The sequence below is a fragment of the Schistocerca nitens genome, chromosome 9 (assembly GCF_023898315.1).
Source record: "Schistocerca nitens isolate TAMUIC-IGC-003100 chromosome 9, iqSchNite1.1, whole genome shotgun sequence".
Lineage (NCBI taxonomy): Eukaryota > Metazoa > Arthropoda > Insecta > Orthoptera > Acrididae > Schistocerca > Schistocerca nitens.
In genome coordinates, this window is record NC_064622.1 from 359,064,665 (window position 1) to 359,353,022 (window position 288,358).

The 288,358-nt window shown below is 40.8% G+C and overlaps 1 protein-coding gene and 1 non-coding gene across 2 annotated transcripts; both read left to right on the plus strand.

The window, feature by feature from the left end:
- Positions 1-381: 381 nt before the first annotated feature.
- On the plus strand, positions 382-186,206 carry LOC126203496 (DNA-directed RNA polymerase III subunit RPC2). Its single transcript, XM_049937825.1, has 22 exons — positions 382-586; positions 18,274-18,428; positions 27,703-27,879; positions 41,065-41,188; positions 64,255-64,422; positions 81,134-81,291; positions 85,134-85,245; positions 94,509-94,694; positions 102,724-102,837; positions 106,330-106,530; positions 124,777-124,939; positions 128,229-128,382; positions 128,473-128,573; positions 146,226-146,429; positions 150,172-150,381; positions 150,789-150,970; positions 152,529-152,772; positions 160,595-160,759; positions 166,122-166,252; positions 180,245-180,408; positions 184,982-185,071; positions 186,027-186,206. The coding sequence occupies exons 1-22, from the start codon at positions 503-505 to the stop codon at positions 186,154-186,156; spliced, it is 3,417 nt and encodes a 1,138-aa protein (XP_049793782.1). The 5' UTR covers positions 382-502; the 3' UTR covers positions 186,157-186,206.
- Positions 186,207-257,941: 71,735 nt separating this feature from the next.
- Positions 257,942-258,015, plus strand: Trnat-agu (transfer RNA threonine (anticodon AGU)). Its single transcript has one exon. It is a non-coding gene; the product is annotated as a tRNA-Thr (tRNA).
- The last annotated feature ends 30,343 nt before the right edge of the window (positions 258,016-288,358 follow it).

Genomic DNA, 288,358 nt, shown 5'->3' on the forward strand with positions numbered 1-288,358 from the left:
GTTCGTCTTTTTTCGGAGGCTGAACCTTCATTTCTTGACCACAGATTTGCAGTTGCTATGCTTTTGCACATGTTCCTGTACCCTTCGTAATGCAAAAACAAATACCTCTGTTATTGCAGATCGCATGCTATCTGGACGGCACGTGTGGCAGAAATGAATTGACACTTAACAACAGTCTGCTCTTCACGAAACAAACCGGGACTGGACTTCACTTAGTTTTCTGACTGTCATGCCAATTGGTATGACGGTCAGTAGTACTGTAGGATTTTCCCCCAAGCCTGTTGACTGGGCGGTTGGTAGGAGGGGTATGCATTAGCAAGTTTTACTGTCTTTGGGAACGCGGCTCATCCAGCAGACGACTTGACAGTCTGCCTTTATCGACGTTTAGAATCGATAGTATGGCTACACCTAGAGTACGACATGTGAGCGCTTGTTTTGATTTTTGTTGAGGTTATGGTCTAACGTGTATACATAGTTATCTGAAGATGTGAACCAATATTAGATGTTAAAAATGGAAGAACATAGCATGTACGGAGATTGGACAGGAGATCCCAAAAAACTGGGAGATGCAGTGAAGCCTATCGAAGTGAGTGCATAGCTGTATGCAGTAGCGTGGTGTTTTCCTTTCGTTTGACACTGTAATTTTTTGACGGATACATTGTTTCAGTTACCTTGCGCATATTGGTTATTCTGATAATCAAGTCGGCTTACATCGGTAGAGTAATACGCTGATTCAGTGGAACACAAAAATTACATTGTCAAAAAGGAAGATAACTGCACTTTGTAACACTCACATTGCTGTTTAGTGTTAACAAATGTAATTGCGTTTATTGCTCTCTCTTGTGCTAGAGATGCGTTGGTACAGTTTCAGTGTATGTTTCTGTGTTAGCCATACTGTCTCACCATTGTCATTGGTTCAGCTGTGGTTTTCAAGTGCATCAGATTTTTTACTAATATCTACCTAGAAGGAGAAGTCAGAAAAGGTTGAATTGTAAAAGTTCAGCCAGATCAACAAACATGTGGCGAAAGGCCCTTTCTGGATATCAAATGGTTAAAGTCAGCTCAGTACTTCCCCTGCCTTAACCTTCTGCACTGTCTGTTTCATTATATTAATCCATTTTGTCTGTAATTTATTTTATTATGATTGTCAATGCACACACAGAAATTTGCTATACATTGTTTTTTTTTTAATCACATATACATCTGTACTTCACAAGCCACCTTACAGTGTGTGGCAGAGGGCGCTTTTTGTACCACTGTCACTTCCACCTTTTGCTGTTTTTTGTGTATGGTTCATGAGAATGACAATTGTTGGTTAAGCCCCCACATGAACTCAAATCTGTTTAAGCTTGTCTTCATGGACTGCTCATGAGATATATGTGGGAGGAAATAAGTAGTATATTGTTTGACCCATGTGTACAGAATTGAAACACGTGCTCATATGTTGAGTACACTTTCGGAACTTTAACATACAATGATGTAGAATGCCTTTCTTGCAGCATCTGTCACTGGAATGGGCTGAGCATCTCTGTGACACTTTCCAGATGAACCTGCAATGGAAGGTGCTGTTCTTCTTTGGATCGTCTCTATTTTCTGTATCAGTCTTATATGGCACAAATCCCAGACTGACGAGCAGTATTCAAATATTGATGAAACGAGTGATCTGTAAGCTACTTCCTTTGTCAATGGACCACATTTCCTGTTGATTCTTTCAATCAATCTTAGTTCAGCACCACCCTAACCCACAGTTAATTTTATGTGGTTGTTCCACTTCACATTGCTGTGTACGCATACTCATAGATATTTTACAGAAGCAACTGAAGTCAAGGTTAGATTGAAAGTTGATGGTCTGGTTGTGATTTGATGAAGTTGGTGAATGTGAATATGAAATCTCAGATGTGGCAACCTACTGATCTGTAACATTGCCTGAGGTATTGATTGCATTGAAAGATGACAGTTTGGTTGTGAGTTGACGATAAAGTATCAGATTCTTCAGTTAATCTTTAATGTTTTACACTAACTTCATAATTTCGGAGAGTGTAAGAACTCTGTTTTGAAATCTGACTTTTTGTGTGTAATGCTCTTTTCAGTGTTGTTCTCCAGTATTCTGTTATATATGTCTTATATTTCTTTGATTGTGATAATGACATTTAAATTGTAATATATTCTGTTGTTTTACTGTATTGACACTTGTCGGCACCAAAAGAGGGTGTGGAAAATTGCAGCAAGTGACACGAATGAAATGCAACTCACCATTTACCCGGATAATATTGAGAACATGGAGAAGAGGAATTAATCTTGTAGTAATACACAAAAATAACCCAGTCTGTATTCTATACATACCCCAAGGAGAGACAAACACTTTTTTGCATATATGTGATTGCTACACTGTGCAGATTCTTAACAGGAAAAAGTTTTGTTGATCCTCATGCTAACTGCATGGTTAATGTATAAGCTTTCTGTGTTAAGAGGCTGAGATTTAATGTCATGTGAAGTTGTAAAATTTTTGTTTCTTTTCTTTCTTTGTCATAATAGACACACGTGTAGTATGTGGAAAAGATCCATCTATTTCAGCAATAAGTCGTTGAATTTCTACAACAAATATGACAGTTTTTATGCTGTAAATCAACAAGGAATTACTTGTGATGGTAATGATGATAAAATTGACTGCAACATTTGTTTTTGACCGACAATACTAGATGACTGTGACACCTTCAGAAAATAATAATATTGTTATGTTTTGATGTATGTTGTGTAGACAATTTTATAATTCATCCAGCACTTGCCTGCCATGTTCACATGCCACAAATTTGTTGGCAACATAACAAAGAGAAAAACTGCGGTTACAGCATAACTGTTTCAAGTGGCATCTCCATGAAATATTTTGTGTACAGGTTGGGATACTGAGTATTCCATTTCTAAGAGTTTCACTGTTTGTGACTTAAAGTGATCCAACCAAGAGTCCAGATGAATTCCCATTGTAAGACTTGTCCTTTTGATCCCCATACCAGTGCCCACAACAGCACCATTACTGGCAGGCCTTATTTAATCACTGGGAGAGTCACATACCAAACAGCCCATTCTTTTCCTTAGATAAATGGAATATTAAGATTTAACGTCTCACCAGCAATGTGGCTATTAGAGACAGTGCCTAACCTTGGAGGAAGAAAGGAAATTGTCTTTGCCCTTTTGAGAGGAATCGTCCTGGCTTTTGTCTTATTGATATAGGGAAAATGTAGAAAACCTAAATCTGATTGGCTGAAGGAGGATTTGAGTCATTACTGTCTAGTAAGTAAAGGATGAATTTACAAAGATAGAGAATACATATTGGCAACACACTTTACCCTACAGCAGGGGAAGCATTGCAACTTGGTGCCTGTTTTACTACATACTCCATTTATTTCTTTCTCCCAGTACCAGTTCATTTTTTCACTGACCTGGCCTTGATTAACAACAGTTTTTTTTATTTTCTGGCCCCATTCCTTCTTATAAATTGCTGATTTCCTTCATTGTTAATTTCTTCCCTTTCTCTGCAATTTTTCTTGTCATTTTTATAGCCCATTTATGACATATTTCTGTTTATCTATTATTTATCTAATACCATCTATTCAGTTTTAAATTCTAAAGTTTTCAAGTCTCCTTTAGCACTGATAATCTGTCTTATTCTGTCCAGTGAATTTCCCTTGACGTAAGGAACTTACCATATATTCTTAAGCCTTACCAATCTTTCTAATTTTTATCAATATTACAGTATAGTTACATAATACTATTAAATTAATTCCATCATAGCCTATCAGGAGCGCAAAGATTGTAAAATGCTGATTATTTGGTCTACACAGCACCAGCAGCAGTATGAAAACTGAGCCTCCCTTATAATTGTACTGCTACAGGCTGTGCTATAGGCAGTGTGGCTTAACGGTTAACATTGCTGGCTGGTATGCTATAGGTCACAGTTCAAACCAGACTACCACTAATTGTATGTCATTTAGTATTTGTTATTTCTAGAAACTTCTTGAAATCTTTTGTATTTATAATGTTTGTGTGTTCTGCAGTATTGGATGACTGTATAAATGGCAGCACTCTTCATCAGGAGTTTATTCTGCAATGGTTGTACATTGGTGTCAGTGGTAAATGTGCTTTTAGCAGTAAGTGTTGTACTTCAATGATGGCCCTGCATTGTGATTTGGGCTTGAGTGTGGTTTCAATGTTACGTTGTTTGGTGGAGATGCCGGGTAATCCAAACCATATACTTCACCATGGCTCCAGTGAGGCAACATAAAAGCCATCACATGTGTGCATATGCACAGAAACCAGAGCACAAGCTATACATAGTTCCAAAGATCCATAAATTTAGGAGACTGATGGTTTTCAAAATGCCCAAGTCAGCTGCACATCAGGCATCCATGAGTGTTTTCCAGAGATGCTGGTCAGGATATCTACATCTATACTCTGCAAACCACTGTGAGGTGCATGCAGAGGATACATCCCATTATCAGTTATCAGAGTTTCTTCCTGTTCCGTTCACATATGGAGTGTGGGAAGAATGATTGATAGAATGCCTCCGTGCATGCAGTAATTATTTGAATCTTATCCTCATAATCCCTCTGATATGTAAGGGGTTGTAGTACATTCCTAGAGTAATCATTTAAAGCCAGTTCTGGAAACTTTCTCGGGATAGTTTATGTCTATCTTCAAAAGTCTTCCAGTTCAGTTCCTTCAGCATCTCTGTGACACTCTCCCATGGATTAAACAAGCCTGTGACCATTTGTGCTGCCATTCTCTGTTTACGTTCAATATCCCCCGTTAGTGTTACCTGGTATGGGTCCCACACACTTGAGCGATATTCTAGAACCGGTTGCATAAGTGATTTGTAAGCAATTTCCTTTGTAGACTGATTGCACTTCCCCATTATTCTACCAATAAACCAGATTCTGCCATATGAAATGGCTGAAAGGATTGGACTATGTTGCTATATTACAATGGGTGAGATGTCCTGATGTGCTTGGCAAAAGTGTACATTTACTAGGATGGCGCAGTCCAGCAGTTCTTTGAGAACAATGAAGAGAAGTTTTTTCTTTTGCCTAATAGCTGCCAGAATAGAAACCTGGTTTATTTTCATGAAAATGCATCTGTGAGCAATTGGTTAATGGTGAGAGACTGCTTGAAAATAATACAAAACAATATGTGTTATGATTAGGCCTATCTACAAAAATAAATGTGAGTTATAGCACACACATTATTATAGTATCCTGTAATTATTGCAGTTTCATTAAACACTTTCAATTATACATGTGACAAATAAGTATAATTGTGAGAATTTTAACCTATGATGTCCTCATTAATAATCAACCAGTCATCACAATATGTCTTCAGCTGAAAATTGTGAAGTGTTCAAACATGAAGAATGTTGACGTTGATTTTTTTCGGAAACTAAGGTCTAATGTTTAATCCTTGTTTGGACCCATTTGGAGAGAGTAAACTGTTCATCTTTCTTTTGAGATTGCTTTAGGCTAACGGGAACATCATTTTGGATTAATTTATCACACTAGTGTTCATCCCTGCATGTTGTGCAGTATTCTGGCGCATTCACTTACACACTGAGGCAATGAACTATGTATGTCATTGAACCATTCATTCTATGATAGTTCAAGATCAGATCCTGAAACACCTCACTTTATGAGCCATGCTTCGTGGTCAACAGGCCGACCATGCCATTCCTCTTTTAGAAGGAAGATATTTGATGGTATTGGAGGCTTTGGTACAAATGATGTTTCTGGATGCACTCTGAAATTGGATATGACATCATAAACTGGATAATCCAGTACACATCTAGGAACTGGACGTTGGCATAGAATGACACCAGTCCAGAACAATGAACTTATAAACACATTGTGGCAGAGCCCTTTATTAAGCTAAATGCAGAACAGTTGGAACATACTACTGCATCTTCGAGATTTAGTGGCGTAGTTCAACACCAGTTTTTAGGCGGCTAGACTACAAAGCAGATTTTCAATTGTTAAGTGGAAGCTCTGTGATCATCATTAATTCTACTGATTTAGCATTTTATGCAGAAAATACCTATTGTGTGTGATGGAAGAAGGTACAGCAATCAGTTGCAATTCATGTTTATTGTTGCAGATCTAGATATCGGTTACTGAGTGACAATCTGCAGTGCTAGAGATAATACAGGAATCAATTAATATACAATCACATTCGAGTTAACAGCAGAGTTCAATTGTATAAATTTCACTTACAAGTTGATGCTACATACCAGCAGATAAAGTTAACACATTTCAACTGTTACTTAGCATAATCTCTCTATGAGTTGTTATGCCTCAAGAGTTCAGATTGCACTGAGGCCGTTGTTTACAATTACCTCACAGATGGCCTCAGTGTTTGTCATACATGACTAAGGCGCCATATAGACATGTGTCATGTTACAGTAATGTGTTGTATATATATGTAGCTGGTTATTTGTATTATCACAGAAGTAGCTCTTTTAAGGAAATATATTTCTTTATTAATGTACAGTAGAACTGACTACAAATGTGATTGATATTGAAGCAGTAAGAGTTCTTAATACAATCAAGTGGTGGTAATGTGAACTACTTTGTCTAGGTGGCTATTGATATGTATGTAATTGCTATTTGTATTGTGTAAAAGAAGTGCATCATGTATAAATGTATGTAAAAACATTTCGCATCCATTTGTTTCTATAAAATTTAACAATAGCAGTTAAAAGAGAAACATATTAAAACCCCAATTTCTGAAACAATGTTATGCACACCGACTGGTGCTTATGTGAGCTAGTCCCTCATTTAGTTATTGGAATTTCCCTAATTATGCATCACTAAAATAAACATAAGATACACAAGATCTTTGTTTAACGTGCATTATTTTCAGTTTAATAAATAATGCAATAAAATTAAACTAAAGCTGATTAGTGAGCATAGTACTTGCTGAGCAGTTCAGGAGCTTATATAGGATAAAGTATTCTCACATCTGACCTAATGTAATGCTGCATGTTATTATGGTACTAATTGATGTTAAATATAGTAAATTATTAGACAAATCAAATGAATGTGTGTAAATTCAATTATAGAAGCTCGCAGGGCATATGAACCTTAAAATAGTGTTGGAGGTGGTTAGCTATAAATATGTTGCATCTATTTTGTATCAATAAAAATATTTTTCCTTGAATTTTTATGATAATATAAATAACCAACTACATACATACTATGCATTACTGCAACATGAGACATGTGTCGTGGGCACCATAGTCCTAACACTGTGGCCAGCTGTGAGATAACTGTAAACAGCAGCCTCAGTGCGATTTCAACTCTTGACATGTATAGTCGAAAAAGGACTTGCCAAGTAATAGCTGACATCTGTTAAGTTTATCTTCTGGTTTGTACCATCCAATTATATGTGAAATTTATACAGCTATACTATGTTTTTGATGTCTGTGCAGTTGTATTTTAATTGGCTCCTGTATTACCTCTAGCATTGAGGATACTCATTCAGTGGCTCAAATCTAGATCTGCTACAATATACACAAGCTGCAGCTGATTACTGTACCTTATTTACCAATTGAAATAAGTATGGATGCTGAGCATGTAGTTTTATTTATTTATTTATTTATTTTTTACAGCCTTTGAGGGCAGGTTCTTTACACCACAAAAAGAAGAAAGTGTCTGGTAAACATGGGCTCTAAAATGCATTGTTTAAGAACAATGAAACACATCTCTTCTATTGAACAAGTGCCCAGTTTAACATATTTTACAAATAACCCTATGAGTACAATCTGCACTAGATATTGGGAAATAGTTCATCTTCGCTACAATGAAACACATCTCTTCTGTTGAACAAGTTTCCATAGCTCTTGACTTATGCATTTTATAGCCCATTGTTTACTGACATTTTTTTCTTGTTTTAGTTCGAGGAACCTGTCTCCAATGTTTGTAAAAAGTATTTTTAAAACATTCTGTGTAGCCAATGTGGTGACTGTTTCTGATCCGTATATGCTCGTGAGTCATTCTACAATAGTTGTATGACTGTGGAAGACTGGTGCTGGATCTGTACCCATGGAGTTGGGGTGCTTCACAGGATAGATAGTTGATTCGATGCTGCTCAGTATATTCTTGTTATGATTCCATCAGTGCAACAACTTTGTTCTGAGAGAATGACCTGTATCCAGCAGAATCAATCTCCAAGACACATGACAGCTATGGTGCAGGAATGATATGCAGACTAGCATAAAATTTCTATTTTTGGCAGGCCTTCTCCTGCACCAATCGTCAACCCCATTAAAATGTACGGGCAGAGATGAAACAGACTATGTGAGAAAATTGGCCTGACTGCGCGATGATCTGCATGGAGGAGGTGGCAGGAATTGAGAGATTTCTTGCTTACCTCATAGACTCTGTTCTTTTATGATGCAGGTGGTAATTGAAGTGGAAGGCCCTTGCACAGGATAAAAGTGCTGAAGAAACCACATACTGTGCCCCTTTAAGAGCTGTAAAAACTTATTACAAAATGTAAACTATCTATTCTCTTACATTTTGTTTACGATATATTTATCAGATTAATGCAGTAAAACAAAAAATTATTGCCAGAACTGAGATTTGGTCCAATTCCTCCTGAAAGACAAAATCACTATACTGAGTGCTATGATATTAAGGTATTTATTACTGTTGTTCTTCTCTTGACTCCATGTCAAGGCTTAAAGGGCATTTTCCACATTTGAATTGCTAAAAATGAGATGATGGAAGACATTTTCATCCTTGTTTGTAGAGGGTGCATTATTTGCACTGTCAAAAACTGCAACTCCCTAAATTACACTCACAATTACAAGTGTTCTGTACTTTTATAAGGAGAACTGTACACTTGTAAAATGATTGGCTCCTGAGTAATGTGATGGGCAAGTCAAATATCAACAAACACCACTTTTTGTGCTGTCAAGTAGACATCATCTGTTCAATGTAATTCTTAAAAACTAACTTACTTATCTAGATCTGCCAATATTTTGAGAACTTACAACAGTTACAAATACAGATTTAAGTGTATCATTATTTCTTTCTTTTCATTTCAGCTGATCCTGCATTATTTCTTTCTTTTCATTTTAGCTGATCCTGCTGATACCGAATGTTGTCTTAGTCTTGCACCATAATGATGATGATATGGTGTGTAACACCATATGTGTATGAACAGAACACTGACAATATTTCTTTTGGAATGTGGGTTGTGGTGACAGACTGATTGTTTATTCCAACTGTTTTCTTTTCCCCCTCTGACTTTTTTCATTCAATTGCTCCCTTTTAAATGTGTTGCATTCCACATCTTCCTGATGAGCCCAGCAATCTCAATCTTCTCTTCTGTATCATGCTTCAAATTGGTTAAACACTCTCATACAGCTCCTGCCTTGATCTGTGTATGCAGATTGCACCTTGTTTCTTCATGTTCCAGATGTCTCTCAAGGTCCTTCATTCCTCATATTGCAGCAGGATAAGGTTCTCTTGCTTGAGATGGTTGTCTTCATTGCGTACAATGTGGATTTCTGATTGTTGACATATGTCTCAGTTTAGTGTTTCTGGACGGGTTTTTCTTTCCATTTGTAACATACCATAGAGTCTCCTGCATTTGGAACCTGTCTATTATGCTCTTGGTGGTCTGTAACTCGACTGATAAGATTTCCTCAAGATAATGGAAGGTGTTCACTTTCTCCACCATTTGGACTTCAACCTTCCAGTTGATTTCTGCATTTAAGACCTTGGTCTTATTGTACACTGTCTTAAGGCAAGCTTTTGTGGAAACTACCACAAACCTTACCAGTGCCATTTTTGTATCTTCTTCATCCTCATGTAGCAATGCCATATCATCAGCAAAGGCTAGACAGTCTGCTGTGGTGGTTTCTCTCTCTCTCTCTCTCTCTCTCTCTCTCTCTCTCTCTCTCTCTCTCTCTCTCTCCAGTTTGTGCCCTTTCAATAGCCATGGTTTTGCGTACCTATTTCCATTATTGGACCACCTCATCCAGCAGCAAGCTGAACAGAATCAATGACCACCTATCTCCTTGATGAACTCATTTTAGTTTAAAACTTCCCAAAATGGAGCTTTGTTGTTGACCTGTAGCAGTTGTGCCTTTCAAAGTGTCCTTTACTAATTCATGTTTTACTGTGTCCAGTCCACTAGCATAGAGGACATTCAACAAGACATTCCTGGCTGCAGAATTAAGCTTAGATTAAGTTCATGAAGGTCACTTCAGTGTTTTTGTTTTTCTTGTGACATTGTTCAAATATCACTTTGAGTCCAAAAATTTATTCAGCACTGTTCCTGCCTTCGCAGAAACCAGCCTGATAGTCTCCAATGCTTGACTTCAGCTACTCTCTGCAACAGTCTAGTATGTGTCTTTTATCTGATGTTCAAGTAGTGAGATACCTCTGTAGCTATCCAGTATTTTGCCACTCTTCTCAAGTGCTGAAATAATGGTAGCTTCTTTCCAGTCTTTCGGTATCTTTCTGTTTACTCAAATGTTCATTATTATTTTGTGCATATTGTGTCCAGTCGTCAGCCCACTTCATTCAACTTACTGACTGCAGGTACCATCATTGCCTGCAGACTTATTGTTTTTGATCAATGATGGATGTATGACCGCTTTTGTTTTTGATGTTGTACTGCAGCATTACTCTCTCTGTAGCTGTTCCAGTTTTCTGTGGATTGCTGAAGTACCTTGCCATTTACTCACATAAATCTTTCTGTACTATTTTCAGTTCACCAAGATGCCAATTCACAAAGGGCTCTCTTGATTCATAGTTCTTAATCCTGTTCCCCGTCTGCACAAAGAATACTTATGTCATTTTTGAATTCATTATCTGCATGCCAACTTTTCATTCTACTTGCTTCTCTTGGCATTTCTTATTATTTTAGTTGTTGTTATTCTCATTGTCTCATGTATTTTCAAGTCCTTTCCTTTCTTAGTTGTCTGCCTGTCCCTCTGCACAGTTCTTCTAGACACTTTTGTCCACCACTCATGTTTTTTCCTCATGTTACTTGAGACCAGCCATTCCAGTTCCAGTTTTATCATGTACCTCATTTTTCAAAAATGTTTTTATGTGTAAGGTTCTTTGCAAATTCATCCTTGTGTCTGTTCAAAATTTGGCAAAATTGTTTACACATGAAAGACTGGATATCAGTGTTCATTGGGTACAGTATTTCAGCAAGCAGCTGCATTGCCATCATCAGGTGCATTGATGAACTGATTGTGTAGGAGATAGTGCAGGGTTTTTATCTTGTCCCCTCCTTCCTCCCCCCTGATGTTCTGTGTGTGATGTGCGCCCAACATCTCCTCCCTCCTTCCTCCCACCGACGTCATTCCATCTGCAGTTCACATCCAGGGCACATGCTAACTGGGAGAAGTTGAGGAATCGTGTTTAAAAGTTCTTTGTCAGTTCTGTGTGTGTTTATGGTTTTCTTTGTAGAACTACAGACTCCTTATAGGATCAGTTTGTTCTCCATCTATCTGTTCACCTGTTAAGACCCTTATTTCTCAGAAATAGGCAGAGGTATGAAGTTGAAATTTATGTCAAATACTAAGGTCTACGATCCCATGGTGGTATAAAAAATTTAAACATCTAAGTCAGTGCACCTTAAAAGATGTGGACATTTATGTCACATATTTTGATGCTCGCAACTGACTCGTGAAAACCTCTTGATGAAATATTTATATACATAATGAAGTTTGTTGGCTGGTTGATTTGGGGGAGGAAACCAAACAGCAAGGTCATCGGTCCCATTGGGTTAGGGGAGGAACTTGGCCATGCCCTTCCAAAGGAACCATCCTCACATTTGCCTGAAGCGATTTAAGGAAGTCACAGGAAACCTAAATCAGGATGCCCAGACACTGGTTTGAACCATCGTTGTCCCGAATACGAGTCCAGTGTGCTAACCACTGCGTCACCTTACTCAGTAATGAAGTCTGAACGGAACCCTTTGAGCATATATCCTACTCTCACTTGTCTAGTTCTTTTATTTCTATTGGGTGGCTATCTGTTGATTTATTAAAATATCATGGTATTCAAATATTGCAGCCAAGAACGTTTCACCAGCACTCTACCCTAGAAAGTCTATAGTCACAAAATTGCTTTGTTTTTCATTAAAATTTTTGCTGTTGGACTTATAATTTGTATGCAGGTATCTCTTGTGTACCCTGTAATTGTCATGTCCTGTGGTCAGCAGGAAAGAACTAACAGTCACTTTGAACACACTTTATTATAAGTAAAGAAAAATGCCTTCTTGGCATACACTAAGTGTTAAATGCAAAAACAAGCAGAAAAAACCCCACAACTCTTTTGGTGGCAAACCAGATAAAGAAATAAGACAATGGAAGAAAATACTGATGAAAATCTACTCTACAAAATATAACGTGCTACTACATTGCTACGGCGAGTGAATAAAATGCTAGGGCCAGTGTAAGTACTGGCTGGAGTTGTTCCTAGTGGTTGGTAAATACTGCTAGTCTGATGGTCTAGGTGTGCTTATAAAGCTAGGTCGGCGAAGTGCTACAGTTCCAACTGTTGTTTGGCGAAGTAGTTCTATGTTTATTTGGTAAGTCTGTTACTGTTTCTGACCACTGGTGATGTTTCTCTCCACACTTCTGAAATGGGGTCAGCTACCCATCTTGCATCTCAGTTGTGCGGTCCCTCTAAAGAAGGGGCTGCTAGGACATTTCTCCCCCTGGGAGAAAGAACAATGCACAGCACAACAAACAGCCATAGAAGTAGGGGTGTCCTGGTCGACATCCACGGGTTTGTGGCCAGCAGGGGCAGGTGGTGGCGACGCAGCATGGGCAGATGGCAGTGTAGACAGTGGCTGAGGCAGAGGCTGAAGCGGAGATTCTGCCACAGGGCAGTTGGTGGTAGGCACTGGCCAGCTTCCCCAGGGCAGCGGCGTCCACCAGACAGGGACAGAGCTGGTTGAGGTGCCAGCGGGCAGTGGAACCGCCGGCCCACCAGAGAGATGCCGTCGCCTGGCTGCAGAGATAGGTGATGACCACAGGCGCGCTGCGCGCCTGTGGATGAGAACTGGTCCTTGCCCAGGCCCTCTACCCGATACGAAAGGAGTGCAGTGGCATGCGGGGAGGGGGGTGAGAAGCCTTGGGAACCAGGACAGATAAGGGTGAGTGGAACGGTCGACCATGAAGTATCTCCATTGGGCTTTTACTGGCAGGGGGGGGGGGGGGGGGCGGCACAGTATGTAGCCAAAAAATGAAGCATGACCTTCTCCAGTGGGTGATATCTCAGCAGCTTGTCCAGCTGGGTCATGAATGTGCACACAAAATGTTCTGCCTAGCCGTTTGACACAGGGTGAAACGGGGCAGTACAGATGAGGGAAATTCCTTTGGCAGTACAGAATTGCTTAAACTCGGTCAGTGTAAACTGTGGACCATTATCCATAACAATCGTTTTGGGGAGACCATCGACAGCAAAGAGGCACTGGAGAATTTTGATAGTCTCAGCAGAAGTGGTGTTCATCATGCGGGAGACATAAGGGTATCCCATCCTGGAGTCGATCAGTATGAGCCACTGGGAACCATGAAACGGCCCTGCGAAATCCAAATGGAGACATTCACATGGAGCAGCTTCATATGGCCATGAAAAATACTGGCACAGGGGTACTACCTGACATGTTTGGCACATGGTGCAGGCTGACATGTGGGAGGCAATGTCTTTATCCAAACCGCACCTATAAAGGTGTCAGGGGGCCAACTGTTTGGTGAGGACGATGCCCCCATGGACTGTGTGGAGTAGGTCGAGGACACGGCAGCGCATCCCCTGTGATATGGCCACCTGGGGAACATTGGAATCACTAAGGAAAAGGATAACGTCACTGTGGAAAAAGAGGTTCTGCTGATGATCCCAAAAATGCTGGAGTCTGCATTGTGGATGCTACGATGGCTGGTCGGCCAACCCTCAGCGATTTGGCGGTGGAGATCTTGCAGTGTCCGATCCTGAGTGGTGGCCTGCCAGACTGCATTGGCATCCAATGGAAGTACATCCAGAGCTGCATCCACGTCCGGTTCCACATGGAAACGAACTAAGGGGAGGCGTCAGACTCACGGTCAGGCAGCTGGGACAGAAAATCTGGCATTGGCATGCTGTTCAGAGGTGTGGTAGAAAATATCAAAGTCGAACATTGCCAGGAAGAGCGCCCAGCACTGGAGGCAGCGCGCCGTCCGGGTGGGCACTGCAGCACCCGGTGAAACAAAGAAACCAGAAGTTTGTGATCGGTCTGCAGTGTGAAATGATGACTATACGTGAAATCTTAGAATTTTGTCAGGGCGAAAACCAGTGCCAAAACTTCCTTTATGATTTGACTATATTTGGTTTGGATGTGAAAGGCAGCAGCCTCTCAACACTGTCGATCTCTTGCGAGAGGACTGTACCCAGGCCATAGTCCGAGGCAACGGCAGTGACAATGAGAGGCAAGGAAGGATCGTTAGCCAAACAAGGAGGAAGGGGGAGAGCTGACTAGAGACGTGTGACAGCCTGCTCACACGTCGTGTCCCAAACCCAACGCGTACTCTTGTGCAATAACCCGGTCAGGGGCGCCGAAATCTCGGTGGCGTTAATAGTTGATTTGATTGAGGATGGATTGCAGTTGCTCCAGATTGGTGGGAGGAGGCAGGTTTTGAATCGCCTAAATATACTCCTTAGATGCGTGTAGACTGCGGGCATCAATTGTCAACCTGAGATAGCTGACCTGTCGTGCAAAAAAGGCACACTTTTCTTCCTGGCAATGCAAGTTAGCCTCAGAAAAAACCTGAAACAGCTGATCTAGCTTGTCCACGACGTCCACCGCGGACAAGCCACCGATGGTGACATGGTCCAGATAATTGGCCGCCACGGGCACCTGACTTGTGAAGCATTCCAAACAACGTTGGAAAATGGTGGTGGCACTGGCAATGCCAAACAGGAGGCGGTTGTACCAGAAAAGGCCACATGGGGTATTGATGACTAGGATCTGCTATGGTTCCTCATTTAATGGCAGCTGCCATAAGCATCGTGCAGATCTATTTTGGCGGAAACGGTTTAGCCTTCAAGATGTGTGAGTATGTCATCCATCGATGGGACTGGATAGGCATCGATGATGGACTGAGAATTGACCGTGACCTTAAAATTGCCACAGATGCACAAAGCACCATTCGGCGTCTCGACTATCATGATAGGTGTCACGCAGCGACTGTGTGCAACAGGTGAAAGGATGCTTTTGTCTTGTACATGGCGAAGTTCCACCTGGAGCCTGTCTCAGAGAACAAAGGGGACCAGGCAGGCCCTAAAAAAACAAGGAACAGCAGAAGGAAGAAGCTGAATTGTGTGGTGAAACCCTTCGCCCCTGTTGTGGAGGATGAGAACAATGTTTCGTATTTTCTGAGCAATGGGGTGAGGAGGGTATCCAGTGAGGGAAAGGACACTGCCTGTACCGCATCCTGCTCTGATAAGCCCAGACAACTAAAAATGTCAATACCCAGAAGGCTAGTAGTGCTGGGGGATTTGACCACCAAAAATTGAATGGTGAAGGAATGACCGTTGTAAGAGATTTGCGTGGAAAAAACACCATTGACTGATATAGAGTAATTACTGAAACTGTGCAGCTGGCCGCTGTGGTCGAGCGGTTCTAGGTGCTTCAGTCCGGAACCACACTGCTGCTACAGTCGCAGGTTCGAATCCTGCCTCGGGCATGGATGTGTTTGATGTCCTTAGGTTAGTTAGGTTTAAGTAGTTCTAAGTCTAGGGGATGATGACCTCAGATGTTGAAGTCCCATAGGGCTTAGAGCCGTTTGAACCATTTGAAACTGTGCAAGGCACTAGTGTACGGGGATAAAGCCAGCGAGCCCAAACGTTGGTATGTGGCACCATCCACAATAGCAGCGGATGATGCCATCTCAATTTGGAGGACCAACAGGACATGCACAACTTTCAAGGTAAGGAGAAAACGGGTACCCGACTGCGAAATGATGGAGAATACTTGGCCGTCAATGGAATGCGAGGCTTGCAGGTCCTGAAGTGACGATTCGTGACAAGCCTGTGCGTCTGCAGGAAGCATGGCATCTACACGATGTTTCTGCAAAGCTTGAGACACCATGGTGAGATGGCCCACTCGGCTGCAAGCTGTACATCTTGCTCGCCGGTGGGGGTACTCCGACTGTTGGTAAGTCCGGAAAAAAGTTCAGACAGGATGGAAGCTGGGTGAAAGACTTCCTTTCACGGAGTGGACCAATGGATTGACGAGGCTCCTGCTCGGCACTAGGCAACTGGTGAGCCACGAAAACAGCTGGATCAAGATGCAGTGGTTGTAGGCGGTGAGACTGTTCAAACGCATGAATGATCAGCAGACAGGTGTTGAAGAACGGGTCCTGTAACTTCAAAATATCAGCCAGAAGACCCTCATCTGGTGCATGAAACACCACCATATCGCGAATCAACGAAGAGGCATAAAACTGCTTGTAGGCAACGTTGGCACACCAGAATTTACAGTTGCGGGAGAGACCCTGGAGTGTCGTAATCCATTCCCTATAAGTCTGACCTGGAGACTTTCAACAGGAAAAGAAAGTCTGACAGCTGGAGGTGACGTGTATTTGTGTGACAAACTACTCAGAAAGGCAGCCTTTAATGTGAGTAAATGAGAGATCTCGAGGGGGCTGCTCCGGATTCAATTGTTGGATTAAACAATACACCTGTGGACCGACTGTTGCTAAAAAAAAAAAAGCTCAGCTTCAATTTTTGTCGTTTATCCCATGTGCCAGTAAATGTTATTACAACCATTCAACATAATTTGACCATGATGAGATTTTCACACTGCAGCAGAGTGTGTGCTGATATGAAACTTCCTGACAGATTAAAACTGTGTGCCGGACCGAGACTCGAACTCTGGACCTTTGCCTTTCGCGGGCAAGTGCTGTACCATCTGAACTACCCAAGCACGACTCACGCTCCATCCTCACAGCTTTACTTCTTGTAAATTTTGCAAGTTTTCTTTCCTGTCAAACATCACCTCCTGCTTTTTTATTGCCTCATTTAATTATCACATTTGTCAAAAACACATTTCACCTTATTTGCCATGGTAAACTACTCATAGGCCTGTGATATGATTTTTCCTAACTTCACATAGCTGCATAAAAATGTCATATATTGATCTAGCAGCCAATGACAATGTTGGATGTTATTAGAAATGATGCTAAATGACTGCGATTTCCAAAAGTATTGCTTTGAACTAAATTTCTGTTGGTGAGTAAAGTAAGATTTTTTTCCCGCACCTCCTCCTAAGTTGCTACTTACTTAAACATAGCTAATTATGGATACCAGATCTTTTGAGTGATGGAGAGGTGTGTATAAAGGAGATATTAAAGGAGATATGACTGCTTAGGCAGTGAAACTCATTTCCTTCACAGAAAGGGGCTTTTAAAAGTTGTTGCAGTGTGGCTGATGTGAATAATATTCTAAGCAGTGTTGGATAATAACAGTATGGAAAGGGTGAGAAAGGGGAGATAGAGAAAAACTGTATTAACTTGGGATAAAAAGGGATGCAAGACTTGAAGGAAAGGAAAACATGCTGGAGGCAAATGATAGTCACAGCAGTTTCACACAAATAAAGCTAAGAAAATAAGAAGATACAAGGAACTATAAAAGAATAGTGGGGAGGGGAGAGATAAGGAACCAAAGGTGTGAGGGAGCTACATAAGGAAGATTAATAAATGAATGAAAGAAGCTGTAATTTGAAATAAAAAGGTGAAGGCAGAGAAAAATGAAAAGGTCTGAAACTGACAATAGGAGACAGGGAACAAAGATAGGAGAAAAAGAGGGACATGTGGAAGTAGTAGCAGGAAACTATGAGACAGAGAGACAATATGGAGACCAGGAATAGGAGAGTCGCATGACTTTTAGGAACATAGGATACATAGACAGGTAGTGCCATCCTGCCCATATCGGAGACTCTTGTGTTCTTCTCTCCTAATCTTCTTACCTTCTGACTGTTGTTATGTACTCAGTTGTCCTGCTTCAAAGAATACTGTAGACTCAAGCTTATGCAGTCATTTCTGTTTTTATCCAACACACAGCACATTTTCTTATGAGTGAATAATGATCTATCCACTCAATCACAGTTTATATCCAATGCATGACTTTCTGTCATTGCAGTATGTACTTTTTTTTTACAGTAAAATGTACTGGTATTGAACACAGCACTTTCTGTTATTGCAATAATATGTATTCCTTCCCACAGGAAAAATGGAAACTAGTACCAGCATTTCTACAAGTCAAAGGACTTGTGAAGGAGCACATAGACTCATTTAATTACTTCATCAATGTGGGGATAAAAAAGATTGTTGAAGCAAATGAGAAAGTATTGAGTGATGCGGACCCCTTGTTTTATGTAAAGTGAGTAAATATTTTTTATAAATGTCCATGTCATTGTTGATTTAACATTTCTGTTCATTCAGTCACACATTGTGTTCTTTGAATCCCACCATGTAGGAGAGCCTATAGAAATGTGGAATGAGTAAAGTTATTGATTAATAAACAGAAGCAGCCTCAGCAGTCTATTTCTACAAAGTGTACTAGCAACAAATTATGACTAATGCTAATTTATGTAAACTGATGAATATGAAAATTATTATTCTATACAGGTATATGTACATTACGAGGAAAAATACTTTAGGAGAAAAAAAAAAAAAAAAAAAAAAAAAAAAAAAAAAAAAAAAAAAAACCACACACACACACACACACACACACACACACACACACACGCACACGCACACAAAAGTTTGTGTAGTCAGACTGTAAGGGTCATAAGATACTATCATGTAAATAGCTATTCAGTATTACTAATTGTAGTCCCAGTACTGTTTACTAAGCCAAGATGCATTATCTTTTATGAAAGTATTCTCTTTTTCTCAGAAAGCAAAATATTTACCATGTGTTTTCAGTTCTTTGACGCATAGTATCATGTTCATGTATCAGAGGTAACAACATGATGATGATGATGATGATGATGATGAAGGAAAATGAGGAATGTTGCTTAATAAAACTACAGGAATCTGAAGTAACAATTTTATTTTTTACACTATGTCCCTCTTGTGGTTATTACAATTTCGTTATTTTATTGGCAGTGGGGTTTGTTGATACACTTTCTCATCATCAAACCCTAAAAGTAATTTGAAAATAGCTACATTAGCAACAGCATGACACCAAAAGCAAAATTGCACTTAGAATTAAAATATGTAATACATAGTTATTCTGTTGTTTAAAAACTATCTATATATGACCAAAATAACTATATTTTACAATATTGTAATAAAACGTATATTGGGATGTAATCATTGTGCTGTACTCTGTCAGTAGTGCTATGCACCTGTAGTAAAACTCAATCACTGTACAGACAATGTAACATGAAACTAGAATTGAGTTTTTATATACAATGAAGGTCCCTTACAGAATCAATCATGTACTTACTTGCAAAGCTAAAAAAAATGGAAACATATATATATATATATATATATATATATATATATATATATATATATATATATAGTTATAATAGAGGGAAATATTCCACGTAGGAAAAATATATCTAAAAACAAAGATGATGTGACTTACCAAATGAAAGTGCTGGCAGGTCGACAGACACACAAACATACACACAAAATTCAAGCTTTCGCAACAAACTGTTGCCTCATCAGGAAAGAGGGGAAGGAGAGGGAAAGACGAAAGGATGTGGGTTTTAAGGGAGAGGGTAAGGAGTCATTCCAAACCTGGGAGCGGAAAGACTTACCTTAGGGGGAAAAAAGGACAGGTATACATTCGCACACACACACATATCCATCCACACATATACAGACACAAGGCTTGTGTCTGTATATGTGTGGATGGATATGTGTGTGTGTGTGTGTGTGTGCGCGAATGTATACCTGGCTTGTGTCTGTATATGTGTGGATGGATATGTGTGTGTGTGTGTGTGTGTGTGTGTGTGTGTGTGTGTGTGTGTGTGTGTGTGTGTGCGCGAATGTATACCTGTCCTTTTTTCCCCCTAAGGTAAGTCTTTCCGCTCCCGGGATTGGAATGACTCCTTACCCTCTCCCTTAAAACCCACATCCTTTCGTCTTTCCCTCTCCTTCCCCTCTTTCCTGATGAGGCAACAGTTTGTTGCGAAAGCTTGAATTTTGTGTGTATGTTTGTGTTTGTTTGTGTGTCTGTCGACCTGCCAGCACTTTCATTTGGTAAGTCACATCATCTTTGTTTTTATATATAAAGTACGTAGTTAATGAGATCATGCAGTGATATATTGCTTTTGATTGTTTTAGCTTTGCAAGTATATACATTATTAGTTCTGTAATAGGTCTCTATTGTATAAAAGTACTCAGTTCTATTTTTCACATTTCACTGTTTGTGCAGTATTGAGTTTTACTATAGGTGACTGTGTGTATAGCAGTACTGACATAGAGTACAACATGATTATCACACCAATAAATTAAAATTGAAATTACAGCTGGCAGTAGTGTTGAAAATTATAGTATTCCCGTTGTTCAAACAAATTTCGGGCTTGCAGCCGCTTGTCGTTCAATACTTTGCACGATATTTCAACTGGGCACCTGCCAGTCATTTTCAGGTGAGACGTCGCAGACTGGCGAAAACGTCCTCCGTTCCACAATATATAGCGTACTGTAACTACTCTGCGCATGCGTCGAAAACTTGATAGTTGAACTACACTGCCCGCCGGCAGCGCCCTCGCTGGTGGAATAGCGAAACTCGGTCACCCTCTGCGTTGCTGTTTGCCACGGCCGTCGACGCACTCTGTCATCTTCGATTTGAGCAAATTGTGGAGATGATGGGATTCCATGCACTGTCCAGCTGGTAGCCGCTGTCACGGTTTAACAGATTTTCCGCCAGTCGTATTTCTACGGATTCTTTAATAATGGAGTCCCAGAAAGATGTTGCTGTGGACAAAATCATTGTTTTCTCATACTCCATTGAATGTCCAGTAGAAATACAATGTTCAGCAATAGCAGACTTGTTTGGCTGCAAAAGGCGGGTGTAACGTTGATGTTCAGTGCAGCGTTCTTTCACGGTGTGTGTGGTTTGACCTATATAAGCCATACCACATTGGCACGGTATCTTGTAAATTCCGGCCTTTCGTAGTAACAGATTGTCCTTAACTGATCCCACAAGGTCCGCAATCTTCGATGGTGGGCAGAAAACCACTTTTACCTGAAATTTTCGGAGGATTCTTGCTATTTTAAACGAAGTGTTGCCAAGGAAAGGAAGAAAGGCTAAAGATTGTTCCGGCATGTTCTCCTCTTTATTCACTTCCTGCTTCTTAGTTTTAACTGTTAGTGCCCTGTTAATCTGCCGGATGGAATACCCATTTTCGCTGAATACTGTCTTTAGATGGGCGAGCTCTTGAGGTAAGCTATCTAGATCTGAGACAGTATGAGCTCTATGAACAAGTGTTTTAAGCAAACTCATGGTTTGCGATGGCTGCAAGCCCGAAATTTGTTTGAACAGTGAATTCGCCGGGAAAATTTTAAAATTCATATAGTATTCCCGTTGGTCGTGGTCCACTCCTTCTATTTAACAAGAATGAATATGCCAAAACTTTTGTGATTAGATTTAAAGCAACGTTCCTTCCTTAAAATACCTATTCATTTTCCCATCTACTCCTCTCTCTTGGAGAAACAGCGGCATATAAAGTTGAACAATGGAAATTCGCCTTCTTTAGAAAGGAACAAACAAACAAACAAAAACACACACACACACACACACACACAAAAAGCAAGTACACCTCGTGTGTTTTATTTTATTTTTTTTTTCTGGAAGAGGCTTTGGCCAAAAGCTCAATGTGTAATAGTCTCTTTGATGTATGTCTGTGCAACTCGACGTGTAATTTTTATGGTGAGTAGCATCTAAAGTTGAGAAAGATAAATATTGACATCTGACTCTTTGTTTCTAGTAGTCTTTCTCTAACTCCAGTTTAATCTGTTTGCATATTTGTACATCTAACTTTAGTTTGAATAATATTAAGACACACTGAAAATGAAAAAAGTTATTTGTGTAGGTAAGTCATCATTTTTTGATATGCATTCTCCATACATGATCATGTAAGACATAACAAATAAAAATGTTCTACATCTACATCCATACTCCGCAAGCCACCTGACTGTGTGTGGCGGAGGGTACCCTGAGTACCTCTATCGGTTCTCCCTTCTATTCCAGTCTCGTATTGTTCGTGGAAAGAAGGATTGTCGGTATGCTTCTGGGTGGGCTCTAATCTCTCTGATTTTATCCTCATGGTCTCTTTGTGAGATATACGTAGGAGGGAGCAATATACTGCTTGACTCTTCGGTGAAGGTATGTTCTCGAAACTTTAACAAAAGCCCGTACCGAGCTACTGAGCGTCTCTCCTGCAGAGTCTTCCACTGGAGTTTACCTATCACCTCCGTAACGCTTTCGCGATTACTAAATGCTCCTGTAACGAAGCGCGTTGCTCGCCATTGGATCTTCTCTATCTCTTCTATCAACCCTATCAGGTGCGGATCCCACACTGCTGAGCAGTATTCAAGCAGTGGGCGAACAAGCGTACTGTAACCTGTTTCCTTTGTTTTCAGATTGCATTTCCTTAGGATTCTTCCAGTGAAACTCAGTCTGGCATCTGCTTTATCGACGATCAACTTTATATGATCATTCCATTTTAAATCACTCCTAATGTGTACTCTCAGATAATTTATGGAATTAACTGCTTCCAGTTGCTGTCCTGCTATTTTGTAGCTAAATGATAAGGGATCTATCTTTCTATGTATTCGCAGCACATTACACTTGTCTACATTGAGATTCAATTGCCATTCCCTGCACCATTCGTCAATTCGCTGCAGATCCTCCTGCATTTCAGTACAATTTTCCATTGTTACAACCTCTCGATACACCACAGCATCATCTGCAAAAAGCCTCAGTGAACTTCCGATGTCATCCACAAGGTCATTTATGTATATTGTGAGTAGCAACGGTCCTATGACACTCCCCTGCGGCACACCTGAAATCACTCTTACTTCGGAAGACTTCTCTCCATTGAGAATGACATGCTGCGTTCTGTTATCTAGGGACTCTTCAATCCAATCACACAATTGGTCTGATAGTCCATATGCTCTTACTTTGTTCATTAAACGACTGTGGGGAACTGTATTGAACGCCTAACGGAAGTCAAGAAACACGGCATCTACCTGTGAACCCGTGTCTATGGCCCTCTGAGTCTCGTGGACGAATAGCGCAAGCTGGGTTTCACACGACCGTTTTTTTCGAAATCCATGTTTTTAAGTTGTACAATGTACAAAGATTTATGAGTGTTTAAATGCAGACTAGTAAGTGTTAAACTAGGAAAATTATTTAATGGAATAAAAATGTTACATATTTTATATGGAATTTTAGTTTATCTTTATTGCATTAATGTCAACAAACATTTAAAACTAATGGAATATTTCTGTAATCACATCAAAGCAATACTCACCCTACGACTTATCTTAGAAGACAGATTTATCAAAGGCAAACTTATATTTACAACATTTGTGTATGTAGAGGAAGCTCTTGACTTATTGACTGGACTACAATGTTTGAAATTCTGATGGTAGCACGGGTCAAATTCAGGGAGCGAGGGGTCGTCTACAGGTTGTACAGAAACCAGACTGTAGTTGTAACAGTTGAAGTATATAAAAGGAAAGCAGCTACTGAGAAGGAAGTGATGTGGTTATTCAATTTGTTCATTGAGGGATCTGTGAAGAAAGCTAAGGAGAAATTTGTAAAGGGAATTAAAGTTCAGGATAAAGAAACTGAAAGTTTCAGGTTTACCAATGACCTTGTAATACTATTAGGGAATGCGAAGGACTTGGAAGAGTAGTTAAAATGCAGAGGTATTGTATTGGAAAGAGGTTAGAGAAGTTGAATGTAAAAAATAGAAATGTTGTTGTTATTATATGTTGTTGTTATATGGGCACCAAAATAACAGATAGTGACCAGGAAATTAGGTTAGGAAATGAAACACTAAATTTAGTAGTTGATCTTTATTATATGGGCACCAAAATAACTGATAGTGACCAGAGCAGGGAGGACATTAAATGTAGGCTGTCAATAGCAAGGAATGTGTTTTTGAAATTGAAGCATTTGTTAATTTTGCTTTTCAAAAGCCACTTCAGACATTGTATGATGACCTAAATAAGGTTTTGCTACATTGAAAAATCTTTTGATTTTGAGATATGTGGGAGTCTCACTATTATCTCCACCAACAGACCAAAGCCAGTTTTCACAGCAGCAGAACTTATCACACACACATCAAAAAAAGTTTTGCATCACCCTGGTTCCCAGAACTCCTGAATATAGACGTGGATATTGTATCGCAAACATAGTCCTTTTGATTGTTCAGAGATATCACTAAACCTGCCCAAAGATGTAAACAAGCATGCATGAGCATTGCCTATTAGATGGATGGGGTCTGAGAGCCGATCAGTTCCAGTCATTCCACCAGGAAGGAGGTACACAGCTCGTGTTGTCTGTAGTTCAACCATGCCTAGACGGTCAATACCCCGGTTCGATCACGTCTGTATTGTTACTTTGTGCCAGGAAGGGCTCTCAACAAGGGAAGTGTCCAAGTGTCTCGGAGTGAACCAAAGTGATGTTGTTCGGACATGGAGGAGACACAGAGAGACAGGAACTGTCAATTACATGCCTCACTCAGGCCGCCCAAGGGCTACGAGTGGAGGTGACGACTGCTATTTATGGATTACTGCTCGGAGGAACCCTGACAGCAATGCCACCATGTTGAATTATGCTTTTTGTGCAGCCACAGGACGTTGTGTTACAACTCAAACTGTGGGCAATGGGCTGCATGATGCGCAACTCCACTCCTGACGTCCATGGCAAGATCCATCTTTGCAAACATGGCACTATGCAGTGCGGTACAGATGGGCCCAGAAACATGCCGAATGGACTGCTCAGGATTGGCATCACATTCTCTTCACCAGTGAGTGTCGCATATGCCTTCAACCAGACAATCATCGGAGATGTGTTTGGAGGCAACCCGGTTAGGCTGAACGCCTTGGACACACTGTCCAGCGAGTACAGCAAGGTGGAGGTTCCATGCTGTTTTGGGGTGGCATTAAGTGATGCCAGTGTACGCTGCTGGTGACCACGGAAGGTGCCATAATGGCTGTACGATATGTGAATGCCATCCTCTGACCGATAGTGCAACTATATCAGCAGCATATTGGCGAGGCATTTGTCTTCATGGACGACAATTCGTGCCCCCATCGTGCATGCCTTGTGAATGACTTCCTTCAGGATAATGACATTGCTCGACTAGAGTGGCCAGCATGTTCTCCAGACATGAACATGCCTGGAACAGATTGGAAAGGGCTGTTTATGGACGATGTGACCCACCAACCACTCTGAGGGATGTATCCCGAATTGCCATTGAGGAGTGGGACAATCTGGACCTACAGTGCCTTGATGGACTCGTGGGTAGTATGCCACAACGAATACAGGCATGCTTCAGTGGAAGAGGATGTGCTACTGGGTATTAGAGGTAGTGGTGTGTACAGCAATCTGGACCACCACCTCTGAAGGTCTCACTGTATGGTGGTACAACATGCAATGTGTGGTTGTTGTGAGCAATAAAAAGGGCGGAAATGATGTTTATGTTGATCTCTATTCAAATTTTCTGTACAGGTTCCGGAACTTTCAGAACTGAGGCAATGCAAAACTTTTTTTGATGTGTATAAAATGAGTTGATGAGGGCACTAAGGATGTTACATGTACTTAGTTCTACACCAGCATCTTCCAACCTGCCACTGAGAATGCCGATGCCACCAAACCATGTTGCTATAGTTCCACATTTTGGATGTTATAAACTCTTCAAAATACAATTGGATCTTGGGAAGCATTGGTGAACTTATTTCTCTTTGAGCTGTACAGAGTCTATGCTAAAGAAGAAACATCACAATAATGAACTGTGTATCTTTTTAGAGAGTAATTATCAGTAATGGTTATTTGCTTTTGATGTCGGTATGTTTGTTTTATTGTAATTAAATAAAAATTAATTTACAACTAAATTATCCATGCAAAGCTAATATCGGATAAGTCTCAGTGTCAGTAAGAGGTAAAAATAAACAATTTATCCAGAGCCTGATTTGCGATGGGTACATTTTTATAGCTTGTTTTGCAAGTAAGTCCAGTTCCAGGAAAATTTAAGATTTAAATTCAGCATTACATTGGGTAAAGAAATAGGTAAACAGCAATAATGATATGTGGGGCATTGAGTTAGATAGCGCAGTGTGATAGTAGTGAGACGTGTTCATCCTAAAAGTACTAAAAGCGTACTGCAACTGAGCTTAGTTTGTGTTTTTTTCAGCTGTATAAGTATATTAAACTGCAGTTATGTTATGGGGGGGGGGGGGGGGGAAACAAAAAAAAAAAAAACCCACCAACTTGGGTTGTAAAGAAATGCCAGGAATATGTATTTATATTTGGATAATTAATAACTGTTTACCCATTAAATAGATAAAGGCAATAATTTGAGAAATATTACGGTATGTTAGAAAAATTCCATAGTTTTTCTTGCAATACTTGCTGTTATAATCATTGCTTTTGGTTTACAACTTAGTAATTAAAACCATGGATTACGAAAATTAAATATTTATGTTTACTTAGAGTGATGTATATCTTGGATTTAACAACCAAGGTTATGTGGAAATGTTAAAGAACTTCATGTGATGCAAGGTTGCATTAAACAATACATAAAATGGGACAATATTTTGTAATGATAAAGATGTGTCACGAATTTTACTTCTTGTGGCGCCTGCCATACTTTTGTATTTCTAGGAAAAGATTTAAGCATGTGTGGACAAAAAAATTTATTTGTAAAATTAAATTGTGCCATATTGCACTATTTGACTAATAAATCAGACTATTTTGTTTATCACACAATTCTTTTTAGAGCCTGTATGTACATGAATATGTAAGCAGTTGTAATTAAATATTGCAACATTGCAGTTTTGTTCAGCAATTGCTTGTTATAAGTGAAGTAATTCTCTTGGATGGCACCTTTATTCAGTACTAACTTTAATTGTTGACCACAATTTTGTGTACTACTTAGCAGAAAATTTGAAATTTAAAACTGTCATTTATGGAGAATATGCTGAAATGTATGAGTTCATAATCAGATTTTGAATGAGGGATGAGGGAGTACATTTTTTGTATTAATTTCCAGGTAATTCATGTTATACTTTAGTTGTAAAAAATTGTGTGCTTTGTGTTCCTCTATAGCCACGAGTTTCTGACTAATTGCTTCCTATAAAGCTTAAAATTTCCACAGTCCCCTTCGACCACCATTTTGTTTATTAAGGGGAAACTTCTGTGAATTGTATTGAGATATATTGTTTTTAATTATTACATGTTTTCTGTGTTCATATTCCAGTTTTTATGCTTGATGGTTAGGTAGCTTTCACCATTTCCATATGGTTTAACATATTGAGATTTTTAATATCATCTCTGTGTGAACTCAACACTGAATAAATGTGTTTATATATTTTCCTTTCATTGCATTTGTAATGTGAACAATGGCATAATACCTTTGTAGCTTACAATGAGCTTTCTTTTTCTTTCTGTAATGATGCAGGTACCTGAATGTAACAGTTGGTACACCTGATGTTGAAGAAGGTTTCAATATTTCCAAGGGTACAACACCTCATGAGTGCAGGCTACGTGACATGACATATTCAGCTCCAATAACTGTAGATATTGAATATACAAGAGGCAATCAAAGAGTTGTTCGAAATGGGCTCCTCATAGGCAGGTATGGAAATTTTGTGATGTTAAAAAGTTAAGACCAGTGTTAAATGATTTAATTATAGTTGATATAACACTTGAAAGTTCTAGAATGGAAATAATGGAAAGAATAAAGTTAATTACTCATTGTATGTTTGAGCTTGTTGGATGGTAAACAAGACAGAAAATGTTACATACTTTTTGGATGACGTCCATCTTTAGAGATGTTGAACACAGCACTCTCTCTCTCTCTCTCTTTCTCTCTTTCTCTCTTTCTCTCTCTCTCTCTCTCTGTCTGTCAGATATGTACAGACACATTATTCCAACCAATTACATTGTCTCCCCAGGGACCTCACGGTTCAGTTTGTATGTGGCACACACAAGGTCCCAAGCTAATGCTTGCTTCCCAGGCTCCATTTCTTCCTCACTCCTTCCCCGTTGCCCCCTTCTCCTCTATTAGTGTTCTTATTTCTGTTGATCTGGCTGTCCACCTGGTTTCCTGTATTCCTTGCAGTTTTGTTCCTTTTGTCTGTTTTCTTTCATCGTATTTGGTGTTTTTAACCCCTCTTTTGGATTGACCTCCACTACTAAATTTTCTGTCTTTAGTGTGAGCCATTTGGAGCTCCTGGCAATGGCTTCTGTACCAGACAGCTCTTTCTGTGGCTGGATGGCACCCACGGGGAGACCCCCTGATTGTAGAGGGTGGTATTGAGGTGGATGCCTGGTGCATGAAGTGTATCAAGCTGCAAAAATCTGTCCATTTTCAAATGGCCATCTGTTTGAGTGGTAATAGAGCATTGAATGCTTCTTCGTATGAATCTGCAGGCTTCCCTTCCCTGGCTACACACTGGGAGGAGGTCCAGGCTTGCCGTCTTGTCTGTACTAGAACGGACAGACACACATCTACCATCAGAAAGCTGTCATTTTTTGTGGTGAATATCGAGGACAAGTTGGCAAAGTGGAGTCTCACAGTGAAATATGGTGATCAAAGCTTCTTCTGCAGCCCAGTCTGCAGTTCTTTGTGCTTGTGATCATTTTGATGATGTACCAGTATCTATTACCCTTCACTAGTCTCTGGATGTGGCTCAGGGAGTGATGTTTCATGGGGATCTCATCATACAAACTGATGAGGAACTCCAGTCTAAACTGGAGTGATGCGACTTTCATTTTGTTTGACATGTGTAGATGGGTCGTAAAGACAACCACATAGATACTGGTTCCTTTATTCGTCCCCCAGAGGAGGTCAAGGTTGTCTGTTAACAATGTGATGTGAAGCCGTACCCATGAGATGATTACGGTGCTTGCATTTTGGACATACGTCTTCCCACCATATGACAGACCATCTGTGTGTGGTTGTGTTCTGCCATCTGTGTGTGTAAATTGTCATGACTGCCACTCTCCACACTCGCCAGATTTCCCAGCTTACAACAAAGAAAAGAAGGCCCAAGAGTATCAGTCCCTGGATAGTCTTTATCATATGCTGAGGCTCACCAGAAATATGACCAACTCCACCCAGTGTCGATGTCTTCTACTGTTGCTTGTTACATCCTTTCCCCATTCTACCTCTTCCTTCCACCAGTCCTGGCCCCCTCTCTGTCCCCGCGGATCCCACGCTCTCACCTCCAGGCGCCGCTCCCTTCACCAGCCAAAGAAGTGTTCTCCTCCTTCGGCATTTGCTAGTGATGGGTCTTCTTTTCTGGGACAGAGTGTATATGACCTGGGCCAACTGGGTAAAACCCGGGAATTTTTTCATCCGGGAGAAAACTGGGAAAAACCCGGGAATTTTTTGGAATTCAGGGAATTTTTCATTGTTTTTGCTTTCAGTGAAATTTTTGTAATTTTGACTGTTAAGAATTGATTGTCTAACAAAGAATGTTACTGTATCCTGCTACTGGAGAATGATACTGACGCAATAAAAAATAAATGAGAGGAAAAAAAAATAAATAAAACTTTAGTGACAAAGGAAATGCGCCATTTACAACAAAACACCTTGCACGCATAAATGTCTACAAACAGCAAAAATATGTCAAAGGCCTTTGGGCGAAGACTATGTAATACTTCGTAACAATAAACTGCTTTCTATGAGTGTGACGTCACAACCGTTTACATTAGGTTCATTTGACCAGTTGCCAGCGGGCTGATGTGCATGCACAGTTGACTCGCGTGTGAGCAGTACCTTCTCCCGCTGCTTAAAGTATGGCTGTTAGCTGTATCGGCAGTAGTAGCAAGCACCCAGATGCTAATAAGAAAAAATTTTCTCATGGGCCCTAGCTGCCAGATTCGCGCATGCGCAGAGTTGTGTTGGGCAGGATGTTGGTCTCCAACTGTCCCCTGTTTACATTAACTGATTTTGCTGTTTCCTCTTCGTTTACAGCTCCCGCGTCAAATGAAAACAAAATGGATTTTTGTGGCTGGGAATGGAATCCTGTAGCCAGGAGCTAGCAAGTGAATTATAATAAATTTGCATTATTATGGAGGTCAAAAATAAATTATTAGTTTCAGTTTTCTGATTTTATTTTATTTCCAGGTTATTAGCTGTCAAGCATTAATTGTCTTGCAGAACAATGAGGTTATTTTTGTCAGTTTAAACTGCCTATTGGCTTCTGTCTCGGGTTCTTCGGCCGACGTTCATCTAATGATTTTTCTGACGTTTCGCCAGCACGAGTGGCTGGCATTGTCAAAGCTTCACCCTCCATTGCCGGTGGTGAACTGGAGGCGACCTCGCGGCCGCAGACTATATGTACCTGGCGCGCCAACGTCCGAGGGCTTCTCCGCGGTCATTTCCGGTGCGGTTCTCCTCTTGCTACCTGCGACGGTCGTTCGCTGCAGTACGGGAAGCCAGGATCCGTTTACCTTAAGGCTTTCCTCTTTCTTGTTGAAACTGTTCGCGTGTTTTTGGATTTCTACAGCTTCTCTGAACAAGTGCATGTGATAGTGCTTCTCTACAGCCAGAACTTCCGTGTTGGCGAATTTTATTACGTGGTCGGTCTCATTCAGTGCGTGCTCTGCCATGGCCGATTTCTCCACCTGCCCCAACCTGCAATGTCGCTTATGCTCTTTGATCCTGGTGTTAATGGATCGTCCAGTCATTCCGACATAAACTTTTCCGCATGTGCAAGGTATACGGTATATTCCCGACATTGCAAGTGGGTCTCTTTTCTCCTTGCAATGTCGGGAATTGCAAGTGGGTCTCTTTTCTCCTTGCAATGTCGGGAATATACCGTATACCTTGCACATGCGGAAAAGATTTATGTCGGAATGACTGGACGATCCATTAACACCAGGATCAAAGAGCATAAGCGACATTGCAGGTTGGGGCAGGTGGAGAAATCGGCCGTGGCAGAGCACGCACTGAATGAGACCGACCACGTAATAAAATTCGCCGACACGGAAGTTCTGGCTGTAGAGAAGCACTATCACACGCGCTTGTTCAGAGAAGCTGTAGAAATCCAAAAACACGCGAACAGTTTCAACAAGAAAGAGGAAAGCCTTAAGGTAAACGGATCCTGGCTTCCCGTACTGCAGCGAACGACCGTCGCAGGTAGCAAGAGGAGAACCGCACCGGAAATGACCGCGGAGAAGCCCTCGGACGTTGGCGTGCCAGGTACATATAGTCTGCGGCCGCGAGGTCGCCTCCAGTTCACCACCGGCAATGGAGGGTGAAGCTTTGACAATGCCAGCCACTTGTGCTGGCGAAACGTCAGAAAAATCATTAGATGAACGTCGGCCGAAGAACCCGAGACAGAAGCCAATAGGCAGTTTGTCTACAAGTGGCCACGAAAGCCTTAACAATTTTGTTTTGTCAGTTTGCTAAAGAAATTTGGCTTCTGCTGAGGCAATCAGTTTATTTGAAACAAAGTGTTTCATTCCACAGTATTGGCTAGTTCCAACTATTTGCTGAATTTCAAGTGCACATTTTCATCTTCTGCCATGTATGGCATTGCGCCATAATAAAGAACCAAATATGAGATACTGCAGTACTGGTAATCGAAGAAAATTTACATCCCAAAAACCACACTGAAAAGTTTAATCTCAGGTGGTATGTGCTTCATCGTGAAACTGGAAAAAATCAGTGCGCACTTCAAGCTGAATTATGCTTTTCAGTATGGTTTATGAAATTCTGATGCTCTTGGAGCATCCTCTGATGTCCTGTTTCTTTTATGGCGTAATGTAAGCTCACTTAGTGCTTTATACATACGAACTTGCAGGCTTCCTACACCATTGCAGCTGCACACACACAATAATACCTGTTTTCTGGCAACTGCTAAAGCAAACCTATTTCTAACAGTCTTGGCATAGTATTGTGAATGGTGGTTCGAAAAATGTTACTTTCAAAGTAAATTTCTTTATACGCAAGATGAATTATGTTACATGTGAAAAAGTGGGATGAATTTCTTAAATCACAGAGCATTTAAAGCTGAACACTTTGAGGACCAGCCACTTACAAGAATTTTGAGTACAGAAGACCAGACATTTATGTTATTATTTTAAATTTGTAATGTATCTTAAAGTATAACACATGGAAAGAAAAAGATCAATATTACATGTGAAAGCTTAGCTTCTCTTGTAGCTTATTAATCTTAGAGACTGATATGTGTGTGAAAGCTTATCTTTTCTTGTAGCTATAGTATGTGTATTAATGTAAACCATTAACTTTTCCTCTTTGTGTGTTTGCACTACGTAATAGTGATCTTGCTATTGGCTGACAGTAAAACGTGTCCTATGCTCTGAATATCTGCTGTCATCGGCTGGCAAGATCATGTGGCATGAGGTATGACTGGCTTACAAAAGGACATCGCAATCTCGATTTCAACACTCCAGAAACTAACGTGCTGTGTTCAGTGCAATTCGAATTTATACTTTCGTAATATGAAAATATGCAGCGTATATGTTGTTGCACTTCAAAAGTCTTTCCAAAACTTCTCTCCCCCATTTCTTCTTCTTCTTCTTTCTTTTTTTTTAAAACCTGGGAAGTTCTATGCCAGTGTATAAAAAGTTAACCATTCGAAGGATTGATAAGTTTCACAGTTCCAAAGGAAAAATCTACCGAAAATCTACTGTCACATAGCACAGAAAAAGTGTATTTTCACCTGGGAAAAAGTATATTTTTTAAACGGGATTCCAGGAAAAATCCGGAATTTTTTTTCATTGTCCACGTATACATCCTGGGTAATCCTTCCCCTGGTGTCTCTCAGGCCAGACGCCTGCTACCACTCGGCCACTGGATGTGGGCTCCAAGGTCATCAAGGTCATCTGCTCTCTTTCAGTTCCGGATCTTGCTGACGTCTGCTGTCCCTCTGTGCCCTGCCCTCCTCAGCCTCTGAAAGAGAGGAATAAGAAACAAGTCCCAGGACAAGGGACCACAGTGCCCCCGGAGCTACCATCTCTCCCTTTACAACATGAGTCTGACATATTATTTATGGATGTCACCCCCATCCTTATCAGTGACAACCACTGACCCAATGTCATGACCTCCCTTTGTCCTCTTTGTCTATTCTGGACTCCCGCCACACAATAATCCAGTGGATTTGCAATGAATATTACTGTCACCTACCGGAAATACAACAACTTGTTTCCTCCTATTGTGCATTCTGTCTTGCTCTTCAAGAAATGCACTTCCATGATGACTACTCTCCAAAGTTACATGGTTGTTTGGCATTCTGTCAGAACCATGCCGACCCCAAGATAGCATCTGGAAGGAACTGCACTTCGTTTCACACTGATGAAATTAGTGACTGGATCCCCCTTCTTACCAACATGAAAGCAGTAGTGGTACGAGTGTGAACGATCCCAGCAATCATCATTTACCATGTCTACCTCCCTCCATGTAGGCCACTTCCTTATGGTGAACTGCCTACCTTAATACAGCAACTCCTGCCCCCATGTGTCCTCCTCGGAGACTTTAATGCTCCCCACCCCCTGTGGAGGGTAGCGGTCTTCTAATTGACCAACTTATTACACACTTTGATTAGTATGCCCTCAGTGACGGTTCCCCTATTTGCTTCAGTGCCACTCATGACACCTTTTCTGCTATTGATCTCATGATGCCTTACCCTGCTCTCATAGTTTCCCTACATTGTTCACCCATGACGATCTTTGTGACAGTGACTACTTTTCAGTGATTCTATCCTTCCCCTGCCACTGCCAGGCAGAGAGAGAGGCATTCTGCAGGGTCAATTATACATGTCTGCTATGCACTTCTATACCCCTCTCTGTGGGTGTGCAAGGCATCTCTGACATCGTTCTTCATGTTGCTGGCACTGCTGTCCCCCTATTCACAGACCCCCTCATCATCGACTGGTACTGTGGTGGACCAAGGATGTGGATGGATGTTGCAGTGATTTAAATGATGCCCTCTAAAGACCAACTTTATTGTTTTTAAGCATTTGCATACTAAGGCTCGCTACCTTATTAAGCAGAGTAAAAAGGAATGCTGGGAGCAGTATGTTTCCTCACTGGGGATGTATACCTCTTCATCGCAGGTTTGGTCCTAGGTCCATAGTCTTCTGGGCTGGCAGTAACAATCAACTGTCCTGGGTCTTATCTTACAGGGTGCTCTGTGCACTGTGATCTGTCGATCCTTGCAGAACACCTCCCGACACACTATGGGACAGCATCAACATCCTCTTCCCATCCTGCTACCTTTCTCTGGCAGAAACAAGGAGTTGAAGAAATCCCCCCTCTTTCTTAACCCCCACCAAACTGAAGCCTATAAGAACCCTTCACTGAATGGGAATTTTTGCAGGCTCTACCTCTTCACGTGACATGGCCTCAGGCTCCACAATCAGATGACCCAACACTTGGACGTTACCCAGAGACAACATCTAGTCAGGCCCTTCAATGTATTTGACTCATGGGTACCTTCCCCTCGCAATGCCAAGACAGCATAGCTATTCTCATCCTTAAGCCTGGGATGAAACCAAATGTCTCTCAACAGCTGCCAAGTGATTAGCCTGAGCAACATACTTTTTAAACTGCTCAAGAGGATGATTATTTTCCGATTACTTTGGATATTCGAATCTTGGGGCCTTTTGTCTCCGTATCAATGTCGCTTCTGGGAAGGACAATCTACATCCGACCATTTACTCAGATAGGAAACAGCAATGTGACAAGCTTTTATTGACTGCTGATGCCTTGTCGCAGTCTACTTTGATGTGCATAAGGCATATGACATGGCTTGGCACTGTCGCGTTTTAGTTACCCTCCATGACTGGGGCTTTCGCGGGCCCCTTCCGATTTTTTTACTTGAGTTTTTATCCCATCTGCTCTACCACGTTAGAACTGGTACTTCACTCAGCACCCCTTGGATTCAGGAGAACGATATCCCATAGGGTTCTGTGTTAAGTGTTGCACTCATCCTCATCACCATCAAAGAGCTTATAACCTCTGTTGGGCTTCTGGTTGCCCCTGTGTTGTATGTTGATGAGTTTTGCATCCTATGCAACTCCCACTTGGTAGCATCTGCTGAATGCGAGCTCCAAGGCACCATCAGACAGACCTCCGTGTGGGCCCTTTCCCAAGGCTTCCAGTTTTCATCCTCCAAAATGCATGTTACGCACTTTTCCTGTTGATCCATAATACATCCCATCCAGAACTTTATTTATATGGATATACTTATTTGGATGGCTTTTGAAATGTGGTGCTACAGAAGAATGCTGAAGATTAGATGGGTAGATCACAAAACTAATGAGGAAGTATTGAATAGGATTGGGGAGAAGAGAAGTTTGTGGCACAACTTGACCAGAAGAAGGGATCGGTTGGTAGGACATGTTCTGAGGCATCAAGGGATCACCAATTTAGTATTGGAGGGCAGCATGGAGGGTAAAAATCGTAGAGGGAGACCAAGAGATGAATACACTAAGCAGATTCAGAAGGATGTAGGTTGCAAGAGGTACTGGGATATGAAGAAGCTTGCACAGGATAGAGTAGCATGGAGAGCTGCATCAAACCAGTCTCAGGACTGAAGACCACAACAACAACACTTACATGGATATGGTGTCTGTTCTTTCGGACATGTCCGAAAGAACAGAACCATATCCATATAAGTATATCGTTCTGGCAATACCGACCGTGACCTTCTTCTTCTGTGCGGATGCACACACATCCCCCGAACTCTTACGGGACTTGGTAAGAATGTCTTCCACAAGTAATGAGTGTGTTGGGGTGGGACACTATGAATGTAGTGTGTGGACACACAGGGTGAGAATGTGGGTTTCGCAGGAGGCGTGCACGAGATAGTCCCTGCAGTCACGCTATCCTCTTTGTCCTCGGTGGCTCGGATAGAGCACCTGCCATGTAAGCAGGAGATCCCAGGTTCGAGTCCCAGTCGGGGCACACATTTTCACCTGTCCCCATTGATGTAATTCTAATTTCATTTAGAACTTTATTTAGCCAACCAGTGTCTAGATGTTGTAGCACAGTACCATTTCTTGTACCTTCTTTTTGATAAAAAGCTGATGCGGTTGCCCCATATTCACCACCTGAAGACTACTTGCATGTGGAAGCTTAATGCTCTCTGCCTCCTGGCCCACACATCTTGGGGTACAGACCGTGCTACTCTTCTCCATCTTTACACACTCTGGTTTTGTCCAGATTAGGTTATGGATGTCAGGTTTATGCCCCCGTGGCTCCTTCCACTCTGAAACAACTAGACCCTGTTCATCATTATGGGGTGTGTCTGGCTACTGGTGCCTTTTGCTCTAGATCCATTGACAGTTTCTTCTGAGAACTGGGGATTCCTCCTCTGCAAATATGATGAAACCAACTCCTAGTTTCTTTCGCAATCACCATTTCACAATTCCCTGACCATCCCGTGTACCCCATCCTCTTTGCAAACAATGTCTCCCTCCTGATTCCTGTCCATGGATGAGAATGCCGCTTGCAATGTGTCTCACTTCCCCCTGTCAGGATCTCCATCTCAAGTTACTGAAAAGTGCCCCACGTAGTTCCTCCTGCACCCCACCTTGGAAGGTGCCATTGGGTAAATGAAGCACTAACTGAAGTGCAAAGTGTAATGAAGACACCAGTTGTAATCTGAAAAAAAAAGCCATTGTTCCTACCTTTAACTCATCCCAAATGTACTCTGTTATGACATCCTCTCAAGCTGTGTTACTTAAGGGAGTGGGAAGTGCAGAGGAAGCTTGAAAGAGTAATTATTTGCCACCTTACCTGGTTTGGTCATACCAATATTCGAGAAAGATAGTAGGAGTAATCCAATAATTACAGGTCCATATCATTAATGCTTATATGCAGCAGGCTTTTGGAATGTATATTGTTTGAAGATTATGAATTACCTCGAAGAGAGCAGCCTATTGACACACAGTCAACATGGATTTAGAAAACATCGTTCTTATAAAATGCAACTAGCTCTTTACTCACACGAAGTGTTGAGTGTTATTGAGAAGGGAATTCAGATTGATTCCGTATTTCTAGATTTCCAGAAGGCTTTCGTCACTGTACCACACAAGTGGCTTGTAGTGGAATTGCGTGCTTATGGAATATTGTCTCAGTTATATGATTGGATTCGTGATTTTTTGTCAGAGAGGTCACAGTTTGTGGAAACTGACAGAAAGTCATTGAGTAAAACAGAAGTTATTTCTGGTGTTCCTCAAGGTAGTGTTTATAGGCCCTGTGCAATTCCTTATCAATATAAACTATTGAGGAGAGAATCTGTGCAGCCGTCTTGGGTTGTGTGCAGATGATGCTGTTGTTTATTGTCTAATAAAGTCATCAGAAGACTGAAACAAATTGCAAAATGATTTAGAACAGATACTTGTATGGTTCAAAAATTGGCAATTGGCCCTAAATAATGAAAAGTGTAAGGTCATCCTCCTGAGTGCTAGAAGGAATCCACTGAGCTTCGGTTACATGATAAATCATTAAAATCTAAAGGTCATAAATTCAACAAAATACCTAGGTATTATAATTACAGACAACTTAAATTGGAAATAACACACAGAAAATGTTGCGAGGAAGGCAAACCAAAGACAGCAATTTATTCAGAGAAAACTTAGAAAATGCAACCGAAAGATATAGGTGTGATGTTTAAAGCTTTCCCGGCGTACTGATTGTTCCATAAAAACACGGGAGAACTGCCGGATATCAGTAACTTCCTGCCACGATATTTCGGCGCAGAGTCTTCTGGCCATCTTCAGGTGAATGCCACTGTAGTAGTACTGGCGAGTACGCGCTGAGCTCCGCTATTTAAAGCCTTCTGAGGTGACATTGCGCATGCGCCGCTCAGTGCGCGCGTTCATAACGGCTCCGTGCGCTGCGCCTCGCGCCCTCCACTGTGAAAGCCTGGCGTATCGGTGTCAGGTCGATTTCCATCTTTATGCAGATAACTACGTCGACTACGAAGTTTCTCTATAACAGGATTCCAAGCAGAGTTCAGCTGATAACCGCTATCTCGATTGATGAGAGTCTCGTTGTCAGACAATCTTATTTCCACAGCTTCATTGATAATCGAGCTCCAAAAGTTGGATGTATGGGCTAAAATTTTTGTGTCGTCGTAATTCATGGAATGGTCTGTGGAAATACAATGTTCGGCGATTGCGGACTTGGTGGGTTGGAGAAGGCGAGTATGCCGTTGGTGTTCCACAATGCGTTCCTGCACAGTTCGTGTTGTTTGCCCTATATATGATTTGCCGCATTCACACGGAATTTTGTAAACACCTGGTTTACGCAGGCCCAGGTCGTCTTTAACGGATCCCACCAGTGATGAAATTTTGGAAGGAGGGCGAAAGACTGTTTATCTACCATTTATTGGGAATATTTCTTCACAGATAGGGAGAATATTGGGAAAGTATCAAGTGAGAGTCATCTTTCGCCCTCCTTCCAAAATTTCATCACTGGTGGGATCCGTTAAAGACGACCTGGGCCTGCGTAAACCAGGTGTTTACAAAATTCCGTGTGAATGCGGCAAATCATATATAGGGCAAACAACACGAACTGTGCAGGAACGCATTGTGGAACACCAACGGCATACTCGCCTTCTCCAACCCACCAAGTCCGCAATCGCCGAACATTGTATTTCCACAGACCATTCCATGAATTACGACGACACAAAAATTTTAGCCCATACATCCAACTTTTGGAGCTCGATTATCAATGAAGCTGTGGAAATAAGATTGTCTGACAACGAGACTCTCATCAATCGAGATAGCGGTTATCAGCTGAACTCTGCTTGGAATCCTGTTATAGAGAAACTTCGTAGTCGACGTAGTTATCTGCATAAAGATGGAAATCGACCTGACACCGATACGCCAGGCTTTCACAGTGGAGGGCGCGAGGCGCAGCGCACGGAGCCGTTATGAACGCGCGCACTGAGCGGCGCATGCGCAATGTCACCTCAGAAGGCTTTAAATAGCGGAGCTCAGCGCGTACTCGCCAGTACTACTACAGTGGCATTCACCTGAAGATGGCCAGAAGACTCTGCGCCGAAATATCGTGGCAGGAAGTTACTGATATCCGGCAGTTCTCCCGTGTTTTTATGGAACGAAAGATATAGGTGTTCATTTTTTCTAGGTTCAGTGAATCCTCTACCAGGCACTTAAATGTGATTTGCAGAGTATCGATGTAGATGTGGATGTAAGTATTAGATTGGCAGTTTTCAGTAGCTTCAGCAATTGCTACTCTACTATGAATATGCATAACTTGAACACGCTGGAGATAGCCATACAATAGGCATATTTGCTGAAGCTACAGCTGATAGGTGTGTTTTCTGATCTGCAGCAATATGGATCTCCTAGGAATTAGTGTCAGCACAATATAAATGAAGCTTCATGAGGCGACTATCCATCCTAATGTGATCCGTTCTTGCAGATACACTTATGTAAAAAATAGTCCTCAAAGGGAGTATTTTAAGCCTGATATTCATCTGACATCAATGAATCCCTTAATAATTTGAGAAAAATGTAACCTTTGTAAAATTACAAGTAATAAACATCAAAGGTATGAAGCAGAGCTTGCATAAACTCCTCTCGAAGTCCAGTTTAATTTCAATTGTGACACTGCGCATAAAATGTCATAAATATGGTAATGTATTTGATAGTATTTAGGGTGCACATCTATAATAGTACATCTTAATGCTTGCGTCCTAGGCACGTTCTGTGTAGATTATGCAGAGCTAAAAAGATTCAGCACTTCCATTCTCATAGTGTTTTGCGAGCAGTGTGGCAAATGTAATCACCAAATACAGATTTACAGATTAACCGTTGCATTCTCCAACACTTGTAGAGATAATGGAAACAACAAGATGTTCTGTCCTTATGCTGCATGCCTGAAATAGAGAAAATGTCCTAGCAAATAAAGAAAGTATTCATGATGGACATCTTGTCATAAATTCATGTTCCTCTACATGCTGTTGCCTTTTTTAGAGAAAAAAATGATATTGATGAGGGAATAATGGACAGGAAGCAAGGTTATTAAAGCCTTTGACACAACTGAGGAAAACCTCCTTTTTCACTTGTTTAGGGGAAAGAAAATGGCATTAATCAAACTTTGCTTATATTGGAAGTGTAGTAGTTGTTTTGGTGCAGTGTGCTGCTATCAGTATCAACATTTTAACAGCTTATGTTTTTCACTATTACATAAGCTCAGTTTGTAATATTTGCTAGTGACCTCAGTTCTATTTCAAGTTATGAAGTAATCAGTGTGGAAATTATTGAGAAGTAGAGTTTATTGCATATTCCCTAGGCTCCCTGTGGTCAGCTAGGTGCTCTATTTCATTATTTTTTAATTATTTTAACAGACTTTTACACAGTAATATGACCTAATAATATAACTTCTACATGTTATTTTTTGTAAAATGTGAATCAGTGCCAAAATTAAAACTCTGTGTTTATTTTAAACTGTGGGTCTCTAATGCTCTTCCACCACAATTACTGCTAAGCCTCTTCAGTGCATTCCTTCACAACATCAATCCTGTCGCACAGTCTACAGTTCATTGCTATCTATCCTATGTATTTTCCTGATGATAATCCTCATTTGTTTTCTCCATATATTTTCTTTCCTGTGTTGGAACATTAGATCATTGTTGTTGATAGTGCAGGTATTTCAGCTAGTGCTAGAGCAGTTGTATAGCACTTATTCCTTTGTCTTTGTATCTTAAGTCTATTTTATTATAAACATTGTTAAATATGATGACAAATATTTTCCTTAAATTTTTAATAATGTTATACAAAATAATTAAAATAATAGTACTCCATTTCAGGATGCCAATTATGCTTCGCAGCTCTAACTGTGTTCTTACTGGGAAAAGTCAGGCAGAACTGGCCAAGATGAATGAGTGTCCACTTGACCCAGGTGGCTATTTCATTGTCAGAGGACAAGAGAAAGTGAGTGATTATCCACAAGGGAAACATTACACATAAGTCTTAAGTCAGCAAATGCAAAAATACCAGTATTCTGCTTTGCTGGCTTCTAAATATGGTGTATCTTCTTTTTTCACTTATAGTCTTGTGTTCTTGTTTGGAAGGTATGGTCTCTCTCTCTCTCTCTCTCTCTCTCTCTCTCACTGACTGACTGACTGACTGACTGTGTGTGTGTGTGTGTGTGTGTGTGTGTGTGTGTGTGTGTGTCACTATCCTCTTCATTTTCTCTCATTATTTCCTTATTTCAGATTCATGTTGCAGACTTCCCTATGGTGCCATGCTTACTACCTTCAGACATGTAATAAAAACAGACTTATGATATGTCACTGAATAAAATAGTGAACAAGTGTACTGATGTCAAAAATATAAGTGTTCAGAGAGGAAAGTGTGATTTTAAGTTCAACCAGTGCTGGTAGTTACACTCTCACTGTTCCTCTCTATAGCCACTCATTGTACTTAACACTAAGAGTAGAATTCTTAATTTATCGTAAACATTTTGTATTAACAAATATCTCAGATCTTACACTGCCAAAACCATACCTTGGTTATATATAAACCATTCTGCTTATGAATATGCCTAAGAATCACTAAATCATGTAATCTTTTTAAACTTTGCAAATGATTTGTTTTGTACATTGAGCGCATCAAAAAGACTTTGAGGTTTCTATTTAATGTATTTTTTAAGCATAGTTTTGAGAACAATTCAACATAGAATGAAAGAACAAAGGCACATGTTTAGTTGCATGCATGCTTGTAAACCAGTTCCTCAAATTTATGCTTGAAGTTTTTGTAGCAAACATGACTTCTGAAGAGAAAGCAGTCTTTGTTTTGCAGTTTGCAGACAGTGAAATCGCAGAATGTCTTTAACCCTCAAGTTGGCATGCCAGTTTTCATAACACAAGTAGGTTCATGGTGTACTTTGTACACATGTAATGAATATCTGTCTTTATGTGACCGAGGTAAACATGTATGAGCAAAATCACAGTTTAATCATAGTTTAATTAAACAATGACAAAATAAATGTATAGCATGTGAGCCAAATCACTGTTTGAATAAAGAATAATAAAGTAAACTTCCATTGTATCACTCTGTTGCTGTGTACAAGTGTTACCTCACAGTAATGACCCACTCGGAACATTAAAGAGTGCAGTTGCTTCAAATCCCAGCCAAATGTTTACATGATTACTAATTATCCTGTAGACAACTGGGACCATGCTGCTAACTCGTAATCCTTGGCATTTTCTTGCACGGATCGTAAATGTTTTTACATCTAGTTCACTGATTGTTGTATATTACTGTTGCTCATTTGGATGTATGAAACCCCAATTTACCACTGTGTTAGCTAAAGCAATAAAGAAGGAATAGGTATGGGCTCACAATTGTAAAACAACAATAGAACGGTACAAGACAATGTTATATGTGGTTGGCGCACTTTATGCATAGCATGCCTGCTTGAGGGTTAAAAGAGAGGACTATGAACTGAATGTTTGACTTGCGACTGTCTTTTCTGGAGACTCAGTAAATTAGTTTGTAGGATGAGCAGCTCCAATTATGGTTGTGTAGAGAGTTTTATGAAAATGCTTGCAAGTGTGTCATCATTTACAGCTTTTACAAACTCTGTTACTAATAAACTACAGTTTGTGTCAATTTTGTAGACAAAATTTTAATGCCTGAAGAAGACTTTTGTATATGTTATCTTTAGTGACAAATCAACATTTATCTCAGCTGAAGGGTGGGCATGCCAAATGTATGTTTGGTCAGAAACTTCCTGAGAGATATTCCAAAGGGAACGAGACATCTAACATTGAATATCGTTGTTGTGTTTTTCTTTTGTACTGAAGCAAGTGTGACAGCAGTTGATATTCTTGATATCATACAATTTTAGTTCTTTCCTCAATTGTGAAATTTTTGAGAACAGAAATAGATGGTTTGAAATTAGAAATAGTGGGTGTTACTGAACTGTTGTACCAGGAGGAAATGGATGAGTACAGGCTTATCAACACAAAATCAAATACGGCTAATACAGGAGTATATATAATAATCAACAAGAAAACAGGACTGCAGGTGAACTACATGAACAACATAGTAAATGTATTATCATAGCCAAGATAAACACAAAACCATGGTCCAGCACAGTAGTTCAAGTATATATGTCTGCTAGGTGTCCGCACGATAGAGAGACTGAAAAAATTGTGATGAGGCAAATAAACTATTCAGTACATTAAGGGAAACTTAATTGTAAATGGAAATCAATTGTAATGGAAATCAATAGGTGGTGCAGGAAGAGAGCAAAAACAGTAGAAGAATCTGCACTAGAAAAACAATGAAAGAGGAAATTTCCCAGTAGAATCTGGCACATAACACAGTTTAATCATTGCAGACAACTGGGACTTGGAGACACTAGATGGATTCTGATGGATTACAAAATGGTAAGAATTTAGAAACCAAGTTTTAACCCACAAAACATTGCAAGTAGCACATGTGGAGCCCACTCATAATTTATTGGTTATGAACTGCAGAGTACAATTATATACATATATTCAGAAGCATGAGGAGTTACGGAGATGGTTCCTAGACAAGTAGAAACAACCAGAAGGTGTTGAGAATTTCAAAGTGTGCATTAGGTGATACTAACTGAAACGGGGTAGAAGAAGAATGAACAGCTGTGAAAGACATAGTAAAGCCAGCAGAAGGAAACCTAGTCAAAAAGGCAACACCCACCAGAAATTATTGGATAACGCAGGAGATATTCAGTGTGATTAATGAAAAAAATAAAAAGAAACAGGCAAAGTGACAAACTAGGACTGGGAGAGAAGAAATGCAAATCTGTAGACCATTACTGAATAAAGACATTCCCTCAGAATTAATAAAATCTGTGGGAGGGTCAACCATGATAACACTGTTCCTTCTGGTATGCAGGATCCTACAGATTTTAGGAACAACTTAATAATTCCAGTAGCAAAACAGGCAAGTGCTGGCGGATGTGTATATTATCAAACCATAAGAATATAATAGAGGGAAACATTCCACGCGGGAAAAATATATTTAAAAACAAAGATGATGTGACTTACCAAACGAAAGTGCTTGCAGGTCGATAGATACACAAACAAACACATACATACACACAAAATTCAAACTTTCGCAACCAATGGTTGCTTCGTCAGGAAAGAGGGAAGAAGAGGGAAAGATGAAAGGATGTGGGTTTTAAGGGAGAGGGTAAGGAGTCATTCCAATCCTGGGAGCGGAAAGACTTACCTTAGGGGGAAAAAAGGACAGGTGTGCGCGCGCGCGCGCGCGCGCACACACACACACACACACACACACACACACACACACACACACACACACACACACATATATATATCCATCCGCACATACACAGACAGAAGCAGACAGTGTTTATGAGTAAAAGTGCATGAAAGAGAGGCAGTAAGGCAGTAATTGAGAAGGGATGGGGAAAGAGTTGTAGTATATCAATGTTATACAATCCTTATATTGAGCACGCAGTAAAGAAAGAAAACCAAAGAGAGAAGACTGTAAGGTTTGCCATTTGACATTGGAATTCTATAAGAGACAGCAAGATAGTTGGAATATCAGTTCAATGGGGTAGACAGTGTCTTGGAAAGATGTTATAAGATAAAATTCAGCAAGGTTTATGGAATAATATAGTGAAATCAGGTGGTGAAAAGAGATGCTGATGCTGAAAGTAGTACACAAATTTTACGATTTTGGTACCAAAATAACTGATAATGACAGTAGTTAAGATGGCATCAAATGCTGACTTGCAATAAGAAGAAAAACTTTTCTGCAAAAGAGAGATACAGCATATTTCAAAAAGAAGTAAAGTGCTAAGTGACTATCCCAGAACTTGGCATCAATTGCAGGTCGCCTCCCTAATGACTTCCAACACCATCAAGTATGAGGTTCGTTCAAATGAAACCTGGCCAGTGCGTGTACCTTTGCCTTAAACATAAGGTGGCACCACATAATTGCGGGTATGGTGACGCCATCTATTGGTAGAGAGACTGACACATGCGTAGGTGGTCACACAAGTTATCATCCACTACCGAACATGCAGGCGAGTAAGCAGGAACAGCGAGGAGTAATTTGAGTTTTGGCGGTGGAGGGAGTTGGAGGCCGTGAAATTGTATCGCTGGATGAAGGCTCTGTATGGTGAGTACAGTATGAGTTGTTCAAGTGTTGTGGAATGACCTTTAGGGTCGCGAGTCACTGGAAGGCAATGCTCGTTCTGGACAGGCTCAGCATGTCATCACACCAGAAATGGTTGTGGAAGTGAATGCTTTAGTCTTGGACAACTACAGAATCACCATGAACGAGATCCTTCAGTTAGTGGGCACCATAATGCATCAACACTTGAACTTTCGAAAAATCTGTGCGCAATGGGTTCCCCATCAACTGATCACCGAACAGCGCAATACTAGAATGGCACTGTCTTTGAGTCATCTGGAATGTTATTATGAGGAGGAATATGGCTTCCTTGCGCATTGTCACAGGTGATGAAAGATGGTGGAACAGTGTTGAACCGGAAAGCAAGCGTCAGAGCAAGCAGTGGAAACATGCGACTGCATCACCTCCAAAGGAAACAAAGGCTGTGCACACCAGTTCTGGTAAGGTCATGATGTTCTTTTTTAACCACAAGGGGCTACTACTTGTCGAGTTCCTGAAATGGGAAAGAACCGTCAATGCCAGCATTATCAAGCCACTTTACAGAACCTTAGACGAGCCATGAAGTCGAAATGCTGAGGCATGTTGTCCAGTGGCATTATCCTCCCGCATGATAATGCCCGCCCACACACGGCCAATGCGGTGAAGACGACATTGCAGCAATTTCGGTGGGAAACAATGGAACATCCACCATACAGTCCCGATGTTTCACCGTGTGACTTTCATGTGTTTCGACCTCTGAAACAAGCTATTTGAGGACATCGATTTGCAATGGATGACAAAAGTGTGTGACTGGGTCTAGGCCTGGATCCGACAGCAGCCTACTAGCTTCTTGCGGCTAGTGTCACAATAGGATAAATGTGCTATCAGTTTTGGTGACTATTTTTTAGTATGTGTACTGCATATAACTACATTTTTGTGTTAATAAAATCATTACCGTTACTTTACACTACTAACCGGGTTTCATTTGAATGCCCCTTATATTTGATTTTAAATATTTCTCATAATTAATTATTAAATTTACAAATTTAAAATGCTGTCATAATCTGCTCATAAAGAGGTGTAATCTTATGTTAAAAGTTTAACACAATATGACAAGTCTTATAGCTACAAACTGTATGTTGGGCTTAAGGCAGAACCAAGCGAGGTGGCGCAGTAATTAGCACACTGGACTCGCATTCGGGAGGGTGATGGTTCAAACTTGCATCCGTCCATCCAGATTTAGGTTTTCTGTGATTTCCCCAAATTGCTTCAGGCAAATGCTGGGATGGTTCCTTCAAAAGGATATGGGCAGTTTCCTTCTCCAACCTTGAAACAATCTGAGCTTGTGCTCCGTCTCTAATGACCTTGTGTTGACAGGACATTAAACTCATTCTTCCTTCCTTTCTTCCTTCAAGGCACACTCATACTTGGGCTTTATTAATCCACTATTTGAGAATTTGTGCACTTAGTGTCTTCCAACAAACTTCAAACATAATGTCAAATGTTTATGAAACTTTTTCTTGCAGATTCTCCCCACAAAGTGATGACAGGAAAAAAAGTTATTCACTTACTGCATTTGTACTGTTCATACGGTACAACTAACATTACTACCAACTCTAATCGCAGCGCAGTTTACAGACGATATACCATTAAATGTGCCTGCAAAATCAAACCATTGTATGACCCACAGTTTCGGAGATATGATGTCATAAACTTTGAGGTGCATGAAAAACTTCTTTTACTTAAAATGGAACACAAATTACCCACACTATGTTCATTCATGGTGGGGAGGCTTGCGTGCCTCAGCGATACAGATAGCCATACCGTAGGTGCAACCACAACGGAGGGGTATCTGTTGAGAGGCCAGACAAACGTGTGGTTCCTGAAGAGGGGCAGCAGCCTTTTCAGTAGTTGCAGGGGCAACCGTCTGGATGATTGACTGATCTGGCCTTGTAACACTAACCAAAACGGCCTTGCTATGCTGGTACTGCGAACAGCTGAAAGCAAGGGGAAACTACAGCCATAATTTTTCCCGAGGGCATGCAGCTTTACTGTATGGGTTAATGATAATGGCATCCTTTTGGGTAAAATATTCTGGAGGTAAAATAGTCCCCATTCGGATCTCCGGGTGGGGACTACTCAGGAGGACATTGTTATCAGGAGAAAGAAAACTGGTGTTCTATGGATCGGAACGTGGAATGTCAGATCCCCCTTAGTCAGGCAGGTAGGTTAGAAAATTTAAAAAGGGAAATGGATAGGTTGAAGTTACATATAGTGCGAATTAGTGAAGTTTGGTGGCAGGAGGAACAATACTTCTGGTCAGGTAATAATAATGAGCGTATGGCATTGGTGGCTGGGCGACCCCTCGCGGGACGGTTCGGCCGCCGCTCCACAAGTTCTTTAATGCCACTACGGCGACTTGCGAGTGAATGAGGATGAAATGATGATGAAAGACACACAACACCCAGTCATCTCGAGGCAGAGAAATTCCCTGACCACGCCGGGAATCAAACCAGGGACCCCGTGCGCGGGAAGCAAGAACGCTACCGCAAGACCACGAGCTGCGGACTCTGGTCAGGTGAATACAAGGTTATAAATACAAAAACAAATAGGTGTAATGCAGGAGTAGGTTTAATTATGAATAGGAAAATAGGAATGCGGGTAAGGTACTACAAACAGCATAGCGAACGCATTATTGTGGCCAAGATAGATATGAAGCCCACGCCTACAACAGTAGTACAAGTTTATATGCCAACTAGCTCTGCAGATGACGAAGAGATTGATGAAATGTATGATGAGGTAAAAGAAATTATTCAGATAGTGAAGGGAGACAAAAATTTAATAGTCATGGATGACTCGAGCTCAATGGTAGGAAAAGAAAGAGAAGGAAACGTAGTAGGTGAATATGGATTGGGGCTAAGAAATGAAAGAGGAAGCTGCCTGGTAGAATTTTGCACAGAGCATAGTTTAATCATAGCTAACACGTGGTTCAAGAATCATAAAAGGAGGTTGTATACATGGAAGGAGCCTGGAGATACTGAAAGGTCTCAGATAGATTATATAATGGTAAGACAGAGATTCAGGAGCCAGGTTTTAAATTGTAAGACATTTCCAGTGGCAGATGTGGACTCTGACCACAATCTATTGGTTATGAACTGTAGATTAAACCTGAAGAAACTGCAAAAAGGTGGGAATTTGAAGAGATGGTCCTGGATAAACTGAAAGAACCAGAGGTTGTAGAGAGCTTCATGGAGAGCATTAGGGAATGATTGACAAGAATGGAGGAAAGAAATACAGTAGAAGAAGAATGGGTAACTTTGAGAGATGAAATAGTGAAGATAGCAGAGGATCAAGTAGGTAAAAAGATGAGGGCTAATAGAAATACTTGGGTAACAGAAGAGATATTGAATTTAATTGATGAAAAGAGAAAATATAAAAATACAGTAAATGAAGCAGACAAAAAGGAATACAAACGTCTCAAAAATGAGATCGACAGGAAGTGCAAAATGGCTAGAGGAAAAATGTAAGGATGTAGAGGCGCATATCACTAGGGGTAAGATAGATAATACCTACAGGGAAATTAAAGAGACCTTTGGAGAAAAGAGAACCACTTGCATGAGTATCAAGAGCTCAGATGGTAACCCAGTTCTAAGCAAAGAAGGGAAAGCAGAATGATGGAAGGAGTATATAGAGGGTCTATACAAGGGTGGTGTTCTTGAGGACAGTATTATAGAAATGGAAGAGAATGTAGATGAAGATGAAATAGGAGATATGATACTGCTTGAAGAGTTTGACAGAGCACTGAAAGACCTAAGTTGATACAAGGCCCTGGGAGTAGACAAATTTCCATTAGAACTACTGATAGCCTTGGGAGAGCCAGCCCTGACAAAACTCTACCGTCTGGTGAGCAAGATGTTTGAGACAGGCGAAATAACCTCAGACTTCAAGAAGAATATAATAATTCCAATCACAAAGAAAGCAAGTGTCGACAGATGTGAAAATTACCGAACTGTTTAATAAGCCAAAGCTGCAAAATATTAACACGAATTCTTTACAGATGAATGGAAAAACTGGTTAGAAGCCGACCTCGGGGAGGATCAGATGGATTCCGTAGAAATGTTGGAACACGTGAGGAAGTACTGACCCTACGACTTATCTCAGAAAATAGATTAAGGAAAGGCAAACCTACGTTTCTAGCATTTGTAGACTTACAGAAAGCTTTTGACAATTTTGGCTGGAATACTGTCTTTCAAATTCTGAAGGTGGCAGGGGTGAAATACAGGGAGCAAAAGGCTATTTACAATGTGTACAGAAACCAGATGGCAGTTATGAGAGTCGAGGGGCATGAAAAGGAATAAGTGGTTGGGAAGAGAGTGAGACAGGTTTGTAGCCTATCCCTGATGTTATTCAATCTGTATATTGAGCAAGCAGTAAAGGAAACAAAATAAAAATTTGGATTAGGAATTAAAATCCATGGAGAAGAAATAAAAACTTTGAGGTTTGCCGATGACATTGTAATTCTGTCACAGTCACCAAATGACCTGGAAGAGCAGCTGAACGGAATGGACAGTGTCTTGAAAGATGGATATAAGATGAACATCAACAAAAGCAAAACGAGGATAATGGAGTGTAGTCGAATTAAATCAGGTGATGCTGCGGGAATTAGATTAAGAAATGAGGTTTCTTAAAGTAGTAAATGAGTTTTCTTAAAGTAGTAGTAAATGAGTTTTGCTATTTGGGGAGCAAAATAACTGATGATGGTCGAAGTAGAGAGGATATAAAATGTAGACTGGCAATGGCAAGGAAAGTGTTTCTGAAGAAGAGAAATTTGTTAACATTGTGTATAGATTTAAGTGTCAGGAAGTCGTTTCTGAAAGTATTTGTATGGAGTGTAGCTATGTATGGAAGTGAAATGTGGATGATAAAAAGTTTAGACAAGAAGAGAATAGAAGCTTTCAAAATGTGGTGCTATAGTAGAATGCTGAAGATTAGATGGGTAGATCGCATAACTAATGAGGAGGCATTGAATAGAATTGGAGAGAAGAGAAATTTGTGGCACAACTTGACTAGAAGAAGAGATTGGTTGGTAGGGCATATTCTGAGGCATCAAGGGATCACCAATTTAGCATTGGAGGGCATCGTGGAGGGTAAAAATCATAGAGGGAGACCAAGAGACGAATATAACTAAACAGATTCAGAAGGATGTAGGTTGCAGTAGGTACTGGGATATGAAGAAGCTTGCACAGGATAGAGTAGCATGGAGAGCTACATCAAACCAGTCCCTGGACCGAAGACGACCACAACAACAACAACAACAACAACAACATGTTCATTCAGTGTTTCGTAGCAATTAAATAGTGACTTCCAACAGATTTCAAGCATAATTTCAAACCTTTTCTAAAGCTTTTCTTGGTTACATTCTTACTGTCAAATATTTAACACATTAACTCATTTGTAAGGTAGCCAGACATTTGAAACTGTTTTATAAATGAAAGTTTGATTCTTTGAAGAATGTGGGATTAACTGGTTGTGATATGATGAATTATATTAAACATGGGCGTTTGAGTTTTGCTCATAAGCGGCATTTTGAGTTGTGCACATCCTGCGATGATGACTCAGTGTGTACATGGCCTCAGGCCCAGCTTAGGCCATGGTGGATGTGCCAGCTTCTGGCTAGCAGTCATGTTGTGCAAAGTTTTTTGTAAGTTTAATTCAGTAAATTTTTGACAACTTTTATGTTGTTTAATGTATAAAGCAGTTTGCGTATCAAAATTCGAATAAGCATATGTGACATCAGCTCCACCGCTAGCACACTCAGTGGCTTCTGTATATATTGTTTGTGTTTGTGAATCTACAGTGCAAACCATAATATGAGGGTTGTCCAGAAAGTAATGCACCACATTTTTTTCTTCAACAATTCTTTATTGAACATAATGAGAATTACACATATAAAAGATTGGTGTTTTATCTACACACCCTATTTTTTCATGTAATCTCCATCCCATTCTGTGGTCTTCCTCCTGCATGAAACAAGGGCGTGTATTTCCTGTCAGTACCAATCCTTGTCGTGGTAGTGGTGCCAGTGCTTCATTGTGTGAATCACCACCTCATAGCCCCCAAAATGTCTTCCACAAATGGCATCCATTAATGGTGAATGGCAACATCAGTTCACTGCAACATGTCAGGTGTTACACCTGTGGAGGATCTCCTCAACCGCTGCAAATTATGGAGCTCCGCCAAACTGCCATCTGATGACCTCACCCTCTGTACCCAGTGACTAACTGTACTTCTGCCGACAGCAGATGCTCCATAGACTTTACACAAGTGTTTGTGAATATTCCCCACTGTTCTTTTGCTGCAGTGAGAAATTCAGTGATGGCAAGTTGCTTGTAATGTACATCACCTACAGATGCCATTTTGAAACTGTCCTGAAGCTACACTATTTGTCGTAAGTTATGGAAACTTGGCACGCCCATTCAGGAGACTTCAAATAATACATACATAACGTTTCACATTCGTAACATTGTTTTCAGCTGAGAAAAAAAAAGCGGTGTATTATTTTCTGGGTAACCCTCATGGGTACAGTGAAGAAAATTACATGGCAGCAACTCAATTCTGCCAGTATTTAGATATAAATTACAATCAATACATGTAAAAAGATACAGCATGGAAAAGTTTTTTCTAAGTTTAATACAGTAAATTTTTGACAACATTCGTGTTATTTAATGTGTAAAGGAGTTCACGTACTTAAACTGTAGCTCTCAGTGACATGCTCCGATTGAGATACTCACACGATTTGTAACACAATAAATTAAGTTGTGAGATGCACTTTAATTGAAAGTCAATTGAAAATTAATATAAAATCTGATACAAGTCAAATACACATCCAGCAAGGCATTATGCAGTGGCGGACATTGTTACTTGCTATATTTAATGTTCAGTTCCTAAGGTTTATATTTGTTTTTATTAATTGTTTATAAATATGCGTAGTTTCACCCACAACATGAGAACTGTCATAGATAACATAATTCTCAATATTGCAATAGAAAGAAGAATAAAAAAGAAAGTGGAGCCATATTAATAATTGTTGTGATATTTGATGGCACAGAGTATATGAAATGATTTTAAGCACTGCAGTGAAGTTTGTAACTGTTTAACTTTGAATTTTTGGGCAAATTATTGCACATTAAATTGAGTGAAAGGTATCAGATTAGACTAGAATTTTAACACATAGCTAACGAGGCAATCATAATTTCAATGTCATTAATGTATCAAAAGCTCTAAATTAAGCTAGTGGAACTAAAAGCTTATTAAGTGACGTAGATGCGGGATTTTCTGTGTAGGGGTGAACCAAAACCATAAAGGGACAGCTGCCATCTTGCAATAGGACCGTGTTCTGGGTGATTTGATTCAGGCAACATCTGGACTAATATGAATAGCGTCCCAGCAGCGTACATTTTGAGAGAGAGAAATTTTTCGGACTGTCAGTCACAACAATTTCAACAGAATAAAGAACAGCTATACACAACCTGGAAACAAGTTCTGTCCTGATCACCCTGTCCACTGACAAAGGTTTCCACATGGAAGTTATGAACTGGAAATGTCTGCCTGGTGGAAGGCCTCTGCCATTTAACTGGCTCCTCCACTTATAAACCCTGCCCTGCCATAGTGATCCCACGCCACAAGTACAGCATAACCTCCTGCCCATGCTTAAAGCCTCAGGCCCTTCCCAGAACCTCATCACTGAATCCATTTCCCTCCTCACTCCTATGACATGCACATTCTATATGCTCCCCAAAAACCACAAAACCAACAATCCTGGATGCCCCATTGTAGCTGGTTACTGTGCCCCCACTGAAAGAATTTTGGCCCCCATTGACCAATACCCTCAACTAATTGCCTGAAATCCAGCCTTCCAGTTCACAGATACCAACCATTTCCTTAACTGACTCTCCACCGTCCCCATCCCTTTACCTCCTGGATCCCTACTTGTCACTGTTGTTGCCACTTCCCCATAAATCAACACCCCTCTTGCCCATGGTCTTGCCACTATTGAACACCACCTTTTCTAATGTCCTATAGACTCCATACACCCTACCTCACTCCTCATACACTTTACTAACTTTATCATAACACACAACTACTTCTTCACTGAAGGGAAAGTATACAAAGAAATCTGCTGCACAGCTGAGGGCACCCACATGGTACCATCATATGCCGTCCTTTTATGGGCCGTCTAGAGAAAACTCTCCTAGCCTCCCAAAATGCCAAACACGTAGTCTGGTTCAGAGTCATTGGTGATATCATCATGATGTGAACTTCCAGCATATCTGCAGTGACAGGAACTTACGTATGCAATATGCTGAAGGTCTCACCAAGGTCTTCTCAGATAGGCACTGTTCCCCATACCTAGTCTGCAAACAGATCTCCATTCCCATTTTCCCACACACCCCCAATCTTCCCACCACCCTTGACAATCAGCTGCAAAGGAGTGCTCCCTTCATCATACAGTACCACACCGGAGTGGAACAATTGAACCACATCCTCCATCAGTGCTTTGAATGTCTGTCATCATGCTCTGATGTGAGGGACATCCTACCCAAGATCCTTCCATCCCCTCCACATCCTATCCAAAATCCTTCCCACCCCTCCTAAAATGGTGTTCCATTGCCTCCCTACCTCCACAGCATCCTAGTTCATCCCTATGCCACTCCTAATCTGAACCCCTTGCCACAGGCACCATATCCCTACGGAAGAACCAGGTGTAAGACCTGCCTGACCAGCTCACCAGCACTTCTTATTCCAATCCTGTCTCAGGCTAATCTTACCTCATCAGAGGCTGGGCCATCTGTGAAAGCAACCATGTCACAATATACCACATCTGCTGCAATCGTTGCACAGCTTTTTGTATTGGTATGACAACCATCCTGCTGTCCACCAGGATGAATGGCCACCACCAAACTGTGGCCATGAGCATGGTAGACCACCCTGTGGCATAACATGCAGCTGAACATAACATGCTTTATTTCAGTGGCTGCTTTACAATCCAGGCCACTTGCATCCTCTCCTTCATGACCAGCTTTTCTAAACTGTGCAGATGGGAGCTCTCCTTAAAACACATTCCCTGCTCCTGAAATTATCCCACCCTCAACTTGCAGTAACTTACTGTCCTCACACCACACACCCAACACTTCCCATTCCTTTATCCTGTAACTCCAGCCCTATTCACATCCCCTCACCCTTATTGTGTGCCATCCTGTGCCAACAGACCTGCCTGATTTTCCCACATCCCTGTTCCTCTCCTTTTCTGCTCCACTCCACTTCCTCCCCCTTTACCCCCAATCTCCCTGCCCCACAGCCTCCCGACTCTGTGTCTGGCTGTCTTGTCCTGCATTTCCTTGCCTCTGTTTAGTCCTAAACAGTTGCAGTTTTTTAATTATCATAATTTGCCCCTGTATACAGCCTAGTAGTTATTTATGCGACTGATTAGTAATATCAGGGGTATGTGCAGAATTCTGTTGATTGGACTCTGTCTTGAATGAGCATACGAGAGCAACACGTGGACTTCTCACTACATTAGTGATCAATGACTTTAAGCTGCTGGTGCCATAGTTCAATGCTTTGGGCTGTAGGAGGTGCTGTGCCATTCTTTTGAAGAAATCACTCTTCTCAGTTTCAGTTGAATTGCCCCTGTTGAAATGGACCTTTTGTTCCTGTGTTATTCACATCCCAACTCAATAGACATTGAATAATGAATGAATGAGCTAGTGAGTCAATTGTATTGGTTAGACTCACACCAGCAATCGGACTGTGGAATGTGGACAATGGACTGCTAACTTGCAGATATCTGTGTGTGTTCTTTTTAGCAAGTAATATGGTTTTAATCACATATAAATTACAGAAGTCCATCATTTTAAATTCAGAATTCATTTACTTTCCTGAGTCTCATTTTAGATAAGTTGAATTGGCTGATGCACCTGAGAGATGCATTAACACTCAAAATTTTGGTGATGCACCCGTAACAAGACATAGGGATCAGACCGAACATATTTGTTTCAGTTTTATAGAGTCTTTGTACAGTCACGGATTGATTACAATTGCACAGTGTTGGACTTGCTAGGATATCTTACCTGAAGATGCAATCCACCATGCATAAATTGGTTTTAAGACAGTATCCAATTCCCATCCTCTCTGTGGAGTTCACTGAACTCCCTCTTTACTGCAGGTAGAAAATACTGTTTGAAAGGCCTGTAAAATGTAAAATCGCTAAAATTGCTAGCTCATCTTACCATTGTTGCTGTACCTCACCCCCCTCCCTGCTCTCCTTCCACTTTTTTAGGGGCAAAATATTTTGATAATCATCATATAAGGTGAGGAAACCCTTTGGGATTTGTTAGAGTTTACTTCAAGAGTTGTCCTTTAGAGATGCCTTTAGGTTATGGTTGGAGCAAAAAGCTGTCTTGGATCCCTTCAGAAGTGTAAACTTATTTTAGCTCTAACATGTTTTAAAAATGAAAGCACCCTGAGTGTGCTTTTAAATTGTCAGTGTACAATATTTGGATTAGCATTGCAATTTGGTAAAGTATACATAAAAGGATCCAAGCAGGGAAACACTCTTGACTGCTCCTCAGTTTTCCGTGGACATACCCTCACTATTTACTGTCCAGAACCATTTCCAGTGAACATTAAGATATGTAAATAATCCTTAAGGTACTAGAAGCAGATGAGACATTATAGTAGTAATAACTTTCTTGTCCAGATTCAGTCACTGCTCTACAATCAGTCCAATTGGTGTGACAAACATTACAAAAAATATCCAAATGATCCATACCATTTTTCTCTTTTTACTAACACCAGATAAGGCTGCAGCATTCTGGATGCAAGAAAACTATCATGCTTGTCACTGATATAACCACAGTCCATTGTGCTATATATCCCTGTAAGCTTCAAGATCACTGTTGAATCAAAAGGTCGTGCACTGATGAGTTACCGGGAGTGGAAAACATGCTGCTATCAATGAAACTAATTGTCCGTCTCTGCCATTCTTCCATTCAGTCAGAGAGAAATGAAGAAAATTGCTTACAAAACATTTGTCGAGCCCTTCATAGAACACTGCTCAAGTGTGTGGGCCTGTACTAAACAGGACTAACAGGGGATGTGGAACATAACAGATTTACCCATGGGAGAGAGTCACAGATATGCTGAAGGAACTGAACTGGCAGACACTGGAAGACAAATGCAAATCATCCTTTGAAAGCGTACTCACAAAGTTTTAAGAACCAAGTTGGAGTATACAAAGGGCTTGATCCCCATGTCCTCAGTCACTCCTGTTTCTGGCACAACAAACATAAAACAGATTTAGGTGATGAATCTAGTAATATAAATCCTCTATATATATCAGTAGCATAGGGCTCACAAGGACAGGATTAGATTAATTGCAGCACACATAGATGTTTAAACAACCATTGTTCCTGCACTGCATGCAAGAATGGAACAGGAAGAAGCCTTAACAACTGGGCAATGGGAAGTATCCTCTGTCATGCACTTCAGTTACTTACAGAGTATGGATGATCGTATACATGTAACAGTGGCACTGATATGTCTCTATGTAGCACTTCTTTTTCTCTTACTCATTGCTTTCTTAATTAATTGAAGAACTCATAATTATTTTGGTGGTGCCTGTGACATCTCTATGTACATCTACATACATACATACATACATACATACTCCGCAAGCCACCATATGGCACGTGACAGAGGGTACCCTTTACCACAATTAGTTGTTTCCTTTCCTGTTCCATTTGCAGATAGAGCTAGGGAAAAATGGCTGTCTATATGCCTTCATATGAGCCCTAAATTCCTCGTATCTTATCTTTGTGGTCCCTATGTGAAATATATGTTGGCCGCAGTAGGATTGTTCTGCAGTCAGCTTCAAATGCCAGTTCTCTAAACTTCCTCTGTAGTGTTCTTCGAAATGAATGTCTTCTTCCCTCCAGGGATTTCCACTTGTACTCCGAAAGCATATCTGTAAGGCCGGTATTACACTATCAAATTTCTTTGTCAAAGATTTGATCAAAGATGTGATCAAATATTCCGTCAAATGTATTTGACAAAGATCTTTGACGTAGCGCTAGAAGGGGTATTACACTGTCATCAAATTTTTCGTCAAAGTTCAAGATGGCTGACAACAACTTGTTATTAACCGCAGCAGTTGCACATACCGCAATTGCATTGTGTGCACATGCGGAAAAGAAGTGGGGGGAAAAAAAGGAACCATACATACGAGGTTGACAGTCTTAAATTCCTGGGATTACAACTTGATAATAAATTCAGTTGGGAGGAGCACACCACAGAACTGCAGAAATGCCTTAACAAATCTGTATTTGCAATTCGAGTGTTAGCAGACATAGGCAACATAAAATGAAATGAAATATCGTGTGGCTAGGGCCTCCCGTCAGGTAGACCATTCGCCTGGTGCAGGTGTTTCGAGTTGACGCCACTTTTGCGACCTGCGCGCCGATGGGGATGAAATGATGATGATTAGGACAACACAACACCCAGTCCCTGAGCGGAGAAAATCTCCGACCCAGCCGGGAATCGAACACAGGACCTTAGGATTGACATTCTGTCACGCTGACCACTCAGCTACCGGGGCCGGACACATAAAATGAAAAAGCTTGCATACTTTGCCAACTTTCATTCCATAATGTCATATGGGATAATATTTTGGGGTAAGTCCTGAAGTCAAACAAAAGTTTTCAGAGTCCAAAAGCATGTAATACGTATTATTTGTGGAGTAAATTCATGGACGTCCTGCAGAAACCTCTTCAAAGAACGGTATACTAACTACTGCCTCTCAGTATATTTACTCCTTAATGAAATTTGTCCTAAATAATATATCTCTTTTTTCCAGCAAACAACTCAGTTCATATATACAATACCAGGAACAAAAAGGATCTGCACAAGGACTTAAAAGCACTTACTTTAGTTCAAAAAGGGGTCCACTACTCAGGAACACTCATCTTCAATAATTTGCCAGCAAACATAAAAAATTTAGTTAGAAATAAAGATCAGTTTAAAAGGAGCCTGAAAGACTTACTAGTGGCCAACTCCTACTCCATTGTCGAAATTTTTAATAGAAACAAATGATGTATTGTATTTATTCATACTATTAGTATTGTTATTTCAGCTTAAAAAAATCGACATGTTCCACATCCACGAGGATCTCCTCAGCATGGATCTATGGAACGAAAAACTAATCTAATCTGGGTGAAACCGTGGGTTTTACGACGACATGATAAAAGCATTCAACAAAACTTTTTACGTGAGCTTACAGTGGAAGACGTCAAGTCGTACATCAATTACTTAAGAATGGATGAGCATACATCTCTGTATGTGCTCAATGAAGTGTATCCTCATATCACAAAGCACAATATTCACTTAAGAACTGCTACATCTTCAGAAGACAGGCTCACTGTAACACTCCGATTCCTTGCTACAGGAGAGGGTTATGTTATGTTAGGTCAGGTCAGGTCAGGTCAGGTCAGGTCAGGTCAGGTCAGGCCAGGTCTCCAATCTTCTTAATCTATTTTTGTATTCAGGGTGCCTCACGTTGTAAAGTTTCTCATCAGCTTCAGACATCTCTCTTAATTTTGTAGTTGTCGGCACACACCAATTGTATTTACCGACAATGGTTATAAAATCACTACAGACGACAGAACGCTGCAGCGATGCTAGCGCTCCATGTGGTAACATGTCACATTGCAGTGAACAGAAGACAAGCGATTTCTTTGATCAAATATACAGCGAGGCCCTAGATTTGATCAAATATTGGATGACATTTGACGAAGTCCCTATTACACTATCAAATATCTTTGACAAAGATATTGGACAAAGAAATTTGATAGTGTAATACCGGCCTAACACTTGTATTCTGATTGAACCTACTGGTAACAAATCTAGCAGCTCGCCTCTGAATTGCTTCAATGTCTTCTTTCAATCTAACCTGGTGTGGATCCCAAATACTTGAGCAGTACTCAAGACTAGGTCACATTGGTGTCCTATATGCAGTCTTCTTTACAGATGAACCACACTTTCCTAAAATTCTCCCAATAAACGGAAGTCGACCATTCACCTTCCCACCAAAACCCTCACATGCTTGTTCCATTTCATATTGCTTCGCAATGTTATGCCCAGATAATTAAATAAGGAGACTGTGTCAAGCATAACACTACTGATGCTGTATTTGCACATTAAGGGTTTGTTTTTCCTACATTAAGGGTTTGTTTTTCCTACATTAAGGGTTTGTTTTTTCTACAGTAAGAGCAAGCTGCCATTCATCACACCAACTAGAAATTTTATCTAGGTCACGTTGTATCAACCTACAGACACTTATCTTCAACACCTTTCTGTACATTACAGCATCATCAGTGAACAATAGCTGCCACCCTGCTTGCCAGATGATTTATGTATATAGAAAATAGCAACCGTCCTATAACATTTCCCTGGGGCACTCCTGATGTTACCCATCTCTAATGAACACTTGCCATCAAGGACAAAATACTGTATTCTATTACTTAAGGAGTCTTTGAGCCAGGCACATATTTGGGAGCCTATTCCATATGCACATACTTTCATTAACAGACTGCTATGGGGTACCATGTAGAATCTTTTTTGGAAATTTAGAAATATGGAATCTGCCTGTTGCCCTTCATCCAGATTTTAATGGCATATATGCGAGATTCTATTGGCAGGCCAGCAGTCAATTTAAGTGGAGACTTGTGTTATGTTTTAACTGATGATAGGATGAGTCTGATATGTGATTGAAAATTTTGTGAATTCTTGGAACTTCAGCCTCAGCTTCTAGGCTGCTGGTGTTAGTGTGTTGCAGAATGCCTGGCTGAGATATTTTTAGTTTAATGGCAGACAACCATACCCACCTTATACAGTATTTTATTCTCTTAACAACCTTTGTTTTTAACAGTGCAGGAAAAGACAGATTGCTTCTTACTGTAAAGAAGACACATCAAATTGCAGACACACACAATTAAGATATTCACATATAGCTTTCATCCACACTCTTCATCAGTAAAGGACACACACACACACACACACACACACACACACACAAGTAAGCACACCTCACGCACACATTACCGCCAGCTCCACCATCTTGGACCAGAATGCATCATCATGGTACAAGCAACAATCTGGAGGGGATGGGGAAGGGGAAGGAATAGTAGTTTATGGGTGGGCAGAGAGATAATTGCTGTCTGGTGGAGTGTGCAGGGACTAGGCTGATAATATACACAGTGTCAGGAGGTTGAGGGGCAGGGAGGTGGGGAAAAAAAGGAGCAAAGAAGGAGAGGAGTGGGGAAAGACAGGCAGATGCGTTGGCAGAGGGCTGCAAGTAAACAGGGTGAGAGATGGGAGTGGGGAGGAGATGATAGAACAGAGAGGGTGGAAACTGCTGGGTGGAGGGTGTGGGGAGTGTATGTTACTGTAGGTTGAGGCTGGGATGATTATGGGAGCAGAGAATGTGTTTTAAGGATAACTCCCATCTGCACAATTCAGAAAAGGTATTATTGTAGGGGAGGACCCCTCTTCTTTTTTGCTCCTTTTTTCCCCACTTCCAGCTCCACAACCTCCTGATACTGCACCTGTTGTCAGTCTAGCCGCTGCACACTCCCCCAGGCAGTAATAGTCTCTCTCCCCAACCATACACTACTATCCCTTCCCCTTCCCCTGGCCCCCTTCCCCTTCCCCACACCCTCCAGATTGCTGCTTGCATCTCATGTGAGCATCACACACATTCCTGTAACCTTTGCATATGTTTTCTCCTGCCGCCATTTGATGAGTAGATCTCTTATGTATTCAGTATCTTTTATGTGTCCTTCACCCCTCTTTCTTGCCCTCCCTCCTTCCTTCCCCTCCCCCCTTCCTTCCCCTTCAACTCTTCTGCCAGAAGAAGGATCCATTGGCTCCGAAAACTTGCATAAGATAGCCCTTTGTGTGTGCGCGTGCGCACTGCTGCCACAGCTTGGTGAGGAGATTTTTTTTTTTTTTTATCTATCCAGTTACATTATATTAACAAACATACTTACGTATAGACAAAAGAATTACTTCTGTTTACCTTTAATTTGGTTTTCTTGTACTTTTTATTACAAGTGTAGATGCTTTCTTGTGGAGGATTCGTGATTTATACAGTTGTATCATTTGGGTCACGTGCAGATACTTTTGATAATCTATTCATTTCTGATAGCTGACAACTACTTGTGATACCACCTATCATTAGACTGAATGATATAGTATTATTCTTTATTTTACGAAATGTTTGATTGATGCAATTTGCATCTGCCTTTTTCCACCATTTTGGTGTGGTTGGATAGTCTTTTCTGATACCAAAATTGATAAAGGAGTGACACATTAGGGTTAGTTGATTCCATACTTGATCCAGTCCATGTCTCCTCTCTTTTTTGTAGCCAGTTATGTTATGTACAAGTTTTAGCTACATACTCAGTAATTTTTATTGACGCTATCAGCATTTATGCAAACTTCTCTTGTGATATTTTCAGTTTAATAGTGTGTTTTTGATTGCATTTGTTGTTCATACCAAAAATGATTTCTCTGTAAGAAAGTGCGTGTTTTTATTATCAGTAGATAAATAAGTATAGTAACTCCATGAAATAAATTATATGCAATGATACGGAATTACAGATTTAAGAATTGAATCTTGCACTTGTGAAGAGTGTAAGCTTAACATTGCAAGGCTGGAACATGTACATCAGAAAGCTGAGCCAGTACCTATGAGGAAAAGAAAGAAAGGTACACTGTAGTAGTCAAGTGCAGTTACTTACTTACCAACTCAAGATATCTTTAAAGAACATTACTTTGCAGTCCATACACCTCCCCTCTGCTGCCCCCCCCCCCCCCCCCCCCACAAAAACCTCAGAGTTCTGTGTCCCTATCAGAGATCAGTGTCAGTGTGGCAAATTATGTTTTAAATGTTGTATTTGTTTCAAGCAGTAAAATGTGTAGAGCCTATGAATTTCAGAACTGTTATGATTGCATACTGTGTTTGTAATAAACATTCTTAGAATGAGTTTTTTCATTGAAGCATATAGAATTTTTGTGATCTATAGAATATATATTTGTAGCCTCTCCCCGATGTTATTCAATCTGTATATTGAGCAAGCAGTAAAGGAAACAAAAGAAAAATTCGGAGTAGGTATTAAAATCCATGGAGAAGAAATAAAAACTTTGAGGTTCGCCGATGACATTGTAATTCTGTCAGAGACAGCAAAGGACTTGGAAGAGCATTTGAATGGAATGGATAGTGTCTTGAAGGGAGGATATAAGATGAACATCAACAAAAGCAAAACGAGGATAATGGAATGTAGTCGAATTAAGTCGGGTGATGTTGAGGGTATTAGATTAGGAAATGAGACACTTAAAGTAGTAAAGGAGTTTTGCTATTTGGGGAGCAAAATAACTGATGATGGTCGAAGTAGAGAGGATATAAAATGTAGACTGGCAATGGCAAGGAAAGCGTTTCTGAAGAAGAGAAATTTGTTAACATCGAGTATAGTTTTTCTGAAAGTATTTGTATGGAGTGTAGCCATGTATGGAAGTGAAACATGGATGATAAATAGTTTGGACAAGAAGAGAATAGAAGCTTTCGAAATGTGGTGCTACAGAAGAATGCTGAAGATTAGATGGGTAGATCACATAACTAATGAGGAGATACTGAACAGGATTGGGGAGAAGAGGAGTTTGTGGCACAACTTGACCAGAAGAAGGGATCGGTTGGTAGGACATGTTCTGAGGCATCAAGGGATCACCAATTTAGTATTGGAGGGCAGCGTGGAGGGTAAAAATCGTAGGGGGAGACCAAGAGATGCATACACTAAGCAGATTCAGAAGGATGTAGGTTGCAGTAGGTACTGGGAGATGAAGAAGCTTGCACAGGATAGAGTAGCATGGAGAGCTGCATCAAACCAGTCTCAGGACTGAAGACCACAACAACAACAGAATATATATAATATATGTATCTATCTTTCTATCATCCTTTGTAATGAAAGATGATGAGACTTGCCAACAAAAGGTCTTTAAATATGTCTGCTTGTGTCTGTATGTGTGGATGGATATGTGTGTGTGTGCGAGTGTATACCTGTCCTTTTTTCCCCCTAAGGTAAGTCTTTCCGCTCCCGGGATTGGAATGACTCCTTACCCTCTCCCTTAAAACCCACATCCTTTCGTCTTTCCCTCTCCTTCCCTCTTTCCTGATGAGGCAACAGTTTGTTGCGAAAGCTTGAATTTTGTGTGTATATTTGTGTTTGTTTGTGTGTCTATCGACCTGCCAGCGCTTTTGTTGGTAAGTCTCATCATCTTTCTTTTTAGATATATTTTTCCACGTGGAATGTTTCCCTCTGTTATATATATATATATATATATATATATATATATATATATATATATATATATATATATATGCTTGTGTCTGTATATGTGTGGATGGATATGTGTGTGTGTGTGCGAGTGTATACCTGTCCCTTTTTCCTCCCAAGGTAAGTCTTTCCGCTTCCGGAATTGGAATGACTCCTTACCCTCTCCCTTAAAACCCACATCCTTTCGTCTTTCCCTCTCCTTCCCTCTTTCCTGATGAAGCAACCGTTGGTTGTGAAAGCTTGAATTTTGTGTGTATGTTTGTTTGTGTTTGTTTGTGTGTCTATCAACCTGCCAGCACTTTCGTTTGGTAAGTCACATCATCTTTGTTTTTAGATATATTTTTCCATGTGGAATGTTTCCCTCTATTTTATATATATATAAACGGTACTTAAGAATACATGTGCTTATTGTTATAGGTGATCCTGATGCAAGAACAGTTGGCTCGCAACAGGATTATTGTAGAGGATGACGGCAAAGGTGGTGTTCAGTGTCAAGTTACAAGCAGCACTCATGAGAAAAAGTCTCGAACAAATGTTGTTGTCAAAAATGGAAAATATTACCTAAAACATAACACACTGCAAGATGTAAGCATAATTTTTTGATGACTTAAAAGCGTACTTATAAAATAACCCATAATTTTGCTATTGAGATGGTTTTGATTTTTGTGAGGTTCTTATTAAATTTAGACGTGTCCAATCGCGCGCGCGCGCGCGCGTGCGTGTGTGCGTGTGTGTGTGTGTGTGTGTGTGTGTGTGTGTGTGTCTGGAGGGGGGGGGCAAATGCGATTGTGTGAGCGTGTGCCCTCTCTCCCGCCCACCCCTCCCTGACACACACACACACACACACACACACACACACACACACATTTAACTTAAGAGTATATGGCAGTGTGCTGTATATTTAGTTTCTGTGAGTGATTCAGATTCCTCATCAAGCCTGAGTATTGATAGAGTGAACACATCAGAGATAACCGGACTCCAGGCAACACTCTTGTGGGGTGCAGCAGCCATCTCGGCAAGCTCATGAGGTGACACCAACCTCTAATGAGTCTTTACTGATATACTGCAGCCTGTCAGTTGCGGCCAGCCTCTCATTAGTCACTAGTCTTTCGTACATGCCAATGAATAGCAGAGCATTTTGACCATAGTTTAAGATATAAAGTTGTGATGTTGTTACAGTCTATCAGCTGGAATGACAGCAGCAGCAAGAAAGCTAACTGTAAGATTGGTGTTTGTTTTTAATTATTTTTCTGTACAATTAACTAAATAGTTATTATATTTTTGCATTGCAGGTATTAGGAAATTATGAAGAGAGAGTCTAACAACAGCTGAATCTCACTGGTACAACTTATTCATGAAGAAATACTTTTGAATATATGTATAATTGCAGTTTATTCCTTTGAAAATGAGATGATACAAACATGCATTTTGTGCAGAGAATCATATATTTCTGTTGTTGTCTGTTCTTACTATGATAGGCACTTTCCCTGGCAGTAACAGTTTTGTGAGGAGTCTAATTATTTGCACATTCTTGCGCTTCACTTGACCTTCTAACACATGAATAGTTTTTTAAATGTAATTACTTTTGTTTCAAAAGCAAATCTCTCAATGGTTCTTACCATCTGTTGTTTGTAGCAACAATTGTGGAACTGGTTTCTTCTGTGTTGGGGAACATTTTTATTGTTTCTGACATTTTTTCATCACATCTGTATGGTTTCGCTTTCAGTTGTGGTTGTGGTGGCTTATTTGATATGTTAAATAATGTACGTATTGTATTCCATACAAGTTTCGTAGATTCCACATTCAGTGATTTGACTGGAAGTGTAGTGAACAAAACTTCATTTTGCTGTGTGGATATATATGACCTCTTTTCGCTAAAGGTCAGGTCTTTTGCTGTTTACTCTCCATTTTTTTGTACTGAAAAAATATCTTTAAGTTACAAGAGAATTATAAATAAACTGTCCTGCATAGCTTCCAGGGTACCTAAGAAACTAAAGAAACACAAATGTGATGCCATTTTTTAGTTGCTGTCCATTTTTATGGCACTACATGCATTCCCTTTTGTAAAACACTATTTTACTAATCAGTATAAATGATACTATTCACACTCATTTGATATCATATTCAGTAGTGTAGCTTTCTGTACTATTGTTGCAGTATATAACAAAAATGAGCAGTAGTTTTGTGACTGTATGTGTTAGACTGTAATTTTGACTTTACCCGATTAACGTTCTGGATTTGTACTTTTCCCTGGTTTGTGGTATATGTTTAGACAACTTGACTATGCTCTGAACTAGTGCTAATTATTAATTCACCTCATGATCTCCGCTGTCAGTTACCATCAGAACCAGCAGTTTTCTTCTGCCAGTCTCATTCTTATCATTAGTGCGAATAATCATAAACTGTGTTCCTACCTACGGAGAATAGTACAGAAAATTGACAATGAGAACTTCTTCACTGTGCAACTTTTGCATTGCGGTATGTATCCTGAGTTTCTCAAGTTGTGGCAGCAGCAGTTACTGCAACAGTAGCAGCAGCAATACCTGGAGCAACAGCAACTGCAACAGTGAGACTTGCAGCAAGAGATGCCAGTAGCAGCAGACACATTTTTGCAACTTTTGCAAAATCGACAACAGTTGGCAGCTACAGTGGGCTCGCCTCACTGTCCACCCTTCATTTGTTTATATGAGGTAAATGAGAGATGGGGAGATTGTTTATGTTGTTTTGTTCTTCACTGCAGGGCAAGTCAAATAACTGACCCTAGGAATCAATGTACACTGTTACTGTCTTGTAGTAGTAAACTGTACGAAGCAGTGCAGAAATTATGCCCACTCTCAGATCCTACTAGTTTGAGTTTTTCTGATATTTGTGGTTTGTTGATTGACTATTAGAGCCACAAATGTTGTTATGGCACGGCTCAGGTTTAATCAATGTGTTAAGCAACGTAAACAATCTCTACGCAGCATGGGCTGCTGACTTACAAGGCTTGGGGCGCAAGTTTAGCTTTTCGTGCAGTGTGGTACGTCATATGTGGACTCTTTAATCCATGATGTTATTATCCGTCTTGCTCTGGATTGAGATGTTAGTGCAAAAGCTTTAGAGGTGTCTGATCCCACATTGAGTGATGTGTTAAATATTGCCAAAGCACACAAGTAACTGCGTCAGTGCAAGCTCTGTTTCACAAATCTGCAGGTGTTGATGTTAGTAGTCTGTTGCCGTTGTGTTCCACAATCAACTTACGACTTTCAGTTGATGTCATTATCAATTTACCAAGTACCCATTTGTCTGGTGACACAGGATTTAGTAGTTAGTGATTTCTTGCCCTTATCATTGATAGATGCAAATAAACAGAAGCACTTTGTTCATTGTTGGCCTGTCCGCAATAAGCAGAGACTCATTTAATGTTTTAGACCCTAGAAGAGTTAATGCTGTCAAATCTTGTCCAGCATCAACGATGTCACTGCCCTTTTCGTGATGTCATCTGTTTTGCATGCCACAAACTGGGGCACTTAGAGAGTGCCTTGGCGTGTGTGCATCAACAGCTTAGGCCATCAGCGCACTGCACGCTATCTTGCCGATGCCTGTGGCAGCAGCGGGCGATATGCAGTGTCTCATGTTGTAACTGGACACTTGAGGGATCACAGTGGATCTCCAGTAGGACACAGGTCAGTCGTGTCTCTGATTGGTGAGAACACACACCAGTGCTTTGGCTTCCCACATCTGCAGTCTCTTCAGCACAATGTGATGGTGTACAATGGCCAGTCAATCCCATTGCAAGGTCAGATCATTATCCAAGCTAACAAGGAGAGGTCCCCAGGTGTACAATCGACTTTCTGAAACTGTCTGTATGGTGCTGTAGGTTAAGAGTCCAGCTATCATGCACTTCAGCGACTCAACCTGGCGGGTCCTCATTTGTGAGTAATTGAGGGAAAAAAATTCAAAATTTTGTGGGACAGTCAATATCACTAAAAAAAGTTATATTATCTAGTCTGGTTGCGTAGTATAATGGATAGGATAACAGCCTCACATGAAGGTGGTTGTGGCTTTGGATCTTGTCACGTGCACATAGTTTGTTTATTTTATTTTTTTATTTTTATATCTTTATTGAAATTACTTTGATCATTATTTTTATTCAATTGATTGGTTTAAATGTAATTTTTTATTTCTATTTTTGTAACATCATTTTAGTCACTGTATGAACTTTTTCATTAGTTTCATTTTTCTATACAGCATTCTTTTTCCAATTGGAATTTTTGTGAATGTGAATTTAATTACATTTACCTGCTGTAATATTCAATTATTTGAAAATTGCAGTCTATCAGTTAAAAAACAAAAGACAAAATAATCTATTTATATTTGTGCAATGGTGTCAAAAATTAATTACCAGATGTGCAATATTTTTGCTTGGTAATCATCATACAAACTTTTAAAACATAACCTTAATACCTGTTGCACTGTGGACAAAATAGTGCAGATGTAAATTTAAATGAAAGGTGGGTTTATAAGTAAAATGAAATTCAAACAAAATGAGAACTAGATATAGTAAATGCAGTAATGTGGAAGAAAGAACAGGGTGATAAAGCAAAATAAATGAAATAAAAATTAATACATTAAATTCATTAAAACCACATGAACAATGATTTCAAGTGAAGAAGTAATGCAGGAAGAAAATTGAGAGCAAATGAAGATGTTGATATTATGATTAAAATTATGTGACAAAGGCATGCAGTTAAAAAATTACGTTAAAATCAGGTAACTGAATAAATATGATGATCAAAATCATTTCAATAAAGATTTAGGAAAAAAAAAAACAAGCTTTCTGCAGGTGATGAGCTTTGAACCCATAACATCCTGCATATGAAGCTGTTATCCTGGTCATTACACCACTCAGCCAGTCTATACAATGCAACTGTTTAAATGCTGTTGAATGTTACACAAAATTTTGAATTTTTTTTGTCCCCAATTACTCGCAAATGACGCTCCACCAGGGTAAATGGCAGCAGTGTATGATACAAACGATCTTTACCTACATTACCATATAGATAGATACAAAAAGTCGATCACACCGCAGGGAATCTCTCCTTGTGAGTACAAAAACATCGCTTGGCAGCTAATGTTGATTGCAATTAACTCTTGGAGACAACAACTAACATTTTTGGTTAGATGCTTTTGCGTTTTTTGATTTTCAAATTCCCGACCAGGTTAATTTGGTTTCACCTGTGATCCTATTCACAGAACTTTATGCATTGTGTTCACAATTTAAGCAGCTGTTTACACACACATTAGGTTGTGCAACAGTGTCCCAGGCCCATATTTCCTTAAAGTGTTCAGCAGTACCTAAGTGTTTTTAGGGCTTGTCCGCTGCCTTTTACTATGTGTGAGAAGTAGGTAGGTTGCATAATGTTGGTGTTCTGTCACCAGTATCGCCTAGCCAATGAGCTATGCCCATGGCTGTGGTTCAGAAACCTAATGGATCACTTCACATTTGTGGTGATTCTTAGTTTACCATTAACACTTAAGCAAATGTTAATTTGTATTCACTTCCTCAACAGGAGGAATTGTAGGCTGCATTGACTTGGGGCCAATAGCTTTCAAGGATATATCTCACTGATGATTACTCTCAATTGCATGTACATGATCAGATGAAACAGTTTTTAGAGTTTAATATGCCATGCTATATCTGAAGTGAAGGTGTCTCAGATTCTCAGTCTAGCCTGAGTATTGATGGAGAGAACACATCGGAGATACTCAAGCTCCAGGTGACACCCATGGCTCGTGCCTGCATGGGGGAGCAGCTGCTTTGGCAAACCCGTGAAATGGCGTCACCCTCTGACAACTGTTTACTAATATATCACTGTCTGGCAATTGCGGCCACTCTCAAGTCTTACATAGACGCCATTACCATTTTGTGATTTGAACTTTTCCCTGGATTGTGGTATATCCTTAGGCAACTTGGCTATGCTGTGGACTTGAATTGATTATTAATTCACCTCGTAATGTCCGCTGTCATTTACCACCGGACTCCGTTCCTTTGGTCTTCTTGTTACCATAAATGCAAATAATCTTAAAATGTGTTTCTGCGTATGCTGAGTAGGACAGAAAAATATAGGTGGAGAATTATAGGAAACAATAAGGTTTTGATTGGTAATGAATACCATGTTGACTTTATCACAAACTCCATTTCTCTCTTTTTCTGGTATATCTACAAAAAAAATGTTACTTTATTTTTTCTGCTTCTTTTGTTTGATGCAGCACACATTCTCTGTAGGTTAGGCTTAACTGTTAGGATTAATTTTCAATTTGGAGATTTCACATCCAGTAAACAATAATAGCGCTATCATATCACAGGAATTATGAAATACAAAACTCTGGACAGTTTTCAATTTGAATTTCATCCCATATTTTACTTCATTGTAACTTGGTGGAAGACACTAACAATCTCAGAATAAACATGTGTAGATTAGGATCTAACATCCCATTGACAGTGAGATCAATAGTAAAGATTGGGAACCAACTGGGATCCATGAGGTGAAGAGGTGTGGATAACTGAGAGCGGGTGAAGGAAATAATTGGTGTCTTTGATATGAGAGTATAGATTTTGGACAATGAGTTGGAGGTGTTGGTTAATGACCAGTGAAAGACCTGCCCAGTACACCCACACAGCACTTCCTTTTCTACATCTACATCTACATGATTAGTCTGCTATTCACAATAAAGTGCCTGGCTGAGGGTTCAATGAACCATCTTCATGCTCTGTCTCTGCTGTTCCACTCTCAAACGGCACTCAGGCAAAACGAGCACTTAAATTTTTATGTGCAAGCCCTGATTTCTCTCATTTTATCATGATGATCATTTCTCCCTATGTAGGTGGGTGCCAACAGAATGTTTTCGCAATCGGAGGAGAAAACTGGTGACTGAAATTTCATGAGAAGATCCCGTCCCAACAAAAAACGCTTTTGTTTTAATGATTGCCACTCCAATTCACATATCATGTCTGTGACACTATCTCCCCTATTTTGCGATAATACAAGATGAGCTGCCCTTCTTTGTACTTTTTTGATGTCATCCGTCAGTCCCACCTAATGCAGATCCCACACCATACAGCAATTCTCCAGAATAGGGTGGACAAGCGTAGTGTAAGCAGTCTCTTTGGTAGACCTGTTGCACCTTCTAAGTGTTCTGCCAATGAATCACAGTCTTTGGTTTGCTCTACCCACAATATTATCTATCTGATCATTTCAATTTAGGTTATTTGTAATTGTAATCCCTAAGTATTTAGTTGAATTTACAGCTCTCAGATTTGTGTGACTTATCCTGTAATCAAAATTTAGCTGATTTCTTTTAGTACTCATGTAAATAACTTCACCTTTTCTTTATTCAGTGTCAATTGCCACTTTTCACACCATACAGATATCTTATCTAAATCATTTTGCAAGCCGTTTTGATCATCTGATGACTTTAAAAGACTGTAAATGACAGAATCATCTGCAAACAATCTAAGACGGCTACTCAGATTGTTATGTCGTTAATATAGATCAGGAACAATAGAGGGCCTATAACACTTCCTTGGGGAACACCGGATATTACTTCTGTTTTACTCGACGACTTTCCATCTATTACTACGAACTGTGACCTTTCTGACAGGAAATCATGAATCCAGTCACACAACTGAGGCGATACTCCGTAGGCACGCAGTTTGGTTAGAAGATGCTTGTGAGGAATAGTGTTGAAAGCCTTCTGGAAATCTAAAAATGTGGAATCAATTTGACACCCCCTGTCAATAGCACTTATTACTTCATGAGTATAAAGAGCTAGTTGTGTTTCACAAGAACAATATTTTCTGAATACGTGCTGACTATATGTCAATAAATTGTTTTCTTTGAGGTACTTCATAATGTTCGAATACAGTATATGTTCTAAAACCCTATTGCAAATCGACGTTAGTGATATAGGCCTGTATTCAGCGGATTACTCCTACTTCCCTTTTTGGGTGTTGTTGTGACTTGAGCAATTTTCCAGTCTTTAGGTATGGATCTTTCTGTGAGCGAGTGGTTGTATATAATTGATAAATATGAAGCTATTTTATCAGTCTACTCCGAGAGGAACCTGACAGTTCTACAATCTGGACCTTTATTAAGTGATTTAAGCTGCTTTGTTACACCGAGGATATCTACTTTTATGTTTGTCAGCTTGGCAGTTGTTCTTGATTGGAATTCAGGAATATTTACTTTGACTTCTTTGGTGAAGGAGTTTCGGAAAACCGTGTTTAATAATTTTGCTTTAGTGGCAGTGTCATCAGTGACTTCCCCGTTGTTATCGCGCAGTGAAGATATTGTTTGCGTCTTGCCACTGGTGTGCTTTATGTACGACCAGAATCTCTTTGGGTTCGAGACAGAATTTCGTTGTGGAAATTATTAAAAGCATCTCGCATTGAAGTACGCGCTGTGTTTCAAACTTCTGTAAAACTTTGCCAGTCTTGGGGATTTTGTGTTCTTTTAAATTTGGCATGCCTTTTTAGTTGCTTCTGCAACAACGATCTGACCCGTTTTGTGTTCCATGAAGGATCAGTACCATCACTTATTAATTTACGTGGTATGTATCTCTAAATTGCTGTTGATACTATCTCTTTGAAAACATTCTACAACTTTTCTACACTTTCTTGATCAGATTGGAAGAAGAGAAGACTTATCTTAAAAAGGTGTTACGAGCATTTCTATCAGCTTTTTTAAGTAGATATACTTTGCGTTTCTTTTTGATTGTTGTAGGTGTTACAGTATGCAGTGTAGCAGCAACTGCCTTGTGGTTGCTAATCCCTGTATTCATCACAACAATCACTATTTGTCCAGGATTATTTGTTGCTAAAAGGTCAAGTAAGCTTTCGCAACCATTTATGCTTCGAGTGGGCTCATGAACTAATTATTTTCAAAATTATTTTCACAATAATTTTCTGAGAAAGCATTCAGTACAATTTTGGATGATGTTTTATGCCTGCTGTTGGCTTTAAACGTAAATTTTTCCAGCATATCGAGGGTAGATTGAAGTCACCACCGACTATAATTTTATGAGACTCAAGTTTCCTTTGAACTGTTCAGCAACTATGTCTTCTGAGTCGGGAGGTCGGTAAAACGATCCAATTAATAGTTTAGTCTGATTGTCATGTATAAACTCTACCCATACTATTTCACGTGAACTATCTACTTCAATTTCGCTACAAGGCAAACTACCTCTAACACCAATAAATACTCCACCACCAACTGTGTTTAATCTATCCTTTCTGAACACTGTTAGATGGTTTACAAAAATTTCGGCTGGACTTATTTCCAGCTTTAGCCAGCTCTCTGTACCTACAACTATTTGAGCTTCAGTGCTTTCTATTAGGGCTTGGAGCTCTGGTTCTTTCCCAATGCAGCTATGACAATTTACAACTACAATACCAATCATTTCTACAACTATCTTACTGTGTTTTACCTGCCCCCTTTTAGACTGACACCCCTTCTTTGGTTTCCTGAGACCCTCTAACCTGAAAAACCACCCAGTCCCTTCCACACAGCCCCCACTATCTGTGTAGCCACCTCCTGTGTGTAGTGGACTCCTGACCTATTAAGTGGAACCCGGAAACCCACCACCCAGTGGTGCAAGTCAAGGAATCTGCAGCCTATACAGTCACAGAACTGCCTGATCCTCTGATTCAGACCCTCCACTCGGCTCTGCACCAAAGGACCACAGTCGGTTCTATTGACGATGCTGCAGATGGTGAGCTCCACCTTAATCTCAGAAGCAAGACTGGCAGTCTTTACCATTTCCGCAAGCCGCCAGAAGCCAGACAGAATCTGCTCTGATCCAAAGCGACACACGCCATTGGTACCGACATGAGCCACCAACTGCAGTTGGCTGCACCTTGTACTTTTCATGGCATCCAGAAGCACCCTTTCCACATCCGGAATGACTCCCCCCAGAATGCACACGGAGTGCACACTGACTTCCTTCCCCTCCTTGGAAGCCATGTTCCTAAGGGGCCCCATTACGCGCCTAATGTTGGTGCTTCCAACTACCAGCAAACCCACACTCTGTGAATGCCCATACCTTGCGGGCCAAGAAGCTTCCTCTGGAACAGGGTGGATGACTGCATCTGGCTCAGAGACGTCGTCAGCCACAGATAACACCCGAAACCTGTTCGTCAAACAAACCGGGGAGACCCTACGATCGGCCCCTCAGAAAGTTTTTTGCTGCCTGCCAGATGTTGGAATGATCTCCCACTCGACCACGGGTGAGGGGTCAACCTCAGTGCAGGCAGTACCTGGGGAGGTCACAGCAGTGGACCGATCGGAGGACACGTGGGACGTGCTCAACGTCCCTCGCATCGCCCCCAGTGACGCCCCTTGGCAGCAGCCTCCAGCTGTGTGACGGAAGCCAACGCAGCCTGAAGCTGTGAACAAAGGGTCGCCAGCTCTGCTCGACCTCTACACAACAGTCACAGTTCCTATCCCATACAGCAGTCGCTCCTGTTTGAAGCTCGTAAAAATATGTAACAAGCGAACAGTGTACTTACCTTATTAGTAGCAGGAACTAGCGGTGCGCTCTCGCTGACAGTCCTACCACAGGCTTATGCTACCACATCAGAGGCTGGGCCACCTGTGAAAGCAGCCATGTCACATACCAGCTCTGCTGCAATCGTTGCACAGCTTTTTATGTTGGTGTGACTACCTGTCAGGATGAATGGCCACTGCCAAACTGTGGTGAAGAGCAAAGTGAACCACCTTGTTCACAAAATGCAGTGAAATGCAATATCCTAGATTTCAATGGCTGCTTCACAACCTGCAACATCTAGATCCTCCCCTCTACCATCAGCTTTTCTGAACTCTGTAGTTGGGAGTTTTCCTTACAACACATTCTCCACTCCCAAAATCATCCAGGCCTCAACCCACAGTAACCTAATGTCCTCTCATCCTCCACCCAGCAGTTTCCGCCCTCTGTCCTATCACCTCTTCCCAACTCACGTTCCCCTCACTCTCATTGTGCACCATTCTCTGCCAATGACCCCACAAGTCTTTTGCCCTTCTCTACTCCTCTCTTTTTCTGCTCCCTCCCCCCCCCCTTCCCCCATCCACAGCCTCATGATGCTGCACCTGGCTGCCTTGTTTGGCTTCACCTAGTCCCTGCACACTCCACAAGGCAGTGCTCACACTCCACAAGGCAGTGCTGACTTCCCTCCCCTCCACCCTTACCCTGATTTACAGAACACTATGTGGGATGTGTGAATGAATGAATGAATGAATAAATGTCAGAGTGTCAGATCATCATCTCTCATGCTGCTAGTGTTATCAGGGAGCTGGATATCATTTGCCTAACGGCATATGCATATGGTAAATTTTTTCCTTCCTTCCTCTCTTTCCATCTCATCACCGACCAGAGTAGCACAGGGTTTGCACACTGGACTCACATTCAGGAGGATAACGGTTTGAACCCATGTCCAGTCATCCTGATTTAGGTTTCACGTGATTTTCCTAAATTGCTGAAGGCAAATTCCGGGATACTTCCTTCAAAAGGGCAAGGCCACTTTTCTTCTTCATCCTTCCCTAATCCAAGCCTGTGCTCCATCTCAAATGATATCGTTGTTGATGGGACATTAAACACTAATCTCCTCCTCCTCCTCCTCCTCCTCCTCCTCCTCCTCCTCCTCCTCCTCCCCCCCCCATCTCCTCCTCCTCTCTTTGTCCATCTCCTCCCCCCATACCTATTTACATCTCCTCCTTCCCTCACATTTCTCAGTCCTCCTCCTCCTCCTCCTCCTCCTCCTCCTCCCCCTACCTCTTTATATCTCCTCCTTCCTTCTCTCCGTCTGTCTTCTACCCCTCCTACACTTTACATCTCCTCCTTCCTCCCTCTCTCTGTCTATGTCCTCCTCTCCCTCTCTGTCTATTTCCTCCACCCCTTACCGCTTTACATCTCCTCCTCCTCCTCCTCCCCCCCCTCCCCCTCCCCCTTCCGTTCTTGTTTGCCTGCCTGTTTCCTCTCCACCTCTCTCTGTCCATCTCCTACTCCCACTCTCTGTTCATCTCCTCCTTCCCCTTTTCTCTGCCCACTTCACACTTTGTCCTCCTGCTTATCCATATCCTTCTTGCCCCCCCCCCCCCCCCTGCTCAGCTGTGCCCATTGGCTTGTACACACCCTGGAAAGCATTCCGATACTATCCACACAACACACCAGTCATACAGTGCAGCCCGGATGTCAGGTTAAAATCAGTCCAGCTGTGGAGGTGGAGATGTGGAGAAAACACACACACACACACACACACACACAGTCCATGTTTATGTATATCAATAGATATTTGCAATATTTCTCTCAGGTTTCAATGTAATGGTCGGTGTCCCATTATAATGCGTAGCTTTATTCAGTGCAGTAAGAATATTTATTGGAAGGAATTAAATGTATTGTCTATTGCGTGTTCTTGGTAAACTACTTCCCATTGTTCTTCCTGTACATTCTCTCTAAGTAGTGTAACTGAGACTGTGTTTATGATTTTTTGAAGTTCAAATGGCTCTGAGCACTATGGGACCCAACTGCTGAGGTCATAAGTCCCCTAGAACTTAGAACTACTTAAACCTAACTAACCTAAGGACAACACACACATCCATGCCCGAGGCAGGATTCGAACCTGCGACCGTAGCGGTCGCGCGGTTCCAGACTGTAGCGCCAGAACCGCTCGGCCACCAGCGGCCGGCGATTTTTTGAAGTGATGGTTTCCAGTTCTTAGCGCAATCTAATGGATTATGATACTTTGTTGCTACAATTAGATCACCATGGTGTGGGAAACCATTTTAAAGGAAAACAGGTTTAGAAATAAATTATCAGCTGCTGTTGCACTATGTCCTATTCTTGTTGGGAATGTCACTGTGGAGATCAAACTACAGCTAGACATCAGCAACTGAAAATGGTCTCAGTCAGAACTATCTGGATGAAATCAGTCTTAAAATGCCCACTTGCAATTACAAGGGTGGTTTGAAACGTTCTCAGAATCACCACGGGAGGTCAGCACTAGCGCAACTAGTTGTTGATGTGATATTCATTGGACTCTTGCCTGTAAACACATGCCATGTAAGTGCTCTTGGAAGAGAGCTGTGGCACTGACGTGGCTCTGTTGTTGTTCCTGTGTTATGATTTGCGAAGATGGAAAGAAATCGAGATTTGAGCAGTGATTAAGTACTTCGTAAAGAAATGTATGAAAGCAAAGGACGTTCATGCCGATTTCCAGAATACACTGGGGGACTCTGCTCTTTCATATTAAACTGTTGCCAAGTGGACAAATGAATTTAAATTTGGTCAGGAGGGCTTAGATGATGATCTGCGCAGTGGTCGGCCAAGATGCGTCACAACTCCAGAAATCATTGCAAAAGTGCACAAAATGGTCATGGAGGATTGCCAATTGAAAGTGCGTGAAATTGCTCATGCTTGCCAGATGTCATCTGAAAGGGTATATCACATTTTAATTAGAAATGAAAAAAATTGTCTGCAAGATGGACGCCACAACTCTTTGACGCTGGATCAAAAAGGCGTGAGAACGGGCATATGGGAACAATGTTTGGCCCGTTTTAGGAGAAACGAACAAGAGTTTTTGCGCCGGTTTGTGACCACAGATGAAACTTGGGTGCACTACTATACCCTAGAGACAAAATAACAGTCAGTGTAAACATGCTGATTCTCCACCATCAAAGAAAGCAAAGCAATTCCCTCGGTGGGAAAGGTCATAGCATCAGGGTTCTGGGATGCGAAGGGGTTCTGTTTGGAGATTATCTCCCCACTGGGCAAACAATAATTGGAGTATACTACGCTACCCTCCATGAACAAATTGCAATGAAAGATACACGAAAAAAGGCCAGGTTTACCAAAGAAGAAAGTCATCCTCCATCAAGACAGTGTGAGCCCACACACATGTGCTGTTACCATGGCAAAATCACATAAACTAAGGTATAAATTGTTGCCACACCCGCCTTATTCATCTGGCATGGTTCCGTCAGACATCCATCTCTTCCCAAAACTGAAAAATTTTCTTGGTGGAAAGATTCACTTCAAACGAAGAATTTATAGCCAGAGTTGACAACTATTTTTCAGGCCTGGAGGAAACTCATTTTCGAGATGGGATCAAGGCACTGGAATATCACTGGATCAAGTGCATTAATCTACAAGGGGACTACATTGAAAAATAAAAAAAGTTTCAGTGATGTAAATACTTTTTTTCTATTCCATTCCAAGAACATTTCAAACAACCCTCATACTTCTCATTATTTCCACTAAGTGACCCCTCTGATAGCTGAGTGAAGATTTAAAACACAATAAATGCAAAACTTGCTTAGTTATATGGCCTGGTGTTTTATTCCACTTTTATGTATGAATGGGAAGTTGATCAAGGGTTTCCCACATCTTGTCACTCAGTAACACTTAATTCTTATTCTTAAGGCATGTTATTTGTTGAAGATCATTTCAATGTATATTTCAAACAATGGAGAATCCAGGAGGGAGTGTAACAGTATTGTGAAAAGGAAAGTTGCTACTCACCATATAGTGGAGATGCTGAGTCGCAGATAGGCACAACAAAAAGACTGGCCAGTAAGACCTTTGTCAGAGTTAGACGGTCAACACACACATACACATTCACGAAAACGCAACTCTCTCTCTCTCTCTCTCTCTCTCTCTCTCTCTCTCTCTCTCTCTCTCTCTCTCACACACACACACACACACACACACACACACACACACACACAACTGCAGTCTCAGGCAACTGAGGCCACACTGTGAGCAGCAGCACCGGTGCATGATGGGAGTGGCATCTGGGTGGGGGTAAGGAGGAGGATGCTGTTGCTCGCAGTGTGGCCTCAGTTGCCCAAGACTGCAGGCATGTGTGTATGAGTTGCATTATCATGAGTAAGTACGTGTGTGTTTGCTGTGCTGTCTAATTCTGACAAAGGCCTTAGTGGCCAGTCTTTTTGTTGTGCCTATCTGCAACTCAGCATGTCCGCTATATGGTGAGTAGCTACTTTTCTTTTCACAATATTGTTGCAATTTATATTTCAATGTATGTCCAAAATTCTTATGTTGTTGTCCTACAGCTGGAAATCTTATTAGTTCCTCGTTTTGAATTGGTTATTCCCAAGCCACACTTAGAAATCTATGGACATGCTAGAAAAGGAAAGATAGGCTTTTTGGAGTATAGTGTGAAGTTATCTTGTGAATGTGGCATTTTTATTTTATTTCTGCATTATCACTGGAAGTAATGTGCATTAGTAGATAAAGAACTGGCAATGTAAATACTTCTGGGCTGTCATGAAGATGAAGGACAATAAAATATATGGTTTGACATGGTACTCTCAGCTACCTTTAGGTTATGCAGAAATTTCATATTTTAAGCTAGGTTTGGGGTTTAAATAATGGAACCTTTTTTTTAATATACTCCAGTGAGGAAGTATTGGTGTTTTTAGTCTGTTCAGAATGAGTTGGTTCTGTGATATGATTGGCTCTAAGGTATCTCACACTGCGTGTATAATTTGGCTTTAAGGAATATTTAATTTTGCTATTCAGAATTCCCACAAAATATATATTGTATTGATTTATGTGCAATCTTCGTTTTTATTTTGTACATTTATGCTCATGTCTATATGTTAAGTGACTATCAAAGAACCATGGGAGGGGAAAAAAAAAAACAGCATGCCATGGCAAGACTGTACAGTGTACATACTCAATTGCAATAGAAACATGAAAGCAGGTGACATACATGGCACAATTGCTTATCCAAGTCTGTATGGGCATAGGTTTTGGGGTAGAATCGCCCTGACTGTGAATTGTTTGTGTTTGGCACACAATTTTCAATTTAAAATGAATTGGAATGGTAGAGTGAATAACATGCTGATGACAGTACACATAGCCAAATCGCTGACAGATTAGAGACCAGCCTGTTATAACAAGGGGGGTTTTGCGTTGAACGTGATGCATAGTTTTTTTTTTTTTTTTCATAATTGTGCAGGTGATGTCAGGAGAGAAGAAACATTCAATGATGGTGTGGACAAACTCAGCCAATTGCTGCAACAAAGTCCAGCCATCAAAGCATGAGTCTTGGTTGGAGAATCTTCGATTAGCCTGTGTTGCTGGCACTGAGATGTCATTCTGTGTGTTTGGTGACCTGTTAAATGTATTCCTCATCCATGAAAGGCGCTGTATGGCTATGTCAATCTTGCTTATCATGAAATGGACTAAGAAACAGTTGATTAGAGTCATGTGCGTGAATAAGTGGTATTTTAGCCTGATGAAATCAAACATTGGAAAGTCCAGGATGGAATAATGACAGTGTTATGAAGAGGATAGATTGCTACTCACGATATAGAGGAGACACTGAGTTGCAGACAGTCACAACAAAAAGACTGTTATACATTTAATCTTTCGACCAAAAGGCCTTCTTGTAAAGTAGAAAACACCCACATTTTCGAGTGGGGGCGGATGGGCTCTCTCTCTCTCTCTCTCTCTCTCTCTCTCTCTCTCTCTCTCTCACTCTCACTCTGATACACACACACACACACACACACACACACACACACACACACGCAAACCACTGTCTCAGGCCACCGAGGCTGGCCTAATATATATATATGTGTGTGTGTGGCCAAATATGGTGGTGTCTTTGTTATTTTGTGCAGTTTCATGTCAGGTGTATTGGTGGCTGTAGTTTTTAGTGATGACATCTTGACTTATGTGAATCCTTTTTGTGATGCATTGGGACCTGTGTTATGCTTGACAGATGATAATACCAAACACAGCACTGGCCTGGTGTTTAAGTACATGCAACATGATACTATACTTCTAGTCAGCCCACACCCGGGGCTAAAATCAAATTGAATATGTATTGGACACATTAATCAAAGGGATTTCAGCGCTAATGATGCCACTATAGAGCATTCATTGCTGACTCCAACTTTGGGAGATGTTGCCTCAAGTTGTACTGGGCTGTCTGATCTACAATGTGAGGAGCCATAGCAGTTTCTTTATTGCCAAGTGTGGACATCATACTTCGTATTTATACTCTTTATGCCACTATTGGGGCTGACATCACATCTAGTGCCACCCATGGCCAGTTTTTTGGTATACCATAAATCAGTATGTCACCTGTGACTGTACTGATTGTGTATCTTTTATTGCCTAATGTTTCATGAATCTCAAAGATTCTTTTAGTGTATGGGCATAAGTGTGAAGTGTTTTTGCTATGCAGTGAAGTATTTTGTTGATCAAGAGGTATGTTTCAAATTTGTTTCAGGATGTTCCTATTGCTGTAGTTTTCAAGGCTATGGGGGTAGAGAGTGACCAAGAAATTGTACAAATGATTGGAACTGAGGAGAGAATGATGCAACGAATAGCCCCTTCTCTTGAGGAATGCCACAAAGCAAATGTTTTTACGCAGACACAGGCTCTCAGGTAATAATCATATTTATGCTTACTGTGCTGTACTTTTTTTATTTAAAATCTCTTGTGAATGTGCTGGCTGATATTCTTATTGGAAGAGAATGAAATACACAGAGAAACTCAACAGAGATTTCAGATATACACACTTCAAGTCAAAAACATAGTAATGTCATTAAAAAATACAAAATCAGCAGGCTGTGATGGATTGTCTATCAGTACACTGAAAAGATGCATAGACAACATATCTGATGCCATGGCCACAGCAGTAAATGATGTAATTGCATCAGGTTGTTTCCCAGATAGTCTAAAGACAGCACAAGTAACCCCGATTCACAAGAAAGGTGATAAATCTAAAATTGAAAACTACTGCCCCATCTCAATCTTACCTGTATTTTCTAAGGAAGCTGAGAAAGTTATTTATACTAGACTAATGACATTTCTGAGTCAACACAATTTAATATTTGAAAATCAGAATGGCTTTATGAAAAACAAGTCAACATCAGTAGCACCAGCACAATTAATAGACAAAATAATAACTGCCATAGAGAACAAGGAGTATGTAACTGGAGTGTTCCTTGATCTAGAAAAAGCTTTTGATTGGGTCAACACCACCATATTACTTGACAAGCTGTGGAACCTGGGTATCAGAGGAACTGGCTATGAGCTAATAAAATCGTATATGAGCAATAGAAAACAATTTGTCTTGCTTAAAACAAACAGTGGTTCTTACAAATCTAAAATTACTGATATCAAATATGGAGTGCCTCAAGGTTCTGTCTTGGGATCCCTTCTTTTCTTGATTTATGTTAATGATATACAGTATTGTTCTCCTAATTGTACAAAAATATTGTATGCAGATGACACATCAATAGTGTGTAAACACAAAGACTATGAGAGTCTGGAGGTACAGTGCAACAGTGTAACTAATGAAATAGTCAAGTATTTTAATTAAAGCCATCTAAATGTAAGTGCTTCAAAGACTGCAATGATGGAATTTAACACAAGGAAACAAGTAGAATTTGACATGAAATTATCCATAGGAAATGGCATTGTAAAAAAGGAAAAATGGACAAAGTTCTTGGGAATTACAATCCAGGACAGCCTCAAATGGGACATGCATATTGATTCCTTAGCATGTAAGCTGTAGAAGAATGTGTTTGCTATAAATATGATTAGCAAATATTGTAAGGACATGTGTGTTCTAAAAACTGCTTATCATGCCCTATTCTCATCAAACTTAAACTATGCTGTAGAAATATGGGGTGCAACAACTCAAGCCAACCTAAGTACATTATTAATACTACAGAAAAAAATTATCAGAATTATTTGTGGTGCCAAACCTCGAGAATCATGTTGGAATCTGTTCCCAAAATTAGGTGTGCTTACCATTATAGGTGTATACATATTGAAAGTTATATTGCTTGTGAAAACAATAAATCCGAATTTCAACTGTGACCTGCACCAGTATGATACAAGGCAAAAGTTCAGATACCATGTAAATAGCGACAGAACAGCTTCATATGAAAAAAATGCACTTCATGCTGGGCTGAAGCTTGCCAATGCCCTACCAAAAAGTCTCACAACCCTTCCTACTAACAAATTAAAAGATCAGCTAAAAAGAATTCTAATTGAAAACCCTTTTTATTCCCTAGACAAGTATTATATCTGTGTGAAAAGTGCTTCATAAGTATGTCAAGCTCATAGTTTTAAGTAACCTGCAACTAATATAATGTTGATAAACAATATTTGTAATATCGTGATTGTATACTACCAAATGTAAAATCCATCAAAATGTAAAATTTATTAATACAAACAAATCTTTAGTTTGTAATTTATAAACTGACGTATTCAGAAGAATAATCTGTATGATGTCCTGAAACTGTATTATTTCTAGGGATTGTATTTGATTATTCGATGTTGAATAAATATTATTATTTATTATTATTATTATTATTATTATTAAATTTAGTGCAGAACTGGCTTCAAAACCCCAAAATCATAGTTCGAATCCCCTTTCAGCACATGCTACTTATGTGACAGAAAGGCTGATTTTGGACTGTTTATCTGAGTGAAATATTTGATCTACTCCTTTCTCCCATGATGTTTCACTAAAAATGGTCCACAAATTGATGTTATTGAGCAGTAAATATGTTTAAGTAAAGTGTTTGAGTAATTGTCTAGCCAGACTTTCCAATTTTTAGAGCATCTTTTGCTAAAAATCAGTTTTATTTGTATCTTTATAATATTTGAAAACTTTTTGCTTTGTGCTGTTGGCTGCAGGTGATATGCAGAGAAGTTCTTATTTTGATTTTTAATGATATTGTAATATGCCACTGAATCCCTGAACTTTAGTTTAATAGTAATGTTGCTATTTTTGTGGTATATTTTCTTATAGACATGCACAATTTCTGATTTGAGAGTCAATGTTATGTTCAACAGTTATGGTCTTTGTGAATCATAGTTAGTTTAATAGTAATGTTGCTATTTTTGTGGTATATTTTCTTATAGATATGCACAATTTCTGATTTGAGAGTCAATGTTATGTTCAACAGTTATGGTCTTTGTGAATCATAGTTAAATAAGAATGTCCATCTTGTTTGCATTTTTTCCATACTTGCTGATTTGATTGCATACTAACTTTAACTGTAATTTTTCTGTTGTGGCATTGACCTCATGTAAATTTGGTTTCCTCATAAGTTCTTCAAATGCATTTATTCATTTGGCCCCATAATTGATTCAGTGGCATATTACAATATCATTAAAAATCAAAATAATAACTTCTCTCCATATCACCTGCAGCCAACAGCACAAAGCAAAAAGTTTTCAAATATTTGTTTTTTGGGGGGGTAGGGTTTTTTTAATGGTGGTTCAGGTGAATAATATGAAATGCTGCTGTTTCTGATTGCAGCTGCTTGTTTCGTTTGAAGTAATTGAAATACCTTTTCAGTGAAGAACTTATCATCTTTTCCAATGAAATGTCCAACTGAGCTGCCTAATGTAGTCCTATGTGAGGCCCATTTCCTATTTTAGTTTTTAATTGTGTGTGCCTAAGGTTTATAAGGCCTTACATGTGTTGTGGTATCACAAGAAAATTTCTCGTGCTGTTGTTGAGTTCATTCTTTATTTCCATATTGTGAGGAGATTCTTGCCAGGCTTGTAAGACATAGTTTCTTACCACATGGCTGAAACCTTGCACTTACCTCGGTTTCAACTTAGTCTCCATTTGTGCTGGTTTATGTCTGAAGTGTGTTGCTGCTGCTGCTGTTCCTCTGATATGATAATTTGAGACTTTCCTTTGTTTTTTGAAAATTAAATTAGGACACTGAAACATTTATGTTAAAATAAGGTATATAAAGCAATTGATAATGTTACATTTACTACAGGGACTATGATTACCAAGAATAAAGTGAAGCTGAAAGATGCTGAATCTTTTACTGTAGTGGATAGACTGTGTGTTTTTTTTAGGAGCAGCACTGAATTGTAGTATTAATAAAGATGATATGTTTCCTCATGGTGGCTATTGGTTTACTGTTACCATTGATCACCATTGTTTGGTGTGGAAATATCTTGGAAATGGAAGGGACTTGAAAATTCCTGTGTACATGATGTAATTATGTATCACACTTTTAATGTTTTTGAAGTTTTTATTAGAGATATAAGTACATCTTATTGTAATGATACTATGCCTTTTTTTTGTAAGAACACGAGATAAGTGTATGATTGGCAATTTATGTATGGTATAAAGGACAAGGTGTGTGTGAAAAAGCTTCGAAATTTTTTATGCCATCCAAGTAAGACAGAACTTCCTAAGGTCCAGTGTTTTGCATGTAACAGTAGCCTTTCTTTTGTTGTAGATATATTGGAGGAAAACTGAAACAGAAACGGTTTTTCTCACCTGCGCCTAAGAAGACTCCTATTGACGAAGCACGTGACCTGCTGGCTACAACAGTTCTTGCTCATGTACCAGTAAGAGTTACCTTCTATTTATGACTGTTTTATGTTTTGGCAGTTCACAGTTTACTAGTCTTTATTATCATTGTTTAATTGATGAAAAGAGAAAATATAAAAATACAGGAAATGAAGAAGGCAAAAGGGAATACAATGTTATGAAAAGGATAGTTGGTATTCACCATTTAGCAGGATGCTGAGTTGCAGATGGGCACAACAAAAAGCCTATCAGAAAATAAGCTTTTGACCAGCAAATCCATCACTGGAAATACACACACACACACACACACACACACACACACACACACACACACACACACATGCACACATGATGACAGTCTCTGGCTGCTGAGGCCAGACTGTTAGCAGCAGTGCATGATGGCAGAAGCAACCAGTTGGTGGGAGTAAGGCTGAGGCTGGGATGGTGGACGGTAAAGTGCTGCTTGTGGCAGGGTACAAGGACGAGGTGGAGAGAGGGTACAGAAGCTAGGTGCAGTCTGAAGGTTAGACAGAGGGGAAGGGGGGTTAGCAGAACCTCCAGACTGCACCTAGCTTCTGTACCCTCTCTCCACCTCGTCGTTGTACCCTGCCACAAGCAGCACTTTACCATCCACCACCCTGGCCTCAGCCTTACTCCCACCAACTGGTTGCATTCGTGGAATAGAGGAATATGATGTAGGAACGGGAACAGGCAAGGAGCTAGATGGGTAAAGACAATGACTAACGAAAGTTGAGGCCAGTAGGGTTAGAGGAACATAGAATATATTGCAGGAAGAATTTCCACCTGTGCTGTTCAGAAAAGCTGTTGCTGGTGGAAACGATCCAGATGGCACAAGCAGTCAAGCAGTCTATGAAGTGAACGTCGTATTAGTGGCATGATCAACAATTGGGTGGTCCAGCTGTTTCTTGGCCACAGTTTGTGGATGGCCATCATGTGGACAGACAGCTTGTTGGTTGTCACACCCATGAAGAATGCAGCACTGTGGTTGCAGCTTAGCTTGTAGAACACATGACTGGTTTCACATGTAGTCCTGCCTTTGACAGGATAGGTTATGCTTGTGACAAGACTGGAGTACGTGATGGTGGGAAGATGTATGGGACAGGTTTTGCTTCTAGGTCTATTACGGGGATCGGAGCTATGAGGTTGGGGGCAGGTGTTGTGTAGGGATGGACGAGGATATTGTGTAGGGTGGTGGGCAGCAGAATACTGCTGTGGGAAGGGTGGGAAGGATAGTGAGTAGGCCTTTCACATTTCAGGTCAAAATGAGAGGTAGTCGAATCCTTGGCAGAGAATGTGATCCAGTTGCTCCGGTCCTGGATGGTACTGAGTCATGAGGGAAATGCTCCATTGCAGCTGGATAGTGCGACTTTGGGAGGTGGTGGGTGACTGGAGAGGTAAGGCGTGGGCGGTCTGTTTTTGTACGAGGTTGGGAGGGTAATTATGGTCTGTGAAGACCTCAGTGAGGCCCTTGAGACAGATCTGAGGTACAGCTGTGGGCACTCTCATTGAACCATCCTTTGTCAGCCTATTCACGGGCCATCTAGAGGAATCCTTCCTAAACACCCACAACTCCAAACCCCTCATCTGATTCAGAGTGATTGATGACATCTTTGTGATCTGGATCAAGGGTGAGGACACTCTATCCACATTGCTCCATAACCTCAACACCTTCTCCCCCATTATCTTCACTTGGTCCTATGCAACCCAACACGCTACCTTCCTCGATGTTGACCTCCACTTCGAAGATGGCAACATCAGTACTTCCGTCCATATCAAACATACCAATCACCAGCGATACCTCCATTTCGACAGCTGCCACACATTCCATACTAAGAAGTCTCTTCCGTACAACCTATCCACCCATGGCCATCGCATCTGTAGTTATGAGCAGTCCGTCTCAAAATATACCAAGGATCTCACAGAGACCTTCACAGGCTGGAACTACCTACTCAACCTTGTACAAAAATAGATTTCCTGTGCCTTATCCCTCCAGTTAGTACCACCCAGGACTGGAGAAACTGGGTCATATTCTCTGCCAGGTTTTCGACTCTATCTCATCATGACCTGAAATGAGGAATGTCCTACTCACTATCCTTCCTACCTCTTCCACCGAACCTACACAATATCCTTGTCCATGTCTACTCAATCCCTGCTCCCAAACCCTTGCCTCATAGCGTATATCCTTGTAATAGACTTTGATGCAAGACCTGTCCCATACATCATCCCACCGTCACCTGCTCCAGTCCGGTCACAAGCATCACCTATCCTATCAAAGGCAGGGCCACCTGTGAAACCAGCCATGTGATCTACAAGCTAAACTGCAACCACTGTCATGACAACCAACAAGATGTCTGTCCGCGTGAATGGCCATCGACAAACTGTGGCCACGAAATAGCTGGACCACCCAGTTGCTGAGCATGCCACCCAACACAATGTACTTGATTTCAACAATGGCTTCACAGTCTGTGTCACCTGGATCCTCCCCACCAACACCAGCTTTTCTGAACAGCGCAGGTGGAAAATCTCCCTGCAATGTATCCTACATTCCCATAACCCTTGTGGCATCAACCTTCATTAGTCATTGTCCTTACCCATCTAGCCTCTTCCTGGTTCCTATTCCAGCAGTACACAGCCTTCTGTTTCACCAACGCACCCACGGTCTTTTTACTTCTCTCCTTTTCCACTATGCCCGCGCCCCCACTGCCCCTGCCCTCTAACCTCTGACTGCACAGCACCTAGCTGCCCTACCCTCTCTCTACCATGTCCCTGTATGCTCCCACAAGCAGCACTTTATGGCCCCCAATCCTACACTGCTATCCCTTCTCCTCCCTGCCGCAGCCTCCTTCTTAACCTCACCACCCAATTGCTTCTCTCATCATGCATTGCTGCTCGCAGTCTGACCTCAGCAGTTAAGAGGCTGTGTGTGTGTTTTTTTGTTGTCCCTACTTTCAACTCAGCTTTTCCACTATATATTGTCGTTAATCCATCCTGGATTTCCCATTGTTCACAAGGGAATATAGATACATGAGATCTGTTCAAAAAATTAAGGAACTTTTCCACAAAATTTTTCTGCGCTTACCTTTTATTTATTGTGCATGGCCTTCTTTGAAATACTCTCCTCCACAATTCATAAACTGCCCTGAATGTCATTTCCACTTCAGGAAGCAGTCTTGGTACGCCTCTTGCTGGATTGCTCAAGGTTCTGTCTGTGAGGGTTGTTTTTTTAGCTCATCTATCATTGCAAATCTTCGTCCTTTCAACATGGTTTTCAGCTTTGGAAATAAAAAAAGTCCACAGGGCTCAAGTCTAGAGAGTATGGAGGATTTGAGTGATGTCATTCATTGTGTAGTAGTCGTGCAACTATGGGTATGAATGTGTAGGTGCGTTACGGTGAGGTAACACACCCGCATGCAAGTGCCCTGAATTTTCTCACCACATTTCAGGCCATTTTCTTCTCACATTTTCTCGCAGGCATCTCAATATGTGTAGATATTACCATCAATTAAAAATTTGTCCTTGTGGCACAAATTCATGATGAACTAATTTTTCAGTTTCAAAGAAAACTGTCAGTACGGCTTTGACATTTGACCTCACCTGACGAGCTTTTTTTTTTTTTTTTTGTCCTGAAGAACCTTTCCTGACCCATTCTGAAGAATGAACCTCGGTCTCAACATCATAACCACAGACACACGTCTCACCAGTAGTTGTAATTCTCTTAAGGAACATCTCATTGTCATTTGCACGAGGTGAAGGTCTTTCTGGTCGTGACTCATGAGTCGTGAGATGAACATGGCGACAACACAATGCATTTCAAGATACTGTCTCAGGATTTCATGAAATGATCCAACTGGAATGTTACATTCTTCTGCAATTTCTCGGCCATTGAGTCTTTGATTGGCACACACAATTTCATTGACATTTCAGACGTGAGTGCCATCAGTAGACATCAGAGGTTGTCCTGAATGAGGGTCATCTACAACTTCTGTCCATCAATTTTTAAATTGTGTGAACCTTTCATAACATCAAACACGGCTTAAGTACTCATCACCGTAAGCTTCCTGCATGATTTCGTATGTCTCTGTAAAGGTTTTATTGAGTTTCACGCAAAATTTAATGCAGACATGTTGCTCCTCTGCCATCTCAAAATTCGCAAACTATGCGACACAACGTTTGAGTCAATTGCTAACAGACATACAGCAATGAAACTCCCAGCAATTACACATTAAAACAGGCATGTACAGAGATGCCAACCTCATTTTGCTCCAACATACCATTGGCGTGAAATTATGAATGTTCTGGAATTTTTTGAACAGACCTCGCACAAGAAATGAGATTGACAGAAAATGCAGAATGGGTAAGCAGGAATGGTTAGAGGACAAACGCAATGCCGTAGAAACATGTATGACTACAGGAAAGGTAGGTGTCAAATTTAAAGTAGCACTACATTGCCTACATGTTTCTTAGTTCCCCATGTAAATTGTTTGTTTCTCTGTATGTGAAGTTACTATATTCATCAATGAACAATTTTGTGTACATTTTTTAAATGGCAGTCCATTGCCTATTTTTTTTCTCCAAACTACATATTTGTTAAGAAAAATGACTTGTCCTATATCATGTGTACTTTGTACAATATGTGATCCATAGGATAAATAAATAAATAAAATACAAATACAATACAATACCCAAAGAAGATGAAAGAGAACCTTGGAGAAAGGAGCAGCAGCTGTTTGAATATCAAGAGTTCATATGGCAAGTCAATACTAATCAAAGAACGGAAAGCTGAAAGGTGGAAGAAATATATAAGCCATCTATATAAGGAAAGGAAGTTGTTAATAGTGTTATGTGAGAAAGAAAATAAGTATGGATAAAGATGGGAGATATGGTACTTAGAGAACAGTTTAACAGCGCAATGAAAGACTTTCATGGAAACAATGTACCTGACATTCCCTCAGTGTTGCTGAGGTTTCTGGGAAAGCCAGTCATGACAAAACGATTTCACCTGGTGTGCAGAATGTACAAGATGGGGTAAAAGAATGTACTGATTCCAATCCCAAAGAAGGCAGCTGCTGGTAGGTATGAATACTATTGAAGCTTCAGTTTAATAAGTTATGATTCCAAAATACCGACATTAATTATTTACAGAAAAATGGAAATACTTATAGAAGCCGACCTGGGTTCTGTGGAAATGTACAACATGTGAAGCAATACTTGATCCTGCTTCTTATTGTAGAAAATAAGTTGAAGAAAGGAAATCCTACCTCTTTGAAATTTTGAAGGTAGCATGTATAAAATACATGTAGCAAAAGTTTATTTACAACTTGTACAGAAACCACACTGCAATTAGAAGAGCGAAAAGGACATGAAAGGGAAGCAGTAGTTGAGAAGGGAGTGAGGCAGGGTTGCAGTCTATCCCTGATGTTATTCATTTTGTACATTAAGCAAGCTGTGAAAGAAACTGAGGAGAAATTTGGAAAGGGAATTAAAGGTTACATAGAAGAAATAAAAACTTTGAGGTTTGACGCTTACATAATTTTGCTAGAAATGGCAAATGACTTGTGAACGCAATTGAACACAATGATTATTGTATTGAAAAGAGACTATAAGATGAATGTCAACAAAAACAAAACAAAGGTAATGGAATGTAATTGATTTAAATCAGGTGATGCTGAGGGGAATAGAGCAGGAAGTGGTCCAATAATAGCAGTTGATGAGTTTAGTATTTGTGCAGCAGAATAATTGGTGATAGCTGAAGCAGAGAGAATATCAAACACAGACTGGTAATAATAAGGAAGTCATTACTGAAAGAGAGGAGTTTGTTAATGTATATGCACCAGAACAACCGGGAATTTTTTTATCCAGAATAAAACTGGGAAAAACTCGGGAATTTTTTAGAATTCCGGGAGTTTTTCATTGTTTTAGTCTGTATCCCACTACTGCAGAATAATACTACAGCAATAAAATGTAAACGAGAAAATAAAACTGAAATAAAACTTAAGTTGCAAAGAAAATGCACCATTTACAACAATAAAACACAGTAGACACACAAGTGATTGCCAAAAGTGAAATGTTATGATGAAGATTGTGGAATACTTCATAACAGCAAACTGCTTACAGTGAGTGTGACGTCATAACTGTTTACGTTAAGTTCATTTTGAGCAGCTGCCAGCGGGCTCATGCACATGCGCAGTTGAGTGGGATTTGAGCAGTACCTACTGCTTCTGACTCCTTGAAGTGTGGCTGCAGCAGTAGCAATAAGCAATCATGGTACTCAGAAAAATTTTTCCGGCGCCTCCAAGCTGCCAGATTCGCGCAAGTGCAAAGCAGTCTGGGTTGTAGTGGGGAGGGGGATAGTGACCCATGTTTACGTTAAGTGGTTTTGCTGCTTCCTCTTTGTTAACAGTTCACACATCAAATGAAAACAAACCCGATTTCTGTGGCCAGGAGCTATCAAGTGAATTAAAATGCATTCACATAGTTACAGAAGGCTAAAATATGTTATTAGTTTCCATTTTCAGATTTTATTTAATTTCCAGATTTCTGGCAGTCAAGCATTAATCACCTTGCACAGCAACGAAGTTGTTTTTGTTGGTTTGCTAAGTAAATTTGGCTTTTATTAATCTTTTCTGCAGATGAAGACAATTTATAAGAAACAAATTGTTTCATTCCTCACTATTGGCTAGTTTCAACTGTTCACTGACTTTAAAGTGCACGTTTTCATCTTCTGGCACATATGGCATTATACCATAATAAAGAACCAAACATGAGACAACACAGTACTGGTACTCCAAGAAAATATGCATCCCAAAAACTGCACTGGAAAGCTTAATAGCAGGTTGGGGTCTACTTCATTGTAAATCTGGACATACGAATGTGTCCTTTAGACCGAACAATGCATTTTACTATTGTTTACGAAATTTCTATGTTCTTGCAGTATCCTCTGATGTCCTATTTCTTTTATGATGTCATGTAAGATCTCTTAATGCTATATGTGTACGAAGATATGGGCTTTCTATGTCATAATAGTTGCCCACATGCAGTAATGCCTGTTTTCTGGTGCGCTCTCGCAGCTGCTGAAACGAACCCATGTCAATGAGGTCGCAGGAAAATGTTGCTTATAGTTCTTTGAAAAGCGTAATTTTCAAAGGAAATTTGCTTTTACACAAGATGAATTATACGTGCGAGAATGTACAATGAATTTCTGAAATCGCAGAGCATTTGACTCTCATTTCAAACTTAACACTTTGAGTACAATCACTTAGAATAATTTCGAGCCCAGAAGAGCAGACATTAATGTCATTATTTAAAATTTTACTGGCACGTTTGTGGGATGTATCTTAAAGTGTAACAAACGCTAAAAAGACCAGTATTATATGTGAAACCTTAGCTTTTCTTGTAGCTTATTAATCTTCAAGATCAATATTATTTGTGAAAGCTTAGCATGTCTTGTAGCTACACTATGTACATTAATTTAAACCATTAACTTTTCCTAATTATGTGTTCACGCTACTTAACAGTGATGTTGCCATTGGCTGACTACGTCACATGTCCTATGCTCTGAATATCTGCTACCTCAGTTGCCAGTAATTATACCAGCCTCGGTGATGTTATTCTGCAGTTGTTTGATGCAGAGGTTGTGCCATTACACAGTTTTGGCAAATTCAAATTCTGCAGTAAAATGACTGGTGAACCAACATACACAAATGTAGAACCTCCCAGCTGGCAAGGAATAGGGAAAAAATCGTTTTGGGAAGATCTTTGATGCACAGCAATATGTACGCTGCATATTTTCATATTGCGATACACTGCATATTTTCATATTACGAAAGTACAAACTCAAATTCCACCAAGCAAAGCATGTTAATTTCCAACTGGCAACGAAAAAGGGCAGACGGTATTTATACTGGGAATACCTTTAATATTGTCTCCATTGCCATTCAGTTTAATGAGATTGCAATTTCCAATATGACCATCAGCAAAGCACAGGGCCAAAACTTCTCATATTGTGGTGTTAACTTAAAGGAATCATGCTTTTCTCAAGGCCAATTCTAAGTCACGTGCTCGTGAGTTGGATAGCCTCAAAATTTGCTCATTTATAGTCTGAACAATAAAACTACAAATATAGTGTATAAGCAAGTTCTCTGAAGAAAGGAAATATAAATATGTGTAGATGCAGTAAAAATTAAATTTCTTATCAAGTTAAGTAACATTTGATTCTGACATGTTCTACTTAAATAATAATGTTGTATTGTATCGTTCATTAATTAATTTAGTATGCACTGTATACATAATACATTTAACAAAATATACATTTTTATATATCTGATAGAGAGAATGGTCGTCATGCTGTCAAACTTGTGATATATTCTGACCTGGAGAACACTATGTATTACAGCTAGGGAAGTTTTTTGGAATATAGTTCCAGGAAAAATGGCGATCTGTATAATATTGTAACTTATTCCAGTATACACAATTATAATTGAATTTAAGTTGTTTGTTTTTATTTTTAGATGTCTGGTTTCAACCTTCTAAGAGATAATCTTCAGATCTTACATTCCTTGATGACCATGGGGACCATAGAGACCATTGGCATACAGCAAGCCCATCTGTGCACATCTAAAGAATACTGCAGTGTTCTCCATGACTGCACAGATGGATCTGCTCCACACTAATGGTTCCTATGATCATCAAGAAATGAAAGACTTGAAGATAATTTCTTAAGAGATAGAAACAGGTCACCTAAAAATAAGAATAACCAACTTAAATGTTATTACAACTGTGTGCATTGAAAAAATTATTGCAGCTAGTGTTCTATATTTGTGTAGAAAATTATAGATTATGTTCCTGCAAATAATCATATTAATGCAGAGTCTATTATGTTGTTATTGGCATCTGTCATTATGCAGCACTGTAAGTTTCACCCATTCATTGATAATTCATAAACAAAAAGATTCTTTCTGCTATTAGCTTATCAACAACACTTAGCAAAAACAATTGATTTTGTAACTTCACTGGTTGTAGTAAGATGGTTTCTTTATACGTAAGACATTCATGGACTTTGCTGTGCACTGAGGGACGCATATATATTTTTCCAATGGAGGCAATAGCATTTAAATGCTAACATTACTCAACTTTGACAAAGTTTTATCATTTACTTTTATAATAGGTACAGTTTTCTGCAAGTAGGAAGATTGTGTAGGCATATTCTGTAAATCTGAGAGTGAGTGTATGAGTTGCTTGCTTGGCAGACTTTGAAAATAATTGAACAATTTCTCAACTGCAGGTCGAAAATTTCAACTTCAAAATTAAAGCAACATACACAGCATTGATGGTCCGCAGAGTCATGCAGGCAGAAGTGGATCATAATCTGATTGATGATCCAGACTATTATGGTAACAAAAGACTGGAATTAGCTGGTTCACTTCTGGCACTGATGTTTGAAGACTTATTCAAGAGATTCAACTGGGAGGTAACTAGCATTTGATTTCTAGATTTATTTTAGTATTTCAGAATAGTACCAGTGACAAATGCCTTGTGCTGGTAAAGATGACATTCAGTTTAACATTATTTTTTCTATGTGCATCTGCCTCTTTATTTTATACTAAAAACTGATGAATCTTCAGCCTTTGATAGTCAGCAGCATCTGCTGATTTATTTTTGAACTTTATATCATGTTAATTATATTTCAGTACTTTAGCAGAAACACATTTTCCCAATCCCCCTTCTCTTGTAGCTTTTATTGTCTCAAAAACCATTGCCTAATGGTGATAATTAAAGAGTGACAATTTTTGGAACCTTTAATCTTGTGTGGCCAACAGGCTTACCACAGTGGTGACACTGGTTCCATCAGATCACTGATGTTAAATACTGTTGGGCATAACTAGCACTTAGATGAGTGACCGACTAGGTGTGCTGAGCATTGTTGGCAAATGGGTTGCGCTCAGCCCTAGTGAAACCAGTTGAGGTGGCAGTTGATTGAGAATCAGCAGCTCTCGTCACAAAAGCTGATAACTGCCAGGATAGCATTGTGCTGACTATATGCCCTTCAATATCTGCATCTAGTGACGCCTATTGGCTGAGGATGACAGGGCAGTCAGCTGGTGCCGTTGGACCTCCCAAGGCCTGTTCAGATGGTGTCAATCTTGGGTGGTGGTTGTGGTGGTGGTGATCATGTCTGAGGTTTAAAGTGTCTGTATTTGGAATGAGAATCGTACGTTAATATTTGTTGTTAAAAATTGGTTGTAATTTTTGTGTTGTCGTTGATACAAAGTTGAGACAAAGTAGAGGATGTTGTTTGGTGGCCAGTGTCCTCTTGCTACAACACAACTGCACACATGTATTAACAGGTTTCCTTTTCAACAGAACAAGAAGCTACTTATCTTAAGCTAGACTCTGAGCTAGAGGCTGTGACTCTGACGGGCTGCGACTCCTACTACGAACGAGCTGGCTTACTGTGACGGACTGGCCCTCCGGTCTGCGGCGGCGATCTTAATACTGGCAGTTGAGATGGCATTGCTGGTGTGTTGCTTGCGAGTCTGTCTTTCGCCTCTCTCCTGATAGGCACACTTGATTCAGCACCTATTATTGATCTTCTTGCAACCTTTTTACCGGTGTGCTGGCGACAGCTTACGCCAACACAGTAATCTGTTAAAAACTGAAAGGTAAAGCTTAAAAATCTGTTTTAAGCATAGTCCAAGACAAGCTACTCATTATCCAGGAATGCAGATTAAATAAATACAGCAGAGCAATAATCAAAAGCTGGTAACAGAATCTAGAAGTAGATATGTTGACAGTGATGATAGTTAAGACAGCAACGTTGTACTATAAACTGATTGATGGTGAGAAATTTCCTGGCACATTAAAACCATAAGTCATACTGAGGTTCAAACCTGAGACTTCTGCTTTCTGTGTGGAAGTGCTCTACTGATTGAACTACCCAAGCATGGCTCACATCCTGTCCTTAAAGCTTTACTTGTGCAAACAGTGCACCTGATCCCCTGCCTTCCAAACATCATAGAAGTTCTCCTGCATACTGTGCAGGACAACCATTCCTGGAAGAAAGGTTATTGCAGAGGCATGGCTTAGTTACAGCTAGGGTAGGGGAGGTGGGGGGGGGGGAGGGGGGAAAATGATACACATTTGCCTTTTATGTGAAAGTGCTCTACCAATTGAACAATCCAAGCATGGCTCATGATCTGCCCTCACAGCTTTACTTGTGCCAGCAGTGTACCTCATCCCTTTCTTTCCAAACATCACTGAAGTTCTCCTGCATGCTGTGCAGTACTACCATTCCTGAAAGAAAGGCTTATTGCAGAGACATTGTTTAGCCACAGCCAGGAGGGGGGTGGGGGGGAGACTGTTTCCACAATAAATTTTTACTCTGTAGCAGAGTGTGTGCCGAACTGAAACTTCGTCGCAGATTAAAATTGTATGTCAGACTGGGAGTCGTGCTTGCATAGCACAGTCAGTAGAGCACTTGTCCACAAAAGGCAAAGGTCCCAGGTTCGAGTCCGGTCTAGCACGCAGTTTTAGTCTGCTAGGAAGTTTCAAATTGGCACACACTCTGCTGCATAGTGAAGAATCATTCTGGAGATTAATGGTGAATTATGAAGCAATGGCCACAGTCAATCTGTGTGGCAAGAAGAAATTTAGTGGCCCAGAAGTAAAGGGAAAATTGGATAAATTGTCAGCTGCAAACCTCAATTTTGAACATTTGCAGACCTTTGATTGTTAGTAATTTAATATTAACAATATGAATTCCATGTGAACTGAAATGAAACTATGCATCTTAAGTTATTAAGTTATTATGGATGTTCCATGTGTTTAAAAAATCATTGACCTTCAGGTTATTAGGCAGACAGCTGAAATTACAGATATACATGGTCATGATCTGACCAGTTGAAGCATACAGATGTCAAACATGTACAAACATAGCAGCAGCTCAGGATATTTGAACACAGGATTCTGTGCAAGCTCTATGGGGCAGTTCAGTATGACAAGGGTTTCTGGAGATCTAAAACAAACACTGAGTTGGATTGTCTCACACAAGGAGCTCACATTGTAAAATTAGTAAAAAGTAATAAAGTAACCTGGCTTGGACATGCCCATAGGATGGGTACTGGCAGAATGACTAAAAGGGTTTTCAAAGGATGCGAACTCGAAGAAGACAGAGAGGCCACAAAATCAGTGGATAGACAATGTGGAAGAAGATATAAGATCTCTCAGAGACAGAGGATGGTGGAGAACACACTGTAGGTGGCAGAATGCAGGAAACTTATTGAAGAAGCTAAGACCCATGCAGGGTTGTAATGCCATGCGGAAGTGGTGGAGGAGAAGGAGTTAGATGAAGAATAAATTAAAGAACACCAGTTTTACACACCCAACTTTCAGGGAACCAAAGCAGTGAAGGTTTCGTGAATTTGAGCAGCTGGTTGTCAAGTATGTGTGGGACAAATGCAGTGGAAACTTCCTAATTACTTCAACTTATTTGAATGGAGACACTATAGATAAAGAGGAATTTTCCAACTGTATGCAGTGTGAAATTCGAAGCAAATACAGGCTGACTCATGAGAATTCTTATGAGGGTGGGGCTTATATTACAGCAAAGAACAGCACTAGCCCGGTGACTTCCCACACTGTGTGATGAAAAACTAGTTGTGTTTTAGTGTAAGGAAACACAACTGTTTGCTAGGCCTCCTAGGCAACACTGATCAGATGCCTGTTTATTTTGATATTTTGTTACATGGTATTGTAAGCATGATGGATGATAAAGATCATTTATCAGTGAGAAAGCCAGAATAACAGCCATGCTGTGTGTTCTGGTAGTTGATAGGCATCTGCCCCCACATGTCATTATTTTTGCAGGTAGACAATACTGAAAGGGAAACTGCATGCAGGACTTCTCTTTGTACGTCAAGAAAAGTGATGGATGACAAATAACCTGATGCTAGATTGGCTGAAGGTGTTTTCTTAACCAAAGAATAATATTTGTACTGGGTTCTTTCAGGGAACATATCACCCATAAAAGTGAGGATTTGATATCGGAGAACTGGCCTCGTAAACTGACAATAGCCAGGAGAGCATTGTGCTGAGCACATGCCACTCCAAATCCACATCCAGTGACTCCTGTGGGCTGAGGATGACACGGCGGCCAGTCGGTACTGTTGGGCCTTCGTGGCCTCTTTGGGCAGAGTTTAGTTTTAGATATCGAAGAACAACACATTTCTGGTAGCTTGGCCCCAGAGCTTCATAGTATGGATGTTTCTGTCTTGATGCTTTTCATGGCTTACCTTGGGCAGATTTATAGTAAGCCACATATGGCAGGGGATTGGTGGTGAGTGCCACACCAATAGGGCTAGGACTCGTATGTCAGGGCAGGATCCAGATGCAGCACCTGACCAATATCCCCTCCACATTCTACTCCAGTCATGTGACTTGCTTGTCCTATACTGTCAGATACAGGGTCACCGATACAGGGTCACCTGTGAAAAAGATCGTGTCATATATCAGCTCTGCTGCAATTTAAGTACAGCATTTTATGTTGGCACGACCAAAAACCAACTGCCCATATGCATGAATGGCCACTGGCAAACTGTGACCAAGAACAGAATTGGCCACTCAGTGGTGGAACATGGTGCTGAGCACAGTATCCTTGGTTTCAGTAATTGCTTCAAAACACGTGCTATCTAGAGCCTTCCTCCCCAACAACAGTTTTCCTGAATTATGTAGATGGCAGTTGGTTTTGCAATACATTCTTTGATTCCTTAATCCTCCTGGACTCAATCTCCACCAACACCTTGATGTACACCCACACCCACCTCCACCCTCCCTCATGACCCTGACTTCACTCATTCTGCACCAACTCTATCTTCCCCACAATCTCCCCTTTTATTCTGTTTCCCCCTTCCATTCCAGCAATTCTCTCTCATAATTTTATATCTGATGTTTGTGCTGTTTTGTGTGCAATACCCTTCTGAATGTTGGGAACAAAGTTCCGGCAGTATTAGCAGAAACTGAAATACTGTCCGTGTACTATATGTTAATATAGCCACGTACTCTTCCCCCTCTCTAGCCATGTACTGTTCCCCCTCTCTGTTGTGACAGTGAGCCTTGTTTATTATTGTTATTTGCAAATTCAGATTCCGTAATGCTCCATGGACCTTGCTATTATGGGGAGGAATGCGTGCCTAAGCAATACATATAACCATACTGTAGATGCAGCCACAGTGGAGGAGTATCTGTTGAGAGGCCAGACAAATGTATGGGTCCTGAAGAGGGGCAGCAGCCTGTTCAGTAGTTGTAAGGGCAATAATCTGGATGATTGACTGATCTGGTCTTGTAACACCAATCAGAATGGCCTTTCTGTGCTAGTACTTTGAGTGGCTGAAAGGAAGGGGAAACTACAGCTGTAATTTTTCCCAAGGGCATGCAGCTCTACTGTATGGTTAAATGATGATGGGATCCTCTTGGGTAAAATACTTTGGAGGTAGAATAGTCCCCCATTCGTATCTCTGGGTGGGGACTACTTAGGAGGACATTGTCATCTGGAGAAACAAAACTGGCATTCTATGTATCCGATTGTGGAATCCCTTAGTTGGACAGTTAGATTAGAAAATTTAGAAAGGGAAGTAGATAGGTTAAAGTTAGATGTAGTGGGAATTATTGAAATTTGGTGGCAGGAAGAACAGGACTTCTGATCAGGTGAATGCAGGGTTATGATTACAAAATCAAATATAGGTAATGCAGGAGTAGGTTTAATAATGAATAAGAAAATAAAAATGTGGGTAAGTTACTATGAACAGCATAGTGAATGGATTATCCTTGATCTTATTCAATCGGTATATGGAGCAAGCAGATGAGAAAACCAAATAAAAATTTAGAGTAGGAGTTAAAGTCCATGGAGAAGAAATAAAAACTTTTAGATTTGCTGATGACATTGTAATTCTGTCCGAGACAACAAAGGACTGAGAAGAGCAGTCAAACAGAATTGTCTTGGAAAGAGGATATAAGATGAACATCAACAAAAGTAAAACAAAGATAATTGAATGTAGTCTAATCAAATGAGGAAATGCTGCAAGGATTATATTAGGAAATGATTCACTTAAAGTAGTAGACAGTTTTGTTGTTTGAGCAGCAAAATAACTGATGATGGCCAAAGTAGAGGAGATATGAAATTTAGGCTGGCAGTGGCAAGAAAAGCATTTCTGAAGAAGAGAAATTTGTTAACGTACGATATAGCTTTAAGTGCTGGAAAGTTTTTTCTGAAAGTATTTGTATGGAGTGTAGCCATGCATGGAAGCGAAAGATGGGTGATAAACAGTTTTGACAAGAAGAGAATGGAAACTTTTGAAATGTGGTGCTGCAGATGAATGTTGAAGATTAGATGGGTAGAACATACAGCTAATGAAGAGAAACTGAATAGAATTAAGTAGAAAGAATTTTGTAACACAATCTGTCTAGGAGGAGGGATCAGTTGATATGGCACATTCTGAGACATCAAGGGATCACCAATTTAGTATTGGAAAGAAGTTTAGAGATAAATATAGCAAGCAAGATTCGGAAGGATGTAGGGTGCAGTAGTTATTAGGAGATGAAGAGGCTCGTGTAGACTAGAGTAGCGTAGAGAGCTGCATCACACCAGTCTTTAGACTGAAAACCTCAATAACAACAGTAGTATTCTAATCTTCAGCCAATAAGCCATGAATACAAGTTTCCTCTTTTCTGTGAAAACCGACTGCAAGGAAGAAACCAAAACAGCACATCATTGTGTACACAATTTTTGTTTAAAATATGTATAATGAGAAGGAATGTGAATGAGAGAAAAAATTTCTGTAGTGCCTCAAATGCCACACTGTTGTAATTCAAACTGACTGTAGAAAGAAAACAAAACTCCACATATTCACAGCAGAGCACAGCACAGCACAGCACTGCACTGCATTTTCTTTCTTGTAGTCTGTTGGTTTTAACATAAAACTTGTGCTTCATGGTTTAAAAAAATATGTAGCCTGCGTCCATATGAATGTTTATTAGGGTATCATGTAAAAATTTGAAGTAAATTGGTCAATTTTGAGATTTTTGGTAACAACATCAAACAGGAACTTCTCTTTATATAGTGATACTAGCTTAGCACCTGCTGCTTTGCTCACTAGACTGTATGACCTACAGAGATTTTTTTGTTCTTATTAAACTGAATTTTTATGTTATAAAAGTGGTCTTTTCTGAATGTATTCTGACCAAACAGTGATTCTGGTAGCTGAAGTCCAAAGGTTTTGTTAAACGTGCCTTTTGAGTTCTTGTTGAGATATTTCCATAACAACTTTCATTCCCTAACAGATATTTCTTTATAGCTAAGAAGTGAAATTCCAATTTTCTTAAATTTAGCTTTAAATTTTTTTATGTGAAAAAATATTTTCTTAAAAATTTTAATCTCCAATTGCACTACTTTGTCTGCAGCTTGTGTTCTTGTGGTAGCGTTCTCGCTTTCCGCGCACAGGGTCCCAGGTTCAATTCACGATGGGGTCAGGGATTTTCCCTGCCTTGAGATGACGGCGTTGTTGTGTTGACTTCATCATCATTATCATTATCATCATTCATCCCCATTACAGTCGGAGGAAGGCAATGGCAAACCACCTCCACTAGGACCTTGCCTATTTGGCATTTCGGGTCCCCCACATCATCCCTTGTGCTCCTCAGAGTATGGGACATCATCATCATCATCATCATCATCATCATCATCATCACACTCCTTTAGGGGTTGAATTTCCAGAAACACTGAAACCCCCTTTTTTTAAAATTTCTAACCAAGAAATCAAATACGAATTGTCATAGATGTAGCCTTAAAAATCCTTTGGTAGTTCTTTCACACCCATTTCACTTCCTTAGGGTTGAATTTCTAAACACAGAGACATACATATGTTTTATTTCTGACAGAGAAGCTGAATACAAATTTTCATAGATTTAAGTTCAAAAATGTTTGCACAGTAAAATAATTCCATAAAAACTTTTCGTACTCCATCTCACTCCCATATGGGTTGAATTCCCGAAAATAGTGAAACACATTTTTTTTTTTTAAATTTCTAACTGAGAAGCCAAATTAAATTTTTTGTAGATTTAGCTTTAAAATTGCTTTCGTAATAAATTATTTTCATAAAAATCTCATCCCCTATTTCACCCCCTTATCATTGATATTTCAAAAAAATCCTTTCTTAAAAGATTCCTACCATATAAGATCCACACCATCTCCAAATTTCAAGTTTCTGTAGTTAGTGGTTTGGGCTGAGCGATGATGAGTCAGTCAGTCAGTCAGTCAGTCAGTCAGGGTGTTGCCTTTTATATACAGAGATAGATAAAAGAACACTAGAAGTGTTCTCTTGTTATATGTATGCCTCTTTAATGTGTCACTATACAATCAGTAATTATCATGTCACAATTGTTAGTCTCCAATTGGTACTCGAGATATATTTTGCCCAAGATAAAATTCTGTTTGTTTGTCTTTTTAGCTCAAGATAATTGCTGACAAGAACATCCCCAAATTAAAGGCAGCACAGTTTGATATTGTGAAGCACATGCGGCAAGACCAAATAACAAATGGTTTAGTTCATGCTATATCAACGGTAAGTTAGTTGCTTTTAAGTATTTAGTAAAAATTGTACCTCAAGTGGAAAAAAGAAATATTATATGTTAATTAATATTCTGTTTAAAAAAATTAGAATTATGTCATCATTCTAATTTGAATTTTGACTTGGAGTACATTTGAGGAAAGCTTCAACAGCGGACAAGGTCTGGAGACCCAATGGTGAAGAAGGTGTAAAACCCACTTTGGCAGTGTCTGTACTCCATGTTAAGAGCGGCTAAAACTGGCATCTGTTCTCCATGTCAGGAGTGTCCTTTCCTCCTGCTGGCAGTAGCTCTAAAATGCTTGGTGACAGGCTATGTGATGAGCCAACCGTAAAAATTCTGTCACATATGGAAATGTTGTCTTCTGGATCTGGTACAAAGGCTAGGGCGTCCCCCATAGGTGACACGCGTTGTCAGTGTGAGAAATGTACAAGGGTTACCGTTGCATGGGTGGCGACAACTAAACAAACTAGCCCTTGCATCCCATCTTGCAACACTCAACGTCGGCATCATGACTGAACGGGACAATGAGCTATCTAAAACCCTAGAAATCCAGCACATAGACATCTGTGCAGGTCAAGATACATGGACACTGGATGCGGTTCCAAGCTGATGTATAAGGGCACAAACGTAACAGCTAGTAGTGTTGACATTATAGTATCATCCACTAGCACTTCGACAGCATGATGTGCCAGAGCAGTTTATTAACTGGGTGCAGTTACTTTATGCACAGCCAAGAAGTCATGTCCATACAACCTCGGGACTATCCAAGGACTTCCCCATCACAGTTGACGTTCACCAAGGTTCTGCACTATCACCACTTCTGTTCATTCTCGTAATGGACACTGTGACAGCTGACCTGCTGCGGCCATTACCATGGACCCTACTTTATGCTGATGACATGATGCTGGCAGCAGAAAACAAGCTTGATCTGCAGAGCCCAACTCAAAAATGGAGTGGCTGGTTGGCGCAACACAGTTTGTGCCTTAATTTGAAGAAAACCAAATACATGACATATGACAGAAATGAAATGGGAACCATCATGATTAATGGTGAAGACCTGACTCTTGTGAGTAAGTTTAAGTACCTCACAATCAGAGTCACTTGCCACTGCAGGAAGGAAGATAATTTAAAATAAAAAATCTATCGTACTGTCATCCAACCAGTCGCCTCGTATGGTTGTATGAGTGCTGGCCGACTACAGAATGCCGCCTAAGTGTAATGGAAACAAAGATGTTAAGGTGGACAGCAGGCCTCACTAAATTAGATCACCTTTCCAAGGATAGCATTAGGAAACAGTTTGGTGTTGCACCGATCCAAGACAAGATGCGTGAGCGTCGTCTTTGATGGTTTGGGCATGTTTCACGAGCCAGTGATGACTATTGTGAAGGTGGGTTACACACTCGCAGTTGTCAGCAGAAGACCCAAAGGACGACCTAAGCAACGTTGGGCTGATACGATTCATAAAGACCTTAAATGCGTGAACATCCACCCAGATGCAGCCTGTGATAGAGTGAAATGGAGATGATGGACCCATGTAGTGGATCCCGCAGGCATGTGGGACAAACACTGAAGGAAAAGAAGAGTGCATTTGAGGAAAATGTATTATAATTTCATTTATGACATACAATGCTGTGCTAAGTATTCAGTTGTGGTATTAGCAGAGAATACCATGTTAATACACAGTTATATTCTTGGCTCCAACCTTTGAGAATATTTCTGTGTGCCTATCAGTGTAATTTCCTGAAAGAGATTCCTTAATAGTACTGTGAGATCTGTGCTTTGGAAATTCATTGCTAAGCAATCGTTGCTCCCTTATTTAGGTGTATGTAACACCCATTGGGTCGTACGTTTTCAAATTATCTGTGAAGAAATTGTAAAGTTTTAGGGAATCTCCAGTATTCTTTGGTGTGGAGGAGGAACTAATTTTTGTGCCAATTTATCCATGTAGTTTGTAGTTGATACAGAAAATACTGTTTGTTTATTATTACTATTAATTTTAAAACAAATATAACATTTATTTTCATGTAATCTTCAGATCACGATGTAGTTACATGATAAGTTTGATAAGAAAAATACTGAAACAAGGTAATTTGAGAAAGAGTGAAAATTGCCATTTGTCCAGTATCACAGTTCACAAAATGTTTTGCACTATCCTCACACTATTCTCATGATTCATATAGGTTGTGTTTTATTGATCAGAAACGTCTTTCTTAGTTGCATTTTCGCCACAGGAAATCACTAGAAACAGTCACCAGTGTAATGAAGGTAAAAGTAAAACTGCATTCTAAGTGCAATATAATAAAGTGTGCTGTGTCTTCAATCACAAATGTTACAATGTAGCTTTTTAAACTAATCAGTGTGTGAGCATGCATCGAAGGATCTTTTCGAACTTAGACCATTGTCCACATTGTCACTTTATGGCAAGAAGGGTTGTCAGCATAGGTTGTCAAGTAAATTGGCATACATCACAATGATGCCATTTGAATATTCATCCACTATTGTGTGACACAAAATATTGAAGATATGCTTCATAGTGATCACCTGTAGACAACACCACCAGCTAATGATCAGTACCAACGAATTGTAGCTTGCATGTACCCTGAGGAGTATGCAACTGTACTGCTTGCTGCTGTTTTGGAGCTCTTCACTAGTAAGTTCAGGAATTGCCTGCTGATAATCATACAAGAGCGTGAAATTGGCCACATATCAATCTACATCTCAAGCTCACAGTCCCATATGTTCGACAGAGAGTTGGATGAAATTATTGTCCAGCCGTACAGTCAGCTTCCAGTAATGGTTTTGTCTTTGAAGGTGATGGGCACATCATACTCACTTAGTGAGCATTTTACTCCCGAATGAACCAAATGTAATGGTCTGTGATGTCTGCTGACATGAACCCAATTGAAAGATTGCTTGGGGCCAGTTGTAACTCTCTGCATGCCATAATATGAACCCTTCTCACATATTGGATGACCTCTGGAGGGCATTTGTTTATAAGTGGGGCAATATTGAGCAACAATGCCTCAACCACCTTGTGGGCAGGTGCCAACGAGAATGGAAGCATGTTACAATGCACAGGGTGCTGAATGTTACCGAGGAGCTGATGTTGAGTTTACAGATATAAAATTTCAATTTTTTTATTGTTGTTTTGTTTTTATTTCACAATAAAATTATTTTCTATAGTTTCATAAGGCTTGTTATTTCATCCACTACCCTTTTTGATTGTAAGCCAACACGTTTGAAATGTGCATGTGGTACAAAACTATTATTGAGCAGTTTATAACGAGCAGTGTAATTCGTGTAACTTTATGTGTAATTGAACATCCAAATATGTCAATGATAATTGCTGCTAGTTGGGTGTCAGTTTACAGTAAAATAATAACTCTGTGTTATTCTGACATATCACATCTTCAAGGTACTGAATCTAAAAATATTAATGTTGTTAAATGATTTTCTTTGATAGTGGTTTATTATATTTTTTATAGGGTAACTGGACTATCAAGAGGTTTAAAATGGACCGCCAGGGAGTGACTCAGGTTCTTTCAAGACTCTCCTACATTTCAGCATTAGGAATGATGACACGAGTCAACTCCCAGTTTGAAAAGACGAGGAAAGTTTCAGGTCCTCGCTCCCTGCAACCTTCTCAGTGGGGAATGTTATGTCCATCTGATACACCTGAAGGAGAGGTAAATAATTAATTTAATTTGCTACAGAAATTTTCATTCACTTTATATGTCATGTGAATGGACAGCTCTTTGTACAGGATGTGTAAGTAAAGCTTCAAGACTGGTCTCAGAACACAAAATTTATTCAATACTTTCATATATTGGAGTAAAATTCTTCAAAATAGGTGCCTTGAGAATCCACATATCGCTTCCAACGAGATTTCCACTGCTGGTAAGCTCCCTTGAACTCCTTAACTGGAATGCTGTTCAAAACCCTCGTTGAAGCCTTTTGGACCTCTGCGACACTGTCAAACCGCTACCCTTTCAGGTCTCTTTTCATCTGTGGGAACAAAAAGAAATCACACAGGGTGAGGTTGAGGCTATAGGGTGGCTACAGCAGCATTGCCATGTTGAGCAGCGTCAAAAATTCAGTGACGGCAGATCGGGTGTGAACGGTCACATTGTCATGGTGGAGCACCCAGTCGTCTTTCTTCTCCGAGCAGCCTCGATCCCTCAAATGGCGGACCACTCCAGTATCCCCTCAAGGGGGTAGTTAGCGCCTGCGTCCGGAGACGGACGGTTCCACGACCTCTATTTGCGGTCATTTTGCTTTTTCACTTCTCGTTTCTTCCTTCCTTTGGTTGGTTCCTTTCTTTGCTCTTCTCCACCTCACTGTCTTCCTTATTCTTTCCCCTGCAAAATCTCCTTGCCTTCTCATTGCCTTCTTCTCCTTGCCTTCTCATTGCCTACTTCTCCTTGCCTTCTCATTGCCTTCTTCTCCTTGCCTTCTCTGGTCTCCGCCTCGGCGTTTGAGACAGTCTGTCCTCTCTCTCTCTCCTCTCTCTCCCTCTCTCTCTCCTTTTTCCTCTTCTTCCTTCCTCCCTCCCTGTGCGCGCCTGAAGGCCGACCTACGCGTTCGCACGCGTAGCCGGTGACGGGGTAACGCGTAATTCCCCGCCCTGGGTAGACATGTAAGGCACGCGCGTACCCCCTGGTAAAGGCCAGGCCCGGGGAGGGGTGATTGCCTGAGCTGATACCTTCTGACCATGCCGATTGGTCCCTCCGTCTGTTTTTCGGGAGGTGTGACCTGAGGTGTAAACATTCACCTAAGGCGGGAGTGCCCTCTGAGAGGGTCCCCACAAGGAAGGAGCGCGCCATCGGAGACGCTGGCAATCATGGGGGATTCCTCCGCAATGGATTTCACTCCATCTCTCTCGACTTCTGCCCAAAAACGGAAACTTGACCAGCTACCAGTGACAAAAGTACTACCGCCTGCCCCACAGTTCCTCGTCGTTTCTCGATCTGAGGACGGAAAGGATTTTTCCTCTGTCAACCCTTTCGTTATCCAGAAGGGCGTCGATGCCATAGCCGGATCTGTCAAATCTTGTACCAGGTTGCGTAACGGTACCTTATTACTCGAAACTGAGAGCGCCTTTCAGGCACAAAAACTGCTTCGGGCCACACTCCTGTACACATTCCCTGTCCGGGTGGAGGCTCACCGAACTTTGAATTCGTCTCGTGGTGTGGTCTATACTAGATCCCTCGACGGCTTGACTGACGAGGAGATTCAATCTTTCCTCGCTGAGCAGGGCGTGACGGCTGTCCATAGGGTCATGAAAAAGGTCAACAATGACCTTGTACCGACCCAGACACTTTTCTTGACCTTCGATAGTGTTCAGCTGCCATCGCGCATCAAGGCGGGCTACGAGGTCATTTCTGTTCGCCCCTATGTCCCGACACCTACGCGCTGCTACCAGTGTCAGCGTTTCAATCACACTCGCCAGTCTTGTTCCAATGCGGCTAAATGTGTCACTTGTGGCAGGGATGCCCATGAGGGTGACTGTCCACCTCCGTCTCCTCGTTGTGTGAACTGTCAGGGTGACCATGCCGCATCCTCCCGCGACTGTCCTGTCTATAAGGAAGAACGCTGTATCCACGAAATTCGGGTCAAAGAGAAAGTGTCCACCACGGCTGCTCGCAAGCTATTGGCTAGTAGGAAGCCCACGCTGCTCCCAGCGGGGAAATACAGTACTGTCCTCGCCACTCCTCGGACTACCAGGGAGGTGGCAACCCAGACATGCGATCTGACCTTCAGCACCACGGTCGTCCGTTCGGCCAGTGCTAAGATCGCGCGGTCGACGTCTCCTCTTCCTCCCATCACCCCACAGACACCAGCCCCTTCATCAGCTTCTGCTAAGACGAAGACCCAGAAGTCAGATGCACGGGCCTTCAAGAAGGAACCGTCCCGTGCAGACTTCCTCCGTACCTCGACCTCCCAGCCTTCGACCGGTACTTCCACCAAACGACCTTCCAAGAAGACACATAGGAAGCACAGTTCTCCTTCTCCGCCACGGCGCATTTCTTCTCCTGCGCCACCCAGCGGTTGCCGCCCCAGGCCGTCCTCCGTTTCGCCTGGCCGCACCGCTGGTAGCCGAACATCTGGCCGTTCACCGGCGGAGGAAGCTCCCCCTCCCGGCCATCTTCCCAAGATGGCCGATGAACCTATAGACCCAATGGACGATGACTGTCCGCCTACTGATAGCGGCGGCAGTGCTCGCTCGAAGCCAGGCCCTCAGTGGCCTTCGAGGTGACCCCTTCTTTCATCTTCTTTTTTTTTTTCTTACGATGGCACTTATTCACTGGAATATTCGCAGCATTCGCTCCAACCGAGAGGACTTGAAGTTGCTGCTCCGCATGCACCGTCCGCTCGTCGTAGCCCTCCAGGAAACGAAGCTACGCCCATGCGATCAAATTGCCTTGGCACACTACACCTCTGTGCGTTTTGACCTACCCCCTGTGGTAGGTATCCCAGCTCATGGAAGGGTTATGTTGCTGGTCCGGGATGATATTTACTACGATCCCATCACGTTGCACACCGGCCTGCAGGCAGTTGCCATCCGCATTACTCTCCCCACTTTTACATTTTCCATTTGTACCGTTTACACTCCATCGTCGTCTGCCGTTACCAGGGCAGACATGATGCAACTTATTGCTCAGCTACCTGCACCATTTTTGTTAACTGGAGACTTCAATGCCCACCATCCCCTTTGGGGCTCTCCAGCATCCTGCCCGAGGGGCTCCCTGTTAGCAGACCTTTTCAACCAGCTCAATCTCGTCTGCCTCAATACTGGCGCCCCTACTTTTCTTTCGGACACATCTCACACCTATTCCCATTTAGATCTCTCTATATGTACTCCCCAACTTGCACGCCGGTTCGAGTGGTATGCACTTTCTGATACGTATTTGAGCGACCACTTCCCGTGTGTTATCCATCTCCTGCAGCATACCCCCTCTCCGTGCTCATCTCGTTGGAACATCTCCAAAGCAGACTGGGGGCTCTTCTCTTCCAGGGCGACCTTTCAGGATCAAACATTCACAAGCTGCGATAGTCAGGTCGCACACCTCACGGAAGTCATTCTCACTGCTGCTGAATATTCCATCCCTCACCCTACTTCTTCTCCACATCGCGTACCGGTCCCCTGGTGGACCGCAGCATGTAGAGACGCTTTACGTGCTCGTCGACGTGCTTTACGCACCTTTCACCGCCACCCTACAGTGGCGAATTGTATCAATTATAAACGACTACGTGCACAGTGTCGTCGTATTATTAAAGAAAGCAAGAAAGCCAGCTGGGCTGCTTTTACAAGCACCTTCAACAGTTTTACTCCTTCTTCTGTTGTCTGGGGTAGCCTGCGCCGGCTATCTGGCACTACGGTCCACTCACCAGTTTCTGGCTTGACGGTCGCGACGGACGTCCTTGTGGCCCCTGAGGCTGTCTCCAATGCCTTCGGCTGCTTTTTCGCAGAGGTTTCGAGCTCCGCTCATTACCACCCTGCCTTCCTCCCCCGCAAACAGCCAGAGGAGGCTAGGCCACCTAACTTCCGCTCCTCGAATCGTGAAAGTTATAATGCCCCATTCACCATGCGGGAACTCGAAAACGCACTTGGCCGATCACGGTCCTCCGCTCCAGGGCCTGATTCTATTCATATTCAGATGCTGAAGAACCTTTCTCCTGCGGGTAAAGGTTTTCTTCTTCGTACTTACAATCGCATCTGGATTGAGGGACATGTTCCCGCATGCTGGCGCGAGTCTATTGTTGTCCCGATTCCTAAGCCGGGGAAGGACAAGCACTTGCCTTCCAGTTATCGACCCATCTCGCTTACCAGCTGTGTCTGTAAAGTGATGGAGCGAATGGTTAACTCTCGATTGGTTTGGCTGCTCGAGTCTCGACGCCTCCTTACCAATGTACAATGTGGATTTCGTAGGCGCCGCTCTGCTGTTGACCATCTGATTACCTTGTCGACCTTCATTATGAATAACTTCTTGCGGAAGCGCCCGACCGCAGCTGTGTTCTTTGATTTGGAGAAGGCTTACGACACCTGTTGGAGGGCGGGCGTTCTCCGCACCATGCATACATGGGGCCTTCGCGGTCGCCTCCCTCTTTTTATTCGTTCCTTTTTAATGGATCGACAGTTCAGGGTATGTGTGGGTTCTGTCCTGTCAGACACCTTTCGCCAGGAGAATGGGGTGCCACAGGGCTCAGTTTTGAGCGTCGCTCTCTTCGCCATAGCGATCAATCCAATAATGGATTGCCTCCCAGCTGATGTATCAGGCTCCCTTTTCGTGGACGATTTTACCATCTATTTCGGCGCGCAGCGTACGTGTTTCCTGGAGCGCTGTCTTCAGCGTTCTCTTGACCGTCTTTACTCGTGGAGTGTCGCCAATGGCTTCCGTTTTTCTGCCGAGAAGACGGTCTGTATTAACTTCTGGCGCTACAAAGAGTTTCTCCCACCGTCCTTACGACTCGGTCCCGTTGCTCTCCCATTCGTGGAGACAACAAAATTTTTAGGTCTTACATTTGACAGGAAACTTAGTTGGTCTCCACATGTCATATTTGGCTGCCCGTTGTACCCGTTCTCTAAATGTCCTCCGTGTTCTCAGTGGTATGTCGTGGGGAGCGGATCGAACCGTCCTACTTCGCCTATATCGAGCGATCGTCCGCTCCAAGCTGGATTATGGGAGCTTCGTATACTCCTCTGCACGGCCATCCATCTTACGCCGCCTCAACTCCATACAACATTGGGGTTTACGACTTGCGATCGGAGCGTTTTATACTAGTCCCGTCGAGAGTCTTCATGCTGACGCTGGTGAGTTGCCACTCACCTACCGGCGCGATATACTGCTTTGTCGGTATGCCTGTCGGCTACTGGCAATGCCCGACCACCCGTCTTATCGTTCCTTTTTTGATGACTCTCTCGACAGTCAATACGGGTTGTATGTCTCTGCCCTGCTACCCCCTGGAGTTCGCTTTCGTCGCCTCCTTCAACACCTTAATTTTTCACTCCCTGCAACCTTTCGAGTGGGCGAGAGCCACACGCCACCTTGGCTCCAGGCTCAGGTTCGCGTCCACCTTGACCTCTGCTCGCTCCCGAAGGAGGTTTCCCCCGGTTCAGTCTACCACTCCCGTTTTATCGAACTTCGTTCGAAGTTCATTAATATGACCTTCATTTATACAGATGGCTCTAAGACCACTGACGGGGTCGGGTGTTCTTTTATTGTCGGGGCACAAAGTTTCAAATACCGGCTCCATGGCCTTTGTTCGGTCTTCACAGCTGAGCTCTTTGCCCTCTACCAGGCTGTCCTTTACATCTGCCGCCACCGACATTCTGCATATGTCATCTGCTCCGATTCCCTGAGCGCTATCCAGAGCCTCAGTGATCCGTACCCGGTTCACCCTTTCGTGCACCGGATCCAACGCTCTCTTCAGCAGCTGGTGGACGTCGGTTCTCCGGTTAGCTTTATGTGGGTTCCTGGCCATGTCGGTATCCCTGGGAACGAAGCTGCAGATGCCGCGGTCAAGGCTGCGGTCCTCCAGCCTCGGACAGCTTCTTGTTGTGTCCCTTCGTCAGATTGTAGCAGGGTAATTTGTCGGCGCATTTTATCGCAGTGGCATGCCGATTGGGCTGCACTTACAGACAACAAACTTAGGGCCCTGTAACCTCTTCCCGTGGCTTGGACGTCCTCCTCACGCCCTTCTCGGCGGGAGGAGGTCGTTTTGGCCCGGTTAAGAATTGGCCACTGCCGGTTCAGCCATCGCCATCTGCTGACGGCTGCGCCGGCGCCGTTCTGCCCATGTGGGCAATTGCTGACGGTCCGCCACATTTTAACGGTCTGTCCGGAATTTAACACCCTGCGTCTTGATCTTGGCCTGCCATGTACTGTAGAAGCCATTTTAGCGGATGACCCACGAGCAGCTGCTCGCGTTCTTCATTTTATCAATTTGACAACCCTCTCAAAGGACATTTGATTCTGCTGTTTTCCTTTTTTAATCCTATGCCTGTCAGTCTGTCTTTTATCGTGTTTTCCGTTTCGTTGCTGTTTTAAACTTGTGACTCGCGGTGCATTCCTCACGTAGTCTGGGCGCTACGTGACTTGGTTATCGGGCTTTCTTGGGCTGTGGTGATGTGTAGGTGTGCCACTCCAAGCTTTGCCTCTTCAACTCTGGATCACATTTGAAGACCCAGGTATCATCACCAATGACCACTTTGTCCAAAAAATAAGGTTCGGTTTGTAAATGTTCAAACATTTTCTGCGAAAAATCCAGTCGCCGCTCCTTCTGTTCGTCCGAGAACACTTCAGCGACAAGTTTCACGCACAATTTTCTCATCACTAGATCTTCTGTAACTAGCTGAAATACAGTTTGGTGATTCAAATCCACTTCATCTGCAATCATTCTGATGCTGAGATGTCAGTCACTGTTTAAAAATTGTCACACTTTGGCCAGATTTTCGTCTATTCTGCTTGTTGAAGGTCTTCCAGAGCATTCATCTTCAAAGTCTTCACGGCCATCATTGAACCCCTTGTGCCACATGAGAACCATGGCATGTGACATTGCGTATTCTGTATAGGCTTCTTGAACCATTCAAATGTTTGTGTACCCGTCTAGTTCAGTTGTACACAAAATTTAATCGAACTCTGCTGCTCCAAGAGGCACTGCATTTTGGACGCTCTGATTTCTTGACGACATTTCAAAACAGATTGCACTTGTGATGTTTTCACCCCAGCATTTCACTGGCGAATGCCGATGCTTGGCTTGCTTAGCCAACACCCCCCACCACCTGGCGCAGGTGGTGAGACCAGTCTTCACGCGCACCGCTACTCAGGAAAAAATCAGTCTTGAAACTTTATTTACACACCCTGTACGAAAGAAGACCAAACACAGTAGAAAAGTGCATGGAAAGAGATATTAACAGTGTGGGAAATGAAGAACCCCAAAGAAAAGTTAGGGCAATTAAATTGAACAAAGGAATGTGTTTAAAGAGAGACTGAGAAGTTGCTTTGGATGCACTATACACATAATGCAGAGGTTTGATTTTGATGAAATCAGACAAGAAGGAAGTCTACAGTAGCAAAATGGAATTATTTAGAAGTGTGTTATGAAAGGAAAGAGCTGGAATAAGTGAAGAGAGACAGCTGTAGTACAATAAATTGAAGAGAAAAATGAACAGTTGAGATTAATGTGACAAAGATGTATTAAAAAACTGGAAAATAAAATTTGTTAATTGATGCATAAGTGAAAATTGAAGGGGAAAAAGCTTGAGGAAGACAGAGAAAGATATAGCTCAGTAAGGTGACAAAAAGTCCTTTATTGACTTTTGTTAAATCAAATGTCAGGTGTACCATTGTAATATGGAAGCAACTGCAGCATAAAGTACGAGAATGTGATAAAAAGAAATGAAATGATTGGCTGATAGTCAAAATTAGGTGGTAAAAAGAAGTAAGAATAATTAGAATGAGTCAAACCTTATTGATTTTATTGAGAGTGTTTGTAAGAATTAAAATGAAAGAGAATTAATAGTAATTTATAAGAAGATTGAATATACAGAATATATACAAAACACTAGAAAATTTCTGAAAAGACTGTCACAAGAGGCAATGAAACTATCTGAAGGGAGAACTGAAAATAGGAAGTAGCGGTGTAAGTTTTTAAGTGCAAACAGGAGGAAATTAGTTATGGAATAGATGTACAGATGATATACACACATTCATGACAGACAATTCGTATTTTTGGAAAGGATAGTAACTATTAGTTTGTATCATGTAACATGAGAGTAAGATTAGGTTAGATTATATAGGGTCTTCAAATGCAGTCTAAGTAGCTTGTATGTTGCAGGGTAGCGTATGCTGAGAAATAATTGTTAAAAACAAACTCTTATGTTGCGCTGTTTCCACACAAAGATTCAAGTGGCCCGCCAGATAGAATTAGTGTCAGTTGTTCTCATAGTGTAGTTGACAGTGCACAAGACTGCTCAGTCTTTGGCTTGGGTTCAGTCCTTACTACCATCCTATGTCCAATTTCTGTATCACTCTCTTGTTCGGTTTTAGGAAGCCAAATGAAGAACACCTTTGGTGCTACTATCTATGGTGGGCTGTTTGAATTTGCACACACAATGGCCTGATTGGCTAACTTCAGTGCCAATTAATTGAGAAATGGCACAACTTACCGAATTTCTTCCTTAACCATTATTTCTCATAGAACAAGAATACATAATACATGTTTACAAAAAGAGAGAAATGCTAATGTTCCTTCCATAAGTTTTAAGTGAAATGGTCCTCATAAATATAATAAAAACATACATTGTTCTAGTGCTCATTTTTCTCTTTGATTTATTGTACTTCAGCTGTCTCTCTTAAGTTATTCCAGCTCTTTCCTTTCATAACACATTTTTTAATGATTCGATTTTGTTCCTGTGGATTTACTTCTTGCATAAAATGTGTAAATCCACATTACATTGGGATACATTTATGAATATTCTTAGACTATTGTAGCCACATGTCATCAAATAGAAAATTAGTTTAACATTCATCTATATTGATCACAGTACTGCTCTGACGCGCAAATCAGATTTTATGGAACATTCACATTATTTGATATTATGAACAATATATTCATCAGTGCATTCTATCTAGAAACTCATAAATGGAACAAGAGGAGTTGGACACTAATAGATTCTTTAGGCTACCCTTACACGGAACTTTATTTGTAGTTAAGCAGTTTATGGCTGCTGGCAAGTTACTGAAAATATTTGTTCCTGAATAATGGATGCCTTTCTGGACCAATGTAAGTTATTTCGAATCTTTATGAAAATCATTCTTGTTTCTAGTACTGTTTTCATGAACTGAGAAGTTGATTGAAGAAGAGATATATTGTTCCAGCAAATTTCATTAAGGAATAAATATATTAATATGCAATAGTTAGTACTCCCAGTTCATTGAATAGGCCTCTGTAGGTTTCTCTTGAAATTCTCACCACAAATAATTCCTATTACAAGCTTTTGGACCCAGAAAACTTTATCTTGGGTTGATGAGTTACCTCTAAAATGATTCTGACGATATTATGGAATGAAAATAAGTGAGGTATGCTATCTTTTCTGATTTTTTAAAAATTTTTATATCACCCACATTTCCCAAAATCCGTATTTTAAATTGACACTTAGGCCTCCAGTTGAATGTATCATCAGGTATAATCCAAAGAATGTAATACTCTCAACTCTTCTATCTGCTTGTGGTCATACTTTAGACCTATACAAGGAGGAAGCTTCTTAAAATATCTGAACTGCAAATAGTGTGTCTTTTCAAAATTTAGTGACAAAGAGTTGGCTAGGAACCATTTATTAATGTTCACAAAAATTTCATGAACAGGTCTTTCTAAAACTATACTTGGTTTGCTATTTATTACAATGTTTGTATCATCTGCTAATAAAAAACTTGGCATCTGATAATGTTCCTGATGAAAGGTCACTGATATACACAAGAAAGCGTAAGTGCTCCAAGACAGAACCTTGTGGGACACCACATATAATTAGTTCCGTGTTGGATGATGATTAGCTGCATAGAACAGCAATGTCTCCTGTTGACACCCTTTGTTTCCTGTCCGAGACAAATGATTTGAAACATTTTGTGGCATTTTCTGTTGGAACACAATATTAAATTTACCTAAAAAAACTATTTTATTTTACAAGGTAAAATACCTTTGACAGATCACAGGATATACCAGTAGTCTGTAATTTCTTGTCTAATGAATTAAGTACATTCTTGCTATATGTGTAAATACCCTTCTCAGTATTGAAACCCTTTAGAAACCCTTGATGGTATTTCCTTGGCTCCTTTCTTATACAGATGCATACTGTATTTTACAGACTATAAGATACTACCGGCTGTAAGACAACTTAATTTTTAAGTAATTTCTTAAAAAATAACATTTCTTCTTCTTCTTCTTCTTCCTCCTCCTCATCATCATTATTGGTGTCCTCTTCATATATAAGATAGTCTTCACTACCATTAAGAGTTTTACTTATGCCACATTTCGTGAAAGATTTAACGATATGTCTTCCCTCACTCTAGACCATTACTTTTTTATTCATTGACCCACTTGTTTGATTGTAGGTCATTTTAAAGCTCCCTTTATTGTAAATAAGCCCTCATGGAAAAACAGCAAGCTCTGTAGTTCCCTGTCTCAATGTCTCTCTCACAGAATTTTTCAGATAACTACTAAATTGATCTAGCACAAGGAGAGAACTCTTCTTCAATAAAGCACCTTTCCATCTGTCACACACTCTGTTAATCCATAATTTCATACCAGCCTCATCCCTCCAATCCTTGTCATGTGTGTGAACACCACCCCTGCTGGTATTTCAAAACATTTTGGCATTATCTTGCACTTGAAAATGATCATTGGATTAAGTTTAGTACCATCGGCACAACATGAAAGGACTATAGTGTCATGCATTTTTTAGTGTCCTCTTGTTTTTATAGTTATTGTTTTAGCACCTTTCATGGCAACTTTTCTGTTACTTGGTACATCAAATGTCAGAGTAATGTCATCCATATTTGCTATTTGGCTTTCTTCCACACTTGTTTTCTTTTGATGGTGAATAATAAAGTGATGGAAAGATAATATTTTCCTTTTATACTCTTGCGACCTTTTTTGAGATGTTTGGTTTTGGTTTGCTTCATGAATCTGTAGCACCAAACCACTCTACCCTTAAAGTCTGTTAAGTTCTACTGTAGTGCTAGCTTATGAGTATGTATTTGAATCATTTTTGGATTAATTCCAATGCCATTTTGACAATGTCCTTGAATGCATTTCTATACATCATCCTCTGTTTTTGGCCATTTTGCATTCAGTCCCCTATTTGCACATTTAGTCTTCCTCATTTTTTTTCAGTTCTCATTTTCTAGCTCACCAATCATGAATGGTTTTTTTCTGTTGGTGGACGGCCGAAACACTGCTCGGCTGCTCTGTTTCCATGTTCCTGCATATGGTATTATTTTCAATTTATAGCTCACATCATATGAACCATTACGGAACTAGCTACTAACAAAAAAACTGTACTGTTACCGATAACCCAAATCACTTTCAATTCAAGTTCAGTGGCACCGTAGATTTCAGTGGTGCATCATAGGCCAGACGGTGTTCTGGGTTTGTGATGATGGTGCAGGAGGGAGACAGTGGTAGCAAGCTTGTGAATTCCCCCAACTCATGTTCGTTGCACAGGTGCACTGCTGCCGCCAGTTGGATCCAATGTTGCCAGATAAAGATAAGTTCCCACAGCATTGAATATATGGCTGTTTTTAAGATTGGTGGGAATTTTAAATCAAATGCTGGACATTGTCATATGAATTTTGAGTATAAAGTGAACCTGAATTTTGGAGGCAATTTTTCAGAGAAAAAAGTGCATCTTATAGTCCATAAAATATGGTAACTTGGGCGTAATTCAGCCAGTCTGAATGTGTTTCAGTGATAAATGATTTATTATGCAAACATTACTAAAATGCTACTAAAAAAGAAGAGAAATGGATTGGCAAAATGGATAGTAGAACACTGTAAATAGGTATTTAAGGATTTAAGTACTGAAGTGACTAATTAAGCAGCACTGTTATATGCAGAATGAGATGATATCCTCCTCGAGTTGTTATTTTGAATACTATTTTGTACCATTTTTGTTCACTTTTAGAAAGTCTGTTGACTGCTTTAGATTGTTACTAGTTCTGCAATTAATTGTTATTCCTTTCATAAAATTACTCATGGTTTTCAAATTTATTTATAGCTGTCGTTTAGAAAGTCTCTTTCACATGTTAAACAATGGCAAGTCCAGGATGGAATATCGAAAATGTTATGAAAAGGATCCCCCCCATGAACCATGGACCTTGCCGTTGGTGGGGAGGCTTGCGTGCCTCAGCGATACAGATGGCCGTACCGTAGGTGCAACCACAACGGAGGGGTATCTGTTGAGAGGCCAGACAAACATGTGGTTCCTGAAGAGGGGCAGCAGCCTTTTCAGTAGTTGCAGGGGCAACAGTCTGGATGATTGACTGATCTGGCCTTGTAACATTAACCAAAACGGCCTTGCTGTGCTGGTACTGCGAACGGCTGAAAGCAAGGGGAAACTACAGCCGTAATTTTTCCCGAGGACATACAGCTCTACTGTATGATTAAATGATGATGGCGTCCTCTTGGGTAAAATATTCCGGAGGTAAAATAGTCCCCCATTCGGATCTCCGGGCGGGGACTACTCAAGAGGACGTCGTTATCAGGAGAAAGAAAACTGGCGTTCTACGGATCGGAGCGTGGAATGTCAGATCACTTAATCGGGCAGGTAGGTTAGAAAATTTGAAAAGGGAAATGGATAGGTTAAAGTTAGACATAGTGGGAATTAGTGAAGTTCGGTGGCAGGAGGAACAAGACTTTTGGTCTGGTGATTACAGGGTTATAAATACAAAATCAAATAGGGGTAATGCAGGAGTAGGTTTAATAATGAATAAAAAAATAGGAGTGCGGGTTAGCTACTACAAACAGCATAGTGAACGCATTATTGTGGCCAAGATAGACACAAAGCCCATGCCTACTACAGTAGTACAAGTTTATATGCCAACTAGCTCTGCAGATGATGAAGAAATAGATGAAATGTATGACGAGATAAAAGAAATTATTCAGGTAGTGAAGGGAGACGAAAATTTAATAGTCATGGGTGACTGGAATTCATCAGTAGGAAAAGGGAGAGAAGGAAACATAGTAGGTGAATATGGATTGGGGGGAAGGAATGAAAGAGGAAGCCGCCTTGTAGAATTTTGCACAGAGCATAGCTTAATCATAGCTAACACTTGGTTCAAGAATCATGAAAGGAGGCTGTATACATGGAAGAAGCCTGGAGATACTGACAGGTTTCAGATAGATTATATAATGGTAAGACAGAGATTTAGGAACCAGGTTTTAAATTGTAAGACATTTCCTGGGGCAGATGTGGATTCTGACCACAATCTATTGGTTATGAACTGCAGATTGAAACTGAAGAAACTGCAAAAAGGTGGGAATTTAAGGAGATGGGACCTGGATAAACTGAAAGAACCAGAGGTTGTAGAGAGTTTCAGGGAGAGCATAAGGGGACAATTGACAGGAATGGGGGAAAGAAATACAGTAGAAGAAGAATGGGTAGCTCTGAGGGATGAAGTGGTGAAGGCAGCAGATGATCAAGTAGGTAAAAAGACGAGGGCTAATAGAAATCCTTGGGTAACAGAAGAAATATTGAATTTAATTGATGAAAGGAGAAAATATAAAAATGCAGTAAATGAAGCAGGCAAAAAGGAATACAAACGTCTCATAAATGAAATCGACAGGAAGTGCAAAATGGCTAAGCAGGGATGGCTAGAGGACAAATGTAAGGATGTAGAGGCTTGTCTCACTAGGGGTAAGATAGATACTGCCTACAGGAAAATTAAAGAGACCTTTGGAGAGAAGAGAACCACTTGTATGAATATCAAGAGCTCAGATGGCAACCCAGTTCTAAGCAAAGAAGGGAAGGCAGAAAGGTGGAAGGAGTATATAGAGGGTTTATACAAGGGCGATGTACTTGAGGACAATATTATGGAAATGGAAGAAGATGTAGATGAAGACGAAATGGGAGATAAGATACTGCGTGAAGAGTTTGACAGAGCACTGAAAGACCTGAGTCGAAACAAGGCCCCGGGAGTAGACAACATTCCATTAGAACTACTGATAGCCTCGGGAGAGCCAGTCATGACAAAACTCTACCATCTGGTGAGCACGATGTATGAGACAGGCGAAATACCCTCAGACTTCAAGAAGAATATAATAATTCCAATCCCAAAGAAAGCAGGTGTTGACAGATGTGAAAATTACCGAACTATCAGTTTAATAAGTCACAGCTGCAAAATACTAACGCGAATTCTTTACAGACGAATGGAAAAACTGGTAGAAGCGGACCTCGGGGAAGATCAGTTTGGATTCCGTAGAAATGTTGGAACACGTGAGGCAATACTGACCTTACGACTTATCTTGGAAGAAAGATTAAGAAAAGGCAAACCTACGTTTCTAGCATTTGTAGACTTAGAGAAAGCTTTTGACAATGTTGACTGGAATACTCTCTTTCAAATTCTGAAGGTGGCAGGGGTAAAATACAGGGAGCGAAAGGCTATTTACAATTTGTACAGAAACCAGATGGCAGTTATAAGAGTCGAGGGGCATGAAAGGGAAGCAGTGGTTGGGAAAAGAGTGAGACAGGGTTGTAGCCTCTCCCCGATGTTATTCAATCTGTATATTGAGCAAGCAGTAAAGGAAACAAAAGAAAAATTCGGAGTAGGTATTAAAATTCATGGAGAAGAAGTAAAAACTTTGAGGTTCGCCGATGACATTGTAATTCTGTCAGAGACAGCAAAGGACTTGGAAGAGCAGTTGAACGGAATGGACAGTGTCATGAAAGGAGGATATAAGATGAACATCAACAAAAGCAAAACAAGGATAATGGAATGTGGTCGAATTAAGTCGGGTGATGCTGAGGGAATTAGATTAGGAAATGAGACACTTAAAGTAGTTTTGCTATTTAGGGAGTAAAATAACCGATGATGGTCGAAGTAGAGAGGATATAAAATGTAGACTGGCAATGGCAAGGAAAGCGTTTCTCAAGAAGAGAAATTTGTTAACATCGAGTATAGATTTAGGCGTCAGGAAGTCGTTTCTGAAAGCATTTGTATGGAGTGTAGCCATGTATGGAAGTGAGACATGGACGATAACTAGTTTGGACAAGAAGAGAATAGAAGCTTTCGAAATGTGGTGCTACAGAAGAATGCTGAAGATAAGATGGGTAGATCACGTAACTAATGAGGAGGTATTGAATAGGATTGGGGAGAAGAGAAGTTTGTGGCACAACTTGACTAGAAGAAGGGATCGGTTGGTAGGACATGTTTTGAGGCATCAAGGGATCACAAATTTAGCATTGGAGGGCAGCGTGGAGGGTAAAAATCGTAGAGGGAGACCAAGAGATGAATACACTAAGCAGATTCAGAAGGATGTAGGTTGCAGTAGGTACTGGGAGATGAAGAAGCTTGCACAGGATAGAGTAGCATGGAGAGCTGCATCAAACCAGTCTCAGGACTGAAGACCACAACAACAACAACATGAAAAGGATAGATTGCTACTCATTGTAAAGATGACATGTTGTGTTGCAGACAGCCACAATGAAAAGGCTGTTATGTACCAATTTTTGCCAAAGCCTTCTTCACAGAAGGAAGGAAATACATAAGTATTCACACAAGCAGGCAGACCTCATACACACAACTGCCATCTCCAGCTGCTAATGGTCAGAATGCAACTCTTGTGTTGAAAAAAAGCACCAATTCAGAGGAGCAGGCAGCACTCTTTTCTCCCTCCACCCATACTCTGCTATCCCTCCCCCTTCATTGTCCATTCTGGATTGCTATTTTCATTCAATGTGGCAATTGCAGTCTGGCAAGAGTGGCTGGAGATAGTGGTCGTGTGTGTCTGTGAGATGTGCCTGCTTGTGTGAATGTGTGTATTTTTTCCTTTGGTTTCTGAAGAACGCTTTCCCCAAAAGCACAGTGTGTAATATTCTTTTTGTTTTTGTTGCGCCTGTCTGTAGCTCAAAGTGTCATTTGTATAGTGACTAGCAATATTTCACATCTTACAATGATACATGTGTTGAATGACTTCAAATTTATTATTCGTATGAATGATTTTTTTTCTACTTCATGGAAGTGAAGTACCAGCTGTAGACTGCAAACGTTTAATTTAATCCAGTGAAACTTCTCTTTTTATGTTATTTGTAAGTGTAAACTGTAAAATATAAATGGTCAGAAATGACTTTTTAAGCATATAATTACACTGAAGAGCCAAAGAAACTGGTGCACGTGCCTAATATAGTGTTGGGCCCCCGCGAACACCCAGAAGTGCCGCAACACAATGTAGCATGGATTCAACTAATGTCTGAAGTAGTGCTGTAGGGAATTGACACCATGAATCCTGCAGGGCTGTCCATAAATCTGTAAGAGTACGAGCAGGTGGAGATCTCTTCTGGACAGTATGTTGCCTGGCATCCCAGATATGCTCAATAATGTTCATGTCTGGGGAGTTTGGTGGCCAGCAGAGGTGTTTAAACTCAGAAGAGTGTTCCTGGAGCCACTCTGTAGCAGTTCTGGATGTGTAGGGTGTCACATTGTCATACTGGAATTGCCCAGGTCCTTCGGAATGCACAATGGCCATGAAGAGATGCAGGTGATCAGACAGGATGCTTACGTACCTGTCTGTCACCTGTCAGAGTCGTATCTAGACGTATCAGGGGTCCCATATCACTCCAACTGCACATGCCCCACACCAATACAGAGCCTCCATCAGCTTGAATGGACCCCTGTTGACACGCAGGGTCCTTGGATTCATGAAGTTGTCTCCATACCCGTACACATCAATTTGCTCCATACAGTTTGAAATGAGTCTTGTCCGCTGATGCAACGTGTTTCCAGTCATCAACAGTCCAATGTCACTGTTGGTGGGCCCAGGTGAGGTGTAAAGCTTTTTGTCGTGCAGCCATCAAGGATACATGAGTGGGCCTTTGGCTCTGAAAGTCCATATTGATTATATTTTGTTGAATGGTTCGCATGCCGACACTTGTTATGGCCCAGCATTGAAATCCGCAGCAATTTGCGGAAGGGTTGCACTTTCCTCATGTTGAACGATTCTCTTCAGTTGTCTTTACTCCCGTTCTTACATGATCTTTTTCTGGCCGCAGTGATGTTGGAGATTTGATGTTTTACTGGATTCACGGTACACTTATGAAATGGTCATATGGGAAAATCCCTACTTCATCGCTATCTTGGAGACACGGTTTCCCATCACTTGTTCACTGACTATAACACCACATTCAAACTCACTTAAATCTTGATAAGCTGCCATAACCGATCTAACAACTGCGCCAGACACTCATCGTCTTATATAGGTGTTGCTGATCACAGCACCATATTCTGTGTGTTTACATATCTCTGTATTTGAATACATGTGCCTATAACTGTTTCTTTGGGGCTTCAGTGTATAAAATATCAATAAATCATGTTATTAATGATACTGACCCTTAGTGTGAAACCTTTGGGCTTATAAAATTTTGGCACTTCATAAAACACATTAGTAGTGCCTATCTTTTTACCAAAAATACAGTGTTTTACTTTAATTTGGTCATGTGTCATGTGGTATCTAATTCATAAAAACACACAAAAATTTTGATATGTTACCCAGCAAAGTGAACTTTAAATTTATTAAGAATGAAAAGGAGTGACATTGCTGACAGAAAAGGTGACTGAATATCCAAGCAAAATTGTTGAAGTTTAGTAAATTGATGGTGTGCAAATTACACCATAAGGGAACAATGCTGAGCACTTATGGGTTCAAGTCCTTAGAAGCAAAGCACACAGTAAATAGTCTGTTGACATGGGTAAATTGTTATTAAGCAGCAATTCCTGCTTAATAAATGCCAAATAAGTGGAAACTTCGATGCTTTTGTTGCCCAGATCTGTACATCATTGTTAGCGAGCTAACTGAGGAAACTTATTCTGTTTCTTTGCTTTTAGAAGATGCCAGAATGAAAGAGTCATCATATGTGTGAATGAAGTAACATAGCTTCAAAAAGAGCAACCTACATTAAACTTTTACAAAAAATGAAGTGTCAGATTAAAGCACCCATTCACTGATGCAGATGAATAGTGATTTCATACATATTATACTGTGAATGTTGTCAAAGTGTGCACAGAGCAGTGTCAAATAGTAGTGCTGGTCAATGTTTCATTGTTGTGCTATGTGGTGGTATTGGTGTGTAGACAGGTAGCATACATATTTATGTGTACATAAATTGCGTGTATGTCTCCACTAAACATGTCAATTCCATTAACTCAATTTATGTTTTCCAGGCCTGTGGATTAGTTAAGAATTTGGCGTTAATGGCTCATATTACAACAGAAGTAGAAGAAGGTCCTATAATTCGGCTAGCATTTAATATGGGAGTGGAAGATGTTAATTTGCTTGGTGGAGAGGAAATTAACAGTTGTGATGTCTACATGGTATTTCTTAATGGTGAGTAATTCTTTCTAAATTAACTTGCTTATTTGCAAGTGAAATTTGAACAACTAGTGGAACGGAGCAGAGTTAATTACTTTTTTTAATACCTCATGAAACTACAAGCTTTTTGACGTGAAAGTAGAAGTTTGTGACGTTTCATAACACTTTCTCGACATAGATTTTTTTCAGTGACTTATGTATGTCTTCATAATGTTCTTCATTTGAAATCTCTGTCATGGGAAATGACAGTACCTTGAAATTTAGTTGCTGAATACCACTTTTCACCTTGTCACAGGCATTAAATTGGTTTTGAATTAGGTACTGTTGCATTATTGGGAAGAAAACAAAGTGTTGTAAGACAAAACAGAAGAGGAACTGTGTGGCATGCTTGTACATTTTTTTGTAAGAAAAGTATAACAGTCTACAACAGTACTTTCAAAACTGGAAAGTGGAGATTGAAATACAAAATTTTGAAGTATTCACACTATTCACCAGTATAAGGAACTACTGTTTCTGTTTGTGTGTCTGCCATTCTGCTACCTGTCCTTACACTCATTTTAACCCTCTTTTCCTTTATTTTCTGCTTTTCAACTTCTGTGTCTATATTTACATTATACTTCACAAGACATATTATGATATGTGGTGAAGGGTACATCTGTTACTACTATCATTTCACCCTTCCCTGTCCCATTTCAGAACAGTGTTTGAGAACACCTTGATAAACCTGCCTGAGCTCTGATTTTATCATCATTGTCATTTTGTGAAACATATGTGACAGGAAGAAATATGTTGTCCAACTCTTCTAGGAAACAGAATTGCACCTCTCTTATAGGACCTAGCACTGGAGCTTGTTGAGGGGTCTCACATTTACTAAATGGCAGGTGGCATAGGATGTTTTATGTAGATTCTGTTCATGTTAATTTCTTGCATTACTTACCTTATTTACTAAATTATGTATTCCATATAGTATAACACATTTAGTGGAAAGGAAGTGATTCCTGGGCGTGTCTGAGCACGGCATCATCACTGGTGTAAAAGGTGCACTGTGTAAGGGCTTGTATGACATTGTGAAGCAGTTTGTAGTTGCTGTTTGTGATGTAACTGGATAGAGAGAATACGCTCTTCAGTTCGCAGACCAATTGTTGTGCTCTGTCTTCAATGACTCTGACATTGATGTGTTAAAACACCAATTTTCCTTCCTCCCCTTGCTTTCACATCCTCTTTCTCTATAAATCTGCAGTATTTGTGTAAAGCCAAACTACTAAGGCCCAATTTGCTATTATTTTTGCCAAAATTGGTGTTGTTTGTTGCCAAATTCATTATTTTTGCAAATTAGTTTATATTTTTGTCAAATTTGTTGTTATTTACTTGCCAGATTTTGTCTATTTTTTGCCACCATTGGCACCATTTCTTGCCAAAGCCATAGTTGTTCTTGTCAAATGAAGTGTAATTTTTTTGGTAAATTTGGTGTTATTTTTTGCCAAATTTGGTGTTATTTTTTGCCAAATTTGGTGTAATTTTTTGCCAAATTTGGTGTAATTTTTTGCCAAATTTGGTGTTATTTATTGCCAAAATTGGTGTTACCTTTCACAAAATTTGTTATTCTGACTTAACTTGTGTTGGTTATTTAATGTTAAGATTAAGTGTCTACATGTTATCACACTTTGATAGTGTAAATCTACTACAGTGGAAATTCAGTGAAACAGTTATGGCGACAGTTTGTCACATATTACACTTACTGTTGCTTTATTTGACAGAGCTAAATTTTTGACCAGTTGATGTACATTATCTTCTCTTATGAAGATGGTAGCCAGTACTGAAACCAGTAGAGAATAAATAAAATTATGTAGCTTTTGGCACAAAAAATAATTTTTTTCCAAATATTTACCAACTGTAGATAGCCATTGCAAGAAAGCTCGATGCAGTTCAGTTTGCCAAATTTGGTATTGCTTATTTTGCCAAATTTGGCATTGTTTCTTTTTCCAAATTGAGTGTTTTTTGTCAAATTGAGTGTTTTTTTGCCAAAATAGGGATCTTTCTGCAGAACTTGCTGTTTTTTTTTCCATATTCCGTGCTAATATTGGTGCTTTTTTTTAAATTTTCACATCATAGTTTCTGGGAAATGAACTGCCAGTTGAAGATTATAAACGAACCTCAGCCTTGAGGAGATCAAAAGTCAAAAAGCAGTGTTAACATTCAATAACTATAAGTTACAAATATTAGTAAACTGCTATCCTCTGATCTACAACATTTTTGCATAGCAAAATTACAATTTTTGTGACATCTCGTAAAATTTGTTGAATTTGGGATATTTCATTATAAACTGCTAATTTCAAACTATCGTTCTTATGAAATTTTCGTGTCCCTACCAACACTTCTTTACTGTAAATATGTGAATTTAAAGTTTAATTTTACCATTAAGTCTTTCAGTGTTCTTCATCAGTGCTTGTTCCGTGGATGTACAGGGTGATTCAAAAAGAATACCACAACTTTAGGAATTTAAAACTCTGCAACGACAAAAGGCAGAGCTAAGCACTATCTGTCGGCGAATTAAGGGAGCTATAAAGTTTCATTTAGTTGTACATTTGTTCGCTTGAGGCGCTGTTGACTAGGCGTCAGTTAATGCTAAGATGGCGACCTCTCAACAGAAAGCTTTTTGTGTTATTGAGTACGGCAGAAGTGAATCGACGACAGTTGTTGAGTGTGCATTTCGAACGAAGTATGGTGTTAAACCTCCTGATAGGTGGTGTATTAAACGTTGGTATAAACAGTTTACGTCAACTACCCGAGGCGATGGATCGGCCGCCAGGCAGCCCGTGACAGAGCACTTCATCACCGGCCTCCAAGAAACCCTGATCTTACCCCCTGCGATTTTTTCTTATGGGGGTATGTTAAGGATATGGTGTTTCGGCCACCTCTCCCAGCCACCATTGATGATTTGAAACGAGAAATAACAGCAGCTATCCAAACTGTTACGCCTGATATGCTACAGAGAGTGTGGAACGAGTTGGAGTATCGGGTTGATATTGCTCGTGTGTCTGGAGGGGGCCGTATTGAACATCTCTGAACTTGTTTTTGAGTGAAAAAAAACCTTTTTGAATACTCTTTGTAATGATGTATAACAGAAGGTTATATTATGTTTCTTTCATTAAATACACATTTTTAAAGTTGTGGTATTCTTTTTGAATCACCCTGTATAATGTTGACAGCTACTAGTTCATTAATTTTTAAACCTTTTTAGCAGATTTAAAATTGAGAACCATTTATTTTAATAGTCTTTTATTTATTTTTTGCACTATCACAGGTAACATCTTAGGGATAATACGAGATTACAGCCGACTTATAAGAGTATTCAGGTTGTTACGAAGACGAGGCTTAATAAGCGGATTCATTTCAATATACCCTATGCATAACCATCGGTGTATTTATATCAGTTCTGATGGTGGGCGTCTTTGTAGGTAAGTTTTAATTAATTTATTTTTCTGTCAGTTATTTGCTGAAAATAGTGCTAAACATGCTATATACTGGATTAATCTTCCACATTTCAGGCCATACATAATTGTCCATAAGGGTAAACCACTTGTAAAGCAGCAGCATATTCAAGAGCTTATACAGGGTCTGAGAATTTTTGAAGACTTCCTGAATGATGGTAGGTATAAAGTCACAGTGTAAAATACATTAAAATAAAATTATTATTGAGTTGTGATGATGCCACAGTGTAATATTACATGTTCCTTTTATCAAAATGGTGATGACTGTGTTTCCATACCTCTGTTATCAAGTGTCATGTGTAGTTGGTACCCACAGCTGCTACATATTTCAGAGACACGGCTAAAAAGAAGTGAGCATGTCATATTCTCAGTATACAACAAAATTCATACCAAGATGTGAGTAGGAACGTGCTGCATTTTTAATGTAACATGGAATGTACACTACTCACTTGTAGGATCACAGGTTAGCCACTGCTGGCAGTGGGGATGATTTAGTATACAGCAAGTGGTATTGTCAATGCTCTTACCAAACGTGCATTGCAGAGGACATGATTTAGTATACAGCAAGTGGTATTGTCAATGCTCTTACCAAATGCGCATTGCAGAGGACAGCTACAATGAAGTACCAGTTGAGTGCACTAACAATGCAGTAATAGATCCTAAAATAATGCTAGCAAATTGTAATGTTCATCACTCTGTGGACTGCAGAGATGGGAGAAGTCAAATCATGTGAACTCAGGGTGTATATGACCCGGGACAACCAGGAGATCCGGGAAAAACCCGGGAATTTTTTCACCCGGGAGGAAACCGGGAAAAACCTGGGAATTTTTCGTTATTTTAGGTTTGAGTTAAATTTTTGTAATCTTGACTGGTAAGAATCGATACTCTAACAAAGGATATTACTCTATCTCACTACTGCAGAATAATACTACAACAATAAAACGTGAACGAGAAAAAAATATGAAAATAAAACATAAATTGCAAAGGAAATGTGCCATATACAACAACAAAACACAGTGCTCATACAAACGTTTGCCAACAGCAAAATGTGTCAAAGGCGTTAGGAAGACTATGCAATGCTTCATAAGAACAAAATGTCTCCGATGAGCGTGTCGTCACAACTGTTTAACTAGATTCGTTATAGCAGTTACGTGCGGGCTCATGCGCATGCGTAGTTGAGTGGCGGGGCAAACCGATGTATCTGACCTGAATGACAATTGCGGGTAGAGGAAGGGGCGCCAAATTCATATTCATGAGAAGAAAAAAATCATGTTTCACAAAGACCCTAGCATCCAGCGCACGTTAGTCTACCGATTACTCATGATTTTGAAACGCATCTCTGTTGGTTTTTGAACACACTCTGTAAGTTGATTTCTGAATGAATCATAAGTTAATTTTTGAATGCGTGCCTAGTGTACGTGATGTCTGTCAGGGTAATCCTCGTCGCATTTAGAAATAAACTTTCCTGCAGGCAAAAGGGGACCGGGTTATAAGAGCTGAGCAGAGTAAAGCCGAACGGGTGAACGCCAACGGCTGTCTGATTATGTGGTTGATTGGGTTTGGAATGATCAGCTTTGTTATAATTACTAGCGAAATCCATAGACTACCAGAGTGGAAATAAACGACTAACAGGAATAACAGGTAAGAAAGATTACGTATTATCTTCTCGGTGTATCCAAGAAAATGAAATTTTGTCAGAAAATTTTTGGCCATATCGCTACTCTAGTAAGGGCCAGTTGTACAGTCCCCGTCTAGCAGCCGCTCAACTTATATTCTGGAAGTAGCACAGAAAGTAGTTTGTTCGAACATAACAACGCCTAACCGGAGAATAAATTTTGACAAAGGCAGGAATAGTTCCAGAATTAGTCATGACAAGATTGTTTGTTAGAACGAGGAAGGAGAAGAAACGGGGACGTCAAACCAATTAGGGAAGAATATGACGATTCCAAATTTAAGTAAAAATCTCGTACTACTACTTTTCGATCTCATGCTCGAGAAACTGGGGCGTATGAATGAAATGTGAAACTATTTTCTAACATTAAATTATTTGCTTGTAGTAGGCCTAATAGGCATTTTATGTTGGTCTTCGTGAATTATATTCTGTCGTGTTGTAAAAATGACCATTTGTGCCAAAACAGTCTCGTTTATTTGGTGTGTGTTACAATTTCTGCAGTGTTAGAAAGACCTATTTTGTTTTATCTAGCCGACAGTGACAAAATAAACATAATCAGATCGAGAAACCACACCAGTCATGGGTACTATTTGTATTAACAGCTTACACAGTATTAGACAACGATATTTCAGCCTCTTTTCTTTTATGACATAGCGTAAGATCTTTTAATGTCTTACACATACGAACATACGGGCTTCCTGCGTGATCGTAGCTGCCAAAGCGCGGTGGCGCCTGTTATCTGGCGCTCTCTGACGACTACTGAAACGAACCTGTTTTAACAGGTCGCGGGAAAAATTGCGAATGGTGGTTTGAAAAACGTTACTTTCAAAGTAAATTTCCTTTTTCGCAGGTGGAACTATGTGTGAGAATGTACGATGAATTCCTTACATCACAGAGCGTTTGATGACGAGCCATTAGAAGTATTTCGAGCCCAGATCAGACAATCGTGTCGTTATTATGAGCAAATTGATGTAGTGCTACGGGAAGCTCTCGCTCCTCTGCGGTAGCTAATTTATTTGTGGAAAACTTTGATAAGAATTCAGTGGACTCGGCTAAAAATTTTACTGGCACATTTGTGTGATGTATCTTAAAGTGTAACACGGGCAAGAAAAATCAACATTATATGTGAAAGCTTAGCTTCTGTTGCAGCTTATTAACCTTAGAGACCAATTTTGTACGTGAAAGCTTTGCTTTTCTTGTAGCAACACTATGTATATTAATTTAAAACATAAACTTTTCCTGTTTGTGTATCCGCGCTACTTAACAGTGATGTTGCTATTAGCGGACTACATCATGTGTCCTACGCTCTGAATATCCGCTGTCCCGGCTGGCGTGATCACGTGACATGAGCTATGACTCGCTTACAAAAGCGTATCGCAATCTCGATTACATGGTTCGGAAAGTAACATGCGGTGTTTGGTGGGATTCGAATTTATACTTTCGTGATACGAAAATATACAGCGTACATATTGCTGGGAAAAAAAAAAAAAAAAAACGTGTTTTCTTCCCTGAGTTTCGTTTTTTAAAGTGCCTGGAAATTCTACGCCCATGTATAAAACCATAACCATTCAAAGAATTTAAAGTTTTACAGTTCCGAGGGAAAAATATACTGTCACTTAATAACATGGAAAAAGTGTGTTTTCATCCGGGAGAAAGTGTATTTTTAACCGGGAAATCCGGGAATTTTTTTTCCTTGTCCACGTATACACCCTGGAACTATAACTAAAATCGTAGATGAAGAGAACAGTTCCTCTGACCAGTAGTTCACATATTAAGATTTCTGGACCTAACCGGGAAGCAAGTGTTGCTTGGATGGTGGCACGTGGATATCTCTGATCAGATCACCTGTCAGTTGTTATTAACTACGGTACTATAGTGTACTTGGATGTTATTCACCCTGTGAATAGATGGAACATCTGGAAAACATATCAGGATAAATATATTGAAATCCTAAAAGCAAAACACAGAAGCAGGTGATACTTTACAGAGGATGTGTGCATACTGTATGGGGCAGCATTAGAGAATTTGTGGTAATATCAGTTCTGAAAACCAAATCATTCAGACCAAAAATTGCTGCAGTACTGGATTTGTTGATGCCAAATGCGCAGTAACATTTCCAGAAAGAATAAAAGCTCTAAAAATATACAGAAAGCATGCCTGTAAACCAAATATCATTTACTTGAATTGGATACAGTCAAAAACTTAGCAGGTTGCTCAAGTACTGGAAGAGGAAGCAGTGGCACCTCGTGCAATATTTTGCCAATGTGCTACAGCATTACAAAAATAAACAGATTGTGTTTCATTATGTTGTCATGATAGGTGCGACTTAATATTGTTAGCTTTAACCAATGCACTAAGATCAAGTACATTGTTTATATTGCCACTAAATCTTTCTATTAATGTATCCTACCTCTGGCACTCCTGCTGTACCCCTCACATCACTGTTCCCAAATAACAAACATAGAAAGCAGAAAAGTGCATTGTCAACATTACATCCACAGGTCCTCCCCCTTTTGTATGCTTCTAACGGCTTTGGACAACAATTTAAGTGTGAAGTAGAAACCCAAACTTCCACTTCTTTTATGAGATGACTTACTTGAGATGCTCGGTCGATCTTCCTTGCTGGGTAGCCTACTGCTGCAAACTCTCTACAAAGTTTCATTTGCTTCAACTAACAACGTATATTTGAACTTCAGACATTTTACAAATCCCATTCTTCACATAAATATATATTGTTTAGTAAGCCTCTCATGTCTCCAAATGTCAGAAACAAACTAATTTACATACAAGAAAAAGGTGGCTTAAACATCATGTCCATTCTCAACATGAACCATAATACACGTCATCCCTTCAACAAGGCTAAGACAAAAAGTTTTTTTCAAGAGTACCTTCTCAACTGTTCTCATTATTATAACAATGGTCACTGACACAATTAGCACAGAACAACATCGAAGCTCCATGGTGCTTCTGTTCACTTTCACTAAACTTCCATGGATCGTCCGACAAGTACTTGTCTTTGCCGTTCGACCGCCATGTCTACCTCCTTCTTGCTACTGAATTTCAAACCTGCACATACACAAACATGTGACACGCAGTAAGTAGAATTCTATCATACCACACTCACTTCTAAAATATCGTGTGTTCGAGACGGTAGAGGGCTGACTGGTACTAGAATTTACACTGAAATTCTCGAATCGCTACATGCTTTCATACTAAATTTCCTTCTCTGCTTGCCGTTTTAGCACTATCTATAGCCTTTTGACTTACAAGGGTAGTAAACATAACTATATCGATAATATTAATTTTATGTATATAAACTTAGCTGTTTAAATATATTCCAATTTTATAATTAACAGTTTAACATTGCGAGAAATGAAAGAATCGTATTGTAGCAGCGGGGTTTGAATCTGAGCTGACAAATAGCCAGTCAGAAGGCTTAACTATTGTGCCGTGGCACCAATATGTGAAGTACTGCAAAAAAATCCTTCATACTCTACTTGTAAATCTTTAGAGAGCATTTGACATTTTCCTATGGTGTACTCAGGCAAAATATTCTAAGAACTTGAAAGGGACATCTACCTCCTTCTACTCACATAGTTTGAGCCAGACTGGTGATCCTGTCCCATGCTCTCATCTTGTTAGATTTAAATTAGGGGTAGATCTGTGTAACTCCTTTACTTCCACTTTCTCCTCCAAAGATATACTGGGAAAGGGCCTCTTTAGGAGATCATCTACAGAATTTTCCATGTTGCTTGCACAATACTTTAGACACACTTTCAAAGAAAAATATTGACCTAAATCTGTGAGCAATGTAGCACCCTCAGAGCCAACAGGTATGACATCACATTAGGGCATGCACAGTTGAAAATGGACAGCTGTGCCCTTCTGAGAGTGGATAATAGTGTGGCTGACCATCATTTCAGCATTCGACACTGGTTCCTAGTTATTGCTGATGTAATGTAACCACTTTGTTGGACTACAAAAGTAAATACTCAGATTTTAATTGCTGATGTTTGAAGATTAGATGTATCCCTTTGCTGCAGATAGCTGCACCTGAAATTAGATCCTAGATTCACTGTCAGGCAGTTTGTGTTTTGTTAATCAACTCTATTGAAATGATGCAGCCGAAACAGTTAATATGCTTTACAACTTATTTATTCACACTATAATTGATGTCGCATTGAGCCTGACAAAATCTTGAGCAATACTGAACCTCACAAAATCTATGACAAAACTGAGCCCCCGTGGCTGTTGGTGCTGTTCCGTATAAACATTTCAGTAATGGAAACATGAATATTTAGATTGTTTAACACAACAATTTAGAAGTTTTCAGTTAAAGGTTGCAAAATTTTCCAGAAAAAGTTACATAGTTTGAGTTTAGAAATCATTACAATCATCTCAGAATAATAAACAAGTCTAAATAATATGGCTGACATTTTCAAAACACAGAAATGCAATTCCACAAGAATACTTGGTCCACAAAATGTAATAGCTTTCTAATTACAGGTTGGATTTTGTTGCTAACATATTCCAGGTTTATGTATTTTGCAGATTTGTTAGTTTTAGTATTTGTTTACATTTGCTGAGTCTGCAGCTCGTGGTCTTGTGGTAGCGTTCTTGCTTCCCGCACGGGGTCCCGGGTTCGATTCCTGGCGGGGTCAGGGATTTTTGCTACCTCAAGATGACTGGGTGGTGTTGTGTCGTCGTCATGATCATCATCATCATCATTCATGAAGGCAATGGCAATGGCAAACCACCTCCACTAGGACCTTGCCTAGTACAGCGGTCTCCCACATCGTCCCCTACACTCCTTGGAGTATGGGACATCATCATCATCACATTTGCTGAGCATGATTTTTAATATAAACTATATTTCATGAAAATTTCTTTATAATTCATCATAACTGTACTTAATGTACCAGTTTCCATTCAGGTAGTCAATTAAAACATTATAAATTGTGCTCATTAAGAATTGGTACATTGTGTATACATCATGAAGAGGTATCGAATGATTCACATGGCTGGAAATCAAGGTTTTCATTAAGAGTTGGCCAATTTTGTTACTTTGCTTTGAGAGAACACTAAATAACATGTATTTGTCTGTTTTAATTTGGTGGCAATTTGCATCTGAAGAGAAACGGCATAATTTTTGTGGTATTTTACAGCTCGAATTCAAAGAGAACTGGCATGATTTTAGTGTGATATCTACAATGTGCTATAAACACATTACAGCATGATCACCAGCTGCTACAGAAAGGAAGGCATGGCTGTTATTGTTGTGGTCCTCAGTCCAGAGACTTGTTTGATGCAGCTCTCCTTGCTACTCTTCCCTGTGCAAGCTTCTTCATCTCCGAGTAACTACTACAACCTACATCCTTCTGAATCTGCTTAGTGTATTCATCCCTTGGTCTCCCTCTACGCTCCCCCCCCCCCCCCCCTGCCCACATGCTTCCCTCCAATACTAAATTGGTGATCCCTTGATCAAGTTGTGCTGCAAATTCTTCTTCTCCCCAATCCTATTCTGTATCTCCTCATTAGTTACATGATCGACCCATCTAATCTTTAGCATTCTTCTGTAAGACCACATTTTGAAAGTTTCTATTCTCTTCTTGTCTAAACTATTTATCATCCATGTTTCACATCCATACATGGCTATACTCCATACAAATACTTTCAAAAATGACTTCCTATCACCTAAATCTATATTCAATGTTAACAAATTTTTCTTCTTCAGAAACGCTTTCCTTGCCATAGCCAGTCTACATTTTATATCCTCTCTACTTCGGCCATCATCAGTTATTTTGCTCCCTAAATAGCTAAACTCATTTGCCACTTTAAGTGTCTCATTTCCTAATCTAATTTCCTAAGCATCACTTGATTTAGTTTGACTACATTCCATCCTCGTTTTGCTTTTGTTGATGTTCATCTTATATCAGCCTTTTAAGACACTGTCCATTCCATTCAACATCTCTTCCAGGTCCTTTGCTGTCTCTGACAGAATTACAATGTCATCGTCAAACCTCAAAGTTTTTATTTCTTCACCATGGATTTTAATTCCTGCTCCAAATTTTTCTTTTGTTTCCTTTACTGCTTGCTCAGTATACAGATTTAATAACATCGGGAATAGGCTACAATGCTGTCTCACTTCCCAACCACTGCTTCCCTTTCATGCCCCTTGACACTTTAATAGCCATCTGGTTTCTGTACAAATTATAAATAGCCTTTCGCTCCCTGTATTTGACCCCTGCCACCTTCAGAATTTGAAAGACAGTATTCCAGTCAACATTGTGAAAAGCTTTCTCTATGTCTACAAATGCTAGAAACATAGGTTTGCCTTTCCTTAATCTATCTTCTATGAAAAGTTGTAGGGTCAATAGAGCCTCGAGTGTTCCAACATTTCTACAGAATCCAAACTGATCTTCCCCGAGGTCTGCTTCCACCATTTTTCCATTCGTCTGTAAAGAATTCGCGTTAGTATTTTGCAGCCGTGACTTATTAAACTGATAGTTCGGTAATTTTCACACCTGTCAACACCTCCTTCCTTTCGGATTGTAATTACTATATTCTTCTTGAAGTCTTAGGGTATTTTGCCTGTCTCATACATCTTGTTCACCAGATGGTAGAGTTTTGTCATGGCTGGCTCTTCCAAGGCTATCAACAGTTCTAAAGGAATGTTGTCTACTCCCAGGGCCTTGTTTCGACTTATGTCTTTTAGTGATCTGTCAAATTCTTCACACAGTATCATACCTCCCATTTCATCTTCACGTACACCCTCTGCCATTTCCATAATATTGCCCTCAAGTACATTTCCATTGTATAGACCCTCTGTATACTCCTTCCACCTTTCTGCTTTTACTTCTTTGCTTAGAACTGGTTTTCCATCGAGCTCTTGATATTCACACATATGGTTCTCTTTTCTCCAAATGTTTCTTTAATTTTCCTGTAGGTGGCATCTGTCGTACCCCCTAGTGATATATGCCTATAAATCCTTACATTTGTCCTCTAGCCATCCCTGCTTAGCCATTTTGCACTCCCTGTCGATCTCATTTTTGAGATGTTTATATTCCTTTTTGCCTGCTTCATTTACTGCATTTTTATATTTTCTCCTTTCATCAATTAAACTCAATATCTCTTCTGTTACCCAAGGCTTTCTACTAGCCCTTTTTTTTACCTACATGATGCTGTACTGCCTTCATTATTTCATCTCTCAAAGCTACCCATTCTTCTTCTATCGTATTTCTTTCCCCTGTTCTTGTCAATCGTTCCCTAATGCTCTCTCTGAAACTCTTTACAACCTGTGGTTGTTTCAGTTTACCCAGGCCACATCTCCTTAAATTTCCACCTTTATGCAGTTTCTTCAGTTTTAATCTACAGTTCATAACCAATAAATTGTGGTCAGTGTCCATGTCTGCCCCTGGAAATGTCTTACAATTTAAAACCTGATACCTAAATCTCTGTCTTACCTTTATATAATGTATCTGAAACTATCCAGTATCTCCAGGCCTCTTCCAAATATACAATCTTCTTTCATGATTCTTAAACCAAGTGTTAGCTACGATTAAGTTATGCTCTGTGCAGAATTCTACCAGGCAACTTCATTCCTTTCCCCCTTCCATATTCACCTACTACTTTTTCTTCTCTTCCTTTTCCTACTATTGAATTCCAGTTCCCCATGACTATTAAATTTTTGTCTCCCTTCACTATCTAAATAATTTCTTTCATCGCATCATACATTTCTTCAATCACTTCATCATCTGCAGAGCTAGTTGGCATATAAACTTGTACTACTTTGGCTGGTGTGGGCTTTGTGTCTCTCTTGGCTATAATAATGTGTTCACTATGCTGTTTGTATCAACTTACCCGTGCCCCAATTTTTTTTTATTCATTAATAAACCTATTCCTGGATTACCGCTATTTGATTTGGTATTTATAACCATGTATTCACCTGACCAGAAGTCTTGTTCCTCCTGCCATCAAACTTCACAAATTCCCACTATATCTAACTTTAACCTATCCATTTCTCTTTTCAAATTTTCTAATCTACGTGCCTGATGAAGGGATCTGACATCCCACATTCTGATTCTTAGAATGCCAGGCATGGCTAGATTTCTTTTATTCAATACATCTACATCTACATTTATACTCCGCAAGCCACCCAACGGTGTGTGGTGGAGGGCACTTTACGTGCCACTGTCATTACCTCCCTTTTCTGTTCCAGTCGCCTATGGTTCGCGGGAAGAACGTCTGTCTGAAAGCCTCCGTGCGTGCTCGAATCTCTCTCTATTTTACATTCGTGATCTCCTCGGGAGGTATAAGTAGGGGGAAGCAATATATTCGATACCTCATCCAGAAACGCACCCTCTCGAAACCTGGCGAGCAAGCTACACTGCGATGCAGAGCACCTCTGTTGCAGAGTCTGCCACTTGAGTTTGCTAAACATCTCCGTAACGCTATCACGGTTACCAAATAACCCTGCGATGAAACGCGCCGCTCTTCTTTGGATCTTCTCTATCTCCTCCGTCAACCCGATCTGGTACGGATCCCACACTGATGAGCAATACTCAAGTATAGGTCGAACGAGTGTTTTGTAAGCCACCTCCTTTGTTGATGGACTACATTTTCTAAGGACTCATCCAATGAGTCTCAACCTGGTACCCGCCTTACCAACAATTAATTTTATATGCTCATTCCACTTCAAATCGTTCCGCACGCATACTCCCAGATATTTTACAGAAGTAACTGCTACCAGTGTTTGTTCCGCTATCATATAATCATAAAATAAAGGATCCTTCTTTCTATGTATTCGCAATACATTACATTTGTCTATGTTAAGGGTCAGTTGCCACTCCCTGCACCAAGTGCCTATCCGCTGCAGATCTTCCTGCATTTTGCTACAATTTTCTAATGCTGCAACTTCTCTGTATACTACAGCATCATCCGCGCAAAGCCGCTTGGAACTTCCGACACTATCTACTAGGTCATTTATATATATTGTGAAAAGCAATGGTCCCATAACACTCCCCTGTGGCACGCCAGAGGTTACTTTAACGTCTGTAGACGTCTCTCCATTGATAACATCATCCTGTGCTCTGTTTGCTAAAAACTCTTCAATCCAGCCACACAGCTGGTCTGATATTCCGTAGGCTGTTACTTTGTTTATCAGGCGACAGTGCAGAACTGTATCGAACGCCTTCCGGGAGTCAAGGAAAATAGCATCTACCTGGGAGCCTGTATCTAATAAAGCGAGTTGGGTCTCACACGATCGCTGTTTCTGGAATCCATGTTGATTCCTACAGAGTAGATTCTGGGTTTCCAAAAACGACATGATACTCGAGCAAAAAACATGTTCTAAAATTCTACAACAGATCGACGTCAGAGATATAGGTCTATAGTTTTGCGCATCTGCTCGATGACCCTTCTTGAAGACTGGGACTACCTGTGCTCTTTTCCAATCATTTGGAACCTCCCATTCCTCTAGAGACTTGCGGTACACGGCTGTTAGAAGGGGGGCAAGTCCTTTCACGTACTCTGTGTAGAATCGGATTGGTATCCCGTCAGGTCCACTGGACTTTTCTCTGTTGAGTGATTCCAGTTGCTTTTCTATTCCTTGGACACTTATTTCGATGTCAGCCATTTTTTAGTTTGTGCAAGGATTTAGAGAAGGAACTGCAGTGCGATCTTCCTCTGTGAAACAGGTTTGGAAAAAGGTGTTTAGTATTTCAGCTTTACGCGTGTCATCCTCTGTTTCAATGCATCATCATCCCGGAGTGTCTGGATGTGCTATTTCGATCCACTTACTGATTTAACGTAAGACCAGAACTTCCTAGGATTTTCTGTCAAGTCGGTACACAGAATTTTACTTGTGAATTCACTGAACGCTTCACACATAGCCCTCCTTACGCTAACTTTGACATCGTTTAGGTTCTGTTTGTCTGAGAGGTTTTGGCTTCGTTTAAACTTGGAGTGAAGCTCTCTTTGCTTTCGCAGTAGTCTACTAACTTTGTTGTTGAACCACGGTGGGTTTTTCCCGTCCCTCACAGTTTCACTCGGCACGTACCTGTCTAAAATGCATTTAACGATTGCCTTGAACTTTTTCCATAAACACTCAACATTGTCAGTGTCGGAACAGAAATTTTCGTTTTGATCTGTTAGGTAGTCTGAAATCTGCCTTCTATTACTCTTGCTAAACAGATAAACCTTCCTCCCTTTTTTTATATTCCTATTAACTTCCATATTCAGGGATGCTGCAACGGCCTTATGATCACTGATTCTCTGTTCTGCACTTACAGAGTCGAAAAGTTCAGGCCTGTTTGTTATCATTAGGTCCAAGATGTTATCTCCTCGAGTCGGTTCTCTGTTTAATTGCTCGAGGTAATTTTCGGATAGTGCACTCAGTATAATGTCACTCGATGCTCTGTCCCTACCACCCGTCCTAAACATCTGAGTGTCCCAGTCTATATCTGGTAAATTGAAATCTCCACCTAAGACTATAACATGCTGAGAAAATTTATGTGAAATGTGTTCCAAATTTTCTCTCAGTTGTTCTGCCACTAATACTGCTGAGTCGGGAGGTCGGTAAAAGGAGCCAATTATTAACCTAGCTTGGTTGTTGAGTGTAACCTCCACCCATAATAATTCACAGGAACTATCCACTTCTACTTCACTACAGGATAAACTACTACTAACAGCGACAAACATGCCACCACCAATTGCATGCAATCTATCCTTTCTAAACACCGTCTGTGCCTTTGTAAAAATTTCGGCAGAATTTATCTCTGGCTTCAGCCAGCTTTCTGTACCTATAACGATTTCACCTTCGGTGCTTTCTATCAGCGCTTGAAGTTCCGGTACTTTACCAATGCAGCTTCGACAGTTTACAATTACAATACCGATTGCTGCTTGGTCCCTGCATGTCCTGACTTTGCCCTGCACCCTTTGAGGCTGTTGCCCTTTCTGTACTTGCCCGAGGCCATCTAACCTAAAAAACCGCCCAGTCCACGCCACACAACCCCTGCTACCCGTGTAGCCGCTTGCTGCGTGTAGTGGACTCCTGACCTATCCAGCGAAACCCGAAACCCCACCACTCTATGGCGCAAGTCGAGGAATCTGCAGCCCGCACGGTTGCAGAACCGTCTCAGCCTCTGATTCAGACCCTCCACTCGGCTCTGTACCAAAGGTCCGCAGTCAGTCCTGTCGACGATGCTGCAGATGGTGAGCTCTGCTTTCATCCCGGTAGCAAGACTGGCAGTCTTCACCAAATCAGATAGCCGCCAGAAACCAGAGAGGATTTCCTCCGATCCATAGCGACACACATCATTGGTGCCGACATGAGCGACCACCTGCAGATGGGTGCACCCTGTACCCTTCATGGCATCCGGAAGGACCCTTTCCACATCTGGAATGACTCCCCCCCCCCCCCCCCCCCCCCCCCCCCCCGGTATGCTCACGGAGTGCACATTGGTTTTTGTGGTATACACCACTTCTAACAAACACCGAACAACGCGCTCCAGTACGCGGCCGCCAAATACATCGCTGACCGCACTTCTCTGGGCGGCCCGCTGCTTCCATCGCTGGCCGTCTTCACATGCACGCCCCCTTACGTGGCCGAGAAATACATCGCTGGCCGCACTTCTCCGGGCGGCTCGCGGCTACCATCGCTGGCCGCCTTCGCGCGCCCGCGTTTGTCAGCACCCAGCAATTGGCTACGCCAGGAAATATTGCGATTGGTTTTCCCTGGAAAACAGCGACCCCAGCCGACGGCACCATTAACTAGCAAGCCTTATATAAACCCGCCGCCGCAAACGACAGTTCTCATCGGGAAGTGCAGTACGCCGTGTTCCAGCTGCTTGTGGATGACTCGCCGCACCACTCGAGGTTACCTGGCTGCTCGGCGGAAATCTTGCGACTTCACTTGGGGAGACTGAACTTCACTGGACTTGGGAATAATTACGGGACGTGCACCCCACCATGCACATTCGGACATTGGTATAACCAAACTTTAATTCTGCATTACTTCTGAGTGTGAGCCTGGGTAGACGCTTGGCTAACATAATTGTTAAAAAGTGATTTGTGATTTAATAAACCAGACTGAAGAGGTTATTGTGTTATTCCTGGTTATAACAGTTTTCTTCCCCTCTCTTGCTGCCATATCCCTAAGGGGCCCCATTACGCGTCTGATGTTGGAACTCCCAACTACCAGTAAGCCCACCCTCTGCGACCGCCCAGATCTTGCAGACTGAGGAGCAACCTCTGGAACAGGACAAGCAGCCATGTCCCGCCGAAGATCAGTATCAGCCTGAGACAGAGCCTGAAACCGGTTCTACAGACAAACCGGAGAGGCCTTCTGTTAAGCCCTCCAGAATGTCTTTCGCCCTCTGCCACACCTCGAGACGACCTCCCACTCTACCGCAGGTGAGGGATCAGCCTCAATGTGGGCAGTATCCCGGGCAGCCACAGTCGTAGTCCGATCGGGGAATGTGTGGGACGAGCTGGCCGTCCCCGACAAACCCCCATCCGGACCCCCACAGTGATGCCCATTGGCAACAGCCTCAAGCTGTGTGACCGAAGCCAACACTGCCTGAAGCTGGGAGCGAAGGGACGCCAACTCAGCCTGCATCCGAACACAGCAGTTGCAGTCCCTATCCATGCTAAAAACTGTTGTGCAAAGAACGTCTGAACTAATCTACAGAGAGCACAAACAAATTGACAAAAAATTTAAACGGTTATTAAAATACAAGATTGCCTATGCTCGGCAGCGGAAGGAGACTACGCGATTTAAACTATTCAGGTACTAAAAACGCGATGCTACAACTCTCAAATACTATAATACTAAATTTATGAATTAAACAATGCAAGTACCAAAAACACGCAAAGAAAATAAGAATTAAACTATGTAACAAATAAGTGAGCTAGGAGTATATGACTTTCTGCTGGCAGCTGCTTATCCAACGGCGGCAGGGAGCACCTCAGGATACCATTTTGGTGATCCATGTGGTGTATTATAAAAAGACTGCATTGGGCTTGTGACAGCAGTAGCATACTACGTGAACTGCCAACTAATACTGCAAACTGCCTGCTTGAAGACATAGCTTCCGACTCATTTGATCTCCATGTAAAGAATTTGATTGAAAAATACCTTCCATTAAATAAAATATTGGGATAATTACAACAAATTTATTAGAAACATATGTAAAGCTACACTTACAAGTTACTTCTCTTCATAATGAAAAGGTGATGCTCAGAGAATTAGACTGATTAAGAAATTTGACACTAAAAGCAGTAAATGAGTTTTGCTATTTGAGCAGCAAAATAACTGATTGTGGCTGAAAGAGAGAGGATATCAAATGTAAACTGACACTGGCAAGAAAAGCATTTCTGAAATAGAGAAAGTTGTTAACACAAATATAAATTTAAATGTTAGAAAGTCTTTCCTGAAAGTATTTGTCTGGAGTGTAGCCATGTATAGAAATGAAATATGGACGATAAACAGTTTAGACAAGGAGAGAATAGAGGCATTTGAAATGGGGTGCTACAGAAGAATGCTGATGATAAGAGGAGTAGGTTGCGTAACTAGGGAGGAGATACTGAATTAAAATGGGGCAACAAATTTGTGGCGCGGCTTGACGTAAAAAGGGATTAGTTGATAGGACACATTTTGAGACATTAAGGGATCATAATTTACTATTGGAGTGAAGTGTGGGGGATAAAAATGATAGAGGGAGATCCAGAAAGGAATACAGTAAGCAGATTCATAAGGATGTAAGATGCAATAGCTATTCAGAGATAAAGATGGAGAGTTGCATCAAACCAGCCTTTGGACTGAAGATCACAACAGCATCAACAACAACAGCAGCAACAACACAACTATTTCACAAATATCTGCCACCTAAGATTATAGCCAGCTCATGACAATATTTGGAGGTTCTTAGAAGGAGTCAGTGTTAGAAGGCAAGCCAATTTTTTACCTACATGAAGAGGTTGAAATCACTTGGAACCAAATCTTGGCTGATACAGCATTTCTTGTGATCTGGAAATTTCAATATAAAATTAACAGTTTTGGTCACCACTGGCCATCTTGAAATCAGAAGACAGATGCCATGGTTCACTTCGACCACTGCAGAAACTACTTCGTTAATGTGAACCATGGCACCTGTCTTACTATCTGAAGACAGCCAGCAATCACCAAAACTAGTTATTTAGTATTGAAATTGTTGTGAACAAGGCTGTGTCCAGCCTCCTGTATTGCAGAAAACCACCATCAAGCAACAGAAAATGGACTGGGAGTGGCCAAATTTTGGTCAAAGGCTATATGATATGTTAACTATGCACCTGTGTATGTTTCTGATGTGAGAATAAATAAATAAATATAAATATATCTAAAAACAAAGATGATGTGACTTACCAAATGAAAGTGCTGGCAGGTCGACAGACACACAAACAAACACAAACATACACACAATATTCAAGCTTTCGCAACAAACTGTTGCCTCATCAGGAAAGAGGGAAGGAGAGGGAAAGACGAAAGGATGTGGGTTTTAAGGGAGAGGGTAAGGAGTCATTCCATCCCGGGAGCGGAAAGACTTACCTTAGGGGGAAAAAAGGACGGGTATACACTCGCATACACACACATATCCATCCACACATATACAGACACAAGCAGACATATTTAAAGACAAAGAGTTTGGGCAGAGATGTCAGTCGAGGCAGAAATGCAGAGGCAAAGAAATATCATAGTGGTAATGACTTCACTGTCATGGTGCAATGTGAGACAGTAAAATGCAGAAGAATCGGATATTTTCACTGAATAGTTTCCCTGCAGTCATTTGAGAATAATTACAGAGCGACAAATCTGCAGTTCTCCATTTTTTATGCAAACAGTAAAACATTTTTCAAAAATTATTTCAATAGAGGATCCAACTTTGCTTCATTTGCATGCACTTACCTGATACTGTTGTTTGAATTTTATACAGAAATCTACATAGTGGCCTGTAAACAAATTTAACGCCACGCCAGACAAGTTGTCTGACTGTAGATACTTACAATTAGTACTGCCCATGCGAATCTAGGTTGGGTTGCTAGTTTTTAATATTCTGGAAGACAAATGTTAACTTCTTATAGTCATAAAAGAGTTCCAGTTATATCCCTGTTAAAAACTTTGTCCATTTACTGAAATATTAGACCATGGTACTCATACTCTATAAAGAATAACAATGTGTTATTTTAACTATTTTATTGAAATCATTGAATATTTACAACACGAATGTAGGAGGAAAGTCCTTGTACTTTAATACAGCAAACAAACTGAAAATGCACACCTCAAAAGTTTTTACGTTAGTACTGATATAAAAAGCACAGGTTATTTTATGGATTTGTCACTAATATTTATCTGAAAAAGCAAAATGTAAATATCTTTTATTTTTCCCGACCAAGTCAATCACTTTTTCCTGAAAACTCTGTTTTTTCAACCTTTTTCTGTGGATCCTAAGAAAACTGTCAATGCCAATTGTACTTCTGAGCCACATCTTCACTCTACGCAGTGTGCTGAGGGACACTTTATGGTGCAAGTTGTGGGGAGGGGGAAGTTTCTTCCATTCTACTGTATTAAACTTCCCAGATGCTTGAGACTCTCTACCTTCCTCACTCATTCCCCAGCAATTGTTATTCCAGTTGTGACACTTATTCTTCATTGTTTTGATAGTAATTTTTCACTTACTTGGAAAAATTTCGTCCGTATCAGTGTACTATTCATTGCTATATATTCCATTGCTCCTGTACATCCTCCTTGTTTCCTCAAAATATCTGCAAATACCATTGAAAGTAAGTTCCAGCCAGTAATTCTGTCTCGTAATTTTATAGTTTATTGAAAGAAGTCAGTTGTTGTTAAAATGTCTAGCAGAGTTTGTACAGTGAACTGAAGGCCACATTTTCTACTCTTTATTTATAGATATGTATTCAAATCAAACCAGTACTAGTTGTTTAAGGCCCATGCAGAAGATTTAAGTGAAACAGTACATAAATGTATTTAAAGGAATGGCAGATATTGAAACAATATAGTTCTCAAGTGTAATTATGTACTATGCTTGTGTTAATGTATTTGTTTGCTGAACCAGTATAACTTTATTCATTTATGCTTTTGAAGGTCTTGTGGAGTTTCTTGATGTAAATGAGGAGAATGATAGCCACATTGCATTGTCTGAAGCTACCATTGATCCTCGACTCACAACCCATCTCGAGATTGAACCATTCACTCTGTTGGGTGTTTGTGCTGGACTTGTTCCTTATCCACACCACAACCAAAGTCCAAGAAATACATACCAGTGTGCTATGGGGAAGCAAGCCATGGGTACGTATAAAACTTCTTGCAAGGTTTTTATTTTTCATATTGCAGATAAATAACATTTATACATTTATAAAATGGAAAAACTTATACAAGGGGTCCTTGGATTCTGGGGAGACATAGGAACTTGCAAGGCAATACTGAACCTCCAACTTACTTTAGAAGATAAACTGAAGACAAACCTACATTTACAGATTTAGATAAAAAATCCGAAGCTAGCAGGGGTGAAATGCATGGCGTAATTTTAGAATCAAAGGGTATGAAAGGGAGGCAGTAGCTGAGAAGGGAAAGAGATGGGGCTGTAGCCTACCCAAGTATTATTCAGTCTGTACATTAACAAGCAGTAAAGAAAGAAAACCAAGGAAAAAGTTAAGTTGAGAATTAAAGTTCTGTCAGACAGAGGAAGAACTTCAAAAATCAGTTGAATAAAGTGGATAGTATTTTGAAAAGAGGTTATAAGATGAATATTGACAACAGTAAAACTATGGTAATGGAATGTATTCTAATTAAATCAGAAGTGCTGGTTGGGGTATCATTATAGATGATGAAATACTAAAAGTAGTAGATGGGTTTTCTTTCTGAGCAAAATAACTAATTATAACTGAAGTGGAGTAAAATACAGACTGGTCCAAGCAAAAAAAAAAAAAAAAAAAAAAAAAAAAAAAAAAAAAAAAAAAAAAGAAGTTTGCTAAGATTGAATATAAATTTAAGTGTTAGGAGGTATTTTTTGAAGGTTTTTGGAGTGTAGTGTTGTACAGAAGTGAAACATGGGTGATAAACAGTTCAACAGGGACAGAATAGAAACTCTGATCAGATTGGATAACTAAGGAGGAAGGACTGACTTGAAATGGGGAGAGAAGAAATTTATGGCAGAATTCAATTAAAGGAAGTACGTGGTTGACAGGACAGATTGTGAGCAATCAAGTTGTCAATTTGGTAATGGAGTGATAGCTGGAGAGTAAAAATTGGAGAGAGAACAAGGCTTGAGTAAGGTAACCAGGTTCAAAACAGGTGTAGCTTCAGTATCTTTGCAGAGATGAAGAAGGCACGCATAGAACAGACTAACATAGAGAGCTGCACAAACCAGTCTTTGGGCTGAAGGCCACAACAACGCAGTGAACTTGAACTCCAAGAAAATTGTAGAGGTTGTTCAGTGACATTTTCTGAGTATTTTAGTGCAAAAGATTCATTGTCACCAGTGACTCGTTACAGAGTAACTGCATTTAGTTTTGAGAACAATAGACTGGTGGGGATGGTCCTGTTCATGGCCAGCTTAGTCATCACACGTGTTACCAATGAACTTCTTCTGTGGGAATGTTAGGATCCTAGGTTATGAGGCCTCTGTGAACCCTCACTTGGATCTGATTGCTAGGACTTTTGCAGTCACAGAAGTTGTATGCCAAACTCCTGTTATTGTTGAGCATGTAAGACAGTCCACATTGTGTCTCTGTACACATTGCTGCAATCGTGGTGATCGACAGTTTGAACAGTACTTATAATGGAACATCCTGCATTTTTTAATATGTTGCATACTTATGGAACAAATTGAACTCATTACAATAAAAGTGTTTGTTTTGTCTGAGGTTTCTGCATTTCTTTGTTTTTTGTATTGTATATTTTGGTGATTGCATGATTACAGGCTTTTTCCACTGTTGTGAAGACATTTCCAGAGAAACAAAGGTAACTGGGTAACAAACCAAATAAATCATAATTACATTATTACCCTGTTAGAGGCCTCTGTAGACCACAAGTCTCCTATACCAAAGAACCCCTGAATAACCACCAAAATTTTGTCAATGGAATTTGGGTTCACGTAGTGTAAATAAGAACAGGAAAAATTCATGAAAATGATTGGTTTTTAGTAAAACAACACAAAATTTTTGATTTTGATGACACATAGTGAAATTTGTCATTTTCTAGTATAAAAATGTTATAGATCTGAGACGACAGTTTAACAATATTTGTAACTGATAGTTGCTGAACATTGACATTACATTTTCCTTTTTTTAAAAGATGAGGTTCATACGTAATCTTAAAATGACAGTTCATTTCCTACATAACGACGTATGAAGTGATGTGAACAGTAGCACTGAAATAGGAAAAAAATAACAATGGGGTGGCAAGAAATAGCACCAAAATTGGCAAATAAATAACACTGAACTTGAGATAAATCATTGAATCTGGCAAGAAGTAACACAAAATTTGACGAGATATAAAGACAAATTTGGCAAAAAATAACCCTAAAGTTGGCAAAAATAACACTAAATTTGGAGAAAAAAACACCTAATTTGGTAAAAAGTAACACATAATTTGGCAAAAGTAATTGAAAATTTGGCAAAAAAGGAAACACTCAGAATTTGGTAAAGAAAAAAAACTTTGAATTTTGCTAAAAGAACAAGGAAGTCAACAAAAAAGAATCAAAATTGGCAAAAAATACCAAAATTCACAAAAAATAGCACAGAAATATACAAAAAATAGCACAGAAATATGCAAAAAATAACACCAAAATTTGCAAAAAATGGGATTGAAAATTGAAAAAAAAGGGTACTTAAACTTGCAAAAAATTTCACCAAAATTTGCAGAAAGTATCACTGAAATTTGTAGTAAATAGCACCGAAATTTGCAAAAAATAGCACCGAAATTGAAAGAAAAAGAGCATCAAAATTGGAGGCAAATAACACTGAATCTGGAGACAAATAACATGGGGGGGGGGGGGGGGGGGACGCCAAAAGAGACAAAATAAAATAACATTGAATTTGGCAACAAAATGGCACTTAGTGTGGCAAAAAAAGCACTAAATTAGGTGAAAAATAACACCAAACTTGGCCACAAAATAAAATGATTTTTTCTTGTCCCTGTACTATAAGTGTGCCTTTATGTACAGGTATGCGACCAGTCCAAGTGTAATTTCTTATATGCTTTTTTTGGTGTTTACAATTAATTGTGGCCTACATGCTGTAGTATGATCATTGCTTCATTAGAGGTTCCCTCCCCTCCCATCCCCACCCCCCACCTTGCCTCCCCCCTCCCATCCCCACCTTGCCTCCCCCCTCCCCCGTCAAACTGCAGATACAGAATCAGCCCCTGATGTAGGAATCATGGGGAAAGAATCTCACAGTGCTTGCCGGCAGCCACCAAGGACGTTCAGCCCATGCTGCTTGCTCTATCTTTTGTTGGCCCTCTGATAGATAGGACATACTTCCTTCCTTATTCCTACATGGACTTAGGTCCCCACACACATTAAACTTATTTTTCTCATCCTGGCATCAACCTGCCAACCCTCACCCTCCATTCTTTTTGTTGTGATTGTCTGCAACTCAACGTGTCATTTTTACTGTGAGTAGCAGTCTGTAGTTTTCTTAATATTGTTGATATCCAACCTGGACTTTCCATTGTTATTAGGTCCTTATAAGTTACTCTTCTAATTTGATGACCTCTTGGTCTCATAAAGACTGACTGACTGCATAACAGATTTTTTCTGGGTGCACCTAATTGTATTTCTTGAAGGAATAAACCATTATTTATCAAATGAAAATTTCTCTTTCTCCTTTAATGCTCTCAGAGGTTGCTCACACCTAGTCTGTCCTGATGCGCCTGTACACTTACAACCATTATCATAACATGTTTGTGGTAGTATTGTATTTGGGAGTACAAAATTTTTCTTTTTACATTATTTAATTAGTATAGTTTTAATAATAAGCATAGTTTTAAGAATAAATGTGACCTAATCTAACTATCTTTTTCACAGGTACAATTGGTTATAACCAACGAAATCGGATAGATACATTGCTGTATAATTTGGTATATCCACAGGCACCTATGGTGAAGTCTCATACAATTGAACTGACAAACTTTGATAAAATTCCAGCGGGACAAAATGCAATTGTAGCTGTTATGAGCTACAGTGGTTATGACATTGAGGATGCCCTAATAATAAATAAAGCATCCATCGATAGAGGTACAGTAAGTGAATCTCATTTGTTCGTCATATTTAATTAAATTGTACCAAGGATTTTAATTAATTCTTTGAGACTCACTTGAATATTCACAAACTATTATGATGTAACTGTGTAAATGTAACCCTACTACCCAAGTTGTTCAAGATGGGGTTGGGATGCATTCAGATAATTCAGTATTACAAATTGTTTGATTATCCTGTGTGTCACTTGTTAACGTCAGTTATACATTTACATTTATATTTCAAAGAAACCCATTTTAACTAATAGCAAAATTTTCCAAAAGAATTAACTGCAAATTACAGTGTAGAGGATTGTTTTACTCTCTGCACATTGCTTAACTAACTCGTATTTCCTATAATGGCTAAAACTGTTTCACATAATACTTATCAAAATTTTACGTTCATAGGTTATGGAAGATGCCTTGTTTACCGAAATGCTAAATGTACTCTTAAACGTTATGCAAATCAGACGTATGACCGTATTTTGGGTCCCCTGGTTGACCCAGAAACAAAGAAACCAGCATGGCAACATACTTGTTTAGATGCTGATGGCATTGCTTCACCAGGAGAGAAAGTGGAAAACAGGCAGGTATGTGAATATGATCTCAAAAAAAGTGTACATTGTGATTCTGATTCATTATGTATGTCACAGGTTCAGCTAGTTGCTATTCTTCGTCGTGTTTTATGTGGTCTTTAAAAAAGCATTTATGTGACGTATGTCAGGGAGACGTAACAATAAGTGAGAAATAAAAGGAAATGCAGTGTGTATATATGAGGAAATTTCATGTGGATTGTTCATAAACATGAACTGCTAAAAGTGTTTACTGATCTTTTTGGAGACTATCAGCTCTTTCATGACACAGTAGTCACATCACTGTCACATCCAGCTGCACTGACAACTTGATACACCTTTTGTTGCTTAACAAATCCTTTTCATGCATTCATCTATATGTTAGGAATAATCGCTGTCTTTACTTTTTCTCACTCAGCACGCTTGTTGTTAATTGAACTATATTTACTACAGGCCTGTCTGACAGGTAATTACTTAGGAAACCTTGAATGGTTACCCATTGTCTATAAAATTTGTACCTGCCATGGATTTACTACCTGTCTCTTTCTGCCTGTTAAATTCTTTCTCCAAACATATGTCAGTTGTACGAGAAATCGTACTACTACCTTCCTTTTTCTTTGTCCTCAATAAATTTCTTTGATACTATTTTGCAATTTTATGTTTATACTGAGATGATGCTGAAGCATGTGGGCCCTAAGTTTTGTTAATCATGGTCTGCTATTGTTTTAATAAAGGACAATATTAGCCATGCTCTAAATACTGCCACATACACTCTTGTTAATTTTTTGGTTAATGAGCACTCTTAGCATAAATTGCCCCCCCCCCCCCCTCAAAGAAAGAAAGAAAATTATTTCAGTGGTGTTTGCACTTCTATTTCTTTGACACTGCATTACATTGTTATGGTAATATACCAAGCAACTCAAAGTAAACACAGTGAGCAAGGTGTCACAGTGGTAAGACACTGAACTGTAATCTGGGAAACAGAAGTTTAAATCCTTGTCTGACCACTCTGACAATTTTTCTATGGTTTCTAAACATTGCTTAAAGCAAATGCCAGAATGGTTCCTGTGTTTTCTCAACATTGCTTAAAGCAAATTACAGAATAGTTCCTTTAAAAAAGACAGGGTCAAATACCTTCACCAATATTAGTATTTGTCCAGTTCTAATGATATCATTAACAGGACACTAAATGACGGTTTCCCTGCCTTACTTCAAAGAATACTCTTGGGGGCAAAAATGCTATAGCAATGTAGTTAGTATATAACAGTTATGGGTGTTTTCATCTAAAGCTAGACTCTTCACTAACATAGATTTTAGATGTTGTTATGCAGAGATTAGTCTCTGCATAGCACATGAAATTTGGAAGTATTATACCACTGGTATTTCATTGTATGTTTAAAGCTTGCTCTACAGTTTGAAGCTTTTTGTTGGTAAAATTTCAAAACTATAACTTAAGGTGATTATTTTACAACTACAGTCATATTTTACATCACATTTAACTCTTGACTCCTTTAAGAATTTTGTATCATTTTCTTTTCAGTGTCACTTAATAGCCAATGCTGTTTCTCTCTTTTAGTGTCTTGTGAATAAGTCAATGCCAACAGTTACACTGAATCCAGTTAACACTGGGCAAGAGCAAGCTACAGAATACCGTGATGTTCCAATTAGTTATAAGGGTGCAGAGCCATCATATATTGAGAAAGTAATGGTTTCATCTAATAACGAAGAAGATTTCTTAATTAAAGTTTTGCTCAGACAAACAAGACGGCCTGAAATTGGTGACAAGTTCAGTAGCCGACATGGACAAAAGGGAGTAGTTGGTAAGATTACTTTCATTTAGCAGACTTTTGTATTATGCCATGTGCTATAAGATAAAGTTGAAATTAAATTTCATTGCAGTATTTATTAGTGTGTTGGAAAACAGTGTTTAATAATGATATATATATAGAGGGAAACATTCCACGTGGGAAAAATATATCTAGAAACAAAGATGATGTGACTTACCAAAAGAAAGTGCTGGCAGGGCGATAGACACACAAACATACACACAAAATTCAAGCTTTCGCAACAAACGGTTGCTTCATCAGGAAAGAGGGAAGGAGAGGGAAAGACGAAAGGATGTGGGTTTTAAGGGAGAGGGTAAGGAGTCATTCCAATCCCGGGAGCGGAAAGACTTACCTTAGGGGGAAAAAAGGACAGGTATACACTCGCGCGCACACACACACACACACACACACACACACACACACACACACACACACACACACACATATCCATCCGCACATACACAGACACAAGCAGACATTTGTAAAGGCAAAGAGTTTGGGCAGAGATGTCAGTTGATGTGGAAGTACAGAGGCAAAGATGTTGTTGAAAGACAGGTGAGGTATGAGCGGTGGCAAATTGAAATTAGCGGAGATTGAGGCCTGGCGGATAACGAGAAGATAGGATATACTGAAGGGCAAGTTCCCATCTCCGGAGTTCTGACAGGTTGGTGTTAGTGGGAAGTATCCAGATAACCCGGACGGTGTAACACTGTGCCAAGATGTGTTGGCCGTGCACCAAGGCATGTTTAGCCACAGGGTGATCCTCATTACCAACAAACACTGTCTGCCTGTGTCCATTCATGCAAATGGACAGTTTGTTGCTGGTCATTCCCACATAGAAAGCTTCACAGTGTAGGCAGGTCAGTTGGTAAATCACGTGGGTGCTTTCACACGTGGCTCTGCCTTTGATCGTGTACACCTTCCGGGTTACAGGACTGGAGTAGGTGGTGGTGGGAGGCTGCATGGGACAGGTTTTACACCGGGGGTGGTTACAAGGGTAGGAGCCAGAGGGTAGGGAAGGTGGTTTGGGGATTTCATAGGGATGAACTAAGAGGTTACGAAGGTTAGGTGGACGGCGGAAAGACACTCTTGGTGGAGTGGGGAGGATTTCATGAAGGATGGATCTCAATTCAGGGCAGGATTTGAGGAAGTCATATCCCTGCTGGAGAGCCACATTCAGAGTCTGATCCAGTCCCGGAAAGTATCCTGTCACAAGTGGGGCACTTCTGGGGTTCTTCTGTGGGAGGTTCTGGGTTTGAGGAGATGAGGAAGTGGCTCTGGTTATTTGCTTCTGTACCAGGTCAGGAGGGTAGTTGCGGGATGCAACACGACACGAGAAAGTTGTGAACACGGCTCATCCACTTTACAGTCAAACACCGTGACCACTTAACCATGACACTGTAGGTATTTAGTTCAGCTCAATATTGCATTCGTTAAGCTTAGGCCATTCACTGTTTCTGTTTCTCATTTTTTTCACAGTTCAGTACTTATTCTTCCAGTTTTCATACTTGATCTGTGTTGAGTTCTTGATGGGCTATCCACTTGGCCATCTAACAACTAAATCTGAGGAGGATGCAATGGGGAGTTTCCCATGTAAGAAGCAGTCATGCTCCAATCTCCCTTCATCCACCAAGGTTATTTTACACTCTTCTCCTTTCAGTATGGATGTGAGCTGAGGAAGTGATCAGGAATGCATCAGCGTTAATTTTTTGGGACTCTGTGATTATTACTGACAGGCTTATGGAATAGAGAGACCTCGGTTCGACAGAGAAGCAAGAAAAATCACTTTCCGAAATTTCCTCCTTTAAGTAAATGTACGTCACTTCTTGTAATGTAAGAAAGATCATTCTCTGCATTAAAGAATGTCCCGGCAGAAAAATGCATGAGCCTTAATGAGAAGAATTTGAATTATTATTTATTTATCATAAGGCATGTAGTGCTGGGAGCCTCAAAAGACATGCTTAGCTTGCCTTTGATGCAGCTATTTTCATTTAAGCAGAGGGGCTACATTTTTAAGAGAATTGGACTATGTCAGGAAAAAAAGGTATTCTGAAGAAATTGGCTGTGGCCTATAGTAATGAACTAACCCTAGCATTTACCTAAACTGAATATATGAAACCACAAAAAAACATTTTCAAGGTTGCCGGTGGAATGATTCAAACCACTTCGCCTCCTGAATCCAGCGATTGCCAGCTCAGTGGCTCAACACGCAGAGCTACTCCAAATTGGTTGAGAATTAGGATAAAGTGGCTGTTGTACATTGTTTCAGAATTAAATAAAATAGAATGCATTGCAACAAGAGACTGAATTCTAACATTCCATGTTTTTCCTTTAAGGATACAGGGTACTTTTCTGGCTCAATATTATGTAAAAATCGACACCTATTTCTTTCAGGCACTGTTTAAAATGAATATGATTTACAGATTTTTTGTTGATATCAGGTAATGCAGCACATTTTCTAAACAAATTAGAAGTATTTTGAATATTTTTGAACCTGATTAGAGTTATTAAAAAAATTACAAAGAAATTGATGCAATTTTTTTTCCAAAATGGTTCCTCTAATTGAGGTTCCTTTTACTCCAATGTTATACATTTGAAGGAGACCAAATCTCTACCAGATATGCATCACATGATGGGTGATGTATTAGACCTATTTAATTCCACCAATTATGTATATTACAAATATAAAAAATATCACATCTTACATTTTAATTATAATTTTGTTCCTAATAAAAATGTTACTTTTTCTATAATTTAGTTGGTTCTGCAATAAAGCTTCGGTCTACTACATTGTTGTTGTTGTTTTGGTCTTCAGTCCTGAGACTGGTTTGATGCAGCTCTCCATGCTACTCTATACTGTGCAAGCTTCTTCATCTCCCAGTACTTACTGCAACCTACGTCCTTCTGAATCTGCTTAGTGTATTCATCTCTTGGTTTCCCTTTACAATTTTTACCCTAAACGCTGCCCTCCAATTCCACATTTGTGATCCCCTGATGCCTCAGAACATGTCCTATCAACCTTCCCTTCTTCTTGTCAAGCTGTGCCACAAACATCTCTTCTCCCCAATTCTGTTCAATACTTCCTCATTAGTTATGTGATCTACCCATTTAATCTTCAGCATTCTTCTTAGCACCACATTTCGAAACCTTTTATTCTCTTCTTGTCCAAACTATTTATTGTCCGTGTTTCACTTCCATACATGGCTACACTCCATACAAATACTTTCAGAAATGACTTCCTGACACTTAAATCTACACTCCTGGAAATGGAAACAAGAACACATTGACACCGGTGTGTCAGACCCACCATACTTGCTCCGGACACTGCGAGAGGGCTGTACAAGCAATGATCACACGCAAGGCACAGCGGACACACCAGGAACCGCGGTGTTGGCCGTCGAATGGCGCTAGCTGCGCAGCATTTGAGCACCGCCGCCGTCAGTGTCAGCCAGTTTGCCGTGGCATACGGAGCTCCATCGCAGTCTTTAACACTGGTAGCATGCCGCGACAGCGTGGACGTGAACCGTATGTGCAGTTGACGGACTTTGAGCGAGGGCGTATTGTGGGCATGCGGGAGGCCGGGTGGACGTACCGCCGAATTGCTCAACACGTGGGGCGTGAGGTCTCCACAGTACATCGATGTTGTCGCCAGTGGTCGGCGGAAGGTGCACGTGCCCGTCGACCTGGGACCGGACCGCAGCGACGCACGGATGCACGCCAAGACCGTAGGATCCTACGCAGTGACGTAGGGGACCGCACCGCCACTTCCCAGCAAACTAGGGACACTGTTGCTCCTGGGGTATCGGCGAGGACCATTCGCAACCGTCTCCATGAAGCTGGGCTACGGTCCCGCACACCGTTAGGCCGTCTTCCGCTCACGCCCCAACATCGTGCAGCCCGCCTCCAGTGGTGTCGCGACAGGCGTGAATGGAGGGACGAATGGAGACGTGTCGTCTTCAGCGATGACAGTCGCTTCTGCCTTGGTGCCAATGATGGTCGTATGCGTGTTTGGCGCCGTGCAGGTGAGCACCACAATCAGGACTGCATACGACCGAGGCACACAGGGCCAACACCCGGCATCATGGTGTGGGGAGCGATCTCCTACACTGGCCGTACACCACTGGTGATCGTCGAGGGGACACTGAATAGTGCACGGTACATCCAAACCGTCATCGAACCCATCGTTCTACCATTCCTAGACCGGCAAGGGAACTTGCTGTTCCAACAGGACAATGCACGTCCGCATGTATCCTGTGCCACCCAACGTGCTCTAGAAGGTGTAAGTCAACTACCCTGGCCAGCAAGATCTCCGGATCTGTCCCCAATTGAGCATGTTTGGGACTGGATGAAGCGTCGTCTCACGCGGACTGCACGTCCAGCACGAACGCTGGTCCAACTGAGGTGCCAGGTGGAAATGGCATGGCAAGCCGTTCCACAGGACTACATCCAGCATCTCTACGATCGTCTCCATGGGAGAATAGCAGCCTGCATTGCTGCGAAAGGTGGATATACACTGTACTAGTGCCGACATTGTGCATGCTCTGTTGCCTGTGTCTATGTGCCTGTGGTTCTGTCAGTGTGATCATGTGATGTATCTGACCCCAGGAATGTGTCAATAAAGTTTCCCCTTCCTGGGACAATGAATTCACGGTGTTCTTATTTCAATTTCCAGGAGTGTATAACCGATATTAACAAATTTCTCTTCTTCAGAAACGTTTTCCTTGCCATTGCCAGTCTACATTTTATATCCTCTCTACTTCGACCATCATCAGTTATTTTGCTCCCCAAATAGCAAAACTCCATTACTACTTTAAGTCTCTCATTTCATAAGTATGGACTATTGCAAGTTACAGAAAAAATTAGAGCAATGCTTTATAAACTTAAGGAAATATTTGAACCTGAATTCTGAAAAATACGACTTGTGGGAAATTGTGAATGTAGATATGAATCCAATTAAACTGTGCCTCAAAACATTCCTGAAGCATAGTCTTCATCCTGCAGCATTTCTTCACCCTTCCTCTTGGCACTCCTTTTGCACTTCTTGCTTCTTTGGCAACTTGAAGAGTGAATCTTTCAACTTCATGCAGCTGTTGTCTGTCACATGCAAGCAATTGATCTTCCATAATAGAGCCACATTTTATGCCTAAATTTGTCAGGACTTTCAACCTTCCTATCACTCCATCATTGAAACATATCACTGCATATCACTCCATCATTGAAACATGTCACTGCATCTAGTACACCAACTTTTAATGTATTAAGTCTCACAAAAACATTCTTGGATAATCTTTCCCATATGCAATAGTTGAAACATTCATTTGTATTCTGGGTGCCCCCATGAAGACATTTACTAAGCAAAACTGGGTCACTCAGGTCTCTAAAAATTGGTTTTATTTCATTCATAACAGGTTCAGGAAGAGAATGCTTATGATGGTATATTTGACCACTTCCTTTTGCTTTTTGGTAACCACACCAAGAATCTGCTCCTTTAGTGCAAATTCCATGAACAGGATGGTCATCTGTGGACAACTGTGAAAGTAGATGGCCCATACAGCTTTTCTCGTTGCTGTAACATCATTCAGAGGTGTAGTTCGTCTAATAGCCAGTCCATAATAACTCTGAAGAAGGTCTATTTCGGTTTCTATCAATCTGCCTCGGCCAGACAGAGATTGTCCATCAGATAGCAACTTTCCTTTCATTTCTCTTCGTACCTTCCTCAATCTAGCACCCATCCTCTTTTGCACATGTCCACAACACTCCAGTTTTGTTACCAAAGGTATCACCATAAACAGTGAACTCATTAATTTTACTGAAAGCTTTAGAGTCTCCATCACCTAAGTACTTATTGTAGAGCTCCATCACACTCTGTACTTCCACTGTACCATCATAATTCTTAGAGCACTGATCTTCAATATGCCCTTCAGTGTTACCATGGCAAGTGTGGCAGTACTTAGATAAGCACTCAACATCAACAACTTTTCCATTCTCCAGAGAAGTAGCACATACAACACCATTCAAGGAATGATGGCCTTGATGTTGTCATGTCCCATCAAGTGCAACAGCAATGCCCCGAGTTCCACTAATATTTACAGTTTCTTCTACTGCTAGTTTCATAGATGCCTTAGACAGAGCCATCAAGACACCTAAAGGTATCTACTGGGAGGAGGAGGAAGGTCCATCAAACCACAAAACGTTTGAGCAGACTTTTTTCCTTTTCCTGTTGCACGCATTGCATACACTAACTTCAGATTCACATCATATGAATTATGCACATCACCAGGAGATGTGCCATGTGGGAATTACTTCCCTAATGAACTGATACATAGGTTACTTTCAACAGTGTGGCTTGCTTTGTTTGTGAACTGGTTGGTTACCACAGAATTTCCTTTTATTGAATTTCTTGATGTGTGGCATAGTTCATATTGATTGCAAACTAAAGGACATGTACTTCCACAAATATATGTTGGGCAACAAACATTCAGTAACATGTGAATAGACTGCTTTAGAAAAACAAAAGTAACTACTAGCAAAAATAATCATTTACAGACACTAGAGACCTGCATTGTTATCAACATATAGGCTACACTGTATCATATGTATAATCACTGGAAACAGAAAGTTCACAGTTCTTTTCGAAATAATACTGGTTTCTGCAACAGAAATGAAGGGAGCTTGGCAGCATACATGACGGTAATTTTAAAATTTGATATATATAGGTCATTTTTCATTTGAAACCCCATAATGTATATATCAATGTAATCAGGAAAGACTGTAGAATTTAATAAAGCCATAAAAAATTTCGATTTTTCCACCATTTATAAATACCCTTTATCCTTAACTGTGTGTGTTTAGTCATTTGATAGTCCATGATTGCATGCATATTTTAAGATTTAATTGTGCATGGAATTGCTGGCTTCAGTTATCATAGTATTACAAAAGCATAAATAGTGTTTGGACGAAAGGGGGAGGGATGCAAGATGCAGTCGGCCTGGACAGAATCATGCAACCTACAGAAATATTTTTTAGAAACAATCGAAATATAGAATGCGTTGTCATCCCATACCCTTTCCATTCTCTTGAATATCCCACATCGGAATTCTTAAAGAAATGCAACCATTGCCATTTGGGCAATATTTTTGTTGATCAACACGATTTTTGGGTGACAGACAAATCCAAATATATGGATGCATAGATAGTTTAAATATATCATTGGCCTTTCTGGCTTTTGACACTGCACATCCTTTTCTTGTCTTATGATTGAAAATCCAAATATCTTTCGATTTTACTGTATGGCTGCCAATTCATTTAGGTGATTTTGGGGGAAGGGGTGCCTGGACCTCTTGCCTCCCCCCACCCCCTCCTCCTTTTTCCCATTTTGGTTATGTCCTTGACCACCTGCATCCCTTCATGCTTGTAGTCTTTTTTTATGGTACTTTATTGCTGTTCATCAATTCGAACAAACCCCAGAAATTATCACCATTAATAATAATAAATAAACCTACCACATGTACACAAACCTATTCTACAGGTCAAGCTGATACTTTACTTATGTATTACATAATAACAAAAATAAAATCTCGATGTAACACCAACTGTGTGCTAGGCAATCAGATTTTTACCTTGCCCTTGATATATAAATTCTAAGTTTCAGGGGTGTTGTTTTAATGGTTATCTAATGTAAACGCTGATTGGAACTACTTTGTGATTACTGTATCCAGTTCTTGTGCCACAGAGATCAACTATTTTATTTTTTTTTGTTGGCTATCCATAATTTGTTGTTAATTTAGCTATACATAATTTGTTATTAATTTTACAGGTCTCATAGTGGAGCAGGAAGACATGCCATTCAACGATCAGGGTATCTGTCCAGATATGATCATGAACCCTCATGGATTTCCTTCTCGAATGACAGTGGGGAAACTGATTGAACTTTTGGCTGGAAAAGCTGGCTTAATGCAAGGAAAATTTCATTATGGAACAGGTAATAACATTATACACATAGTAGTCATTAAATTGAAAGTTAGTTGAAGTAATGTGAAGTGTAGGTTAAACATTGAATTTTTAAAATGATAGGCTGCAATCAGTATTGCTATTTTCCAATTTAATACTGGATTTTCATTGTTTATATTGCTCTCCTCCTCAAAATTAAGTGTTAAATAATATCTTCGTTTCTGTGACCTGTAGTTTCATCATTGCAGCAAGGTTACTAATTATTGTAGGTTGCTGAGTATAATTTCCCAGTTTCTATGAGCTGTAGTTTTATAATAAATGAAAAGCACCAGTTTGCTTTTGTTCTACAGTATTACTTTTATTATGTTAACCGGTTTTCAGCGTACAAGGCCATCTTCAAACATCAATGTCAAGCCGAAAACCGGTTAACACAATAAAAGTAATACTTTAGAACAAAAGCCCAATATCTGCTGCATTGCTCATTAACGAGTTTACATATAGTAGGGTGGTGTTTTTTACCATGCAAGGACAAGAAGGTATCAGATAATTATATAATGGTACAACAGAGATTTAGGAACCAGGTATTAAATTGTAAGACATTTCCAGGGGCAGATGTGGACTCATGACCACAATCTATTGGTTATGAGCTGTAGATTAAAACTGAAGAAACTGCAAAAAGGTGGGAATTTAAGGAGATGGGACCTGGACAAACTGATTAAACCAGAGGTTGTACAGAGTTTCAGGGAGAGCATAAGGGAACAATTGTCACAAATGGGGGAAAGAAATACAGTAGAAGAAGAATGGGTAGCTCTGAGGGATGAAATAGTGAAGGCAGCAGAGGATGAAGTAGGTAAAAAGACGAGGGCTAGTAGAAATCCTTGGGTAACAGAAGAAATATTGAATTTAATTGATGAAAGGAGAAAATATAAAAATGAAGTAAATGAAGCAGGCAAAAAGGAATACAAGCGTCTCAAAAATGAGATCGACAGGAAGTGCAAAATGGCTAAGCAGGGATGGCTAGAGGACAAATGTAAGGATGTAGAGGCTTATCTCACTAGGGGTAAGAGAGATACCGCCTACAGGAAAATTAAAGAGACCTTTGGAGAAAAGAGATCCACTTGTATGAATATCAAGAGCTCAGATGGAAACCCAGTTCTAAGCAAAGAAGGGAAAGCAGAATGGTGGAAGGAGTATATAGAGGGTCTATACAAGGGCGACGTACTTGAGGACAATATTCTGGGAATGGAAGAGAATGTAGATGAAGACGAAATGGGAGATACAATACTGCGTGAAGAGTTTGACAGAGCACTGAAAGACCTGAGTCGAAACAAGGCCCCTGGAGTAGACAACATTCCATTAGAACTACTGACGGCCTTGGGAGAGCCAGTCCTGACAAAACTCGACCATCTGGTGAGCAAGATGTATGAGACAGGCGAAATACCCTCAGACTTCAAGAAGAATATAATAATTCCAATCCCAAAGAAATCAGGTGTTGACAGATGTGAAAATTACTGAACAATCAGTTTAATAAGCCACAGCTGCAAAATACTAACCCGAATTCTTTACAGACAAATGGAAAAACTAGTAGAAGCCAACCTTGGGGAAGATCAGTTTGGATTCCGTAGAAATATTGGAACACGTGAGGCAATAGCATTTGTAGACTTAGAGAAAGCTTTTGACAATGTTGACTGGAATACTCTCTTTCAAATTCTAAAGGTGGCAGGGGTAAAATAGAGGGAGCGAAAGGCTATTTACAATTTGTACAGAAAGCAGATGGCAGAGCTGCATCAAACCAGTCTCAGGACTGAAGACCACAACAACAACAACAACAGGAGTCGAGGGACATGAAAGGGAAGCAGCGGTTGGGAAGGGAGTGAGACAGGGTTGTAGCCTCTCCCCGATGTTATTCAATCTGTATATTGAGAAAGCAGTAAAGGAAACAAAAGAAAAATTCTTAGTAGGTATTAAAATCAATGAAGAAGAAATAAAAACTTTGAGGTTCGCCGATGACATTGTAATTCTGTCAGAGACAGCAAAGGACTTGGAAGTGCAGTTGAATGGAATGGACAGTGTCTTGAAAGTAGGATATAAGATGAACATCAACAAAAGCAAAACGAGGATAATGGAATGTAGTCGAATTAAGTCTGGTGATGCTGAGGGAATTAGATTAGGAAATGAGACACTTAAAGTAGTAAAGGAGTTTTGCTATTTGGGGAGCAAAATAACTGATAATGGTCAAAGTAGAGCGGATATAAAATGTAGACTGACAATGGCAAGAAAAGCATTTCTGAAGAAGAGAAATTTGTTAACATCGAGTATAGATTTAAATGTCAGGAAGTCGTTTCTGAAAGTATTTGTGTGGAGTGTAGCCATGTATGGAAGTGAAACATGGACGATAAATAGTTTAGACAAGAAGAGAATAGAAGCTTTCGAAATGTGGTGCTACAGAAGAATGCTGAAGATTAGATGGGTAGATCACATAACTAATGAGGAGGTATTGAATAGAATAGGGGAGAAGAAGAGTTTGTGGCACAACTTGACAAGATGAAAGGGACCGGTTGGTAGGACATGTTCTGAGGCATCAAGGGATCACAAATTTAGCATTGGAGGGCAGTGTGGAGGGTAAAAATCATAGAGGGAGACCAAGAGATGAATACACTAAGCAGATTCAGAAGGACGTAGGTTGCAGTAAGTACTGGGAGATGAAGAAGCTTGCACAGGATAGAGTAGCATGGAGAGCTGCATCAAACCAGTCTCAGGACTGAAGACAACAACAACAACAACAACAACAACAACAAGGACATTGTTGGTTTCAGCACACTGGAGGCAAAGTTATTGCATATGTCCTCAGATCATATAAAGTGTGCAAATATGTGGCTTTGAATTAGCACCAAATTTAAAATGTAATAGACTTACGTATGTGGGATTAGCAGCTGATTTTTGTTCCTACATCCCAGTCGAACTCCTTTTTTGGGATAAATTAAAACTGTACTACTACTACTACTACTACTACTACTACAAACATAAAAAGGGGAAAAAATTGACATATATATGCTGAAAATTTTAAGTTCTTACATACTGAAATTGGCGCTCGTGTTCCTGTGATAACAGGTATGGGTTTCATAATGCACAGTGTTATTTTCAACCAATGTAATTGGGACTGACACGTCTGTCTTCAGAGGTCAGGGATGTTGCTCACCTTGTGTAATGTATGCCTCAATTTTTTATCCATTGTCATTAAAATAATGCGTCGTCATGGTGAAAGTGCTCAGCTTGGAATGTTCAGTAACTTTGAACACAATGCAGTAATTTCAAGACCCCCTTTCCAAAAAAAGTTCGATTATTTCAAGTTACATGTTGACCTGACTACCGGTTCACATTCCTCCTTATCTGCTGCTTACTGATACTGTCCACTGAATGAAGGCTTGCACATAGTGAGACCTCTTGTGACTACTGATACTGTGATGTAGTTCCTGTTTATTTAAAATAAACCATGCAAAACTGCCTTACACAGACTGTATTACACAGGTCAGTGTTTCTGACAGATTTGTCACAAATATTGAAAAATCTAGCACACTGGACTCGCATTTGGGTGGAGTGGGCTTCCTGTTAATATGTGGTCATCCAAATGTAGGGTTCCTTAAATTGCTAAAGCATATGTCAAGATGGATCCTTTAAAAAATACATAGCTGCTTCCTTGTCCTTTCCTTCCCTTTTTTTGCCACAAAGTACTGTTCTTTGCTGTTACTGTGGTGTCACTGCCAGACACCACATTTGCTAGGTGGTAGCTTAAATCGGCCGCGGTCCATTAGTACATGTCGGACCCGCGTGTCGCCACTGTGTGATCGCAGACCGAGCGCCACCACACGGCAGGTCTCGAGAGACGTACGAGAACTCGCCCCAGTTGTACGACGACGTTGCTAGCGACTAAACGGACGAAGCCTTTCTCTCATTTGCCGAGAGACAGTTAGAATAGCCTTCAGCTAAGTTCATGTCTACGACCTAGCAAGGCGCCATTAGCCTTAGATAGCTTGTATCTAAAGAGTCGCACTTGTATCGCCACAATCTCCAGATGTCTCATCAAGAACGATGTATACAAAGGATGGATTAAAAGATAAGTACCAAAGGAGCTACGTACTTTTCTTTATAACATTCATTAAGTCTCCTGTTTCAGACCTCACTCCATCCTTCGTGAGTTAGCGCGTGCATCTTGGCCGCCTCTTTCAATTAGTGTGCGTAGTGTTGGCAAGTCTGCCGACACAACAGTTACCATCACAGTGATAAGTAATTTGCATTACTTGTTGTGACCAGTCTGCACAATTTTTACCTTTCAAAATGTGTTGTCCTTTGAAAGTTTCATATCTCACCTGGCAGGAACCACTGACCCAGCCGTGTGGGATTAGCCGAGCAGTCTAAGGCGCTGCAGTCATGGACTGTGCGGCCGGTCCCGGTGGAGGTTCGAGTCCTCCCTCGGTAATGGGTGTGTGTGTGTGTGTGTTTGTCCTTAGGATAATTTAGGTTAAGTAGTGGTAAGCTTAGGGACTGATGACCTTAGCAGTTAAGTCCCATAAGATTTCACACACATTTGAACATTTTTGAACCACTGACGCAGTTCTCTTTAGGTATTCCCCCTTTTGTTCTTGTCCTCTGTCTCTTGGTCTTCATATTCGAAGTGTCCATCATATCAAAACTAGACTATGAAGAGAAAGATACATTAATTTTACACCTTTCACTCTGTAATTTTATTTTGCTGTAGATCTTTCCAGTCCCATCCATATATTCGCAGTTTCCTTGTTCACATGTAGCTATTGTCTTCTCTTCATTCAAATTTATTTTTGTGTGCTCCATAACATGCAGGGGTGTGAAGTATGTAGGAGAAAGTTGAAAAATAGGCAAGAGGTAATCAGAATTGTAGCTGTAAAGACAGATAGTGAACTTTGGATTGATAGCTGTTGGTAATTCGAGTTTGCATCGAGGTCTGGCAAACAGTTTGCCACAGTGTTTCAAAAGAGTGTACATTCTACCATACAGTGAAGGCTTCATTCTAGCAAAACACATGCACTTCAGAACAGGAAAACTATATTCTCAGTGGCTTACTGTTGAATACTACAGCAGTGTGTCATTCTATTACTTTATACATTTGTACAAGAATACTAATTGCATTTTATTTTAAACTTCACAATTATCGTGGCTGTAACTAAGCTGGAGGAAATGCTTACAAATGCTGCCTTTTCTGAACCATGCATTATGTGCCATTTTTATATGAATTTACACGGTCCAAAATATCATTGTATATAGTTATTTGTGGCTTATGGTGACACTGTAGTATGTTATTTTCAAACTAAGCAGCCAATCTTGGTCTAGACTATTGACCTTTGGTTTTCGTTTTTCAGCATTTGGAGGTTCCAAAGTGTCAGATGTGTGCGAAGAACTCGCAAAATATGGTTTCAACTATCTTGGAAAAGACTTCTTCTATTCGGGTATTACTGGGGAACCTCTACAAGCATACATATATTCTGGACCGGTAAGTGCACAGCTCATAATGTATGTAAAATAATTAATACCAATTATAAAAGATTGAGAAACTACAGGGTGTCTCAAAAGTAATGATTAATTTTAATAGAACACATATGTAATATAGAAAACACATCTCTAAACAATAAGGGCACATATACAGCATTAAATTTCAACATGACTGTCATGCATGTGAACATGCAGAGACCAACTTTCTGCTGTAGCCAGGAACATGTTCTGTAGTTGATGACCACGTCGTGTGAGGTGCTGTGTTACGGATGACCTAGCAGTTTGGTCCCTTAGGAATTCACGTACATTTGAACATTCGTAGTTGATGGGGTGTGATGCTGTTAATTTACTCCACAAGCCAATCATGCAGCTGACACAGGGTACTGAATTTAACCCTGTACACAGTGGATTTGATATAACTCCACATATATGGTGAATCTCTACCTATCCACTGTTGAGGGAACATTGGGTTGAAGTACTCTCAATGAGAGAAAAGTGGGGAGAAGTCCTGTCCTGCTTTTACACAATGGAATTCAGAATTCCATCAGATTCCAATTACATTTCCAGAAAAAGCTCAAACACATCAAGGTAATTTATACCTGTTATTGTTTGCTCTCCAGAGAAAAATGTCCATATTGTCTTAGGTAATCCCCAGTCATACATTCAGTTCCGGGGTTTTCACATTCTTACATTGCAGGATTGTCATCGTCCCATATCTGGCAGTTGTGATGATTTACAAAACCACGTGTGAAATGTAGATTCAGTTGAGAAGAGCAGAGCATCTAACAGATTTTAATTTTCCACAGCCTCCAAAGGGCAGCACACATTTTCATTTGGGCTACATAATCTTCCTTCTCCAGGCAATGCATTACCCATGTGTGATATGCCATCTTCTTCAGCGTAAAATAAAGAGTCTCTAGACAGTGGATTGTAGAATGGTCAGCTCATGGTTCAGCCAGCAAATGGAAGCATGCAGGCTTGTTTCAATGGACTTTTTGATTCTCTGGACTGTCAGAATTTGATGACAGCCAGGCCATTCCTCATTAAGCGCACTTCCTCTTCATCTGAATTTGTTGACTCGTCTTTGTTGGTGGTCTTTTTCCACATATTCATTGTACCCAACTCACACACCTTCTTGGTTGTTTTACCACCAAGTTTCCAGGAAACCATGGCTCTTCTTTCATCAACAGAGAGCATCTTAAAGGTCTGTAAAAGAATTAATGTTTTTATGAAATGCATATTACTTTTGTGACACCCTATATTTTTGTAACAAGATTATTTTGACAGCATTCAAGCTGTAAATGTGGCCTGGACAGGATATTTAGCATACTCAGATTTACTTAATATACATGGTGTCTCAGAAGAAATGGTCGATATTCAGGAATATAACAGGAACTCTTATTTAAAGCAAAAATCTTCGTATGGACATATGCCCTGTTTTGAATGTTTTCAAAGATAGAACACATTTAATGTCACTTTTTCTTTAACAACTTGAAAACTACAGCATCTGGTGAAAATGTGTCACAGTACAATATTAAACTACATTAAATTTCCTACAAGAGAAGGTCCTATTAAACTTATTTCTCTAAGACTAATAGTTTGCACAAAGAGAGCAAGAGAATATTGAAAATCTGACATGATGTGCACGTGTTGTAGCTTATGTGGTTTTTGTAGACCAATTTGAAGTGGCCTCCTGACTTGTGGTACATCAGGTGTCCTGTTTCAAATTGTTAACCTAGACTTCCTCTGCACTACTGTGGTATTTTGTGAACAATGACAATTGAATAATACAGAAAATAACAATGTACATTACATGGTTTTTTTTTTTTTTTTTAATCTTGGATGCCATTCAAAATAGGGCATATGTCCATATGATGTTTCTTTTGCTTCAAATAAGTGTGTCTGTCATTTTCCTGAATGCCAACCATTTCTTCTGGGACAATCAGTAGAAATGTAAATCCCCCCCCGCATTTATTTATTATAAGTATGGCACCACAGCCTATCGTCTCACTGTGTGAGAGTTGAAGACATTATGATAAATAACAAACCAACTCAAACAAAGTCTTAGTGTTTGTGATGTGCCATTGTGTTCTTCCAGTTGTTGTCCAGCATGATATATGTATGTTTAAATTTAGACTTCACTTCATGCTAATTACCTCAATGTATTGCTAATGCAAATATCACAGCTTTCTGAGTCTGATGCTCAGTTCTATTAGACCGTTATGTAGTGAGTATGACTTGATACTTTTGCTTGAGAGTATTACTGGAAATGTAGGACATCACTGTCTACAGATTCCATAACTGTGTTATATTTGTGTGTTTTAAAAGTTTTGTTACTGTCAAATGTGAGATCAATGAACCATGCTCTGTAGCTAGATTTACTAATAAAGGTTAGTTTATGATGTCAGATCCATGTTGTGCCCACTCAGGCATCATAACAGACTACAGTACAGCAGTGACATTTGTACAAAAGTGATTGACTTTACATACTAGATGCCCCTATTGCAGCTGTATTTCAAATATAATAAAAGCACAGTAGCAGACCATCACAAAATGACATTTAAAAGTTCCTACAATGTTTAAAAAAATGCAAATGTAAAATATTTTCTTCCCAGGGGATAAAGGTCTGAAATGTACAATATGTATACAAAAAATATTATTTATTGAAGGAAATAACAATTAAAAGCAAACATAATACCTAGCAAGATACAACTCATATCATGTAACTCATGTTGTGACCCAGAAAAGATACAAAACTTTCTACAGCGCATTTTTTTGCAGCTTTGTCATTCCTGAGTATACTATATCTGTCACATTTTGCAGTTGGCTTTGACAATCGTGTACATATATACTTCACATGCCACATAGATCATTGAAGGGGATACTTTTATCAATATTAGCTACTCCATGTCCTTTTTCTATGTCAGTACATTTTTGTCAGCCGAAGTTCCAGGTGTTATAGACATCCCGGAAAGTCCTGGGTTGGCATGTTTTTTAGTGCATGCATAACAGCAGTTTTTACATTGTCAGTGGTCTCAAAATCATGTCCATTCAAGGGTGCATTGATGTAGGGAAACAAGAAACAGTCTGTTGGAATAAAAACAGGGCTGCTGGGGGCTAGGTAGCATAGCCATATTGTTTTTGACCAAATAATCCATCACTACATGCATCCCTTTTCGGGGTATGGTGACTGCGATGTTTGTCACATGGAGTTTTGTCTCTCTGTCTCAGGGTCATATTCAAAAACCCAAGAGTCATCTCCCTTTATAACATTGTCACAAAAAATAGCATCATTTCTACACAACTCCATAAGTTCTTTACAAACGAGCACTGGGTTGAACTTATGGACGTGTCCAAATTTTCGGGACCAGTTTTAAGTACCCATTCTTCGTCTTCAGTTGTTCGGTTTCAGTCATGTGCGCAATGGTTTTGGATATAACCAGAGTCTGAGCTACCAAAAGAACACTCATTCTACAACCTGTGTTCAAAAGTTCGTGCATCTTTTGACATTGAAGAACATCCATAGCAATTTCCATTGGCAGTATCACCTGGCCTTCCAAAAATGCTTTGTGAAACCAAAATCCTGCCACTTTGACAGACATTCTTTCTCAAATGTCTACTTAATCATTAGAAATGTTTTGACCATGGACTTTCCAAGTTGCACATAGAATTTGATTGAGTACTATTGTTCGTGGGAACTGGACCACCAATTAGAGGTTCATTTAGGGAGACATCCTGACTCTTCAGGAGCTCAAGGGAAAATTGGGTTGGTTGTGTTGGGAAGCTAACTACCCCCACTGACTAGCCTGGGTTAAGTAGACTGCACTCCCACCACTAGGACTGTCAAAATAAAATTGGTGACAGACTTTGTACTTCTGTTATGAAATAGTTTGCTGCTACACATGGTGTGAGGTACTTTAGCACTGACTGGAGGGTCATTAAAGGCTTTAACTGTGAGTGCAAACATTGACAATTAGTAAGAAGCCACATGATGCCTGACGCCACCAACAAACTAATTACCATCTGTTCATAATATGCTCTAGACCAGTTTAGAAAAGGCATCTAGCCAATGTTCCATTTTTTGCCATAGGGAGTACTATAGTGCATGTAATTTTTCCTCCTATCTACGTAATTCTGTAGCTCTCAATTAGTTTGAGCGATCAGTCATTCATAATATGAAACACAGTCATAGCTCATTCACTCAAAATGATTCAGAAATTTTACTTGTTAGAATGAAATCAGGCGATGATTCTTCTTCTCTGGAGGCTCGTGCTTTACGGCAGTCTGCTAATCTGTACAAATAAAATGCCTTGTAATTTTTGGGAGCGTTGTATAATCAGTCAGGAAACCTCAGATCAAGCGGATATTTGGCTTTGATGAAGTTTAACCTTCCTAAGAAGTAATGGAGCTCTTGGATTATTAAATGCAGGTTCATATCCAGTCTTTCGGAAGTTCCCTTCTGATTAACAACTACGCAATATATCGATGAATATCATTAATTCTCAATTGTCAAATACACATCTTTTGTATAAAGGAGCAATATATATATATATTTTTCCCTTTTAATCGTACAATTTCGTCTCAGTTATCTTCTGTCATAAATCTCAATAATCAGATTGCAGTTCTTCAAACAAAGCTCAGGCTAATCGGCACGAAGACAATCTCGGAAGCTTTTCTTCTTCTTCTTCTTTTTTTTTTTCTAGCAATCACCAGAGAGAGTACTACAAAGAATACTTATGCGCTCATGGCATAGCTATTGTATGCACTACTTTTCGCATGGATTCTGCAAGTATGAAGATAGAAAATTAGTAAACGTCATTCAAGGGTAGAATTGTATCATAATAATTCATCAAATATAAAGAGATATTACATGCATTTAAAATTAATTGTGACTTTTGATGTTTGGCTCAGCAGGGGGGTGGGGGTCACATTTGACGCTGTTGCCCAAGTAACACCAATGGCAAGCCTGCTTTCTCTCCCACGCTGCCAGTGGTGTCCCGCAATGCATGCATCTATGTTCCGTCGTCTCTTGTTGGAGTGTGGTATTTTCTGGCGCTGAAGTGTTCTGCAGTGGTCAGGTGTCATGAACGAGTATTTTTGTGTTGATGTTGCGTTTATAACAACAGTGCAACATGTCAGAACACAAGATTCATAGTGAAAGAGGTCCTCCAAGAACACGTTTACCAGCTGCAAAGGTAATGCTCTGGTGCAAAGTATTTCTCCGAATTTGACAATAGTAATGGACACATACCAATCTGTTGTGATAGATGAATCTCCAACTATGCAGTCTAGGAAAGTAGATATTTTATTGTGTGTAGAAAGAAATGGCCCACTGGATAAAGTTGAATGTAGCATGTATAATGCAGAGTTATGGAACTTGTAGTGCCATACAAGCCAAATACACCACATTACCAGGTTGCTGAACTGGCTAACGCTAAAAGGCATAGCTTAATCAGGCTTTCTTTGTATCATGATCGTTTAAAGAATATATGGTCCTAGATAAGAAGTAATGTGGCAAAAAGCAACAAGAAATTTATGGACAGTGAGGTTGAAATGCTGACGAAAGAAGCCATTGTAAATGTTACACCACAGGACTGGTCTTGAATTATCAGCCATATCAAGAAGGTAGTTGAGGAGACGTGGATTCATAAGGGGCTGTGATGAGTTTGAGTAATACATAACTTCTCTTGTGCCATGTTAAAATGTGCTTCTTTTATGTAAACACAGCAGAGTTTACAAATATTCATGTCACTAACATTGTAATGCAGTTGAAATTATGACAGAATCCTAAAACAGTGTGTTATTAAACTGGCAACCGAGGACAAGTCAGGTTAATAGTTATGAGAAAGCCCATTCTCAGTATAAAAATAAACATTTAACTACTTCACTTACACTGTTGCAAAACCTGCAGAAATGTTCATTTCACCAGGTATTTGTGGACCTTAAAAGTTACAATATTCCATATAAAAAACTGTAGTTTCTTGAATATGGCGGTATATATGGAAGTTTCACATATCACTCATATAGTAAAATACTCTCCTCTTTGCGTGCTAAAATTTGCCAAAATCTTGTTTTGATATCTTAGATAGTTTGTGAGATACAAGGGATTTATGAATGTTTAATTCTGGTTTGTTTACTGGTGCATGCATTCTTGATGGAACCCTTTACATTGATTCCATTTTCTCGATGTTGGAGACAGATAGTGATATCCTTCACAGTTTAAAGATTAATTCAATATGTTATCTAAATTTCATAAGCCACAGCATATGAACTAACATGCACCAAATGCATATTCATAGTGAGCCATGTTTTTTACTGCAAGCTTTAAGAATTTCGTGCAGTAGTTTGCCTGATATTAAAGTATCACAATAATTATGACCATTAACAAAATGATAGGCAGTTCATCATGAAGCTGACAAATGAAGCTGTAAGATGTACAAGAGTCAGTGTTTATTACAGAATAATTTCTTTAGAATGGTTTAAGAAAGATCGCTGATCGGTCGGCTTGCAGTTCATGCAGTCAAGTGAGCTACTGCATTCAGCACATGCTGACAACTACGCTACCGACCACATGCTCCGTACTGAACTGTCAAAAGTCGCAATTAATTTTAAACACTTTATAACACCCAAGAAACTAACAGTGTGATTATTATTAATGGGATGGGCATATTATTGTTTTTAAATTGTAGTTTGCAGTGGGTATAAAACTACCAGCAAATTAGCCATAATTTGAGGATGGAATGTAACAATATTATGAAAAGGAAAGTCGTCACTCACCATAAAGTGGAGATGCTGAATTGCAGATAGGCACAACAGAAAGACTGTCACAAATAAGCTTTCGGCCTGCAAGGCCTCGCTCATGCAAATGCAGGGGAGGGGGGGGGGGAGAGAGAGAGAGAGAGAGAGAGAGAGAGAGAGAGAGAGAGAGAGAGTGTTGGGGGGGGGGGGGGAGGTTTGTCTATTTTTGACAAAGGCCTCGCTGTCCAAAACCTTATTTGTGACAGTCTTTTTGTTGTGCCTATCTGCAACTCAGCATATCCGATATATGGTGAGTGGCGACTTTCCTCTTCATAATATTGTAGCCATAATCTGAAATGGACTATTCATGTGGGTTATAAAAATAGTCAAGATAACTTAATTACATTCATGCAGCTGACAAGCCTAATTCATTTATTTTTATTGACTGGAACGTGTCACATTGAAATGCATGTTTTATAATTAGGAAATGTAATTAATGGAAGTCCCCAAGCTCTGAAAAAGTAAAACAATAAACTGGTAGCCAAGATTGCTGGAATTTTTTTTTTATTCCATGATTACCGGTTTCGGTGAAACTAAAGCAGCCATCATCGGATCTTAGGACACATACAGGCTACAGCATCAAGGCAAACAATGGTGATATTAATAGTTGCCTATAACACGCAGGCCTTACAAAATTGTCGTAAGTAGCACATAGGTGTCCAAGAGAGATGACATTATAAATGTTAAGTGTCTCCATCACATACAAGCGCAAGCTAGCTTACAGCATGATTGCTCTGAAAAATATTAATGGAGTAACAGTACGACAATTAAGAAGAAACAAAAACTTGTCATGCCTCACAGTGAGGTCCAAGATTTAGTGCGTCAGTGCTTTGAAAAACAAATGCCTCATAGTGAGGTCCAAAACTTAGCACATTAATGCTTTGAAAAACAGGTGAGAGAACAGCATGAAAACAATTACAAGGAACAAAAAACTGTAAAGCCTTGCAGTGAGGACCAAAGTATAGCACATGATTACTTTGAAAAATTGTTATGAAACAGCACAAAAAAAAGATAAAAAATAAAAATAAACTTGACAATCACTTTGACATATTCTTTACATTTACAGAAAAAATAGTTAAACAAATATTGAGTTTACCAGGAAATCAATTTGATGATGAAACAAAATGTATGATGTCATCATTAGGCACCGCAAAGTCAGTACGGAATACCATATGCTAAAGTGAAAGTGGGAGTAGTTATATTTATAAACTATGAGCAAAAAAATCTTTGAAACTTTAACAAAACATCCACAGATAAGTGAAAGTAACAAAAAGGAAAAAACATGGAAAAGAAATCTCTTTCATTCAGTCATCCCTCTCATTCAGTCATCCGTATATCCACCCACAAAGTTAGTTGTATAGTATAGGAATTGTGTAATTAGTCCCTGAACCATTCAGGCATCAAGAATGTCTACTACTTATCTTAATGTAAACAAGCCATTTATAACGGTGCTTGTGAGTGACATTACTAAACAACCACCAAAGGAAAGAAAATCTTAAATATTACGTCTTTGATGTATATCAAACTCATTGGCTTATGTGTTTCCCCTCAACTATTGTGCACTAAATTGGCTGTACAACTTCAGTTAATTAATAAGTTAAAAGCATAAATTTGCTTCGATTAATTACTATTCCCTTCAGCTACTGATGTTGCTGTGAGCAACATCGATCGTCATTAACATATATTCACTTTCTCCTTTGCATCTAGACAAAAACTTAAATAAGAATGAATGCACATCTGCTTATGTCTGTGAAAGTAACCAACACTGAAGTGGTTCATTTGTGACACCTACAGTTATCTGAAGAAAAAAAAAAAGATTGCTACAAACATCAATAGGACAAAATATCTTCATTCAGAATCACTGAAGAGATTAAATAAATTGTGGAAAAAGGAAATGTGTGTATTTTTGATACCTACCTTTAGCCATGTAGTTGCTCCTTGCCTCCATTTCTTGTGAGTAATATGGCCTTGGATACCACCAGGGCTGACATTGTGACTTTGCAGGGATCTTTCTGTTGTTTGGGATTATCTCCCACAACGTTGGGCTGAATATCGTTCTGTAGTGAACTTCTAAAACATAACTTGGAAGAAAACACTTTAGCAAAAAGCACTTAATTGTGCTGTCAGCAGTGTTATCAGTGAGCTCATAGTATACCTTATGGCTAAGTGTTGTACCTCATATCTGTTCCAGATATTAGTAACGGACTCTCAATCATTTCTCCCATACAGTAGGCACAGAAAGCAGCAGCATGAACACCAAATCCTGTAATGGGTCCCTAACCTTCTTAAAAATTGCTGATGTTTCTAATGGACTGCAGCAGTGGATGGCACATAAATGTCACCCTCACAAATATCTCAATGGTCCAGGCGTACTCTGACACATACAAAAATCAACCCTAATACCTTGTGGTGGTTGCCATCTCCCTCGACGTGGACACACAAAAAAATCTTCTTGTACATGGTCAAACTATGAGCTTCTTCCTATAATAAACTCTCCAGTTGACTTTATTCACTCCTGCTAATCGAGCTTGACAGAGCTATGTTCTATTTTCTTTCTATTACATCTTATTGAGCAGGTTGAAACTTCTGTTGTGCTGCAATATTTGTAATGTGGGTGTATGTCATGCCCATACTAATCCCAACTTATTCTTCAACATAGGAAAAACGTGTGCACCTGTGCACCATCTCAATTGCCTGCTACCTCTTTATTTAAAAATTTCACTGTATTCATTCATTAGACAGCTTAGCACGCAGAACATATCAAAAACATTATCAATTTATTCCCCCAGCACTTACCTTTATCAAAATTGTTAAACAGACTGCAAGACCATAATGAAAAGAAAAACACAAATTATTGCTCGGTTTGCTGCACAAAATACAAATTGGAAAAAATCCCACATGTCATAAAACAGATTACGCACAAATTCCCCAAAACATATCCGTACAAACACTAAATTCTTAGGTAGGCACAGTGTACCAGTGTACTGTACACTAAAATCACAAGCTATATACTGTAGACTAACTCCTCCACTTCTTTGCGGGTCATCTCTGCTATTTTTATAATGCAGGTTTGTTTATTGGGTCTGTACCCCTGATTATTCCAATCATTGTTGGTTTGTACCATTATGCAACTGATTCTGCTGCAGGTCAGGTGCTCCCACTCCCACAATCTGGGCACCTTGCCTCTTGTCTTCTATCATTCCCTCAATTATAATCATTATTGTTGCCAGGATTGTTCTGCCAATTTGCCGTTTCTTGGTGATTACTGTGGTACGGATGGCTCACCCATGAGCTGAACCTGTCATCCTTACATTCATTGTAGAAACGGTGTGATCTTGCAACTGTTCCTGTGAGTTGATTCGTTATTCCCATTCTCACCATTGTGTTGAAGCCCTTGTAGTAGGGTCTTGAATATTTGCTTGTCTTTGCAACATTCTACAAGTGTCCGCTGATAAGAGTGTGGCAGTTTGGTGTAGCAGAACAGTATTAAATCAGTTGGCCCAAAGGGGCACCAAGAAACTGGTTCTTTTAACACTTTTTCTTGAGAAAGTTGACAGGGCTTCATATACCCCAAATTCGCAAAATTTTTATGCAACGTGATGTCATCTTTAGCACGCGCTTGAGCCTCCTGCGACCAATATGCTGTGACTTCTCCTGAAACTATCAGTAAGAGTGATGACTTGTGCTGCTGTTTGCACCTTTGTTTCATCTTCGCCTTCGAGTAAACTGCAAACAAATTCAAGTTGAAAGTGAACAGGCCACAGTGGTGGGAGTGAATAAGCAAACTGTCATGCCCAGGCTCTGGGAGGGAAGTGTTAATTATTTTCCCTAATAATTCACTTCCCCCTCAGTTGACCTCATGGCTTCATTGAATGCTGGACACAACTCATAGCTTGGAGCTCTCAGTGTCTGTAGTGGCATGCTCATATTACCTGTGAGTGATTGATTTGGTCACCACCTATAGTAGTGTCCAATACAGCAGGGATGCTGCACGGTTGCGCTGACACCACTTACCGCACCTAACGTTTGTGACACTTTCATTCAGATTCCTCAGTCATTATTTCTTGCTGCTGCTTGCATACCCTGTTGATGTTTTCCTGTACTTCATTATACAACAATTCCTACATGTCTGCTATCGTGGAGATCAGTATAGAGGACATCCTGTCAACTCCTAGCACTATGTCTCATTGATTGTGGTTTCTATTTCAAGTGGAATGAACCATATTACCCTTCCACTCCTCCAGTTCTCTATACTACATCTCCTGTTCTGTCTTTTCGGTCACCCTGATGCTGTTCTATCTCAGAAACTGCCTGTTATTAACTGCTGGACTTCCATAATCTGTTTGACACTTTTGTAATTGTTTGTTCATGGCTCTCTAATGCATCTGAGACTTCTTTATTAATTTCCATCTGTTTTTACTGGTAAACCTAATTGGTTTTTTGATGCTCCTCAAAGTTTTTGACTGAGCAAGGTGGTGCAGTGGTTATCACACTAGACTTGCATTCCGAAGGTTGACAGTTCAAACCTGCATCCACTCCTTCAGATTTAGGTTTTGCGTGATTTCCCTAAATTGTTTCAGGCAAATGCCGGAATGGTTCTTTGAAAGGGCATGGCCGTTTTCCTTCCCCATCCTTGACACTGTCTGAGCTTGTGCTCTGTCTCTAATGATCTCGATGTTGATGGCACATTAAACTAAATCTTCCTTCCTTCCTTCAATGTTTTTGGTATTGATTCGATTGCATTTCCATTGACTGATTCGATTGCATTTCCACTGACTGATTTGATTGCTCGCAACCAGCACAATGCTGAACAACTATGATTGAGATGGTGCCCAGACTCATAAAGGACACAAATTTTCAACCATGATTGCAAAACTATAAAATTCCATAATTAAAAAAGATTGTGAATTCCAACAGAGCACACAACAGATCAAAGAATAAAGGAAAAACCAGAAAGAATTATCACCAGATGGGTGAGCTCCAGTGAATGTAACTTGATAACAAAACAAAAACGTGTAATTATGAGAAAGATCCCCTTTGAAGCAAGAATTAGATTGCAGAAGAATATGCATACTAGTGCATGAGATATGTAGATCATGTTGTGAAAACCATAAATAGAAACTGGAAATGGACTTCTCTCCTCTAACAGTATCACGATTTCCGAATTTGGGAGTGCACATTACAAATTTTACCGTGACTACTGTTAAGGTTGCTGCAGACGAGTAGCAGCGCTGAACTGCAGCTGCTGGTAACTGTTGTTGATTTGAGGCTATATGATGTGATTGCAAATCTTGTCATGCTTCTGATCAGTGTCACGGATACGAATAAGTCCCAAAGTGAAACTTCAAAGACTTGGCAGGAGATGGGGGCACAGTGTGTGTGTGTGTGGGGGGGGGGGGGGGGTCGGCGGCAGAGGAGGAGGAGGAGGAGGAGGAGAAGAAGAAGAAGCTAAGTATGAGTTCGAGTAGAACCACGTAGTAGAAGATCAAATCAGAAATCCTCTCTTGATTTTTGATAGCCTTTCTTCACACCTTGAAAAGGCACATGGCATACTCTTTTCCAACCAATCCCAAGAAAGGGCATACATGCTCTTCCAATTGGGTATTTGGAAGTCAGTTCACTAGCTCCCACGATGAAGTTAAAGATGTATCTGCCCATGAGATACGTATATATGGAACGGGAGATGAGTGTCACCCTGTTCCGATGTCCAGACTCGTTTATGGAAAATTCTGAAAATTTTGTTGGGCTTTGCACAATGTCCCCAGGGGAAGTGCAAAGTTTGGAAATTTTGCAAACATGCAAATGGCTACATATTTTGCATGCGAAAACGTGTCTGGAGACCACACACAGCAAGATTATGACAAATGGACAACTAAGGACTCCATCCCAAAGTTTACTAACAAGCAGAGTTCTCATCTCTTCCACCGGTGGTGTCTTGTTCTGCTGTGGAGGACACCAAGTCTTCAGTTCCACTGCTCATTGTCTTTGGAGGCTGAGGCAGGAGGATAATTCCTGAAAGACTTACCCAAATGTCAGTGTGGTCTACTAGCATGGGACCTGCCTTCTGCGTGACTGGCAATTCTTCCAGAATGTGTGAAAGTTCCTTCTGTTTTCACCCCACTGAAAAGGGATCCCCTAGTCAAGATGCATTTAATGAAAGAACTACTACAAGAATGAAATGTACATGTGGATAACCAACGTTGCCACAAGATACCCCTAACCACTCATGTAATCAGCGCACAGTAGGTGAAATGTTGACAAGTAAAATCTGAATTGGAAAGTAAATGAAGCAAGAGAGTCTCATATGCAAGTTCAGTATGTGAATAGGCTAAAATGTGAGGGGAAAGGCTCACCCTATGTCACAATTTGGTAGCTATGAGGGCAGCAGCAATTTGAAACAGAGAAGAGGCAGCACAAAGTGTTCTGTATAGTGCTGATTCTAACAATCAGTACTTGGGAGGGTGGCTTCCACCTTATTGTGATCATACTTAAGCTAGTCTGTATGGGACTTATAATGTACTAAGTTATGTAAGTTACCCATTAACAAGATCGACAAATGTATGTCCTGAAGTGTTGCCACACACTGTCAGTATTGGGTCTGGAGCTAAATAGTTAAACAACTACTGCTTTACATACTCACTAGTCTGTCATATCAAATATTATGATGATCTGTGAGTTTCTGAATCTACCGTACTCGTCTACTGTTATTGTCTCTGATCATACTGTCCAATACAGCACTGTAGCATTGTACAGCAGAGAGGGAGGGGGTCTGTCAAATACACTGCATGATTATCCAAGCAGATAGTCTGACACAGTAAAGTTGTGAAATAATTCTAAGGGACACATAGGGCACCTGAACCATTGGCAATGTGTGAAACACATTCTGCAGGAGCAGCACTCATGTTCTGTCTCAGTGGATGGGCTACATACTAATTGTCTTTAACGGTTCTCCATCTTCCACGACTTCCATAATGCGGGCATGCTTGTGTGTACACGTGCAGTTATGAACATGCACTTCACAAAGTGGTTATTTAAAAATTGTGACTGAGCATAGAATTCATTATTTGTATATAGTACTTGTCTTGTCACGGCACAGTGAACTTCCTTATCAACATTTAACATGTTCCTTGGCATCATTGACATTTGTGTTCCTAAGGAACTAAGTCACATATCAACAAAACCTTGTCTTTTGCAGGTTTATTACCAAAAGCTCAAACACATGGTGCAGGACAAAATGCATGCTCGGTCACGTGGTCCAAGAGCAGTTTTGACTAGGCAGCCTACAGAAGGCCGAAGCAGAGAAGGTGGTCTTCGCCTGGGGGAGATGGAACGTGATTGCCTCATTGGTTATGGTGCAAGGTATGTATTATGAGGAAGTCCATGAAATATTTCAGGGGGAAGTTTGTAAATTTAAAAGTGAGGAGATATAAAATAACATTTAAGTTGCAAACTGACCTATATGGAAAGGAAGTGGAATTGGTCATGTTCACTTAATTATATTTTAAGTAATACCAACAGAAATATCATTTGTCTCATTGTAATGTCAAACACTACAACAGTTTTGTTATAAACTGAAAGCACCAAGCTTGTATTCTGGATTAATTATTTAGTCTGTTCAGCCAAAGAATGCTAGGTTATTTAATGATGATGACATCCTAATAGATAAATTATATGAATATACTTTAAAAGGGTGAGCTATGTAAACAGAAAGAAAGAAGGAAGGAAGTAAGTTGAAATGCAGGTGAGGTAAAAAGAACTGAAAGGTGGACTGTCGGTATTGTTGCAATGTAAGCTCTAATGCTTTATGAACCACTAATTGGCCTTGGAGACAATTTTTTAATTTTTTCTTACACTTGCAGCCAGTGATGTTGCGATATTTGGAAAAAGTCAAATTAGTGACATCATCAAAGTTGGAGTTTTAGTTCAAGATGGGAGGAAAAATTGTCTTTGACTACATTAAAATAACTACAGTGCGCCCAAAATAAAACTGACACCAAAAGTTTTCATGAGTCTGATTTTCATAGCTACATTGCATTATGATTTTGTCAGGATTTTCTGCAGAAAACATTACACATGTGAAAGATAGTCTGCAGAAGAGACTGACAAAGTAGCAATGAAGTGTAGCTGTGCAAATGCACAAAATCTGGAAAATGCTGCAGAAACAGTTTGTTGCACTCTTAAGTCATGAAAGAACATGACTTACTGACAGACAAAAGTTAGTAGAAATTCACGTGTGTATAAAGAGATAGAACAGCGAGGCATATAACTACTTCCTCTGTCATACCTTAGCGAAGAATCTTGCCGATAATATGAGAAGATTCTGGTCCTACGTAAAATCACTAAGAAGGTCGAAGACTTCTATCCAGTCACTAATTGACCAGCTTGGTATGTCAATAGAAGCCAACAAAAAGAAAACTGAATTTTAAAATTGTACACTTAAAAAATCATTTGCACTTGGGAATTGTACAAACATGCCAAGGCACTGTGTCCCATGTAGAAAAATGACCTTTGCCTTTCGCGGGCAAGTGCTCTACCATCTGAGCTACTGAAGCACGACTCACGCCCTGTACTCACAGCTTTACTTCTGCCAGTATCTCGTCTCCTACCTTCCCGAGTTCGAGTCTCGGTCGGGCACACAGTTTTAATCTGCCAGGAAGTTTCATATCAGCGCACACTCCGCTGCAGAGTGAAAATCTCATTCTGGATCCCTGGCATTTTTAAGCACCTGAAAGAGTCTAACACAAATAAGCTGCCTGGATTCCCAGTTCATTTTTACAGACAGTACTGTATAGCAAATGGTCCATTACTTAGTTTCCATTTATCGCTAATCTTTCACCCAGCACAAAATCCCAAGTGACTGAAAAAAAGTGCATGTGACTCTTGTATGTAACAAGGGTCAAACAATTACAGATTCATATCCTTAACATAGGTATGCTGCAGAATTCTTCAACATATTCTCAGTTCGAATACAATACATTTACTTCAGACAGAAAAGAAAGCATTTTATGTGTGAAACTCAGACTGCCCTTTTCTCATATGATAATCTGCAAATTAAGGACAAAGGACAACATATAAATTCTATAATCCTAAATTTCTGGAAAGCTTTTGACGGTGTCAAACTGCAGACTGTTAATGAAGGTCTGAGCGTGTGGAATGGGTTCGTAAATATGTGACTGTCTCAAAGACTTCTTGAGTAATAAAACTCAATGCATTGCCCTCAATGGTCAGTCTTCACTGGAAGAGAGTTTTGTGAGGAATGCAGCCAGGTAAGTGTGATAGGACCACTTATATACATAAATGATCTGATGGATTGGGTGAGCATCAGTCTGTGATTGTCTGCTGCTGATGCTGTAGTACTTTGGAAAGTGTAGTTATTGACTGACTTAGGATACAGGATGAATTAGACAGAATTTCTAGTTGTTGTGATGAATGACAGCTTGCTCTAAATGTAGAAAAATGTATATTATTGCAAATAATAAGTAAAATCAATCCTGTAATTTTTGAATACAGTACTTGATACAGTCATATCAATTAAATATCTAGGCGTAATGTTACAGAGCGAAATGAAATTAAGCAAGTGCGCAAAGACAGTAGTAAGAAAGGTGAATGGTCGACTTCAGTTTATTGGGAGGGCTTCAGGGAAGTGTAGCTCATCTGCAAAGGAGACTGTGTATAGAACACTTGTACAACCCATTTTTGTGTACTGCCAATGTGTTTGGGTTGCCCATCAAGTTGGATTAAAGAAGACATCAAAGCAGCACAGAGGTGTGGTGATACATTTGTTATGGGTAGGTTTGCTCAACATGTTATAAAGGCGCTTTTTGATCTTAGAAAATGCAATTGAGAGAAATTTAGAGAACAGGCATTTGCAGCTGATTGCAGGACAATTCTAATTCCGCCAATGTATATTTTACGCAAGGGCTGCAGAGACAAAGTAAGAGAGATTGGCGCTCATACAGAGGCAGACTTGTAAACATTTTTGAGGGCAGTTTTGTTCTGCACTCCCTGTATGTCGTATTAGCCAAAATAGCTAATCAGAACTGAATATTTACATTTTTTAAGGCAGAAAAGGAGTGTCCTCTTGTCGGTTGGTAAAACCAGAACAAATGGAAAAGAGTCTATTGAAACAACATTTTGATTCTCATTAAAAATAAAATGTTTAAAGTAATAATGTTAAGTACTCAGCTGAAATACGCACTCAGATCCATATCAAGGATATTTTTGATAGTGGTAGTGAATCATAAAGCATAATAAGTATTTGAGCAGTTTGTACTTCCATCAGATTCTGCTTGTATGATCTTTTGTTGTGTAATTGTCTTTCAGCAACAACGTGAATGGCAAAAACCAGAATTTCGAAAAAGAATTCTTATTACTGGCTGATTACCTAAGACAGTAGTAGAAGCAGCTATTCTTTGAATTTGCTTAAAGGGATAGTGGAATACTGTCTCCTTAGGCTGTGTTTACACCTGTGCACCTTGTGGTTAGACACCGTGTGGCTGTGTTTGCTCCACATGCAAGTAGAGGCACATATCTTTCCGTCTGGTATGGAGACATTTCTTTGTCGCTGTGTGCACAATTCAGAGACGTATGCGGCTTTGCACCAGTTCATGCACCTCTTCACCTCTTCATGCAATGGGTGCATGTGCGCAGTGTGCACAGAAAGTCACACAGGTGTAAATGCACCTTTATTGTGCTAACTAGTTACAATATTGTAAGGAAAGGTATTGCTGGTAATTAGTGTGTTGACCAATAGCAACTCCCTTCTATTTCATGAAACACTGTAGTTTTCTGGTCTGGCTCTGTAGCTGAGTGATCAGCACGGCTGACTGCCATGTAGAGGATCTGCCTTCGATTCCCGGTACTGACAGGGATATTTTTCCTTGGTGGGAGGACAGGAACGGGGTGCGCTCAGCCTTGTGATGCCAGTTGAGGAGCTATTTGACCAGGCAGTAGTGGCGCTCCAGATCATGAAAACTGGCAATGATCAGGAAAATAGTGTGCTGACACCACACCTCTCCATACCACATCCATTGACACAACTGGCAGAGACTGACATGGCGGTCGATTGGTACCGATGGGTCCGCCAGACCATGTAGATGAAATTTACATTTTACTTTTTTCTGTTAAAGGAGTTCTGAGGAGACCTATTGGCATGTATACAAATTTTCTTTCTCTATCTAATTTTGTATGAAAATGTATGGTTACTGTACATACTTACCAACTCCTGCTCCCTTTTCAAAAGTGTGCCTGCAAACTAATTATTGAATTTCCATTCTGTAGCACATATTATCCTGTGCAAAAAAACATTTGTAATTGTTTAAGTAGTTACTTAAAATCTGTAAACTGCCCCTTGATAATTGAGTCCAGTCAGTATTCTTCCATGCAAGGCTGTTACTGTTAAGCCTTTAGAATGATCTATGGAATAATATAACTTTTTTTTAGTGTTCGTGAATTTTCCATGTTGTTTAACTATTTGATACACAGACAGTGGAAAGTGTTGCATTTTTTCCATTTTTCTCACCAATCTAAAAAAGTGAGGAATTTTTTTGTGCAGCCAAGTTCAATAAGAATGTGATTTCTTGCTTAATGCAGTTGTGATTTTTGATTTAGTGACTACTATAGTGGATAGTGTATGCCTTTCTTTATGATAATTTTTTAATTTATTTATTGATCAATATTTATCAAAGATTAGTGTCCATTTATAATTAAGTTTCCATTGACCATTGAATGCATTTCAGCAAGTACTTAAAAGATTTTTCATTTTGAAATTAATCAAATGCATTAGCATGGATAAACATATAATTCATTTTTGTATTTACTTTACAAAATCTAACATCTTGTGTGAAATTTGCTGTGCTGAAAAATTGTTGTAATTTTGTATTACTTCCAAATATTTACAAGAAAATTTGCTTACCAAGTGGATGTATTTCAGTATGATGCTTGTTGAAAGACTCATGATTTCAAGTGATGCTTTTGATGTGGATGTCTGCAACCAGTGTGGACTCCTAGCTTACTCTGGATGGTAAGTTGATGAAAATAGCTCTACTCTTATGTTGTTGGAAAATCAAACTGTGAAATATTCTACCTTAGCTGGTAGGCATGCTTTTACAATAAAAGTTGAATTATGCTTTTACAATAAAAGTTGAATTAGTGCTACTCCGATGAATTATTAGATTCCCATCAGAAGTAGTTCTACATGAAAACCTGATAAAGTTTAGAGGTACATAGCTTTAATAACAATAGCTCTTCAAGAAAACCATTCTAAAGTATGTAGCTTTTGTGTGTTGCTTCTGACTGAACAATCAAGTCTTACTAACTTGTAGAGATAGAAATCTGCATTCTTCCCTGAAAATCCAACATTTATTGAAAAATTTGTGTGTGTGATTGAGTTGAGCAAGCAGGCAACAAATATATTTCATGCCTAAATTTCATTTGAGATGTACACAGTCCCTGAAGAAGAGGAAGAAGAAGAAGAAGAAGAAGAAGATGATGATATTTCATGAAATTTTTGTCTCTTAATCAGAACAATGTAACACTATATAGTTGACAGTACATTATTTATTATTTATGCAGATGTATACTGTCCTCTAAGACATTTTTATTTTGGAAATATATTTACTGTAAATGGGTTAACTTTTTCAAAACACTGTATAACAGTACGCAACTAGATATAAAGGAAACTCTACATTATGAGTATCTGGGTGTATGCAGTTCCTATCAGGGAAATCACTTTACTGTTCCCTTTCATGTATTATAAAGTAGCTGACAGAAAAAAAGTTTAACGGTATGTCTCAAGCTGTAAATTATGACAAACATTTCTTATACAGTTAAGAGCACCAAGCCAAGAGACGAGCACCTGGATCATTCAACATTTTCTCATTTGTAATTTAGGCACAGAAACAATGTGATCTTTAACTATAGTAAAAACTATTTTAATGTATATCCACTCTATTGTTTAAATTTTTAAAAATCCACAGGTGTCACAGCTGCCACTCCAGCAAGTCTGTCTCAACAATCAGAATTCCATATGCATGTAAGCTACTGTTTCAAGAGCTTCGATCCATGAATATTGTGCCACGACTGACTCTCAAAAACTACTGTGACTGATGTATTTGTATATATTTTGTATATTTGAGGAAATAAATTATTGTTTTTTTAATAACTTGCACCTTTTTTACTTTGCACACATTTCTTTCCTTTATGTTTTTCCTAGGTTTGTCTGTCTAGAAGTTCTTGGGTTAAATGAATTCAGCTGTTACTTTTCATACTCACGAGCAAGCACATTTCATGCACACATGACTGCCACCTCCAGCACATCGGGCCGGAATGCAACTATCACTGTCTACAGATTGCTGCTTGCATCTCACATGATGGTTGCATTCCAGCTTGAGATGCTGGAGGTGGCAGTCATGTGTGCATGAGGTGGGCATTTCTATTTTGCTGATGAAGGCTGTGGCTGAAAGCTCCATTTAAGTGTCTGAAAAATTGTACCCATCTGCACCTTAACGTGTCTTCTTTACGATAAGTAGCAATCTGCCTTTTCCTGCACTGTTCATATTCCTACCTGGAGTTTCCATTGATTCAACAGTTATTTTTACTAACTCAAAGTAAAACAAACTGTTTATAGAAGTGTAACATTCTCAACTTACATGAGGAATGTAACTTAATGCAGTGCTCAGCTGTCATAATTAATATTCTGAGTGTGTGTATCAATTGCTTCACTTAAATAATGGAGCTGCTACTTACGTAAGACAATAGCTGACTACTTCCACTGTGTGAATTATTGTTCCTCACCAAACAACCTAATGATTGACACTGTGTCATGTACTTTTAATATGATCCAGTGATGTGTAAACAGGTAGTGAAGTCCAGAATGAGAATCTGGTTCTCACAGATTTCACCTTTGACAGAGTGGTGCTACTGAACACCGGAATGTTCTGAACACAGTTTTAATCTTTCAATGTTTCAGAACTGCACACACACACTCAGTTAAGTGGAAGATTTGTACTGTACATATAGCTGTTTTTCTTTTAGTCCCATTTAATGTATACTTTGACTCATTACACATCCCTAAAGTGTCTCTCCACACGTAGATGTTCATAACATGATAAATGGAATGATGAATTAATTCTGTTTACTCTTCAGTGTTTCAACAAATGTGAGTCTCCTCTAATAAAAGAATTATGTGTTTTCAAAGACTGATTTATAATTGTGAAATAAAGTGAAGACTTTCCTGTACAGTGGCTAATGGGTGCTATTTTTATAAATACCTGTTAGTTCTTGATGGGAAATGTGTATCCTTAACTTTTATTTTTGCTGTTATTGTTTGTGAAAGAAAACAAACTGAGGAGAAAGTTCGTGTAATTTAGTTGTATTTCTGTTTGAAAATTACATAACCCGTTACTTTTTGTTATAAAATATTTCTACAACCTGAAAAATGACTAACTGTATTTAACATTGGCTGTTCATGAAATGCAATGTTTGTCACAAGCTTAGGAAAGGGACTGGAGAAGCAAATTCTGATGAGAAGCGAATTCTGACTTAAGGACTGCAGTCATACAGAATTCCCTTTATATATTTTGATGAGAGAAGTATAACAAAAATTTAAAAATGATATGTGTGAATTAACTCATTTACAAAATTTTGTAATTTCAATCTGTTATACTTACTGATTTAGAATATCTGAGGACTGAGGATAACTTAATGGGTTGCTTATTTGTGTTGAAGAATTAGAGTTAATCAAACCATATGATATAATCTTCCTCTCTGAACATCAAGTGACCATTGGTATAGATATGTTGAATGTTACAGGATTCAACTTAGCCTCTGACTTCTGTAGGGAAAATATGGAGAAAGGGGGAGTTACCACATTTGTCAGAAACTGATTTAGTTTCAAGAATAATGATATTAATAAATTTTCCTCAGAGCAGCACTTAGAAGCTTGTGCAACAATAGTAGTGTTTCATAATAAGTCCTTTATAACAGTAAGTATATACAGAGCACCTCCAGGAAACTATAACCTTCTCATTAAAAAATCTGGAAGCTCTGTTGTCCCATCCCACAGTGGGAAAAAAAGGGAAACATTGGTTACAGATGATTTTTAATGTGGCTTTTGTGAACAGCTCTGTCAGTGAACATTACTGCAGTCAGTAACACTGTCATTCGATTTAATGCTACTGTTCCTACTGTGAACATTGCAAATAGGGTATGTAAATGTTGTGAGACTGCTATTGAAATCATCTTTGTACACAAATCTAGGGAAAAAAGGTCATATCACAAAACCAATAGTAAATGGGCTATCTCATCATGACAAGCAGCATCTTAGGTTAAATGTTGCAACTTGTCAGAATATAAAATCTATTAAATCTGAGTACTATTAAATCTGAGTACAGGAGGGTAATAAATCCGTAAAACATTGAGAATTTTTGCAGGCTTCTCAAAGGCATGAACTGAACTGGATGGATGTTTGCAATATTTCTTGCTCAAATGGAAAATACAAAGCATTCATGAATGAAGTTGAAAATTGCTTTAATAAAGATATCAGGTGGGACACAAAGGAGTCTGTATTTACTATCTAGGTACAGCTCTGATGTTAGCATTATAATGCAATTCAGAGAGTTCTGCAAAATATTGAAGCAAGTAATCCAGAAATTGAAGCAGCAACAAAATAAAAACTATATGGGATATGGTGAAGACAGAGACAGGTAGGGCCAAAAAGAAAGAGCAAGAGATAACTCTAAAAATAAATGAGACATTGTTAACAAGTGCATGTAGTGTTGCAAGTACTTCATTTGTGTTACCGACAGCTTGGTGTTATCAGGTTCAGTAAACAGTGCAGTGGAATATCTGAGACCAGTCTTTACAAAGAACTTCAGTAAAATGGAAATGACACTTGTGTCTCGCAGAGAAGTAGCATCCATCAGAAAATACTTAAAATTGAGGCATGCTAGTGGTTATGATAACATATCAATGAAGTTAATCAAAGAGTGCTCATGTAATTTAAGTTCTGTCTTAAGTTATTTGTGTAATCAACCTCTTACCAGCAGAACATTTACAGACTGGCTAAATACGCTGAAGTTAAACCTCTTTACAAGAAGAGGGCTGAAGAGATACTGCAAACTGTTGACCAGTTTCACTTTTGCTGGCTTTTTCAAAAATATTTGAAAAGGTTGTGTTCAAGTGTCTTGTTAAACACATGACTGCAAATATTATATTGTTCAAGTCACAGTTTGGCTTCTTAAGGTTTCTGATATAGAGAAGGCTATTTACATGTACAGTGAAAATGTACTTAATTCATTAGATAGCAAATTTTAGAGGCTACTAGCATTTTCTGTGACCTGCCATAAAGCTTTGACTGTGTGAATTATAGCATTCTCTTAAGTAAATTAGAATATTATGATTTCAGTGGTAGTGCTGTGAAATGGTCCGAGTCTTACCTAATGATGGGAAACAAAGGGTGTCACTGTGTAATACCTGTAGAGTAAGCAATCTTCATCTAATTGGAAATTAATTACATGTGGTGTTCCTCAATGTTCAATCTTGTGTCCATTGCTTTTTCTTGTGTACATTAATGACCTCTCATCTGTTAAATTGCCAGATGCTAAGTTTGTTTTGTATGCAGATGATACAAACATTGCAATAAATAGCATGTCAGGATTTAGAAATGACTGCTAATCAAATTTTCACTGACATTAATCAATGGCTTGAAGCTAATTCATTGTCATTAAACTTTGGGAAGACCCACTATTTGCAGTTTGGAATCTGTAAGAGACTTCCTTCCAGCAAGTGTATAACATATGACGACATGCAGATTGAAGAGGTTGACTGTGTTAAATTTCAAGGATTACAACCCAATAATAAATTCAGTTGGGAAGAGCATGCCACAGACTTGCTGAAGCGCATAAGCAAGTCTGTATTTGCAATGTGAATGATGTCAGATGTAGGAGATACAAATATTAAAAAAAAAAAGCCTTGCTTACTTTCATTGTAATATGTTACATGGGATCAAATCCTGGGGTAACTCATCAAACCGAGCAAAAGTTTTTAGAGTGCAAAAGCGTGTAATAAGACTCATTTGTGGTATAAATTCAAGAACATCAGGTAGAAACCTATTTAAGGAACTGGGTATTCTAACTACTTCTTCTCAGTATCTTTATTCCTTAATGAAATTTGTTGCAAATAGTCTTTCTGTTTCCAACCAATAGCTCGACACACAGTATCAAAACTAGGAATAAGAACAATCAACATAAAGAGCTAAAAACACTGAAGTTTTTGATAGGCATCTCCTTCCACTCTATAGATGAATATCTTAACAGGGATGGTTTGTCTAGCTAACTAACTTAAGTAAAAATGTCTGTTAGATTTCAGTTTTGGTACCACTTGGTCACAACAGCCAGGATTAGGTATTTCGTGTATCATAAATTTATTAAAAGTGCATAACTATATTTCATTCTGTAAATATTAGAAGTTCCAGTGTACTGTAATATATTCACATATTTTGACAGTCTCCTGACAATTGATTGAGGAAGTGAGTATTATAGTCAAATGTTCTATGTTTCTTATGTTAAACTTTCTGACATGTTCCACACCCATGAGAATCATCTCATTTTTGGATCTATGTAATGAAAACTGAATCTAATCTGAACCTAATCTAATGTAATGTCAATGAATGACATTTGAATGGCCATTGTTTCTTTCAATTTCTGTAATAAAAAATTAGAACTAAAATTTCCCTTCAAAAACAATTTTATCAGAATTTGTGCGCATATTTGATTATTGATGTAACTTAATTGTATGATGCTCACAAATAGTGTTTTAATCATTGGGATGTTACAATAAAATGGTATTGCCACATGAATGGCTTTTCACATTCAAAGTTTATGTCATTGCTTCATTTCCGTTTTGTTTTTCAGTTATGTTTCAAGGAACTGACACTGTGATAAGTGAAATAGGAGAAAATGGACCACCCACTAGTAATAGATTTACATGAAAAACAGCATATATGTATATTAAATGTTTTGTTCCTTCTAACTTATTCACAAGAGACTGCACTACCAAATGTCCCTTCTTGCCAGGTGTGCAGGCCAAAGCCAAGAACTTTGTCAGCTTCAGTATATTTATTGGTACAGCCTTGTGAAGTGGAGAAACAATGGTGGAAAAACCAGAGTAAGTACATCCACAATAAAGGGCGGTGTAATTTCTGCTAAGATTTATTTTTTTCCGTAGCAATGAAGAGTGTTTGGTCATCACTGATGATGAACCCTTGCTGTTTAGCTGATCTGTTGTTTTAAATGGGATAATCATGAACAGCACTGAGCAGTAGAGTGATAGTTTATTGCAAATTAAATATACAGTTTGTTTCTATGATATCCTTGTGTTTTGTTAATGAATACCTTGAATCGCTGCACGTCCATGAGGATTCTCCTTCTTGATGGGATCTAAGGAATGAATGAATGAGTTTATAAATTATTTTAGTTACAAGACAATGTGCCACTTTGGTCTACATATCTCAGTGGGTATTTTTCTGTACATTTCCTCCAATCAGAATTTTGAGCTGTTGACTAAATATACTTTTTACAAAGAATTATGGAAAGGACAAAACAGTACCTTACACTGGTAGTAATTGTTATACTACTTGTATCTTATATCACTTGAGAGAGATGTTGGTCGCCAGGACTACAGGAAATGCTGGGCACCAACACCATCACTCAGTAATGATATGGCCGAACAGCTGAAAGCCGTGATTACTACCACTATTGTAAAGAATCAAACTATTGCTCCTTTGTCCATTTTGAAGGGTCTGTGTAAGTTTTTACTGAGAGAGTTGAGTTTAAGCCAGTCCTCTGATTCTAACCACCAGTGCAATTTCAGTGTCAATCTACTTCTTCCCAAATAATACATCTGTCAAGTAACATTATTAAATAACAATAGTCAGTTGCAAAAGAAGTTTTAAAAGATAAATCAAATTTCTGAAATTTTTTGGTGAAATAAATGAACTGTGCTTAGACATTTTTGAAGTTCCAATTTATAATCAAAGTAGAATTCAGAGTTGCTGATGGTTTTAAGAAGAACACATTGCACTCAGGGTATCTCATCAAAGATGTAATAAAATCAGTGACTCATACAATAATTATTGATCCCATGTAAATTTAGAATAGTAGAATTTATAGTTCTTATGAAACCAACATTTTAACAAGATGCAATTATAATAGCCCAAAGGATGTACCAGAAACAACTATTTTCAAACTATACAGGGCTTATTTTACATTTCTTGTCACTGCCACATTATGTAGCTAGCAAAACTTGAAGAAACTACAATATCTCATAACAACAATCTAAAGACATTTGTTATTGTTGACAAAAAATTATTGGAGGAAAAAAGGATGAAGTATAAGTTTGAATGATCAATTTTCCATTTTAACTTTCAAGACTGAACTGAGATGCTAAAAAACCTAGTATGTGACATGTTGGAAATGCAATAATCAAATTGAACTCATAATATGCACACTGTGTATGCAAATGCAGATGTTGTCATGTCTGTTCCCTTTGTCATTAAGGAGAAGTTGTTGATATGTTCATTGAAATCAGTAATCTAGATGAAGACAAGACAGTCATAAAATTATATTCTTTCAGCTGGCCAATAGCAAGGAGTGTTGTAAATAGAAAATGGCCTCCAGCATGCTCACATTTGCTACATGTCTCAAACTGCTTTTAGTGTGAGTAGTTACTGGGGCACCTTGAGAAGGCAGCCATAAAGTCAGTATCCTCCAGTGCTCATTTCTGAATACATGCTAATCCGCATGACTTTCTGGAGACAAAGATAATCTGCTGCATTCCCTGCACTTTTATTACTGCTATTAAGTGAGCAGATACTAGAACAATAAATGCAGAGGTGCACAGTGACAGCCAGTTCTAGATGTTGTCTATCTTTTATGAACTAGAAGATGTATGATGCCAGGAACCAATGAAAGGGATCTAGGGTGTTGCCTAGATGCTCTCACCAACTGTGAGAGCTGTAGAGAATTTGTCAGTAAAGTGGGAGTGGAAGGGAGTTAAAAATTTAAATGAGTTGGAGCAGCTTACATCAGTGGAGAAATAATTTATTACTTCTCACCGATGGCATGAAAACATAGAACATATGGTGTCCAAAGAGGTAAAGAAGAAGAGAGTGAACAGTTGTGGTGTGTACGATGATGCATATGGATGGTCTGTGCAGTCACCCAAGGTAACATAGTTACAAGTATCACTGTCCATTGGTAGTCATTTGATGCCTGACTTACTGTTAGGTTCTACAGATATAAACCTCAAAGAGAGAGAGAGAGAGAGAGAGAGAGAGAGAGAGAGAGAGAGAGAGAGAGAGTGAGAGGGGGGGGGGGGTGAGCTGCTTCATTTCATTCATGCTGGGATCTGGGATGTGAAATACTCTCTAATAGTTTTGCGATAGACTGGCTGTCTCTGGCAAGGGATGCACAGTGAGTACACCTGCTGGTGTCATGATAGAGGAACTTTCACTTTTCGGCAGGGTCAGTGCTGTGCACTAGTGGATATTTGTAATTTATCACAAAACTGTATTCAGGGAAACATGGAATAATTAATGAGAAATGTCTTTCCCACCCAGGACAAGCGACTCTGAGATGTACTGAGCAATCGGTCCAAACACAAATTAATAATGCTTTTGTTTTTTTAATGTTGTGGTTCCCTGTTAGTTGCTTTTAACTTTGTGTAATCCATTCCCAACTACATAAATTTGATAATTACTGGTGTACCTTCAGTGGCCTAACACCTACCAATAATTAAAAGCAGCTAATAGGACAGGAAAGCTACTACACAATTTGGTGCCTAGCCTGTGGTCAGTACAGTGATCACGTAACCAAACAGAGCTAGATAGTGCAGTAATAAGACACTGTACTAATATTCGGGAGGATAGCAGTTCAAATCTCTGTCTGACTGTGTAGACTTAGGTTTTCTATGATTTCTCTAAATCACTTAAAGTGAAAGATGGGGATGATTCTTTTGAAAGGGCTCATTCACTTCCTTCGTCAGTCCAAGTTTGTGCTCTGAGGCTTCTATTAAGTCTTGCTTACAATGGGATATTAAACCCTAATCTTCTTTCCATCCTTCACTATTACACTAACGGTTCTGCTCACCCCACAACAGACTGGTGTCACATATCAAAAGCACAGTTCTTTGGGCAAATTGGCTCTCTGGATGTTGGTGAAGTCCGGATTACTGTTATCATTTTGGGCTGAAGCGATCAACATAGTGAACTATTTTCAAAATCATCATCTAAATAAAGAGCTTCCAAAAGGAACACTTTAAAAGGAAACCTGGCATAAGTATCATTCCAAACCCAGTGGGCCAATGGTAAACTTCTGACCATCTCCACTTTGAATGAAATTCTGAGCAGGTATTCCTGATTGAATAAAACCAAGCAGTGAAAAATTTGAAGTCAAAAAATCATGGCTTTATTACGATTTGAAATGTCATGTAAGCTCTGAAGTAGGAATAAGTTTAAGATGACTTAAAACTGAAACTAGTGATAATATGATGAAATAATGAGGTAGGTGGTGATGTAACTTTAAAAAAGATAATTTGGCTTTTACAAATTTTTGAGAACAGTGTATACTCCAAAAATTGAATTGATGTGTTAGCAAGTTATGATGTTATAAGTGTTTCTTGAGAATTGTACAGACTTGGGGTCATAAATAAACAATAGTCCAGGTGGAAAATGTCCTTTCTAAAGTAGTGCTGGACTGTGGACTCAGAAAATAACTGAATCTCCACCTTGCATATAACAGTAAATCACATGCATTGTTATGTATCAGTCAAGTTTGAAACACACCTATGCAAAATTACATGTTGTGTGTCAAGCTCTTTAGAGCACCACTACCCATTAAAACTGGTGTAGAAACACACACAACATACTGCAGCAAACCTCTTCCAGCAGCCAACCATGTAAACTGTGTGAGTTTGGATTAGGATTTGTTTCTTCATTTATTAGGCCATGCAGAAAAGTAATGCATCTGAATTTTAATGTGAAAGCTTTTTAAAATTAATTTAAGTGTTGCTAACAGTCTACATTTTTATTCTTAATGTCTACATATTTGCATTTTAAATTCAGATGAATTACTCTTTGGCACACCCTCAAATATTTGACTGTAAAAATTGGGAAGGCACATTATGATTTAAATTATCATCACCATGTATTAGAATGGGTATATACAATGTTTGTAATTTCACAACTTTTCTAACAATTTATTCACATGAGAAGAAACTAATTGTCCTAAGGAATTAAATCCTGGCCCTCTTGGCTAAAAATATTGCATAAGGTATAAGAACAAATGTCCAAGAAGTGGTAACATTTTTACAAACATCTAAGAGAGATGTGGAAGTATTAAAGGGGACAAAGGCTCGGGTAATCAGTTTGAAAGTCAGTAGCTAACATCTGCAGTAGAGTCGAAGAAGAAGGAGCAAGCACACAGGAGTATTCGTAAGAGTTAATGAGGAGGCACCTGTGCGCTAATCTAGAAGTTTATGTTGCGACATGCAAAAGTCGTGATAAGAATTATGATAATGAAGCAGAAGTTGTTCTTTCACTACCCAATAATAACAATGAGATGATTTTATTTCAGTCACAAGAAAAAATATAATTTCAACTTGTTTACACTACTTTCATTCCTTAGGGCAAATAAAACCATCATGGCAGACCTATCTCGGTCTTGAAATGTGCTACACATCAGTGTCACCACAACCAAGTTTTCGTATTCAAAATCATGGGCTTTGACAACACACTACCAAGCACCTTGCAAACAATGGTAGACCTCATCTTCTGATACGGGTAAGTCTCCTGCCAAAATTAGTATTTTGCACTTTGGATAGATGAAATAGTAACGGTTTCATCGTAACAAACAATGCAACATTGTCAATATGAGGCAAATGCCTAAAGATGCAATGCCAACATCTGTTCTTTGCAAAAACACTTTATTTTCATTTTATCCATAAAAGCGAAAGGCTCTGCAGAGCTCACTGGAGATAGTGAGATGCTTGTTGGATGGCAATGCTGATGTGGTGAGTGAAACATTTCTTGTTTGAAAATATCAGTATCCATATAAGGTCCAGATGGGAAAAGATCAGCTTACGGTATTCTTGTAAATGTTTAACACAGTTAAACTAGAAGCAGAAATTTTCACTGCCATACAATACCTGAATAATCAAATGAAATCTAAAATAATTTGCTGGATCCAAACTAAAATCCATCAACATTGATTAATGTCAGACATGTATCTTTAATTACGTTAAATAACATATTTATAGACTGGACATACAATATGAACTCACAATGGCACTGTACTGATTTAATTAAGCTACAAAATGACTGATGAATCAAATCTAGAGTGCTGTTACTACCTTAGGCTATTTGTTCAAGATAGGTCATCACAGAACCGGAGTAATGGAATAAATAGCATCCTTCATTCTTTGATACTTTCATAATGTGAATAGCAACAAAATTTCTCAGTATGTTAGGTTGAATACTTTGCATGCTCTGTTCAGTTATTGTGAAAAATTATTGCTGAGTACCAATTCGATTTTTAGTTAATAGATAACTTCTAGTGTCACTATTGTCTACGGGAAACATGGGATGCTTTATTGGACCTGAAAATGCAGGTGCTGGTTGTAAGCAAGGCACTGTTACTGGTCTCTTCAGAGAAAGTTTTGCTTCAATAGACGCTGGCGAACAAAGTGATTGTTTCCGACGCGAGGAGGCGCGTTTTTTGTGGTAGCGTTCTTCATTTTCCTTCTTGGAACATTCTTCCAACAGTTCATCACAAAACAGTGACTCTCTCTCCAGTTTCTCTGTGACACCTGGGCAGCTGTCCTCCAGTTCTGACTTCAGCCTGGCGGTCTTTTGACATAAGTCCCAGAAACATCTGTTTAATAGATCGCGCACTCCCTCTGCAATTTGTATTTTTGATTCTGCATAACCTAGTGCTTTATCATAACCGTCACAGATAGATCGATATTCAGCCTCTCTCAGAGGCTCGTCCATTTCTGGCGCTCTTTTTAAAAAAAGAGACGATTTGGAATCTAGTTCATTTACGTAAGTTTCAACTGTCTGGTCTACATTCTGAATCTCGATTAGTTTGTCTTTAACTTCTACAGGAATGTGACCATAAACTTCGATGTAATCTTCTACGTGATGCATCACGATAAGCCTGAGTTCTCGAAGCAGTGACGCACAGAACGAAAATGTCACTTTTATAGTAAAACGCACACTATTTGATTACAAAGCTTTCACGTGAACCGTTTTGTTCAACCACAAAACAGCCAGCCAGTTCAACATTTTCAATCTGCGTTAATAAATAACGTTACAGTGAAAGATGTCTTACTTTGTAAGCTGCGATGAATTTCGGAGTTGCAACTGGGACTGACACACGGCTACTGCTTTCGCTCCACATGTAAGTTGTCTTAGTTGAACCCTCGTATGGCGTCTGTTGAAGTTTCAATATTAGCCTATAAATAGTTTGACCAGACAATATTCATAACCAAGGAAGTATGGTAGTGCCTTACTTACCAATGTCGCTAACACGATTCGTCGTGCATTGCCACGTCCCAATAAATGCGTACGGTATTAATTCGGCTTCGCTGGTAGTATTTTCGGTTGTTCCGAACATGTCAGTAAATGTCTTCGACGATTGTTGAAGCTACGCTGTGATCTCGACCATACTGTATCTCTGGAGAAGCGTTAAGAATTTCAAATGCGCGCAAATGAGTTCTTGTTGTTGTTGTTGTTGTGTTGTTCAGTCCTGAGACTGGTTTGATGCAGCTCTCCTTGCTACCCTGTCCTGTGCAAGCTTCTTCATCTCCCAGTACTTACTGCAACCCACATCCTTCTGAATCTGCTTAGTGTATTCCTCTCTTGGTCTCCCTCTAAGATTTTTACCCTCCACGCTGCCCTCCAATGCTAAATTTGTGATCCCTTGATGCCTCAGAACATGTCCTACTAACCGGTCCCTTCTTTTTGTCAAGTTGTGCCACAAGCTCCTCTTCTCCCCAATTGTATTCAATACTTCATCATTAGTTATGTGATCTACCCATCTAATCTTCAGCATTCTTCTGTAGCACCACATTTCAAAAGCTTCTATTCTCTTCTTTTTGTCAAGTTGTGCCACAAGCTCCTCTTCTCCCCAATTGTATTCAATACTTCATCATTAGTTATGTGATCTACCCATCTAATCTTCAGCATTCTTCTGTAGCACCACATTTCAAAAGCTTCTATTCTCTTCTTGTCCAAACTATTTATCGTCCATGTTTCACTTCCATACATGGCTGCACTCCATACAAATACTTTCAGAAACGACTTCCTGACATTTAAATCTATACTCGATGTTAACAAATTTCTCTTCTTCAGAAACGCTTTCCTTGCCATTGCCAGTCTACATTTTATATCTTCTCTACTTCGGCCATCATCAGTTATTTTGCTCCCCAAATAGCAAAAATCCTTTACTACTTTAAGTATCTCATTTCCTAATCTAATTCCCTCAGCATCACCCGACTTAATTCGACTACATTCCATTATCCTCGTTTTGCTTTTGTTGATGTTCATCTTATACCCTCCTTCCAAGACACTGTCCATTCCGTTCAACTGCTCTTCCAAGTCCTTTGCTGTCTCTGATAGAAGTACAATGTCATTGGCGAACCTCAAAGTTTTTATTTCTTCTCCATGGATTTTAATTCCTACTCCGAATTTTTCTTTTGTTTCCTTTACTGCTTGCTCAATATACAGATTGAATAACATCGGAGAGAGGCTACAACCCTGTCTCACTCCCTCCCCAACCACTGCTTCCCTTTCATGCCCCTTGACTCTCATAACTGCCATCTGGTTTCTGTACAAATTGTAAATAGCCTTTCGCTCCCTGTATTTTACCCCTGCCACTTTAGAATTTGAAAGAGAGTATTCCAGTCAACATTGTCAAAAGCTTTCTCTAAGTCTACAAATGCTAGAAACGTAGGTTTGCCTTTACTTAATCTTTCTTCTAAGATAAGTTGTAAGGTCAGTATTGCCTCACGTGTTCCAATATTTCTACGGAATCCAAACTGAACTTCCCCGAGGTTGGGTTCTACTAGTTTTTCCATTCGTCTGTAAAGAATTCGCGTTAGTATTTTGCAGCTGTGACTTATTAAACTGATAGTTCGGTAATTTTCATATATATTCTTCTTGAAGTGTGAGGGTATTTCGCCTGTCTCATACATCTTGCTCACCAGATGGTAGAGTTTTGTCAGGACTGGCTCTCCCAAGGCCATCAGTAGTTCTAATGGAATGTTGTCTACTCCCGGGGCCTTGTTTCGACTGAGGTCTTTCAGTGCTCTGTCAAACTCTTCACGCAGTATCTTATCTCCCATTTCATCTTCATCTACATCATTTCCATAATATTGTCCTCAAGAACATCGCCCCTGTATAGACCCTCTATATACTCCTTCCACCTTTCTGCTTTCCCTTCTTTGCTTGGAACTGGGTTTCCATCTGAGCTCTTGATATTCATACAAGTGGATCTCTTTTCTCCAAAGGTCTCTTTAATTTTCCTGTAGGCAGTATCTATCTTACCCCTAGTGAGATAAGCCTCTACATCCTTACATTTGTCCTCTAGCCATCCCTGCTTAGCCATTTTGCACTTCCTGTCAATCTCATTTTTGAGACGTCTGTATTCCTTTTTGCCTGCTTCATTTACTGCATTTTTATATTTTCTCCTTTCATCAATTAAGTTCAATATTTCTTCTGTTACCCAAGGAGTTCTATTAGCCCCCTTTTTACCTACTTGATCCTCTGCTGCCTTCACTACTTCATCCCTCAGAGCCACCCATTCTTCTGCTACTGTACTTCTTTCCCCCATTCCTGTCAATTGTTCCCTTATGCTCTCCCTGAAACTCTGCACAACCTCTGGTTTAGTCAGTTTATCCAGGTCCCATCTCCTCAAATTCCCACCTTTTTGCAGTTTCTTCAGTTTTAATCTACAGTTCATAACCAATAGATTGTGGTCAGAATCCACATCTGCCCCTGGAAATGTCTTACATTTTAAAACCTGGTTCCTAAATCTCTGTCTTACCATTATATAATCTATCTGATACCTTCTAGTATCACCAGGATTCTTCCATGTATACAACCTTCTTTCATGATTCTTGAACCAAGTGTTAGCTATGATTAAGTTATGCTCTGCGCAAAACTCTACCAGGCGGCTTCCTCTTACATTTCTTAGCCCCAATCCATATTCACCTACTATGTTTCCTTCTCTCCCTTTTCCTAATCTCGAATTCCAATTCACTACCTGAATAATTTCTTTTATCTCGTCATACATTTCTTCAATTTCTTCATCATCTGCAGAGCTAGTTGGCATATAAACTTGTACTACTGTAGTAGGCGTGGGCTTCGTGTCTATCTTGGCCACAATAATGCGTTCACTATGCTGTTTGTAGTAGCTTACCCGCACTCCTATTTTTTTATTCATTATTAAACCTACTCCTGCATTACCCCTATTTGATTTTGCGTTTATAACCCTGTATTCACCTGACCAAAAGTCTTGTTCCTCCTGCCACCGTACTTCAGTAATTCCCACTATATCTAACTTTAACCTATCCATTTCCCTTTTTAAAATTTCTACTCTACCTGCCCGGTTAAGGGATCTGACATTCCACGCTCCGATCCGTAGAACGCCAGTTTTCTTTTTCCTGATAACGACGTCCTCCTGAGTAGTCCCCGCCCGGAGATCGGAATGGGGGACTATTTTACCTCCGGAATATTTTACCCAAGAGGACGCCATCATCATTTATCCATACAGTAAAGCTGCATGCCCTCGGGAAAAATTACGGCCGTAGTTTCCCCTTGCTTTCAGCCGTTCGCAGTACCAGCACAGCAAGGCCGTTTTGGTTAATGTTACAAGGGCAGGTCAGTCAATCATCCAGACTGTTGCCCCTGCAACTACTGAAAAGGCTTCTGCCCCTCTTCAGGAACCACACATTTGTCTGGCCTCTCAACAGATACCCCTCCGTTGTGATTGCACCGAGACTTCGGTACAGTATTAAGGTCTGCCCGTAAGCATTCTCTGCGGATTTTGAATGTAATTACAACACTAGTGCATACAGGTCCCGCTCAAAAGTGCGTGGATTTTATACATACGTCTTAACATTTGCATTTGACATGTGTAATGACCTAGGCTCAAAAATTTGAAGAGGTAGGTGCAAAATCATTTCGTTTGTTTGCGATAAGTGTCACAGCTTAGACGTATATCTATATCTATACTCCGTAAGTTACCGTAGGGTGTGTGGCGGAGAGAACTTTGTGTCTCCCTGTCACGTCCCCCCTTTTCCTGTTCCAGTTGCGAATCGTACGCGGGAAGAACGATTGCCGGCAAGCATCCGTGTGAACTCAAATATCTCTGATTTTACCTTGATGGACTTTCCTCGAGATACACACGGCAGGAAGCAAGATATTGTGTGTGTGTGTGTGTGTGTGTGTGTGTGTGTGGTTTGGGATCTTATGGGCGCCCAACGGCGAGGCTATCAGCGCCCTGACATCGATTAAAACAAACGAATGTGGATAAGAACGAAAACTCTCCTACACGCATGCACACGAAACGACCACACAATGACTCTATCGCACAGGTGCTCTCACATGCACTAAAACTAATGAGGAGTCAAGATAGCTAATCAAGAATTTAAAACAGAGGGAAAACAAAACACAAAAGAGCTAAAAGAACAGCACGAAAAACATTGGGTGAGCCAGCCACCCCGTTGACACATTAAAAACATCTCCCCAAAATCTTGTTAAAAACGTGGGACAATTCACAGAACATTAAAACGCGAACCACATTCGTTTGAGCATTGCATAAAATAGACTGCAGATCCGCCGGCAAATCCGCTGCAGTCCGCTGGTCAGCAAATACAATGCAGTCCAATTAAATGTGGTGCACAGTGATCTGCATGCCACAAGCACCACACATCGGAGGGTCCTCTCGCCGGAGTAAAAGTCCACGCGTCATAGGGCTGTAGCCGATGCGAAGACGAGTAAGGACGACCTCGTCCCGTCGACGTGGCTGGAAGGAAGTACGCCACGGCCGAGCTGTGGGTTTGACGACACGGAGTTTGTTGTCGGTCACTTCTAGCCACTCATGTTCCCAGCGACACAGGACTTCATACCACAACAGCGAGGTGAGGGTATGCAGTGGGATAGCACACTGAATGACCTGACGGTCACGACACGCTTCCTTGGCTGCTCGATCAGCCCTTTCATTCCCCAGAATTCCCGCGTGCCCTGGTACCCAGCAGAAAGACACCTCCTTCCTCAGTCGCTGTAGTTTGAGGAAGGCTTCGTGGATAGTCTGGGTTCCTTTATCTGCTGGGTACAAACGCTGTAAAGAGTAAAGGGCGCTCAAAGAATCTGAACAGACGAGAAATCGAACACTGGGAGAAAGTCTCATCTGCTCCAGTGCCCGCAAGATGGCATATAATTCTTCGTCAAAGACGGTAAATTCTGGAGGCAGTCTGACCTTGAAGACAAGATCCGGGAAGACGACAGAGCAACCAACAGAGTCACCCTGCTTAGACCCATCTGTAAAAACAGCTACATGGTCGTGGTGCTCAGATAAAACGGCAGAAAAGAGCACATTAAAAACAGAAGCAGGAATGCTATCTCTCCTGCACGGAACCAAATCTAAAATCACTCTGGGCCTCTTCAGGATTTGGGTCGTACAGTCTCCACAATGAGGAACTCCAGCACACTTTGCACACGGGATCCCAAACGGCATCGTAGCCTGGGGATGGTGGGAAAAAAGACGGTCCAGAGGCGGATGAGCAACAATATGGTGAGCAGGCGAGGTTGGAGCTGCAAGAAACTTACAAGCCTGGCGCACCAGTAGGAGCTGCCACTGGATGGTAAGTGGCTGTTCCCTGGCCTCAGCACAAAGGCAGGGTATGGGACTGGTCCGATAAGCACCCGTGGCCAGTCGAATCCCCACATGGTGGACAGCGTCAAGGATATGCAAATAAGATTGCCTCGCTGACCCATACACCGTGCACCCGTAGGCCATCCGCGAACGCACAAAAGCCCGATAAAACTGGAGGAGACGCGCCATGTCCGCTCCCCAAGACCTGTGGCTGAAGCACTTGACATTCAATGCCTTCAGGGTTCTGGCTTTCAAGTCTCGTAGGTGTGGCAGCCATGACAACCTGGAGTCAAAAATAAGGCCCAGAAACCGCACCATTGTTTGGCTCGTCTAGTAACGTACGCTCTCGGGGCTTAACAATGAACCACATCGTGATGCAGAACGTCTCTCTTGCAGCGTCTTCCACTGGATTCGCCTTAGAATCTCGACGACGCTTTCACACTTACTAAATGAACCTGTAACGAAACGCGCTTCTCTTCTTTGGATCTTCTCTATTTCCTGTAGCAATCCTATTTGGTACAGATTCCAGGCTGATGAGCAATATTCAGTTTTTACTCGAACGATTGTTTGTACAGTACATCCTTTGTGGATGGACTATTTTCTTAAATTCTTCCAATGAATCTCAGTCTGCCGCTTGCCTTAGCTAAGGTTAGTTGGATGTGGTTTTTGCACTTTAAATAGCTCCATATACATCAGATCTTTTATGACTGCGACTGCTGCCAATGTTTGTTCTGCAGTCGTGTAATCAGAAAACTATGGATCTTTCTGCCTGTTTACGTGTAATATGTTGTATCTGTTTATGTTAAAGATCAGTTGCAAATCTGTGCACAAAGCGCCAAAACAAGGGAAAATTGTCTGGCAGATATAGGCTCTAAAATGCGTACCATAAGAGTTATGAGCACTTGATAAGTAGAAGAGATGTGTTGCACAGTAGCAACGAAGACTATCGGTATTTTTCAACACACAAATCGTTTCTTATTACAATAGTTGATAGCTATAGACTTTGTTCCATGTAACTATGAAAAATAACTTTCTTTTCCTTGATGTATTTGGATTTTCATCCATAGCAATAATATTTATTCATCATTGCCGTTACTAATAAATAAATGAATGTGTGAAAACAGGACAAATAAGTGTTCAAATGGCTCTGTGCACTATGGGACTTAACTTCTGAGGTCATCAGTCGCCTAGAACTTAGAACTAATTAAACCTAACTAACCTAAGGACATCACACACATCCATGCCCGAGGCAGGATTCGAACCTGTGACCGTAGCGGTCGCTCGGCTCCAGACTGTAGCGCCTAGAACCGCATGGCCACTCCGGCCGGCAACAAATAAGTGTCTGTGCAGATATCCGCACACACACACACACACACACACACACACACACATATATATATATATATATATATATATATATATATATATATATATATATATATATATATATATATATATAACTCCGCCTAAGCCGGTCCCAAGCCCGGTTGTAAAAGGAGGAGGGGGAGGAGTAACACCTCGTAAAAAAACCTTGGTTCACCTGGCCCGGGTGATAGTACCTTGTGAGGGTCCCTTGCCAGGGATACGGCGAAGACCTCAACGGTAGTGAAGACGGAGATGAAGATCATCGGTACGGCGGAACTGGCGGAAGAGGCAAGCATTATCAACAAGATAAAGCATATTGAAAAGCCCAGACACGTCTGTGTGGCAACCACCGGTACTCTGGCCAGCGTCTGTTCACCATGTGAGGTGCGGCTGAACACCAAGCTCCAGGAACTAACAATCCCTGGTTCTAACTACCCAGCATTAGCTGGAACTTAATTACAAGCAGTATGATTCGTACAAGTAAAATTAATATTACCCCAGGTGGCCAATCCACTCGCCCTGTGGCGACAACCAAGCTATCGGATTCTGGGGAGCTTGGGCTCGTACGACAGAGAAAGTCGGAGTTCTCTAGTAAACGTCCACGAAAGTCCCATACATTTATTGGCACTTTTAACATTCAGACACTAATTCAGACAGGCAAACTTCATAATCTTACAACAGAACTCAACAAACAGAAAATTCAAATCCTTGCTCTCCAAGAGACCAGATTCACTGATTCAGAAACAATAGACTACAACAATTACCGTATCTTTAAAAGTAAAACAGACAAGAAAATTGGCAAAGGAGCTGCAATATTTGGCATGGCTTTTATTGTAAATAAGGACACCCTTGACTCTGTTATAGACATAAATCAAATCAGTAACAGACTAATGACCATGCGAATCAAGCACACCAACAAAATATATACATTTATTAATGTTCATGCACCTACCAACATTGCCAACAAAAAAGAACCGGAGAAGACAGAAAAATTTTGGGAAAAACTCGAAACTGAAATGTCCAAAATTCCAGAGGAGGATGTAAAAATTCTTCTAGGGGATTTCAACGCGCAAATTGGCAAAGAGAGGAAATATAAAAAAACAGTCGGTAATTACCCTGCACACAAATTCACAAACAAGAACGGCATGAGACTCATCGAGTTATGTCAGCAAAACAACCTAAAAATCGTGACAACATCACTTCGAAAAGACCCCAAGAAACAAAAAACATGGAGATCACCAAACCTTCAGCTTGGTGAATTTCAAATAGACCATGTTGCGATCTCCTATGACTTCCAGAAAGAAATACACGACGTTCAAGTCCGCAGAGGGGCAAATATAGATTCTGACCACTACCTTACCAGAGTTAAAATTAAATTCACTCCAAAAAGGAAACGCCAAAGGAAATCACCACTAATTCCCAAATTTGACTTGAAAAATATCAAGGAATCAGAAATTACAGAAGCATGGGATAAACAACCAACAAACAACTGGAAAGATTTCCGAACGAAAATTATACAGAAAGCAAGAGATTTGATTCCGTTAAAGAAAATATCCAAGCATCCATGGTGGAATTCGAATTGTGATAACGCATTAGAAGAGAGACAACAAGCCTTTTTAAATTACAATTGTGACAAGTCAGAAACCACACAACAAACATTTTTCAAAGTGAGAAAACAAACAGCTAAAATACTTAGACAAACTAAAAGAAAATACCTTAATGAACAGCTAAACACAATTGAAGAAAACTTTAAGAACCACAACACTCAAGATTTTTATAAAATATTCGCAAATCAAATCAAAGGATACACTCCACAAAATCTCTGCTTCCGGAAACAGAATGGAAAATTGGCACTAACTAACAAAGAAAATTGCCAAGAACTAGCTAAATATTTCTCACAACTCCTAAATTGCCCACAACCAAGTACAAGATTCCCCAGATTACAACCAGAACACACGAATGAGACTTCACTACCACCATCTCAAGAAGAAATTTATAGTCACATTAGAAAACTCAAAAATAATAAATCATCGGGAGAAGATGGAATTGTAGCTGAACTACTGAAAAACCTTGGTCCAAATTCGTTAAAAGAGATCACTAGCATCATCCAAGAAATTTGGCAGACAGAAAATATCCCAGAGGAGTGGAAGTGTGCACTAATTCACCCACTGCACAAAAAGGGAGAGAGATCAGACGTAAACAACTACAGAGGCATTTCACTTTTACCAGTTACCTACAAAATTCTATCTGCATGTCTCCTAAAGAGGGCACAAGAACAACTAGAACATACAATTTCAGATTACCAAGCAGGCTTTCGTCCTAATAGATCATGCCCGGAACAGATATTCAACCTTAAAACTATTTTAAAGATTAAAGCAATCAGGTCAAAACCAATAAACTGCACATTCGTTGATTTCAAAAAGGCATACGATTCCATAGACAGACAGTCTCTATGTCACATTCTCGAAGAACGAGGCCTAGACACTAAAACCCGAAAACTAATTGAACAAACACTAACAGAAACCAAATCAAAAATTAAATTCAGAGGGGAAATTTCGGAACCATTCTCAATTAAAACAGGAGTAAGACAAGGAGATGGGATCTCACCACTATTATTCAATATAGTTTTGGACAAAGTTATGAAAGAGTGGGAAGTAACACTAAGGAAACAAAGCTTGTGGAAGCCAATTGAACTAGGAAGAGGTAAAGGAAAATTGAACATCCCTTATTTAGCGTTTGCAGATGACTTGGCAATTATAACTGACAGTGAAGAAACAGCAGTAAAACAAATTGAGACACTTAAAGAATGTGCTGAGAAGGTTGGCCTGCAAATCTCCTTTGAGAAGACAGAATTCATCTGCTCAAAATTAGATATTTCGAAACTAAAAACAAAGTATGGTGAAATAACTAGAGTCAAGCACTTTAAGTATCTCGGTGAAGTTATTGAACCAACAGGACTTGAGAAAATAGCACAAAAAAACCGATTACAGAAAATCAAGAAAGCATTCGGACTTATTCAAAATATATATAACAAGAAATGTCTATCAAAAGGCACTAAAATCAGACACTACAACACAGTCATCAAACCAACAGTCACATATGCAAGTGAAACACTCTCCCTGAATAGAAAATTAGATTTACACGAAATTAAGAAAGTAGAGAGAAAAATTATTAGAAAAATCCTAGGACCACGATACACACAAGATGGATACAGGCTGCAGACTACCGAGACAACCGAAAAAATATCAAACATCGAGGCAGATATCAGGAAGAGGCGGATGAAGTTTTATGGACATATAGACAGATTACCTGGAAACAGGTTAACTAAACGTCTATTGGACTATATGACATCACTTAAGGCAACAATACCCTGGGTAACTGAAGTTAAGAAGGATTTGAAAAAGGCAAAAATTGACATAACAAACACATCAGACCGGGATACATTCAGAAGAAAAATCGACAAGTGGAAGTTTACTCCAGAGACGGAATCTAAACCTTTCCGACCAAAGTGGACCGAAGAAAGGAAGAAGGCCTTTGGGGAGGCAATGAAGAAATACTGGGAAAATAAGAAGAACATTAAGAAATGTTAATCACCTGCTTATCGTTCTCCCATGGGGACATTCGCTAATAATAATATATATATATATATATATATATATATATATATATATATGGCGGTTAAGGTGGTAACGTAGGAAATTCCTCGGTGATCTGTATTCACAACTTGTGTTGCAAAAAATATGCAAACTGTCATAGGTGGAAAGACGATATAAATGGTCAAGACAGTGGCTTCTTAACCGACAGCAGTTTTCACGCTTTAATTTACTTTGCGAGTGACAGGACGAGCATAACGACTGGCGAAATTATTGGCATGTGGATATGAAGACACACAAACATCTATTGGCGTTCTTCACTCGTCATACTCCATTTCGCGTGGCACAGCCTCTCTTATTCGGTCCTTAATTGTGTTCCTGCTGGGTTTCGAGTAGTTCCTGATCGATTAGAAAGCACAGGAGATCAAAATAACACAAACTCGATTTGTATATTTAGTCGTCTCTAGAGCCAACCCGAATAGATTACGTTACTTTGCTTAACTCTTTTTGGTAAACATTCAGCAGTAATCTTCTTACTTACCTTTCCCGTGTTTGCAACAGGCTCAACTGCTGTTACATTATCTATTAGGTAATTATCCCGATTGCTCGATTCTTTGCTCATGAATTTCCTTAAACTCGGATGACTCGTGTATATTTAAATAAATTCATCAGTGAGTTCCCTAGAGCGCTGGCGCTCATCTCCCGAATTTGACGAGGAAACGATTCGATAAACAATTGACTTGCGCGCCAACGCGGCGATTTCCAGTGCAGACGCTACGATCTGTATTCGCAGAGGCGGTTTGTGCCCACAGACTTGAACGATTTTACTCAAACTGCCAACACCAAATTCTAGATTTGCGCACATCTCGTATCTGCCCGAATTTCCAGTCTATACGCTACAGTTCGTAAGTGCAACTGTGACGTGCATAGAAATCTGCGCAAACAGGTCAATGCGTATGGACTGGTATTGATATTAAAATTTTGGTCCTAGCGCAGAATATAAATAATGTTATACCAGTGTTACGTGATTACATTGGTTTGATGTTGGCAGTATGTACAGTTCGCTATGTATACAGAGGGGCCCAGAAAAATGTTGACACTCCTTGATAATTTATGTCTTTGGAACAAAATGACATCATATTGCAGTTTTGCGCGGTCGTGTAGTCCATTGTTTTCACAACAGATCTTGAAGCGTGTTTTTCAGCAAATGACAATGCAGCAATTAATGAACTAAGATTGTCGTTTGAGCAACGTAAGACATTATTGCAATGGTATTGAATGTACGCGAAAACAAAATGGAGGTACAACATCAATTGCGTATGTGTACGGAAGTCAGCCATCACGCACAACAATTTATCGTATTCAGCATGAATTTGAAGCCGACGGTATTGTTCAGGATGTGCATAAAGAAAGGTTTGACCGACCATAAACATCAACAAGTTCAGCTTCCAGCGCTGCTGTGTTGCAACATTTTACCAGATCACCTCAGAAATCTGTGAAGCAGGGTGCACGTGAAAGTGAGGTAAGCCGATCAAGCATACGACAGATTCTGAAGGCTGCAAAGTGGAAAGTGTACAGTCCAAGACTGCTGCATGGTATGAACGAGGACGACCTGGATAGATGAAGTACTACAAGTGGTTTGAAGGCTTGCTTTGCGAGGATGAAAGGTTTGCAGAGATGATTATCTGGTCTGACGAGGCGCAGTTAAATCTGAACGGTACTGTAAATCGCCACAATTGCGTGTACTGGGCTCCTGAAAATCCTCATTTTGACTTGGACAAACATGTTAAGCTATCGAGTGTTAATGTGTGCAGTGGTCTGTCATTGTGCAGTTTGATTACCCATTCTTCTTTGAAGACACTGTAACTGGTGAGGTGATGCTGCAAGGATCGATTTTACCTGCCATCTATGAGGTGTTTGGAAATGAAAGATTTTATCGACAACACTATGGCTCTCCGCCTCACTATCACAGAGATGTCAGAGCCTATGCTGATGAAAATCTGCCTGGACGACATATAGGTCACAAAGGAGCTGTTGAGTACCCACTATTATTGTCTCCAGACCTTACATCTCTTGACTTCTACCTATGCGGGGCATTGAAAAATTGAGTTTATCAACAGAAGCCAGACACACTGAATGAGCTACGAGATATCAGCGAGGCATCCTGTGCGGCTATGACGCCAGCAATACTGACAGTCGTAGTTTGGTCAACAGTTCAGGAGCATGGACGTTGTTTGGCCGCTGATGGGGGTCATTTCGAACACAAAATAACCTTACTCTTACGGTATGTCATTTTCTTCCATTAATATTGACTATCGAAGAGCGTCTACATTTTTCTGGACCCCTCTGCATATTCCTACTCTATATATGCAAAACAGGATTTTTGTTAGCATACACTGCCTTTCAGGTCACGCGACTATGATACAGTGCTAAGGTTTGCTTGTAAGAGTCTTTTTGTTTTCAATATAATGATGAATTCTTGGACGGGAAAGATATGTGAAAAGAAATAATATTTTGCTTCTCGAGTTATGTTTTAAAAATACCAAAAATGGTAATTCTTTTTCCGAAATCACAGTATTAAATAATAAATTGAACTTAAGGAATGAGATCTGTATCAACTTCTTTTGAATGATCTTCTATTTAAAAACATGTACTTACCAGTAAATCCTCTGAATTTATTGATAAAGGGCATTACACATGAGCGTCATGAAAATACACGTTACTTTTCTCAACACCTTCTATAGAGACAATTGTGATGTCCTTTGATTTGAAACCATTAACGCAAGTTGTGCATATATTTCCAGTGTCTATCTCTGAGTGCGAAAGGTCGATCAGTGCTACGAATGAAGTGTTAACAAAGAAAAGAAACGGTAGGCATGTGCAGCATGCAAGTAATCTTTTTTGTATAAATGTGTGGGACGACCACCTGACGTGTATTATCGTGCTCCATACATCAGGTCATAGCTACAAGGAGACAAGAGGACAGCAGAAGAAACGGCGTGCAGAATGAGGCAATATGGCAAATTTTGAAGAAATATTTTCCAACTAAAGCATCGCCTGAGGGAAAAAATTAAAAGCCACACTTTTAGACAAACAAGCAAGACGTACGATTTGTATCCAAAAGTTAAATTTGAGATACATTTTATTTGTACTTATATCGATATGACTACAAAGAAATAAGTTAAGCAAAACATTCACTCAAAAACTTTCCGTCTGAGGGCGTTGCTGCAGCGTATATGCAACGTAGCGCGACTCCGAAGTGGGTGTACAAGCAACGACGTTGAGGCGACAGATTAGGGTGGCATTCGTGTCTTTCCGAAGAGTGTGCGGTAAATGCGTAAACTTGAACAATGGCGAAGTTATTACCAAATACGTCCAGGGAGGACCACAGCTCTGTTATTCTTTTCTTGGCTGCCGAAGAACAAACACCGGCAGAAAACAATTGGAGAATGAAGAGTATGTATGGAACAACATGTCTGTCGAAAACGTCCGGGAAAACTGCGACGAAAGGTGCTGCTGTTTCATGATAACACACGTCCCTATATCGCAAATGTCGTAATGCAGAGGTTACTCCAATTCATGTGGGAGACACACAAGCACCCACCCTATTGTCCTGATTTCTCATGCGATGATCACGTCTTTGGTTCCTTAAAAAAGGTCTCGAAGAGTCGACGATTCCAATCGGATGAGGATGTGCAGCAGGCAGTTGATGACGGCGATTTTGCCTGATTGGCATACCGAGTGTGGACTGTACGGCCTTCGAACGGAAACTGTTTGATCGCCCCTTATATAAACATATAGTGCCATTGCGCCTGAAAGTACTGTGATACTTGATTTAGTTTGTATACAGATTCATCAGAAGCACCATAGCGTTACCGAGTCAGTGCTGCAGTTAGCATCAGTAGTAAAGAAAGTGGGAGGACAGCTTTAGTGGCAGAGTATGTACACTGATGAGCCAAAACAATATGACTACCTACTTAACAGCATTCCCCTTTGCAACTCAGTGCGGCAGCCATTCTGCATCGCACAGATTCGACAACTCCTTGCTAGATTTATGGATGAATGGTGCACCAGATGCCTACGCGCAGATCACGAAATTCCCGTAAATTACAGGCCGGCGGATGGTGACTGCCCGATAGTGACCCAGATGTGTTCCACTGGGTTCAGACCAGGTGAATTTGGGGACCAGAACACCAACGTGAGTTCGCTACCATGCTCCTCCAACCACTAAATCACGATTCTAGCCTTGCCATAAAGGACAGCCATCCTGCTGGAATATGCAATAGGCATCGGCGAAAACTTCAGTCATGAAGGGATGCTGACAGACGGCAATAATAGTCCACATCTGTCATTTTACCTTCGATTGCTGCATACATGTACAACATAATCCTAGGTGAACGTCCACAATAACGTGGTGCGTGTATCTAGCAGTTGTTCTGTTGGACGACGACGTATCTGCACACCACCATCGACCTGTTGTAACAAGAAACTGATTTAGCCGACAAGGCTACCGGTTTACAATGATCCACGGTCCAATTTCGATAAACCCGTGCCCACTGCAGTTGTAACTGACGCTGTCGTTGGGTCAAGATCGGAACACTTAGGCGTCGTCTACTGCGGAGCCCCATCCTCAACAGGCGCGCTGAACAGTGTGCTCCGAAACATCTGTGACTATGTTAGCAGTGAACTACATCGTCTGATACGTCACCGTGTCGCCTGGTCGTGGTTTCACCGTCCTCCAACCATTTTCCTAAGATACTCACGACAGTAACACGCGAACAGCCGACCAGTTTCGCCGTTTTCGAAATGCTCGTTCCCAGGCGCTAGGCCATAACAATCTGCCCTCTATCAAAGTCGCTTATAGCAGTAGATTCGCCATTTGCGGTCCGTAGTGTCGCTAGGATGATTCCCCATTCGTTGTTGCTCAGCTTATACAGGGTGATTCAGTTGACCCTACCATCGTCGTCTTATGCAACCCGCAGTGTTACATCTGGCCTTCCAAAACAACGCGTGAGATTTTCATATTCTGTCGCTCGTTAAGCGTAAATTATTTGTCCTAATAATAATAATAAGAACAGCACATTTTTGTAGGAAATTACAGCATGTGATCAAAAGTATCCGGACACCTGGCCGAAAATGACTTACAAGTTCGTGGCGCCCTCCATCGGTAATGCTGGAATTCAATATGGTGTTGGCCCACCCTTAGCTTTGACGACAGCTTCCGCTCTCGCACGCATACGTTCAATCAGGTGCTGGATGGTTTCTTGGGGAATGGCAGCCCATTCTTCACGGAGTGCTGCACTGAGGAGAGGTATCGATGTAGGTCGGTGAGGCCTAGCACGAAGTCGGCGTTCCAAAACATCTCAAAGGTGTTATGTAGGATTCAGGTCAAGACTCTGTGCAAACCAGTCCATTACAGAGATGTTATTGTCGTATAAGCACTCCGACACAGGCCGTGCATTATGAACGTGCTCGATCGTGTTGAAAGATGCAATCGCCATCCCCGAATTGCTCTTCAACAGTGGGAAGCAAGAAGGTCCTTAAAACAGCAATGTATGCCTGTGCTGTGACAGCACCACTGCACAGAGGTAGTCATCGAAAGCCCGGGATTTTATCCAAATTTGACGCGGCAAGTAAACCGAGAACTTTTTATGCAAGGACTTCGTCGCGAAAGGATTCGTAGTCATATCCCAAAGGTGTTCTATAATATTTCCGGTCAGGACTCTGTGCAAGCCATTCCATTACAGGGATGTTATTGTCGCGTAACCACTGCCCCACAGGCCGTGCATTATGAACAGGTGCTCGATCGTGTTGAAAGATGCAATCGCCATCCCCGAATTGCTCTTCAACAGTGGGAAGCAAGAAGATGCTGAAAACGTCAGTGTAGGCCTGTGCTGTGTTATAGTGCCACGCAAAACAAGGGGTGCAAGCCCCATCCATGAAAAAACGACCAAACGATAACACCACCCCGTCGGAATATTACTGTTGGCTCTACACACGCTGGCAGATGACGTTCACCGGACATTCGCCATACCCACACCCTGGAATCGGATCGCCACATTGTGTACCATGATTCGTCACTCCAGACAACGTATTTTCACTGTTCAGCCGTTTAATGTTTACGCTCCTTACACCAAGCGAGGCGTCGTTAGGTATTCACGGGCATAATGTGTGGCTTATGAGCAGCCGCTCGACCATGAAATCCAAGTTTTCTCACCTCCCGCCTGTCATAGTACTTGCAGTGGATCCTGATGCAGTTTGGAATTCCTGTGTGATGGTCTGGATAGATGTCCGCCTATTACACATTACGATCCTCTTCAACTGTAGGCGATTTCTGTCAGTCAACAGCCGGCCGGAGTGGCCGTGCGGTTCTAGGCGCTACAGTCTGGAACCGAGCGACCGCTACGGTCGCAGGTTCGAATCCTGCCTCGGGCATGGATGTGTGTGATGTCCTTAGGTTAGTTAGGTTTAATTAGTTCTGAGTTCTAGGCGACTGCTGACCTTAGAAATTAAGTTGCATAGTGCTCGGAGCCATTTGAATTTTTTTGTCAGTCAACAGACGAGGTCGGCCTGTACGCTTTTGTACTGTACGTGTCGCTTCAAGTTTCCACTTCACTATCACATCGGAAACAGTGGATCTAGGGATGTTTAGGAGTGTGGAGATCTCACGCACAGACGTATGACACAAGTGACACCCAATCACCTGACCACGTTCGAATAATGACTACTGAGGTTGCTGATATGGAGCACCTGGCAGTAGGTGGCAATACAATGCACCTAATATGAAAAACGTATGTGTCCAGATACTTTTGAGCATATAGTGTTTCCTTCCACGTCTGCGCCTCTAATGGACTCCACGCAACTTTCTAAGTAATTTTGCGCTATTAGTCGGAGACTAACAGCAGCCAGGCCAGGGAATTAGCATTCCTTGCGCAGGCTACCGTTAACATCACAACGAAAACGGATAAGTTTGGTGTAGTGCCGTGAATGGGAAGCACGGACTACTGATGAATGGCGTCGCACTGAAATCAGCGATGAACTATAGCTCTGCACTACACCAGATGACCATCCTGTGAGAGAGAAGTGGCGACCTCGGGAGAGGTCCCTTTCTTGCAATGTTTTGGAGAAGCACAGCTATGTTACACCTAGCATCATTGTGTGGGAAGCCATCGGGTATGAGTGGATCACGGTTGGTAATGATTGAGGGAACTATGAGGGAACTATGAGGGAAGAATGGTACTTCATGGGGAACGTGCGCCCTCGTTTGTTAACCCTCATCAGAAAGTATCGCGGCGCCATTTTTCAAGAGGACAATGCTCATACACACATAGCACGCGCCTCTATGAACTTCCTGCTTGATGTTGAGGTACTCCCGTGGCCAGCAAGACCGCCAGATCTGTCCCTAATAGAACATGTGTGGGACCAGCTCGAATGTCAACTCCACCCCTGTGCCAGTATCCAGGATATGAAGGAGGTACATCAGATATGGGCCAGCTTGCCTCAGGATAGGATACAGCGTCTTTGTGACACACTTCGTAAAAGAATCAGTCTGCGCATCCAGTCTAGAGAGGGTGAGAGTGAGGGGGTTGGAAGGGGGGTCGTACTGAAAAGTGGCCTCGTTCTGTCAAATTCTTTATAAATTTGACTCGATTTTCTAATTGGAGCAATAACATCAAATAAACGAGTGAAATTTCATTTCGGATCCTCCTGCCCTTTTTCATGGTTATCTCTTTTTGTCAGGCGGTATAGTTGCAACTCCATTTTGCACAGTGCACAATGATAGTGACTCGGTCCTTGTCTTCCCACAAGAAATCTTTCACATACGAATTTCCATCATACTGATAAATACATTTCTGCAGCTACTATTAACAAATGAGGGCTGTAGTTGAAGTAGTTATTCACAGAAATCGGCAAATATTTCGGTATTGTAGTTTAGGCAATAAGGACAAGTGTCTCTGAGGAGCTGTTTTGTGCAAAACGCAACCCTAATCTACGAGGGACTGATTTATCACTGGGTGAATGGAGATTAGTACGCTAGGGTAAACGTCTCCCAAAATCTAGAAAATGACCTAATAACACAATGGTGTGCAAAACGTAAGGACGAAAGTCACTTCCGCACGATGTGTCTCGGCGAAGTGACAAGGTTCGATGAAACCTGGAAGAAACCTGGGAAGAACTTCTACAGCAGTACGGAAGAGCCGGCCTCTGTGGCCGAGTGGTTCTAGGCGCTTCAGTCCGGAACTGCGCTGCTGTTACAGTCGCAGGTTCGAATCCTGTCTCGGGCATGGATGTGTGTGATGCCCTTAAGTTAGGATTAAGTAGTTCTAAGTCTAGGGGACTGATGACCTCGGATGTTAAGTACCATAGTGCTTAAGGCCAGCCGGCCGCGGTGGTCTCGCGGTTCTAGGCGCGCAGTCCGGAACCGTGCGACTGCTACGGTCGCAGGTTCGAATCCTGCCTCGGGCATGGATGTGTGTGATGTCCTTAGGTTAGTTAGGTTTAAGTAGTTCTAAGTTCTAGGGGACTAATGACCACAGCAGTTGAGTCCCATAGTGCTCAGAGCCATTTGAAGAGCTTAAGGCCATTTGAACCATCAGTATCGAAGATAACTGAAAGAAATACAGAATGAGGCGAACAGAAACCACACTTTTATTCAAAGACAATAATTACGCTGAAGCAGTGCGATTTGTGATGGTCCGTGGACATTACCAAATATGGGACATGTTTCTCACAAGTGTGTGTGATCACCACGGGTTGTAATGCATGCTTTGCGACGTACTCGCATGCTGGCCACAGCGTAGATACTTTTTTGTGCGAGAACGTTCCATTTCTCGACCAAGGCGGCAGAGCACTGCTGGTTGGTCACTGGTGCACGTAGATACGTTCAGAGCCGTACCACTGTAGTCCTGCGCGCTAGGCAGAACCGCCAAAGCTGCGTACCACCATTCACTAACCTTCGCCCCTGAAATTACCTTTCTGCATTTTTTCTACACAGATATAGAGAAGTTAACAGTTTCAAAAGTAGATTCAATAAAAATGGAGCATTATTAAAAAATTACTATAATGAACTATGTTGGCGGGGAATATTGCACACAACAAATTGAATGTATCAATATATCACATTGGAATTATTATTACGTATAATATAGCACATATGTGATTTGCTCCAATGTAACAACGTGACAATTTTGTAACAAAATACGGCTCTTAGATTTCTACAAGCAATTTCTTTGCCCTAAATTTCGACAGCTTTACATGCTCGCAACGACGGCTATGCCTGTGTCACAAATCGTATACCTGTGTTTGCTGCATGCTTCCGCAACCAAGAGAAATGTACTGTGGTGACAAAAGTCATGAGACACCTCCTACTATCGTGTCAGATATAATTTTCTCCGGCTTAGTGCAGCAGCTCGATGTGGTATGAGCCCAACAAGTAATTGGAGGTCCCTTGCAGAAATACTGAGTCATGCTACCTCTATAGCCATCCAGCAATGCGAAAGTGTTCCCTGTGCAGGATTTTGTGCACGAACTCACCTCTCGATTATATCCCATAAATGTCAATGGGATTCATGCTGGCTGATCTGGTTGGCCAAATCATTCGCTACAACTGTCTAGAATGTTTTTCAAACCAGTCGCGAACAATTGTGGCTCGGTGACATGGTCCATTATCATCCATAAAAATTCCATCCTTGTTTGGGAACGTGAAGTCTGTTAATGACTGCAAATGGTCTCCAAGTAACCGTACATAATCAGGAACAGTCAATGATCAGTTCCTTTAGTCCATGCAATGGACTGTGTCCATTCCATGTGAATATGGCCCATACCTCAAGGACACATCACTAGCTTGCACAGTGCCTTGTTGACAACTTGGGTACATGGCTCCACACTCAGTCCCTGCCAACAGCTATTATCAAATGAAATCAGGACTCATCTGACTAGGCCACGGTTTTCCAGTCGCCTACAGTCCAACCGATATGGCCACGAGCCCGGGAGAGGCACTCGTGTCGGTCGTCTGCTGTCATAGTCCATTAACGCCAAATTTCGCCGCACTGTTGTAACGGATACGTTCGTCGTACGTCTCACATTGATTTCTGTGGCTATTTGTCGTGGTGTTGCTTGTCTGTTGATACTGACAATTCTACACGAATGTCGCTGCTCTCTGTCGTTAAGTGAAGGCCGTCAGCCACTGTGTGGTGAGAGGTATTGCCCGAAATTTGGTAGTCTCGGAACACTCTTGACGTGGATGTCGGAATATTTAATTCCCTAACGATTTCCGAAATCGAATGTGCCATGCGTCTAGCTCCAACTACCATTTTACATTCAAAACCTGTTAACTCCCGTCATGCGGCCATAATCACTTCGGAAAGCTTTTCACATGAGTCGTCTGCCCACAAATGACAGCTTCGTCATGCACTGCCTCTTTATACGAGGGTTATCATAAAAGTAAAGTCTCCCATTTTTTTAAATAAGTATATAGACCTGTTTATTTCTACAATGGTTTACAGCTTGAACATTAGCTATTTTTCGACATAATCACCATTTCTGTCGATGCATTTTTGTAGACGCTGTGGCAGTTTTTGTATGTCCATGTCATACCAGCTCGCCGCCATGCTGTTAAGAAAGTTATGAACCTCTTCTTTCACCTCGTCGTCGGAGCTGAATCGCTTTCCGGCCAAATGTTCTTTAAGCCTAGGGAACAGGTGATAGTCACTGGGCGCCAAGTCAGGACTATAGGGCGGATGGGTGATTATGTTCCACTGAAACTGTTGCAGGAGAGCAACGGTTTGCCGAGCGATGTGTGGGCGAGCGTTGTCATGGAGAATGTGTACGCCCTTGCACAACATTCCTCTTCTCTGGCTCTGAATTGGCCGTTTGAGTTTTTTCACAGTACCTGTCAGCGTTAATTGTGGTCCCAGTGGGCATTACGTCGGCCAACAATACCCCTTTCCGATCCCAGGAAACAGTTGTCATGACTTTACCGGCAGACTGTGTTTGTTTGAATTTCCGCTGCTTTGGCGAAGAAGGATGCCGCCACTGGCGTGATTGTTGCTTGGTCTCAGGTGTAAAGTGGTATGCCCAGGTTTCGTCACCCGTGACAATTGAGTCCAGAAAGTTGTCCTGTTCAGCTGCAAGGCGGTGAAGAAATGCGCGATAAGCATCAACTCGCTGCCGCATATGGTCCTCAGTCAGCATGCGTGGCACCCATCTTGCGCACACCTTCCTGTAGTTCAATGTTTCCGTTAAAATTCTGTGAGCGGTGCTTCGGGAAACCTCGGGAACCAACGTGCAGAGATCATCCAGGGTGATCCGCAGATCTTCACGCATGCTTCGCTCAACCTCCAACACTGTCTACTCAGAAATTGACGGTCTCCCGCTACTTTGTTCGTCGTGAATTTCGATCCGACCAGCTGCAAACTCTCTACACCACTTACGAACGTTTTTGACATCCATGCACGACTCACCATACACTTCCGTCAATTGGCGATGGATTTCAATAGGCGCAGTGCCCTTTGCGTTCAAAAACCGAATAACTGCGCGCAATTCGCACTTGGCGGTAACATCCAACGGGAGCTCCATTCTCAACAGCTGCCAAGCCAAGACTGAGCGCCTCAGCGGGTACCTGCACAATTGAAGGAGGAAGATATCCTAGACTCGGCGTGCGCATGTTTATACTCAGCGCGTGAAGCACTCTTCATAACAGTGTGACCAACTGCCACACAAACAGAGTTCCGTACTTATAAAAAAATAGGAGACCTTACTTTTGGGATTACCCTCGTATATTGCGTACGCGATACCACCGCAACCTATATATATACTGTATATATATGCTTATCGCTGTCCAATGACGTTTGTCACATCAGTGCACAGTAATTATAAAGTTAAATGTTTAATTCATGATGCATCACGCTAAGGTAATTCAAAGCACTGAAAATGATTCTCAAATTTTTTTCTGCAAAGGGAGATTGAGCACAACTGTTCATTCACTTTGGCACAGCTAACAGTAAAACACAGAATATATAATTTACCAATGTACATCGCTTTCACTGACTCTGAAAAAAAAAAACATTCGAGAGAGTGTACAGAGTGAAGCTATTTCAAGTCTTAATGAACGAGTCTCTCATAAAATCTAGTAAGAGCAATAGATAGTATGTACAAGAAAACGAATATCTGAATTCTAGATGATACCACACAAGCCGAGTCAGCCCGCGGCTTTAGACAAGAGTGGCTTCTGTCATCCATACCATTTCATTTTTATACCTCATGTCTTTAATGAGTGGCAGAATAGACAAAAAACATAAGGGGAAAAAAACGACGCGCCACGAAGGAACTATATAAATGGGAAGGAAATCAGTAGATGTGACGTACATATACAAACAGCTAATTACAATTGCAGAAAAATTGGATTTATTCAAGACAGAGAGATTCACAAAGTGAGCAAGTCAGTAACGCGTTGGTCCACCTCTTGCCCTTAGCCAAGCAGTTATTTGGCCTGAAGAATATTGTGCCAAATTCTCTTCAATTAGCGCATTACATCGTCAAAATCCCGAGGTGGTTGGAGGGCCCTCCCCCTAATGCTCCAAACATTCTCAGTTGGGGAGAAATCTAGCCACGTTCCTGGTCAATGTAGGGTTTGGCAAGCACAAAGACAAGCAGTAGAAACTCTCGCTGTGTGCGCGAGAGCGTTATCTTGCTGAAATGTAAACCCAGTGTGTCATGCCATGAATTGTAACGAAACAGGTAGTAGATTATCGTCGATGTACGGCTGTGCTGTAAGGGTGCCGAGGATGACATCCAGAGGGGTCCTGCTATGAAAAAAAAGGCACCCCAGACCATCACGCCTGGTTGTCGAACCGTGTGGCGGGCGATAGTGAGGTTGGCATATCACCGCTGTCCAGGGCATCTGCAGACACGTCTTCACTGGTCATTGGGGCTCAGTTCGAAGCGGGACTCGTCACTGAAGGCAGTTACACTACAGTCAGTGAGATCCCAGGCCTAAGACACATGAACACTGCCAGAGTATAAATTTGTTTACACAGATGGGGGGACAAGGAAATTACACATCCCTGCCACTTTTTATGCCTGCTTTCTCCGCTGTCATGCCTCTCTCAACCCACAGTCGGCCTAAATTTGCAATTGTTTGGTCAAATAGCAAATCTGATTCACCACACGCCTGCCGACCTTTGAGATTCTACACTGAAGTGGCAAAGAAACTGGTATAGGCATGCGTATTCAAATAGAGAGATACAGGCAAAATTTTGCGGTCGGGAACGCCTATATAAGACAAGTGTCTGGTGGAGTTGTTCGATCGGTTACTGCTGCTACAATGACAGGTTATCTAGATTTAAGTGAATTTGAACATGGTATTATAATAGGCGCACGAGCGATGGGACATAGCTTCTCAGAGGTATCGATGAAGGTGCGACCATTTCACGAATACGCCGCGAGGGGTAGCCGTGCGGCCTAAGGCGCCTTGCCACGATTCGCGTGGCTACCCCTGTCGGAGGTTCGAGTCCTCCCTCGGCCATGGGTGTGAGTGTTGTTCAAAGCGTAAGTTAATTTAAGTTAGATTAAGTAGTGTGTAAGCCTAGGGACCGATGACCTCAGCAGTTTGGTCCCATAGGAACTTACCACAAACACAAACAATTTGTCGAGTGTACCGTGAATATCAGGAATCTGGTAAAACATCAAATCCCCGACATCGCTGCAGCCGGAAACAGATCCTGCAAGAACGGGACTAGCGACGACTGAGGAGAATTGTTCAACGTGACGGAAGTGCAACCCTTCTGTAAATTGCTGCAGATTTCAAAGCTGGGCCATCAACAAGTGTCAGCGTGCGAAACATTCAACGAAATATCATCGATATGGGCTTTCTGAGCCGAAGGCCCACTCCTGTACTCTTGAACTGCACGACAGGGACCGATAACCTCAGCAATTTGGTCCCATAAGGAAAAAAAAAAAAAACTCCATGACATAAAGTTTTACGTCACGCCTGGGCCAGTCAACACCGTCATTGGACTATCGATGACTGAACACATGTTGCCTGGTCAGATGAGTCTCGTTTCAAATTGTATCGAGCGGATGGACGTGTACTGGTGTGGAGACAACTTCATTAATCTATGGACCTTACATGTCAGCAGGTGACTGTTCAAACTGGCGGAGGCTCTACAATGGTGTGGGGCGTGTGCAGTTGGAGTGTTATGGGATACGACTCTGACAGGTGACACGTACGTAAGCAACCTGTTTGATCACCTGCATCCATTTATGTCTATTGTGCATTCCGACGGACTCAAACGGTTCCCTCAGGACAGTGCGACACCCCACACATTCAGAATTACTACAGAGTGGCTACAGGAACACTCTTCTGAGCTTAAACACGTCCGCTGGCCACCAAACTCCCCAATTATGAACATTACTGAGCGTATCTGGGATTCCTTGGACCGTGCTATTCAGAAGAGATCTTCTCCCCTTCATATCTTATGGATTTATGAACAGTCCTGCAGGATTCATGGTGTCATTTCCCTCCAGCGCTACTTCAGATATGAGTACATGTCACGTCGTGTTGCGGTACTCCTGAGTGCTCGCGGGGCCCGCACGATATCAGGCAGGTGTACTAGTTGCTTTGGCTCTTCTGTGTAAAATACTATAGTGAAGGATTAGCAAGAACGCCACTGCTGAAAATGAGGAAGCTGTGCAGGTGGCAGCTCTGAACCGAGCGGGCTGTTGCCACATAAATCGTATTAGCGGTAGAAGTCTGTCCGGTGGTAGTAATTTCTTCATAACGCTACTTGGACGGAATGAGACTGCGACAGGAGCGTGCGTTACGGTGGGTGACGAAGAAAAAGGCTGCTACTCGTAGGCAGAAGATAGGAACACAAGGGGTAGGAGAACTCATGGATTTTTCCCGGTTTATTCTTAAACAGCCTTTCGTTTTTGTTTTTCGGTCAGTTTTTGGGCCCTGTCTGTGCCTACGACCTTAGCGGTTCCAACCTCGCCAACCGACAACCCGTCGGTACGGCCCTGGACGTGTTGCAGTATGTCTTCCCAAAGTGTCACATACGTGCTCGATGTGGATTAAGTGGGAGGGGAGGGGGGACGGGAGGGTCAATCCATTCGCCTGCTCATTTCGAGGCGGTCGTACGTTGTCATCCAAGAAAGTGAAGCCCAATGCACCTCTGAAACGACGCTCATGGGGAAGGAGTACGTTGTCACAATAACGTTGAACAGTGAGTGTACTGTGTTGGAAGATTTGGAGGTCAGTACACCCATGTAACCTTATGCCTCCCCATATCATAACACTTGAACCACCAAACAGATCACACCCGACACTGTTCCTGGGTGCTTCACGTACCATCATACGTTGAGAGGTAGGATCACGTATTGCAATCAGGAACATCGTCAAACATTATAATTTTGGTGGTCCAGTGAGGCATAATATTGCATAGTCGTACTGACCTCAAAATCTTTGGTTAGGGTCCATTCAATGGTTAATGTTTTTGTGACAATGTGCTCCCCCTCATGTGCACCCTTTCAGGAGTACTTCATGGATGACAATGCGCGTCCGCACCGAACTGCGCAGGTGGAGCTGCTATTGGAACGAGAAGATATTCGGCGAATGGACTAATCTGCCAGTTCCCCCGAGTTAAACCCCATCAAGTACATGTGGGATGCTTTGGGGAGACGTACTGCAACACGTCTACATGCGCCAATGACCATCCAGTACTTGTCAACCGCGCTGGTGGAGCAATGGAACGTTCTACCATGTGAACTCCTTACCTAACCGGTAGGAACAAAATTTCGGCTTAGTAAGTTTAGTGCAACAGTAAAAGAAGAAGAAATCTACATTTTTAAATAGCGGATTAGTTTTATTATAAAAAGCAGTTTAAGAAAGAAAACACAAATAACAAAATCAAAACAATTTGGAATATTATTACAAGGGAGACAGGACAACCAAGAGTACAGGGTGATGGCATTACCATAAATGCGAATGGAAACTTGACAAACAACAGGGCGGAAGTCGAAAACATTTTGAATAATCATTTTTTAAATGTAGTAGAGAAAATAGGATCTAAATGTTCATTAGAAGAAGCAAGGCAGTTAATGGAAGAGGCCTTACCCACACCATTTGATAGAATTGAAATTCCACCCACCTCTCCCTCTGAAAGTAGGAAGATAGTAAACTTTCACAAGAATAAAAGCTCACATGGAATTGATGGCATTTCCAGCAGGATAATAAAAGCTTGTTCCCAAGAGATAAGTGGGATTCTTAACCACATATGTAATAGCGCTCTGAAGCAGGGTATTTTCCCAGATAGACTGAAGTATGCCATTGTTAAACCACTGCATAAAAAAGGTGATACGTCTGATGTCAACAACTACCGCCCAATCTCTCTTATGACTGCCTTATCCAAAATTCTTGAAAAAGTAATGTATTGTACAATAGCTTCACATCTTTCTAAAAATGAAGTTTGAACAAAATGACAGTTTGGTTCCCAGAAAAGTTTTTCAACGGAAGATGCTATATATACTTTCACTAATGAAATATTAAATGCTCTGAGTAACCGTAAGTCACCCGTTGGGATTTTTTGTGAACTCTCAAAGGCTTTTGATTGTGTAAATCATGGAATACTTCTAGATAAGCTCAAGTACTGTGGTATGAATGGGACAGAGCTCAAATGGTTTAAATCATAGCTAACTGGAAGAGTGCAGAAAGTTGAAATAAGCAGTTTACATAAAATGCAAAAAACTGGTGATTTCTCAAACTGGGGAACAATCATGAATGGGGTGCCGCAAGGTTCGGTCTTGGGTCCTCTGCTGTTGTTAATATATATTACTGACTTGCCATTCTATATTCACGAAGATGCAAAGCTGGTACTTTTTGCTGATGATACAATTAACTGGTGAAATTGTAAACGATGTTTTTCAGAAAATCATTAAGTGGTTCTCTGCAAATGGGCTCTTGTCAAACTTTGACGAAACGCAGTACATACAGTTCCACACAGCAAGTGGAATGACACCATTAACAAATACAGACTTCGATCAGAATTCGGTAGCTAAGGTAGAATATTCTCTGCTTTCGAATGGCATCTGGGGAATCTCATCATTGAGTAAAAGAGTGTTCATTGCACAAAAGCGTGTAATCAGAATAATTGCTGGAGCTCATCCAAGATCATCCTGCAGACACTTATTTAAAGAGCTAGAGATCTTCACTGTAGCCTCACAATATATATATTCACTTATGAAATTTGTTATTAACAATCCGAACGAATTCAAAAGTAATAGCAATGTACATGGCTACAACACTAGGAGAAAGTATGATCTTCACTACTCAAGGTTAAACCTAACTTTGTCTCAGAAGGAGGTAAATTATGCTGCCACAAAAGTCTTTGGTCACTTACCTAATAGCATCAAAAGTCTGACAGATAGCTATATAGCATTTAAAAGGAAATTAAAAGAATTTCTTAATGATAACTCCTTGTACTCATTAGATGAATTTTTGGATATAGTAAGTGGGTAAATTTCCCCAACTCCCCCACAAAAAAATTAAGTGTCATGTCATATTTTGTGTAATGTAATATCTTGTATAGACACCTTTTATTAACCTGACATGTTCCACATCTTTACGAAGTGTCGTATTCATGATCTATGAAACAAGTACTAATCTAATCTAATCTAATCTCTGATCTAATGTATTTCATTGTTATAATTACATACCTATGCTTTTAAAACATTGAGAATACAGGAAACCCATTACTTTACAAGAATACCGTACCCTCCAAAATTTCACACTGCCTTCTTTACTTTTACTGAGTAACACAGGCAAAGCCGCGATGGGTAAATTGCAAATTTATTGTAAACCTTTATGTAGGGAAGAATCAAAGGAAAATAATATACATAGAACAAAATGGGCTATATGCTGTATTCAGATCAGTTTAAAAAACTATTGATAAATTCCTATGAAGTAGGCGTTGTACTAGACTGTAGCCGTAAAATTGGATAAATTGGAATGTTTCCCTATAATAATTCCTTTGACTTTAAAAGAATACAGTGTTGATGCACTGTCTTCATCTGTCTTCATAGTAATTTCTCCTGACAGATGCACTGACTTTAACTTTACTATTATATTTATTGTACCAACGCTGGACTGATAGTGACTGTCATATGGCGTTCAACTGTTAGCCGTCTGCCTTCTTGTCACCCCTCCTACAAACTTCAAACTTAAAGCAAAAGCAGGCAGATTCGTACTTAGTTACTCCACTCCTTCATCACTCGTAGCTGTACCAAACAATTAATTAAAACTTCAAATATTGTCGTTTTAGTGAGTAAGATAAGTGGATTTGATTTACTGGCACATTAGTAAATCCTGCAGAGCATTAATTATTACCGCAAAAGAGCTTTTAGTATGTCATTTTTTATCAACTAAGACTCGAAAGATTGAAATTACTTTCCAGGAAATATTTGGAGTCTGACACGTCCCCCCTGTTCCACTGTCGGTGATGAGTAACCAGGGATACTAAGCAGAGGAAACAAAACTATATCAATTTAATCCTAGCTATGCTAACGGGGATAATAATCAGCCACCCAGGGCCGGCCTTAGCTGTGCAAAACTTCCGTACGGGGCTCTCCCGCAATCCCCCTCCCTGCCCCTCTCCAACGCAGGTTATATACCTTCGTCACGTTCAAAACAATTCTAAGTTTCGTCATTGACATACTACCAATATATCAAAAGACTACAGAAGACCTACTATTATGACAGAAAAATAATTAATTGGAGAAGGAATCTTAATAGGTATGATAATTGCTAAAATGTTAATAATAAAAACTAACTTAGCTATGGGAATCATTCCAATTTAATATACACTTAAATGTTTTCATCGCTACTTTTCTGCTTTGCACACTTAACACAGAACTCCTTTTCCTTGCTTTTTGACGAGCAAATTCATCAATAATATCTTCAGAATTCAGTTATGAATCCACTTCGTGCTCCACCGACAGCATGGCAAGAAAAGACAGGCGTTCTTGCGAGATGGTGCTTCTGGAATAATTCTTGATAAGCTTTAAACGTGCAAAACTCTTTCAGCGGAAGCAACAGTCACTGGCACCGTTATATAAATTCTGTAGGCAATATAAATGTTGGGAAATGGATTTCGAATGTCATTCAAGTATTTCAGTATTGGCATACGAGTTTTCACATCCTCAGGCACCATTTCTCTGAACAATTTAATTTCTGTCAAAAGCTCTGATGCAACAATGTCTTTCGAACAGTCGCCATTTGTGTTTGCACTTAGTTCTTTCTCAAAGTTTTGACATAGCATTTTCAGTTCTTTGTCCTGTATGTATTTTAAACTTTCTGGAGAAAACAAAAAGCCGAATATTTTGGAATACTTAGCCACTTGGCCAAACCTTTCTTTCAAACTTTTTAACATTGTGTCAACGACAGAATAGAAAAAAATCGATTTTGTATTTCTCTTTTGAAGGTTAAGCTCTGCAAACCATGTCGTCCCCTCAGATGCTGGCAATCCTGAAAATGGGCTAGGGAACATTGATCTATTCCGAAACAGCACGAAAGACAGTAGATAAGTAAAACACAAACACACACACACACAAGTAACAGAGATACTTATCACACACGCACACACACAAGTAACAGAGATACTTACGTAAAAGTTCAGTGTCATCGTCAGCATCAGCCTGTGATGGGGTAACGTTCGCTGCCAACCCTCAGTTTCCGAAAATAGGATAGGACTTTCAACATTAACCAGGGTCTCCTTAAACTGGCGCCATTCATCAGCCTTAAACCATCAGCATAATAATCTGCAATTGCTGAAAATACAGACAAAAACAAGAATGTATATAGAAATGTGACTTACGTTCAAGATTTTCATCCTCCCCAACATATCGCAGTAAAAGAGCAAACACCTCATCATCAAAGACGTTTGGTGGGACACTGTCCTCGTCGACAACCTCCTCGAAATGAGGACGCCTGCTGCTGATGCTGCAGGGTGACCTCTTCATGACGATGGTGAATTCTACTAGTAGGGAGAGATGCTGGAAGGGGACTGAGGAGAAAGGACAGTAAAGCCTGTATGCTTCTAGCTTTCTCCAGGAGTGGATGCATGCCATTACAGCTCCATAGAGGGAACGTGTTTGTGGTACAAGATACATGAAAGCTAGTTTTAAAATTGTATATAATCGAGTGAAATAGTATTCTTACAGTATTCATTGCACATATGTAACAATTCTTTTTCTCTTCCAGTCTACAGCGATGCAGTGGAGGACGTCCATACCTTTGCAGATCTCTTAGCAGGGACATTCTTGAAAATATCCCAATCCCATAAAGATTCTCATCACCTTTTATATAAAAGTTGAGTCTGTATGATCAAAATTTCGAAGTAATGTCACTAGATCTCCCAAAATCATTCTGTCGTCTTTCCAGTTGATCGGCTCAACCATCACACTTTTTCGCGTTTTGAGGCAGCTGATGTCTCTGAAAGATTCATCTACGGCCACGACTGTTGAAAGTTATGTGAACTAATCCAACACATGGTATATATTTTTTTGTAAGAAAACATATTTATTCTTTCACCATCTTGTTTTTTGTGTTCGAGGCAAATATATTGAGTGAAACAAAATAAGTAGTTCATTATGTAGGACATAATTTTTATGAGGGAAAAACATTAACTGTCACCAATTTTGACGAACAAATATATATATTTCTTAAACTGTTGTTGTTGTTGTGGTATTCAGTCCAGAGACTGGTTTGATGTAGCTCTCCATGCTACTCTATCCTGTGCAAGCTTCTTCATCTCCCAGTATCTACTGCAACCTACATCGTTCTGAATCTGCTTAGTGTATTCATCTCTTGGTCTCCCTCCACGATTTTTACCCTCCACGCTGCCCTGCAATACTAAATTGGTGATCCCTTGATGCCTCAGAACATGTCCTACCAAACGATCCCTTCTTCTAGTCAAGTTGTGCCACAAACTTCTCTTCTTCCCAATTCTGTTCAATACCTCCTCATTAGTTATGTGATATACCCATCTAATCTTCAGCATTCTTCTGTAGGACCACATTTCGAAAGCTTCTATTCTCTTCTTGTCCTAACTATTTATCGTCCATGTTTCACTTCCATACATGGCTACACTCCATACAAATACTTTCAGAAACGACTTCCTGACACTTAAATCTATACTCGATGTTAACAAATTTCTCTTCTTCAGAAACACTTTCCTTGCCATTGCCAATCTACATTTTATATCCTCTCTACTTACGACCATCATCAGTCATTTTGCTCCCCAAATAGCAAAACTCCTTTACTTTACTTTAAGTGTCTCATTTCCTAATCTAATACCCTCAACCGATTTAGTTCGACTACATTCCATTATCCTCGTTTTCTTTCGTTGATGTTCATCTTATATCCTCCTTTCAAGACACTGTCCATTCCGTTCAACTGGGCCAAGTCCTTTGCTGTCTCTGACAGAATTACAATGTCATCGGCGAACCTCAAAGTTTTTATTTCTTCTCCATGGATTTTAATTCCTACTCCGAATTTTTCTTTTGTTTCCTTTACTGCTTGCTCAGTATACAGATTGAATAAGATCAGGGAGAGGCTACAACCCTGTCTCACTTCCTTCCCAACCACTGCTTCCCTTTCATGTCCCTCGACTCATAACTGCCATCTGGTTTCTATACAAATTGTAAATAGCCTTTCACTCCCTGTATTTTACCCCTGCCACCTTCAGAATTTGAAAGAGAGTATTCCAGTCAACATTGTCAAAAGCTTTCTGTAAGTCTACAAATGCTAGAAACGTAGGTTTGCCTTTCCTTAATCTATTTTCTAAGATAAGTCGTAGGGTCAGTATTGCCTCACGTGTTCCAATATTTCTACGGAATCCAAACTGATCTTCCCCGAGGTCTGCTTCTACCAGTATTTCCATCCGTCTGTAAAGAATGCGTACAGTCTTCATTTTCTTTCATTATACCCTGTCACATGTATATATAATTGTTTAGAATGTGCAGTTCCATCTGCATTGCATGTGTCCTTTCTATAAGAATGGGCAAATTTACACTTCAGTTCTTTTACTATAGGTGGTGACGACTGAATAAATGACCTTTTTTTTTACAATAGGCAGAGACATCTGCGTTGTACGTGCCATTTCTATAAGAAGGGATGCATTAAAACTGTTGAAATATGAATTAGAGTTAGGAGGAGCAGATAACATATACCTCTGAGTGAATAGTAACTTGGCGGGAAAAACATGTCAAGAAGGCCAGCAAGCAGGGCTGGACGTACACGAACATCCTTTGTCTCCGACGTCATAGTGCCAATACATCAGAACTATGGTCGTAGAACCTGTCTCAGTATGCCCAGAACTGAATTCTGCACTGGTCACAGAACTCGTCTCAGTATGCCCAGAACTGAACTCTGCACTGTTATAAATAGCCCGACAGGTCTGACCCCGATTGTGACGTCATAGAGCCAGTGCCAGTATTCTAGCTCCGGGGTAGTGTACCAGAATTCTACACTGTTGTAAATGAGCCACCAGGTCTGAGCTGGATTATAACGTCATAGAGCGTGTCCCAGTATTCCAGGTCAGCCAGCGTGAAAAACCTTCATTTTGAACTTCCCGCCAGGTTATACTCGAGACAACAAAGCTGCTTCCATAGGAAATAACCTAGCGTAATTTTAATGTCCCCTTCAAAATTTGAATTTCCCGTCATTTTATACGAAAAGGAATCAGCCTTTGTCAGGTCGGGGCCTACTTTATCAGTGAACTGTCCTTTCATACCTACAAGTGAGCTGTTATTCTCTTCTTGGTTATTGTTTCACACAATACATTTTCCCTGAACACACAAAAAACAACATGGTGAAATCCATTGTTCAAAAAAATGTGTGTGAAATCTTATGGGACTTAACTGCTAAGGTTATCAGTCCCTAAGCTTACACACTACTTAACCTAAATTATCCTAAGGACAAACACACACACCCATGCCCGAGGGAGGACTCGAACCTCCGCCGGGACCAGCCGCACAGTCCATGACTGCAGCGCCTTAGACTGCTCGGCTGAAATCCATTGTTGTGGAATGGTGCGCTATAAGTGGTGCTGCTACTTCATGATAATGTCTGTCCCCACATCGAAAATGTAACGCAGAGTTACGCCTTCTTAAGTAGGAGACAGTCGAGAACCCGCCCTCAATCCTGATCTCTCCCCATGCGTCTTCGATCCATTAAAAAGACCTCGAACGGTCGACGATTCCTGTCCGACGAGGATGTGCAGCTGCCAGTTAAGGTCTTCTTCATGCAGCAGGACACGGTTTTACCAAACAGGTATCTTTAAACTGGTGCGTTGGTGGGGTGATTGCTTCAATGCTCACGGCGATTTTGCCTGATTGGCATTATGGTTATGAACTGAACGACACTGTAACGGGAACTTTTTGATTACCCCTTATATTACAGTTGTTACTGGCTGCTTCAGAAGAACTCGCAGTTTGCCGTGTAACTAGACCTATGCCATTATCTAGATCTATTATTACTACACTATTCGCATTCCCCCAACTGGTATGTGCATGTCTCATCAAACCCCGAAACTATGCATATACATATGGGTGGCTGTTGCATTTTTTGTCGATTCTTCTAATTAACTTTTAGTTGTGTCTTCCATTTTTCTACTACGGAACTAACAGTTCTTGTTGTTCATTAACTTTGCTCTTCTGACCTATTCGTGTTAGTTGATCTGAAATCCAAGGAATTGATTTTTTGATATACAGTGTGTAATTAAATTAGCCGTAGTTCATAAATTTTGACCTTTTACAATTATCTGCAAATCAGTCAGATTGCCTGTGTTCTCTCTCTATCTGGAAATGGGCAACTGAAAGCATCATGATCAGTGTAACGTTATCCTGCGCCTTCACAGATAGGTGTGTTACTACATCCCACTCGATGTATGGGATATAGGTCCTGACCTGTTAAACGTCACACCACACCTCTGAGACTAGTCTTGACACGCAGACAAGAAAATGCAGTGGGGGGGACATTATAACATATACAGCTGATTCCACATAGTTGTTCCATTCACCACTGTATGACAATGACATCGTTTGCGCAGCAGTTGACGACTTTAATTCATCAAAGTTCAACCAATTTGCATAATATATTTATAAATTATATAGACAATCTTTCTTTGTGAATGAGTTACCATCAGCGAAAACTGTACCAAAATGCCCACATTAGTTTCCAGATTAGACCGAATATACAGACAGAAAATGTGGCTGAGGACTTTACACAAGAAGGTTATGGCCAAACGTTCAGGAAACATGCCTCACACATTGAGGAAGAAAATATGCGATATGGCTCAGGAGACGGGTTATTTCCTAGTTAGAGCTCAGTTTTTACACCTACCTAAGAGATTAATCATCTACTTTGAAACGAAGACTCATCCGTGAACAGCACATTTCCACTAAAGATAGGGTTGACACACTGTGGAATAAACCATTCGCAGAAGTGCACCTGTGCAGGAAAATTAGCTGCTGACGGCGCCTGCACTCACTGTACATGGTACAGATGCAGTAGTTCCTCATGTAGCACTATCCAGACAGTCACGTGGTCAACATTACTTGTTGCAGATAATTTTCTAGCTCACACAAGGTTTCGTCGCCAACAGCACGAAGAAATTCCTCCTCTAGTTGAGATGTCGTCGTCCTAGGCCATCAATCGCGTGTTGCAGGCTTAAACTTCCTATGCTCCCCAAGATAACGACCAATTATCTCAAACGGCCTCCTGACGTGCACAGTCGTTCTGTAAATCTCTCCCGATGCGAACGCTGAGCACCACGGCCATTACCCCGTGCTAATCCGTACAACAAATGGGCTTCTGCCGGCTCTGCATTTGAGTACACCTCCACAGTACCGAAAACGAAGTCCGTGACGAACACTAGACAGTTGGTGTTAACGCGCTTCATGCTAGAAGAGCAATCAAGTTAGTTGCATCTAAACATAAGCAATGAAGTGAGTTTGCCAACATTGCCTTCACTAAATTGAAACATCAAACACTGGCGGTGAAACTAAGAATTACAACTTACTGTGCATTCTAACCAAATGTTACCAAGACGGTATTTTGAACCAAGGCCGAAAATACCGCAGGGCAAGGAGGAGCCGAGGCCCCTCTCTAGCTCTCAGGAAAAGGGAAAGATATTGTGTAACCAAGCGTTTTTCTTTCAACAAAATGATTAAGAGTCGGTATACCCCAGATTTTTAACAGGGTCGGAACTGGAACTTTTTATGGCTACTTACAAGTCGCCATTCATCTTCCAAAATATTAAAAATGCTTCACACCTCTCCCCCCCCCTTCCCCACTGTCTGCGCCTCCCCCCTATACACTAATAAACTACCGTATAGACCCTCTTGTTTTGAACAGCTCACGTAAGAAAAAGTTTTTATGTAACGCGGGTGCGTTCTGTTTCTGCGTGTTTTTCGTGATTACTGTAGTGTGATTATAAAGAGAAGTAGTAAATGAGGTCTAACATGAAAATAAGTGTTTTCGGATTCGTATCGTTATAACATATTTCATTCCTCTGTGTGTGGGGCAGTGGCGGTTCGTGAATATAAATTTTGGTTGTTCACAAATTTTTAGACTCAGATAAATATGAGAGTGTGAAACTAATAGCTCCTGCTGCATAACAGTTATGCTTATCAACACATTTATAAACTACAGCCACTGTCAGTAAGAATAACAACAGTAATAATAATAATATGTATTGAAACGTCCCCTTAGAACAATTATACATGACTGTGCTTAAACTGACACACAATATTTTTTAGCGCAACGCAATCTGACTTTCAATAATCCCTACAAAAGAATGGCCCTGACTAACATTAACCTATACCTTTCACAAATCACTTACCTCACAAAAATCTTCGTTACTCGAACTACTGCAATACAGCGAGCGCCACTACAGCCAGCTAAATAAAAGATTCAAACTACGGAAGGTACTAACTACTAATAGGCATAGTTAGCAAATGAAAGAATTTGATAGAGAACAAACAATGTATTTACCTCAATAGTGTTCAAAAGTCATAATGTATATAGCAGTTCATGACATCCAGTCTTACAAATTTCAAAACTCCGCCATCTCTCTCCCCACATCCACCACTGCTGGCGGCTCACCTCCAACTGCCGAACGCTATGCGCTGTTAACATCCAGCTGCCCAACACTACAATGGCAGACAACAATGCAAACTAGCCACAGACTGCACACAGCACAGCCAGTGATTTTCATACAGAGCGCTACGTGGCGTTGCCAATAAGAAAACATAAACAGATAAGAAAACATAAACAGCCTACTTACATAGCCCCCATGCTCCCCACAAAATATTTTACAGATTGTTTTGGGCAGTGGCCAATAATGATTTGATAAAATTTTTCATAATTACAATAACAAAGATATCAAATGCACACACTTATTGATACAATGTTGGTCAAAAGCTAAAAGTTTCTCACACTTATTGATACAATGTTGGTCAAAAGCTAAAATTTTCTCACAGTCCATAAAGACAGTCCTGATCGTTCATCACAGTAAAATAGCAGTGTCTTTCTCGAAGTCTGAGCAGTAAAAGAAAATGCACATGGAAGTAGTGGATTTCCACGCAGTCTTGAAGAAGTAGTGTTGTCCTTCCAACGGAAAGACTGTGCTGACCCTTGACATGCAGACAGGTAATGGGTCACAACAGAGTAAAGCCACCGCAGAGTCAGTCGAAGTTTTGAAGCATATTGGTAGGTAGGTCATCACAGAGCAGACCCACTGTATTTCTCGTAGAGATTATGGTATTGGTGGGCCACCAGAGGTGCAGACCCACTGAAGTCCTTGTAGAAATAATGGTACTGGTGAGTCATCAAAGGTGTAGACCCACTGTAGTCCTTGTAGAGATGGCTAGCAGCCATCCGTTGCGACTGTGCAGGAGCACAATCACCATCAAAGAGTCTTACAGACAATATAGCAAGTCCATGAACCACCACTTGTGTACTCACAAATTTTTTTTTCTGAAATGTCCTTAGAACCAGCAATGCTGTTATCCAGTCCCTTGCTGAATTATTAACACATGTGCAAACACTAACAGTCCCAACGTCTCACATATTGTCCATATACTATGACCAACAGAAACGTGTGCAGTGAAATGTAACTTACAAGTTACTTAATTTGATGAACTGGTGTCAATAACAATTTTATAACATAAAAATACAATAACAAAGATACAAAATACACCATTAAAGAACATAACAATACAGATAACATTTGTGGTAATGCAGGCTTTACAGAAGAATCGAAATAACATATACATCAATGTTACAGGAATTATGACATAAGTAAATACATAAAAGATCAGAATAACTTTTGAAACATCAACTTCACATGTGAGCATTAAAACAAAACAGAATAAATAATGTCTAAACATCTTTACAAAGTGAATAACATAGTATTTGAAAAACTATACAACATAAATCTTATTAGCTAAACACTTAAAGACAGGAAAAAGACAAATACACAGGGTGACATAAACACATAGCGGAATAATACAAAAGGAAAGACAGGGTTCGTTTTCAGTGTGACATTTGGTACTGCAGTCCAACCCAAAACTTCGTTCTGTAGATCTTTCCCCTTATTTCAACATTTGTTGCCACCAAAAAAAAAATCCTATCCAAGCATGCTTTCTGTATTCTGTTCACATCCTCTTTCAAAATTCTTTTTTGGTCAAACCATGTTCTTATAGCTTCCCAATGCATTTCTTCCAATTCATCACAACTCGTTCTCACATACAGCTTACCCCATCTTAAGCTAACTTAAATCTACTGAGCTCAGATGCTAAACTAAGGGACGAGGCAATGCAGCAGCACAAAACAATTAACACAAACAGCAATGACAAAAAAATGGAAATTGGCAAAGCAAGCTACAGTAAATCTAAATTACCAAGCAAATGCAACTTTACAACTAATATGAGCCAATGTGCAGCAACAAGAAAAATAAATCAGTAGTAAAACTAGCTTAACAGAGTAATACAAAGTGAAATTTAGTAGCACTATGCCTGGCAAACAGCAGCAGCAAATGCAATAACTTATATCTAAACATGACAAAGCTCAAGCAGAAAAAATATTACAGTAAAAATGGCCATGTTAATACCTATGTTACATCTTAACACTAGAGTGATGCATCACTAAAACTTACTCTGCAATAAAGTTACCCAGTCATTAAAAAAATTATTTATGCAATTCCTGTGAAGGGAAATGTCTATTTGTGCTCTCTTTTCTAAGAAAGTATATGAGAAACGTATTCTTTACTGTGTCTGTAGACAGAAAATACTAATATTAGTACATATATTAAATTTTATAATAACCAATGCTGCAGTGCAGCTAGAAACTAGATATTAAAGAAAATGAGCAAATATGTACAAAGGAAGGTATGAAACATCATTCAGTAGCCATATGGCATTTAATAAGGTAGTAAAAAATATCTCTCAACTAGAAAGACATTAGTCATAATCAGGTGTATAGACATAAAATATTTCTCGTCATTTCATTAAACATTTCAGTAAATATAATAAATTAAGAGCGCCACAGTGTTATCATATGTTTTCAAGTTTGAGTGTGTCGTATTTGCGATGCTTTCGACAAAGAAATGTCAATAGTGAGGATAATGGCCTCTTTTTTTTCTTTTTTTTTTTTTTTTGCACCTAATGGCTTTCTTTTGTCAGACGACTACCTCTCAGCTGGGCGCCCAAAACGCATTACGTCAAGGTCACTTGCCTTTCTTACTGAAATATTTACGACAGCAGTTTCCGCTACAGTGGCAGTCTCATATAAAAAAATTTCACAGGTCGAGAATTTGCGCTGCAAATATGTAGAAACATCCTATGAATATAACAGTGTTCAAAAAGTTTTCGTTGGCATTGTGATACATTCACGCATTTACACACATTTCATAACTCTTAAAGTACGATTCTTGGTTTCCAACATCCTTTTCCACAAATCAGAGTCTCTAACCACTACTCATTATTCATATGCGTATTCGTCGACACTTCTTCAATATTTCATCATAATAAATACATAGCATGATCAAATTCCTCATATACGGTAGCATCATCTTATTGATCATAAACATACCTCAACAGCATAATACACATCGTCGTCATAAAAATAACATCATAACACCTCAGACAAATCTCAAAAACGTCATAGCTTTCTCCAATAATTTCAAAACCTAAAAAAAAATTCTCTGCTCATTTAAATAGTGTCATCTACCTCAAATGTACTTCAAAAATCGTGATCCCATACCAAATATATCATTCAAAGCCCTCATAGTATCACAATGGTTCCAAAAAAATATGAACAGTTCACAAAGTACAGACAAAATACAATTTCATAAGTGTGACGTTATCCAACGGTGTAATTGCGTAAACATGTGTCACTGATGTAGTAAAAAAAATGTTTATCTCTCAGTTAAATGATCAGATAGCTGTGTAATTTGTGTGTTAGAGAAATATGGTACCGATGTGTAAAGTTGTATAAGCAAATACCATATTAGCTAGGGCTCCTTGTGCTTGCCAAACACATGGTACACAAAGTAAGCGTGTAACCCCCTGAGGATTAATGTAATTATACCCTCAGGTGTTACAGATTACAGCAATGGAATGAAATGTATCACGGAAAACTTTTGTATCATTGTACTTCAAATATCTTTAAAAATAAATGTTTTAAGTACAAAATTAATCACTCAAATACGTGTCCTTTAGCACTAAATGTGCGTCTTGCTGTAAGATAATTCTGTGGAAGTGTCGTAGTTATCGTCCTCCGAAATCTAAGTTCTGCAGAAGTCAATGTACTTACCTCATCATAAACAAAAGTGAAATGCTATGCGTATAGATATCGTAGTTATTACGTACATTACCATGATCAAGAAAGTACTACACTGTAACGTATTGCTGTGCTACAAAAAAGGCAGTCTTATTGTAGCTATACCACAAAAGTTACTACTAAAACATGTTTTACTTTCCAGAATAATTCAGAAAAACTGTGCAGATATAAAACAGAAACACCGCAAAAGCAACAATGTAAATTGTGTCACACATTAGTAGCGTCGTGATATAATCATGTAGCTGTCAAAGAAACCAAATACTAAGTCATCTTTAATCTCACAAAAACTACTTCAAATAAGGAATGTGTTTTCAAGTAAACCAAAATGTTGCATTAAAATCTCATTAGCAGTACCAGTATATGTCCTAAGTATGTAAGCCTGATAGTCGTTACGTAATCGTGCAACTAACAAGCAAGAGTGTACACACACAATAACACTGTCTCGTCTGTTCACTATAACAATGCATTTGTAAATATTATCTAAATATGTTCCCTAGGTTCTAGACTGGATAGTTAACTTCAAAACATTGTTGCATGTTAACAGTTTCTAAGTGTGACAAATTGTACTAGTAGCGTGAAGTGAAAAATTTTATTGGGAAGACTTAAGTTAAAAAGCAGATTATCTTTCTATAAACGGTGTTACATGCGAAATGTGGTGCAAGCCTTTACTCTTCCTACAATGCAGACCTCCAGCTTCAACGGAATTATCATATGGTATATGGTACATCGGTAAAGAATACTCAAATTTTTCTCAAGGTTAACGTCTATGTTATTTTTCTCTGAGCCAGCCAGCGCACGTGGCTGCCTGCGGCGAGAGTCATTGTCTGCTATCTCTTTGTTGGCGAGCGTCGTTATTGGGATTAGGAGACCTAACTTCTACAAATTCACCTTGCCGAGAAGGCCCTGCCCTGTTTGAAGCTCGCCAGTTCTGATGGAATTCAGGTCTGTCGCTTTGTCGGTAGTTTACATAGTTTCTTGTTTGTCGGTCATGTGGTGGAGAATTTCTCCTGGAATCATAACTGCGTGGTGGACCGTTGCGTCTGAAGTTATTCTGTCTCCCTTGATAATAATTGTTTTTGTTCCCATATTGTCTGTTTGTATGGTAATCTCTGTCATATTCATTACTACGGAAATGCGATCTTTCTCTGTAACTATTATTACTCTGCCAGTGGTTGTCATATGGGTGGTGTCTGTTTTGGTCACGATTTGCATTGTAAGAATAGACTTGTTGTGTCCAGTTATTGTTTCTGTCGTCACGGAATTGTGACGGATGTGACCTGTAGTGATTGTTTTCCTGTTTTCGCATCCCGTGACTGTCTGTGTCAATTTATAATTCTTGTAAGAGTCCCTGAAAAGCTTCAATGTCGTCTTTGCAACGTCCTACCAAAATAATATTTCTTAAATGTTCAGGCAATTTCATTAAGCAAATGCGGATGAGTTCTGAGGGGCTGTATGGGTTTGTCAGGTACTGATTCTTGTGCAACATGTCTTCAAAATATTTCACAAGACTGGAAAATTCAGATTGTTCGAAATGTTTCATCATTATGATGCCATGTTTTACTCGGTCTGTGTTGCTTGAGACCAATATGCTGAGAGGAAGGCATGGTAAAATTCTCCTTCACTGTGGCAATCGTGAATGACCGATCGCATTCTTACAGCTGGTTCATTCTCTAAGTAGCCACACATAAATTCTAATCTGTGTTCTAATGACCGGTTGGGAGGAAAACAATGAGAGAATTGATGGAGCCATGCTTGTGGATGAATGTCGTTGCCAGAATTCTTAAATGTTTTGAATTTACGTGTAGTAATGAACAGCTTATAGTCAAAATCATCATGTCGGCGAGTTGCATGTCGGTCATTGTTACGTCGTTTCGGCGGTTCCATCTCAAAATTCGGTCTACCTTGCCAATTTCTTTCATAATTTCCGAAGTGCCCTGTGTTATTATTTTGTGGCAGTTGCGTATTTCTATGTCCCTCTTCCTGTATTGGAGCGCGAGTGTCCTCTGAAACACGTAATTCTTGTATTACCTGTGTCAGCTGATCTTGTACTTCCTGGATTTCTCTTTGGTGTTGCGCATTAATTTGATTCTGATTTTGTTTGAATTTCCTAATTTGTTCGCACTTTTCTGTGTCATTAAAGACTACCGGTTTTGTGTCATTCAGATTATCATCTACCTTCGTAGATAAATTATTTATCTGATCCGAAAGTTCAACTACTTTCTCTGATAATGAACTAATTTCCTCCATGTGTCTTTCTGAACCAATTTTCAGAGTATCTACAGTGTCCTTTAAGTTGTCTTGAGTTTTTGCACGTTGCGTAACCGAATCGGTAGATGCAACTGAGTCAATTTTAGCTTGCAAGGTCTCATGATTTTCATGAACAATAGTTTGCAGTTCTTTTATGGCTGCTTCGTGATTCTGTAATGTATTTTCATGCCGCGAAAAAATAGGTTGAAAATGCTCAGAAATCTGTGTTTTTACGTCATTACAGACTTTTTGACATTTCGATTCAATGTTATGTAACTCAGTAGTTAAATCTTCACGTGTGTGTTCAAGTGTGGTGTCTAACTTTTGAAGCTGTTGCTGTGTTTGTCTCTGATTTTGTTGCATTGTGTCTAACTTTTGAAGCTTTTGCTGTGTTTGTCTCTGATTTTGTTCCATTGTGTCTAACTTTTGAAGCTTTTTCTGTGTTTGTCTCTGATTTTGTTCCATTGTGTCTAACTTTTGAAGATTTTGTTCCATTATGTCTAACTTTTGAAGCTTTTGTCCCATTTGTTGCATTAATTGTAATAACAATTCACTGGTGTCTGAAACATGCTCCTCAGTGCTATTCGGCAATGCATTTGAACCGGCAATATTCGCAGTTTGAAAAGCAGAAAATGTGTCTTGACTTATTTGAGAAAACGGTGAGGACGCAAAACCTGAATCTACAGTATTTGCAAGATTGTGTCCTGTCATTTCGGATTCCTCAGGCAAGCTGTTGCCGACCGATCGATCGATAATGCTTCCCTGTTCACTAATTGTTTCACTGTCTACACCATTGTTTGCAGCCCGCTCCATTTCCCTATGCACAATTACCAAATTACTACTTTGAACATTAGTTAATTCATTACTCGGTGGCGCTAACACACTGCTTTCGTCTTCACTGTCATTTCTCAGTTTACTTTGGAGCCTAGTATTACGTTTTTCACACGCCATTATTGTCACAATATTTCACACGATAACACAGAAAAGCACAATTTGAAGAGCAAAAATAAGAGAACACATTAACGTAGCACTGAAAATAATATCTCGTTAATTGCAAGCGCAGCTACGAAATACTTGGTGCAAATTCACATGCATGCCACACCTGTTTTACTGTACAACAATGAAAGACTGCAACTAAAAAGGAGATTCTCTCTACAATTACGCGCTAGCAATAAACAAAATCTACACTAATTACACAAACTACAAGAAAAAATCAGAAGATTCCAGTGAGGCATCCTCGGCTAAGGGTCGACATATGAAACGTTCCCTTAGAACAATTATACATGACTGTGCTTAAACTGACACACAATATTTTTTAGCGCAACGCAATCTGACTTTTAATAATCCCTACAAAAGAATGGCCCTGACTAACATTAACCTATACCTTTCACAAATCACTTACCTCACAAAAATTTTCGTTACTCGAACTACTGCAATACAGCGAGCGCCACTACAGCCAGCTAAATAAAAGATTCAAACTACGGAAGGCACTAACTACTAATAGGCATAGTTAGCAAATGAAAGAATTTGATAGAGAACAAACAATGTATTTACCTCAATAGTGTTCAAAAGTCATAATGTATATAGCAGTTCATGACATCCAGTCTTACAAATTTCAAAACTCCGCCTTCTCTCTCCCCATATCCACCACTGCTGGCGGCTCACCTCCAACTGCCGAACGCTATGCGCTGTTAACATCCAGCTGCCCAACACTACAATGGCAGACAACAACGCAAACTAGCCACAGAGTGCACACAGCACAGCCAGTGATTTTCATACAGAGCGCTACGTGGCGTTGCCAATAAGAAAACATAAACAGCCTACTTACAGTATGGTTAGGTTAGGTTAGGTTAGGTTAGGTTAGAACTTGTCGGGCCGGCCGCGGTGGTCTAGCGGTTCTAGGCGCTCAGTCCGGAACCGCGCGACTGCTACGGTCGCAGGTTCGAATCCTGCCTCGGGCATGGATGTGTGTGATGTCCTTAGGATGTCCTTAGGTTTAAGTAGTTCTAAGTTCTAGGGGACTGATGACCACAGATGTTAAGTCCCATAGTGCTCAGAGCCATTTTTTATAACTTGTCGGAGAAAAGAGAGACATATTTTTGGGGAATTTTGTAGTTTTGTACATAATTCAGTACAGTTTATGGAGAGAACAAAATAGCGGTCGTTATAATGTGCTTAAAATTAGTTGCGACTTTTGACATTTGGCTGACCGGAGGGAAACGGGACGCTCTTGCCCGCGTAACACCATTGGCCACCTGCGGTTCTGCTGGTAAAGCGCCCCTGTTGCCACACCATGAATAAACAGTACCATGCGGTGTCATGCAATAGATGCATTAATGTTCGTCAGCTGTCATTGTAAAGTCGTATGTTCTGGCATTGAAGTGCCTGTAGTCGTCAGGTATTGTGAACAAGTGTTTTGTGTTGGCATTGCATTACCAACAACAGTACAGTACATCTGAATGCGTGATTTGCAAAAAGAGTGTCGTCCAAGGACACATTCACCGGTTGGGGTGATAACGTTTTGCTGCAAAACATACCTCGGAATTCGACAATAGTAATGGAAGAAATGCCATACCACTTTGTTGTGATGCATAAAGCTCCAACAACGCAGTGGAGGAATGCGGGTATTTCGCAAAGAAATGTCCCACGAGATAAAGTTGAACCTAGAATGTATAAGGTGAAGTTAATGGAACTTGTACTATTGTAAAAACCAAAACTTCACGCTACCAGGTTGACGAACAGACTAACGACAAAGGACATAGTTTACTAAGGCTTCCTCCGTATTATGCTTCTTTAAATTCGACTGAGGGTATATGGGCCTGGGTGAAAAGTAATGTGACAAAAAATAGCAAGAAGTTTACGCTCACTGAGGCTGGAATGCTGACAGAAGCCACTGAAAATTTTACACGTCAGGACTGCTTTTGAGTTGTCAGCCGTACCAAAAAGATAGTTGAGGAGAGAGTTTTGAAGAATATGTAGCTTCTGTTGTTGCCATGTTAAAATCTGCTTCTTTTGTCGAAACATACCAGATCTTGGAAAAATTCATCTCTCTAACATTCTAATGCAGTTGAAATTGCGACAATATCCTGAAACAGTGCATTATTAAACTAACAACTGAGTCAAGTAAAGCTGGCGCCGGTGGCCGAGCGGTTCTGGGCGCTTCAGTCCGGAACCACGCGGCTGCTACTGTCGCAGGTTCGAATCCTGCCTCGGGCATGGATGTGTGTGATGTCCTTAGGTTAGTTAGGTTTGAGTAGTTCTAAGCCTAGGGGACTGATGACCTCAGATGTTAAGTCCCATAGTGCTTAGAGCCATTTGAAGCATTTTTTTTTTTTAGTCGAGTCAGGTCAGTAGTTTATGAAGTGGCCCATTCTCAGTATATATATATATATATATATATATATATATATATATATATATATATATATATATATATATATATATAAAACGTGTAGCTTCTTCACTTACATCGTTACAAAACCGAAAGCAGTTACCGTTCCACCAGCTTTCGATGGCCCTCAATAATTACGTTATTTCTTTGAAAAAATCTGTAGTTGCTTGGATATCGCAGTAAATATGGAAGTTTAGCGTATTAATTTTATGGCAAAACATTCTCGTATTTTTGCAGTATCATTTGCCAAAATCTTGTTTCGATATCTCAAACTTTTTGCGAAATAAGAGGAATTTATGACTATATCTTATGACAAAACATTCTCGTATTTTTGCAGTATCATTTGCCAAAATCTTGTTTCGATATCTCAAACTGTTTGCGAAATAAGAGGAATTTATGACTATTTCATTCTATTTTTTTCACTGACGCACCATGTCGTGAACGAGCGCTTTACATACATTCCAAATGGTTCAAATGACTCTAAGCACAATGGGACTTACCATCTGAGGTCATCAGTCCCCTAGACTTAGAACTACTTAAACCTAACTAACCTAAGGACATCACACACTTCTAAGCCTGAGGCAGGATTCGAACCTGAAGCGCCTAGAGCCGCTCGGTCACCGCGGCCGGCTACATACATTCAATTTTCTCGAGATTGGAAACAGTGATATCGCTCCAAGTTTAAAGAATGTGTGCAATATACTGTCTTCATTTAATACGCAGCAATATGTAACACGCACCGAACACAAATTCATAGCGACACCTATTTTTAACTGCAAACTAAGAATTTCTAGCAGTAGTTACCTACTAATGAAATAGCACAATAACTATGGCCATTAAGGAAACGATAGTTTCATCATGAAGCTAACTAATTAAACTTTAAGATGGGCGAGAATGAGAGTGTATTACCGATTGGTTTCCTTAAAAAGCGTTTGAGAAATCGCACGCAGTCAAGCGCCTAGCACATGCTGGCAACTACGCCTCTCCCCACTCGCTCCGTACCGAACTGTCAAAAGTCGCAACTTATTTTAAACGCACTATAGTCTCAGTTTCCCATTTTTACGTGTGGGAGTGCCCTTGGTTTTTAATTTATTTTTTCGGACAAAGGTACATGATCCGTAACATATGTATTCTTTAACGGAATAACTTGCGCGCTGAAAATCAAACATTCTTAAGTTACACACACACACCGACTTACGCTTGTTATACGCTTCTTTGTTCGCTTGTAGCCAAGCTTATTTGATTTCATCACTTTCCCAGTCAACGGTTCTGGTCTGGGAGGCGATAGTTCCTTCGCGGGCTACATTTTTCTGGTAATTTTCTTTTCTGTGCAACACGACACTTAACACGATAGCAGATTCTTGCACGGTAAATAACGACCTCCAAAAATGGTGGTGGTGGCAAGTTCCTATGGGACCAAACTGCTGAGGCCATCGGTCCCTAGGCTTACACACTACTTAATCTAACTTAAACTAACTTACGCTAAGTACAACACACACACACACACCCATGCCCGAGGGAGGACTCGAACCTCTGACTGAGGAAGCCGCGCGAACCGTAGCAAGACGCCTGCAGCCGCGCGGTCTACCCCGCGCAGTAACCACCAACAAACACAAAAAAATGGTTCAAATGGCTCTGAGCACTATGGGACTTAACTGCGGAGGTCATCAATCCCCTAGAATTTAGAACTACTTAAACCTAACTAACCTAAGGACATCACACACATCCATACCCGAGGCAGGATTCGAACCTGCGACCGTAGCGGTCGCGCGATTCCAGACTGCAGCGCCTAGAACCTCTCGGCCACTTCGGCCGGCCAACAAACACAAACTGCTGTTCCATGGAAAGGATTAAATTCAGGTAGTACTACCTACGAACATAATCACTTGACTAGAATAGAAATGAGGCGCTGTGAATCATAAAGGCCAAAAGCACACCGTCATCGATCCCTCATTTATAAATGAATATCAAAGAAACAAGTGAGACAGATTTTCGTGAATATTCATATATATAATGGGGGCCTACAATACAGATAAACGTGACCCACCATAAGATGAACAGATATCAGAAGCATGAGTAATTGCTACAGTCTCACAACCGAGGATGATGTACTTTATGATTCTTAACGTTTCAAATGGATTACTATATGATAAAATCCAAAACTTAATATACTATATCTCATTTAGAATCCCACAAAATAGGTTTTTCTGTCAGTGTAACTTATAGTGATGTCCGATTTACTATACAGGATGTAAATTTTAAGTTGACAAACCAGAATAACTGGAAAAAGATGCTCCACAAGAAAAAATGTGAAGAATCTAAAGTTGATTATTTTAGAGAGGGACATCTGCTGGTGCTAACATTAGCCTGCCACCCCAGCCCCCTGGGGGTAGGGCGGGAGGCAACTTCAAAATTTTTTATTGCAGAATCAGATTATATATAAAAAACTGCGTACATTTTGTCTGAAACATTTTTTTTTATTCTTGGTAGTTGGCGCTGTAATTCAGAAGAATCCATGTTCTCATTCTGCGTGGAGAATGGTTACAGATAAATAATAAATACTTATTTACTTCGTAAATTTTGATTCCCTAAAACTAAAACTCCCTGTCTCTCCCCATAGGGTTGGGTTTGAGAGAGAGGAATTAGAGTTTTACAAATGTTGACCCACGTATTAATTTTTTCCGCAGATTCTGTCAACATTTGTAAACCTCTAATTCCTCTCTCTCAAGCCCCACCCTAGTGGGACAGAAGGAGATTTTTTGTTTTAGCGAATCAAAATTTACGAAGTAAATAAGTATTTTTTATGTATCCGTAAATTTTCCACGCAAAAATGAGAACATTGGATTTTCTTGAATTACAGCGCCAACTAACAAGGATCAAAACAAAAGTTTAAGACAAAATGTACGTAGTTTTTTTATGTAGAATCTGATTCTGCAATAAAAATGGGGGTTCCCATTTGAAATTTTAAAGTTGACTCCCGCCCCACCCCCATGGGGCTGGGGTGGCGGGCTAATTTTAGCACCAGCAGATGCCCCCTCGAAAATAATCAACTCTGGATTCTACACATTTTTTCTTGTGAAGCTTATTTTTCGAGTTATTCTGATGTGTAAACTTAAAATTTACACCCTGTATAGTGAGTGAACTGGCATATCTGAGGAGTCTGCTACCGTATAGTGGGATTTATGCTAAGCGAACGGGGATAAAAGTGTGCTGCAATGTGCTACTACCTGGTGGTACTGAAGTAAATTTGTAGTTGAGTGATAAGGAATAGCTGAGCACACCGTGAACCGTGTACATTGTTTATCAAATCTGTACGTATTTGGCCTATGAGGCAATTACGTCACGCCAGTTGCGCATGCACAAAAGCTCCTTAAAACGTGCGCAACTGAAGATGTGCTCGCGATCCTGATGCCAAGTTTCACGGAGTCAAGAGGAGCAGCAATGCAGCATAGTGCAGTAGATTTAATGGTTTGTATTTCAGATTACAGTATCTACATTACGTTTAACAGCATTGAAGGAAAAAGTTAGGGTTCACGTGCTCTTGTTCACTTGCTCAACAGCCACCACTGTTCGGAAAATTTACTGAAAGTTTTATCATAACTTTTTGTTACATCCTGTACATGTACAGACAGACGGAAGATAAGGGTGCTAGTGATTTCGTGTAATAATCATATTGCTAAAGCCGTCGGCACACGGAACGAGCTGTCGAACTTCAACGTTGAGCTGCGTTCAACGTGCTGCTGAACGCTCAGAAATGATGCGACTTGTGCATCCGGTACGTGGGTCCCAACGTGGTATACGCCATCACAACGCATTCCAACGGCAGTTGCGCGATATTTCTAGTTCATAAATCACACTGTTTACTAAACGGGCGCGCGTAGAATCCCCACGTCAGCTCTATTAAAACGCACATTTCCTCTATGTTCGCGAAAAGGAAAGTACCATGACCAATCAATAAGGACACAGGCTTATAATAGTTCCATTACAAATAGCGCGATACAAATTTGCAATACTTGTCGACATAAGATAAACATTATTTCATCATTCTTACATTTTAGTAAAACCCCAAGGTCAGTCTTACTTGATCACTGTTCCTACCCAGTGGCAGAATCTTTGCAGCATGTGAATTACGAAGCGTAAAAGAAAAATGAGCAAAATATCTTTATACAAGTAGCGCAAGCTGTCCTGTGGATTAAGCCAATCGAACAAACTCACTCCTCCAAAAAAGGTGAACTTATGTTTACATAACATCAAATTTTATAGTATATACTTATATTAAACTAATAAGAAAGTATCAGAACCTAATAAAAACGAAAATCTTAGGAAAAAAAAAACTCGAAAGTTTCGGAGCGCGAACCACCGCCCTAGGTTTCAATCTTTATGCCGATAAATGACGCTACTCACTAAGCCTTTTTTTCAGTTTTGTTCGGTACTGTTCGTTGCGTTTGGTTTGCTCTGGGCGTACGTCACAAGACATATGTTGAAATTGATCGCTGGTTCCTTTACTCAGTTTTTTTTATTACAGAAGGCGAGCAGCCTTCTAACCGAACACGCTGAGCTACCGTGCCGGCTGTGCTAAAACTGCAACATACTGCTGATAACCAATCATACGGTATTATCACTTGCTGAAAACTTTAATAGTATATATGTTACTGATTTAATTATAACAAATTGTACCAAGAACGATGGGTTTTTGGCGGATCTTCAGCGTGTCGCTGCCTTCAAATAGCATACTCTCATAATACGCAAGTTACAATAATTATTTTGCCACGAATATGATGTTTCTCATTATTTTATTGGAACGAATCTAACAACGGGTTCTCCAGTGATTCTCAATTTGCCGGTGCTCAGAAACGGCATATATACGTATAGGCTTGAAATGATTGCCAATATGGCGCCTCACAACTCTGTGCTGAAGGGAGATGGCGTGCATGTGACGTAGTTAGCGTTGTGCCATCTCATTGGTCAACGCTCAGACGCACGCTCAGAATATCTGACATGCCAGATATTGCTCTGCACGTTCTTAAAGACTCCCACAAAGACCCTGTAACGTACCATATGATATCCAGCAGACATTTCCCAAAATCACGAGTAATACCAATGTCAAGTGTGTGTTAATCGAAAGATGCCGGTGAGCCTTAGAGTTGACGACGCGAAGTGAACCCAGTAGAGCATATTTTGTGCTACGTTCCACTCGCAGACGGGTCAGGAAGGACACAATTACCGCTAACCTCCCACTGATGCAGATAGCGCCGAGTCGGCGGCGCCTGTTTGCACAAGAGGCGCGCGCTAGCAGGCGCTGCGGGAGACAGTTGTACCAGGCGACTGTCAGGCGCACGTACGTAATCAAGTCGCAGATCACAATCGAACCGCGGCGTGTCCATTGTCGCGCGAGACGCGGCGCGGCTGGTGGTGCGGCGCCGAGCAACGCCAGCTCAATGGCGCATTGTCGCGCAGCCAACAATGAGCGCACGCCATTATGCCATTATGCCGGCCGCCCGGGCGCTCAGGAGCCGAGATTTATTGGCCGACGCGAATAATGCAGTCGGCCCGCGAGTTCCGGCGCGGGATCCCCGGAATAATGGATGCGGCACACGCCGAGTCGCGATAGCGAAATTCAGAGACGGCGCTTACGCTAATCAGTGTTTGCTGGTCCCTGCCGTACCGCATGTGGGCCAGCTCCTCCGAGACTGCAACAGCGCGTATTTCACCGACGCAGATCGATGCGGAGGTACAAGAGCAAGTTCGTGTCAGTCATAGCGCCAGGTATAAACACACTGACAGGCGTGGAAAGTGTTAACGCCGAGCAGGAACAGTCCGATATTTGTGGAAATGTTATGAGTCATTGTTGTTGTTGTTGTGGTCTTCAGTCCAGAGACTGGTTTGATGCAGCTCTCCATGCTACTCTATCCTGTGCAAGCTTCTTCATCTCCCAGTACCTACTGCAACCTACATCCTTCTGAATCTGTTTAATGTATTCATCTCTTGGTCTCCCTCTACGATTTTCACCCTCCATGCTGCCCTCCAGTACTAAATTGATGCCTCAGAATATGCCCTACCAACCGATCCCTTCTCCTAGTCAAGTTGTGCCACAAATTTCTCTTCTCTCCAATTCTATTCAATACCTCCTCATTAGTTATGTGATCTACCCATCTAATCTTCGGCATTCTTCTGTAGCACCACATTTCGAAAGCTTCTATTATCTTCTTGTCCAAACTATTTATCGTCCATGTTTCACTTCCATACATGGCTACACTCCATACAAATACTTTCAGAAATGTCTTCCTGACACTTAAATCTATACTTCATGTTAACAAATTTCTCTTCTTCAGAAACGCTTTCCTTGTGATTGCCAGTATACATTTTATATCCTATCTACTTCGACTATCATCAGTAATTTTGCTCCCCAAATAGCAAAACTCATTTACTATTTTAAGCATCTCATTTCCTAAACTAATTCGCGCAGCATCACCTGATTTAATTCGATTACATTCCATTATCCTCGTTTTGCTTTTCTTGATGTTCATTTTATGTCCTCCTTTCAAGACAAAGTCCATTCCGTTCAGCTGCTCCTCGAGATCCTTTGCTGACTCTGACAGAATTACAATGTCATCGGCGAACCTCAAAGTTTTTATTTCTTCTCCGTGGATTTTAATTCCTACTCCGAATTTTTCTTTTGTTTCCTTTACTGCTTGCTCAATACACAGATTAAATAACATCGGGGAGAGGCTACAACCCTGTCTCACTCCCTTCCCAACCACTGCTTCTCTTTCATGCCCCTCGACTCTTATAACTGCCATCTGGTTTCTGTACAAATTGTAAATAGCCTTTCGCTCCGTGTATTTTACCCCTGCCACCTTTAGAATTTGAAAGAGAGTATTCCAGTCAAAATTGTCAAAAGCTTTCTCTAAGTCTACTAATGCTAGAAACGTAGGTTTGCCTTTCCTTAATCTGTATTCTAAGATAAGTCGTCGGGTCAGTATTGCCTCACGTGTTCCAACGTTTCTACAGAATCCAAACTGATCTTCCCCTAGGTCGGCTTCCTCCAATTTTTCCATTCGTTTGTAAAGAATTCGTGTTAGTATTTTGCATTCATAACGGGTATTTATTTCATTTCATACGGAACTGATGTCCATCGTCAACATCAATGTGAGGTTTGACCACGACGCCAATATTGTCTTTATTGTTGCATGGAAGCGAAGAACCTTCGAATGTCATCTTAGAATTTCTTGACTCAGCTAAAACACAAGCTGTGTCAGTTCATGAAGGTTACTGAGTCAAGGCTGGTATGGAAGCAGGCTGGTATGAAAGTATACAGTATCTGATCAAAAGTATTTGGGCACTTGTGTGTAATGTAGAACTGACCGCTGTATGTCACCAGAGACGGATTCGCCAGGGCAGAAGGAGGCGGGAAGTATAGTGTTGTCTGTAGAGTAGCAGTAACAGCAGAATGGATACGCCCAGAGAGCTTAGTGACTTCAAATGTGCGTAAGTCATTGGAAGTCACCTGAGTAACAAATCCATCAGGGACATTTCAACACTCATAAAGCCGCCCACCTCGACTGTTCGTGATGTGACTGAAGTGGAAACGTGAAGGAACACCTATACCTAAATCAATACCCACGTACTGACGGTCCGGGACATACGAGCACTGTGCGGGGTGTTGTGAAGAGTCGCACGAAATCAGCGATAACTGGGTGTATACATTTAAAAAGAATGGGCTACAGTGGCCGAGCAGCTTAAGTACGTCATTTCTGTAGTCGATGTTGAGTGACGCTTGACGTGGTGCAAAGAGAGGCGCCTCTGGACTGTAGATCAATGGAAACAAGTGACTGCTGGCTGCGGTGGCCGTGCGGTTCTAGGCGCTCCAGTCCGGAGCCGCGCTGCTGCTACGGTCGCAGGTTCGAATCCTGCCTCGGGCATGGGTGTGTGTGATGTCCTTAGGTTAGTTAGGTTTAAGTAGTTCTAAGTTCTAGGGGACTGATGACCACAGCAGTTGAGTCCCATAGTGCTCAGAGCCATTTGAACCAAACAAGTGATTTGGAGTGATGAACCACGCTATACCCCGTGACAATCCGATGGAATGGTTTGGAGGTAATTTGGCGAACGCATGGAGAACTTTTACCTGCCATCATATGTAGAACCAAGAGTGAAGAACGGAAGCGGTGGTATTATTGTTTGGGGGTGATTTTCGTGATAAGGATGTGCTCGCTGTCTTGTGCTTAAGAAAAAGCTAACGGGTTGTGTACTGCATACAATGAAGTAACATGATGTTGCACCCTTTCGTACAACACCATCTGTAAGGCACTGATTTATGAACAATAACACTTCTGAAGTGGACTGACCTGCCAGGAGTCTAGACCTCAATCCAATGGAACACCTTTGAGTTGAGTTAGAACGACGACTTCAGAACCCTGTGTCGACTTCACTACCGTCTCTGGTTTTGGTTCTTGAGAACGTACGAGCTGCAATTCGTCCACAGACATTCATATACTCCATTGAAAGTGCCTCCAGAAGCGTTCACGCCGTCATAAAGGCGAGAGATGAACATACTCCATATTAATGTCCACTAATAGGTTTTCAGATACTTTTGATCACTGAATGTATCTCTTCCCATCGCATCCCAGACATGTTTTATGAGTGACAAATGGGGGGACCGAGCAGGCCAGTCACGGACCCATACATCTGTCAAGTGTGGTGTAAACGCTAGTGAGGTCTTGAATTATCCTCTTGCAACATGCCATTTGTTAGGTTGGTCATAAAGGGTATGACAATATAATTTACCATTCTTGCCACATATTGGTGAGCATTCAGCCTCCTCTCAAAAATTACCGTATCGCAGTCCTATTTTCATATCCAACTGCTCGAAATACCATGGTTCCACGAGGTGGAGAGGTATGGGTCTCGAGCATCGCTGATTCTCGTGACGGTCGACCAGGTCGTCTACGGACACGTTGGCATCGACTTGACCGAGAAAAGCACAAGCGAGACTCATTGCAGAACATCACAAGATGCCACTCAGTGTCCCAGTTAACTCTGACTCTGCATCAAGCATATTTCTGGTACGGTGTCAGCAATAAACAGCGCGCGCTAACTTCAGATATCAATCCAGCTTCCAATAATTCTCTCCTGACAGTTTGTATTGACATTCTGCTGCTAGTTCCCTCCTGGATTTCAACTGTTGTTGTCCGCCTATCTGACTGAGTCTTTTGAACAACCTTATGATCTTCTCGTGGTGTAGTCCCCCTGGAAGATCACCAATCTTGCTACACTCTTGCTCCGTCCGCAACTCGTGGTCTAGTGGTGCCGGCACGGTAGCTCAGTGTGTTCGGTCAGAGGGCCGGTTGGCCTCTGTAATAAAAAACTGAGTGAAACGATCAACCACCGAACTTGAACAGGATGTCTTGCGACGTCCGCAACGACCAAACACAACGATCAATAACGAACAAAAATGCAAAAAAAAAAAAAAAAAAAAAAAAAAAGTGGCTAGCGTTGCTGTCTCTGAAGCACAGGGTCCTGGGTTCGATTCCCGGCAGGGTTGCATATTTTCTCTGCCCGGGGACTGGTTGTTTGTGTGTCCTCGTCATTTCAATACCAGCATCATTCGTGACCGTGGCTAGATTGAATTGTGTAAAAATTGGACTGTGTAAAAATTGGGACATTGTATGGGCGCTGATGACCGCGCAGTGGAGCGCCCCACAAATCAAACATCATCGTCACTGTTGTCGTGAGTCGATCTGGCCACCAGTCGTCCTGCAGCCATCGCCTTGTAGCCAACTGTCTATATGATCTGTCCGTATGATACCCTCCTGGCACTAAGAATCAGCTGAAAAATACTATTGTCGGAGAACAAAAAAGGCGAATACACTCCTCTTTAAGACTCAAAAAGAGAAGTGGTGAACCAGCAGCCTCAATCCTCATTCCTCTTCACCAAAAATTTAGGCATGCGAACACATTCGCACTCTTAACACGAAACGTCCTAAATCCATTTCACTTTCTCTGTCCCACCATCAGCATCTCCTTTGTACTTCTCTCCCCATGCCATTGTGTCCTCTCTTCCACTATCACTGTACATCTGTCCGACTTTCAGCACAAAAAAGGCGAATATGTTGGTAAACCAAAATTTTTGTTGAGGGAGGCGGAATGAGGATTGATGCAACTGGTTCCCCACTTTTCTGTCAGAGTCTTTTAAAGAGGAGCGTTTTTGTCTTTCTTGTGCTGCGACAGGAGGTTTCTTCCTTTTCTTTGCCACTTCAACACGTTTATAGACTTTGACACATAAAAACAATAAACAAATAAGCGTAATATAAGTTTAACGCAAAATGGTTTGTTAACACTACTCCTGAATACTTTGGTCATCGGTCGAAGTTAATCAAAAACGGCCTGCTTATGATTTGTGTCTTAGAAGAGTAAAAATGTTATTAGAAATACTTTACTGAATTTGCAGTCTTTCCAGTTTCACACATTCTTACCCAGTATTTTTAAGTTCTTTTCAAGTATTTTAATACCTTTTTTTAGCCTAATTTTCGTCACTTCAGTAGCACTTTGGGCATATTCGTATAGGCGTGAAGTTCCCATTATTCACAGAGACAGCGCGTCATAAAGTTTTAATGGTGAAAAAGTTCTGACTACAAACAGTTTGGCGACCCCACCACCGTTCCATCAGACCCTAGAACCCTTGTCATGTGTTCGCTACATCTGTCAAAACTAGATTTAGGCCTCAGATCGGATATACGTGAGTATTTTAAGTGCATAATTATGGCTAAGTTGAACCTTTGCATCTCGTCTCGGTAACAGTTGATGGTATCGAAAGAATTTTCGGCGTATCCCGAGGAAATCATCTTAAAAATACCTGTTAAAAATTTCGACGATCTGCCATGAATAAAAATTGTAGACTGCGATTAACAACAGTCTTGATCGCAACTTATTCTTCTATTAACGACTCGTTTCGTCTTTGCGGAGCATCCTCAGATTATCGTAAAATTTTCCTTTAACAGCATTTTAAAAACAATTTTGTAAAATAACGAAACCGCACGACAACAGCTTGATCCACGATCTTTTATTGTGTACACGACCGCTTTCGAAACACTTGAAGTTCCTGATACGACTGAACAAGTACGTTAATTAATGATAGAACACAATCAACGGGTCCTAGTGGAAGGACTGAGTAACAAGTTGAACATCATTTGTTTCTTTTGAATGATATCTTGGCGAAATTCATTACTACTATGCACATTCTTAAGTTCCTTTCTTTTGACAATAAACGATTTCCTAGCTACAAGAATTAAATTTTTTTCGTATTACAACATTGCAACATTAGGAAAAGGTCATCTATGTCGAGAATCCAAATTTTGCATTATGTCCCAAAAGGATTACCAAAGCAGTTGACTGGCTTTTCTTATTAAAACAGTGCAATATGTATACTCTATGCTTCAAAAACTTCAGGCAAAACAATTTACTGAATGAGGTTTCTTAGACAAAATCAATAAATTATGAGGAACCAGACCGGGGTGAGATCAGGGTGCAAGCCAGCAGACGCCACATTACACTCAGAGGTAGACCTGCATACCTAACCTGTGGCGACAAGGCGTGAAGTTAACACTGGCTCAGCTACAACACATATAAGACATCTCTTAAAAAAGAAAAACAGGGATAAAACAACAGTTCAGTGGCCTATCTTAAAAGACACTGTACTCAATGCTACAGCAGAAGCGGCACGAGAAGTTTAACAGCATCAAAACACAAATATTAATCTTAGAAGATTTCATATTAAAGTTAATGATGCATGCCAAACAATGCGAAGTATTTTTTCAAGGTGCAACGCACCAGCTACCGGTTACCTCAAGCGTGAATAAAAACTCGGCTAGGAAATTTAAGTTAACCATGCCAACATTTAACAAGCACTTCAGTAGTCCGAAGGATTACTCTAGCGACTATTAATTAAAACTCGACAAAAATTACAAATTACTGATGCTTCCGCACAGCAGTTGTTATTACTACCAAGGGGATCTACCTTCTTCATAAACGAAAGCTAAACAGTTAAATGAGAAAACAATATATAAACGTCACAAGACTCTTTAAAAGCAATTAAATACCAATTACACTAAAAAGTTTTAACATAAAATGATCTCGCTGTGGTATTTGCCATTTTGCTTAAGAGGAATTAGCCTTAACAGATCTAGTTATATGCTTACGAGGGGGGAGTTGAGCACACATGATGGAAGTTCAGAAATAGGCATTATCTAAACATAAATACAAAACGGATGGCGGAGAGTTGAGCACCAAGCAGTCAATAATAACTAAAACGGTGCAGCACACAGAAGAGCGAACGGCCGGAACGAGTGTCACAGAAATGTCAAAGGATGCTCACCATTAAAACCGGTAGCGGCTAATTCGTAGCTCTGTCTTCGACCACGCATGGCAAGCAAGCTAGGCAAATATCTGGTCAAACTACTCATCAGACGGTCATACAGTATCAACGTCTGGCATGCCGCAGTTAACTTCCGCAGAGCTCTATACGGTCAGCGCCAACGTTTGGGGTCCGCTGCTGGAACATGGCGCACACCAGGAAAGATAGCCACGCTAACCCAAGGCAAGTACGCTCCGCGTCATGCGTTCCTCCGTCAGAGAGCGCTATTTCCCCAGACACCCAAAGATGGTACTCAAGTTCGCCGGGTATCAGGTATCAGCCTGACCAGAAGGCTCAGTCTTCCCCCGTAAACTGAATTCCCGGGAAGTGAGATCGGAAAGGAAAGCATATACATTGATGAGAACTCGCTGGCCTAACCTGGCTGATGTTCACTCTCTGTACCTGGTCAGATGCCTCATTCTTCATTCGTGGCGTGGCTGGTGTGGGGACCTCGAGGACATGCTACGGACCCGCAATGTGTGACACAAACTTGCTCCATACCTTACATTCCTTACCATGGTCTCCAAAGTCATGGACATAGACCATGTTGCCTACTTGAAATATGATTCACTTTAGTGGACTCTAGTGATATTTGCCCTCACCTTCCGCCAGTTTTCTCCAGTTACCTCAGGAGTAACCTGATTCAGAAGCAAGTCAGCTATTTCCCACAGGTTGGAAAGTGACGAATTTGGTGAACATTAAGGACGCTGGAAAGACTTTATAGGCTTCATGTCTCATGTTAGTCAAGACAAAATTAAAACATGGGAGGGAACGATCAGACTTCGATTGTACCTCCGAGTAACAAGTTATAACTGCAGCTTTTCAGTTCCTATTAACCCTCTCTGCGAAAGTCGGTTGGAGGTAATAATGCCAAGCCCGAAACAAAACTGACGAAACTCCTGAGCGACGAATGCCGGGGAATTATCAGTAATAAGAGTACCAGGAGGTCCAAAAAGCGAAACTATGTTACTCAGGCGCCTAGTGTTACGTCCCGCAGTCACTCCCCTACCTTAAAGTAATCACACAAAACGCGAAAAAGCATCGACAGCAACAAAAGTACACGATAACTCGCCTGAGTCTGGGAAGGTACCTGACATAGTTGATTAAAAGACGTCTCATAGGACGTTCAGCGCGGGTGAACTAAAGCAACCCACTCTTACAACCTGAACTAGGCTTTTTCCCTTTACATTCACAGCACCGCCTAATAACCTTACTGACCTCCCTGTAGAGAGAGGGCCATGTTACATGCTGTTTAATTTTGTGAAGGGTTTTGTAAACACCTAATCGCCCACCTAACAAAGACTGACGGTAGTATCTAAAGAGAGTGGGAATAAGATTATGAGGTAAACAAATTCTCCACTGCCCGTCAGTTGGTACCCGGACACTACCTCTCCAGACTGAAGATGTTGTATGATCTGGACAAATCCGAGTCGGAATCGTGTTATTGGGTAAAAAAAAAAAAAGATTCAAATGGCTCTGAGCACCATGGGACTTAACATCTGAGGTCATCAGTCTCGTAGAACTTAGAACTACTTAAACCTAACTAACCTAAGGACATCACACACATCATGCCCGAGGCAGGATTCGAACCTGCGACCGTAGCAGTCGCGCGGTTCCGAACTGAAGCGCCTAGAACCGCTTGGCCACCGCGGCCGGTGGGCATGGTCACTAAGTAACTCAGGCACCTCAGCTAAAATAACACTAACATTGACTTTCAGATCAGTCACATGCGGAAAACCATTCTCGTCATCTCCAGACTCAAACATTAGCTTAGAGCGCCAGAAACGCCTTTTCTTCCATGTACGCATGATATCTGTATTTCGGACATGTCCAAAGGATCAGGCACCAAGCATTCATTTAACTGATTCGTCTCAATGGACAACGAATCCACCACTTTCAGTGCGGATACACAAGTATGTCCAACCTCTTGTGGGAATCTGTGAGTAGTGAGCATGGCGGACATGGGCAGGGAATGCGAATATGTGGGGCTTCGTAGGAATGTCGGTTTGTCGAGAGACGTGGCGAGACAGTCTGCGTAGTTATGATAAACACTGTGTCCATGTGGCACAGTGGTTAACGCAGCTGCCTAGTAAGCAGGAGATCCCGGGTTCGAATCCCGGTTTGGCACACATGTTCACTCATCACCGCTGATTCTGCATGTAGTGCCAATGCAGCTGACATCGATTGTCCCTTCCCTTTCTTTTCTCCCTCGTCCACCTTCAATTTACATATAACGAAATTTTTGCTGCCCCTTATGCACCTGAAACTTGAACGCCGTAATGCACACTGCTCACTTCGCAATATGTCCCATTTTAAATGGACGCGCTAGAATGCACTAGGGCGCCTGAATGTCAGTTTCCGAGATGAAGTCATTGTGTTCTATGAGAACTTCTCTGTACCAAAGAGAACGCCACGTGGAGTGGCCGTACGGTTTGAGGGGGCATGTCACGAATTGCGCGGTCCCTCCCGGAGGTTCGAGTCCTCCCTCGGGCATGGGTATGTGTGTTGTTCTTAGCATAAGTTAGAGTAATTAATGTGTAAGTCTAGGGACGTATGACCTGGACAGTTTGGTCCTATAGAAATTCACACACATCTGAACATTTTGAACAAAAGAGAACAGGGAAGGCCTCAAGCTCATAGGTGGAATATTTGGCCTCAGTAGCTCTTAAAGCGCGTAACGCATGTGCAACGGGTCATCGTTCCACATCCTGTTCCTGCAACAACACGACCTCTGCCCCAGAATTTGACGCGTCGGTTTGCAAGATAAAAGGTAAATCAAAATCGGGAACGCCTAGTATTTAGGCATTACTAAGCACTTTCTTCAGTGCTCATAGGCAGCCTGCTGACTTTTGGTCCTCCTGAACTCGTGTCCCTTTCTACGCAATTAATTCAAATGGGCTGCCAGCTCGGCAAATTTGGGCACAAACTTACGAGAAAAGTTTATCATAGCAACAAACCAAGCTACACGCTTTTTAGTTCTAGGAGGACGAAAATTGTGAATAGCCTGACTTTGGGTATGGTCCACTCAAATCCCATAAAATGAAACTAAACGTTCCAAAAAGGAAATCTCGAACCGCATTAAGTCAACTTTTGAAGCTTTAACAGTTAAGTCTACTCCCCCCAACCTTGCCAACACGTGGCGGGTGTGGTTCAGATGTTCGGGAAAAGTCTTGCTGTAAACGCCGTCATCCAAATGGTTGTAAATACACTGAAACTTGATATTACCCAAAGAAGAATCGAGTAAGCGAGACAGAAATGCTGCTCCAGTGGACAATCCGAATTCATACAAGTCTCAGTCTGTAAGAACTGTGTCGCAGCCTTTGATTCCTTCACCAAGGAAATTTTATAATAGGCTTGGTTGAGGTCTAGGATGGGGAAATATCGTGCCCCTACAAACCATGTAAAAATGCTGTAGATTGGGCAAGGGGACCGATTGAATTCGTACAAGTTACAGTTCGAAAGAAATGCGTCGCAGCCTTTGATTCCTTCACCAAGGAAATTTGATGATAGGCTTGGTTGAGGTCTAGGATGGTGAAATATCTTGCCCCTACAAACCATGTAAAACAATGGTTTAGATTGGGCAAGAGAGCCGATTCCAGAACGACCCTTTTATTGAAAGCACGGTAATCAACGATGGGTAACTCCCCAATTAGGTTTTTTCACAAGAAAAATGGGAGAAACGTTGGGTGAAATGGATGGCCGGATAAAACCTTCAGGAAGCATCTTCTCTACCTTCCCTTTACTTTCGGTCAAGCCAAATCGTAGGGCAATTGCCTAACACCGACCTGATCTGTCAAATACGATATTCGATATTATTTGTCATTTCCAATTTGTCCTGAAGGACATGAGGGAGCTTCCGCATGTCTGTAAGGGCATGAAGGATCGGGTACAGCACCATTCACACTTGCTGGGCTTTCTGCACTGGCAGATGTTCAAATGGCTCTGAGCACTATGGGACTTAACTTCTAAGGTCATCAGTCCCCTAGAACGTAGAACTACTTAAACCTAACTAACCTAAGGACAGCACACACATCCATGCCCGAGGCAGGATTCGAACCTGCGACCGTAGCGGTCGCGCGGTTCTAGACTGTAGCGCCTAGAACCGCTCGGCCATCCGACCGGCACTGGCAGATCTCCCAAATCAAACTCCCCATACAATGCACCTGCTGAATTGACCCCTGGACTTGGGAGCATGCCTACAGAAGCGGAATCTCACCGAAGGGGCAAATCTTGTCCTAATCCAAGACAAGCCCAGGAGAAAATCCTCAAACCCTTAATAATGATGTCTTGTATGGGCCATGAAAAATCACTAAACCCACAACACATGCACAATGGACCCACTAAGGCAAGTTGCTGACCCTAACAGTGTGGCACCTGGTACTAAGATGCTATTCATAACTCAACAAAGACAAGCTTCGAGAGTCTAAAAGACCACACACTGGCTCATGATTGATGTGTGCACAAAAATAAGAGAGAGGATTTAAACTACCTGCACTCGAATGATTAGAGGCCCTAGACATAGAGGAAGTACTATGGCACCTGTTAAACCTCTGGCATCAGCTGTTCTGCGTCGATATAAGTTTTTGGGGGCAGAGTAGGCAAAATGCTTCGGCTTCCCACAACGAAAACACCACCCCTTCGCGTGAGCGACATCATTAATAATGATAGTGCTATCATCCGGAAGACTTGCAACACAACCAGCCTGCTCATGGATGGGTCTGCTTGAGCAATGCCAACGACGTCAGAGACAAGACGCTCTAAGCCGCGAAACGCGATACTTTTCTGGAAACAAAACGCGCGAGCGATTTTCTTTATTCGTGTCCTGCACAATAGTAGTCACCTCCTCCTCTTCTGAAAGCTGCACGTCGAAAGCAAGGGCTGCAGCACTCACTTGCCACATGTAATCAGTTAGGGGTTTGCCAACCTGCTGCACATGGAAAAAATGTTGGTTAATCAACTTGCTCCAGAGCTGGGCTAAAAGTCTTTGGCTAAGAATCAATGTGTGTAGCTCATGTGAACTATCGTTACAGGCCAGAAAACTGCTGACCGTTTCAATTAAAGCACCTTTACACAAAGGGTAAATAATCTAAAAACCAAATTCAAAGCGGCCTTGAAAGCAATGACTTGTATCCAGAATGAGATTTTCACTCTGCAGCGGAGTGTGCGCTGATATGAAACTTCCTGGCAGATTAAAACTGTGTGCCAGACCGAGACTCGAACTCGGACCTTTGCCTTTCGCGGGCAAGTGCTCTACCAACTGAGCTACCGAAGCACGACTCACGCCCGGTACTCACAGCTTTACTTCTGCCAGTACCTCGTCTTCTACCTTCCGAACTTTACAGAAGCTCTCCTGCGAACCATGCAGAACTAGCACTCCTGAAAGAAAGGATATTGCGGAGACATGGCTTAGCCACAGCCTGGGGGATGTTTCCAGAATGAGATTTTCACTCTGCAGCGGAGTGTGCGCTGATATGAAACTTCCTGGCAGATTAAAACTGTGTGCCCGACTGAGACTCGAACTCGGAAGGTAGGAGACGAGGCACTGGCAGAAGTAAAGCTGTGAGTACCGGGCGTGAGTCGTGCTTCGGTAGCTCAGTTGGTAGAGCACTTGCCCGCGAAAGGCAAAGGTCCCGAGTCTGGGCGGACATCACAAGACATCCGTGCAAGTTGATCGTTGATTCCTTTACTCAGTTTTTTTTATTACAGAGAGCAAACAGCTCTCTGTCCGAACACGATGAGCTATCGTGCGGGCTAGAATGAAATGAGTGTGTGGCACTGTTGGCCGGGAGGACTACTCAGCTACCGGGGGCGGACAATATAAGGTATATTTCAGATAAATACTGTATATTTTGTGTACACATGATTCGCACTACGTAATCGCAGTTCTTCAGCATTAATTTCAAATAATCTGTTAATTCACCTTAGATGTGTCGTAAAGTACAATATTTAATTGTATTTTTCGCTCAAAGAAATAGCAAAAATCTTTAGTTATTTTTATTTTGATAGTCATGTAACCTTGATTACTGTACCACAGCCCTCAGATACGTAACTGCTTTATCTGCACTCATTAGTTTTCTTTCACACTGTTACGTGGCAAGCAGCAAAATATTCTTGATCTTGATAAACCAACTAGTAAAGTATTTTTCTGAAACTTTTTTAAATGTAACAGGAATCCTATTAGTAAGATGCTTCTTCTTCGTTAGTTTTCAGCTCGAGTTTCTTCAGTGCAGATTCGTATTTCACACACGGATGCCTCATGATAGGATACGTGACGGCTAACAACGTAGTACACTGTTGTAACATAATATTTATTAATACTTCTCCGATCCTTACTCTTGAAATGAACTTCAACTGTTATTAATAAAGAGTCACATTTCTTACAAGTGGGATTCCAAAGCTCTGGTTCGAATGTGGGTTTCTTTCACACTCAAATGATCTGCAGATATTTTACAAAACCATTCATAAATCCATTATTGAATAACATCTTAATTGACTACTCTTGACGTATGCTACTCTGTGGTTACCCTTAAGCAGTCCGTGCGGTGTTGGAAGCTCCGTGCTGTAATTACTGTGACGTAAAGGTGTCTGCAGGTAACTTCAACCGTCATCACAGCCCAAGGGCGAATAAAAGAAGCAACACAGCACAAACCAATATTTTCACTAACACGTAATATCGTAAGTAAAAGTACGCACCTGGATGTTATTTTAGAAAACATAACTCTTAAAATTAACTACCAACATTTTTACTCATTTATAGACGACAGTGGACTGAAAATTTCGAACTTCCGACTCTTAAGGGTAAAATCTCGCACTTAATCCAGGAAAAAATTCGGTACTCTCACCTTGTCGACATAGAGTATTGAGTCTTTCCAGATTTCGAGATGGCTTTCAACGCCCTTCCTCATACCAGACTTAATAATATTGAGTACATATGGAATATGACCTAAATTCTGCGACCGGATTCATAATTTCCTTCTTCAAAGTCTGCAGTGCATAGTTATCGGCATTTTCTACGGAAGTGTGATAGGTCTTTTGACGTTCTTGAGCCGTATTCGGTGTGAAAATGGCATCTCGCACACACTGCCAATCTTGTCAGTTCGAACCGCAGAGTAGTCTGTAATACTGTACGGGTGAACATTAATAAAACTGGCAAACTGCAAGGACGTATTTGTGACTGGAATTGAAGGGAAAAGATCCGATGAACATGTGTCCGGAAATGGACGGTGTGCGTGCAACAACAACAAATCGTCCGAGAACTCAGCACAGACCTGTAGCGCATTCATGTCCAAAGTGACCTCCATGGGACTGCGGTTGTCATGCAGGATACGCATAATCAAACTATGGCTTACACCTTGTTGGCGGCCCACTTGCCTGGAGCTTGTACTATTGTTCATTTCAATATCCTGTGCAACCCGGTCCTCCAGATCTGGTGTGGGTACGTTCGTCTGTCTGGAAGGACCCATGATCACATAAACGCCCAAAAAGGACTTGGAATGTTATGTGATATAGTTGATGTCTGTGAGGGTACTAGGTCTGGTACAGACTCTCGGTCGTTTCCATCTGCTTGGCCGTACACAAACACTATCTTTGCTTGTTCTCGACATGAATACCGCACCATTCTGCTGCTAACAGTACTCTGCGTCAATCACACGACCGACAACACATAAGGAACACACGGCAAGTCGTCAGAAGAAGTGTCATACGTCGACGCCATCAACGGTGACAACGATGCATTTCCGGACGCATTCTCATAGGACCTTTTTTCCTCCATTTCCAGTCAGGAATACGTCCCTACAGTTTGTCAGTTTTATTAATGCTCACCCTATGTGTATGATAGTAGTTCAATAAACATTTGGGCGGACATAGCTTATATATTTTTAATATATATATTATAAAGGGGAAACTTTGTTGCCAGCCGCTGTGGCTTTGATTGAAAACTGTCAACGTAGCATAGACCAGTTCCAGAGAATACTGTTTATCAACATGTATATTTTATTCAAGGCCTGCTACATAGCACAGGTTCTCCCTATTCCATCAATGGTGACGAAGACGATCATGTCCACCTTAGCAGAGTTTTTGTGGAAAGGGGAATTGTTTGGAGTGCCGGTGAAGACAGCAGTTTTCGATCCAAGCAATGGAGGAATGGGACTAACCGACATGATGTCTAAAGCGACGGGACTGTATGTCATACGAAGATGGAGCATAATGTGTAACGATCCAGGGTGCATTACAGCAAAACTATACGACATTATCAGGTCAGAAAGCGTAGAGCCGCAGATAAATATACAAAAAATAAGTTTTAAACTAAAACATATTAGGGAGTATTATCTTGAACTAAGCTATCTCAGCACAAAGCTTTTAAACTCCAAAAATGTTACAGCGAAAGCGATTTTAGCTGAAAGACGGAACCATGAAAAGAAATATAACATAGAACCTAAATATGCTGGAATAGCATAGAATGTGGTCTGGAAAAACATCATTAGTGATGTTCTTTCGTTTGACGTGAGAACGGCGTGGTGCAAGGTACTCAATAACATCATTAGCACTAATGAGCGTTTCTTTGCCATCGGTTTAAGTGACACTAACCTCCGCAGCAAATACAACCTCGTTGATAGTGTGCCTCATCGTTACAAATGTGGAGAACGGATTATCAACTGGAGGTGGACCAGGGAGAAAATTGCTCAAATAACAAGAACTTCAGCAAACAATGTACCGATTAACATTTTCTTCAGACCAGAAGAAAGTTACTACCCTCAGGCAAAAGATAACGCAGTGATTTGGTTAATGGGCAAATATACAAGTTATGTTTTTAACAATATTGGGAGCGATGAACATATTGAATACAAGATGTATATGGAAAATGAATTCGATAAAGAAGTTAAGTGTCAGAATCACAGTAAGAAATATGGTAACATGCTCCGAATTGTCTTCAACAGAATGGGTATAGGTTAGGAACTGGATTCCTCGTGGAGAGGGGGTGGGTTGTGTCATGTTCCCGACCCTGATCTCACCTGCAAGCCACACATGAAAAATAAATCAGTAGTACAGCAGAATACAAGAATATGACTGCAAACATCTGGTGTCTGATATAAAGGAAGAGCTTGAACTCCCTAAGGATGCGTTTAGAAGGCTAGAACTGACAAAAATAACAAGGCAGTGTTCGGGACTGCTCTTCTGTCCACGTAATTTACCCTGGAAGGAACACACATCAAGGACTTAACTGAATGATTAATTTGGGTCAGAGAAATGATGATGAGGAACCTCAGGCTGCAGAAGAAGGAAAACGTGCATGCTGACCTGCCACCAGTGGAAGGTGACAGTGAATGTGCTAAATGTGTGCTATTGCTAAAGATTGCATATCATTCCTCATTCATTGAATGCTGTAATTTATGACTGCAATTGTCTGTCACCTTATTTATGTCATTTCATTGTAAGCTAGGCACTTTTGTTACTGTTTTTGTGGAATTAAAAAGAAAGCGGTTCTAGGCGCTTCAATCCGGAACCGCGCTGCTGCTACGGTCGCAGGTTCCAATCCTGTCTCGGGCATGGATGTGTGAGATGTCCTTAGGTTAGTTAGTATCATTTTCATGTTAGATTTTTTATCTCAATTGTTCTTTTTTCTGATCTTTTAATAAGATAAGGTTTAAGTAAGAAAAAGTTTATTTGATTAAATATAATTAAAGTGGCTGAAAATATAATGAATAGAGAGAATCATATGAGAGGTAAGTAGTTCTAAGTCTAAGGTACTGGTGACCTCAGATGTTAAGTCCCATAGTGCTTAGAGCCACTCTGAAACGTTGTTTTCAAAATTCTCGAAAAGTTCTGATTTACTTCAAATTTTTACACGATCCGCTAAGAAACATTCGAACGTATATAGACTACATATATTTTTAATACATGTGTATATTATACGCATGGAAAGGTTCTTAGGAAAAACCTCAAACATTTTTTTTGCATGATAGTCTGATTAAACATTCGGAAGAACATATACCATATATTATCAGTGTATAAAATATGTAAATATCTATAATACATAAAGAAAAAAACGTTGCTAGCATAAATCTCGAAAAGCCCTCGACCAGTTTACGTCGAATTATGACACGATATTCTAATACAAATTCGGATGTATAGAAGCTATTTATGTTAAAACCGACTGAAAGAAAGAAAATGCTGTACTGTGAAAATGTGTGGTTTTGTTTTCTGTTTAGTAGGCCATTAACTACGATATCAGACCATTTAAACTCTGTATACACATTTCTAAACAAAATCTGTGTACATACCAATGTACTGTTTCGTTATATTCACTCCTCTCAGTCGGTTTAATAGAAAACAGGGAAGTTGTATATGTGGCTTACCGACTTACGATTAGAAAACTACTACCGAATCTGAATCGTCAGAAACTTTGTAATCCTACCCGTTCGCGGACTGAAACTATGCGAAATACTGTCACTGACGTTACTATCCTCACAGAACCAAGAGCTGGAGAGGTCTCTCTCTAACCCGGTATACCAATGATGACAACCACTTTACCCATTCAGTTTAAGTGGCTTCAATCGGCATCCAAGGTTTCGTTAGCAATAACAATAATCACGACTCAAAGTCAGATAAAGGAGGTAAAGAGGAGATGGAGAGAGAAGGAAGGAGATGGACATGGAGTGAGATGGAAGGAGGACAGGCACAAAGAGAGGGGACAGGAGTCGATTGAGAGTGAGAGAGGAGAGGGGGGGGGGGGAGAGGAGGAGACGAACAGAGAGAGGGGGAGGAGATTAGGACGGATACCCAATTCCCATACATGTTTAGCAGTTACAAAGCATTGCCAGGTCTACTAGTGGTGTATATGGAGGTAGTGTTATGCTATCCAGTCTCGAGCGGTGAACAACAAGATTCCCACTAGATCGAACTACATCACGTGGATCTGTATCTATAAAATTCTTCTGACTTCTGAACCACTACACATCGAACTAAACGAATGTTTCGGCCTATATTGTAAAGTGCATAGTCAGTGTGGCAAGTAACGCTTAACATGAAGTGTTCAACATGTCTTTGGTGCAAACGCTTTCGGTTTTCAGTAGATGATAAAAGTTAAAAGTTAGTTATTGAATCTCATAGTCCGCTCCAGGTGACAGTATGTGGTGCTGCAACAGTCATTCTCCCTCTCTTTCACCAGTACTTTGGTATCTGTGCGTTATGCTGCTGTGTATGGAATAGGGAAACGTAGCGATTCAGTTCCTACACAGACGGCGGAGCTGGCAACAGAGCCGAATAGTTAACTAGCAAGGGGAATTTACGAACTGGTCTACTTCAGCTTTCATCATTATATTTAGGATCTGAGCGTTAGTGTTCAGACGTCAACTACTTAAAGCAGTACAAAGCACTGCTTAAACAAACTCGAAAAAATCGCTCTTGAAGATTTCGAGATTTTCGAGCGCTGTTGTGAGCAAAATGGTTAAAGCATGTTAATAGAGTCTCCAGGAGGTGACTGGGTAGCGTAGAAGTCATGTTATCACGAAGTCACAGATTTTCTCCTCTTTAGTAGCAACGGTTTTACTTTTATTGAACTCTGTATTTATCATGAGCCCCCCATGAACCATGGACCTTGCCGTTGGTGGGGAGGCTTGCGTGCCGCAGCGATACAGATAGCCGTACCGTAGGTGCAACCACAACGGAGGGGTATCTGTTGAGAGGCCAGACAAATGCGTGGTTCCTGAAGAGGGGCAGCAGCCTTTTCAGTAGTTGCAGGGGCAACAGTCCGGATGATTAACTGATCTGGCCTTGTAACACTAACCAAAACGGCCTTGCTGTGCTGGTACTGCGAACGGTTGAAAGTAAGGAGAAACTACAGCCGTAATTTTTCCCGAGGGCATGCAGCTTTACTGTGTGGTTAATGATGATGGCGTCCTCTTGGGTAAAATATTCCGGGGGTATAATAGTCCCCCATTCGGATCTCCGGGCGGGGGTTACTCAAGAGGACGTCGTTATCAGGAGAAAGAAAACTGGCGTTCTTCGGATCGGAGCGTGGAATGTCAGATCCCTTAATCGGGCAGGTAGGTTAGAAAATTTAAAAAGGGAAATGAATGGGTTAAAGGTAGATATAGTGGGAGTTAGTGAAGTTCGGTGGCAGGAGGAACAAGACTTTTGGTCAGGCGAATGCAGGGTTATAAATACAAAGTCAAATAGGGGTAATGCAAGAGTAGGTTTAATAATGAATAAAAAAAATAGGAGCGCGGGTAAGCTACTACAAACAGCATAGTGAACGCATTATTGTGGCCAAGATAGACACGAAGCCCACGCCTACTAGAGTAGAACAAGTGTATATGCCAACTAGCTCTGCAGATGACGAAGAAATTGAAGAAATGTATGATGAAATAAAAGAAATTATTCAGATAGTGAAGGGAGACGAAAATTTAAAAGTCATGGGTGACTGGAATTCGATAGTAGGAAAAGGGAGAGAAGGAAACGTAGTAGGTGAATATGGATTGGGGGTAAGAAATGAAAGAGGAAGCCGCCTGGTAGAATTTTGCACAGAGCACAACTTAATCATAACTAACACTTGGTTCAAGAATCATTAAAGAAGGTTGTATACATGGAAGAAGCCTGGAGATACTGACAGATTTCAGATAGATTATATAATGGTAAGACAGAGATTTAGGAACCAGGTTTTAAATTGTAAGACATTTCCAGGGGCAGATGTGGACTCTGACCACAATCTATTGGTTATGAACTGTAGATTGAAACTGCAAAAAGGTGGGAATTTAAGGAGATGGGACCTGGATAAACTGACTAAACCAGAGGTTGTACAGAGTTTCAGGGAGAGCGTAAGGGAAAATAGCAGGAATGGGGGAAAGAAATACAGTAGAAGAAGAATGGGTAGCTCTGAGGGATGAAGTAGTGAAGGCAGCAGAGGATCAAGTAGGTAAAAAGACGAGGGCTAGTAGAAATCCTTGGGTAACAGAAGAAATATTGAATTTAATTGATGAAAGGAGGAAATATAAAAATGCAGTAAATGAAGCAGGCAAAAAGGAATACAAACGTCTCAAAAATGAGATCGACAGGAAGTGCAAAATGGCTAAGCAGGGATGGGTAGAGGATAAATGTAAGGATGTAGAGGCTTTTCTCACTAGGGGTAAGATAGATACTGCCTACAGAAAAATTAGAGACCTTTGGAGAAATGAGAACCAGAGCTCAGATGGAAACCCAGTTCTAAGCAAAGAAGGGAAATCAGAAAGGTGGAAGGATTATATAGAGGGTCTGTACAAGGGCGTTGTACTTGAGGACAATATTATGGAAATGGAAGAGGATGTAGATGAAGATGAAATGGGAGATATGATACTGCGTGAAGAGTTTGACAGAGCACTGAAAGACCTAAGTCGAAACAAGGCCCCGGGAGTAGACAACATTCCATTAGAACTACTGACGGCCTTGGGAGACCCAGTCCTAACAAAACTATATCTGGTGAGCAAGATGTATGAGGCAGGCGAAATACTCTCAGACTTCAAGAAGAATATAATAATTCCAATCCCAAAGAAAGCAGGTGTTGACAGATGTGAAAATTACCGAACTATCAGTTTAATAAGTCTCGGCTGCAAAATACTAACGCGAATTCTTTACAGACGAATGGAAAAACTAGTAGAAGCCGACCTTGGGGAAGATCAGTTTGGATTCCGTAGAAATATTGGAACACATGAGGCAATACTGACCCTACGACTTATCTTAGAAGCTAGATTAAGGAAAGGCAAACCTACGTTTCTAGCACTTGTAGACTTAGAGAAAGCTTTTGACAATGTTGGCTGGAATACTCTCTTTCAAATTCTGAAGGTGGCAGGGGTAAAATATAGGGAGTGAAAGGCTGTTTACAATTTGTATAGAAACCAAATGGCAGTTATAAGAGTAGAGGGGCATGAAAGGGAAGCAGTGGTTGGGAAGGGAGTGAGACAGGGTTGTAGCCTATCACCGACGTTATTCAATCTGTATATTGAGCAAGCAATAAAGGAAACCAAAAGAAAAATTCGGAGTAGGTATTATAATCCATGGAGAAGAAATAAAAACTTTGAGGTCCGCCGATGACATTGTAATTCTGTCAGAGACAGCAAAGGACTTGGAAGAGCAGTTGAACGGAATGTATAGTGTCTTGAAAGGAGGATATAAGATGAACATCAACAAAAGAAAAACGAGGATGATGGAATGTAGTCGAATTAAGTCGGGTGATGCTGACGGTATTAGATTAGGAAATGAGACACATAAAGTAGTAAAGGAGTTTTGCTATTTGGGGCCAAAATAACTGATGATGGTCGAAGTAGCGAGGATATAAAATGTAGACTGGCAAAGGCAAGAAAAGCGTTTCTGAAGAAGAGAAATTTGCTAACATCGAGTATAGATTTAAGTGTCAGGAAGTCGTTTCTGAAAGTATTTGTATGGAGTGTAGCCATGTATGGAAGTGAAACATGGACAATAAATAGTTTAGACAAGAAGAGAATAAAAGCTTTTGAAATGTGGTGCTACAGAAGAATGCTGAAGATTGGATGGGTAGATCACATAACTAATGAGGAGGTGTTGAATAGGATTGGGGAGAAGTTTGTGGCACAACTTGACTAGAAGAAGGGATCGGTTGGTAGGACATGTTCTGAGGCATCAAGGGATCACCAATTTAGTATTGGAGGGCAGCGTGGAGGGTAAAAATCGTAGAGGGAGACCAAGAGATGAATACATCAAGCAGATTCAGAAGGATGCAGGTTGCAGTAGTTACTGGGAGATGAAGAAGCTTGCACAGGATAGAGTAGCATGGAGAGCTGCATCAAACCAGTCTCAGGACTGAAGACCACAACAACAACAACAACATTTTTCATGGAATGGAAACGTTACTTATATTGAATAATTTTTTAATAAAAATCAGATTTTCATTTTAACCAGTGACGTACCCCATGTGGCAGCATGAAGTAGCTTTAGCCAGGCGACTTGACTGGTGTAGCTGTAATTTTGTTTTAAAGGTCTCTGCATAGAGCTATGATTAAAATCCAGAGAACAGTGTTATATAACAGAACATTTACTCACATATAAGCTTCATACAACTGTAGCAGTAACTTGCTCTGGCCTACTGGTAGCTGCCCGCATCTCGTGGTCGTGCGGTAGCGTTCTCGCTTCCCACGCCCGGGTTCCCGGGTTCGGTTCCCGGCGGAGTCAGGGATTTTCTCTGCCTCGTGATGGCTGGGTGTTGTGTGATGTCCTTAGGTTAGTTAGGTTTAAGTAGTTCTAAGTTCTAGGGGACTGATGACCATAGATGTTAAGTCCCATTGTGCTCAGAACCAGCTCTACTGGTAGCTGTAGCTTATGCTGACATTTGGTGGCAGTAGCTTGCACCAGATTTCCAGTAGTGATAGATTGCAGTGGTCTTCTGGTAGAGGTAGTTTGTACCAGGAACCTTGTAGCAGTAGAATGTTCTGGCTTCCCAGAAGCAGTAGCTTGCACCGGGTCCTGGTAGAAGCTTGTGTCAGTCTTCTCGTGCCGGCCGCTGTGACCGAGCGGTTCTAGACGCTTCAGTTCGGAATCGCGCAACCGCTACGGTCGCAGGTTCGAGTGCTGCCTCGTGCATGGTTGTGTGTGATGTCCTTAGGTTAGTCGGGTTTAAGTAGTTCTAAGTCTAGGGGACTGATGACCTCAGATGTTAATTCCCATTGTGCTTAGAGCCATTTGAACCATTTGGAGTCTTCTGGTAGCAGTACCTTGCATCAGCCCCCTGATAATGGTAGCTTGTGCCAGCCTCCTAGTAGAGGTAGCTTACACCAACCCCCTGGTAGCAGCAGCTTGCATTGGCCTCATAACAGTGGTAGCCTGTGCCAGCCTCCAACTAGTGGCAATGCGTTGGGCTCCAGATGGTGGTAGCTTGCATTGGCTTCCTGATTCCAGTAGTGTGCATTGACCTCCTGGTAGTGCTAGCTTGCAACGGCCTCCTGGTAGCAGCAGCTTGTGCCGACCTTCGATAGCAGTAGCTCCTGGTAGAAGTAGTTTGTGCCAGAATCCTGGTAGCAATAGCTTGCATCTGCCTGCCAATCCAAGGCTCCCACTAGTGGTAGATTGCGTTGCCTCCAGGTAGCGGTAGCTTCCATTGGTTTCCCACTAGAGATAGTCCGCATTGTCTTCACAGCAGTAGTAGCTTGTGTTGACCTCCTGGTCGACATAGCTTGCGCCAACCTTCCCAGTAGTGGCAGCTTGCATCGTGAAACGTTTCTTATTTCTAGTTAAAATTAATATCAGGGTTTGTACTCAACCATATCTGCCGCAGCCATGGTTCCAGATTCTTAGACAACAACTGTAAAAATAGACTATTAAGTCAAATTAATATTTAATCAAGTATTAAGTTCCAGAATATTGTTTATTGTAATTTTGAAATATCCAACCTTCTTTACAGAATTCAAATAATTTCTAACATACTTACAATAATGAAATGAATCTTACTTAACAAGCTACATGCTACATGTCCAACATCACACCAAGTACTGCGCTCCAATGCCAACATGGCTGGCACTATTGATATACTCTTTAACAATCCACTATATTGTTGTAAATGGTTTTTTAAAAAATAACAAAGAAAAAGCGTCTCTTCGAATTAGTACAATATTTCATTATTGACATTGACTCTTATATATTAAACATATGAGTGAATCTTAGCGTGTTTATTAATTTAAGCGTGTACAAACGTTTAGGTATCGAAAGTTAACAATACCTTGATTATTTTTATTAATTACAGAAGATTCATGCTTAGGGGAATATTCCTACCAATTACAGGACCTACACCCTTCAATACCATTACAATGTAATAACTGGCTTATTTGTATCTATCCCACAAGTACATGTTTATCTACACCTCCATGGTATTTACGTCAGAAATTTTCTGTTTATGGTCGAAAAATATTATAAAATCGGTTTTAATGGACTGTTACGTCTCAATCGGCCTCCAAGTAGTTGTTTCTGGTAGCAGCAGCTTGCCCTGGCTTCCCAGTAGCAGCAGCTTGTGCTGATATTCTTGTAGCAGCAGCTGCCACTGGATTCTGGTAACAGTAAAACGTGCCGGTCTTCTAGTAGTGGTAGCTTGCACCAGTTTACCTGTAGCGGTACTTTGTGCCAGACTCCCAGCAGCATTAGCTTGCCCTGACTTCCCAGTACAGTTAGCTTGCTCTGGCCTCCCAGTAGCAGTAGTTTCCACAGGTTCAAGTGGCGGTAGATTGTGCCAGCCTCCTGATAGTGGCAGCTTTCAGTGACAGTAACTTGTTCCAGCCTCCTAGTAAGGTAGTTTGTGCTGGTCTTCTGGTAGCGTTAGGTTGCACTAGGCGTCTGTTAGCAGTAGGTTGCACAGGCTTACATCAGCCTCCTAGTAATGGCAGCTTGGGCTGGGCTGCTGGCAGTGATAGCTTGCGTCGGCCTACAGGTAGTAATAGCTTGCATTGGTCTCTTGGTAGTGGTACTTATGTTAGCCCCCCAGTAGTGGCAGCCTACACCATGTCTGGATAATGGTAGTAGTAGTTTGTGTTGGCCTCCTGGTAGAAGTATCTTGTACCAGCCTCCCAATAGCAGTCGTGTGCATTGGACCCCCAGTAATGGTAGCTTGCATCATCCTCCCAGTAGCAGTAGCTTGTGTCAGCCTCCTGGTAGTGGCCTTCTGGTGCCGGCCTCCCAGTATTTGGGGCTGTGTTGGCCACCCAACGGCAGTAGCTTGTGCTGGTCTCCTGGTAGTGGCAGCTTGCATTAGCCTTGTGGTAGCGGGGTAGCTTATGTCGGCCTCCCAGTACTGGTATTTTCAGTTGGCATTCTGTATGGTAGCTTGTATCGGCATCACGGTAGTGGTAGCTTGATCGGCCTCCTGGTAGTGGCAGCTTGCATTGTGCCCCCAGTAATGGTAGTTTGCATCGGTCTCCTGGTAGTGGTAGCTTGCGTCAGTCACCTGGCAGTGGTAGCTTGTGTCAGCTTTGCATTGCAGTTGGGTGGCCTGGACCTTAAGTTATGACCATCGAGCGAGGTGGCGCAGTGGCTAGCACAATAGACTCGCATTCGGGAGGACGACGGTTCAATCCCGCGTCCGGCCATCCTGATTTAGGTTTTCCGTGAATTCCCTAAATCACTCCAGGTAAATTCCGGGATGGTTCCTTTGAAAGGGCACGGCCGACTTCCTTCCCTGTCCTTCCCCAATCCTATGAGACTGATGACCTCGCTGTCTGGTCTCCTCCTCCAAAAAACAACCTAACCTCTTAAGTTATGTGTACTTCAATTTAGAAGAAGGTGCACTGGTAGATAATTACTAATTGTATGAACATGATAGTATTCATAATAAGTTAAAACCATTAATTTCATTTTTCTGATACTATATAGTTTTATCAAGATCCTGTCACTGCTGTGGTATGATGTTTTCAGAGACCACATAATTTCAAAAGCACGAAAACCACTTATACAGAAAAGAAGGACTGAAATTAGACAAGTTATGCGTCTTAATGCTATCAAACAAACAACACCAACTACCACACTATAAGTCCCATAACGCAATCTTGGGAAGCAATGGGAGGTCACGACCCGACCGCTGTGTGTATACCGATAAACAGTGCGATCTTCTGAGTTTGTCTGAATTTGAAACAACTATCTGAGCCTTTATAGGCTCTGATGACATCTCCACTATCAGGAGATGAAACGTTAGTCAGAGATTCACGCCCAAAGCCCGTCGCTGAAGTCCACATAGCAAAAATAACTGCCATGATAACCTGCATTGCATGTCAGAGTCTCCGTTTTTCACCCCAATCGCTTATAACGAGCCGATATTTTTGACTGGCTTTTTGCAGATATTTCTAAATTCCGTGCAATTTTGGGTGTTAGTGACACATTGCGCCCTGAACTCCTGCTCCGTCGAGCTATTTTTTGCTTCTGCTGACTTCTTCTGTATGACGGACGGGAGCGGACATTTGTCACTGCGCCTCCGGCGGCCGAATGGGACGTGATGGCCGCAGCGATGGGGTGAGGGGCGGGGGGCTGCGGAAGCCATCGCGGGCCTGTCAGAGGCGCCGGCAGTGAAGGATGTCCGCAGGCGGCCCTCTCCCCTCCGTCACTGCGTGCTTTGTATGCCAGCTCACGAATCTTAACATTCCACTGCTTGTGTTCCAGGGACGAGTCCGCATCAGTGAAATACCAAGAATCGGCGATGTACGTCACGACCTGTCACACAAACATAAACTACAAAACTAAAGAAATCACAATATTTATGATGGTCTGATTTTCCTCTTAGTTGTAGCCTTTTACGAGAGAAGGAAACCATCGTTCGGACGTATTACGCCTGAAACTAAAAGGTACAAGTTACAGTTTAACACTTGTAGGTATGATACTGCCCATCTGTCCCAGATCATACATGTGTAAGTAGGCTGTTTAGGTTTTTATGTTGGTAACGACACGTAGCGCTCTGTATGAAAATCACTGACTGTGCTGTGTGCAGTCTGTGGCTGGTTTGCATTGTTGGAATATTTGCTTTTGTAGTGTTGGGCAGTTTTGGATGTGAACAGCGCGCAGGGTTGCGCAGTTGGAGGTGAGCCGCCAGCAGTGGTGGATGTGGGGAGAGAGATGGCAGAGTTTTGAGAGCGGACGATCTGGACGTGTGTCCGTCAGAAAAAGGAAATTTGTAACACTGGATGTCATGAACTGATGTATATATTATGACTTTATTAAGGTAAATACATTGTTCTCCATCAAAATCTTTCATTTCAAAAAATGGTTCAAGTGGTTCTGAGCACTATGCGACTTAACTTCTGAGGTCATCAGTCGCCTAGAACTTAGAACTAATTTAACCTAACTAACCTAAGGACATCACACACATCCATGCCCCGGGCAGCACTCGAACCTGCGACCGGAGCGGCCGCTCGGTTCCAGACTGTAGCGCCTAGAACCGCACGGCCACGCCGGACGGCGCAATCTTTCATTTGCTAACTATGCCTATCAGTAGTTAGTGCCTTCAGTAGTTAGAATCTTTTATTTAGCTGGCAGTATTGGCGCAGGCTGTATTACAGTAGTTTGAGTAACGAAGATTATTGTGAGGTAAGTGATCATGGAAGGTATAGGTTATTGTTAGTCAGGGCCATTTCTTTGTTGGGATTATTGAAAGTCAGATTGCGTTGCGCTAAAAATATTGTGTGTCAGTTTAGTGGCTCACAATGGCTCTGAGCACTATGGGACTTAACATCTGAGGTCGTCAGTCCCCTAGAACTTAGAACTACTTAAACCTAACTAACCTAAGGACAGCACACACAGCCATGTCCGAGGCAGGATTCGAACTGGCGACCGTAGCGTTCGCGCGGTTCCGGACTGGAGCGCCTAGAACCGCTCGGCCACACCGGCCGGCTGTCAGTTTAATGTTGATCAGAATAAGCAAAGAGAGAAATGTCTGAGTACGTTCAAATAACGTAAGAAGTTTACCAGCACAGTCATTCTTAATTTTTCACATGTAATTAATTTCCCCTCAAAGCCTCGATCCGTACAGGGCAAGTGTGCTTGACATCTGCTATGGCTATCACTTCAGAAGTTACTAAACAATGAGCTGCGGTGGCCCTGAAAACGGTCAAACCACTACTTCAATCTGCATCTTAGCAACTAAGCCACAGTGTCGTTGCCTAATTGTTGAATAATCTTACAATAGATAGTTGTATGTATGTAACGCGAAAAGGTTCTCTGCTTTCAGAATAAATCACGCAGGAAAATTGGGTTAAGTGCCATGAGGCCACCTCGCATCGATATGAATGAACAAAACCACGTGACTATATGAGTGAACAGCCCGCGCGACTAGCCGCGCGGTCTAACGCGCTGCTTCCCGAGCGAGAAGGCGTGCCGATCCCCGGCACGAATCCGCCCGGCGGATTAGTGTCGAGGTCCGGTGTGCTGGCCAGCCTGTAGATGGGTTTTAAGGCGGTTTTCCATCTACCTCGGCGAATGTGGGCTGGTTCCCCTTACTCCGCCTCAGTTACACTATGTTGGCGACTGCTGCACAAACACTGTCTCCATGTACGTGTACACCATTATTACTCTACCACGCAAACATTCAAACATTTGGGGTTACACTTGTCTGGTATGACACGTTCCCGGGGGCAGCGGGTGGGGGGGGTGGGGGTTCCACTGGGAGTGGGGGCCTAACTGCACAATAAGCCTGGGTTCGGTGTGGGGCGGCGGTGAGGTGGGTGGACTGCTGTGGCCTGTTGTGGGGTCGTGAACCACTGAGGGCTACGGCGGGACGAAGCCTCTCCGTCGTTTCTAGGTCCCCTATTTAACACACAATACACAATATGAGTGAACAAAGAAAAATTCTCTGCAGGAATAAATATATGTACGAGAAGTTTAAGAAAAAGAAACGTCATATATTAAAAAAATAATACAGAATTGGACAGTATAGAACAACAGTACAACTGTGATTCTTGAGTTTCTCCCGGCGTATTTGATAATCAAAATATCCACGGGTGTGCTGCCGGTCTATAGTGTCCAACGGGCACAATATTTCGGCGATCATACATGTCGCCATCATCAGGTGAACTGACGGACTGAGCTCCTGTGAACGTGCCGGCACGGAGATCCGTACGCTAAGGCTGCTCAGAGGGAAATGGGTTCGGTCGCGGCGGCGGCCGATTTAAATACCCTCCGCCCGCGGCGCGCTCCCTCCGCCGTCCGCGCCCCGCGCCACGGTCGCGCGGTGGAACAGATTGCGACGGCGTCTGAGATGACGTCGATGTGATGGCTCTGTCCGCCGTGGTCGTCACAACCATACGTTTGCTCGATGTACTCTTGATTAACCCGATCGCTGGTTCCCAAATCTTGCTAAGATTATAGCCACAGTCGCGGTTTATGAGGTCGTCATTGGTGCGAATTTCGATGGCCTCTCTAACAACGCTGTCCCAGTATCTCGACGTCTGTACCAGAATCCTCGAGCAGTTCTAGGCGCTTCAGTCTGGAACCGCGCGACCGCTACGGTCGCAGGTTCGAATCCTGCGTCGGGCGTGGATGTGTGAGATGTCCTTAGGTTATTTAGGTTTAAGTAGTTCTAAGTTCTAGGGGACTGATGACCTCAGATGTTAAGTCCCTGTGGTATCGATAGCTACGATGCCACGGCGTAGGTTCGCACTACGATACCGACACCGACGACAGCGCCCTCTAGTAGGCGCTTTCCAGATCTACGAGCTCCGCTCCAGATTCTTCGCATTTCATCAAGAGCAGACGGCCTGGAAACGTCTCTTCAACCTCAGATGGTGTTCGCTTGCTATTGAGACTATATAATAAATGCGATGGGTCTAAGACTTCGCACCTCATTGCAAAGTTATGTATTCAGTTACTACTGCGATATAGTAAACCATTTCTAAGAGCAGTACCAAGAGATTTTCACCTTTTCCTGCTCCTACTCGCTTCCTGCATTCGGCGAACTTTTCAGTTTTCAGGAGCAGACCCACGCGCCGCCTTCCTGGCGGGATACAGAAGTGCCATAGTGCTCAGAGACATTTGAACCATTTTTTGAAGGAATTTGTATATCACTGAGGAGACGAGTGAACTATTGCATTTTTCCTTATTTACATGTTGTTATTTCTTCCTCACCCGTCAGGGTGAGGGTAACCCGTCGCGATAGATTTCTGCTCTTCAGCAGAGAGCGTTGCGAACCACACAATCACGGAACACAGAAAATTAAAACATGAAACATGGACACATTTTTAAAATTATTAAAACAGTCGTTTCTTCGTTGGAGAGTTTAAGTAAAATATGTTTGTCTTTTTTAAAATACTGTCAATAGATTAGGTAATGTGTCGTGTCCGGCACCATGTAATGGAGGCAGGCATTACCACGCGTCCCCCATGGTTCGGTTTTAGGTCCTATTCTTTTTTCATTGTCTGACAATTATGTGCCATCAGTTACTGCAAATACCACATGTGCGCTTATGACCTCCGACCTACAAACTGCACTAATTAAGGCTTTAATACAGACACCCGCCGCAGGCAATTCGATCGAACGTGGCCACTTTCATTACCCTCTTGTCCAGTATACATGACACGAAAGCAGTAACTACGTACTTGTAAATGTAATGGAATATTGCGTTTGACACTATACTAACGAAATTATCGCGAAGCTTGAACGGGGCTTCAGAACGACGTCGTGACGGTAATCTTTGAATGTGACGGAGATCCATAGAATTTCACGTAAACCATGTACTCATCAGCGTCAAAATAAGCGTTGTGGACCTGATCAGACTTCACATGAATTGTATCGACAAACCAGTCATGGATTTCTAGACCCGGGCTGCACGTGTCGCATTCTTTTATCGAATGTAGATCTCAAAGTACGTTTTCGTGAAATACATGTGGAAAACACGGTAGCCATCGAGAGCGGCCGACGCTTCTGCAAGTAGACGAACACAAACGAATAGTAGGGCGGAGCGGGAGCGCTACGACTCATCCGACCAACAGAACAACATTAACGAGGATAACTTTACACAAGCGACACAGCGGCAAGTGAGGTAAACAAGAACATTACCGCTCGGCGCTCGAAGCGGAACTGCTCCCATTCGGACAGAACGTTATCCTGCAAGGGCTTTCTCAGGAAACCTCACGGTACCTGGAACTAGTTATGAATGTCTGTGTTCGTTATATCTGTAATGTTCGACTCTCTGATTATGTTTCACCGCCATATGCAAAGCTATCCTGGCTGCGAGCGGACAAGCTCAGAGATTTCCCTACCCTCTGTCTACTCTGCTGTGTTATCAATGTACACTGCCCCCATATCTCTTCTCAATCTTAATACACCTGTTTGAACAAATGGCAGAAATACCGGTTCCTACCAGAGTGACATCCTTTTTGTCTCACACCATCGTTCAGTCACTTTCTCGAAGTCCTTTTCAGTAGCAGGGACCTAACTCTGGAATGACCTTACGCAGTATATTAGACAACTGAATAATGTCTCCAGCTTCGGGAGGCAGTTCTACATCTACATCTACATCGATACTCTGCAAATCACATTTAAGTGCCTGGCAGAGGGTCCATCGAACTACCTTCACAATTCTCTATTATTCCAATCTCGTATGGCGCGCGGAAACAACGAACACTTATATGTTTCCATACGATCTCTGATTTCCCTTATTTTATCGTGGTGATCGTTTCTCGCTATATAGGTCGGTGTAAGCAAAATATTTTCGCATTCTGAGGAGAAAGCTGGTGATTGGAATATCGTGAGAAGATTTTGTCGCAACGAAAAACGCCTTTGTTTTAATGATGTCCACCCCAAATCCTGTATCGTTTCAGTGACACTCTCCCATATTTCGCGATAATACAAAACGTGCTGCCCTTCTTTGAACTTTTTCGATGTACTCCGTCAGTCCTATCTGGTAAGGATCCCACACTGCTCAGCAGTATTCAAAAAGAGGACGGCCAAGCGTAGTGTAGGCTGTCTCCTTTGTAGATCTGCTACATTTTCTAAGTGTCTTGCCAATAAAACGCAGTCTTCCCCACAATATTTCCTTTTTTTCCCTTCCAATTCAAGTTGTTCGTAAAGGTAATTCCTAGGTATTTAGTTGAATTTTCGGCCTTTAGATTTGACTGATTCATCGTGTAACCGAAGTTTAACGAATTCCTTTTAGCACTCGCGACCTCACATTTTTCGTTATTTAGGGTCAACTGTCAATTTTCGCACCATTCAGATGTTGCTGTTGTTGTAGTCTTCAGTCCTGAGACTGGTTTGATGCAGCTCTCCATGCTAATCTATCCTGTGTAAGCTCCTTCATCTCCCAGTACCTACTGCAACCTACATCCTTCTGAATCTGCTTAGTGTATTCATCTCTTGGTCTCCCTCTACGACTTTTACCCTCCACGCTGCCCTCCAATGCCAAATTTGTGATCCCTTGATGCCTCAGGCCATGTCCTACCAGTCGATCCCTTCTTCTAGTCAAGTTGTGCCACAAACTTCTCCCCAATCCTATTCAATACCTTCTTATTAGTTACGTGATCTACCCACCTAATCATCAACATTCTTCTGTATCACCTCATTTCAAAAGCTTCTATTCTCTTCTTGTCCAAACTATTTATTGTCCATGTTTCACTTCCATACATGGCTACACTCCATACAAATACTTTCAGAAACGACTTCCTGACCCATAAATCTATACTCGATGTTAACAAATTTCTCTTCTTCAGAAACGCTTTTCTTGCCATTGCCAGTCTACATTTTATTATCCTCTCTATTTCGACCATCATCAGTTATTTTGGCCCCAAATAGCAAAACCCCTTTACTACTTTAAGTGTCTCATTTCCTAATCTAATTCCCTCAGCATCACCCGACTTAACTCGACTACATTCCATTATCCTTATTTTGCTTTTGTTGATGTTCATCTTATATCCTCCTTTCAAGACACTGTCCATTCTATTCAACTGTTCTTCCAAGTCCTTTGCTGTCTCTGACAGAATTACAATGTCATCGGCGAACCTCAAAGTTTTTATTTCTTCTCCCTGGATTTTAATACCTACTCCAAATTTTTCTTTTGTTTCCTTTACTGCTTGCTCAATATACAGATTGAATAACATCGGGGACAGGCTACAACCCTGTCTCACTCCCTTCCCAACCACTGCTTCCCTTTCATGCTCCTCTACTCTTATAACTGCCATCTGGTTTCTGTACAAATTGTAAATAGCCTTTCGCTCCCTGTATTTTACCCCTGCCACTTTTAGAATTTGAAAGAGAGTATTCCAGTTAACATTGTCAAAAGCTTACTCCAAGTCGACAAATGCTAGAAACGTAGGTTTGCCTTTCCTTAATCTTTCTTCTAAGATAAGTCTTAAGGTCAGTATTGCCTCACGTGTTCCATTTCTACGGAATCCAAACTGATCTTACCCGAGGTCGGCTTCTATCAGTTTTTCCATTCGCCTGTAAATAATTCGTGTTAGTATTTTGCAGCTGTGACTTATTAAACTGATAGTTCGGTAATTTTCACATCTGTCAACGCCTGCTTTCTTTGGGATTGGAATTATTATATTCTTCTTGAAGTCTGAGGGTATTTTGCCTGTCTCGTACATCTTGCTCACCAGATGGAAGAGTTTTGTCAGGACTGGCTCTCCCAAGGCCGTCAGTAGTTCTAATGGAATGTTGTCTACTCCTGGGGCCTTGTTTCGACTTAGGTCTTTCAGTGCTCTGTCAAACTCTTCACGCAGTATCGTATCTCCCATTTAATCTTCATCTACATCCTCCTCCATTTCCATAATATTGTCCGCAAGTACATCGCCCTTGCATAGACCCTCTATATACTCCTTCCACCTTTCTGCTTTCCCCTCTTTGCTTAGAACTGGGTTCCCATCCGAGCTCTTGATATTCATACAAGTGGCTCTCTTTTCTCCAAAGGTCTCTTTAATTTTCCTGTAGGCTGTGTCTATCTTACCCCCTAGTGAGATAAGCCTCCATATCCTTACATTTGTCCTCTAGCCATGCCTGCTTAGCCATTTTGCACTTCCTGTCGATCTCATTTTTGAGACGTTTGTATTCCTTTTTGCCTGCTTCATTTACTGCATTTTTATATTTTCTCCTTTCATCAATTAAATTCAATATTTCTTCTGTTACCCAAGGATTTCTACTAGCCCTCGTCTTTTTACCTACTTGATCCTCTGCTGCCTTCACTACTTCATCCCTCAGAGCTACCCATTCGTCTTCTACTGTATTTCTTCCCCCCATTCCTGTCAGTTGTTCCTTTATGCTCTCCCTGAAACTCTGTACAACCTCTGGTTTAGTCAGTTTATCCAGGTCCCATCTCCTTAAATTCCCACCTCTGTTCAGTCTCTTTTGTTTTAATCTACAGTTCATAACCAATAGATTGTGGTCAGAGTCACCACTGCCCCTGGAAATGTCCTACAATTCAAAACCTGGTTCCTAAATCTCTCTCTTACCATTATATAATCTATCTGATACCTTTTAGTATCTCCACGATTCTTCCATGTATACAACCTTCTTTTATGTTTCATGAACCAAGTGTTAGCTATGATTAAGTTATGCTCTGTGCAAAATTCTAACAGACGGCTTCCTCTTTCATTTCATAGCACCTACTATGTTTCCTTCTCTCCCTTTTCCTACTGTCGAATTCCAGTCACCCATGACTATTAAATTTTCATCTCCCTTCACTACCTGAATAATTTCTTTTATATCATCATACATTTCATCAATTTCTTCGTCATCTGTAGAGCTAGTTGGCATATAAACATGTACTACTGTGGTAGGCATGGGCTTCGTGTCTATCTTGGCCACTATAATACGTTCACTATGCTGTTTGTAGTAGCTAACCCGCACTCCTATTTTTTTATTCATTATTAAACCTACTCCTACATTACACATATTTGATTTTGTATTTATAACCCTGTATTCACTTGACCAGAAGTCTTGTTCCTCCTGCCACCAAACTTCACTAATTCCCACTATATCTAACTTTAACCTATCCATTTCCCTTTTTAAATTTTCTAACCTACCTGCCCGATTAAGGGATCTGACATTCCACGCTCCGATCCGTAGAATGCCAGTTTTCTTTCTGCTGATAACGATGTCCTCTTGAGTATTCCCGCCCGGAGATCCGAATGGGGGACTATTTTACCTCCGGAATATTTTACCCAAGAGGACGCCATCATCATTTAACCATACAGTAAAACTGCATGCCCCCGGGAAAAATTACGGCTGTAGTTTCCCATTGCTTTCAGCCGTTCGCAGTACGACAACAGCAAGGCCGTTTTGGTTAATGTTACAAGGCCAGATCAGTCAATCATCCAGACTGTTCCTCCTGCAGCTACTGAAAAGGCTGCTGCCCCTCTTCAGGAACCATACGTTTGTCTGGCCTCTCAACAGATACCCCTCCGTTGTGGTTGCACCTACGGTACTGCTATCTGTATCGCTGAGGCACACAAGCCTCCCCACCAACGGCAAGGTCCGTGGTTCATGGGGAGAGGACCATTCAGATATCTTTTCTAAATCGTTTTGCAATTTGTTTTGATCTTCTGATGGCTTTCTTAGTCGATAAACGACAGCATCATCTGCAAACAACCTAAGACGGCTGCTCAGATTGTCTCCCAAATCGTATATATATGCCTTGGGTAACGCCAGAAATCACTTTTTAGTCGATGACTTTCCGCCAGTTACTACGAACTGTGACCTCTCTGGCAGGAAATCGCAAATCCAGTCACATAACTGAGACGATATTCCATAAGAACGCAATTTCACTACAAGCCGCTTGTGTGGTACAGTGTCAAAAACCTTCCAGAATTCTAGAAATACGGAATCGATCTGAAATCCCTTGTCAATAGCACTCAACACTTCATGCGAGTAAAAAGCTAGTTGTGTTTCACAAGAACGATGTTTTCTAAACCCATGTTGACTGTGTGTCAATAGACCGTTTTCTTCGAGGTAATTCATAATGTTCGAACACAATATATGTTCCAAAATACTGCTGCATATCGACGTTAATGATATGGGCCTGTAATTAAGTGGATTACTCCTACTACCTTTCTTGAATAGTGGTGTGATCTGTGCAACTTTCTAGTCTTTGAGTGCGGATCTTTTGTCGAGCGAACGGTTGTATATGACTGTTAAGTGTGGATATAAGGCATCAGCATACTCTGAAAGAAACTTAATTGGTATCCAGTCTGGACCAGAAGACTTGCTTTTATTATGTGATTTAAGGTGCCTCACTACTGCGAGGATATTTACACTACTGGCCATAAAAATTGCCACATCAAGAAGAAATGCAGATGATAAACGGTTATTCATTGGACAAATATATTATACTACAACTGACGTGTGATTGCATTTTCACGCAATTTGGGTGCATAGATCCTGAGAAATCAGTACCCAGAATAACCACCTCTGGCCGTAATAACGGTCTTGAAACGCATGGGCATTGAGTGAAACAGAGCTTGGATGACGCGTACAGGTACAGCTGCCCATGCATCAAGAGTAGTGATTGGCGTATTGTGACGAGCCAGTTGCTCAGCCACCATTGATCAGACGTTTTCAATTGGTGAGAGATCCGGAGAATGTGCTGGCCAGGGCAGCAGTCGAACATTTTCTGTATCCAGAAAGGCCCGTGCAGGACGTGCAACATGCGGTCGTGCATTATCCTGCTGAAATGTAGGGTTTCACAGGGACTGAATGAAGGGTAGAGCCATGGGTCGTAACACATCTGAAATATAACGTCCACTGTTCAAAGTGCAGTCAATGCGAACAAGAGGTGACCGAGACGTGTACCCAATGGCACCCCATACTATGACGCCGGGTGATACGCCAGAATGGCGATGACGAATACAAGTTTTCAATGTGGGTTCACCGCGATGTCGCCAAACACGGATGCGACCATCATGATGCTGTAAACAGAACCTGGATTCATCCGAAAAAATGACGTTTTGCCATTCGTGCACCCAGGTTAGTCGTTGAGTACACCATCGGAGGCGCTCCTGTCTGTGATGCAGCGTCAAGGGTAACCGCAGCCATGGTTTCCGAGCTGATAGTCCATGCTGCTGGAAACGTCGTCGAACTGTTCGTGCAGATGGTTGCTGTCTTGCAAACGTCGCCATCTGCTGACTCAGGGATCGAGACGTGGCTGCACGATCCGTTACAGCCATGCGGATAAGATGCCTGTCATCTCGACTGCTAGTGATTCGAGGCCGTTGGTATCGACCACGGCATTCCGTATTACCCCCCTGAACCCACCGATTCCATATTCTGTTAACAGTCATTGGATCTCGACTAATGCGAGCAGCAATGTTGCGATACGATAAACCGCAATCGCGATAGGCTACAATCCGACCTTTATCAAAGTCGGAAACGTGATGGTACGCATTTCTCCTCCTTACACGAGGCATCACAACAACGTTTCACCAGGCAACGCCGGTCAAGAGCTGTTTGTGTATGAGAAAACGGTTGGAAACTTTCCTCATGTCAGCACGTTGTAGGTGTCGCCACCGGCGCCAACCGTGTGTGAATGCTCTGTAAAGCTAATCATTTGCATATCACAACATCTTCTTCCTGTCAGTTAAATTTCGCGTCTGTAGCATGTCATATTCGTGGTGTAGCAATTTTAATGGTTAGTAGTGTACTTCTATGTTACTCACGTTGGCAGATGTTCGAATTCTGGAATATTTACTTCGTCTTCTTTTGTGAAGGCATTTCGGAAGGCTGTGTTTAGTACCTCTGCTTCGGCAGCACTGTCTTCGATAGTATCTCCATTGCTATCGCGCAGAGAAGGCATTGATTGGTTCTTGCCTCTAACATACTTCACATACGACCAGAATCTCTTCGGATTTTCTGCCGGGTTTCGAGACAACGTTTCTTTGTGGAAACTGTTATAAGCACCTCGTATTGAAGTCCGCGCTAAATCTTGGGGATATTACGTCTGTTTAAATTTGGCGTGTTTGTTTCGTTCTTTCTGCAACAGTATTCTGACCCGTTTTGTGTACCAAGGAGGATCGGCTCCGTCATTTCTTAAGTTATACGGTATAAATCTCTCAGTTGCTGCAGATAATATTTCTTTGAATTCAAGCCACATCTGCTCTAAACTTATATTTTTAATTTGGAAGGAGTGGAGATTGTCTCTCAGGAAGGCGTAAAGTGAATTTGTATCTCCTTTTTTGAATTGGTATATTTTTCGTTTATTTTTGAAGGATTTAGGGATTACAATATTCAGTCTCGCGACGACAACCCTGTGTACACCAACCCCTAAATCCGTTTTGATTCTCGTTGTTAACTCAGGATTGTTTGTTGGTAAGAGGTCAAGTGTTTTCACAACCGTTTACTATTCGCTTGGGCTCATAATTATCAGAGAATGCGTTTAGCACAATTTCGGATGATGTTTTATGAGTACCTCCGAAATTAAACATGTATTTTCGCCAACATATCGAGGGTAAATGAATATCACCAGCTGTAATTATATGAGTCGGGTACGTGTTTGAAATCAAATTCAAGTTTTGTTTGAACCTTTCAGCAACTGTATCACCTAAATTGGGAGGTCGGTAAAAGGATCCAATTATTATTTTATTCCGTTTGCCACAATGACCTATGCCCATACTAACTCACAGGAACTATCTACTTCAGTTTCGCGACAAGATAAACTACTTCTAACAGCAACAAACGTGCCACCGCCAACTTTGTTTAGCCTATCCTTTCGGAACACAGTTAGGTTCTTAGCATAAATTTCGGCTGAGCTTATGTCTTTGTGAAGTGCCTATAACTCTTTGAGCAACAGTGCTTTCTACTAGCGCTTGGAGCTCTAGTACTTTCTGAACACAGCTACGACAATTTACCACTGTTATACCGATGTTTCCTTTACCTACGTTCTTCCTGTGTGCGGCCTGCACCCTTTGTGACTGAAACCCTTCTTGTGTTTTTCCGAGACCCTCTAACCTAAAACACCGCACAGTCCACGCCACACAGCCCCTGGTACCCGTGTAGCCGCCTCCTGCATATAGTGGGCACCTGACCTATTCAGCAGAACCCGAAACCCAACCACCCTTATGGCGCAAGTCGTGGAATTTGCAGCCTCCACGGTCGCAGAACCGTCTGAGTCTCTGATTCCGACCCTCCACTCGGCTCTGTACCAGAGGTCCGCAATTGGTCCTGTCGACTATGCCGCAAATGGTCAGCTCTGGTTTCATGTTGTGAGCAAGACTGGCAGCCTTTACAACTTTTTTTAGGCGCTCGAAACCAGAGAGAATCTCTTCTGATCCAAAGTGACACACATCATTGGTACCGACGTGAGCAACCACCTGCAGTTGGCTCCACCCTGTGCCCTTCATGGCATCCAGGAAGGACACGTTGCACATCTGGAATGACTCCGCCCGGTATGCACGGGGAGTGCACATTAGTTTTCTTCCCTTCTTTGCAGCCATGTCCCTAACGGGCCCCATAACGCGCCGAACGTTGGAGCTCCCAACTATCAATAATCCCACCTTCTGTGATTATTCGTATCTTGCAGGCATAGATGACAGCATCTGGCTCAGCGACAGTTTCAGCCACAGACAGCACCTGGAACCAGTCAAAATTAAAAAAAAAAAGATTTTTTTGGCTGCAAATGTTTTCTGGGATGTCTAGTTTATTGTAGTCCGATGATCAAACTTCCTTTTTTCCATTCAAATATCTCCAGGAGATTCTTCGTAACACTTGAATTTGTGTGAAATGTTAGCAATTTTTCTTTTTGCAAAAAAGCCTTTCTTGCTATTGCGAGTCTGCTTTTCATACCCTCTCTTCTTCGGTAATCATCAGTTATTTTTCTGTCCTAGTAGCAAAATCCGTACCCTACCTTTAATTTCTCAAATGGCTCTGACCACTATGGGACTTAACATCTGAGGTCATCAGTCCCCTAGAACTTATAACTGCTTAAACCTAACTAACCTAAGGACAACACACACATCCATGCCCGAGTCAGGATTCGAACCAGCGACCGTAGCGGTCGCACGGTTCCAGACTGAAGCGCCTAGA

What these genes read in the sequence shown, in the direction of transcription:
- LOC126203496 (XM_049937825.1), top strand. Translation starts at nt 503, where the DNA reads ATGTTAAAAATGGAAGAACATAGCATGTACGGAGATTGGACAGGAGAT. An exon ending in CTACATGGTATTTCTTAATG is followed by an intron (nt 124,940 to 128,228) that starts GTGAGTAATTCT and finishes GCACTATCACAG; the next exon opens with GTAACATCTTAGGGATAATA. An exon ending in TATGGGGAAGCAAGCCATGG is followed by an intron (nt 146,430 to 150,171) that starts GTACGTATAAAA and finishes TCTTTTTCACAG; the next exon opens with GTACAATTGGTTATAACCAA.